This window comes from Tauraco erythrolophus, chromosome 24 (genome assembly GCF_009769465.1).
Source record: "Tauraco erythrolophus isolate bTauEry1 chromosome 24, bTauEry1.pri, whole genome shotgun sequence".
NCBI lineage: Eukaryota > Metazoa > Chordata > Aves > Musophagiformes > Musophagidae > Tauraco > Tauraco erythrolophus.
In genome coordinates this window covers 7,811,319-8,088,511 of record NC_141488.1, presented here as the reverse complement: position 1 = coordinate 8,088,511, position 277,193 = coordinate 7,811,319, and the positions used below count along the sequence as shown (strand labels likewise).

The following is a 277,193-nucleotide window of genomic DNA, read 5'->3' as shown; positions in this document are numbered from 1 at the left end:
GCAAAGCTCTGCCCCGGCACCGCGCTCGGTGGGCAGCGTCCCCGCGGCCTCCCGGTGTGCCCGGGGCCGCCCGTGCCCGCGGTGCGCTGGGGCCGGCGCGGGGCCGCGAGCGGAGCGGGAGCCGCGGCAGAAACCCGAGCGAGCGCAGCGAATCCTGCATCGAAGAGGTCGATGCAGTAGAGCAGCTGGTTCCTCTGAGCGTTTCCCAGCTTGTCCTTGGCCGCTGTTAACTCTGAGGTTAAAAACATGAACGCTCCAGGCCTGGCCCCCTTGTACTTCCCCTCCAGCCTCGGAGGTGGGTGTCAGACGGTGACCGAGTCCCGGCGTGTGCGGTGGCATCAACCTGCTGCCCCTCGCCATGGTACGGACCAGCCTTTGGCCTCAGCGCTGTCAGGAAAACATCGCTCCGGCCCCGGCGCACTCAGCACCAGTCAGAAAGCAGAGGAGACCCATGAGCCGAAATGGGAAGGGGGGGAAACGGGACAGAGGGCAGGGGACGGTGGGTTGTATGAGGGGCAGTGACAATCCCGCAGCCACCGAGGAGCTGCTGAGGATGCACCACTGCTGTCCAAGCCAGGCCTAAGCCGTAGGCAGATTTAGGCAGAAGGAACACGGGAACGTAGAGCCACAAGCTTCAGGCAAATGGGCAAAGGTGCCCAGTGTATTTCCATGTTCCGTATGAGCTGCACTTCCAGCAGCTGGTGCTTGAACGCAGCATACGGTGACACTGAGGTCACCTGATGGATGGCACGGCAGGGCACGGTCAGGGGTGCCAGCAGCATCTCCTGCCGTGGCGGCCGCTCCTGTGCCAGCGGTAACCAGCCCGAGGGTGCCCACAGAGGCTGCACACCAGACGGGCACTGCGCAGGAGGCTGGACTCCCTGACACACGTCTCTTGCACCACTTTGATCCCAATGTGATGCAGGTGGCTGTGATTCAGCTGGTGGAGGCTTATCCGCTGGGGCTTTTGAAGGAGATAAGGGCCCATAGGAATCATCTATCCACCACCAGTGCCCGTCCCCTGACTGTTCGCTAAAGCCACCCTCGCAGACTGTACGTAACTGCAGAATTGAACTAACGTTTCACAATGTGCGAAAATTTTACATCTCTGGCTTCTGATTAATCATTCCTAAACAATTTAATGAAGGTAGTTGCAAATTTGCTTCCCTGAGGCCATGTACCAGAGCCCAACCTAAGAGCAAGGGAACTCTCCCAGTTACAGGAATATATTTGCATTCATCTTCCTTGTGGTTACCCTGAAACAATCATTTTTTCTTGTCTCTGGCCGTGTCTGAAACCGCACTGTGTACTCAACAGTAACACACACACACAGGCTAGATTCAGATCAGAGATAATATCCTTAGTCAGTACTTAAGTAGGTGCTTTCCCAACTCTTCTTTCCCTTGGAATCTACTCCAGTCAACATGAATTCAGCATTGTTTGTGTGCGTTTGCTTCCAGGCTAAAGTCTATTGCATCAAAAAGTATGGCCACAGATGTGCTTTTTATAGGAAATACCCCAAGTAAGAGCCACAAAGCTGGATCTTCGGATTCATGCAAAGCAGCAACGGCAACTGCGTGCTGCCTGTTTTGATTTGGCAAAAAGAGACGCCAGGATAGAGCGAGGGTCTGTGGGCTTCTCCACCCTAAAAGTCAAAAGGGGTCATACGCTGGCCACAGCCCAAAACTCCCAGGGGTTACTTTAGATTTTTTTCTTTTTCGCATTTGCAAATTGCTTTGAAGAGAAAGTGCTTCAGTTGTTTGGCATTGCGAGGGCTGTTGTGGAGGCTGCAGCTTCTGAGGGTGTGAAGATTTCCCAAACAAAGCCTCTGCCAGGGTCACGGACGCATCGAGGCCCTTCACTACACATGCCAGGCAGGAGACTGTTTCCCGTGCCCAAGGAGAGGGGCTGGGAGAGCAGAGCTGTCCCGCAGCGCTGCCTCCTGTGCGTGCTGGTGAGAGAGGCTCCGACGGCTTCTCGGTTCCAAAGCAAGAAATGGGTTTTAACTTAATTGGCGTGATTTGAAAGTGCGTTGACCTGTTCGACTCCGCAGCACAGAGGAGGAGATGTTGTGGTTAAATTCCTTGTGCAAAGAAGCCCGGAGTGTGTTCAGGGACAGTCACACCTCTGCTCCGCTGTCCCCTGGGCCTCGTGCCGTGGGGCTGTGCTGTGCCACCTGCCTTCGCGGTGGCTTCCAGCAACCAGGGGCCATCCTGCTTCCTCCAGGCACACCGAAGGTCTCTGTCCCTCTGTGCTCACTTGGCGTGTCATATCCATCAGGACTGCAGTAAAATCCCTGCCCAGGGAACAGCACCCTGCAGAAAATGACCACAGCAGCCCTCTGCCATCGAGTCTGGGGCCGTGAGTTGTCCTGGAGTGGGGAATGCTGGAGGAGCTGCACAGCAGAGAATCAGGCCGAGGGGAGGGAAGGGAGCCGTATTCAGAGGAGCCCAAATAGCACCGAGTCTACCAGAAACATGTCAATAAGCGTTTCACAGATTTCATAAGGGGTCCTGAGCACCTCCACGGTGTTTTGCAGAAGTGCTTTCCAACTCGCACACCGCTTCCGCATCCAGGTGCCAACAAACACCACTTTGTTTTGGGAAACGCACAGCTGAGATCTTGCGTGGTGCACCAGAGGTCGGGCGCCCACGAGGAACTCACGGCGATCCGAGTTCCTTTCTGCTGGGCTGGTGGGGTTGGTCCCCACCCCCGGGCTGAGGTGCCCAGCTTTTTGGGAGGCTCGGCTGGGGCGCGGCGGGGCTGAGCATCGTCCCTTCTGCCGCGGGACGGGCCATCCGCTGGCACTGCTGGGCTGCCGAGCGGTGCTCGCGCCTCCGTCCCGCTGCCAGATATCTGCGCGCACAGGAAAGAGGTGGAAATCCCCTCTGCAGCGCACGCATGCACAGGGCCTTTCCTGGGCAGGAACGCGTGAGAGCGAGGGGGAGGGCAGCGGGCAGGCAAGGCCAGATGCGAGACCGAGACCGCAGGATGTGCCCAGCCGTGCCAGGCTGGGTGTCCAGGGCAGCCAGCAGCGTGTCTCTGCAAAGCAAAAAAGGAACAAAAGGCCCAGGGGGCAGCGGTGACAGCGGGGCAGCCTGCGAAAGCAGGAGCCCTGTCCTGGGGAGGGGCTCAGTCTCTCCCAGCCCTCCGTCTCCTGCCAGTTCTCTGCTGGCTCAACGTAAGCTTTCCTCCAGTCTGCTTCCTTGCTCATGAGCAAGTCCTGTAAAATCCTGACATCACATTTTTCTAGGGATTTTTCTAGGGATTACCACTCCCATGTCCTGGATTTTTAAAGGAAGAGCTCGCCCTCTGTCAAAGCCTTTCATCTCCCACTCGTACATTTAACACAGTCAAAATAGGTGGTTTTCAAGGATCTTCTTATCTGCTGGCGGGGAAGCAGCTGGCCTCGTGCCAGGTCCTTGGGAAGAGATGCCAACGCAACAAAACTATTGCTGATCAGGAGCCTTGTCAGCAAAGTGGCCGTGGACCTGGCTTGCCTACCTACGGAAGCTCAAGGCAGCTAACTCACTTTTAAAAACGGGCTAATTAAACCTCATTTATAAATGCCTACATGGACCACTTATGTTAATTAAGGACAATTTAAATAGACTTATTTAGTAGCATTTGGGAGTAAATTAAACTGAATTAAGGCTACTCTAATTCTGAATGAGAGTTTTATGCAGAATTTTAATGCTCTTTAATCCACTTTAGATTTAGTTACTTCAATTTAACTTTCTTGAGTCCTGTGTAGACAAGCCCTGAGCAATGAGGGGCAGGTACACCCGTACCTGCTCAGAGCTTCAGCTCACGGCTCCAGCCTCTCTGAGAGGGGACGGGGATGGTTGTCTTGGGATCTGTGTGTTCCTGACAGCTTTGGCATCCTAAATCCCCTGCTCATCTGCAGAGTGACCTAATAGCTCGTCTCACTGCATTTACCAACATGCTCCTGGCTGATGCGAACAATACCTGGTAGATTAACTGGATCCTCCCGTCACCTGTGACGCAGGGATTCAAAAGCCTGGCAGAGCTGCATCTGAATTTTCTTTTATAGTGAGAGCAGTATAATTTACTACACAGTACTCAGCGCATCCAGGAATTAAAGGGAAAAACAAGTGATGATTTATGCCTTTTCTTTGGAAGAGGGTCACCATGCCTCATGAGGAAAGCCGAGCAATAATGCTGGAAGGAAAGCTTAGCAACATCCCTTTACAGCAGTTTGCTTTTATAGCCACAACCACTCACATTTATGGAGATGCTGACTGAGAGACCATCTGCTTCTCTTGCTTGCTTCAATAAAGCTGTCTCTGATGGCAGCATCGTGGCTGGTTGTAGAGTGAGAACCCATCAGCTGACGCACGGCTCCGGTTTGGATGCGTGCCTGGTGGAGGCACCAGTGGGGAGGTCACAGCTCCATCCTGTGCACAGCGCTGGGTAACAGCTCCTGGCCTCCCACCCTGGTGGTGCTACGTGGGATTCAAGAGGAGAAAAGGTAGCTCTTCTCAGAAAAAAGGAAAACGTAGCCAGGGAGAACTGGAGGAGAGGCTAACCAGGGATCTGCAGAACTCATTGACTCTCGTGTGAGTCTGTGTGCCCACAGTACCTGTCGCTGTCTTCCCAGTGCTGCCTTCATCCGCCACTATGGGAGTCCTTCGCAGCTGCCGACAAAGAGACTGATTTTTCTCTGAAATATTCTCTCTTGAACTTATTTCCTTGCTTTTAAGGAGATCCTCCTAAGCACTGTGCAGAGTAACTTACTCCCTGCGCAGCCCGAGTTGTTGGAGGCAGTTGCTCCGGAGGAGAGCGCACGCTCCCGAGGGACCATGCCGGAGTGATTTATTTGGCTGTCACTGCCTGAGTAGACACGGCCTTAGGTACTACTCTGCGTAAGCAGCCTTGATCTCTACCTTTGGTCTCAGGGAATGATGATGGCATTAAGTTGCAGGAGGACGGGCTTATTCCCTCAGTGACAGATGGATCGGGCACACCCTGACTGTTATTTTCTCTTGCGCTTCCGTCACGGGAAAGAGCCATCCTTTCACGGTCTTTTCGACTCTAACGCTGTTACTGCTGAGGGTTGGAGGGACAGGGTCAGCAGAAGCCTTACCAGCACCCAGGCTGTCCCGGGAGCAGCACGTGCTGCTGTGTGAGCGTGCCGGGTCTCGGCTGACCAGGCAGGGACGGTGACAGGTCCCTGCAAGGGGGCTGCGAGATGAATGCTCCCGTCTGTCCCACCCTGGGGCTGTGCAGCTCTGCGTGCGTCTCCTGCAGTCCTCCATGAAAGGTACAACTGCAGCAAGGCACAGACAAACAGCGGCGGGTGTCAGCTCCCGAGGAACCTGCGCCGACCATCCTGGCAGCAGGGAGAGGGCTTGGCTGGGCCTGGCAAAGACGTTCCCCCACGTCCCTGCGCCAAAGCCGTGGAAGGTTGGTCCCTCTGCCCCTGCCCAGGATGCACCAGTGACTCAGGATGATTCCTCCCTGCTGGGATCACTCGTCCCAGCGGATGTGTTTAACAGAAGCACTGGGAGCACTTGCGCTCGGGTAGCACCCTCTGCTTCCCGAACAGCGCTCCCGGCTTACCGGGGAACCTCGGCTTTACCACGGCAGAGCCAAAAGCAGAGAGAAGCAACAGACTCAGCTGAGAAATAATAACGGGGAAACCCGAGCAGTTACGCAAGTGTCTGTGACAGCAGCCGTTTACCGTTTTGCTGAGCCCTTCCCAGTCACGGCCCCTCTGCCGGAAAACACCAGCTGCCCCTTCTCCGCAGATATCCCTGCCTGCTCCGCCCGAGCGCCGCTGAGATGCAGCGTCGGCCGCCGTGGGTTTGCTGCGCTCTGACGTGCCTGGGAGCGGTTACTACTTCAGAGCTGAAAGGACAATATAAATTGAACAAACATTTCATGGTATTAACATCAGATGTTTAAATAGATAGTCACAGAGTGTTTTATCCCACCCTGAGCAAAGGGAAGAGCAGAGGATTTATGCCTATTGCTGAGCAAATACCTCTTGAGCAGTCACGTCCATCCGAGGAGCAGTTTTTGCTCCAAGGAGCCGAAAGCGGAGCACGCCTGACACACGGGAGCCGAGGGCGGCAGTGCCGGGGGCTCTCCTGCTCCTCTTCTCCTGGGATGGCAAGGATCCTACAGAGTGGACCGGAGCAGACCTCGCCTTGGGCCAGGAGATGCAGAGCTCACTGCAGAGGGGGTGGCACAGCTACACTCACAGAGCCCCAGCCCCTGGCAGAGCTGGCCAGGGATGCCCCTCGCTCTGCAGGGAGCAGGGAGATGTGTTTGTGCCTTCCCTGTGTCCTGCACGTCTTGGGGCAGAGGGCAAAGCCCCCCAAACCGCCCAGGGCTGAGATTCCTGCAGGTCCTGAGGGAGAGCCCTCGGGCAGCCCGGTGGCAGCGTGGCCGTCATGTGCCTCTGGCGTGCGGGCGCGCGGCGGCGGCAGGCCCCAGCTCAGCACGGGGGCCGGGAGCCAGCCGCTTTGGCACGGCCGGCTTCGCGGTGCGGCGCTGAGACAAGCACAGCGTGGTGGCACATGGCACATAGCGGTTAGTCATCTGTAGGCATGTCTGCGGGATGAACGGAGACACGGAGCAAAACCAGAAGCGTCAAAGGCTTCCTGAGCAGAGGGAAACCCATCCCCGTGCTGTCTGCTCTGCGGTTTGTTGTTGCGTTTCCAGCCCCGAGAGCAGGAACATCTCCCGGAGTCATGGGATGTGCTCTCGGCCAGCAGCTCTCAGAGCCCGCAGCAGGAGGGAGCAGCGGAGGGGCTGCCAGCCATCCCAGCCTGGGCCCTCCGCTCCCCCAGCCATGGGCACCAGTGCCAGCAGCCTCACCCACTGGTGTGCACACACCGTGTTACAGAGAAGACGACTGTTCATCTGGGAATAACTTCCAGATGTTCCCAGGCTGGAGTGTCTGCTCTGGGCACCAGGAGGTCAGGGAAGGACGTTGCCCATCCTTCCCTTATGAGCCCCACTGAAGTCTCCAAGCCCAAGGGGTTAACCCCTCGACAGCAGCTTTGGGACCTCGTGTGCTCTGTGGGCTCATCGGGAGCCCCCTGGGACACGGGCTCGGACTCTCCAATGCTCCTGTTAAAGCTGCCTGGAATGGAATTCCCAGCTGCGCCAGGCACCGAGCTGAGCACACGTTGCCGGTCAGGAAACTCCCATTTCCTCCTTCTCCTGGCCAGGACAGCGGGGTCAGCGCGGACCCCAGACACGGGGGCTGTGCTGCTGCCTGCGCAATGTGGGACAGCGCCGGCTGCCCCAAAGCCCTCCCACGAGACGGATGTGTGTCACCGGGGCAGAAAGACAAACACAGCGCACAGCTCTCCCCTCGCCGCTCCCATGATGTCAGTGGCAGCGGGAGCTGCTCCGTTCGCCGCTCTGGCGTGACTCAGCCGGTGTCAGCGCAGCAGCCAGCGCAGCCGGCAGCCAGGGGCCCAGGGGTGGTTTCCCACCTGCTCGGGCTAAACATAGAGAAGGTGTTAACCGGCCCACGGAGCAGCAGCAAAGCTGGTTCCCAACACTTGGCAGACGGCCACGAGCACGGACGAGGACTGGGCTGTCTGGTACAGGAGGAAAGCTCTGCGTTTCGCACAGCTCGCAGCAGTTGTGCAATGCACACAACACAGAAGTGCAAGCAGGGCTGGCCTCTTCCTCCCCTCCCCTCCCCTCCCCTCCCCTCCCCTCCCCTCCCCTGCTATTAGAGCAGCCTGTCTCCGCAGGGCAAGATGGGGCTTTCGCTATCTTTGGCTGGGGATTTCCCCAGCGCGAGTCGTGCCGTACTGGTGCAGAGCTGGAGCAGCCTCTGGCTGCACTGGGCTCTGGCTGCTCCTGGGCAGCTGTGGGTTTCTGTAGCATCCGGGGCACGGGGAGCGCCCCAGCACAGCACCCCGCTCAGGATGCTGCCGGGGGGGGCGTGGGCCCCTGCTGCCTCCTGCACTGCCCAGCCCTTATCCCGGGCTGTTCAGTCCTGCTGATGTACCGCACTGGGAGAGCACTGCAGGCCCCAGCCCGTCTTTCCACTTTTACACAACAGCGTACAAAAGGAGTGATGCATTTATTGCAAAACAGCATCTGGAGCAGAAGGCTCAAGAGACACAATATGCAGGAACAGCATGTGGGATCTGAGGTCTGTTTGTCAGACTATTTCAATTAAGTCCTCACAAGCCTTCAACAACGTCCTCCCAACCCACACGCCTGATTCACATCTGGCATCAAGTAAAGAGGGCAAAGAAGTGACTGCACTTTTAATTTTGCTCTTTGAGACAAATTACCCCTTTTCTATTAATTAGATTTGTTTCCTCAGCCTTCCACCTAGAGGAATGATCAACGTTTTACCATTTAGTCTGAATTCTCTGATTGATTGATCCCAGCTTTGAGGAATGAGCATTTGGGATGAAGAGGACAATGTGACACAGAGAGTAGGTTATTGAGAGGCTGGTGCCTGGTTAACGCCATCTTCCAGCCATGCTGATAAACACGTGTTGCATTTCTGGGCTTGTCTGTCCAATCTTATGTGCAGAAATGGAAATATTTCCTTTGGTTTATAATTCTGAACTCTCTGTTCAGTCAACACCAACAACTTGATTGCTTAGAACAGAAGATAAACCTGGTGTGCCTCTCCCAGGCCCCTGTTTGCTGTCCTGCCTACTTGCAGACAGCAAGGATGCAGCACATCATCCTCCTCCTCCTCCTCCTCCTCCTCCTTCTCCTTCTCCTTCTCCTCCTCCTCCTCCTCCTCCTCCCTGATCTGCGCACGGCGTTTCTGGGGGGGGGGGGAAGTTGGCTGTTCACCAGCGATAACTGCCATAAAAAAATGCTTCGCCCCGCGGCCCCGGGCAGGATGCGGGGGGGCCCGGCGGGCTCTAGCGCCGCATTCGCGCTCGCAGACCCCCACCTAGAGGAGCGCGCCCGGCGCTGCAGCCCCGGCGCCGTCCGGGTGCTTCGGCACGGCCGCGGCTGCGCCCGGAGGCTGGACGGGGCGGCGGGGGGGAGGATGCTGCCGGGGAGCGGGGAACCCCCCCGCGGGAGGGGACAGGGATGACGATGCCCCCCAGCCGGCAGCCCGGGTCGGTGGCACCCGCCCCGAAATGTCTGCGGGTGTTTTTGGAGGGAGCCCTGCGGGGCAGATGGTCCCTCCCGGGGCAGCCGGGCCCCCCCCGTCGCCACGAAGCCGTCGCTGGGATGGCACAGCCGGGTGCGAAGGCTGCTGAGCTGCGCTTAGCGCAAAGCTGGAAGTACTAATCCATTTAACACGACTATAAAAAAAAAAATCCGTGCTAATAACCTGTTGCAGCTTAAGGCGTTTAGACAATTCTCTATCTTTCTGTAATTCTTTGTAATAATAATTAAATGACCTTTAAAATAGCAGTGGGTGGAAAAATTTGGGAAGGCTGAATAGCAATTCAGCAACTGCTACAGAATATTGAAAATCAAGAAGAAAAATACTCACTTTGATGTTAAGGGATGAGAAAAAAAAAAAAGTGAGGCAATTATGAGAAAAAAAAAAAAAAGTGAGGCAATTGTGTGAACCTGGAAGTTTGTTCTTCATTTGGGCTGATTTCTAGATGCTGTTGGGCTGAATAAATATGGGAGCCAAAAAAACCCAACAGACCAGTGAAAAATCCCCAGTGCTCAGGAACCTCGACTGGCCTTGGCCCCCAGTTTTCCAGGTCTTTATATCAGAACATCCCGTCCAGAGCACGGGACAGCAAAGCAGGTGATGACAGAGGGTTTGTTTCACGGGCAGCTTGGCCATGACCAGCAGCTGTCAGAGTGGTTGGGCTGGGGCTGCTGAGGGCTTGGGGCCTTCTGAAGGTCATTCCTGAGAAGCTGGTTAAATCATCTGTGGGCACTTCCAGACCAGGTCTGAAAAGCCAGGGCTGGAGAGGAAGGTGCTGGTCCTTCCACGCTCTGCAAATGTCCCCTCTGCCCTTCCTGCTTTGGGCACCGACTTTGCCCTCGCCTGTGCAACACCAAGGCAGCTTCGGGGCTGACCTGAGGCCATGGTGATAGTGCCAAGGTGCTGGCCATCAGTGAGTGCCCCCATACCAGTCGCCCTTCACCAGTACTCCTGCTTGCCAGACACAGCTGGGGCATGCGTGGCCTCCTGGGCGCTGTGCAGTGGATTCTGGACTGAAGCAGCGGGTGGGTGGCACAGGCCAGGCCAGGCAGAGCCCACGCCGTCCTGGGAGAGGAGCTATGGGCGCGCGGCGCAGCCAGCAGCCCACCCTCCTCGCCAGTATCGCCGCTTTGCAGCCTCGCGTTGGATTTGATCCCCTACAATACGTGGGATTTATCTCTCTCACTTTCATGTGCCTTTAAGGAAATACCACTTTTTATCTCATTTCTGATACTTTTCATCATCACAAAGAGTTTTTAATGAAATGAGAAAGCGTCTGTTTCTGCAGGCCGGAGCGGCGTGGGTAATTTCAATATAAAACAAACAAGGCGGCTTTCAAAATTAAAATTTTATGTGTGGCATTTTCTCATTTAACGAAATGCACAAAGACGGGCAAAACCAATTAACAGGAGGTTGAGACTCAGCACTCGGCAAAATTAAACAACGGGACTCTGCAAAAGGAATGATTTGTTCAAAGGGAGCTGGAGAAAGGGATGCAGAGGAGGAGAAGCAGCAAGGCTGCTCTCGAAAATTCACCGCCTCTTAAAAAAATAAATGCCAACAAATCTGCATCCTACCTCACATCCTCAGATGGGCTTCAGGGCCCTGCAGACCAGGTGGAAACACTGGGGAATGGCAAAGATAACGTCTGGGAACGCCAGCTTCAGCGGAGAGCTGGGAAAGTCCTAAGGCAGGAGCTCGGATGCTGCCAGCGGCAGGAGAGGCTGGCTCCCAAAACGTACCTGCCCCAGGCTGGCAGCTCGTGCAGGGCACAGGGCTCCTCCAGGCGGGTGCTGCTTCCTTCCCCAGATTTCCCTCTGCTTCCAAATCCCCTCTCACCAAGAAAAAAAATCAGTTCCAGCAGAAGTTAAGCTGGAGATGAAAAGGAGATAAAGGTAGAGAGGAAGGTGGCAGCTGAGCAGGAGGGCAGCGATGCGGCCAGTCGCCCCATGCACTGCCCGGGCTGCTGCCGGGTCGTGATTAGTGGTGCGGTTGCTAACACCGTGGGGGGCTCCAGATGAACCGCCTTAAGCGAGGGGAAGAGGTGGAATTCAGGCTAATCACTGGTTAGCAACCTGGGGGCTGCGCCTGCAGAGCTGGAGCTTCACAGTCCCTGGGAGCCAGTCGGAGCTGGGCTCTGATTGCTGCAATCACTGCAAAACGGGGATGGGACTTGTTTGCCTGTTTTGCACATAATTTGTGGGGTGAAGTGCTGAATTCTTGAAGGCAGCAAGGTGCCTGGATGCATTTAACCAGCAGTTCAGCCCCGCTGGGCCAGGGCAGGCGCTGAGTCCTGCCCTGCAGCATCGCACAAGTGAGCGAGTCGGGCGTTTCTCTGGAGCACGCCACCCTTTGCTGGAGCAGCCGGGATCACAGGGGGAGAGAGTCCCTCTGCCTGGCGAATAAAACACGGAGCAGTGTCATTTACGGTGCTTCCAGCTCCGGTTTCCACAGAGCAACCGACGGAGGGGGCAAAAGTCACCTGCTAACCAGGGGCAGCAGCAGCCCAGCCCAGAGCCTGCTCCTTGCACAGAGCAGCGCTCGGCTCCATGTCTGGAAAGAAGAGGCAGTTCCTAGGAGGAAGAGCTCAGGAAGGGATGTGCTGAGGAGCTGTCTGGTGAACCCACAGCAGCCTGGCAGAAAGTCATGAGCACTTTACACCCACAAATGTGGGAGACAGAACCCATGTAGCACTATTGCCCCCCATACCTGTTTGTGACTCCCCTTCCACCTGGCACCGCCATACTGTCAGAGCCCCAGGTCTGGGTTTGGAGGGGGGCACCAGCTCCCAGCCAGCCTGCTCGCTGGCCGGCGTGGCAGGGCAGGTCCCTTGCAGAGCTGCAGGCAGCTGGGGAACGGCCCGAGGATGCTGGCAGCCACTGGTCCAGCCTGGCCATGGGAAAAGCAGAGTGGCATGGGGCTCCCAGGTGTGCCAGGGGACAGGCACGGTGCAGGAACCCTCCTGTGCCTGGGAAATGAAACTTTTCACTGAAAGGAGAGAAGAAAGCAAGTCTGTGGAAAGAGAGGAACCAGCTGCCAGACCAGGTAATCCATCTCAGGAGTGTCTGCGTCAAGATGATTCATGTCTTCCAATTTACTCCCAGCTCAAATCTAAAGTAAATCAGCCCAGACCATTCCCCTCCCCATGCGGTGGGACACAACGCCAGGGTGCAGAGGAACATCCCCACCATCCATCTCACTGGTCTCAGAGCTCCTCACTTTAATGCTTGTCCTACGTAATTAGAGCCAAACCATTTGTTTGTTGATAGGTGAAGGAAGGAGAGGAGGTGCCCTGGGAAGGGAGACAGGATGTGAAAGTGCATGATGAGAATGGATTTTTTTAATATGCTGTTCAGCTGCTTTTCTGCAGCAATTCCTTTCACATGAGAATAGCCCAGGAAGAACATTATCAATATTAGTTCCCACCTGTAATAAGGAAGTTGTCCAAAGTCTTAATTACCTTTTAAAACTACTTATCATTTTCCTGCCTCCTTACCATGGCCTTTTGCCAGCCCTGAGCTGTGCCCACATAGGTGCCAGCCCCCAGTGCTGCAGAGGGGTTTGCTCCATGAGAGTGGAGGGGCAGCAGCTCAGTGAGCTCCAGGTGTCCCTCCGGAGAGTGGCTGACGGGGAGCTGGACGGTACCTGCACCCCAGCACAGCCTGAGCTCGCCCCAGGGCTTCTGTTGCTTGTGGGGGACTGACACCCTCCCCAGCCCAAATCACAGGGCTCAGCGCCCGCTGTGCCCCAGGCGTAGGAGCAGGTTCGCACAAGCAGAGGGGTGGGGGCCCTGTCCCAGCGGCTCCCCTTGCTCTCACCCCCTGGGCTGCTCCTCTGCCAAAAGCCCACAGAAAGGAGCCTCCAGGGCCTCCTTCCCATACAGACCCATCCAGGCACTTCAGGAGAGAAGCTGCAAAGCAAAGCAAGAAGGCTACTCTGTGGCTGACTCCTTATATTGGCATCCCGCCCCTCGTTACAGCTAATTACTGACAAAGTGTTGGGGCAATATTCCAATTAGAAGCTATGAGGTGCCCCCATCCCACCTTCAGTCTGATTGGGTTAATTTTTGTTGATAATCAGTTTTAGGGCAATTTCATTTTCAAGTCATTGATTTGAATTTCATGGCATTTGAAAAACACTGGAAAAAAAAAATTTATCTCTTTAAGGAAAAACATTGAAAGAATGTGTGCCTTGGCCTCAGGGGAGCAGAGCCCCGTTCTGTGCCGCAGAGAAGGCCAGCTTCTGGGTGGGAAAACGCAAGAGAGAGTCCAGGAATTTCGAGGCCAGGGAAGGGCAGGACCGCAGGGCACCATCTCACCCTGGCTCTGCTCCTGGCCCTGTCCGCCCCGGCTCTGACAGACGTTTTTAGGGCAGGTCCTAAAAGGATCCATGAAGGAGCTTTTAGTTGCTCTTGGGCAGCCCCTGTTGCTCAGCATCCTGCAGACATGGTTTCTGGAGCTGTGCCTCTGAAGTGTCCTAGAAAGGGTCCCCAGAAGAAATAACTTCCAGAAGGGCTGGCCTTTATGTACTCCAGCCATGTTCAACGTGCTGAATATTTCATGTGGTTGTGTTTGGTAGCTCTTCTAACTCCTCAAAAGTAAGAAGGCAAACTTTAAAATCTATTATCTTGGGCCATTGTGCATCTGTCGCCCCATGGCTGCAGTCCCAGCGCTGGAGGCACCATATGGCTCACGTTGTTATTGGGAAAGCGGCACACACACAACGAGCAGCAGGACGGAAAACAATGGCCTGGAATTAAAATTCACCTTGTTGCTAACTGCAGACTAAACGACTAAGCCGGAGGGACTGGGTGTCTCACTGCAGCGGTCAGAGCGGTGTTTATTCTGTCCCGCAGGAGCCCTGCAGCAGCGCTGGATCGCGTCGGATTTAGAAACGCGGGAGTCGCTTCCAGCCCCAAGCGCAGCACAACGCGCCCTCCTATCGCTAATGAGAGTTGCACAAATACGAGGTGGTAAAACAGGCCCTAAATAGTACTTAAATTTTTCATGATATGGGAAACGAGTGTCCCTGAAGGGAGCTGCTTCTGTTAAGTACCGGCACGGCGGAAACAACCCGTTCGTGCGGCAAACCCGCAGCCCACGGGCTGCCTGGGCAGCCGCTGCCGCCCTGCGCAGAACGCGCCTCCGCCCCTGCAAGCGGGCTGCCAACGGCGGCTGCCCGGGCCCCGGCTCTGCGTTCATGAGCAAACGTGCACGGCAGAATAAAACCGTCCAGCTCTGCCTTTGGGCACAGCCCTTTTCCCAGGAGCCGGGGGTCCCTGTTGAGCAGGGGGTCCCCGTTCAGCCTCTGCAGCAGGGAGTGCGTGCCCCGTCCGAGCAGCGGGCACCCCTCTGCTGCTGGAGCTGCAGCGCGGCGAGGGCTGGTCCCAAACTCCCACTGCTCCCCCAGTACCTCGAGAGACGTGCAAGGGGCCGTGGCACCTATTTTCTGACCCAGCGAACACAAATCACCCGCGTGCACGCAGGTCTCACCCACGCGCCAAGACGGCTCTGCTCGAATTTCTGCTTCCCTTGGTGCCACTCGGGAGGGCAGCAGGAAGGAGGCAGAACTGCTTTTGTGCTGAAATGCCCAGCCCCTGCTCTGCAGCGGGCACAGACGGGCAGTTTTCCATCTCTGCAGCGAGGAGATGGGCAGCAGGCTGCCGGCACAGCTCAGGTAAGAACTGCAGCCCCGACCTCTCTCACCGCAGGGAATTGCATCTCCGCAGCCCAGCCCGGCCGCGGCGCTCCCCTTCCTGCGCGGGGTACGCGCTGCTGAATGCTTGAGCAGACCTGGGCTCGACAACCATGAGCATCAGTTGGAGGATGCTTCCTGCTAATGAGATCTCGGAGGGTTTCTGCCTTCACCTTTCTTCGCTCTCCTCCGTATCCGTAACGGCAGCTGGGCTGGCACTGCCATCAGCACCTCCTGCTACCGCGCAGCTCTCGGGCACTCGCAAGGGGAATTTGCTGCGGAACTTGCTCTGTGAGCTGAAATTTGGCATTAAAGGGTTTTCCTTCCTCTTCGAAGTTGAAGCTAAGAGCAGACTAGAAACAGGGCGGCTTGGGGAGGGAGCGCAGGGACAACCGACTCCCGAGGTGTGCCGTCGCTCCCGCGCTGGGCCAAGCGGATCCCAGGATCCAGTGGATCCCCTCCTGCACCGCCCTGGCCCTGCGCGCTCCGCTCAGACGTCCCAAACTGTGCAAACGGCAGAGACGTTGGCAGCAGCGTGCGGACCCCCCAACCCGCCGGGACTGCGGAAGCAGCATCGGAACGTGCCATAAACGCTCCTTACAAACCACAGACCGGGCATGCAGAGGCTGCCACCCCTCCGCCCTCGGCCCCTCTGCCCACGACGCTGGCAGCGCTGCCCATCCTCGGGGCAGGGACGTTTGCTCGGCTGTGGGTGAGGGAAGGCCTTGTGCAACACAGCGCCCAGCGCCGACCGCAGAGAAACAGAAGTGTTTTCTGCAGGAGCTGTGCTGGCAACGTGACCGGCTCTTTCTGCAGAAAGAAAAGGCTGCAGCCTCCCCCGTGCCCTTTGGGTGGTACCCGGGTCCCTCGCGTGTCCGCCCCAGCTGGGCTCTGCCTGCCCAGGCCATGGCAGCACTCACATTTCAGCTCTGATTTCCTCTGCCCCGTTTTATCCCTCTGAGTGGAGGTTTTTTCCAAGACCCTTTGATCTCGGAATATTGACGTAAATATTGCATGATCCTGCCTCAGCCTCCAGGAAACCCAGATGTTCAATTGATTAGATCTTAACACGGAGTTCAAGAACTCTGAAAAGCACATGAAATAATAAACTGCTTCCAGTGTGAAGTTTCTCTGTTCAGGATCAAATTCAGGGTTAATTCATTATTCTTGACAGCCATTGCAGGAGACAGAGCAGTTAAATAAACTAATTGTGAGGTGGGTTCTGCATGAGCTGAAGCCAACGGGTCACATACAATTAATATCAATCTGACACAGAAAGGCGAAATATGCTCCTCGTGTCTGTGGTCTGCGTGCAGCCTGTGGGAAGGATTGAAACATCTCCCGGGAGGAACTGGGAGGACTGGCGGACCGAGGGAAGCCGCGGTGACGTCTGACTGCAGCCGCAGTCCCGTCCGTCCCTTCCCACCAACACCACGTTCTGCTGAACACCATCGCTTCTGCCGGCCGAGACAGGGGGAGCTTGCTTGGAGTATCCTTGTGCACAAGCCCGGCTTGTGTGTCAAAAGCAGGGAATCCAGCTTCATTTTTATCTCTAGAAGAGACAATTTATCATTTTTGGTGTCAGGAGAATGATGTTCTTCCCCCTCTACACCCGAATGCTCGTTAACGGACAGTAGCAAAAGCTGTCACCTTGATGGGGAGCAGTGGGGTTTGAGTCCCGGTAGCGTTGCCCCTTCTGATGAGAGGGGTCCTAAGACAAAAGGAAGTGAAAAAAATTAGGTGTTAAGAGTTACAGTCGTTTTTTTAAAGCCCAGCCAGGGATGTCTGACTTCAGGCTCATCACAGTCAGACAGGCAGTGAAATTATGTGTCCGCAGCTGGAGCAGGTGCAGTAACTGGATCTGCAGCAGATCACGAGAGTTACGGAATTGGGAACTGAGTTACAAAGAAAACGACATGTTAATGAAAGTCATTTCTGGGAGGAGGACCTCTCCCCTGGCGCAGGCGACCTGGCGTGGGCAGCTGCCCCCTCCCAGCCCCAGCTGCTCCATTTGCCGCCTGCCGCGTGCTGCGGCCGTGCTCACCAGGGCAGCTGATGGCTTCCACATCCCGTCCCGGGCAGCTGCAGCGCTTGGCAGCGCTCGGGGCACTGCTGTTTCAGCAGCCCGCAGCGGCGCGTTGGCTGGGCCGAGCGGTGCCAGCGCAGGGACCCACCTTCCCCGCACTGCGAGAGTGGCACGTGGAGCCGCTGAAGGTGCTGCCCCGGCTGAGCGGCGAGGGCTAATGGGGCCAATACGATGCCCATCTGCCTCCAAGCACGGGCACAGCGTCCGGACGGGGAGACCGAGGTGTGGGGCTGCCCATGGCTGGGTCAGGGCAGCACCAGCGGAGCCAGAGCGGGGCTGGACCCTGGCACAGCGCGCGGCAGCTCCAGCCAGCCAGGATCTCAGCGAGGAAAGCTGAGCAAGGCTGAGCCCAAGTTTTCCTAGAGTTCCTCGTGCTGTTGTTTAGATAAGTTTAAATGAGCTGTGATTAAGCTAATTTCAAGCTAATTAACTCAGAAAGATATCCTCCACTTTTTAAAATTCTAAGTGGTTGTTCATTAGGAGCCAGCGAACGGGTAAAGGCTGCGTCACTGCAGCACGAGGAGCTAAATGCAGAATGAGCAGTAGAGTCATTACTGGAATATGAATATTCCTCATCTAATTAAATGGCATAATTAATGGACTGTTACTGTACTGCTGTGGGGACAGGTGCTCTCATGCAGGCAGGCAGGGGGGAGAAGGGATTTGGCTCCCGACCCCCACTACCCTCCCGGCTCGGCGCAGGGTCGGTGCTGCTGGCTGTGCCAGGGCTCGGCCCCGCTGCGGTGGGTGCGAGCTCTGGGGAGGAGGTGATGCTCAGGGACCAGCCCTGGGAGCCACCTCGCATGGTCCTTGGTACCCCCGCCCCAGGCACAGGCCAGGAGCCTGCCTGGAAGCACCTGCTGCCCACAGGCTGGCTGTGCCCCCTGAAGATGCGGTGAAGGAGCTCCGGCTGTGCCTGGCCGCGGTTCCAGCCCTGCTCCCGTTGCGGCGTGTTGGCGGGGGCACTTCACGAGCAGCAGCAGATGCTTGAGTAGGTGACCTCTGCATTAAAAAACCACAAAGCCGAAACACAGAGCATCACTGGGTGCAGCAACGATCTAAACTGCCTATCATCATAACTCATGAGTTTTCCTTTCCTGCCCGGGTCATTCTGCGTTGAATGGAAACCAGAGAGCTCTTTCCTTTATTCTTACGTCCTTCTCTCCACAGCTCTTGTTCCTTCAAGTGAAAGAACCTGAAAATCCCTGAGAAGGTCATGAAATACAGTTACAATGGAGTGAGAGGCATTAGATTGAAGGATTGATCCTGGCAGCAAAGCCATTTCCCTCCGTTGTGCACATATAAATAACTCTGGGTTGTGTGTTGAGCGATGAGCCAGGCTGCGGGCACGGGGAGGGGGGCAGAGTGTTCTCTGCGGCGTGTCCCAGGGCTGCTGGAGCCGGCTGCATCCTCGAGGTGCTCCTCTCTCGCCTTCGAGAAGGGCTGCGGTGACCATGGTGCTCCCGGGAGAACCGTGGTGCTCCGGCAGGCTCTGCGGCACCCAGCGTGCCCAAGGCAGGTGCCAGCCTGGGGCTCCCTCCAGCTCCTTCAGCAGCCTCCGGCGTCGGACCGAGCACGACGGATCGCCTGCGTGCTGCCCCGGCTGCCAGGGGCAGAGTGACCCCCCTGCAAAGCCTCAGCCCCCAGCAGGGTGGGCCGGGCAGAGGTGTCTCCAGGGCTGCTGACATTCAGGAAAGGGCTTTGGAAAAGAGACCTGACAGTTCCCGTCTGATTCATGCATAAATGAGTAAAGGTAATTGGAGACTCTGCGCTCCCGCAGCGCTCCCGCCACGCGGCAGCGGGGGCAGGTTCTGCACTGGGGACGATCCTCCGCTGGGGAGCACCACGGAGAATCTCTCCGGGATTCAACACTGGGATTCCAAGCGAACAAGCAACACGGAAACAACCCGGCCTTGGGATCCTTGAGCAAATTCTGCCCTGAGTGTTCCCCAACCAGGAGCAGGAGCCCCCATCCCCATCAGCAGCTCCTTCCTCTGATGTTTTCAGGCTGCAACTGACTTTTTTCTCTTGATAGGTGCAAACAGCAGGAGCACTGCCCGGAGCCTGCCCGCCGCTCTCTGCTCCTGCCAGGAGACACGAGCACGTTCCGCTGGAGCGTTAACAGGTTTCCTTCCTCCCTCGCCCCGGCTCACGACACATGGCCGTGCTGGAGCGACACGTGCTTGGGCTGGTAAGCTCAGTTTAAAGGGAATACCACAGCAGAGTGTCTTTCCAAAGATTTTTTCCCCTCTGTATCCTTGCCTCCTTTAAAGGAAAGTAGAAGCAGAGTTGTGGGGGAAGAGCATAAAAACCATCTTGGTTTTGGGACCTGGCCTGGTGCTCCAGCTTCCCCTGCAGAAGCAGACGACGTTGACTGTTGGGTTGGGATGAGTTCACCCGAGCACAAGGAGGGCCTGATGCTGCAGTGACCGACTGCAGCCGTTACCCGGCCCAGGACCCCACTGCCACGCCAGGACCCTGACGCGGCGGGTGCTGCTGGAGATGCGCTACCAACCCTGCCCAAACCCACAGCTCATCTCAAAGGGGACCCACTCAGACGCTTGGAACGACGGAGGTGCCGTGTTTAAATGCCGGATTATTGCCGGCATTTAAGTGAGGGGCTCTTTTGGCAGCCTGTGAAGTGCAAAGGTCTGGTGCTACAGATCTGCGAGAAGCAGCTCGTCGTTTGAATGCAGTTCATAATAATAATGGCAACACATGGCAAGTGACATTTCCGAGGAGCTAAATCTCACCAAGGCGCAGGTAGGCTTCCGAAATGTACCATGCGCAGCCTGCTGCATTGGAAAAAGTGAGAGGGACAGAAAACCCAGCGCTGACAATGCTGGGGGTTAGAAGAGAGTCCCTGGAAAATGACTTAGTAAATGATGCCGATGTTCACATGTAAGTGTCTTAAAAGCGCGCCTTCCCGGCAGCCGGGCGTTTCCTTTAAGTCTCATCATCTTGTAACAAATTAAAGGCAAACAGGCACTCATCAAAAGGGAGTATTCTCAATTGTCACAGCAAATTGACTCTAGATTATTGCTGCAGATGGAGCGTGTCACGCGAAGGAGGGCAGCTGCATTGCCCCGTCCGTGCAGCTGGTTGGGGACGGAGCACGGTGTGGGGAGGGGGTCTGTGCTCCCTCGCCTTCCACCCCCCGGCCCTTCGTCACCGCTCTGTTACTCCAATGTAAATCAATTGCCAGGGAGGAATTATTGCCAACTAGAACGCTTAGGTTTTAATTACACCGGCAGTAAAAATGTCAAAACTGGTTTCTGCTCTTCGATTGTCACTGTTGAAGCCATTAACGGCTGTTCGGGGGGCGCGTTGCGGCCCCCAGCCCCGCTCCTCACCATATAACCTCCCCAGCCCCTTTGCTCCCCAGGTGAGATGCTCTGGTCCCTGGGGTTGTCACTGCCCCGTCCTATTTCAAAGAACTGTTGGGAAACATTGCTTTTTGTGGTTCCTGGTAACTGAGAAAACGTTTGGGCTTCTTCCCCCGGCAGCGAGGGACTGAGCCAGTGCCACCGTCCCGGCGGTGCCTGGGATTGCCCGGCAGAGCTGCTGCCAGTGCCTGGCTCCTGCTCCAGGGACCCCGCACAAGGCTGCCTGCCTCTCTGTCCACATAGCCCGTGGTGGCCACCACCGTCTCCGCTCCTCGTCAGCTTTATGTTTGTTAATGTGGTTGAGCAAATCAATAGTGAGTTGTTTTTTTTCGTTACCATTATAAAACAGCTGAGATATGAGTGGGTAAAAAATGACAGATGAGCGGAAACAAATCCTCCAGAATCATAAAAAGATACTAGAGGGGAAAAAAAAAAGGCTTTTTACTGTGATTGTGCAGAAAATCAATAAAGCACCACTACGAGGGGGTGCTGCAGATAACAAGCAGATTATATCAGTTTTCACGGAACATATTGTTTGGCAAGCAGAACGCTCTCAGAGGCTGTAATGGTGCATCATAAAGTGTAAGTTAGTGTTGTTGGCTAGGAGATTTAAATAAAACCTAAATGCTGACATTTTTGATGGTTATTATTTATTCAATAGCCTGAGATGTCAAACCTTGTTGTCTTCAGTTTTCTAAGTGGGAGAAGCTCCCGGCAGAGGCAGGAGATCCTTACCCGGGTGATGGATCGCCGCTTCATCCTGTGCTTCAGCACAATCCCAGGTGAATATTCTCCCAGAAACGGGCTCGAGGGCAGCCCCAGAGACACTCTCCCTTCTGACACAGAAAATCTCCACAGCAGAAATGCCTACCCGTGCCCTTGGCCTGCCCGCTCATGTGCCCGCTGGTGGCTGCGCCGGCTGGAGCCCCCCAGGAGCACCCCCGGGGCGAGCAGGGTGCCAACAGCGGGTGCTCCATCCCTGCGCCGCAGCTGCCGCCGCTCGCCAGCCCGGGCACCCCACAACTCCATCATGTAGCCAACGTGGGAGGTCAGACAGGCCGAGCGTTAACGGGGTGGGCTAATTACTGCAGGACTCCATGGTTTACCCTGCAAACCGAGCTGATCGATGCCGTGCCAATGACAGAGGAGAAATAAATTCACCCTGAGCAGTGAACCTTCCCTCCCCACCCCTACATCATCTGGGACGTGGGATCAATAGAAGAAATATTATTGGTGCTTAAAGTCAAACGGTTTCAATCCGCCCATCTGAAACTCTATTATTTTTTCTCCACAGGACACGTTTTTAATAGGCCCGTTGCCAATTGCAGGCAGTTGCAGAGCGCTCACTCTTATGCTAATTGCAAAGCTAATTGTTCTTATTGCAAAACCCATTATATAGTATAGTTATATTGCAGTTAACGAGATGTTTGGATTAAATGGCTCACTAAAAGTCAATAAAAAGAAATTTGCTTGACTATTCCTTTAATTTTTCAGATGCAGTGTTAATACACTGTTAATTCTCCCTAAAGGCCTGGATTCATTAAACTGCTTAAAGCAGGACTTATATATATATATATAGTGCAAAGGCATTAAAGCAGAACGCCACAGCAGTAAGCACAAGATATCAGTGGGATGTTTTACAACACAGATGCCAACGGGCGGGCAGCTGCCTGGCAGAGCTGACTCAAATGACGGCATCGAGCACATCGGTTTCCTGGCAGGGTGTCACCCCCCCGTGCTGCAGTCAGAGTGACAACCTGGCAGAAACCCCTTAAATAAGGGGCAGAGGGTGCACCAGCCTCGCAGGGACTCGCTGCTTGGGGCCACAGGGCAGCAGGCAGGGAACAGGGCACAGGGCACAGGGCAGCCACCTCTGCAGCTACAGCCTTCTCCATCCCTGAGGCTGATCTGGCTCTCGGCGTGTGCCGGCATCGTTCGGTACCGCCGAACAGCTTCGTGACCGCCCACCTCACGGGCTGAGAGGCGAGGGCTGCCTTACGGTACCCACCGTTTCACTGGGGTTTACAAGCGTTTTGCCTGCAATCTCTGGAAGCAGATTGCCAGCCTTCAGCGACACAACAAAGCACAGCAGGAGCAATAAGAATATATCTCCTTTCCAAAATTGGAGGGAAGAGCTCGTAGCAGTTTTAGAAAGAATCCCAAGCATCTGAACTCTGAGCAGAAAAGCCTCGTTTCACCTGTAATGAACTATAAAGAATGAATAAATGCCTTTTATACTTACTTGTCTTGCAAAAAAACCCCTCCGTACCTCATTTGTCTCATTGTTGTGTGCGCGCCACGGGATGCTGCCCTCGGGTCTTCACCTGCTACTTGAACACTGAGCTGGAGCTGCTCAGAGAACAATCCGACCTCGTGTCCGGTCTCGGGAGATCCAGGCCAGGTGGGCAGTGGTGGGTGAGAGATTTCTGCACACGGAGCATTTTCAAGGGCAAATGCAAAACAATCTGGTGAACACCGAGAATATTTTAAATAGAAGTGAATGTGTAAAGGAAATCCTTTAGTCTCACTTCCCACTTTGCCTGGCACAGGCTCCTGACGTGCTGCCAAGCAAGACATGACAGAGAATTACACCTTTAAATATGAACTGAGGAGTAAGAAGCTGAAAAGCAGAATAAAGGGGCAGTCACACCCCTACTGCCTGAAACGAGGCTGTTCCTGGCGACGCAACGGCTTAATTAGCTCACCCGAGCACGACAGAAACAGGAGAAATGAAGGATGCTGGTATCACTGGTTGTTTCCAAAAAGATACTATTGCTTTTTTTTTAAAAGCCCAGATGCCAAGCGGCAGCTTTGCCATAGCTGAGTCACTGGGGCTGCCAGTGTCCCCGAGCGCGCGCCGTCACCGGTGGGGCTGCACTGGCACCTGGCCGGCACTGCGGCTCCCGAGGCACCCCCCGGCTCCCACCGCTGTCCTCCCACTTCTTGGGAGGTTTCGGGGCTCCTTTGTTCTCAGACAGACTCACTGCAGTTCTGCAAATGGGCTCTTAAAAAATAACGGCACTAATCGCCAGCGCGGCAGCCCACCGCGCAGCCGGGTTCGACGTGCAGCGCGAAGGCTTCCTTACTTCAAAGTGTGCGGCAGAATAAACAAGATGACAAGGAACCATGAAAGGACAACAGGAAATGAGATTTAACGAGAGTTCAGAGCCATTACCTAGATCAAAGTTAGGCAGGACACAGGCGTGTTCAGAAATCGCCCAGGAGAGTGGAGAGCGAAGAGCGGAGCTTGCCCGTGGCCCGGTGCCCGCCGGCAAGCTGGGTCACCGGGCTCGGAGCAGCCCCAGCCTCGGGGCTGGGGACACGGCGGCGGCAGAGGGGCCGGAGGAGGTGGCCCCGGCAGGGAGGGCCTCCTGCGAGGGTCAGCGATGGGCACGAGGGCTGCGGAGCTGCTTCGAGAACCTGGGGGTGGCTGAGCTGGTGCAGCACAGGCTGCCGGAGCAGGGGCACGTGCCCGCAGGGAGAGCCGCAAACAGCGTGGCACCGCGAGGTGCGGGCTGTGACTGACCCGGTGCCAAGCGAGGCACTGCTGTGGGATGGGCATGGGCATCCTCAAAGCCCCTTGGCTCTCTCGCCCCAGCCTGGTGCGTGCCCTGGCCCCGGGGACCCTCCCAGGACACACGAGTGGCTCGGAGGGATGGGGAAGCTGTGCCACGCGGCCGGGGCGTGAAACGGCCGCGCTGTACGTTCTGGGAGCAAACTGGGCACAATTGCAAATCCAGAGGTACCAGCAGGGCTCTCCAGTGCACATCTGTGAGCACAAAGGGAAGGCAGGGCAGTGCAGGAGCAGGGCAGCTGCTGCAAATACGCTGTAAATCAATTCAAACCCCAGAAGCCAGGCTCTCGGTGCACCTCGCCCTTCAGATTCGTGATGGAAATTGCTGCATTTTGCAAGTCCCTATTGTTTCTCCAAGTCACAGGGCACCATTCCAGAAAGCCAAGCTATGAAAGGCTTCCCACCATGTTTTACATTTCACTCTGGAACTTATTCCAATAACAAGAGAAAGAAAAATAAAAACGCAACTTTAAAATCCCCCCAGGTTATGCTCAGACTCCACTGAAAACCCTTCCCAGAGCCTCGGTTCCTGTTCCAACTGGGAAAAGACAGGGAGCAATAAATCACGACCGAAAGGCAAACGGCAGCAATTAAAGCCCTCTCTGCGAGTCTGCCTGTCTCCAGTCCCAGATGAACCACGGCTGGTCACCCGCTGCCCACCGCCTGCTCTGACATCTCCCACTGCCACAGCCGCCGGCAGCCTGTGGGCACGTCCTCCGGCACTGCCGGGAGCGATGCGGCTCCCAGTGCCCAAACAGCCCTGTGAAACAGCCAGCAGGTCAGAAACAGCTCTGCGAGAGGCAGGACTGTCGGTGTCCGGTGCACCGACGGACCGCTGCCACTCCCCCGAGCACCCTGAAATGCCCCGTTCCCAGGGGACACACATGCTATCAGGGCTGCCACGACCTCGATGGCGCCAGCCGTGGATGCACGAGGCCGTGGGCAGCTCACCAATGCCCCTGTTCCCACAAATCAACTCTTAAAACCATTACTGCTGCTGAGGAGGAGGACGAGGTGAATTCTTCCTCAGTAAGGATGCAACTGTGCTGCTGGAGACGAGCGTGCATGGTGTGGCTGTGCCCCGTGCAGGATCCCAGCCCGCGCCTGGGCAGCACCTGCAAATGGCCCTGTGTGCCCGTGCCCCACTCACCCACCCAGCGCTCACCACGGCACCCACCGACAGGGTCTACTCTGCCGGGATGGTGGGGGAAGCGCCCGGCCGGCTGTGGGTACCGTGGTGCCTCACCCATCCCAGGCAGCACGGGCACCGCACCCAGGGCCAGGGCGAGCCGCCGGAGCAGGAGAAGGGCCGGAGCATCCCTCGTCCTTCCGTGTGCTGCCGGGTCACAGCACCGGGTGCCTCCATGCAGAGACCTTGTTCCAACCGAGAACCGAAGGGAAACACGGAGAAAATGAAGCTCTAAAGTTATTTTCAAATTAAATTACAGTGACTAGAACAGGATTAAGCAAACGCCTCTATTACTTTCAAGAACTGGCTCCGTGCTAATGCTTTACATCGTTATTAGGAAAATGGGCGAGCTTTGGCAACCTTCTCTTTTATGAGCCCCTGACTGCAGGACCGGCGGAGCCGTCTCTATCAATCCTCCTTCCAAAGTGGGTGTTTGGTGGCTTTGAAACACATCCTTGGCAACCTTGGATAACCCAAGTGTCTCCGCTCGCCTCCTCGCCCTGGCACGGCGCTCCAGCCAGCTGCCTGAAGCCAGAATGAAATTACCACGTTCCTGCAAAGCTGAAAACCCCGGGAAGGAACATAATGAATAATTTAATGCCAGTCCCACCTCAAAACCCGCTGCGCAGGAAGCTGTTCTCCCTCTCGCTGGGCAGTGGCAGGGAAGGCACGTTCATGCTGGGCCTAAATATCAAAAATAGTTGGAGACGTGGCTTTGCTTCAGCTGCCCCCGACCCTCCGTAAGCCCCCGCGTGCCCGCCTTCGCTACGGAGCTTGCAGCTACACTTTGCACAGCAGCTAATTAATCAGCTAATGATGGCGCAGTGCTCTGAGCAGCTACGCTCGGATCGGGCACCAGGCGCGGAGCCGGCTGGGGCAGGAGCGGAGGGTCTGGGCTGCTCCCGGGCTGGGGTTCCCCTGCGGTGGGGGGCTCCCCCACGGGCCGGGGGCTCCCTGGGCACTTGGGGACCAGGAGGGACCCGAACAGCTTCCCACAGGCCAGAACCCCTCACGCCAGCGGGACTTGGCCGGGCCGTTTGTGGTTCCCCACGTTCACATCACCCGTCGGCATTGCCTTGCCGAGAAACAAGTTTCTGTTCCCTAGGACTAATCTTCGGTCTCATTAAGAGCGGGGCTTGATTACTAAATTTTTAACCAGGGGAAGCTCCCTAGTCCATTACTGCCTTCCTCTCACGTTTATTAAAGCAATAACTTTGTTTTTAAAAGGGACTTGTTTCCCTTGAGCGCTCTCACACTTTGGTGCCCTGATTAAAAAGTATAAATTAGAGACTGAGCAGGTCTCTTGCTTCAACGGAACGTAAATTGGGTGGCTCGAAATCCCGGGAAAGTCAGCTCATGAAACGCTCCGAGATGGGTCTGCAAACGACCACACGTGAGATGAGAAGAGGATGAAGGTGGAGGTGGAGTGGCACAACGAGGCCCTTATTTACAGCTCTGTACGCTCTGTGGAGGTTCTGATTAAAATTTCATGACCTCTTTCTTTGGCGGAGAAGGCGGCTCTGCGGGATGCTCCGCCGGATGGCACAGCTCCTGCCTCCGCAGCCTTTGAGGAGCAGCTGCTCCCACATCCCCGGGCTTCGTGTCCCCTCCGAGCTCTGCGCCACCTCCTCGCCGTTGAGTTTTGCAGCCCGAACCTGAGGGACAAGGAGCAGCCCGGGGTGCGGGCAGGGGCTAACGGGGTGCCAGCGATGCGACGTCCCGCAGCGGTACGGGGCGGAGGCACGCTGCGGGATAAACCTGGAATGGAGGTTTATTCTAATGTGGTTGCAGCATCCTAGAGGGATTTGTTGCTTTAGCTACATTTGAAATCTTCTTGCTTTAATTTCACCTCATCAGCAAATTGTAATTTCAACAGGCAACGCAGGGCAGGAGTGAGCCAGATCATCCCCGGAGACCCTGGCTGCTCTCATGGCTCCTGCTCCTGCTTTTTTGGTGGGAAAAAAATGGCACATTTAAGACTGGATGCTTTAGAATCATGGAATCATTTAGGTTGGAAAAGACACTAAAGATCACAGAGCTTGATAATGCAGCTGCCCCGCAGCCAGGGTCTTTGGCACATGGACGTGCACCTTTAACCTCCTGCACCTTTAACCTCATCACTCTTCCCGTCTTCCAAGATGAAGAAATTCTTTAGGAAACACCAGCAGCCTGCTCTTCACAGCTCATTAGGGGCTGCAAGTCTTCAGTGCCTCTGCAGACCAGACAGATCCCTATTTTCTTTCATTGTCAGAGATATGGGGAGTTTTGTTCGACCCTGGAAGCTGCTGATGTGGGAGCTCTTTTCATGAAGCGGAGCCTGAACGTCAGAAACTCTTCCGACAGCCTTTTCCTTAATTAAACAGGGCACGTGGCGGTGGCCTCGCACGGAGGCTGACGACGCCAACGTCCCCGTCTGCTCTCGTTCGGAGGGCTGCAGGGCTACTTTCATTTTCCCATTATTTTTGGAAAATAATTATTATTATCCAGTCTCTCCTCTTTGACGACGTTGGATGTGTTCCCATAGCTCTGGACCAAACAGTCACCTTTCGGCCTGAAATACACGGCCCACGTTTGTCCATTACAAACCCCGTGCAGCCCTTCTGATTGCCGTGCCACTGCGTTAATTGAATAGAAGAACTTCAGAACCTGGCACTGCCTCGGGGCTGGGCCGGGGCACTCGGTTCGCTTGTGCCTGCAGTAACACGAATCAAGTACTCAAAAAAATGCAGCTTCCGGGTGATTGAGATAATTCATTATTTTTGTGATGAATTTAAAAAATTCATTTTGTTAAATGTTAAAGATACTCAAATTTTCTGAAGAGAGCATTGCAATTTTTCATTTGAAAAGGAATGATTAGGGATGTTATTTCCTATATTTACTGGAGAAAGGAAACCTTGAATGCAAAGAGCATTGAAAGGTTTCGTTTCACATGAACCCTAAAATATTTTGAAATTATTTCTCCACTCGGCCGCGGCAGTGACACAGCAGCGATCCATTCACCCAGCTTTGTTCTCCCCCTTTGTTCTTCCCCGAGCTCTGCAGCGCGCTTCCCGCACGCACCTGTGTCCCGAGAACGCCGGGCACGCACCGGAGCGCGGTGGTGACGGGGGGACACACGCAGCTCTACACGCACCCCCCAGCCAAAGGGGACCTCTGGGGTCAGCGCTGTGTCCCCAAAGGAGCCCCTGACCCCCCCTCACCGCTGCTGCTTCCCCACTCCTGATGGAAAGGAAAACGTCAGCAGCGATGTGCCGAGACCCCCGGGAGACCCGGGCTGGGGGTGCCTCACCACCAGTAACGGCATCAATGTAAACTGGTGTGCTGGCAGACGTGGGTTCACGCGTGAAGGGCCCCGGACACAGGAACGCGCCGCAGTACTGAACATCTCCAGCGTGCGCCGAGCCGCGCGGAAATCATCCTGCACGATAAAATCGTGTGTGTTCCGAGGGCTGCAGATCCATCACTGGCACATTTCTTTACTTCTGCTTTATTTCTTACATTTTAAAAGCTGTGTCAGAATTTATTGCTCCTGTTCCAACACTGTGAAAGTTTGATGGATATTTTAAGGGCGGTACTGCTCAGACATACCAGCGCAAGCCTACACACGGCTGTCCCTTTTTTTTTTTACATCACATGTAAATACTGATTGACATCATAAGAAATTCATAAATCAGAGTCCTTTCAAACTGACTGCACCGTGCAGGAGCAGCCCTGAGCCGGCGGTGCCAGGCGCTGCACAGCCCGTGCCCAGGGCAGCGACCCGGAACGCCGCGGCCGTGGGTTCCGTCCCGGGAAGGTCCCGCGGTTTAACGGTCTCGTGCCTCTCGGGGAGGGCAGCAGCGCACGGAGCCCATCGCTCCTCTGCTTCAGTGACGGGCCCCCTGGACTCAAAGCCGAGAGGGAGAAGGCACGTTTTGGTGTGTGCTGGGGGGCCACGGGGCTTCCCAGTGCCGGGGGCTCCCGCAAAGGCCTCTCTGGGAAGCAACTGCTTCTGCCAACGCTCTTCCCAGCGCTGCCAGGGAGGAGGAACGCGGACCCCTGTGCGACTGAAGCACCAAACGGCCCAGCTGTCCCGGCGGGGAGGGCTGTGGAGGGCACCGCGGCAGCGGGGCAGTGGGTGGTGGCAGTGCTGGAGCACCCGCCGTGCCTGCAGACCCCCGTCCTGGCTGGGGGCCATCCAGCCTCGCTCTGCCCGGACCCCAAACTGGGACCATGGTAGAGAACGTACGCATCCGGTCTCTGCCTGAGGAAGAGGCAATGGCTCTCTCATGGCCACGGCTGTAAATCGTGCTGTTGGGGAAAAAAAAGAAAAGAACAAAAAAGGAGAGAACAGCAGACACAGCTTAATTGCCCAAATCCCCAGCTCTGGAGCCAGAATGAAAATATCATTTTCTTTGTCCTTGATGAGCTGAGCAGGCTCCGCGGGGCAAAGCCGGGACTCCAGCGCCCAGGGACGTGCTGCAGGGACCGATGGCCGGGACAGCCGTGAGCAACGGGTCACGCTGGTAGCTTTGCATTAGGACGTTTTGATGGATAAGCAAATCAGGGGTTTCCATGAACTCTCTTCTGATCTTGAATTGCTAATTCATGCCCGAGTTCCCCTCTTCTGTTTCTAAAAATTCAGTCAAGTGCTGATGAGATGAAGATTTAATGTCGAGCAAGAAGGAACAACCGGTTGGAATAAAAACATTCATCAGAGCACAAGATTTACGGGGAACATGCAGGAGAAAATGAGTCACATTTGATATTCCAGTTGCTTCCCTCTGCCTGAAGTGGCTGAGTGACCCCCTGGGCACAGCCCCACTGAGCACAGCCCCCAGTGCTGCGGGGGCATTGAACCCCCTCCATCCCATTCTCCTCCACGCCCCGAGCCCAGCCGCCTGCCTCCAAGCTGCCACCTCCCTCCGAGGGCACCCGCACCCTGCAGCAGTGCTGGGCACGTGCCGTGGCCTCCAGAGAGCCGGATCCACAGTTTTCCCACATTCCTTCAGGAAAACCTCCCTTCCTCCCCCTAGGACAGCCCGGCTTCCCTTTGTGCTCTGCTGCCTCTTCTGCTCTGGTTTTTGCATGATTCAGTCTTACACCATCTGCAAGTCCAGAAAAGTGGAAATTAGTGTTTGGCCACAAATAGATAATTCTAGTGGTTTTATACAAATCTGTGATTTTTCTGAGGTTCCCATACACATTTGCATATCGTATTTGCATACATACACATACCTCCATACACATCTGCACACGGGAACCCCCAACCTCTTGGCCTCTCGCAGCCTCAGCCGGGGCCGGGGGGATCACTGCTGCCTCATACATAAACATCACACATCCATAATACATATCTGCCTCCTCCAGCCCAGGGATGTGACCGGACATTTCTCTGTTATCTTTCTGTTTCCATGGTAATAAAAGTGGCTTCTGATAACGGCTATTTCCTAAGGATGGAGGTTTGGTAATTTTGGAAGCATTATAGCACAGACTTCAAATGGCCGGTGCTGCGCAGGGCTTTACATTGCGGGTGGGTGCCAGCAGCCCCTCGGAGCCCAGGGGAGGATGCTGGGCTGAGGTTCCTCTGGTTATCCTTAGCTTATTCCTGGCGAGCCTGTTCCCCAGGGTCAAAGCCCCACAAGTGATCCGCGCGACTCTGCTCGGTCTCGGGCATGTTTTGGGCGCGGTTGGTGCAACGCTGCGGGCAGCCCCTGCGAGCCGCGCAACCAGCCGCCGATGTGCTTCCTGGTGTTAGAAAGAAAGAATGCCTCCTGTTTCCCAAAGCCTGTAAAGCGACTGTGCAAAAGTGACACCCGGTCAACCTCCTGTAGGATGAAATCCGTTTCCGCTGGATCACAAAACAGCCACAGATTCCCGGCTCCGCTCCCGGCTCCCCCAGTGCCGCGCGTCGGCTCCCCCATAAGCTGCCCACCGGGTGCCTACGCAGACACTTGAGCCGTTTCTCGGCTATCGCTGCCGCGGGAGCCCTGTGCCAGCCCGGGGATTCTCGGCGAGGGAGCACGGGACCAGGACCCCTCGCCTCCCCCGGGCTGCGTGGGGGCTGCAGCTCACCCACCCCCTCCCGCAGTGCTGCCAGAGTCTTCGCTGCACAGATGCCCGGTCCCCAGTGAAACCACCCTGGCATGGGGGATATTCCATTTCTTTCATGTTTTCAGTGCCTACTTTGAAGATTTAGAGGCAGTTCAGTCCCTCGAGCAGGCGGGTGCCCTGGCTGCAGCCTCATGGGGGGCACAGGGGCTATTCCCACACTGTGCCCAGCAGCAGCCCAGGGACTTCATCCAGGTGGCGCCTTAACGAGCTGCATGGCAGCGTGTAATTTAATCAACAGATCTGTTGAGAATAATTCTGACCTGCAGAATCAAATTTCCCCTACCCTCAATAAGCCAGTCTTTAATATGAAGTGTGACCCTTTTAATTTAGTGTCATATCAAATAATAACTGTCGTGTCTAAACTGTTGCTAATATTAGTCAAACAACCACAGAGCCACAGATAAGAGCCAGAGGCTCCTCGTCTCTCTTGTTACCACATGCTTGCAATTAATATTTATAAAGCAGGAGGGATTTTTTTTTAAAGGGAATTTTAAGTTGTCCTTCATATTTTCAGACACAGGCTGCAAAATTTATAGGTTCTCCCTCACCTTCACTCCAAGAGAACTGAGCTTTTCATCTGACATATTTATAATTTTAGCCTGAAGGGATTGATACAACGCAAACCATGGCTGGTGATTGCAGTGATGGGCACCAGCAACGATGGGCACCAGCAGTGATGGGCACCAGCAGTGATGGGCACCAGCAGTGATGGGCACCAGCAACGATTGGCACTGGCAGCGCCCACTGTGGTTCTGCTGTGCAACATGTCACCAGCGCCTGACTGTGGGCTTGGTTTCACAGGGGGCACTGGAAACGCCCCTGGGTTTGAGGACGGGAAGATGACTTTTGGAGCACTTGTGTAAAAAAAACCCGAAACTTTCACCCTTTGGTGAAAGTTTTAATAATTTCCCATTGCTCTATGTGGAATCTTTACGATTATTTATTCACAATATTCCTGAATATCTCATTGTGAAACCAAAATTAAAATGTCCCAATAGATTATGGCAGGAAGCTTTGCATAAACCTGATAGGATTTTCCCACAGTAATAAGTCCCCAAGGTAAAATAAATTACAGAAGAAAATGTTTCAAAATCACTGTTCCCAATTAAAACTTCGCTCCGGGTTTACACTCCGCAGTGTGCTTTTTTCCAACACGAGAGGCATAACGCTGACACACGCCCAGCCAACGAAAACGAGCCGGTAAATCCAGCGATTTGTTCGCTCTGCCTGTTCAAAACAGGGGCCCCAGGGACATGGGCGCCCGTCCCTCGCACTAACGTGCGTGTGCGCTCACCGGCACAGGCGCTGTGCGCTGGGCACAGGGCACGAGCACGCAGAGACACGGGCAGTGACATGCCAACACGCGCAGCTGGGCAGGCAGGGATGCACCAACGTGCACAGCTGGGCGCACGCGGGGATGCACCAACGTGCACAGCTGGGCGCACGCGGGGATGCACCAACGTGCGCAGCTGGATGCACCAACGTGCGCCCCAGGAACGCGGCCCCGGTGCCGTCGGAGGACGCGGCTCTGCCTGCAAAATGCCCCTCCCTGAGGGAAGAGCCAGACTGAACAGCGACAACACGGCCGCGCTTCCCGCGGTCCTGCGCCCGGAACGCAGACGGGAAGGACGGAAGCGTGAAGGGTGACGTTTCACCATCTCTTCTGTGTCACCTGGATTCAGGGATGGATAACGCAGTGCCCTCCCGTCTCCGGGCGCTCACAAAGCTCAGCCTTCCCCGGCGTGTTTTCCGCGGAGCGGTCGGACGTGCACGGGGCACACCGCGGTGAGCGGGCTGGGAAGCCCCTTCCAGTCCACCCCCCCAGCCCATGGGCGACGCAGGAGAGGACGTGAGGACGCCTGCACAGCACCTGCCCCAGCGGATGCCGGGCAGCACCGCGCACCCGCCCCGGCCCCGCACCAGCGGAAGGGGAAGGAGGAACGGCCCAACGCTAATCGCTCCGAACGACGGCGGAGCGGGAACCACGCACCGCCTCTGTGTTAGCTGGGATGGCCAAACTCCCTTCTGCCATTTGCCACTTCATTATTCCCTTGCATTTTTTAATTAAAATCAATAAAAGATACACTAGAATAGCAGAAATCATGGAAATGTCAAACATCTCTCACTCGCTTTGGTAAGAACTTTGTTAAGTACCAAATGCAAATGTGCAGCTGGTGCCTTTGACATTTTGGTTCCTTTGCTGGCACAGGCTAATCAATTCCGTTTCTAATTTTAATTTTATCAGCAGCAAATCTGTTAGATTTTCAAGGCTCTGATGTAGGCCAATTAATTTCTAATCAAGTCACCTACGTTCTGGCAGGTTTCGCCTGCGCTCTCGGCGGCACCGTGAAGCCGGCCCCAGGGCTGCGGCCGTGACCTCGCCGGCGGCGGACGGGAGCGATGCCGCGTCCTGCTCCAGGAGGAGATGTTAATTAACCCACTGGTGGTGAGGGGGGCAGAGGAGGCCCCCCCCTCCTCTCACCTCCTGCAAACAGCCCCCAAAACGTGCACCCCCAGCCCCCGCCGTAAACCACGCCGGGACCTCGGTCCCTTCGCAGCTCAGACCTGCCCTTGTGCCTGCGGCCCCTCGTGCCATCTGGGCCATCGCGGCTGTGCCCCTCGCTTCCCACCGCTCCCTGGGCAGGGCCCTTCCTGCCCGTGACCCACAGCAGCAAAAATGAAGCCCCGTTTTTCTGCCGAAAAGGGGTCCCCGAGCTGCTCTGCAGCTCCAAGGACGCGAGCGCACGAGCGTTGCTGCTGAACTGGGAAAGTTTCTGAATGATTAAAAAAATGAGTTTTTAGAATTGCTAGAATGAGGAATAGAATTGGAAAAAATACAGTTCCTCCCAGTCTCAGTGGATTTGCTATTTAGATGCTGGTTTTAAAAAATGTTCGCAGGAGTTTGTGCTTACTGCCATTTTAATTTTTCAAGCTTTTTTTTATTTTTGCCCGCAAGTCTCTTTGACGAAGGGTGTTATTAGTGCGGCAATTAACCAACCCGGCTATCAAACTTGTGAGATGCAGCATTAAATAAATCTCAGAATTGATTGCTTTCCAATTTTGAAAGATATGTATGTGTCTACGTGTGCATATATATATATATATATGCAGAAATATCTGTGCCTCTGTGTGTCTGCCTGATTGTCAAGTGGGAAGGAATCACGGCTAAAGCCTGATTTTGCTTGAAGGTACCTTTAAAAAGAAACACTCTTAAATATCAACACTATCACTTACACAAAGTATTTCCTAGAAAAAATATGACATTTTTAAAGCTGGGATGGCACACGAGAACAGGCAGACGGACAGGGCCAGGGCTACCGCTCAGGGCACGCGTGTGGCTGCAGGGACCCTGCCCCGGGCCGAGGGCACTCTGCCCGCACGCACCCCCGTTCCGACAAGGACCTGTCGTGCTGGGACACGCAGCCTCCCGGCTCCCATCCTCGCTCGTCCCACGAACACGGGAGGGTAAAGCAGGGCAGCCCCCAGCCAGCCGGGCAAAGCCGCGGGAGCACCGTCCCCTGGCAGAGGGGCTGTTCCAAAAACCACTGCTCGCTGCTGGCACGGGGGCTGGTTCTTCTCTGCAAAAGGGCTTTAAGCGGCGACAAGCAAGACTCACCCAAGCTGTTCATGCAATGAATTTTCACTCCAGCCGAGGTGAGGAGAGCGTGCCAAAGCAGGAGAACCACATCACTGCCTGTATCACTAGGCAAGGAAGTTTTGCCCCTTTCATGAGCTGTCCTGTTCAGGGACTTCGCCTTCCTCCCGCTCTGTCTGAGCCACGGACGAGGTGGAAGGGGAGGAAAACCCGTCTCAGTCTCCCCAGTTTGCAAGATAAGTAAGGGGAAGCACTGGAGCCAAGATGTTTAAATCACGCATCCTAACGCGATGTTAGGATAAGCAGTGCAGGAGCCGTGCCCGCAGCAGTGCCCAGAGCCATGCCCACAGCCATGCCTGCAGCCGTGCCTGCAGCTGTGCCTAGAGCCGTGCCCACAGCTGAGCCCACAGCCGTGCCCGCGGGAGGACAACTCCAACAACAGAAGTTTCTCTGCTGACGGCGCCGATCCGGCACAGGCTTGTTCCTCCTCCCCGCGTCTTTCCCTCCAGGACGGCAGCTGTTGCTCGAGCGAGCCCAGTGCTTTTTTCCCTCACCAGTCTGTCCTGGTGGGCCTTCCTACACTTCGTGTTATTCTGCCCGACATCTGTTCACAATGTGTTTCTAAGTCCTCACTCTGCTCCTCCTTGTCTGACTCTGGCCGTCGAGCAGAGATAAACTCGCGCAGCGCTCAGGCACGTGCAGTTTGCTCGGAAAAACCTTCCGCTCCCCCCACCTCGTGCCCGGCGTGGGAGAAGCTGTTTTTCTCGGAAGGCGAATCTCTGCAGCACAGCCCCGCGCGAGGCCGGGGCGGTGGGATGGGGGTGAGAGCAGGTCCCCACGGCAGGTCCCACTGGCCTGGACCCTGGGGCAGCTGCTGGGTGGCTTACGAGGAATGTCTGCATCTCAGTGGGCACCTAAATAACCCTTAACATCAGCGGTTTGAAGGACAAAGTCAGCTCTGAGCTATTGCGGACACACGCAGGTGCAAGTGAGAGCCAAACGTTGCTCAAAGTTTGCAGGATGCTTTGGATCCTCTGGAACAAAAGGGAGATATAAACTAATGGGTGGATGCCAGCTGGTAATGGTAAGCAGATGGCAGGAAGAATGCTGAGAGGACTGCTTTATTTACTTGCTTATTCATTTATAAACCATATTTTGGGAAAAGAAAATGAACCTGACTTTGTACCACCCACCTGCACTCAGAGGGAACAGGCACAGACATGGGCCACGCTACCGGCGCCGCTCCCCGTTCCTCTGCCGTGGGTTCCTGCTCTCTCATGGCTATCTGCTGGTTACGAAGGCTGGTGGATGGGGATCGGGTCCTTCCAGTCTTCTGCACAGTTCTGCAAAGCTGGGCCTCATCCTCATTCCGAATATCATGGAACTGCAGGAGAACAGGCTGCGAGGGGCCACTTGCCTGCCTCAGGCAGGAGCCGCTCTGCTACGCCCTTCCCAGAGACGCTTATTTACCCTATTCTTAGAAATACGAATCCCACATCCTCTCCAGCAACCTGTTCTCATGCTAATTGTCCTTAGAGCTGAAAAATCTCTTTAGTTACAAGCGTTGGCAGTGAGGACTTGCCAGGATCCTCTTCTCTCCCAGCTCTGAGCCCCACTCTCCTTGTGCCACCATGGGAGACCCTTCCATCCCATTCTGCAGTATGAGTCTATACCTCCCCATCGCCCAGCAGTGCCAGGCAGCGTCATCGAGCTTTTTTTCCTCTCTCTTGTTTTTGCTGTTACTAATTAGCATCAGTAACCCGCCTCCCCTCCACGGGGAGCATGAAACAAGTCCTCTTGGGAGAGCACCCACCTCCTCCAGGTGCCATTCTGGGGTGCGGAGGGGGGAAACTGCAGGATGGGTGGTGGGAACCCACCTCCTGCCGCTTCTCCTCCCCGGAGGTGGGCAGGGAAAGCCAGGGCAGCAGAGCCTCTAGGAGAGAGCTCACCCAGAAACTACAGAAAGGGATTTCGGGAGGCAGGAGAGGAGGGACTCAGGTGGGGAGGACACTCAGAGCCTGACGAGCCCTCGGTGCCCACGGTGGGAGCCCAGCCTTGGCCACGCCGTGCCGGGCACTGCTGCGGTGTGGGTGTGAGCCGACCTCTCAGCCCTGAGATACCTGTCTCCCACCCAGCGTTCGCTGTACGTTTTTCCCCTTCTTGATGAAAAGAAGTTCTTTTCTGATTGAACTAATTATGCTGATTGAATTTCCTCCCTCTCTCTGTCTCTGAGTGTGAAAGGTTTCCTTAATTTGATGGGGGTAATTGTTATGCACACACTGTCAGATGTTAATGCAATTCTGTGATTGACAGGTAATCAGCACATCAGTTGTACAAAAAGAGTGAATAAGTCTGTAATTTTATTTCCCCTGATTCCACTGTGTGGGATGGCAGGAAAATCTAAATTAGCAATCAGGGAAGGCAACCCTGCTCCCGAGCAAGCTGCTGCCAGCCCGGGCGGATGGCTGGGCGGGGGCTGCGAGGTCTCGCTCCAGCTCCTGGGGCTGACCTGCCCCACGGCGCTCGCCGTCGGACCTCGGACGGCCGCTTTTCACGGGAGCTCGGCCGGGGTGCAGATCCGCTCCCGCACCCGCGCTCCCGGGGCAGCACCCGCACGCGGCGGGCATGGCTCCGGCAAGGGTGGGAACGCGCGTCCTCCGCAGAGAGGCAGAAACGCCCTCAGAAACCTCAAAGTTTTGGTTCCCCAAAGTCCCCCCAAGAAACAACGTGCAGCCCCAGGGGCTCTGCTAAGGCAGCGGATGAAGCTGCGCCAGGACACAGGGCTCCGCAGGGCGAGAGGTGGTTGAGTCCCCATCCCTGGATGTGTTTAGGAAAAGGGTGGATGAACTACTTAGGGATATGGTTTAATGGGGGATTAGGGACGACGGTTGGACTGGATGATCTCTAAGGTCTTTTCCAACCTAGAAATCTATGAATCTATGGATCTATGAGAGCACCCACTGCCAACGGCTGCCTCCGGAGACAGGAAGACACGGAGGTGGCTGGTGAGATAATTGCTGGCCGGGCGCTCCCCTGGGGGAAGGGAAGGGAAGGGAAAGGAGCAGCTCGGAGATTTTTGCTTTGCACCTTCCGCTCAGGCTGGCGGAGCTGAGTGACAGAGGAGGAACGAGCCCGGCACTCCCCCCGCACCGACGGCGTCTGCCCATTCCATTTTCTGCTCGTCAGCCGCTGACAAGCCCCAGACAGGCAGGAGGTAGGAATGCCAAAACACAAATTTCTCCAGAACGTTTTCTGAGGCTTCTTACAATCTCGCTTTTCTTTCTTTAGCAAGACCCTGATGTAATTTTTCGCTCGTCTCCTCGCCTGGATCCCCGGATATCGCTGTCTGCACGACAGCGCTGACTCGGAACGCGGAGCAGGAACACACGCACCCGTTTGCTGCAGGGGCTGGGGCTCGTGTCTGCGCCCACGCGCCGGGCACAGCCTCGGGTGTGCCAACGGAGCTGCGGAGCAGTGCATGAGCGTACAGAAATGGGATGGTGTCGGTGGCACTGGGGCAACCGCTGAGCCCAGAGACTCACGGCAGCTGGAAGCGAACCGCAGAACAGGGAAACCAGTGACCATTTGCAGAGCCCCAGCACCGAGGCAACTTCTCTCTCTCCTCCCCGTTAGCACGAGGAGCTCCATGGTGGGTCAGACAAAAGCTGTGCCCCAGGGAGCGGGTGCTGCTGGTACCCCCCACCCCGGCTGGCAATCGCAGCCCAGCTGCCCCCGGGCACCTGCCAGCCCCCGGAGCTCCTGGAGGCAAAGGCCCCCCAGCCCCTTCCCGATGGAAGCGGGGAGCCCCGGGCAGGGCTGGGGGACCCGCAGCTCAGGGGCTGGGATCCATGGCGCAGAGAACGCCATGGCAGGAGGAGGTGGGAGGCCCAACGGACCGTGTGAGCAGCATTAACATAACACAGGGTCAAATCCTGTGTGTGAACAGCTGGATTTACCATTAGTAAGACTTATCTGAAATATTTAAAATCCCTTTCGGAAGGATTTTAGTCTTTAGCAAGGCTGGTTCTCCTCCCCAGGGCGCGCAGCAAACAGGCTGTTGAAGGCGAAAGCTCTGTGCTGGTTTTTGCCCCGCACTCCCACAGCGCCGAGCGGGGCGTAAGCCAGCGAAGAGCTCTGCCCGTAACCGGGATGATCCAGGAGCCTCAAGGAGCTTAGTGGTTCTTAGGGAAAGAAACAGGGTGTGAGAGGAGAAGATTAGAGCAGGACCTCACTGTAGTCAATAAATCCCAAGGAAAAGAAGAGAGGGCTCCGCTGGCAGAGCTCCCCTCGTATTGTAGAACACATAAAACACCGTCTCCAGCTAAAAGGATGTTTGACATTGGAGAAAATCAGGCAGATATTTTTTTATCCAGTGTAAGTCACATGCAAAATAAATTGCAAAGGGCAGCAGCAGGAGCAGCTGGTAAAGACAGATTAAAAACCAGATTTAGACAAGCATCTTCAGGCAAAAAAGATACTTAGGATGAGGCTGCTAATTTGGAATCACAGATGGGGACAGGGCCGTGCTGCCTGGGCAGTGTAAACGGGCTGGAGGAGCAGCACCGGGCGCCGCACGCGGGAGGCAGGAGCGGGGGAACGCGCCGGCAGGAAAGGGCCCCAAGAGCGCGAGCGGCTGCGCCCAGGCCCAGCTGGCGGCCGGCGGGCGCTTCCCACCGCCGAGCAGAAACGTGGGAGCGGTGGGAACCGCATCCTGCGAGCGGGAGGGAGGCGAGTGCTCGGGCCGCTGGCTGTGCCTGAGGGCAGTGAGCTGGGGAGGGGGCTGCGGTGCCGGGGAGCCCCCGAGCCCAGCTGGGCGCTCACAGCTCGCCGCGGGGAGCTGCTCTCCCTGGGCTGGCTGCGCCCTAACGAAGAGCCAGTGCTCCTTCCTCTGCAGGGAATGATTTCTAGACAGGAATAACCTTCCCTCCTGGATGCTGAGCCCTTGCAAACTGTTTTCTAGGTCCCAGACAGGAGGTCCCCTCCCAGCCTGGGGGCTGCCATACAAACGGGACCGGTGCGCTCGTGCAGGCTGACCTGCTGCGCGCCGTGCAGCCGTGCTCACAGCACCCAGTGCTGATGTTCACAGCACCAACGCAGCCATGCTGCACGGCAGAGATCGATAAATATTATTCACCCACCTGAGTGCTAAATCATTGCTATTCAGTGCTTGCAAGAAGCAAGAGGTGCGTTACGCACAGAGCAGCTGGCTCGGAGCATCCCCTGCTCCGTCCTTGCGCGCAGGCAGCGTGCCGAGGCCGTGCGGGCAAGGCAGGCACATCCCTGCAAGGAATCAAACTTTGCTTCCCGACTCCTGCTCTGCAGCTGATCACCAAACACATAAAACTGCCAAGAACTGGGACATTCCCAGGAGAGGGTGTGGAGCTGGCACTGGTGGGTGGCCCCCGGCCAGGACACAGCAGCCCTCGAGCAGCCTGTGGCGGCACCATCGGGGTCCCTGCGAAGGCACTTTGACGGGGGCTGCTGACACAACCGTGTGCGATGGGCACACACGAAACGCGAAAACTGGGGAGGGGGTATAGAAAATAGAAAATAAAAGAGGTGACAGATTGTTTATCAGTTATGTGTGACCAAGCGCTGCTGGAAGCCATCTCTCGCTGCCACCTGCCAACAGCTGCCACCTCAGTGCCCGGCCTGGAGAGGGGCTGGGGACGGCCAGGACACTTCTGCATTTCTGCATGACGTGTGGGTCAGGACCGCGTGGGTCAGTGCCTGAGCTGGGGCAGCGCGTGGCACGGGGTCTGGCACAGCTGCAGTGGCATCAGCTCTGCCCCTGGACCTGGTTGCACATGCCCAGGCTGCCACGTGGCCGCTTCTCCCTTAAGTGCTCCTGCGGGCACGACCTGCAGCTGCAACGTGACGTCTGGTCTCGACACGGTGCCCTCGCCGTGACAGTGTTGGGAGCGGTGAGAGCCGCTGGGAGAGCAGGTGGGTGGTGACAGGCTTTTAGTGACACTTTCCTCTGACCCCGCGTGCCCAGCGGGCTGCCACAGCTCCATGTGCCCCCGGTGCCTCTTCCCCAGGACGGAGCCCCCCCGCCAGCAGCCACAGCAGCGGCAGCTTGGCTGGCTGGCAGGGGTACAGCCAGGCAATCGGAGCAGCGGGTTATGATTTCTTCCTGCCCTCACGCCTTTGTGCTTTCTCTCACGTGGCATTTGTGCTGCCTCTCGCCCTGGCACAGACACGCTCATGCTGCTGCCGCCATGGGCACTGCCGCAGGGCAACCATCGGGGTCTGACACCTTCTAACCCCATTCAAGCTCCTGCTCCTTCTCCTCACAGCATCAGCTTTAACTCAAAAACGGAACCCCAGCTGTTTCCAAGTGTGGCTCACGGGATCACCAGCACTGGATGGCACACACAGCCCTCGGGAGCAAGGAAAATCAGAACCAGGAACTATAAATCACTCCTGTTTGTCAGGCTCCCCAAGCACGAAATAGCCTCGCAGCGGCTCCAAGGGCTGCCAGAGCCCGGGCAGCGGGACGTGGTGCCTGTGTGGGCAGCCGACTGGCACCGCCTGTCTCCAGCCAGACCTGGTATTTGGGCAGGATGCCCACCGCCATGCCGAGGTCACCCCTTCCCATGGGGATCGCGGTTCTGCTATCAGCTACGTCACCTTCACCCGTGGGTGAGCCACCAAACGCTTTGGTTCTGATCCCAATCCCATGCCTAATGGGAGAAATGAAATAATTTCCTCTGAAATTATGTGGAGCGGGTGTCCAGAGACCCTGAATTCTCCATCCCCTTTCCCTTATCTTGAAGAACAACTGACATCGAACCCAAAGGGAAAAGCAGAGGCTGCTGCATCTCGGAGCTGGAGGAAGTTGCTAAGGAAAATATTGGGTTGAAAAAGCACCAAGGAAAAAATCTTCCCCGAGCAATGTCAGCACGGGGCTCATGCAAGGGAAGAGGCAGAAATGCTGGAAGGAGCAGAGCGGAGCGGGGAGCTGACAGCAGCCGCGGGAACGTCACCGCCAGAGCGGCCTGAAACCATGGAAGCGTTTGGTCAATAAAAATCACTGCCCTGGGGTGGCTTTTGAATTGACTGGCGAACGCGCGGCTGGCAGCGGCCCCGGGGTGGCTTCCACCTCCACGGGGCAGCGTCACCATGCCGGTCGCGGGACACCCCTCCGCTGGGGCTGTGCCATCACACGGGGCTGGTTCATGCTGGGTAGGAAGATCTTATGGCACAACGTGCTGTGCCCACACCACTGCAGCTCCACGAGCCCAGCGTGAGGCAGCAAAGGCAGGGGAAACCGCTAAGCCCTTTCCCAGTATTTGAACAGCATCACAACACATGGATGAGAGCCTCTGGTGAGAGTTGAGCATCATCCAGCTGGTTTTCTCTGCCCTGCAGCACCCGGTGCCCTTTCCCTGCCTGGCCCGCAGCCCTCTCTGAGCTGGCTGCCTCGGGCTGCTGCTTTCACTGCAGGCAGCTGCTTTTCGCTTTCCATTTCCCCAGCAGGAGCCCGTCTACCTCCCCCATCCCTCTCCTCCCTGGCCGGGAGCGAGGTGCCGGCCGTGGCTGATGCCGGGCAGCAGCTCTGAGTACCCTTCCCTGGCAGCTGCAGCGCCTGGCAGAGCCTGGCAGCTGGAGATGGCAGCGCTGACCCGCGGGCTGAGCCGAAGCCGGGTGATGTCCAGATTGCTCCTGGATTGCTCCCAGACTGCTCCCGGATTGCTCTCTTCCGCGCTGACACGGCTGGGCGCTCGTTTGTGTCTCGGCTTATGCTAATCGACGCGTGCGGCTCCGTGCAGCGCTGGGCACGGGCACCGCTAAGCCCAGAGTGACTCAGGCCAAAACCAGACTCGGGTTTTCATTTCTCAACAACGCTCAAAATTCAGCACTGGGTAAATCAGAGGACAAAATGTCATATTGGTAAAAAAGCAGCAACAGAAGCAGGACTGAAGACCCTCTTGTCTACCCACCCAGCTAACCTGCCCTTTCCCAGGGAGGGCCCCCGGGCAGCGTCCCGGCGCCGAGGAGCAGCCGAGCTCCACGGAAACCAGGAAGGATCTTGTCCTGTGCGGCTCTCACGGGTCCGGGCACCAGCACTGCGGCGGGTTGGTGGCACCGGCACAGCTCCTGGAGGGGAATTCTGGGTCAGAACTCAAAGAAAATGGAGCTGCTGAAAACAAAAATTCCTGGAAGCTGTCCCCTTTCTTCAAAATATTTAGAATTTTTGTCAAAAAAAAGGCTGACAACACCCAAACTGACTCTTTTGGACCAGCTTCTTTCTCTCTGCAGTTTTCAGCCAACATTTTTCAGTGGGTTTTGGCAGAAAATCACTGGGTTTTGACAGTTGTTCTTTTCTCAACGACAAGCTGACATCTTCCACTAGGGTTTTTTTTAGAATACTTCTGAGTTTTGGTTGTTGGAATTTGACTCAAGAAAAAGAAACTGATTTTCACAAACCCTCCAATAATAAAAGTGAAATTATCAGTGGGTCCAGGACAATCCAACACAGTGGGTCATGGAGAGCCACCAGGAGAGCTTGGGCAGGCATCGATGGGGAAGAGGAACGGGACACAGAGCACGACCTTCATCTTCACATTCCTTACGGCTCAGCCAGGACAATCACATTTACTCATCCTATTTCAAACGCTGTGTCACTGTCCCCTTCTGCCTCTGAGGCTGCGGATACGCCGGCTCCTGCCATGGCCTGGAACGAAGCGAGCGGCTGACTCGGGTTCTCAGCCACTGCCCCGGTTCTGGGGTCTGCTCCGGTCCAGACTGAGCATCACCAAGTTCCTCCTCCCGCTGCCCTCCCTCTGTGAATCGAGAAGGAATTGGGCAACTGCATCTGAGAAAACCCAGAGCGCTCACGAGGAAAGCCCTAAACGCACCTTCTCTGGTTCAGGTGGACACGACCAAAGTGTCCGGGTTTGTTCCTGCAGCCCCCGGGACTCCCTGGTCCCCGAGCTCCGGCCCCAGCCCGACCATCAGCCCTGGCCAGCGGGAAGAGGATGAGCTCTGGCTCGGAGGGATTCGACTGTCACGCCTGCAAAATGTCAGTATTAGTGCTGCCCTGACATGATTTTTTACAATTTATTATACACAGATGGACTCTGGGAACGTAGTTGTTTTAATTACAGTGAAACGCCAGGCAAGATTGGTTATGCAAGTCAATAAATCACCCGACTGCGCTGATTAAACAGGAGTAATATTTCGAATAAGTGACTGTCTCAGGAACGAGCACTACTGTATTACATTATCATTCTCCTCTACACGTATCTTGCAAACAAAATTAAATGAAGACGTCAAGTTGCAACAGAGACTAGACACTAATTAAAACGCGAGCAGCTACGTCCTTTTTCCCTGTCTCAGAAGGTGAGACTCAGGAGCAAGAACCACAGTGAACCCCATCACCGAGGGGCTTTCCCAGCGGTTCTCTGGGCTTTGGCGCTCACCTGCAGACGTGGCCGGGCGGCCCGCGGCACTGCTGGGCAGCGGCTGCGAAACGAGGTGACGGGTGGAAGGAGGGTTAGGGGGAACATTTGTACCAGGCAGAGAGGAGATGGATGTCCTTCCTGCACACGGATGTTCTGCCCAGGGCAGGGCTGTGCTCTCCGTGGCTGGAAGAGGAGCCCAATCCAAATGCCAGTTGGCCTTTGGTCAACTGCACGAGCGACACGGCTCCGCAGACGCACAGCTGGGTGAAGTCTGATGGCCCACGTTATAAATGAGGTGAGGGTAGATGATCTAGTGGTCTTCTCTAGTCTTAAACACTCGGCAATTATGAATTATATCAGCTATTCCAGGAGAACGTTATTTATTTGATTTTCACAGATAATTAATTTCTCTGAAAGTAAACTAACAGTACCTTTAGGAAGGATTGGTGTTTTCATTATGTTTATAGCTTCTTCCTCGGCAGTTACTAATACGGGAAGAATCTGATAATGGTCCTTGCAATGAAAGGCAGCCAGCTCTTGGGAGGGATATACCACCAGCCATCAAATGAGAGAAAAGCCTGTATTAAACCGATTTCCAAAAATAACTATAATGGTGCATCTTAGCCAGTTGCCAGAAAAGATACAAGAGAATATTATCAAGGTGAAATACTTTCTGATGAACGTCTTTCATGCTGCGGAGCCTCAGCCAGGTGCCAGAAAGCCTTCTAGCTGACCCGAAGTTAAATCTTGCATCAAACCGCGTGCGTTTGTTCCAGAGCTCATCAGCTTGCTCCTGCTCTTCCAAACTACCTGGAACACACCATGGGGCTGGCCTGATTCCACAGCCTCAAGCTCGAACTGTCCCCATCCGTCCGGCTCTGCCGTGCCAGTGCCCTGCCAGTGCTGGCCGTGCCCGGCGGGGACGGGCCACTGCCGGGCTGAGCTGCCCCTCGCCTCTGCTGGGCATGTCCAGCCGCTGCTGGGCTCCAGAGACGCGTTTTGTCATCAGCTGCACTAAATTAATTTTTTAGCACCAGCCAGCAGATGGGGTGTTAAAAGTCAGTGCAATTCGGGGAGTTTGCAGCAGTCTGGAACGTTTCCTTTATTTATTTTTTATTACTCCAGCTTTTCGAGAGTCCTGGCTGACACGTAGGATAGCCAGGGCTGCTATCGGGGCCGGCTACTGCTGCCTGTTTCCTGGCTGCTTATGTTTTCTGTACCACAAGCCTTTATGTGGCAATCAGAAAGACATGACTTGGACCGACGTGCCTTGGCTCACCTCCGCTGTTGTCTTCACTGGCATCAACATCCGCGTCCACACATCTCCCTGCATCTTCCCCAGCAACCGGCCATCCCCGTCCCCCTCCCACCTCTTCCGCAGGTGCCAGGTCTGTGCCCTGGGACGTGCTCCTCTGCCTCTGCCTTCCTCTGTCCCGAGAGCTGCCACCGCTTTGCAACACATTCTGCATGCTCATGCTGCAGGAACGGGCTTTTATTTTATGTTGGAGGAGTCTCAGCCGAGCTGGAGCGGAACGCTTCTGCTTAGCATTGAGTTGCATTATCAATAAAAAGAGAGTTTTGACTAATAATTTGCCAAAAAATTGCTCTCTGGGATGAAAAACGCCCTATGGACTGCCAGCAGCAGAGGTGAGCTTCTCCTGCAGAGCTGGGAAAGCGATGCAACACTGCAGGTAAAAAAAGCCTCTCCCAGATCCCATTCATTAAAATAAGGTGAATTTTTAAGGTAATTTCTATGTCATTCATGTTGACTACAGACCACGACCCATTTTCCTTGAAGTATTCAGATACATCTCAAGTGTGCTACACGCTGAGATCTTTAACATTCATTTCCACCCATTTCTCTTGCCTTTTCTTTTGCCTTGTGGGGCTCAGAAAGAGCCAGGAAGGTCTGGGTGCCACGGGCCAGGTCGCAGCGCAGCGGGTCAGTGCTGGTGCTGCTGTGGGCACAGGAGGGGCACCGCTGCTGCTCTTGCACAAAATCCACCCCGGATTTAGGTCCTGACAGCACGTACCTACCGGCAGACAGAACATCTGCCGTCGATAAGGGATTCATGGGCCGCTGCCGAACACGGGGCTGGCAGGACGCAGCGGGTGAGGGTTAAACCGGCTCCCGCGAGCACAAGGAAAAGAAACGAGTTTCTGGGAAGCACAGGCAGAACTGGCGGTCGGACCCAGCTTTGCAGAGGCATTTATCCACAAGAGAGGCTCGTTCAAACGCTGCTGGTGCGAGATGCAGCAGCTTTAAAAACCTAAGTGGCACATTAAATAACTCACCGAGCAGCCGGCAGCACGGCGGGACCCCTCGGAAGGACGTTGGGAAGAAGAAGCAGCTCATAAAAGCACTGACAGCCCTTCGCCAGCCGGGCAGCCGTCCGCACCGCAGCTCCAGCCAGGGAAGGAGCACAGGGGCACTTGTCCCCGCACCGCGGGGTGCCGGACGTGGCACTGAACCTGCCGAAGATTGGTCGTGCCCGGGGCCAGCAGCACCAGGCAGAGACCACCCTGGTGCCCCTTGGCACCGCCGGCACCGCGTCTCCGGGGAGGCTGCGTGTGATGCCTTTGCGCTGCCTCCTGTGTAACAGACCTCGGCTTACAGCCCCTCGTTCTCGTCTTAATTGGCTTTTGGGGCTTATTCCTGATTATGTTAATCTCTTCAGGAAACGCTGTTTTCTGGCCCATTTGTGCATTTACCCCCATGCAGCGTTTGGCAAAGCACGATCCGTTATGAGCGTCACCGCAGCCGGGGGAAACGCGGCGCGTCCCCTCGCGGGGAGTTTTCTGGCTGAGAAGGGGAGAGAGAAACGGGCACGGCCGGACCGTGCCGCAGGGATTGCTGCCCGGACCCTCTGTGCCACAGCCCGGAGCCCGGGTGTCAACACGTGATGGCACATTCCCGGTGCTGGGAGGGAGCTCAGACCCGTGCCCCCCTCCCTCCCGCACCGACTCCTCTCCCTCCGTCTCCAGCTTCAGTTCTGCAACGGTTAAAACTCCGATATTGCCTTTCTGCTCAGTGAACCAAGGGATAGGATTGCAGTTAATGGTAATTTGAACATGTTTGGTCAACTAGAAATACATAACTAGATTGAAACATGAAAATGCCCTATGAATTTATACAACTGATGCATTTGAACGCAGTCAGCTGTTAACTTCATTGTAAGAAGGATGGTAGAAATTATTTGCAACAACCCACACGTTTTTTAGGGAACCTTTGCAAATAGGAATAATGTATCCAATGTAGCTGTGTGTCTGCCTCCCACCTACACACAGCATCACTGCTCAGATATCAGCGAGCTGCAGCGTTCAGGATCAGCTCTAAGAGGTTTTCAGCTACAAAAGCTCTCTCTCGTCTGACCTTGCTGCTTTGATTGCCGGAGCTCTCCCGGCAGCTGCGGGCACACAGCCACGATCTGCTTCTCCTCCCTCCCGCCTAAGTCGGGGACCTCCCTCTGAACTTGTACTTTGAGTTGCACAATGACCATCGAGCCCATCCAGCTCGTCCGTTCTGCCATTTAAAGAAGACTTTGCTGGTGCCGTGGCCACATGCTGAACAAAGTATCCCAAACCTCCTCCCCACTCGGAGCTGTCAGCTAACTGGCCGGGATACTGCCGGCTTTTCTAAGAAACTTGACAGAGAAACGTGAGCCATGCCTGCCTATTCCCCAGCTCCCATGAAAGGAGGAGGGAGCAGATCTAGCTGGGATCCCCCCCCAAATTAATTCTTGTGGAGAGCTTGAGGTATTTCATGCCTTGAGGTATTTTCTGCCATGACCTGTTCATGGCACAGTTATCCAGACCTCCCATCCCATCCCACCGGGTCTCTCTCGTTCCCCCACTGGCTCTTTTCCCTTCCGCTTGTTGCATTCCCTGAGAGGGAGATGAAGCTTTTGGATGGTCCATCTGTGCAGCCCTCGCTGGGGGGTCCACGGGGGAAAGAGAGAGGATGGAGTCGGGGTGATACCCATGCCGAGTCGTGGCTCCGCATCCCTCGCTCATGAGCTTCAGCGGATGGAGCCCACTGAACTGCCAAGAAACGCTCCAGCTTTCCTTATTTAGATTTCACCATTTTCTCCTCTCATCTTGTTAAAGGATGTAATTTATGTTGTGTGTGTCCATTTATGAGCCATTATATCCTAAATGAAAGAAGAGACGAAACATATTCTCTATTTAAATCTTCCAAAATAGGCCTGATTAATATGTTCAATTGATTGTTCAGCTGTTCTACTTGCTAATCTGCAAAAACTAATTAGGCAAGTGGGAAACCAAAATACTGGGTCATTTCCATCGTGTGCTAATGAATGTTCTTCAGTTTAGCAAATGTTTTGTTTCTACCATGGAAAAAGAGTAACATTGGAGATAGATCTGGCTGCCATATAGAGAAAGCTGTGCAACCAGTGAGATCCATAATTGATGAGTCTGAGTAGACTGGCCTTCCAAAAAATACGTATTGACTCACTAGGAGCCTGTGTTTCGGGCTGGTCTGCAAACTAACTTTCTGGGTTGAATCCATTCAAGAAAGGTGGCACTTTTCCCAAGCTAATGGCCCTCCCTTCCCTCTCACATCACCACCCCAACTAATCATGACTTTTTGCCCAAAGGATGCCTTTCTGAAAGCGTCCCACAGGGACCTCAGATGTTCTGGAATGACCCTCTTCTTCCCTATCAGAATTATTTCAGAGATTGTTTCCTTCAACTTTCCATTTGCAATTTGCCGCTGAGTAAGTGGATTTGCTCTTGGTGCTTCAGTTTTGGAGCATCTGCACATCACATCCTTAATTGTCCCAGTTGCTAACGAGGGTGGCAAGAGCTGTGTGATCTCAGGCCTTTGCCACCTTAAAATGGGCTCTGGATGACTCCAAGTCAGCATGAGAAGGCAAAGAAAGAGAAAGCTGTGCAGGATGCCAGGAATTTGCAACCCAGCAGCAAAGAGCAGCTAAGTGCTCATCTCCAAGTTTCATTAAGCCGAGGAGAGTTAGTTGAGATGCAAATGTATGCGCTTCGTAAACAACCCTTTTTACTGCAGGTTAAAAGCCAGTTTCTGGAATCACATACAGAGGAGACAATTAAAGCACTCCCAGCCTGCGACTTGCATCAGAGCAGCACGTGGAGCACAGCTCTCCGAGAATAAAGAGCCCTTTCCTGATCAGCTTTATCCTCTCTTGTTTGATCTGGAACTTACACAATGAATATCTAATGCCAGCGCACTCGTACCCAGAACTCCTTAAAACTGAATAGCTGATTCCATTAAAAGGGCATTAGCTCTGTACGCTCATAATTAATCTCCTCAAGAGAACTAATAGTTCAAAAGACTTGCACGGAGCAAGGACGTTTTACATCACACAGCTCATTTTTCCTAATTGATTAATTTAAAGCGATCTCTAGAGCAGATTTTTTTGGCGCAGAACCTTTTCACCCTGCACACAGGGAAAATAAATAGCTACCAGCTAGGAACTAGACGACGTTCCTCGAGTCCTGGCAAAGTGGAGCGAAAGCACAGCGTGCACGGAGTCAAGAACAGCCTTTCAGGAGCCCTCACCCGCGCGGGAGCCGGCGGCACACGGGGACAATTCCGAGCAGCAGCCGCCTCCTTTCATCGTGCGGCTCTGCTCCATCCCCTGGTGTTCTCCTGCGGCGTTTCAAAGCAGAGTCAGCACTTGAAATGCCCCCCTGCCCACCTTTGCCCTCTCAAAGCATGTTCGGAGAGTGATGGCTCTTTGCTTGCAGGCACGACGCAGCCAGACGCTGAGCCCGGGCTGCGGCAAGGAGAAGGAGAAGGTGAAGGTGACGGCTCCAGCCTCTAACTCTCTGCAGCACCTTCCTGCAGTGTCTGCTCCGTTGCACATCCCTTCACAACCTTTTTAACGAGCATCTTGTTCTTTCCCCACTGGCAGCTCTCAGAAGGTGGTGGCACACTTGGCACCTGCCCTAGGAGACCCGTTTCCCCGAGGGCCTGGGTACCGCAGGGGTGCGCGCGCTGCAGGGATTTCTGCGGCGTGGGCAGCGGTTGCTCTCGTTTTCTGCTTGGGTCTCCTATCAGCGAGCTCAGCGCTGCCTCGATCCGAGCGTTTGCCAACGGTGCAATGAGCAAAGCTCATCAGGCGGCAGTGTTCCGGGGTATCCTGCCATGCGGGGATCCTGGCAGAGGGGCACGAGTGACCCCGAGGCAGCACCGCCGTCCCGTGGGAGCACCGTTTGTTTTGCAGGATGCCTCTGCCCACGGATCTCGGCGTTCCCGCGCGCCCGCAGTCAGCGCAGGGCTGACACCACAGACCCCGCCGCGCTGGGCATGGTGGGCCTCGAGCCCACACTGCAGGGCGGCTGCTGGGGCAGGGGGCGGGTGGGAAAGGGAACGGGAGGAAAGGGGCCACGTGCTGACGTCTCTGGCTGCCGCCCCAGTTCCACGGTCCGAGGGCTGGAGCCAGGCGCAGCGGGAGGATGGAAGAAACCCGAAGGGCTGTCTCCTTCGCAGGAGAGGATGACTTCTTTCATGGCTCTGGAAGGCGGCAGGAGCGCAGGCACTAGCGCTACCCGGAGATGCCCGAGGAAACACGATTGGCAGGAGAAGGCAGTGGAGAGGGAATTCCTCCTGACCCTCCTCTGCTCGGGGGCTGAACTCCCGTGAACGGAATGCTGCCTTGCCGCGCTCCCTACAGCTTGCTGGAGAAAACTTTTCTCGTGAACACACAGCTCTGCGCAGCTGATTGTATCAATTGCTTCTCAGAAGATGATTTTGATCCCAATGCTGCTTCAGCGGATCCGTAAATAGAAAGTGTGCTCGGAGGAAAACGGCCCTTCGTTATCGCTGGCAAAATGCTGTCGCTGCTGATGAGAGAAACCACCCAGAGCGCGCAGTGTAGCACACGCGATCCGGAACTGCTCACAGGTACCATCTGCTAAATTGAAAACTGTAATGTTTGTGTCTCGGACCGAACATCACCGTGGCGTTCTGCCACAGCCGCACCCGGGGCGTCGCTCAGCTGGGTGCTGCCATCGACTCCAAGTTATTCAATTAACTTATAATCGGAATTAAGAAATGAGTCTTTCTACTAAAAAGTGAAGCCACAGGAAAGACAAAAGCAACAAAGCCAGACCCCCAAACAAGGCTTTGCTGCTCAGGAGCTCCTGGCGAGGCGTTGCAGCTGGATCGTGGGGGGATGCCCCGCCGGGAGAGGGGGCTGGCGGAGCACCGATGCTGGAGGAGCACCGACGCTGGCGTGTAACACACACACCCTCACACCAGCAGCGCGTTTCCCCTCCGCCCTAACGGGACAAAGCAAGTACGTTAAAACTGAAAAGAACTGGGGGGTTCACTGCTGACCTAGGCAGGACTCAGACACTGCAGAACAGCACCAAAGGCACGGGCGGAAAGCACTGCTCGCCCTCTGCCCCCGCTCCAGGGACAAGCGTGAAGGCTCTGGAGGGTGCCCTCCACACGTGCCCGTGAACCTGCCGCGTGACAAACCCCTACTGCCATGGCTGCTGCCTCTGCCAAGCTTTTACCAGCACATAAATCACTCGCAGAAAAGTTTGAGGCTACTTGAGGCTTTTTGTCTTCGGAGGCATAGCAGCTTACATCATGCTGACTGTTGCCTTTTCTGCAGAGCTACGTTTGCTGGTCTGGGAAACCCTGTTTTAGTTTCAAGCTGAAATTGTTTTCTCTGGGTACCCACTTTGCCCACGGAAACTGCCGTGGCAGCAGAGCGACAGGCTGCGAGCGCGGCTGCGTTTGCTCCGGAGCAGGGCTGCGGGATTGGCAGCCGTTATCGCCATCAGACGTGCTTGTGTGCCAAGTCCTGGAGCGAAACCTCCGTCGTACCCAATACCTCCAGGTATCCCAGAGCTGTAAATCAAATACTGGCTTCTCTGCCGGGGGACCTGCAGTTCAGCACCCCAGCACATGGCCACAGACCCCGTCTCAACAGCGTGGAGCTGTCGCTGCACCTCGTCCTTCAAGAGCTCAGTTGAGACCAGGGGGGCTGCGTCCGTCACGCAAAGCTGAACACCACCACCTCTTCCCCTCTGACAGCCCATTGCAAATTGTCAATTTTACCCCCTGACACCCCAATTTGGAGGGTGGTGGGGCCAGTTGTGGGAGAGGAGCCCTGTGGGGACCCCGGTGCAGCCGTCGTGGCAGAGCCACGATGCTCCACGGCAGCACTGAAAGGTGCCGGAACGCGGTGAGGGAGACCCCGGCCCAGACCTGGCCCAGGGGGTGGCTTGGGCGAACAGTCCCACGGGCACATGTGCCCCACAGCGCACGGGCAGGCTGAGGTACAGGAAACCGCCTTTCTCGTCACTAAAAGGTGCTTCGAATGAAACCGAATCGCTCGTGATGCTCAGAACCAGGTGTCGGGCGGACGCGGTGGGTGCCGGGTTACGCACACACCTTATTTACAGCAGTGCCTGAGAGAACGGGCGGTCTTTAATAGCTGCTGCAAATGCTACATAATGATTTTCCATTATTTAATTCTCCAAGAGGTTTGATGGCTTTCCATAAGTCAAGGTTTATTTGCCTTCCCTTGAACGTCACACATAATTCTTGTGGAAACGTTTATTTGCCTAATGCAACTTTTAGTGTCCAGGTTATTTATTCCCTCTGTTTGTCAGCTCAAAAGAAAGCTACCTTTAGCCTCGAGCCTGATTACTTAAAGTAATACAGTGGCTCAGACTCTTTCATCTTCTCAGTGTGACTGAAATGCATTTACAGCTGAATGGCTTATCAGAAAAAAAATCTAATTTTAAAAAGTATACTACATTTTAATACACTTTGCATTGCACATAAGTAATCTGCAAGCTAAAACCTGATCAGAAATATCTATTTTGTTAACTGTGAGGATGAACCATAAAGGGAACACATCCAGGGAAATGTGGAATGAGGGAACGACAGGTTTTTCACTGCTATTATTTATGCGACAAGTCCCCGCGAGGCCCCGCGCATCGCACCCCACCGCGGACACGGACGGAGCATACGGAGCACACCCAGGTTCATGTCGGAGCTGAAAAGCTGCTCAGCAGCCCAACAATTTCCGCAGCACCCGATGTCATGACTTCGCTTCGCAGCCCCCACCCGCTGCCCCCTCCACTTCCTCAGGTTTTCCATTAAAATTGCAAAGACTTTTCCCAATCCGAGTCTCCTTCCCCCATCCCACAGCTCCCAGGTGAGCGGCTCCGAGACAGCCCACGTTTTGCCTGGTTTTCCCATCAAAGTCCCTCCAGCTCCAGGCAAAGCGCAGGCGCTGGAGGCGGCAGAGCCGGGGCTGGAGCCCGGCGGGGGGGCAGTGGGGCTCCGCAGCCGCCCGTCGCTCCTGTGGGCACACGCAGCCCCGCGCTCCCAGGAGCCCACTCGCTCACCGGCCTCCCAAACACAGAGCTGGTTAAAAAAAAAACAAATCCTGCTAGATGAAATTACTGCACGTCAAAAAGAATACTTTGCCCCCGGACTTTCTGCTCCCACTGACAATGAATCATCTTTCGGCATTAAGCAGCCACAGCTTTGCTATTAACAACCAATACCATGAAAATACGCCCGAAACTTGGCTGAACGCAGTTACGGCCCGTCGAAGGGCAGCACAGCCGAAGGGCTGTCAAAGATCCCTCAGGGAGGACCTTCGATCCCAGGCTCGGCTCCCTGCACCGCACGGAGCGCGAAGCCGCCTGTGGCACCACGGCGAGACGGGGCAGCGGGACCTGCGGGCAGGCGCTCGGTGATGCTCAGTGACGGCGTCCGGTGGGAGCCGGGGCATGGATGGGGTCGCTGCGAGCCAAAGGATCGTCCCGCTGCAGCGGGCAGTGCTGCCCGGCACATGCACCGGCCCCTCCGCACCGGCAGCTTAATTTAGACATCCGGATTAACTTAATTTAGACCTTCGTGCAGAATTAACTCGGTGCAAACAGCAATTAGCATAACCATCCTTCCTGCAATTAATTACGGGAAAAGGGGCTCTGTCCAAGAGGAAATGATAGAGTGAGCATCGGGGCGGCTGAAGGGCTCACCGCTGCGCCACAGCCTTTGTCATCGGCCGCAGAGGGGTGTTTTGGGGATGGGGACAGGTCCTTCTGTCTGCAGGGATGGGGACAGGTCCTTCTGGAGGTGTGATTTGGGCGTGCATTGAAAACACAGCTCCGTGCACAGCGCGAGAATGAATTAGACTTTGCGAGCAAGCTGTCACCTGCTCTGAGAGGTGTGAAAAAATTATGGGCTGCATTGTACTGGAAACTACAAATAGTGCTTACTCCCAGGAATAAACACATACATTTGAGCTACGAAGTTGAAATTAAGCTGTATACAGAATGCAGATTTATTTGGCGGGTTTGCGAGAAATTGGCATATTATATAGTTTCGCCCATAGAAATCAGCCCTCCTGCCTATCATTCAGAAAAATAATCACATCCATTACCCGGCTTCTCCCGCAGCTCCAGGTGTTTGTACGTCTGACCCCATCCACCCCTCCCAGAGATGACTTTAAACGACCAGAGGGCACAGCTGCCCAAGGGGCTCCAGTGCGGCTGGCCCGGGGGTCTCGGCCACTGGCCCGTTTCATTCACCAGACCTTGGGGCCACCGCGTTGAAACGACGCCCCTGGAGCGGTTCTGACAGCCAGGGCTGGTGGGCACATCCCGCTGAGCCCCTCGGCCCCCTCCAGCCCGGGCACGAGGAGCGGTCCTGGGGGGGGGGCACAGCCCCTTCCCCTTCCCTCCTCCCGCCCCGGCCCCACCGCCACAGAGCCGCTGATGCCCCGTTTGCCTCTGTGCTCTAAGGCACGCGGGACGGACCGGGAAATGGGACCCATTTTTAGCCCGCCCCACTGTAGGCAGTGCTTTCCCTCGGACGGGGCTGTCACAACACCTCCTGCTCCCGGCGCCGGGCAGCGCGGCCACGGCCGTACCAGGGACACGCAGCAGCCCACGGAGCTCCCGCTGGGACGGCCTCAGCCGCCGCGATAACCTCCTGTGCGGCAAAGCCACCGGCTCACACCAGTTGCAGGCAGCTCATTTTTGTGTCACGGGTTCTGCTCACTGGGGGAGAGCTGTTTCTGGAGGGAGGGGAAAGGCAGAAGGCGACAGGGGACACCTCTGATGCCCGAAGAGGCTCTCCGCAGAGAGCCACGATCCTTCCTTCCAGCTGCCGGCTCTCCGCCAGCAGGAACAGGTTTTTTCCCTGAACGAAATCCGGAGAACGCTGCTTTCCTCGAGGCTGAGCTCGGCCTCAGGCTGCAGCTCCCCTAGAGCGCGTCGCTCCCGCGCCGTCCCCGCGCCTGCCCGCCACCCGCGGTGCCCCGGCTGCAGCCCCGTCCACCCCGGGCTCTCCCGGAATCCTGATGCTCCACAGCACATCGCGCTGCACCACTGCCTCCCTCTCCGTCCTGCGCAGGGACAACGTGACCTTCGGCAACCAGGAAAGGGCAGGGCTCCGACCCTCGTCCTCTGCAACCTGGAGCTGTCATGGAAGCACAGAATGGTTTGGGTTGGAAGGGACCTCAAAGATCATCTAGTTCCATCCCTCCAGGCTTCGTCCCAGTGGGAACGGGTTGTCCGCAGGCAGCGGAGCGTCAGGATGGCCCTTGGGAGGTGGCACCTGCAGCTTCCGTGGGCACTGGGGGCTGCCCGCACCTACGGATCCGATCCCTGGAAACCCAGTGGAAACTCCTGAGCCCTTTCCAGTCAGCGTGAGGCCCTCCAGCAATTATCCAGTGTGACTCACCAGCACTGACGCCCACTCTCCCACTCTCCTTTCCCAATAACTGTTATCACCAGCAGCAAAACGTTCTTTTGAAGGATCTGCTGCTCCTAACGGACATGTAATTGCTCTTGCAGCTGGAGGAGGAAGGTCACAGCGCTGTGGGTTTCCAGGGTCGGTTCCTTCCAACAACTCCGTACTGTAGGCGGGAGGACACTCAGTTTGCTGCAGAAAACCCCACTCATGTCCCCGCACCAGCCGCGGCCCCAGAGCCACCACGCTGACGGTAACTCGCTTCATGGTCCGTGTCCAGCCCAAAGTCTGGGGTGACGGCGGAGAGGGGCCGCGGCGCTGCGGGGAAGAGCAGCCGGGGCAGCCGAAACGTCTCGAGTGTTTCTCACCAAAGGCACAGCAAAGTTTCTACCCACTTGCAGAAACCTCATTATTTTGATTTAAAATACTTCTTTGCAGCTGGTCGATCACGAAGGAACGCTTACAATTATTTTTTAAATTGGAGTTGCTTTTTTCATGCCAGAAACATGCAAGGAATATGATGTGAATGTCCTGGGTTTGCTATAATAGTGAAATTGCTGAAATCAATCAACCGGTGGCAAACGCGTGTATCCAGGAGCGATCTGAAGGTTGCCAAACAAAAAGCTTTATTATTTTCAAAATAACTTAAAAAAATGCACCACCTTAAGCATTAAAATTGTGTCTATTAACGCACATCTTGTTGACGTGTTTCAACATGGATTATTTGCCTTGTGAAATCCGCGTGAGCCCAGAGCTGCGAGGAGGGACCCCGAGGATGTTCCGTGGGGGGCGAGAGCCAACCTCGCCCCCCCCCCTTAACGACTTCGAAGCACCAAATTGCAAACAAGGGGAAGGAAGCTGAGGATCTGCAGAGGGGCTACTGTGTAATTAATCTTTAAACACTATAAAGCTAAAATTATATCTTTCTTATTGAAAACAGGCATTTAAGAGCTCACAGTCCTGGAAGCATCTCAAGGGTAATGGCAGCCACTCATTAAAGCAGACGAAGGAAGCACGGGCTCTAATTTGTCTTTAGTCAACTGTCTTGGGCTTGAAGGCCATGGGGCTGGTGAGAAATGCTTGTAAAGTAATGAAGAAATTAAGAGGCTTCTAAAATTAAGCAAAATTATTTTACCTCTGTTGCACAACGTTGATCTAAATATAAACAGAAAGAAAAGAAAACTCTGTGCTACCTATCTAAAACATTACAAAGTCTTAAGAATTGATCCTTCCACTTTATTTTTTAAACAATTCTATTATAATGACCAAACTGATGAAAATTTTCTTTCTCTTCCTCAGTTTTTATTATTTTGTTATAAGTATTTTACTTAAATAGAGATCTACATTGTTGTCTAGAACAATTTACCTGTTACCTGAACGGGCCAGTGAGATGGTGCCACTTATGAGTTTCTTTTAAAAATTAAATCTTCCCAAGAACATGCATGATGGAGTCTTTGACAGACTCTAGAGGTAAGAAAAGCCCCTACCCTAAATATGGGGGGATGGCACGCCTGGCTTTCAATAGGGCACCAGCGTTTTGCCCAGCACCCCGTGGGGAATAAAGCTTTTGAAATCTATAGGGTTTAAAATGGCCTGTATGGATTTTCCATTTCCTTTGCATGTAAGGATGGAGATTACATGCTCATTTCTCACAAGCCCAGGAGCTGCACACAAAAGCCTTAACAACGCCTATTGTCAGGGGAGAAAAAACATTCCCCATCCATCTTCGATCAGCTTCATCCAAGCCTTTAGAAATTTTGATTATGCTCCAGTACAATGAGGAGTACATGATGATGGGGATGACGTTAGGGACAGAATCAAGAGGTGAGCGTTTCATTACAATGAAAATACAGGATTTTTTTGCCTGCAAAAAGCAGAGAGCTCCTCCCGCCCTGCAGGCAGTCGCCAGGGTGAAAATATTCAGGTCCAGGTGATTCACAGAAGCAATTTCACCTCCAGAGACAGTTCCCTTTCACAGCAGGTCCTGGGTTCAGCCAGGACGAAGAGGACCTACACAGGAGTGTGTCAGAAATCACAAAATGTTGGGTTTTGGGGCTCTGGGAAACACCCTTTGAGCTGAACATCTCTCAGTTGCTTCTGAAGCATTCCCATTGTTCAGATGACCAATATACAGCAGTTTCCTCCATGTATATCCTCTACACGGAGCCCTCATTCTTTATTTAGGGACACAGTGTACTTCTCTACCCACACCAATGGCATATTGCATTTGCATTAATGCTGAGTTAATTCTTCCCTGTTAGTATCCAGAGGTTTCATGATTGGCTACTTACTTTAAAATAATTATTTTCATTGTTAGTTGTATAAATCTAGCAAAATAATGAAGCACCAAGAGATCAGGTGCTTGGTACTAACAGAACATACCTCGCAGGTACCAATAACACAAACAAGGTATGGGAAACAATAAAATACGTGACAATTTATTTCTATACTTACAGCAACGACCTTCCTGACTCTCTCCTGAGTTGGAGAACGACTGATTTCCTTCAACTGAGTAAACGTGTTGTACTGTGGGACTCCTCTCCCGTGTTTGCTGTCCCTCACTCTCCCATCCCGCTGAGACGCGACGCTGGCGCACCCGAGGCACAGGGAGGATCATCCTGGCACTGCCGCGTACCAGAGACGCGACCATCCTGCCTCCCGAGCACAGCCTGGTGCGCACGGTCACAGCCCACCCGCCTCCGCGTTCCCTCAGCAGAATTCCAGGGTGATTCCTGCCACCTCCTCACGAGAGCACCAGCTCCCCCCAGCATCGCCCTCCGGCCCTGGTGCAGCAGAGAGGACCGCTGCCCGGGGCGGCGCGGGATGCTCCGCTGTGCATCACCCCACCCACCCGCTGCGGTCAATCTCCTGTGGGTACCGGGTGCGACTGCAGAGCGATGCCAGCCCCTGCCAGCACTGGCGGGTCTCGATCCCGCGCTGAGCCCTGTGAGCAACGGGTTGGGTAACACGTGCGAAAGGTTCACCGGGACGCGGGACAAACCGCTTCCAGCTTAGAGACGCCAACGGGGACGACGTCCCTTTGCGTTACGCGCCATATAACCCCCCAGCCAGGGACCGTTGCCCCTCCCAGGAGCTCACAGCCTCCACGGACGAGGCAGACAAAGTGCCAGGAACAAAAACCGTTGCCAAGATGGACACAAGCTGCTGTGGATTTCCCTGTGATGGACAAGCGGATCCATCGGCACACAGAGCCTGAAGGGCAGACAGAAGATGCTGTCAGGGCACAAATCCCATCCTCCTCCTGTCTGGGTCACTGCATGGTTTTGAGTCTTGCCCAAGCTGGAAAACCCGCTGTGCTTTGGTTTTGTGCTGCTACAGTTCCTGCTGGTGACTCGGATCAAGGCCAGGCACCGCTTTAATCCTCAACCCCGGACTCCCAGCTCAGCCTCTCACGGGAGCGAGATGCGATTTGCCCCATTAGCAACTGGGGCTGCACCAGCTCCACATCTGCCCCTGGTGCCACCAACGTGGCCCGTCTGCCCTCCCCCTCCGCCAGCCTCGTCCCCTCCCCAGCCCACCCTCCCCTCTCCCCTGCTCCGGGAGCGGAGCCCCCACCTCAAAGCACCAAGATCCTCCCAGGCCGAGCCAGGACCCATATTGCGGGACCAATCGTCCCTGCTCCGAAGGCCATTCCTGATCGTGTGCATCTGCCCAGGGTTCGCAGCTCAGCAGAGCCGTACCCTCGGGGTGAGAGCAGCAGTTTGTTATTTGACTTTGCTGGGGGCAGGGGGAGGAGGAGTGGGTGAGTGTCATCAGGCGACAGTTTGAGATTGATGAAGTGGATAATGAGAGACGCAATGACATTATTTTTGCACCTCAAAAGGCTGCGTGTGAAGCGATCGCTTCTCCAGCACCTACTCGTGAGCTCGGCGCTGTGCAGCCGTGCGGAGGCACCGGAGCCGGGCAGCTCCGAGGGGAACCGAGAGCAGAGCCCCACGTCTTCCTCTCCTCCCTGCGCAGTGCCTGCTGTTTCTTTTAAAAACGTTCATTATTTGGCAAGTGACCAGATGATATAAAGCTCCTACCAAACCAAACCAGTCTGCAGCTCGACGCGTTCCCAAATACCCCCGGCCCCCTCGGGCTCCCCGCGCTGTGGCACCAGCGCTGGTGCGTTCTGCAGTCAGCGCACGACACGATAGAGTAAAGCAATTGAAACTGGAACTTAATGAAAACCCAGGCGCTCCTCTTAGCATCGTTCATTTACTATTCAGCTCAACCTGTAGGTTGGGAAATTAGCCTCAGAATTCATCTTCTTAGGGAATGTCAGTTCAAATCTCGTGCCCGTTTCTGAGAAACAATTTTATCTCCAACTACGCCAGTTAGAAGAAGCAGGAGAACATTATTCCTTGAAAACGAGATGACAGGTCTTTCCGTGGCTCACGTTAACAGCACTCGCTGTAACCGCTGAAGAGGCTGCAACCACAGGCAGGGCTGCACTGCTGGCACATGGGCAAGGCTGGCAGGGCTGCACCGCCGGCACATGGACAAGGCTGGCAGGGCTGCACCACTGGCACACGGACAAGGCTGCCAGGGCTGCACCGCTGGCACACGGACAAGGCTGCCAGGGCTGCACCGCCGGCACACGGACAAGGCTGGCAGGGCTGCACCGCCGGCACACGGACAAGGCTGCCAGGGCTGCACCGCTGGCACAAGGACAAGGCTGCCAGGGCTGCACCGCCGGCACACGGACAAGGCTGGCAGGGCTGCACCGCTGGCACAAGGACAAGGCTGCCAGGGCTGCACCGCCGGCACACGGACAAGGCTGCCAGGGCTGCACCGCCGGCACACGGACAAGGCTGCCAGGGCTGCACCGCCGGCACACGGACAAGGCCAACGGCACGGTCTGGCCCTGGCTGGCACGGCGCACCCACACCGGGGTGCAGGGAGCTGGCGAGGCTGTGCTGCCGGGCAGGGCACACGTGGAGCCGGGAGCATTCCTGACCTGCTGGGCCTCCCTGGCTCTTTGCTGTTGAAACGTTCTGACCCGTTATAACCCCGGCATCCTTAAATCCCCGTCTCGTTTAACGAGAGCGGCTTCGCCCCAAGGAGCCTGACGGCCCCTTCGCTCCAGACCGGCGGGGTGAGAAGTTGCTGATCCCTAGAGGAAAACGCTTACAATCATTAGTGACTGCTTTGGTGGCAGGCTATTAAAAGCAAATTTCTGCTCAGGGATTAATTAATCACAGGAAATGGTTCCACTGTTCACTTTGTGGGAATCGATGAAATAAGAGAATTCAGTTCTTTTCCGAGTTACATTCTTGAAAAGCATATTTTTGGCACAAAGTGAAAGTTTGATTTAATTACAAAATTGAACTCGCTCGTGCCGGAAGAAGCAGGGCTTCCTTGGAAACGGCAGGAGACCAACCACGGAAAAGAAACAGCCTTGCGGTACCTGAGCCCAGAACGGCGAGTGTCAGACAAAGTGAAAATCTGTGAGTGTTCAATAAACCTGAAGTCTGTCCCTGCTGCTTACTCATCAGTTTAATTTGACTGAACAAAGGAGTAAATAATCTGTTCCTTCATAGAAATCTCTGTAGAGGAAAACTTAATTTGCTGGATAAACTACACCTTACAATTTGTTGCCCTGCACCGTTTCTTTGAAATACAGTATTGGTTTCATTCTCAACTTACGAAGAGATGGGAGCACCGTATGATCAGCATTAATTGTGGTTTTTTGTATTAAAAGTGTGGACTGGGAAAGGGCTGCAGGAGCCCAGGGCAGCTGGATTGGGGGAGCAGAGGGGACGGCGCAGCGAACCCTTCTCTCTCTCGGCAGCCGGCTGTCCCTTCGGAGCGGGGACAGAGGTGGCCGGGGAAACCGAGCCCCGTGGTACCAGGGTGCCAGACGTGGCACATCAGGGGTGCCACAGCCCCTCCATCATTTCCGAGGATGGTGAGTGCACCCCGACACGGAGCCCTTGCAGGAACTGGGGAAGGACACCAGAACTAGCAAATCCCTTGGCCGTGGGGTCTAATCTGTGGGTGACAAGTGGTCCCATCACTTCTGTCCTCTGCGTCTGGTTAAAGAGATTTTCTCTTCTTTAAAGGCATCCAGGCTCCTCCCTTTCGTATGAACCAAGCTGATGATCTGAAAGCTTTTACCCCTCCACAGGCCCCAAAGGCTGCACTCCTTCCAAAAACGCCTCAGAGCTACATAATACCATCATCAGAAAAGGTAGGAAAAAAAGCCACAATTATTTATCGACTCATAGTTTAAGAAAATGTTATTTCCTCTCTCTCTGAGAGAATAAAAGGAGGCCCAGGCTCTAATGCTATTTCTCCCACTCTTCAATCAATAACTTCAACAATAATTCAGCCTTGCTCACCCCAGCCCACCTATCAGGCTCATTTCTCAGAGCTTTTGATGAGTCTGGGAGAATAAAAGGATGCTGAATTACACCAGCCCTTTTACAGCGAAACGATGTCAAAAACGCCGCAACCCCCCGGACCCGTGTGCTCGCTCGGCCAGCACACCCAGTGGCGCTTCCCCTTTACACTGGTGCCGTATCACACCCCCAACACGCGTTTCCTCGTGTCAGAGCAGATGCCTAAGGGGAGGCCATGGCACCTGCACTGGCCGCCCGGGGTGGCTCCTGGTTATCCTCATCATCATCATCACCCCTGATGAGCCTTCACACTGGATCTGTCGCCACGTTACCTCCGCACCGACGGCCACGGTCACACCTCACAGCACCCTGCAATGAAAAGTCCAGGAACACCCCAGCACCGCTGCACAGACCTGTTTGACAGAAAGCCACATCCCCCCCATCCTTATTAATATGATTAACAATTAGGGAAAAAATGCACCTCAGCTTAGGATAAAATAAATATGTGAATAAAAGACAGATCTAATAAACCTGGACAGAATTTATGATTTTCCCAGACATCGCTTTGCGAGAGATAATGTTGCAGAGTAATGCTGATTTGCTGGATGAGAACCATATAATTTATCCTGTCAGCGAACACAAGAAATCTTATTTACGCAGAGGATGACTGATGGTCTCATGAAAACCAGCAGGGAAGCAAATAAAATAATTTTGTCCCTTAAAAAATATCTAATTATCATGTCCTTGTTTATGACAATGCACGAGGGTGAGGACTGTTGTCAATACCTACAACACAGGTTTCTGCTTTACTCTGAAACTTTCTTTTCATTTCAAAGTTTCAGAATTTTTAAAGCTAATAATTATAGCTGTTAGCTCTTTGCTCTGATGTAAGCTCTTCACAAGAACAGCTCAGACACCTGAACTGACTCGGCTTTCCTCAGCCAGATCTCTTGGTAACTCACCCACGGCAAAAGCACAAGCTCAGGTCGGCTCAAACTATCAAAAACCCGTGAAATTGCCTGTGCCTGTGCTGGGAGGGTCGGGGGGGCTTTGGGGCGGGTTCTTTCACGTCCCTGTACAGGTACTGATGTTCATGGATGTGGGTGTTTGGCTGTTCCCATCACAGATCTCAACAGCTCCTGCACGCTGCCCGGTTTTGTGCTCCTGCACGTCCGTCTGTCCCGCTCCCCGCACCACCCACGCACCAAGCAGTGGGTCAGGCACCCACCCTGCTCCGTGCCCTGCAGAAACCATGATCCTGTCAGCAATTAAAGCTCCCTCTGGCAGATGAGGACACGAAGCAGAGGGAGATGAAACAGCTCGGCCCAGGGCACGCGATCCCTCGGCTCCCGGAGCATCGCTGCCATGTCCCGGGGGCCGCCCTTGGTGCCGAACACCCCGTAAGGCAGAGCTGGGCTCTCAGGAGGGGGAGGCAGAAGGACGCTGGAGGATGCTCTCGGAGGAAACGTGTTTCAGAAGGTGAAGAAGTTGCCCCGAGGCAGGAGGGCAGCAGCCCCCGCTGCAGGCAGCCCCCGTCCCGCTTTCCAGACTCTGCTTCAGCCATCGCACATGCAAAACCACAGTTTGCCTCTGCAACGTGTTCTGCAAAGCCTTATTCCTGCACGTGTGGGCAACAGCGGAGCATCCTCTGGCGGGTGAGGGCTGCTGCCAGTGCCTGGCTCCCTGGGCAGGCGGAGGAGCGGGCACAGGACATGGGCGGAGGCGATGGATGCTGCACAGACGGCTCAGAGAAGTACCTGCTGCTGCTGCGTCCCCCGTGCAGAACGCCTCCGTCCCCTCTCCCTTGGTGGTTAAACCAGAGCTAACTAACGTTTTTCCAAGAAAAACTAGTCCCAGCTGAAAGCAACCTCTTCCACAAAAAACCCCACTGCTTCGGATTGAAGTCTGAAAGCTTTGACAGAAATTAGCATTTTCTTTTGCTTTTGGATTTTTGGGAAAAAAAAAAAATCAGTAATTTGATATTGCTCTCGCTAATTTTCCCCCTCTGCTTATTACTGAAAGAATACATTGCAATGAATAAGGTTAGAGGGAGAAAAAGGAGGGTTCCCATCACATTTTCCTTTTTATCTACAAATAGAGAAGTTACTGAGTAGGAGAGAAAGGCAGGAGAGAGCATTTATTCATGTTACTGTAGACTGTGGCAAGAGAGGGAAATCATCATCAACAAAATCCTGACAAATCTTAAAATAAAAATCCAGTTTCCTTTTAAGCTTTCTGAAACGGGAACAATTTTAAAACGACAAACGTTTTTCCATGCACTGACGTTTCTATTTTCCAGGTCGCACTGTGGAGCCACGCAGGCTCCTCGTGCAGATAAATCCATGGAACATCCATCGATCCGACCCCCAGCGGCTCCCGCGGTTCGGGGTAAACCCGGCGGCAGACCCCGACCGCTGCAGCACTTTGCACCGACATTCCACCCGCCCTTCCGCGCATCCGGACGCGACGGCGCGTCTGTCCCGCTGTCCCTCCTCCCCGCTCCATCCCCGCCGTCACTCAGACCCGGTGCAAAGCCCTTCTTGCCCTGTTTCAAGACGTGGCACCGGTAGCGCGGCGCCGGCTGACCCACAGTCAACAGGAGGGTGGTCAGGGCTGCGGGGGGAGCACACGGCACCGGCTGCGCAGGGTGGGACTCTGGGCTGCCAGATGGTCCCCAAGCTGGTCCCAGAACACTTCCATGCAAGAGGGAAGGGAGAAGGAAAGCAAACAGAAATGGAGAAGCCGAAAGGTGATGGGCTGACAAGAAGAGCTAGGGAAAAAAAAAATAAAAAATCACTGTTTGCTGAAGTTCTGGGAAGAGAAATAGAAAATACTCTTACATATTAAAAGTCACTGCAGCTAAGAGCTCGAAAGGTCACAGGTTTTGCATTTTTCTTGCTGCTGGAAGGTCTGCTAATCGCTATTTAAGCAGGGTTCATCGGTGAGGAATGGTTTCAGTGGCAGGGCTCGTTCCTTGCTGGGAAGAGCGGAGCTAGGTTAATAACACCTTATTCTGCAGAAAATTCCACTTCACTGGAGCATGTGTGAAAAGGGCTTTGATTTCAGTGAGGATTGATATCAGTCCTGCAAAGCCGGGCGACCAAACCAGCAACAAACCCAAGCATTTATAACTGAACTACCGAGCTGTGTGCTAAATCGTAAACTTATCACCCAGGCTGATTAGTTTGCAATAATCTGAGGAAAAGGTTTGTGCTTCTCTGCCCAGCAAAGATATATTGTCAGGTCGTAAAGCCTTCCTGGAGCCGGAGCTGCGCGTGGGGACTAATTGGCGTAATTACGTCTGACGAATTGCCAACAGCAAACGCTGCTCAGAGCGGAGCCGCCTCCGCGGTCCGGGGGAGCGTCCTCATCCCGGGGTGACGTGGTGGCTGGTGCCCCGAGACCGCAGCGGGAAGAAGCCCCCTGCTCCAAAACGCTCTCTGGGCTGGGCTGGCCATGGGGGCTGCAACAGGCCACCCGGGCAGCCTCTGGCGCGCTGTGTGCCCACCAGCTAAGGGATTTGCCCCAGTGCACTGACACGCTGGGGCTGGACCCAGGCTGGACAACGTGGGGACAAGCTGTCCCCCAGCCAGGCACGTGCACGGGATGCCACGGGTGCCATCCCAGCCCAGGAGCAGCTCGTCTGCTCCGCAGCCCCGGCACCATCTGGCAGGGGAGACCAGATCCCGGGCTCGCACCAACTCAGCTCTGCCAACCCCTCCGTGGCTGGTGGAGATTTTCTGCCCTAAACAAGGGCAGGGTGATGCATTGGCCCCAGCCACGCTCCCAGTGCGGGAACACACTGGTGTGAGAAGCAGCTCTTGCTCTGCCCACCAGGATCTGGCCTTTCGGATGAGGAGGGACCAGCAACAGGCGCATACGGGGCCGGGAAGCCACGTCCTGATCCGTACAGCCGTCGCCATCCCGGAGGCAGGACACGGCAACTGCCTCCACACCGCTTTGCTGCCAGCACTGCAAGGAGCTGCAGCTGTATTTTTAGACCAAGTGTGTGCAGCTTTTTAGCATCTATTTTCTCTGTTTTCCCTCTCTTACTTCCATAGCACGGCAGAGAACGACACGGAGGTGCTTTGCTGTCCTCACCCGGAGGTCCTGACGCGGGATCAGAAGCGGCAGGTGCAGCGAGGTAAAACGCCAGGAAGGGAAATGGAAAATAATAAACAGGTGGTACAACAGTGCAATAAATAAAGGGGATTAAATCAGAACCAGATCAGGTGACGGTTATGTAGAGCATCTGCTTTGCAGATTACTCATGTAAAAAACGCACCCGTGTCATCACACAGCTCAGCTCGGCTCCGCGATTAGACCATACTCAGGCAAACGACTCTCATAATTCTGCGTTACGTGTTCCCGAGCGAATCCTGCTGGGTTCCAGAAACACTTTTGCACACAGCTGTGAGCGAAGACACAGAAACACCTCTGTCCCCGCAGGCAGGAGTGGGCACGGGATGGGGTCTGGGCACGGCGCAGAGCCCCCTTTGCAGAACCCTGTGCTCGCTGGGCACATCCTGCACCTGGAGCATCCGGCTGGAGCTGCCAGCAGCTTCAGCATCATCCTCGCCTGGCACAGCCACGGAGAAGAGCCACCACCTTCGGCTGGTTGTGATCTCTCCCTGCCCAGTACCGCTCTCAACACCCCTTCCCAGGATAGTCTTGGGTGCCAGGATAGTCCTTGGTTTTTTAGAGTGAAGAATAATTCCTTGCTGCGATCGTGCTACATCCATGAAATAATGGAAATGTCTACTTGGACAGAAACTGATTCCCTAAAAACCACATCTGCTTTATTGCTGTCTTCATCTTCGCTCCTAAAGCCTTCTGCCACCTGCTCTGTTCGACACTCAGGGCATGAGGCTGTTCAGGGAGGCCAGCTTTTCCCTACCTTCTTGCACAGTTTAACGAGGCCAGAGCTTAATCAATGACTTCAAGCTCCATCATGATGCTGAAAATCCCAACGCCATGTGAGCAGTACCATCACCACCATCGCTGTCTGATTCACGGCACAGCGTTCAGGGCTATTCTTCTTGGGAACCTCTGTGGAAAGTGTACTTTGTGAGGGATAAGGGCCATAACTTTGCTTTATTTTTCCCCCCGTGCTGTTTTTGGCTCACACCTCTGTGGTTCTTTGTGTCATTTTTATAGTGACTTATAATAGCCTCCGCGGAGTCGGCCGTGATTTACTTCTGAGAGAGGCTGGCTTTTGTCTGCTTGGAGCTGAAGTGGAAATTTTCCCATTGTTGAGGCTTGTATGGCACTTAGCTAAATAAAATCAGGTAAAAGATGAGAAGAAAGCACAGATAGCCGCTTCATATTAAATAATTATTTCTTCCTCAGAACACTATCCCTACTCAGCATTTACACACTCCTGCAGCAGCTACTGTGTAAGGACTTCACAGCGCTGGTGCACATGATACCTCTCTGCCCAGACACAGGTTGCCCACATTAAAAGAAAGACACACTTCTGGCTGGAGACCCCCTCATGCCTCGACACAATCATTGTTGACCCCCGCAGCTGCCCCAGCCCTCACCGCTCCTGCTCCTCCTCCTCCTCGCTCCTGGCCCCGTCCTGCCAGCACACGCTGCCTGCTGCGGGGTCCCACCCTGCTCGCGGTCCCACGGAGCTGCAGGGTCCCACTCTGCCCAGGGGCACGCGGAGCTCTGCACCGCGGTGGGGAGCATGGCCACTCGTGTCCCCCCATTCTGCATTTATGCTGCCTGAGATGCTCCGGCTGGGCCAGGCGCTGTCCTGGGACCCACCACCCATCTCCTCCAGGAAGGCGTCACCAGAGCCGGGCAGGCAGCTGGAGTCAACGCACCCAGAACAAGGGGAAAGGAATTACAACGACAAGATCCATTCGCAGGCGACCACTGAGCCAGAGTTTCATAAATCAAAGCTCCGTTTCCTCCTCCTGACCCGGCCCCGGGCCCCGGCTTGGCTGTGACCACCCAAGGTGAAGACAAAGGCACTTCTGCCCTCACCTCTGGCTTGGGCTGCCAGTCTCCCCCTCGTTAAAGCCGGAGCAATATGTCAAAGGTGGCAGCTCCCTGCTACTAAGTTCCATCCCTCACAGCACACGTTCCCCAGGGCAGCGCTCCGTGTTCGTTAAGGTTCACTTCCAAAGTCGCTGAAGTCCGTGCCCTCGGTAAGGGCAAACGCTGAGCTTCTGCAAGAGGTGAGCGGAAGGTGGGGGAGATACCACCATCACACCCTCTTTAAAATTGATAAAAATAAGATTAACAGATGCTTCTGGCTGCGAGACTCCATCACTGGAGCATCGTGCCCGCGCTCAGCACATCGCCATGGCAACTCGCTTATGTGGCCTGAATAGATGCGTTGGGAAATTCGGGGTCGGGCTGGACTGGGGTGCTTCAGTCTGGTCAGACCCCATGCCCGTGGCAGCGCCCTGGGGAGCTGCGGTGGGACCGGCTGCTTTCAAACACCTTCATTTTTGCTGAAATTACCCAATTAAATCAGAACTGCAGGCTCTGAAGCAGGGTGGTGCCTCGGGGAGGAAGACTGGCTTTGCAGGGGAGAAGGGGCAGGGGCGAGCGGCATCGTGACCGACCTGAGATGGAGACCCCAACTCAGGGCTGGACCAACGGGGCAGGACAGTCTGAAGGAGACACGCAGTCCCCTGAGCTCTGCTGCAGCACCCGTCCAGTGTGCTGAGCCGGCTGCAGCTCCAAAGGCTGCCGGGAGAGCGGGTGGGAGTCCCGGTGCTCCCACCCACCCCTTTCATCTGCCAACGCGTCCCACCAGAACCAGGCTGACTGCTGGCCTCCAGGGCAGCACGGATCCATTTGTGTGGAAGTATTCTGTTTGATGCTCCACATTCCCTGTTTAACATTCCATCTCTCTCCTCCTGCCGCTCCCCGTGGCCGGAGCGGCTCCCGGCCCCCGCCTTTACCTCCGCTCCCTTCTCACCAGCCACTTCACTCGCCCTTCGGCCACGAGCAGCCCTCGCTTTTGAGCTGCCTTTGACTCACACCAGAAAGCCACCGCAGCATCGCACGCACACGGCGCAGTCTCCGCTGCCGACCCCGCTCTCCCCGGCTTTGTCCGCAGCAGCGATTTCTCTCGACCCCATCTTTGAGAGCGCTGCAACCGTCTGCTTATGGCAGGGGCACAACGACGACTCTTTGGAGGGATGCTTGGGATCCAGCTACTGAAGCAGGAACAGTGGAAACCAGATGAGCCGTTTCATTCTCATGAAATTTCAAGCATAAGACAAAAAAAAGAACGGAGCAAAGCCTTGGGAATGCATCCAAAATTGCCCTCCCAGTTCAAACCGAGATTATTTAACTTAGTCCCAGCCTCGTCCAGGGCTGTTTTTCTTTGTTTAACATTCACTTTCATCTAAACTGCCCTTGCCCCTTTTGGAGGTTTGGGCTTCCTTCTGCTGATAAATGACATTCAGTAAAGCACGTGCAAACGAGCCGAGATCCTCCCTTTCACCCGGGACAAGCCTGGTTATCACAACAACCACCGAGCCAGGCTGCAGCCCTGCGAGCTGAGTTAATTCTCTTACACAGAAGAACATTGATTTGCTGTCGCTACACATTTGTTAACCGAAAGGCATTTCCAGCTGAGAAGGGAAGGATGGAAAAACCCTGCTGAAGTTTAAAGTTCTTGCGAATGAGACAAACTTTGTTTTACAACCAAGAGCACGTTTTCTGGCGGAGACAAGGCCAGAGACGAAATCTGCTGCTGTTGGTGCATTTCCCCCCCTATAAAGGCACGTTTTCCGGTGAACATGAGCGTATCCGAAACGGCGTTCTCACAGCAGATGTTGTTATTTTCTCTTCTCTCTTTGCAAAAACCATCACTGGCAGCTGCCTGTCCATCCAGGTCCGGGCCTGCGGCCACTTCGATGGCACTGGCTGGTCCATGGGGAATGACTCCTCGGATGCACCCTCCCCTTTCCAGCGCTGCACGTTGCTCAGTGACGGAGAGCAGCCCGAACCGCTGGGCAAAGCTGCTTCTTTCAAGCTCAGGAGACTCCCCGTGCCCCAATGTCCACCTCCCGCAGCACAGCCAGGACATCGGACGAACACGAGCATCCCTCGGTGGGCCGGGCACAGGGACACGGGGGCAGAGCCCCCCCGCAGGGACACGGGCCGTGCAGCCCCAGGAGGAGAGAGCAGCGTTTCCTCCCACGTTGCCCTGTGCTCCGCAGGGAGGTCAGCTTTGCTTTTAAGTTACGTTTATAAAATCCTCTGCTTAAATTGCAGCAGGTTTTGTGATATTTAATATCCAAAGCTAGGAAAGGTCATGTCTGTCTGAAAATAAAATGAGGTTTAATCTGGAGATTGTGCGTGGCAGTTTTTTTATGAAAATTTGGTTTAGAAATAGGTCTTAAATCCATAAGGTCACCAAGAGGAACGTTTTCCTTTCTCAGAGACTTAGCGTGCCCACATCTCAGAGGAACAGAGGATATTTCAGAGAAGAGGAAAACAAAATCCTGTGTCTTCCCTTCTGTTCACTTCTGCACCTGCACCCAGACTGGCTTTCTTCAATATCCATCTGTCATGCTCCTCTTCTTCTATTTATTTGAATATTTGTGTTTAAGGTGTATCAAATAAGATACCTTTGCCATATTTCTCCAACATTTTAACACTATTTTTCCGTACGCCTGTGTTAAGTTCACGACCACTGCTGTTCCAGTGACCCTGACGCACAGCCTCGCAGCTGTTGCAGCTGAGCCCGAGAACTTCATCTTTGTTAACAAAAATATCATTTTTTGTCCCACGCTGCGGAGAACACAGCACTGAGCTGGTCGCGAGAGAGACTTTATCCCCCAGGAAACCTCAGAAATGTTTCAAAAATCTCAAATGTTCCTTCCTTTTCCGGACCAGAACAGAAGCCAAGGGGCCGGAAGGTGAGACAGCCGCGGGTCAGCCCGCCCTGGCGCGGGACGGCAGAAATAGCGCGTTCGAAGCGAGCGCACGCAGCCCCCGCTCCGTGATGCTCCGCAGAGCCCAGCCCGCGGGCACTGCCTCCCTGCCACCCCCTGCAGCCACCCAAACCCGCTGGGAACCGCGCTGAAACAGCCTCCTCTTTGCAGCGGCGACACTGTTTACTCCTCTGACATACGGGGAACACACCACGACACAATCTTAACAGTCTCCTAACAGATTTTTTTCTAACCCTCCAAATACTTCATTCTTTCCCCTTAACAGCACCTTGAAATCCTCCTGCCCGACACCCCTCTCCGACAGGAGCCGTGCCCAGCAATCACATATTCTGGACGTAGCTATGGCACGAGCACACGTTCACAGCTGCACAAGCTGAATTCCCCTGCAAGCTCTTCCTGCCTCGCAGGCTCCCCGAGAGCTCCGTGTATTTAATGATTCATGTACTCAGCATTAGAGCCAGGGAATCACACCTAACACAAGGCTGAATTACACGGCAGCGCGATAGCTCCCTACTTGTGCATGCAGCACTCGCGTAATCGCACAGTGCCAGATCAGATGCCAGCCCTTGTTACGCTGCTGATGAGCTGTGTCGTGCTTAAACATCGTCGCTCAGTTATCCCCGCGTTACTCCGGGCAGACTTACAAGCTTGTTTACCTGACCTGTTGTATCTCACAGCGGCACGCTGCGCTAAAACACGACCCAAGGGAAGGCAGGAGGAGGGTGTGCAGCTCTCCCACCATCAGACCCGTTCCAGCACCCTGGCCAGCCAGACGGACACCCCGAGCCCCCGACGGAGCATCGGTGCGCGGGGCTGTGGGGCTGCGCTCGGCATTGGCAGCCGCCTCCTGCCCCAGCCTGGGGGTCCCCGAGCTGCCCTGCTCCGGGGCTGGGGGGCTGCTGCCTTGTCCCCAGGGCATTGGCTCCCCAGGCCGTACCGAGCCACCGGTTGTCCCAACATTTTTGTGCCGTGCAGGCTCTGACCGGTGCAAAAGCGCTTGGGGAAAAACCCGCGCTCTGCCCGAGTTTGCTCATCAGCACCGATTTTGGAGAGGCAGAGCCTGCTCTGCCTTCGCACGGCAGCACCCAGCCCCGCGCTCAGCTGCGAGAGGTGGATCTATACATACCTCTGTTCAAACACACCAGCATCCTACAAAACCCTTCACTGGTATTTCTGTCGTTCTGTTTGATCTTGTTAAGAATCAAAGGAAGCAATTACATCCTTAATCTTGTTCTATGAAACTGTAGATACAGATAAAACCACCGCAGGTAACATATACTATAGCAGGAACACAAAGCTAAAGAGTAAAAACGACATGTGATCCTTGATGCCTGACTTAAGACACCTAGAAAGGAGCTTCAGAACTCCCTAAAACTTCAGATCCCTCTAAGACAGCTTGAGCGCGAGTTGCGAACTCACAGGCTTTTTTCTGGCGCTTGCGTTCCAAGAACAGAAAATATCAGCAAGACCAAAAGGTAAGGTTTCCTTCTCATTCTAGATATGTTTACTGATATGACTGCAGATCTGTGAGATTTCAACAGCCCAAAGGGGAAGTAAAACAGAAGAAAAGAAAAAGCTAAGAAAGGAATTCCAGCTTTTTAAGTATGGGGAAGAGATGAAACTCAAGGAGCTATGTGCATAGTGTATCTTCTACTGAAAAAAGATTTTTTTCACTTTGGGTGAAATCCAGCACAGTAGAAGCGTTAGCTATGACTTAAAATTCTCATTTTAGCACCATAAAATCTATTCCAGTCCCCCAGCAGAACTCGTATGGCATATATACCTTGTGTTGGCTTTTTGTGCTGGCGTGAAGTCGCTCACGGTAGAGCCCCGGGGTGGGAAACTGGGCGAGCAGCACAGATGATATTTACTTTTCACTAAGCACCCGAATCCTTGCAAAAATATCTGCTCTAAACCAAGAGCTACTGCAAAATAGAAATTCATTGTTCCAGGTGATTCCAGATACCTGGTGACCCTGGAACAGGAACAGCCTGTACCAAGGAGGAGACATCACCAGCAGCGATGGGAAGCTCAGCCCGGGAGACGCTTCCCTGGGGGGACACTGCCTGGGTGCAGGCGAGGGGTACGGCCCCAGGTGAGGGGTAGGGCCCCTTCAGAGGTGAGGAGCAGCCTGGCATGGTCTGGCAGTGCCTCAGCAAAACCCAGCCCTTCGTGTAGCCTCAGCTGCCACGTCCCCTGTCCATGCTGGATCTACAGAGGTGGCCGAAAGCAACGGTTTGTCTGTTTACAGCGCAGAGGAGGCAGGGATCGGTGTCTCCCTTAAAAACCAAACCAAATGCAAATAGTTTTAAACTCATTCTGTAATGAAAGCCATCGTGCATAACTCAGTGATAGTGGAGACTACGCAGAGACGTTACAAACCCAACGCGCTCAGCCCTTAAATCTCAGAAATAACCAAGCGGTGCCTCCCATCCAGGGGCCGACAGCCCGGAATCGCTGCCGCGGGGAGCCACGGCCAACCAGCACACGCAGACCCAGGCCAGGGAAAATCCTGGAAGCCTGTGGGACTTCAGCATCTCCATCCTCAGCTCGGTGCCCCTGGGACTGCGGGGACTCGGATCTGGCAGCGTCACATCCCGCTCAGCAACCGCATCTCCCCCTCCTGGAGCACCCGCTTCCCCCTCTGGCCCCACACCCCATGGGTGCCCTCTCCTCCTGCCGCTCCCTGGTCCCGTCGGGTGGAGGATGGATGGCAGGAGGATCCTGTGTCACACGGCTAAGCCAAGCAGGCCAGGAAAGCATTAAACCAGGCATTTGGAGAAGAAATGTGACACCTGGATATTACACGATGTAATGGAATCAGCCAAGTGGTAAATGTAGCTGTTAAATAGGTTTTGTGATCCCCATTAGCTCGTCTGACGCTGATGAGTTCTGACGGGGAAAGGGCTGCTCAGCAGCTTTTCCCAGTGAGGCTGCTCCCGCACCCGCTCCCCGGGATGGCCGAGGAGCCGAGCGGGACCCACCTGCACCCGGCTCCGGCGTCCCGCACCCGCTGCACAGGCGGAGGCTGCACCCGGCCGCGGGACCCCCCCCCAGCACCGGCACCCTCCTGCCCCGCGTCCCCCAGGCGGGTTGGGGTGACCGGGGGGTCCGGCTCCAGCACCCCACGCTCAGCAGGAGGGGCCCGAGGTGGAAGCGGTGGTGCTCTGGGGGCAGCAGGCACTGAAAAAAACAGCAAATGTGATTTGAGGGAAACTTCTGGAATGGTGCAATTGCAGGTAAACGAACGCGTGTGCCAACACACACAAACAGCAGCCCCTGTGCACCCGCTCGGGAGGCTCGAGCCTCGTGTCACAGACACTTGGTCTGACACCAGGAGTATGTTTTATCTGAACTCCTAAACACTATTTCTTAGTGTTTCCAAAACAGGAACCAGTGGGAAGGCAAACAGGAGGGTGGGCAGCCACAGCAGGTACCCGCTGGCTTAGACCTGCCTTGTCCCAGCACGGGAGGCTCCTCTTTGTCCCCATCCCTGCAGGGACACCCGGCACGTCCGCAGTCCCCAGGGATGACAGCACCATGGGGACAGCTGCAGGATCGGGTCCCCAGGGAGGGTCCTGCCAGGCCACACCGCTGCTGCCCGGTGGGGTGAAGGGCAGGAACGGGGCACCTCTCCTGCCCTGAGCCACGGAAAGGCTCAGGGGCTGGGCTGCGGCTGGGGAGAGCTCACCCGGGGACCGGAGTGCCGCGTGCCCCAGAGCTGTCCCTGGCCACGGTGGGTCCAGACCACAGGGTCTGCCCAGAGCTACAGCACGTGGCAGCAGCTGGCGAGCAAACAAAGTGAGTGCTGGGGCTGGTGAGGGTCACCTGTGGCGTCTCACCCCTCACTGCGGCTCCTGGCCTCCTGCCCAGCAACCCCTGGCAAAGGCTGGGGAGGTGCAGGGACCCGTGGGCTCACCCGCCTCTGTTCTGCTCCGAGTGACTCACTGCCGCGCTCCCACCAACCTTGGGAACATGGACTGGAGACAGAAACCTGTCTGCTGGGTACCCCGGGCCCATCTGTTCTCCTTAAAAAAAAAACAACACCAAACTTAAAGAATTATACATTCTGGAAAGATCATCTGTATAACTACTTTCTCCTTAACAATCTGGGTTTCTGTGGTTTTTTAACTCCTCTGTGCTTTCGGTATTTCACGCTGATCCAGTGCGCTCTCCCCTCCTCCTCCTCCGTTGGGATCAGTCAGTCCCAAAACGGAAAGCTCTGAGATTTCGGAAGAGAACAGGACACGGAGCTCTCCTGTTTATTCCACCATTGGCAGCACGTACCGGCGCTGTCACGGGTTTATCCAGTGCTGTTACTCCGTGTTTCTTTCACCCAGACGAGGTTTGTGAAAAGGTTTTATCTTCATTCACAGTTTCTAATAAGAACAGAGCTGAGATTTCTTCATTGCTTCGCGTTTTACCAGGAGCTTTCCAGTACTTAACAGATTTTTCAGAGCTACGCAGCAGCTGCCTTTTATTCTTTCCACTCGCAGTTAGCGCTCTCATGTTTTCCCAGGATAAAGCTTATTAAAAATGCATAGAGAATAGAGGCTTATGCAGAAAAAAATGCTAAGAAAAAATTCTAGTTAATTGGAATTTGGAAAGAGTTGTACTGTCACAGGTTTAAAATCCAATCCAGATTTCCAAATCCAAGCTGGTTAGATTTGCTTTGGCAAAAAACCTGTTTTTAAGAAAAGTGTTTAATGAAAGTGTTAAAGGAAACATCAAGTTTGAGTTTCTTAAAATTCTGCAGTAAAGATGTTCGAAATGAAAAAGCCATTTTGACTCAACATGTCTAACTTCAAGCCTAAACAACCTCAAGGTAAATCTTTACTTTCCATTTTCCACGTTCAGTGCACGGGCAGGTTTGTCGCTCCCCGTGCCGTGGCCGTGGGGACAGGGCACCAAACCCTCCCGGCTCCCGTCACAAACGGCTCTGCTTTGAGGAATCGTTTCTGTCCGGAAGCAGCAGCCTGGGGAAACTTTCCTCCTGGTGTTTTGTGTTCCCAGACAGCCCTGGCGAGGGGTCAGTGCCCGTGCCAGGCTCACCCGCCGGCTACCCGTTGGCACACACGGTGCTGGCAGTGCCTGCGCTAGCCTGGCACCGGCAGCCCGACCCTGCACACCCCACCCGCCTTTGCCAGCATCAATGGTCGGGTTCAGTGTGCCACCCCCCCATCATCGGATTTCCTTCCCTGGAAAATGAGAATACCCAAGTGACAGTAACATCAAACTTCATCGTTATTTCCTTTTCTCAATAAACGGCCCATCGTTTCTCAGCACGATTAAGTAAAAGGCAATATTTTAATTGTACTCTAAGATCTTCCATAAGCAATCATAAGAATTCACAGGCTTATTTCCTTTTAAAATGAGAACATTTATTCCAAGTAGGTAAAAGCACCCTCTTTGCCTAGCACGATGCCAAGAATATTGCTTTTCTACTAGAAAAACTCCTGCTATTTATGCAAACACTGATGTATTACTGATACACTGGGAATTTTCATTGTCTGTTTATGCATTTACAAACCTAAAATCTTTCCCATTCAACCTAACAAGAAGTATTGCCATACGAGTGCATACTAGATTCTTAACCAGTTACTAAAACAACAGCTCAGAGAACTAATTAGAGCCTTCATTAGGCAGCAAACATCAGTCCATAGCTCAAACCAAGACGGAGCCCACAGCCCTCAGCACCAGATGTGGACACACCACGCGCTCACCAGCCAGCAACACCAAGTTCCCTTTGAAACGTCTGGCTGGAGCGAAGCAGTTTTGCAAGTGTGTATGGCTGAGAGTCTTGAAAAGTATAGAAAAAAATATCAAACAGCCCATCAGATTTAGTTTTATTCTCTCTACAAAATACCTCTAGCAAAGCTCTGCAAATGAAAAAAAAAGATTTTCCAGATGTGCTGCACTTTTTAACCCTTGCTTACATAAAGACCATAAAATCACACACGGTACTTTCCAAATTCACTCCTTTGCGCTGACGCCGCTCGTCACGCAACCGGAGCTCCTCTGTGCAGGTGCCAGCCCTGGCGCTGGCACTGCCGATGCCTCTGGGGCTGTTCACGGCAGCATCAGCGTGGCTGTGCCTCGGCACTGCAGTTTCTATAGGGACCCACTTCCCTTCTCTTCTAAACGTAGCTTATTTTCCTTGTCTCCTGCGTCAGAGCTTCGGGCGCAGCTAAGTGTTCCCTCTAATTTGTCCCATTTATGCACAATAATCCCTATTCCCACTGCACTTAGCAAGACCCTTTGAGAATTAGGAGGCATAAACCGTAGCGTACTTGGCATAGTAAGTTTTTACACAGGAATATTTGGGTCTGCTTTTAATCTTCTGAAGTGCCAGTTAGAGTTGCGAAAACGCAGCCTAAATGTGCCAACACAGCAAATCCTAAGTGTTGCTTATAGAAGTCATAAATGCAACGTTGATGCAGGGAATATTGTTTTTAGCTAAATTGCTCTGTTCCTTCTAGCTGCTTCTAGAAACTCCAACCCAAGTTTGACAGCGATTACTCCAGCAGCTTGCATTACTCCACTGCACAAAGGAAATCAGAAGGACTTTTCCAGGCAGGGTGGCAGCCAGGGAACAACGGCATCCGGGGAACACCACCAAAATCCTTTTTTACAGGCTCTAACGAAATTGCCTTAAGGGTCCCGCGCAATGGATGCAGTACCAGTGCAGACGGATCCAAGCTGGAGCCGCCTTTGCTTTGCATTTCAGGCACCGTTTCCCGACGAGGGCTCTGGCCAGAGCGTTGCTGCTGCAGTTCCCGGCTGGTGCTCGGCATCACGCTGCTGTGATCCTCCCTCCACTCGCTCTGCCTCGGTTTGTTTATTTTTTTTTTTTTCCCTGAGCCTACACAGGCTCTGTTAACTGTCCCTTAAAAACAAAAAGCTGCCAGGACAGTGACGCTGGGGATGCAGATACATTTGTGGTGGTTGTGGGCTGTGTCCCGAGGGGGTCAGAAACGATGGCGCACTTTTGGCGACGCGCGTTGCTCCGCGTGACGCTGCCCGGCTCGGCGCCAGGTCCCCGAAATCCCACGAGCATCCCCCCGGCTTGCTGCCGGCGCGACGAGCCCCCACGAGCACCGACAGCCAGTGCACACAGAGAAACACCAGAGCCGAGACTGAATTATTAACCAGGGAGCCCTTTTATCCTCCTTACTTTCTTCCAGTCAAATAATAAATAAAATAAATAAATAAATAAAATAATATCACAGGGATGCTGCGGGCAGGACGGCCGTCCTGAGAGGGCTGTGGGGGCGTACCCCGAAGGGCAGTCGTGAAAGCTGCCGCAGACCCGGGTCTCATCGTGATATTCGACACGTGGAAGCACCGCGGAGCCTCACGACGCACCGTGAGCACTGGCTGCTCCTGCCCGCCGCGCCAGCACCGCCACGGCCCTGGCAGGGACACAGCACAGCGGGGGGCAACGGGACCCGCAGCCAGAGCCCCGCGCACCCCTCCGCTCCTGGTACAGAACGAGGCAATTTTGGGTTCAAACAGGTCTGCCTTCGAATGAACCCCGCGGCTCCAGCCCGACTGCCAAATCCCAGTCTGTCTTCGAGGAAGAAAAACCACCAACCGGTTCTCTACTCTTACAAAATCCTCCCCTCCCCACATGTTTATATTAACCACAAATTGGCTGATTTCCTGTAATATGACAGCAATCACATTAATATGGCACATCTGGCTGAGGCTTTATGCTCTTAAAATCTGGAATCGAAAAGTTCTGGTTCCCACAGCAACCACAGGTAGCAATTATCCTGGTTCTGCAAATTTCTAGAACAGAAGGAGTATTTGCTTTCTGCAGCCCTTTTCTAAATGCACAGCAAAGGACGTGTCTCTGTGCATCAAAATGAATTTATTTTTCTTTTTCTGTGTTTGTATTTCCGTTTGCACCTTAGAAATCTTTTCTATATCAACATTTTTGGACAGTTTTTTGTACCTGCTACAGAATATAGAGCCTCCTAAAATACATCACGCTTAATTTATTTCCATTTAGCTCTAGTCTTTGCAACAAATACAATTCATTGCACTTGCTGCATCACGTTTTCTCTCTGTGTATCACATATAATGAATATGACTACAATAAAATTCATAGTTTGTGACACTCCTTATTAATACCAGCTTCTCACGGAACAGGAAGATTACTGCAGCCATTATGAATTTATACAGATTTTGCTTTTCCTATTAGAAGATGTACACTGATGCACACTGCTTTCCAAAGAGGAAAAACCCTTTTGTGCCCGCTGATGGAACAAGGAGAGAAACACAAACCCCTGTACGCGCCTTCCCGCGCGCTGGGGCGAGCGGCCATCGGTATTTTCAGCAGATCGACACGCTCCAGGTGCCATGTGCTCAGCAACGCCAGAGAGGAGGGGAAGCTCAGTGTTTCTGTGAGAATTTTTAGGAACTTGCATGGCTCCCTGAACTCCCCCAGTACGTTACTGTGATTAACAGACCAGAGGCTTGCTAGGGGGTTAGTGTCTTATTTTTTTTTTAATTAGCCAAGCTCTCTCAATTAGCAGTCCTTTATCTCCAGGACCTGATGTCCTGAATGCAGATCAGTCCCAGGAAGGGCTGAACCGAAACCACGCTGCTCCCTGGCCTAGTTTGGGAGATGCTCTTTCACTCGGTGAAGTTCAGTAACGCTGCAATCGCCTGGAAAACACTCGCTGCCGCTTCCAGCTTCGGATGCAGTTACACGCTCGCTCCGCCGCTGCAAATTGCCTTTGGTTCCCTCCCTACCCTGCCTGCACTGCTGCCTAAATGACCAAGGCTGAAGCCTGCTTTCTAATCCACTTCTGCTTTACGTTTGCTACCGGGAGCGTGAGTTTGCCGGGGCTCTGCTACCAGCCCCGTCAAACCTGTCCGTGTCCGTGTTTTGCCGTCCCCGTGCTGCCTTCCGAGCCCGGCCCGACAGCTCCGTGCAGCTCTTCCTCCACAGGAGAAGGAATAATTACTGTCTCCAGCTCAGCAGCCTGCCTGTGTTTAATGTGTGTTAGTGCTGCAAACGTTCCTGATGGCTTTAGTACATTCATTATACTCTCGGCCCTCTTAGAGCCAAGATGCAGCACTTGATTTAAATTTTTGCTGTCAGATCTGATTAAAAATTAAGTTGAACGCAGTTGTAGGATAACTAAATTAACATTCTCTTTGAGTAATACCATATAATTTAATGCAACAATTAATACAGTTGAGTCATGCAACTGCTAACATGTATCTAGCAGAGCCTGGGGTTGGAAGCAGGCAGGGACACGCCGCTGATTTCCTGCTCTGAAGGAGCTCGGGCGAAGGTAAGGCCACAAGGAAGGGAACCCGTTATCGTTTCAGCACTCTGAATTAGGGGAAAATAAATAGGATACTGGAGTTCTACAGAGTCGTGTTTCAAGGAGACAGTTCTCATTGGGAACTCCCTCCCTGCAAGGTGGGTGGAAATTTCCATCTTTACTTTTATTTCAGGATTTTTGGAGAACATTCCCAGAGTCAGCCAAACACCAGATATGTCTGGGGAGTCCTCAGAGCCCAATGTCAACTGACACAACCATGCTTGTCCTTCTCCTTGAGTTGCATGTGCTCTCCCCAACAGACCACCCCATTGCAGAAGACTTACGTCATCCTGAGGGGACGAGCAGAAAGTAATTTCCCCCCCTCATCCCGAGCGGACACACAGAAACCGCAGACGATGGAAACTCCACGCAGAATTGCAGCGAGGCTCATCCTGCCCCAGTCCAGCTGTGCTCAGACACCACATGAGCCGTTTCCAGCTTGGCTCTGAGCACATCGGGATGATCGAAACCCACCGGGAGCCCGTGTGTGCGCACACGCCAGGCGGGTACCTACAGGGCGATCCGAGCCAGCACGTCCCTCGGTGCTTTGGAAAGCAGCGCCGGACTTTGCTGTGGGTTTTTAACCGGGTGCCTACAGCAGAGCATCTGCCACCAAAAACAGCGTTTGGGAAACAAACCCCCTGCAGAAGGAAGGGGAAGGGTCGGGAGTTGGAGCTGGGCTGCCCGGGCACCCCGACAGCTTCTCGGTAACGGAACGGACAGCGCGGGCAAACCAGCCTGACGGAGGGACAACGCTTCGGAGAGCTGCGGGATGTGCCCAGCGCTGTTGTGTGTCAGCTGCCCCAGTACTGGTCTGCGTTACTGCTGGTCAGTCCCAAGCAACTGCTGGTTACTGAACAACACACGGCAGGACCTTAGGGAGTCGCTGCAGCCTCCAAGTACCTGCCAACCTCTCCAACAGCCCCTGGAAGGACGACTGGAGCACCTAAACACGCAATAAGGGTTTGCTTTACTCACTCTGCTCTGGCACTTTTAATAACGGGGTTTACTTGTAACAGGGAAGGGCCTAAGGATACGGGATTCACAGAAACACTTGTCACCATTAGCCAAAGTGGCTCACGGCGAGCCCTGCACGAGACATCGGCAAGACGCTGCTGTCCCCAGCGCAGCCTGCCAGGGCTCGCCGCCAGCGCCAGCTGCCCAGGGTGCCGGGTGCCCACGGCACTGGCATGGGGCTAATGGCAGCAGTGGTTCACAAACTGCTCACAGGCAGGGCTGGACCCAGGGGCAGCCTTGTGGTTTTGGGGTTTGTTTTTTTAAAGAAACGAATTATTCCAACACCAGTGACAAGTTTTCAGCCGTGACTACAACCTCGGCAGCCCTGTCCCACCTGCCTCCAGCGCATTCTCTAACGTACCAGAGCCTCGCACTGGAGCGGGGCAGGATTTGGCCAGGGTGCTGCTTGGGGAGCAGTGGGCTCTCTCCGTGGGGTTTCAATCCTGCCCTTCATCACCCATGTACCAACTGCGCCCATCCTCAGCGCAGTCCTGCAGCAGCACCTGCCAGATCTCCCACCCCGTGACCCTCCCCGGGGGCGCTGCCAGAATAAGGCGAACACGCTACGTGCGCAGCCGGAGGCAGCGATAATTTAATAACTCATTTCCCAAGAGGTGCCTGAACCTTCTCAGGCTCCGTATTTAAGAAACAGCCGAGGGGACCTGTGATGCAATGGCACAGAGGGGAGGAACGACCCGTCTCCTGCCCGACGCAGCCCAGCTGCAGATGCTGCTCTTCACCCACCATGCCCAGACCCACGCCCGGTGGATCCCTGCACACCCGTCCTGTGCTCGCCCCGGCAGCGCCCGGGGCCCCTCCGGGCAAACGGACACCGATCCCACACGTTTTACAGGTTGGGACCTGACACATAGCACGGTAAAATAAATCGCCCAAGGCTGCACGGGGTCTGTGATGGAGCCAGATGAGAAGCTCAATGCCCATAGTCCCAATCTCATAACCATAAAATCATCACAGCTTTGCAGCAAGGAGATAGTCAAAAACATCCAGAGAGAAAAGGGTCCCCTCTCCCAGAGGGTGAGCAATTCTGGACAGTTTCTATTTCTTTACAGCTTTCACTCTGAATGGAGACAGCTCATACATCAGGCTTTCAATACGAGGGCCATTTAGGATTGAAAGATAGAGATAGGTTTATATACAAAATGGGAGCATTTCACAAAAACTCTGTCGCTCGCTCTCTCCCCAAGAATTATTGTCCCTTATTATAGTGCAACAATGGAAGGATTCGCTTCCTCGCTAAGGTGAGCGCCATCAGTTCTCCTGTCATTTTGCAAAATGGAAGAGGAAAATAACATTGACCTGAAATCTGAGCCACGAGGCTGAGGATGCCAGGAAACGCTGGAACCCTTTTGTGTGCTGATCCTCGTCCCTCCTCGGGTGGAAAAGCACTGGGGAGAGCAGCAAACACCGAGCACGGTGGAGGGGCCACTACGAGCTGAACTCAGCGGTGCAGCCCCCATGCTGGCAGGACGGGATGATTCATCTGGGACAGGGATTCTGTTACAAATGGCAGCAATTTTTTGCAATTAGAAGCATTCTGCAAGTGTCATTCGAACTGCCCATCATTTCTGTAGGTATTTTCGGCTCCTGCGAGCACTGAGGTTCATTGTATAACCCACTCATCCCCTCGACGCTGTGCATCTATTTATATCCACATCCACACTGGCAGGGAGAGGTCTGGTTCTACAGCCAGCCAAGAACTGAGGGGTTTTTGGTCAGCAGGCTGCCCCTCCTGCCTTCTACTGACTTTCACAGGCTTGCTAGAAAGCAGCTTAATGTTAGAAATCCAGAGACGTGGCCTGGGCAAGGCACCCTTGCTGGGATCCAGCTGGATAAGACAGAGATTCAGAAAGGGATTCGGGAACGCTGCAGGTTCCCCTCCTGCAGCGCAGCCCCAAGGGCAGCCAGGCAGGAGCTGTTGGTCCCAGCAGCCCATCTCCTCCCTCCCACCAGCTGGAGAGGGGATGGAAGGGTTTCCCGAGGGCGAGAGGTGCTGGGAAACTTCAGGTTGTGCTCCGCTGCCCGCTCCATTTCTGCCAGCCCTCGAGGGAGGGAGCCGGTTCCTGGCCCTGCTGTGCTGCCTCAGTGGGTCCGAAACGTGCCCTGGGGCACATCTGCTGAGGCCAATACGAGAATTACACCGGACACAGCTGGAGACTTCTGCTACAAGTACCACTGGGTATCACCAGTTTTCTCTACAGCCGCGGAGCCAGACGAGGATTGCTCCGACGGGACCGAGGGTTCTGCACGGCACTTCTCGCTCCCTGTGCTTCCCAGCCCTCTGCAAAACCACCGCAGGCAGCGACTGGGAGCAGCTGTTCGGTATTCAAGCACCCGTCTCGCCCATTAGTGAACTCGATTACGGTACAGGCACCTTATTACGGGTGCCAGCAGTGTCTTTGTTCCTCTGCTGAAGGGCACCCAGAGATCCCACAACACCAGAGACGAAGCAGAAAGGAACCTGATTTGAAATCGTGACCCAAAGCCTCATCGCAGGTTTTGGCACTGTCGCAGGACCACTCAACAGGAGAACGTGCACAGAGATGGCAGAAACGGCAAATTTCTTTCTGAACGCAGCCATACTGGGCCCTATAGATCTATTTTACATGTAATTGGAGGCATCTATAGTAACAAACACACCTGGAGCTTGCTGGCAAACCACTGCTGTGGACCTGCTCTGCAACACGCCTGTTCGCAGTGCGGTGCCAGGAGTGCCATCACAAGACCAAACACAGGCTCTCCAGCTGTGCCCAGCTGCTGGGAGGTGGGAGGGAGTGGGAGGGAGTCCTCAGAGCAGAGGAGGAGAAGCAGAGACTCAATATCCTGCCGTGTTACCCACTCGGGTGTGCAGCCAGCCAGCGAAGCTGCACGACTTTCTAAGTGCCTTATTAGATTTTACTAATTCTTTTCTAGAAAGTGCTGCCACAAGAAGTGTTGGGCAATTATCTGCAGACGTAGCTGCCACCAGGAATAAACGTCTGCAAAGAGACCGATCGAAAGAGCCCTCCTCCCCTTGAAAACGCTCAGGCATGAGAATTTACAGCAAACGAAAGGAAACCAGTGAGAGGGCTGCAGCAATCAGCAAACTGGTGTCGCCTGGAGTAGAGGAGGGTGTTACGTGAAGCTCCCTCCACCAACAGCCCCCCCAGCTCCAGCCATTGCACCACTGTGCACTGGAGCAGAGCACAGGTGAGAATCACAGTGCTTCACCCCTGAACCTCCAGAAGCGAACACATTCCAGCCCTTCCCGCTCTACAGTTGGGGTTTCAAGGGGGGTTTCTGCAAGACAAGGCTGAGGTGGGACAGGACCTGCTGGGCAGTCACCGGCTAAAGAAAACACGTCGCCCCGGCTGCTCCCGACCTGTCAGCTCCAATCCTGACTCAGCTTTTCCCTACTCCAGAGGCTGCGAGGTTTTCAGATGAGAGGTGGCAGATTCCGTACCCAGAAGCACGGAAGATAATTTGGCCGGACTGGCCCCGGGACACCCCTCTGTGGACGCCCCTCCTTACAGCCCGCAGCTCCCCGCCTTTCCCCGCTGGAGATCGCCTCCGCCGGCTCACGCACGCTGCAAGAGGCAGGGACTGTTGGGGGCCGTGGGCTGGAGAACGTTCCTGCAGGGGCTGCAGCCCTGGCCCAGCCCACCCCCCGGCTGTGCCCAAGCAGGAGCCTTTGCCTCTCCCAGGGGAGAGTTTGTTGTGCGACTCCGAGACGTGGAACAGCTCCGTCTCGCCGTCACCGGCGTCATTCATTTATTGCTTAGCAGAGGTGCCCACATTCTTCATCCCTAAAATTAATGCCTGGCTCTTTGAATCTTGCTCAAGGTGTCTTACCCTGTCTCCCTTTGCTCCCTGCAGTGCCTCTGCTCCAGAATATACCAGCCAAACATTTTTGCCTTAGGTCTTTAGTACGAGGAGTTTTGCCATAGCTTATTATCGCTAAAATTAAATGTCACCTTGGGTTTTCCTCGCTCACTTTAGCACACTCCGCTGCTGTCTTCCACATCTATAAAAGGAAATTTTATGGCTCTTTGCTCTCCGCTTCTTAAAAATTGCATGCAAAGAGAAAAATATCTCCTTTTCTTTATTTTTTTTTTGAAATATGCAGAAATAGTTTGTACAGTTGCATCGTCATTGCACAGTGACCTTCTGGGAAACTGCATGACTGATTGATGCAAACTAGGTTTTACAGTGGCAAGAAAAATATTGGGGGGAATGAAGATTCTTCATCGACTTCTCAGACCTCTGGGATTTTGCTCCACTACTTCATAAATGAAGCACCCATAAACCTAAAAATCACTTTGTCCTGCCCTGCCTTTACTGCCTTAACCCTAAAATTAAAGACACGTTTGCCTATGGTTGGTGGGGCAGAGGGATCCCAGAGGTACCTGCTTCTGTCTGTAAGGATACAGGGATGTTGCTAAACAAGCATTTCAGAACAGGGAAATTTAATCCCAAATTCTTTAACTGTTTTCCAGTGAAACTTGTCTCACCCCACAAGGCTGTTGAATTAACTTGCTTGACGTTCCTCTTTTCTTTTACTCAGGTACTGGTGGGGCAAGAAAAACCATGAAATAAGAGCCCTGTGCTTGCTTAAATCCAAGGGACACTCCAGGAAGAAAAGCAAACAAAAAACCTCCCCAAAACATCAAAGGAACGCAGATTATCAATAACCTAATGCAAAAGCTGCCCAACGCCGCCGGGTGCCTCCTCGTGGGAGGACACCAAAGCCGACGGCTGCCCGGGATCCAGCTGCTCCCGCGCTGCCCTTCCCGCGGGCAGCGCTCGGGTCTGCGCCAGCTCGGGGGCTGCAGCCCGCAGTTACTGACAGCTCCCCAAAACCCACAGCCAGATTTTCACCAACTCGTGTCAGGGAGGATCCCTGCGCAGCCTTTCCCTTCGCCCGGGACCAATCCTGCCTTTAAACTCCTCTCAAGTGGATCCTTTCATCCTGAGAGAACACAGCTCCTCTCCCTCAGAATAACTGGGATAACAACTTTTGAAGTTGTTTTGCCAGCATCCAGATCGAGCCGGGTTCATTTTTAATGACATCCTTCTGCTTCTGTTACACAGCTACAAAGATTGTTTTGATACTTCAAGAATATTTGAGTCGCTAGTCAAAATAAAGTACTGGAAATTGAATAAAAACTACCCTTGAATACAGAAATCACTTATTAACATGAAAATGTTCTGGAGGAAACGATCTGCACTGACTTCCCAATTAGCCACAGTACCGAGTCTGCTGTCAGAGCCCACTGCACAAGACATGGGGCTATTAATTAACCGCTGCAGTTTTCTTCAGCTTTCGTCAGCCCCTAAATTGATTTTTCTGGAAGTGACAGGGTCTGTACAGCACGGGGGGGCAGCGGGGCCGCCAGGCAGCACTTCCTCGCCCCATCGCCGTGGCCTCGTGCTCAGCACCACAGAGCAGCACCGGGAACCGCCGGCCCGTGGGTCGCCCTTCGGCTCAGGGCTGCTGTGCCACGCTCCGTCCTCGTCTCGCCGCTAAGCATGGAGTCTCATCGAGTTATCTGCATATGAAGTCGAGGGAGCTGGCTTCAGGTTGACAAATTTTCCCAAAATTTCATAAAGTTGCTCTGAGTGTGATGCAGTGAAGCTCAGTGCTCTGGTCCTGCAGGTCCGGGGCTGTTACCAGCCCGGTGCGTAAGTGCAGAGGCACCCGAGAGGTGGGGGATGCCACGTTCTCACGCGTCTCTGCGCTGCTAAACCAGCCTGCCTCATGCTTTCTTTTTTATTATTATTATTATTGCTGAAATGCATATGAATTAGTTCTCTGGGGGCTTTGCACAATTTTTTTATTTTGCTAAGCTGCACTTTCTTTTCCAGAAACCTTATTTTGATGTAAATCTTGTAAACAGGGGACTAGTTCGTTCAAATGCTGAACACAAAAGCGCTTCCAAAGCAGCAGATCAAAAGTCTGCAGTTGGCTTAATGAAAGATAGACTGACAATTAGGTTAGGAAAGTCTGCGTGGATTGTGGGGGGAAAAGACAGATTTAAGGGTTTAAGGAGTGATGCAAAATAGCAAGAAAAGGTATGGGAAATGAACCCATCTTCATTTTTATTACTACAAATGGCTTCAATGTAAAATTGCCATTGTTAAAGCTCGTATAAAATGGCTGCACAAACGCTAAGTGCTGAGGCAAATAGGAAATTTAGGCCTTTAGAAAAATTGTTCAATATTTAAAGTGGTTTCTTTGCAATCAGGTGTACCCGTTTTGATTTCTTTTCAAGTCGTGCGCCATTCCCGAAATGACTACGAGCGGATAATTACAGCACTTTTCACAAACGAGGCACGGACGACACAAGCGAAGCAGCCAAGCTGTCGATACCGCGGCAATAACGCACAGACATTGTCCTGACACCGAGAGCATCGATCCGCCCTCGCTGCCACCAACGACATAAAGGAGGAGTGGGAGGACGTGGCTGCACTGGTGCCACGGCACGCTCTGGGAGAGCCTGGGTTCCATGCGCAGCCACGGTGCAAGAGAACACGCTTGGCCGAGCTTTGATCGTCCCTGAAAGTTGTTTTGGCTTAGTTTTGAACTCTGAAGGGATCAGCTGTTTCTTTTTAGGGGAAACCCAAACGGGCAGCCACCCCTCGCACTGCGGCGCCGGACGCTGGCGCTGCGCTCGCAGGCAAAAGGCAGCCGCTCTCGGCTGAGCGCCGCGGCATCACGCCGAGCCTGGCACTCGGCGGAGAGTGCCACAGGTACAGGCTCGTTAGATGGGCTCGTTAATATTTCTACCATATGAATGGGATCAAAAAACCCCACGTTGCATAACACCCGAGTGCAAGTAAAGCCCAGCTAATCGTCACTCCAGACCATCCTGCAGAAACTTGGCAACGAGTTATCGCTGCCCCAGACGTTCTGCCCGGAAACGGGCAGTTACAGTTGATGCTACAGCCCGGAGGGGGTTACTGGTGTGGGAACAGACCCACCAGCACCGTGAGCGCTTTCCAGGAGCTCCTGAAGTAAGAAAGATTATCATGATATTAGAAATAAAAATAAATTAAGTATGGGAGGATAGAAAAAGCTATGCCAAGATCACATCAGTTTTATAGAGGTGGCTGAGTAGTAACAATTTGCACACAATTAGAAGCCTGATGAAAGAACTGGACTTTTGAAGACGCCTGGCATACTGCAAATAAGGTTTGGTAATGCTTGTGTGGAAGGCTCAATTGCATTAAACATGAGTAAATAAAAAGTTTCAGATAAAACCAAGCGAGAGCTGTGAAGCTGGACGGCCCCTGGTCAGCAGCTCTGCTTCTGAGCCTGGGAAGGGGCTGGCACGGGCAGGGCCGTGGCCGGGCTCACCCTTTGCCACGCACACGGTTCTGCCAAGGCACCCGCACCGCTGCTCCCTCGCCAGCCCCGGCAGCTGGGCCACCCCAAGGGGCCGTACCCTCCGTGATCCCGCAGATCCAACCATGAGCAGTGCAATGCGGGGAAAAACAAACCAACCAACCCAAAAGTTTTATCTGAAAGTGGGGTCTGGAGCCAAGGGGAGCGTTCTATGCGTGAAACTCAGAGCCTGTCTCCGGGCCTAGAGAAGCAAAATAGTTAATGCTGGAAAGGAAAAACGATCCTGCTTTCGCTTTTATCTCATCTTAGCTGGACACAGCAGATTATGCAGAATACCAAGGAAAGCAGCATAAGCAAGATCCTTTGGTACTTGAAATTACCCGCGTTATCTTCAAAATAAATCATGCCTACTGCCCCTTTGAAGTTCTGTCACTGTTTTTAATCGTGGAGCTGGGGCTCGGCTTTTTCGGTGAATCCATCAGTGATTTATGCTGACAGATTGCTGCGCGAACGCTGAACGCGTATCTCCGTATCTGCCGCGATGCCGACGCCACGATAACCGCGGGGACACCCGCACAGCCACCACGGGCCCCTGCGACGGCGAGCGGAGCGCTGCTGCTCCCCGTGCCCAGCGGCGCCGCGACCGCATCCCGCACCGCGCCGGCTCGAGTTCACGCGCGTTCTTCCCAGAGCCAAAACCACCACGTAAGCACTTGGAAAAACCTAAGAGATTTTTCTTTTCTTCCCGACAGGTCTGCAGGACCGTGCCTGCCTGTCCAGGGGGCACACGTAGGGCAGCCAGCCCCGTGCCAGCCCTGGGACCCGGCGTTCCTCACCGAGCCACGTCTGCTCTGCCCGAACCTCCGGCGGCTCCGGAGCAGCTGCAGCCACGCTGCCCGTCTCGTGTAACACCGGCACTGCTTTTCCTTTATTGACACATAAAAAAGCTCCCTATAAAATGTATTAAAAGTTATGGTACTGAAAGGAGGCCATTTCAGCAAAAACCTCTGCGTAAAATGAAATGGAAAACGGAAGCCACCAGCCAGCCGTGCTGGCACAGCAACCGCACCGGCCCCGCTTCGTGCCAGAGGGCTCGTCTGCCGGAGCTGGCTCACCAGCAGCGTCACTTCCTGCGATCCCAGGGGGCAAAACGCATCCCCCCCTCGCAATCATGAGATCCAATTTAAATCCGTACGTTTTGTCTCCTCCAAAAGAAAGGCTGTTGGAGGCCGAGGTTGCCCGTTCCCAGCCCAGGGAGCGTCCAGACACCTGCCCAGGCAGGTAACGCTGACCCGCCGTGCGCTATGTCCCAGCCGGGGGATAACAACCTCTCCAAGGAGCAATTCCTTCCGATGAAACAGAGACAGTTTCATCCAGTCACCCACAGATGCTGTGACCATTGCTTTGGGCTCAATCCCGCCCGTGCACCCACCTCTCTCGAGCGCAGCCCCTTGCTCCCAAGGAACGCGGCTTTCTCTGACCCACACTGTCTCCTGCCCTAAAAGCTGCCAGGAGCAGAGCACAAAGAGCCACACTCAGTGTCCGTATCGAGGACTGTGACCAGCAAAGGCACCCTGCTCCCAGCTTTAATGCAGAGCTATTCATCTTCTCCCCCGTTCCACTGGCCTTACTTTCCCAGTCACCTCCATTTACTGGGAGGCGGCAACAACTCCACCACCTTTGCTGGTGTTGGGAGGTCTGCATCATCCCTTTACACCTCCATCACTATCTCATCTAAAGCAAATCTATCCAAACCCAACACCTATGTATGCATATAGAGGTATTTAACTGCAACATCTGTGACAGGCAATGCCAATGAAATGACATTCATGAAAAAAATCAACAAAAATGTCATTTATGTTATTTTTAAATTACAAACAAGCAGGCTGCAGGCCCAAGTCACGTGCATCAGCACTTACACTAGTCGAGCACAGAAGAGCATGCTTGACCTTAAAGCCTGTAAACGAGCAGCTCTTTACGTTTGGCGTTGGCACACAGGGACCAAAAGTGGATTTGGTTTTGTCTGAATGTGTCTTTACAGGTGAACCCAGCCCTGCAGTGGCTGCTGTGCGTCCCCCCTCCCCAAAGGGCTCAGAGCAGACCCCAGCCCTCTGCCAACACAGCCAAGGGCAGCTGCACCACGAGCAGCTCGGTTCTCCTCTGCTGGCTCCTTAGCTCAGAAGTTAAATCAAAAAAAAAAAAAATCACAAGAATCTCTCTCTGCTTTTCCTTCCCTGGCTCATGGTAAGACTCACACCTTGACTTTTTGTCTTTTTAAAATATCTATAAAAGCAACACCCCCAGGTGTTTTTCTGCTTTCACTGTCACTTCAATGTCACTGGCAGCAAACAAGGATTTTCCTCCTCTCATAATGGCCCTGGCACGAGGCCGTGGCATGTTCAAGGATCATCTCGTCAGGAGCATAACACACTAATCTGTTTAGCTCAAATTATTTAGCCATATGATATATGTAAATCCGACCAATTTGCAGCAGTTTCAGGACTTGACATATTTATAACTAATTTTGATCCTGTGATTATTTTGTAGTTCTGAATTTTTATTGTTAACAAACTCCTACAAATCAGTGCTTGAAGAGAGCCTGCTCCTCTGGAGAGCTGAGCTGAAGCACATCTGCTATTTTGAGAAAACAGAAACACATAGACATTATTCTAGATTTGCTTTATTACCTGGAATTTGATACCCACAGCCAGAACCCCTGAGGACTGGCTGTAGACATGGCACCTGGTAATGGCTATCCTGGCCCCAGTGTAAAATCTTAGGTAACCAGCATGATGGCAGAAACAATTAGCTCCCCGTAACTGGGGCCACCTCACTCTGCAGGTGATGCCAGGAAAGAAAAAAAAAATAAAATAAATCTGGTTTCATATCATATTTCTATTGGCAGCCATTAAGTAGTTTATAAGGAAAAACATAACCACTTCCAAAGTTGGGGTGGGCAGCTCGCACTGCCACAACCTCTCCAGCTTCAGCACACATCACCCAGATTTAGGGAGTCAGCAGAGCCCCCCCATGAGCCAGAACGGGCTTCGGCAAGTCCCTGCAAAGCCGCCGTGTCTTTCCTGCCCCTCACCGTCCCCCGCTCAGCCATGGCTCACGGAACCCCGTGGAGCCGATGGCACAAATGACCGCTCAGACCAGTTTGGGAAAACCACTGCCCGTGCCCGCAGAGTTCTCCTCTATTTCCTCAAATGAATAATCTCAGTGCAGATGAGGGGGGAAATGGCTCCCACAGCCCAGGGAAGCAGCATCCCTGGGACAGGCGCATCACGGGGTGCCCCGAGCAGCCCCAGCGCGGAGCTGGCAGCAAACCTGGCCCTGCCCATCCAGCCCCACCCAGCCTGGCCCCGCCCATCCAGCCCCACCCAGCCTGGCCCCACCCCACCCTGCCCAGTCCGGCCCCATCCCATCCAGCCTAGTCCCACCCAGCCCCGCCCAGCCTGGCCCCGCCCAGCACGACCCCACCCATCCTGGACCAGCCCCACCCTGCCCAGTCCCATCCTGCCCAGCCTGGCCCCATCTCATCCAGCCTAGTCCCACCCTGCCCCACCCAGCCTGGCCCCACCCCATCAAGCCCCACCCAGCCTGGGTGCAGCCCCACCCAGCCCTGCCACACCCAGTCTGGCCCCGCCCAGCCCGGCCATGCCTTCAGCCGAAGGCCAGGGCGCCAGAACTGGTGCCAACCTGAACACTTGGCAAAGGAACAGAAAGGAACTAGGAGGCTGGTGGCAGCACGTCCTGCGTCCCCGCCAGAACTCAGCAGCCTCTGGCCTGTAAAATTCCGACTGGACTCTGGATTTATATTTTCTTCCCCTTCTCCAGAGAATCTGTGCAATATCCAGTTTCGATGGAGCTTCTACCCTTTGGCATAAACTTTTCCCAAGTTTCAGTTCCGCACCCACATCTCCCAGCCTCTCCTATAGGAACGGAGGAGTGGAAGGGAAAGAAAAACATGAATAAATCCTAAATCCAAATCAAATCTCCAATTCTACTGGAATTTGCTCAAAAGGAGAGAATCAATTGCGCCCCGTTCCCGGCTCTTTCAGCCAGCCTCCTATTGTTTCTACCGAACCAAAATCGATGAGAAACGCGTCTCGGGGTTCATTTTTCAGAGCTCAATCCCAGCCCCGCAATTTGCGTGACAATTACGGATGATCTGCCACGTCCCTGCTGCCCAGCGTGCCAACGCCTGCAATCATCCGTTATTGCTCGCAGGTACATCTTTAAATATTGGTTTGCTTTCCACTTTTCTACAGCGATCATTCAGAAATAAACGGAATTTGCTGATCAATTCCATTGACCGGAACGCAGCAGTTATTAATGCCTTCAGTTTGTTGCTGGCTGCTAAACTTTTCTGATCCATCAGTTATGAGCCCCCATTGATTGGAAACACACGTCCTCACAGCATTTTCTCAAGGAAAAAAAACAAAGAGCTTTTTACAGTCCCTTTTCCCCAGGAGGCACGGCTTGGTTTTTAAAACCAGCATGAGATGATAATGTAATTTCACCACAATAACTTCCTTTGTGGGTAAAAGTGACAAAGCTATTTCTGAAGCGCTTCATTAAAGATGACTTCATTTTATTTCCAAGTCGTGCGCTCTTCTCTTTCGTCTTCTGCTCGATCCTTAGACATTTGGATCCAGAGCTACACCAGCATGGGGCACTTCTCGGAGGTTTCCAGACAGGTAAGAGGTTTGCTCGCCACCAGCATCCCAGCAGATGTGATGAGGTGTCCCACGGGAAAGCGCCCCGGCTTGATCAGACGCCACTTCGGGCCACGTGCCGGCAGCCCCTGGGCTGCACCCCCAGACCGCCCTCGATGCTGCGAATTGGGGGCTCATTTTCAAATCTAGGCGCAGCTTTGTTAAAAAAAAAAATTGGATTGGTTTTCCTCCCCAATACCAACATCCTCCATCGCCCAATCCATCTTAGACAATCCTTCCAGATAAGTAGGAAAGCTGGAATACATTAATTTTAGAACAACACGTAATCAAATGACACGTGTTGCCACTGAAAACCCTCAGTGAGCACAGTCCTGGTTCTGTCCCCGGTCAGACAGATGAGTTGGTATCAGATGAGGAGGGCGAGAGAGGAAATTTCCTCCTTGTTCAGAGCAGAGCATGAATTAGATGCCTGTCACTGCTAAAGATGCTTTTCCTGTGAATTTGCCCCAGTTACACAACGCCAATTTATGTATTTATTTTTCTTACAGGAAAATTACATTCAAGTGGAAGCGTAGGTATTGAGAAAGACACTGTTAATCAGTGCAGAGCCACCAGACAGACTCACCCAGTCTCTGCTCTGACGTACGTCATAGCAACTGCCAGTGTCCCTTCAAACCTGGTAAAAATCCAATAAACCAAAGGGAAAAAAACATGGAAATGTATCTAATTTGAGTTGGCCGAGTTCAATGCTGCAAATCACTTAAACATGCTCTTAACTTGAAGGTAATGAATCAACTTATTGAAGTCAAAACATACTTGAAGGTCAAATCTGAAGCGCTCAGCATCTTGCAAGATCGAATCCCACCAGAGGTCACGTCAGTCACAGCAACCAACGACGGTAACGGGAATCAAACTATTGCAAAGTTTACTGGGGGCCAATTCAAAAATAACAATTTTTAATTCTCCAAAACTCTGCCATCTTCAGAGCAATTGACAAATGCTGAGCATGATCATTATGTCTCATTTGGTGAAGATGAAAAAAAAAAATCACTTTATAAATCTCTGGCAATTAGATGCCCTAAATATTTCTAACTGTGCCAGGAAAACCTTCTGCTTAGAGTGAGTCTAACATCAGCTGCTTTTCCTTTCGATTGAAGGCATTCCTAAAAATATCCTATCGATCCCGTGAGAGGAGGATCATTCATTTCCCCCCAAAGGCTGCGCTGAGGTGACCTGGCTGACATAAGCAGAGCGTATGGCATTTGATCAGCACCCAGGGGAAGGTAAACCCACATCCAGATCTTGGCACCCAGGCACCACGTCCACCCTTGCAGCACCACGCCGAAAGCCGGAGTGACGGTTCCCTTCTATTCCCGCTGACACGCAACACGGCACGAGGAGGGACGTGCCACTCACGAGCGTTTCCTCGGGGCATAAAAAAAAGAGACAAGGATTTGGAGGACAGGAGGTGGTGGTAGTTGGGAGTGCTGCTAGACGAGGGGAACACTGGTCAAACTCCACTTAAGTGGTTTGTCATTTCAAATAACTGGCAAAGAGCACAGAGGCTCCTGGCACACACGCCGTAACGCTGCTAGAAATAAAATCAACGAGAAACAGAGTATAAGCAAGGAGAAGATCACTTCGAGTCACAGGAAGCACGAAAGATACCTCGCAGAGGTGGGACATGGCAAATCGTGACTCCAGAGGGGAGCAGGGATGCTGCACAAGGTGCCCTGCCAGTTGGCTGGGCACAGACCCAGACCTTGGCAACCCTCTGCTGTTCGGCTGGGCACCAGCCTTGGCACGCACTGAGCAGCCCGTCCGTCCATTGTCCGTGGGTCTGCGCCCTGCCCTGCCTGGCACCTTCTGAACGGCAGAGAAGATGAACCATTTAGGAACACAAGTCAGCTCTTTTTGGGAGAGGGGAAAGGAGAGCATCAGTATTTTTCCTTATTAATGGCTTGTGATCCGGAGCATGCGATGTGTGCGTTCGATGGTGGACCGGAGAAGGAAGAATGAGAGAGAGAAATTCCCTGCAGCCATTTCTGCTTACTCTCCCTCTTGCTTTTGGAGCATCCTTGGGGATTGCCCTTTTCACGGAGGAGTACGGTTTGGAGGAGAAAGAGGGTGACACGTTCTCAAGGAGGTTATTTACAAGTGTTCTTTTCTGGAGATCAATGTGTTGAGCCTGGTGAAGAATGATTTCAATTTTGCCTTTAAAACTTGGATCAAACAATGCTGACAAAGCAAACTTCCCCCCATCCAGACATTAAACTTGTTCTGCTGTTTTTAATAGAGGCCCCAGCGCGTTGCTGCCAGCGGGCTCGTGGCCCCGTGTGCTTGGTCTTTCAGCAGGTTCTGGGAGCATGCAAGGTGCTTCTGATGCATCAGTACGATGTCAGACCTGGGAGTGCCCCGCAGGACGGGCAGAAAAAGCATTCTGAAAACTGGGTGCAGAGATAAGATAAAATCATGGTAGTCGAACAAAACAGATTTAATTCTGGATTACTACAGGCTCTTTTTGTGACCTTGAACAACTCGCTGTGATTGAGGGCATGATGGCAGTGCGAGGACACAAGTGCCCTGCGCCGTGGTTGAGTTTATAAGAGGTCTATATTCAAACATCCAAAGCAATTTGTAGCAAGAGGTACCCTTGGCATCCAGCATCTCCTGGGAAACGACTGTCTAGCTGAGGCTGACCACCCGTGACTTCACCTAGAGCTGTTTGCTCCCTGAGCCAGCAATTAACCCCTCTGCCTCCCCACCCCTAAGACTCGGTGGTTGTTAAAGTGCACACCCAATAAAAGCAATAGGTTGCTGCTGAAGGGAATGACATCTCTTATCTAGTGGTAGCTGCACCTCGCCCTGTAAGGTCCGTTTTCCCACCAGCATAATGCAGAGCAATGCAACAAACCAGTACAAAAATCCCACGGATTCGATGTCCCAGTAATTGCAGAATCCACTTCTGCTGCGTATTTGCAAGGACTCCCTGACTATATTATCTATAGTTCACTGCCCAGGAAGGACCAGATCAAACCTCCAGCCTGTTCTATTAAGCACCCTCCAGCTGCATTGCCTGGCACGCAAAAACAAGCCAAGTTCGCCAAACCCTTTTCTTTCAGAGAAGCAAATGTGCTGCCACGGTGACCCCGTGACAACACATCCTAAGCCTCTGCTAGGAGCACACGATGGTATTCTTGTTTCGCTAGGAGAGCGATACGTACTGCGATGCGAGTCAAGGACCAAGCAAGCAGCTCTACAGACCCTTGACTGAAGGCAGACGAGAACCTTCAGCCACAGCAGCAGCACAGCACCGCAGCAGCTTTCTCTCCAAGAAATACTTCCCAAAGGCTTTGGTGACATAGTGTTACCTTTGGCTAACTAGTGAATTGCAGTAAATAGGATGAGGAGATTTTCGCTTTTTCCAGAAGAGCACAATTGCTGAAATACTTACTTTACTGGTTGCAGTGAAAGGTGAGTCTTTCCCAAGAAACTCTGGGAATGTTTGCTTCCAAAGCTCGTCCCCGTGGCAGACACAGCTGGCCTGTCACTGCACTCTGATTTTGCCTAGAGAGGGGAACGTCCCTTCACCCCTGTTCTGCAAGCCCACCACCAAAAGGCAGCCTATGCCTCAGAAGAGTCCTCAGTCCAAGCTAACGAGCTGAAGGTAGGAAGGAAAATTCAGTGTCCATCGTCCGACTCGCTCACGCGTGGCTGTAAGCCGCCCGAGCGCGGGGCCGTGACAGTGCCACAGCACTGCTGCTCCTTACTGCGACACAAACAACGAGCGACCACGTGCACGCAAAGCTCCAAGCGTCCCCTCTAATCCTAGATGCCTGCAGCATTTCTCCCCTTCCCCCAGGAGGTCTCAGCCCAAACTCAGTACCCGTTCCATGGGTGCTCCTCTGGCTGCCCCCTCCCACCTGGCAGGGCGAGGGGGAGCGGGCGCAGCCAGCGGAGGTCCCGGGGTCACCTCTCCTCGCTGCGGCCAAGGCTCCCACGCGCTCCCGATGCCTTTTCATCGCCTGTTCAGAGCGGGTGGGTGTGCTGCTCGCTTTGCTTCCCCTCCGTTTAGCCTCCGAACGGCGAAGCGTTATTGAACTCGTCCTCAGCCACTTCGGAGCGGCAGGCGAGGCTGCCACGCTCCGCCAGCAGCTGATTTATTAGTCAGTTCTGCAAGACTTTAATCTACTTGGAGGGTTTTTTTTTCCTTTTTTTTTTCTAATTCATAAATGGGTATCTTTATATTTAATCTCTAGTCAAACTACTCCTTACTTGATCTTTAAGCTGTTAAGACGAGGGTATGTAATTGCCTCTCTCCTGGGCCACGTCCTCTCGCAGCGAAGCATCCGCGCCCGGCGGCGCTGGAGGGCAGAGCCAGGCACTTCGCTCTCGCCCAGTTTCAGGTGGTATCTCACTGAAATATGGGGAAGCATTATAGGATAATTAGGGTTGCTTTCTGGGAAAGACATATATCCACTTCCAATCAAAACATAAAGGCACCCAAGTTCCCTAAGGCACGACGTGCAGACACGCACTAACTGGTCGGTTTTGGGGGATTTTGGCCTCCCCATATAAAAAGTGGTCACAGTGCAGCACCCCATGAGCCTCCCCGTGCCCGGGGGCAAAGCAGCGTCACCACGGCCGGAGGCTGACACACACTGAAGTGCCTCAGGATTGAAAAAAAGTAGGATTTCAACCAAATAAAAATTGTACAGAACGTATAATTTTGGCAAGACCTTGTGCTCCCTTCCCCCAGTGAACGCTTATAAAACAAAAATACAGTTATGTAAGGTTATTCACTTTTTGCTTGTATATTTAAAAAGCCAACACAAAATACTTCTCTATACACAAACACTTAAAACAGCTAACGTTTACTGGACACAGTTCTGGTGTTTTCGTTTACATTTGAAAAAAGCAAAAGCTTCCCACAGAAAATTACGGAAATAAACTACAAAGGGAGGCTCGTTATTTTTCCCAGGGTTTTTTCACATCAGGTTTCAACACGCGAGTCACGTTCCCACCACGAAGCGCGCCGATACAATCTAGGGAAGACTTTGCGTGCGCCATCTAAACCCGAGCCGCGCCAGCTCTGTTCCACTTGTACCCAGACCTGCTTAAAAACCCTATTCTGCCTCATCACCAAAGAGAAAAGATCCATAGAAATAGCAGCGATGAAACTGAAACAGGGTATTTCAGATTCAAAATTAGAGCCACAAGAAGAAAAGAACTAAATTCTGTTCGAGGCACCTCCTCTGCCGCTGCTGGACATCAGAGTGGGGAGCCAGGCGTTCCCAGCGGGAAGTCAACCACCAGTTCCCAGGTGGGTTCGTAACTCCCTTCCCCATGGGCATGTCAGAGCCCATCGGCCAAACTGGGGGTAAACGCCAAACCAGCAAAGCGGTCGCCCACGAGACACTGCAGAGGCTCTGCTCCGAACGGGACACATCCGAAAGTCACCGTTAAATAAAGGGGATGAATTTTATATTCTTTCCAGGTGCAAGAAAGACTTGCAGATAAAACATTAACGAATTCAGAGCCACGTGCCCTGTGTCTGGTTTGTTCTGGAGGACTAAGGGCAGAGCAGCCCCCTCCAGCTGAAGACCACCCGGGGCTTTCGCTGCTTTTGTTCCCAGCCATATCCTTCCTGTCCATCCAGCTCTTACAGTACAAACACAACGGAGTTATCTGGAAACCCTGGGTGAGTTTTGAGCCCCGCACCCGCTGCATGGCCAAAGGAGGTCTCTGAAAACGGTTTACAAAAAAAGGCCAACTCAGCGTGGCCTGAGGCACATCAGCTCCCAACTGCTCCTCTACGGCCAGGGCAGCAGCTGCTGAAGCTGCTCAGTGGCGCTGCTGGAAGGAGCGGTGGTGTGTGCCGGCAGCACCAGCTGGGCACTGGTACCACCTTCCCTGGCAGAGTGTCCATGACCACTATCACCAGGGCAACTTGGAAGAACTGGGAAAACCAGAGAGCATCTTACAAGTTACATTTCAGAAACCAATTTGTTTTCTCTCTTTGAAATTCATTTTCTCTGTTTTCTTAACACCTTTAAAATACCAAATAAACACCAGAGTTAAAAAAAGATAATAAAAAGCAGCGTTTCTCTCTTCCTGTGAATAGGACCGCAGCGTACGCAGGAAGCCTCCCACACTCCCCTTTCAATCCATAAATACTACGTGCTGCACAACCCCCTTCCAACAGGATAACACACGAAGCTGTTCATCGCTGGCTAAGCTGAAAAGCACCAAAATTAACCTCGTGCCCAGGCACTGACAGCCATGAATAACGAGTATTTAACTGGTGCAATGGTCTGGTTTAGCACCGGTTTTAAGAGGAGCCTCGCGTCAGCTTAGAACAAAGCCGCTGGAAACCGGCGCTCGAGGCCGGGGCAGACGGGACTCCCTGTGCCCGGTGACCCAGGGAGGCAGCGGGTGCTGCCAACAGCAGCCGACAGAGAGGTTTTCCCTCTCCGATCACCTGTATCCAGGCAGTCACGCTTGGAGAGAGGCAGCGTGGTTGTCACCGGAACACATCGGTCACACACAGCTTTGGAAAACCGGGCAGGAATATTTTGGAGCGGTTCCTCAGCCGCTGCCCACCCCCAGCCTCTGCCAAGACCCTCGCTCGGCCGCGGGATGTGCGGGCGCTGCGCTCGCCACTGCAAGAGGTGGGACACGGTCAGGACCATGTATGGGCTCGTGAATTACTAATCCCTTATCCAGGCAGGATAGCCGGGAAAGCGCGTCCTGCAAGTGTTACAGAGCCTGGGCTTTTCAGCCGGAATTGTATGGAAACTTCTGGAGGGGGGCCCAAGTAACGACACAGAGTTCAGATGTGCAGGTGCCAGATAAACACAATGACCATCCCAACCCCTGGGCTCCTCAGGGCAGGATGTGGCACCTCTTCCTTCTGCCACCTCCTCTCCGCACCCATACGCTCCCTCCCAAAGGTGGGATCACACAGGAGCTCAGGGCTCGGACATTTCCCCCCATACACGTAGTTTTTTCCACCACATTTAACACATCTCAGTCTTTCACAGCATCTTGCCCACGGCCAATGCCCACTGCTATGGGAAAGCTGCTTTCTCCTGGACATCCCATGTGCTTCCCGCTGCAGGAACCTCCTTATCCCCCAGTACATCAGGACTCCCACGGAGAAGCTGTGCCCAGTCCTGCCTTGTTTTGTTCTGAATGGGAATGGGCAGACCCAGTCTCAGCCTCCCCACCCAGCATTTAAACTTTCTCTGAATGTGCTGGAACAACCAAGAAATTCACTGTGAATTGGAAACAGGCCCGAGTTCGCAGGGGGAGCGGGGAGAACGACTGGCTGCAGCTGGCCAAATTAATTCCCAGTGTAATTCCACTGAAGTCCGATTTTAACAGGCATTCAAATAACATGCTCTTTTCTTGCCCTTTGCATGTGTAGAGAAAAAAAAGGTATTAACAGCTCATTCCAAATCTTTGCATGGGTAATTAGACATGTGGGTAGTAAAGTGTCCTGTGCACTCCCAGGCTGGCAGGTGACCAACCTTCTGCTCAGCCAGTTGGTGTGGTGGTACAGGAGAGAAAAGGAGATACCCTTCCTGGTTTCATACAACGGACCACGCTTTGAAGCTGACAGGTCAAAGTAAATCACGTGAGGATTTAATCAGAAAGCCAAGGAGCATACCAATTTTTTGTAAACTGGTTCCATGTAAAGATAATTGCAAGCAGAGTCTAATTCTGCAGTCTCTAATTTTCTTGTCTGACTAAGCAGGCATAATTTACACCCATCAGTTGCAAATGGCTTCTCCCACCAATCCTAAAGATAGAGGGCTTTTTTTTTTTTAAATTAAAAAGAGAAAAGATTATTTCCTACCTCTGCAGAAAAAGGATGAAAAATACATTGAAAGGCTGTCTGACACGAATGCGTATCTCCGCTCAGCCTAGTTCAAAAGATCATATTGCAGCACAGAAAAGGGAGCGCCTGACGGAGCCGCCTGCCCAAAACAGCTTCTCCTGTCAGGGGACGAACACACGGTGCGATAACGATAATAATTTTAACTGGTCTCGCTTCTTCCCGTGTTTCCTGTTGCCCTTTTCAGCCCATAAGATGCTGCGGCCGTACAAAGCCGCCTGCTGCTGCATCAGGCAGAGGAGCACTGGGGGCACCGGGGGCACGCGGCCCCGCTCCGCCACTCGGTCCTGCTCGCCGCCACCACCTCGCACCCAAAAAGGGTGGGAAAGGGGGTGATGAAGGCACTGGTGACACAAATACCACCCAGTCAGAGGAAGAGCCAGTTCCCATCCCCTGCCAGCCAGGGGACATTGGGGACAAAGCCCCTGCCGCTGCTGCCAGCGCCCAGCTGAGAACAGGGACCTGCTGGGTCCCACCGGGCGCACGGCTCCCGTGCCCACGCCAGCCGCTCGCGGCGAGGGGGGTTCGCACAAAGGCAGGTGATGCCAACTGCTTCCCAGACGGGAGCAAAGACGCCTTTTGATCTGTTTAGACACTCGGGCCCCACACACGGCTCTGATCAGAGCGTCGTAGCGTCGGTCCCTGCAAACGTCCCTGTGCAAGCGCAGCAGAGCAGCAGTCGGTACCAGCTCCCTCCTCGTTTTCACAGTTTCTGCGGAGTGTTTCTGCTCTCCGGTTTGACAGGAGCTCGCATTCTCCCAGTGCGTTTGCCTGACTTCCACGATAATATATTCAGCAGAACTGGATACATTTCAAACCAGCTATTACACCACACTATGTTCCAACACAAATATATGCAGTGTAGTGCAGCAACAATTCTTCTAGGAGCATTACTCTGTAACAGATTGCAGAAAAAAAAACATGTTTCCCAATGGTTCCGATGCCCACCCCACCCACCTCGCCACCCGGGGCCTTACGGCACAGACCGCAACACCAAACACGCTTCCCTGGCAAAATTTCTTGGAGAGAATAAGCCTGACAAAAATTTAAGACATGGGAAATCTCCAGACATTCAAATCAGCTGTCCAGCAACATGTTGTCCAACACACAGGTGGTTCCTGGTGTTGTCCTCAGTCCCTCGCCCCGCGGTGGGATGGCAGAACCACCCGGTGCCCGCATGGCCACCCCCGGCCCCGCCAAGAGCGGAGCATCGTGCACCGCAGCCAGAGGAGCCCCTGCTCAGGCTGTGGGTGAAGCATGGGGAGACACAACGCTTTTCCCATTACGGATGACGCACTGAGTAGGAAGTGGAAATTCTTCCTCTTCCCCTCCCCAGCGAGCAAAACATCCCACAAAATGACAAGAAGTTTGTGCGGCAAATGCAGTTTCTTGCTGTTTGCTTTAGCGAGAGCTCCTGGGGCACGGGCAGCACTGGCACCTCATCCCAGTTGCCAGCCTTTCGCCGTAACCAGGCTCTAACAGACCCTCTTCGGGGCAAAGCACCCTCCCCGTGGGTGCTGCCGTGCCAGCCCGCCGCAGCCCTTGGCGCTCGTCACCACAATTACAGCTCCCCAGCTGATTATTTCAGAAGGAATGCTTCCTGCATCTAAACTTGCCATTTAAAAAAAAAAGGAAAATCTACTGTGGCATATGCTGAGCTGCAGGAGGAGTCGGAATTAAAACCGGAGCGTTAAAAGAAGAGACGGGAGAAGAAGCGAGCGCACGATGAGGCAGGAGAGGGAAGGCAGGAGGGGTTCTTCATAAGGGGTGAACCTCTGAACCGCAGGCTCACATTTAATTTAGCAGCCCATCCATCAAGCTGCTGGGTGTCAAAGTGAAGGGCTGCCCGGGACCGTTTCAGTAGAGGGCACTCAAGTCCCAGAAATCTGCCTGTGCCAGCCCCGCAATATTTACTCTCTGCTCTTTTAGGAGCCGACTTTAGCACATGAATCTCAGTAATGTGAGCACTGGGCCTCATAACTCACATTGATTGTGGTTATATTACACCTGACACGTATAAATCTAAACAAAATGCATGTGGATGTAGCTAATTCAAGTGAACCAGTTTAGATACCATTAAAAAAAATAAGGAGAAGCCTCTTTTTCTTCATTAGTATGGAAAAATGCCATAGCTACAGATATGCTTATGTCTCTTTCTGCAAGGTTCCTACTTCTGCTGCTGCTCTGAAGCATGAATCTCATTTGAAAAGGTCCTTTGTCAATCAGCATTTTCCCCTAGATATTAATAACAATATTTTTCTTCTACTTTTTGCAAGTAGCTCCTTTTGATAACTCAAAAATAAGAAATCTTACATTCATAGTCTTTAGACCATCCACAAATATACAGCTTTATTTGTAGGCAAGACAACTGAGATTTTTATGCATATTAAAAACATGGAAAACATACACAAGGATCTGAGTCCTACCTGTGCAATAAACGGACCTCTAAATACCACATGTATTCACTGTAAAAAAGGCAGCATGAAAATCTCACGTGTCCAAAGATCTTCATAACAAACCAGGAATAACCAAATGACTTCTTCTAAATAGAACACTATGTTCATAAGTTATAAATACAGCAGCGAATTTGCACTAATTGATACACTACAAAATGATGAATTACTGCATTGAAGCTATTTTCACAGCGGCCGTGAACCGGGCAAACACGCTGTATTTTTAGCATCACTGTAACAAATTGTAGAAGAACACCAAAGCCCTTCTGCTGCCTCTGCTTGTCCTTCAGCAAGGCAAGAGCCACAGAGTCCTGATTCAGGTCCTAACTCGTTCCGATATAAACCCACCCCCTCCCAGGGAAAGGCTGGCTAGTGGGGCCAGGCACACACTGGCCACACGGCTCAGCTCGGCATCGCGTCGCATCCCATCCCATCCCGCCGCCCAGAGCAGGGCTGGGCACCACTTACCCCCACAGCAGCACCACGATGGAGCTCTGGCCCTACAAGGTGCTCTCTTAGACTTCCAGATATGTTCTCTCTTGTTCAGCCATTTTGTCTTTGCCATAATCACATGTTAATGACCAGCTCCACCACAGCTGAGGGGGAGCATGGCCTAAATGGATGAAGGTCACTGCCGGCAGGTGTGGGCCCTCGGCAGCTCACCCACAGGTGATGTAGGAAGTCAAATAGTCTTTGGGGGGTGGGGAAATCAAAGGCAACTATGGTGCAACATCTAGTAGTAGTTTCAAAATCATCCCTCTTTAATCACAACACAGAGCAGCCCTGGGATCCGCTTGCGGGGCAGTGGGACGCTGCCAGGTGAGGGGAGCAGTGCTGGGCCACGCGCGAGGGAGGGGGCTGGGGGACAGCATGGGGACTCAGGGGCACAAAGGAAGGAAAGCACAGCTATGATCTGCTGCATGCACTCAGATTGCTTTGGGAAGGAAATGCCAGGCAAGCCCCCAGCAAGGAGACCTGCAGCTACAGAGCCCACTTCTCCCAGTGCCAGGCGCGCCCAGCTTTGGTTTGCTGCCCAGCTTCTGATAAGTGATTGCTCCTGTCCTGCCTTTCTGAGCAGCACAGCCTTCCTCCTCTGACCTACATACACGGCGAGGACTGTTCATGACCTCCATACACCCATCAGATACTAATCAAATAAGATAATAAGAAATAAACTATTTGTGCTGGTACTGCAGTAGGATGCAGGGGCTGAAGCAAAGGTTAGAGCCCTGTAAGTGCCCGGTGCCAGCAAAGAGGCAACAGCAGCATCTTGACGCTAATGAACTAACACAATGTCTCATCCCAGCTACATTTTAAACAGCCCACAAAATCTGAACCTCTTGTCCCAAGTTACAGAGAATCAAACCCTCTTCTCTACCTGCTGGAGTCTGCAAAGAACAGCCACAGAAGAAAGAGCCCTCTCTACCTTCTCCCTCCCAGTAGGTTTGTGGGGCTTTTTCATCTCCAGGTGCAAAGATTCACCAGGTTGTGACATTTAATTTTATAACCAGTTCACAGAAACAGCTGTCCTTCATTTAAGCACTAAGTAAAGAAAATTTCTTCCATGCCCTTTTGCTAAATCTTAGCTTTTTAGTGTCATGAGGGATAAAAATATCCTTAACATGAGAGACCCTTTTCTACATCTGTCTTTGACACTGGTAAGAAGATCTCCTGCTGGAAGCCAGGGCCTCAGCCTGCCCACAATAAACAGGAACAACGGACCTCCTGTGAGATCCAGCTCCTGTGCGGTGCTCTGGAGATGCCTTCACCTCTCTGCTTTCACTCTTAGGTAGGGGCAAGAAAACGTCTCCTCCAGCAAGACGCAATGCTGAGAGCCCAGGTCGTGCTCAGGGGCACCCGCCCATCACCCCAAACAAAGCACCAGTTAAACCACAGCACCGGCTGCCCAGAGAGGCTTTAGGAAGAGTTACAGCAGCATCTCCAGGGGGGCTGGTCCTGCCACGGGCGTGGAGATCCCTCAGAGACTCTTCGAGCTCTTTCTCACGATTCCGTGATGACGGTGGCTCTCAGATGCCCTGGCCAATCCCCCACCGCTCCTGCTGCACAGAAACAGCCAGAGATCAGACACCACCGCGATGGGCGTGCAGGGGATCCCCGCTGCGGGTCTGCCTCACTGCAGCAGTCACTGCGCTCCGCTCGCTGCCTGCTGTCAGGTGCAACACCCACGAACTTTTCCTGGAGTTTTAGAGCGATAACGATTTGCATATGTCCCCTCCTCCAGTTCATACATGCAGGCTCACGGGGCTGGGCCGGGCCGGGCCAGGACAGTGATCAGCTCTTCCCACAGCGCTGAGCACGCCGGCGTGCCGCTGGGGAAAGCGACGGACAAGGAGAATTAAAAGGATGAACAGATACGGAGCCATAGTATGTTTGTAAGAAAATTAAAGATTTGCTCTTCAGATGTTCCAGGCAATGCAGTTAGCAGACAGCTGGCAAATGGGAGCGATTGGAAATGATGGAATAGATCGAATTATTTAAATGAGAAAAAATAAATTCGCCCTAGCCTAGCCCAGCAAGTTGACAAAGCAGCCTACTTGTCTGTGCCCGCGCAGCCCTTTGTCTCTGTCACCGAGGTCATTAAACTCCCGGCTGCGGAGCCCGGGCTGGGCGCCCGCCCGCGGGTCCCGCCGCTCCAGCGGCCCCGGCCCCCCGGTACCCGCCCGCCGCCCCGGGAACGGCCGGGCCCCGGCCCGAGCGATGCTGCCCCGCCTCGTCCGGCACCCGGCGGAGAGGCTGTCGGGGACACAGGGGACATAGGGGACAGCGGGGTCTCCGGGGACAGCGGGGCCCCTGGCATCTGCGGGACAGGGGGCTGTCGAGGGCAGAGGGACGCCGGTACCCCCCGGGGCTGCCGGAACCGCCGGTACCCCCGCGCCGCTGCCACCCCCAGCCCCGCGGTCCCCGCCGAGGGTCCGCGGCCGCTTCCTGCGCCGCGCCCGCCGACGGCACTGCCAGCCCGGGACCCGCCGAGCCGGCCCTGCCCTCGCCCCGGGGGAGCGGGCGGGTGCCAACGTGTCGGTGTGTGTCGGGGGGGGGTGTGAGTGTGTGTGTGTGTGTGTGTGTGTGTGTGTGTGTGAGTGTGGGCACGCTCCACTCCGGGGCTTTGCGCGAGCCGCGCGCATCAGTGGTAGGAGGGGACAGACCGCTCCTGCGGGCGCACCGGCAGCCCCGGCTCCGCAGGTGCCGCCCGACCGGCACCGGCACCGCACGGCCCGGCACGGCTCGGCACGGAGCGGAGGGGCACGGAGCGGCTCGGCTCGGCTCGGAGCGGTTGCCGCGGGACGGGCCGGCGCGGCCGCACTAAGATGTGCCATGAGCGGTCCGGCCTCGGCGCCGACCGGCCGCTCCGCCTGAGCCCCGGGCAGCAGCCGCCCGCTCCCCCGCTGCCCCTGGGGCCGTAGGGCCGCGCCGGCCCGCGCCCTCCCCAACGATGCCCCATCTCTGGCCGGCGCTCCGCGGCGTGCTCTGGGAATACTGGGCAGCGCTCCTGGTCGGCGGCTTCTGGGGCCAGTGCTCGCACGGGATGCCGCATGTCATCCGGATAGGTAAGGCCGCCTCGCCCGCGGGGACGGGCCGGCAGCGCGGCACCAAGTTCGCGGCGCGGTGCCGGGGCGGGGGATGCGCTGCCCGGTGCCGGGAAGGGGGCTGCGAGCGGGCGCGGAGCGGCGCGGGGCGCGGAGCGGTGCGGAGCCTTGTCCCGGCACGGAGCGGTGCGGGGCCGCTGCCGAGGGGGCAGCGCGCCCGGTGCGGGCAGCCGCCCTGGGCACGGTGCAGTGGGGGTGCCGGGCACCGGGCAAAGAGAGGGGGGTGCTGAGCCCCCGGAGAGGAGAGATGCTGTGCCTGCTGCATGGAGGGCTGCGGTGCCCGGTGCGAGGAGGGCTGCCGTGCCCCTGGAGAGAGGGATGCTGTGCCCCTGGAGAAGGGGATGCTGTGCCCGTGGAAAGGGGGATGCTGTGCCCGTGGAAAGGGGGATGCTGAGCCCCTGGAGAAGGGGATGCTGTGCCCCTGGAAAGGGGATGCTGTGCCCCTGGGAAGGGGATGCTGTGGTCCTGGAGAGGGGGATGCTGTGCCCCTGGAAAGGGGGATGCTGAGTGTCCTACGAGGAGGGCTGCCATGCCCCTGGAGAAGAGGATGCTGAGCCCCCGGAGAGGGGGGCTGCAGTGCCCGGTGCAAGGCGGGGTGCTGTGCCAGTGCAAGGCGGGGTGCTGTGCCGCTGCGAGGAGAGGTGTTGAGCCTGCTGCAGTGGGGGTGCTGTGCAGAGGTGCTTTGACCCAGGGCCAGAGGTGCCCAGCACAAGGGACAGGCAGCTCGGGGGGGCCTGCGGCACCGAGCCCAGTTGCCCGGAGGGTACCAGCAGGCTGGTTACGCCACAGCCGCTGCTGAGGGCCAGGCATGTTTCATTAAATTGCTGAGGTTCTGGGGAAAATTAATTTTTAATAATGTTACATAAAGTAATTGCACAGATAACAGCTTGGGAAGGAGTCTATGATCTTTCTTTTTCTAATTAAACGAGATACTTGTTTTAAGCATGTCATGTAAAGAACGGCACTGCTTTTCCGTTACATCCCATGTACTTTGCCATCAGTACACATTCCCAGGGATCTGCTGTCTGCCTCAGTAAAAATTATAAGGAGAGGTTTACCTGTCTTTTCAGGGACCAAATTCTAACCCAGAGAAACTAGTGAAGACTGAATAGATTTGTGAATATTTTAGAGTGGAAAAAATGGGTCTTATTTATCCCAGTGCAACTGCACATCAGCAATGCAAAAGCCAGTAAGAGAAAACTGCCAGTCCTGAGGGACAGCCGCTCTCTGAAGTAAAACACCGTCACCCCCAAGCGTGGTTTTGAGTGACTGCACGGCCGAGATTGTCTCAGGGACAAGGGCTTGATTCCTGCAGGGTGAACATCTGCTCTCCCCTGGACTTCTGTGAACAAGGCACTCCAGGCAGACGTGGTCCTGTGCATGTTGTGGTGCCAGAAACGGTGGTGGAAAAGGTGAACAGAGCTGCCTCCAGGGCCCGGGCCCTGGCGCCGGCTGAACTTTCCCTAGAGCCAAGCTGCTGGGTGCGCTCAGCCATGGCCCGCAACAGCTGGGAATGGTTTGCGCGACAGAAACCCACTCCCAGGAAAGCTCCTGTCTCTGCTGACAGGGCACGCCAGGCTTTGCCAGTCCCACCGGGCAAGCAGGGAGGAGGCAACCCGCTGTGCCGTGGCACAGTCCCCCCCCCATCTACCACCAGCCTGTTCTCACTGAGGGTACCGCACGGCAGCCACGGCATTTCGCTTCCGCACGGCTCCCAGGGCGCAGATCCCCATCAGGACCGTAAGCCGCGTGCCCAGGAGGCTCCTGTCGCAGCCGGGGTGCTGGGCTCGCAGCTCGTCCTGCTTTCAGCTTGGCAGCAGCGGGCCTGATCCTTGGTGGGAAGACCTGGCGTGCTGCCAGGCTGACGCTCCGAAGGAGGTGTGTGAGGGGCTGCAGCTGCCAAACAGATGCTCGTGGAGGAAGGGGCTGAAGTCATTAGGGTGGGGGGTGCCGAGACCTCTGGGCATACCAGCGTGGCTCGTGGGAGACGTTCAAGTGCAGGAGCATCCCTGTGGCTCTGTGGAGGTGTTTAGCCTCAAGTCAGGTGCCTCAGTTGTCCTGAAAATGGATTTTCTAGACAGGGCTCAAAGCAACTGCACAAAGGGATGGCGGAGCTTTCGACTCAGAGACTGCTGCCAGCCCTTCCCCGGAACCACCGGGCTCTGCCGTGGCTCTGCTCCCCGGCACCGGGAGCTCCCAGCTCAGCTCGGAGCTGCCCCAGGAGCAGGGCCGGGGGGGTACGATCGTGCTGGGCTGGCCACACGTACGTGGAGTGGGCAGGTGGGAAGGAGGGGGGCAGGCAGGCAGGGGGGCAGGCAGGGCTGCCCGCCACCGGCACCCCGCTGGGCACTGCCTCTGCCACCACGGTGCCATCACCGTGCCTTGCGCAGGAACGGCCTCACTTTAATTGCGGAGAAATGCCCAAACATTCAGCACCTCGTTTAGCCTTTTTCTTGATCAGTAAAACAAGAGACTTAGAGATCAGAAAAAGGCTTTCAAGGGGCTGCAGGGAGATCTCTGTTTACCTTCGCTCTCAGCTCAAACCGGCGTAGTTTTGACCTCTTTTTCAGCCCACTGGAAAATTGCAGCTTTTTCCCCCTGCATGAATTTGTGCAAAGCTGCTCTGGCTTTCAAGTTATTCTTTTAATTATTAGGTTATGCCAAGAAGCGTAGAACACTTAAATAAGTATTGTTTTAGAACTGAAAATCAAACCAGAGAGAAGCCAGGTAACTTTTCAAAGCTCTCTTGCTTTCCTGTGAAGCTGACTATTAAAATAAATACAGGGAGAGATATCTAAGAACGGGAAGGAAAAGCCAAAAGCGCTCTTTCTCTCATGAGTAAAATATAAATATTTAATCTACACATCTAAACATAATCTATACGTACACACATACAAAGAAAATCTGTGCCTCGTTGCTGGATTTTTTTTATCAATAGGAGTTTGTATCTGAAGCTTATTCAGCAGCTGTTCAATTATTATGCAATCTGTTAAATATTTGAGAATGTACCAGAAAACACCCTCTCGATCTGCTGCACGCTCAAGGTGCTCGATTCAGCTCCGAGTTATTCCGGTATAACGGCAGGTAACCGTAACGGTGCGAGTGGAGTTACTCCGTGTTTACACCACTGTGACTGAGAGTAGTCTGTGATGCTGCCAGCCCTGACTGCGGATGAGATCAGTGAGATGATACCTGTTATCGAGTGCTGCACCGAGCAGCGCAGTATTTGCAATATCATGCCCCTCATATAGCACAAGCAGGGAGCGCAAGATGATCAAGGTACCGTAGGTGGCCTATTTATCCAACCTTCTCTTGGATTAAAAAGCCGTAGTAGCACCCCTTCGAAGGGACAGACGGGAGCTCGATGCCATTTTGTGGAGCCCTAACGCAGCGCGGCGGGATGGCTGGAGACGGTGCCGCACGTGGGGCCTGAAGGACCCGCGTTTCATAGCAGACCGGTTTCGACTGCTGTGCGCCGCTGAAGCACCATCAGAAATTACTCAGAGTGATTATTTTGATGGATGATGTGTTAGCGAGATATACGTGCAGATGAGATGGATGCCAACGGCTTGAGATTAATAAGTAATTGTAAAAAATAGACCACGGGAGCCGTCAATCCAATTTTAGCACTCGCATGTGTTGATTAGTGGGTTTGTTTGTATTCAAGCGCTGCTGCGAGGGGGTGACACCAAAACCGCGCAGCCCCGCTGCCATCGTTGCCCTTGCCCACCCCTGCTCCTGCAGGCAGAGCAGCAGACGTGGCAGGAGGTGACGGGGAGGGTCCCCGGCCCACCCAGCACCTGCGTCCCCCCCAGCCCCGGCCGCACACTCACCTCACCCTTCGTCTGCAGGAGACCTGCGCTGTGCCTGGGAGGGATTTCATTTTGTTCTCTACATTTTAAAAGGAATCACTTTCACCTCTGCGTTCCTGCTTTTGTTGTTTTTTTTTCACTAAGGTTATATTCCCGCTGGTGTTTGTGGCAATAATTATACTTCAATCATGTCTGAAAGTCCCACTCTTGTATCGCCGAAGTCGCTGTGAACAGGACCGGGCTCCAGATAAGCTTTTGAACAAACAGTCCTGCATGGAGGAATTTATCGGATTTGATTTCTTGTAGTCTCTTTCTAGGCTGTGTTCGTGCAGAGAAGGGGTCAGGGCATCGACTGTTTGTATGATTTGCAAGTAACACAGAAAAGACAATCAAATCGGATTGGAGTCTGAGTGGAAAAAAAAATCATTGATTATTTTATATAAATACATAGAAAACAAATTCTGCGGATAATTATCCTCCTCTGTGTGATTGGCTTTTCCGAGGCTTATTATGCCTGTCTGGAATTTTATTTTGAAATCACCTTCCCACACTCTGCAAACAAAGTTTAATTTTTAAAAATAAAGGCAAAGGCAGGCTCGTCGAGGCTGCACAAGGCAGTGCCCACGGCGCTGGGTGGCCGTGGGGCATGTGGGTGCCAGGTTGGTGACCCTGGGGAGGGCAGCTCCAGCGTTTTTCTGTGCAGCCCGAGCTGGATGACGGGTTTGGCCGTGTCCTTCGGGAGGGCTGCCAGGCGCCCAGCCCGGCTCTCGGCGCTCCAGCCTGGATGGCTCCGGGCTGGGAGATGCGGTGTCAGAGCCGAGCCAGCACGAACCCCCCCGGCTCCGGGGGCCACGGAGCGCCCAGCAGTGCGGAGAGTCTCCGTGCGGCCGGTGAGGCGACGCAACGTGGCGGGGCAGGAGCAGGCAGAAACCGAACCCGGACCGACCCGCTTCCCCTGCCCGGCGCGGAGCGCGGCACAGCAGCAGCTTCTCAGCCCCTGAGAGCCGCCGCGGGCTCAGGAGATGTGACCGGGGGACTCGTCCCTGCGGCACGGGAGTGGGCTGAGCTGCCGGGACGAACCTGCGGCAGCTCCGGCGGCGACTCGCACAGGGTGCGGGAGAGCAGAATCCGGCCCCGCACTCCTGGGGCCCCGCGCGCTGATGGGCTGCTTCGGGCTTCTGCTTTCTGCATGTTCACTGTTGCAAGTAAAGTGCTATTTTATTTTTTGCTTGTTTGTTTTTTCCTGGTTTTAAATCACTCTGTTGCCTTTGTGGCTTTCTCCTGCGTTTCCATGCGTATTTCTGTGGCCACGCACCCACTGCTCAAGCATTTAATGGTTGATAAAGTTATTTCAGGTCATGAGATGCTTTGTGTGTCAGATAACATATTCTAGTAATTTCAGGAGGATATAAGGGTGGCAGTGTAAATTGTTTGGTGGTAAATTAATTCTGAATACATTTGAATAACAATGTTACCTCTTTATCGCAGAATAGTCTAATTATTTGATCTTGGCATCCTCTTGAGAACTTCATACAGGAAATTAAGATCAAACCACAAACCAGAAAAAAATAGACCCTCATTCATTCATCACGGGGGCAGGAATAGCGCCAAAATAAACAGACCTACTTAGTGCTGGGCTGCTTCCTCGGAGCGGGCACGTCCCCCCGAGCACGCGCACCGGCGACATCCCCCACGGGCTGGAAGTCAGCACATTTGTGCAGAACCCGAGTGGGGAAGGAGCCTGGCGTGGGCTTTGTGGCACGGGTGGACGAGGTCGCTCTGCCCCTGTGTGCACACACGCGCGTGCGCGCTGCGGGCTCACGCTGCATTGCCCCTTCCGGGTTTACTGCCAGCAGGTGCAAATCCACTGCCACTGCATCAAGCTTAATTTCGTCATCTCTGGATGTTTTTATTGATGAAACTAAACGGAGGTTGATATTATGACGAGATTCCTGCGAAGCCTTCACGACGCAGCCGTGCACAGAACAACACTAAAAGTCATTCAATCTACAGCAAAGTTGGATCTCTCCTGTCCTGGTAAATGAAGTGCTCCTTTGGTACGGATCAGCACTTCCACTAAATTAGCAATCCTACATGAAATCCAGCTTTTCCTCCTCTGTCTGCTGTCAGTGCGATGCCGCAGTCGGCCGGGGCCAGCACGCAGCAGAGGGCACTGTGCCCCACCGGCTCCCATCCTGCCCGGGTGCTTCTGGCCACCTTCCTCCTCCCAGCTCCTGAACGCTGCTTTCCCGTACTAGCTATCATCACTAATTTCCAAGCATTTACATGGAGCAGCTCTGCCAGAACAGCTACGATGCCGGAGTCTCTCAAGGAGACACACTATCAAACAAAACCCGACAGCGCGCAGTCTGTTTGCAGCACGCATTGAGCCTCGTAATCCAACGTACCGCCCTTCTCCACCAGCGATGCTGCGCCATCTCCTCTCCCTCATTTTGGCTAGAGGTTTGATGTGATGCCGTCTAGACTTCCTTTTTGTCTTTGCACACTTAGCAGGCGGCTGGTGGAAGTCTCTGGGCGAGGCTGATAACGAGTTGAAAGCACCAGAACTCAACGGGCGAGGGGGGAGCGAGGCGAACGGTGGAGAGGAGCTGAGGGCTGCAGGCGGGGATAAAAACGGCGCTGGCGCTGCGGCCGGAGGGAGCAGACGTGGACCGGGGAGCGCTGCTTCTCCTGCTCACAGCCACGAGAACGGATGTCGCTGGGGCTGCAGCTGCTGCCGTTTGCAGCGCCTGCCCGGGGGATTCTGCCGCTGCGCCCGCGGGTCCCATGGGCTTCGGGGCACCGTGGAGATTCCAGCTTGTTCTTCCAGGCTGGGATTGTCTTGGTTGGGGCTGACATAAGGGGGATTCAGATGTGATGGGGCTTCATGCATTACTACCATTGTTCATTAACAGTAAAACCAGAGACAACGTGCTGGTATTTATTACTCCCAATAAAGCCTAAACCAGCTGCAGGTCCTTACCACAAGCCAGAGCTCCTGCAGCAGGTGGAGGGCCCAGTTTGCTGCTTTGTCTTTGCTCCAGCACCAGCTTTTCTTTGTGGCTGCCTCTGTCACCCCTTTTGCTCTGCCCCCCAGCCGCCCCCCCACTGTGCTGCCCCGTGGGAACCTTCATCCAACACCACAGCTCCGGATTTGGCACCATGAGACGCTGCCGTGGCGGGTGTTACCTGAGCGTTCAGCAGCATCAATCCTTGTGCTGTAGAACCCCAGCAAGACACTGTGCATAAATCCATAAATACGGATGCGACTGCTCCGTAATTTCTGGGAGGAAGGATAATCCGGAAAATGCCGTTTGGTTGCACACACCGCGGCGGAGAGCTGCGGGGTACCCGTGCATCAGAGGCAAACCCCAACGCTGCTCCGAACTAACCCCAGCATACACCAGTTGCCCAGCCCCTGCAGCGGTGTAAATCAGGAGAGGAACGCAAACCCTGGCCACCTTGCTGTATCTGTGTGATTTAACATTTTAGCCCAGGGACCTGGCCAGGCTTTGGCTTTTGTTGCTGTGCCCCAGCCATCAACCAGCCCCACTCCACGTGGGGTCAGACCTGGGATAAAAATCGGAATTGTGAAGCAGTGAGGGAGAAACCGGCACATTCAGTACTACCCCCGCGGGCCGGGGACACTTGGGAAAGCATCGTGACCTGGAAAACAGCAGGAAGGACAGGGCTCCAAAAGGCTCCCAGGAGCCGGGCAGCCCAAGTGGGGCACAGGCGCTCGCTGTGCAGCCTCCGGTAACGAGGACCGGCACGGGAAGAGAGTGGTCTCTTGGTGATCACAGAGTTTAAAGTCATGAGATGATGCTGATGCTGTGGGAGTGGTGGAATAAATCTGCCACGATGCTCAGTAGTGCAAAAGGACGAGAGGAGGAAATAGGAAATACAAGATTTCTGGCCTCTTGATTAGAGGTTCCTTAGAGGGGGAGACCGCGCAGCCTGGCATCGGCGGAGAGAGACTGCGCAGTAACTACTCCCTTGAGAAGCCGCTTTAGTGGGGCACAAGGTGCTGCACGACGGTGATAAACTGCAAAGATCTGGGCACGGGAGATTTTGGGAACAGGGCTCTGGTTTTCAGCTGTAATTTGCTCCCACCTGTGCCCTTTGCAGCTGCAGGTAAAGGCTCTCCCAGGCAGCCCAAAAGATGCTGTAACACATTTTGTCAGCTGCCTGGGCAAGAGCGTGGCTCTGCTACAAGATGGCTCACTCGGGTATCACACAGCCGGAGCAAACGGAGCTGTCCTGCCAAGCTGCTCTGCCAGCCTCCCCATAGCCGCCCCACAGCCACCCCGCCAGCTGCCCCGCAGCCGCCCCACCAGCTCCCCACCAGCCTCCCCACGCCCACAGTCCCAGCAGTGGGACACAGCTCCTCCACCATGCACGGGACCAGCACTGCTGGTGAAGGTCTGGAGAGGCACTGGTTGGTGCCCGGCTCAGCCCTGCCAGGAACTGATGCACCAAAGATTCACCCACCCAGAGAAAAAGCCTCCAGCATTTTTTTTCTCTGAAGTACAGCCTGGCCTTTTGCTCAAGTCACGCTAAGTCTAAAGAGTACACCAAAACAAAGAGTATTTGCACCTCGGATTAGGAATTTAGTCTGTGTAGTTACCGAGTCAGAAACACATCCCAGTTCACGAAAGTTTTTAAGCAGACAAATAAACCAGCTAATATCAAAGGAACAAAGCAAAGACTTAAAATCACGTAACTGTTCAGATGAATTCTTGAATTTGGGCCTTGCACGTTGCTCATCATGCTGGAAACTGGGCACCCAGGGATCCCCACCGAGGGGTATCCAGATTCCCAGCTACCACAGCACTAAGCACACTACAAAGGCTTTTGGGACTGATTGATTTAAATTAGCCTTCCATCCTTGACATCTGCAAACAGCAGCTTCAGGAGCATTCATTAGCGCCACTGCAGCAGTTCGGCTTGTAACGGTGGTTCACGTCCAATAAGGAATGGGAAGAGGCCATTGACTGCTCTCACACAGGCCACTGGATGCTCATTAGCTGGTAATGACATGTGATTGCTACAGCATGTCCTTTGTTCAGCCCGGGGCCTCGGAGGTGAGCACACCAGCTCTCTGAACTCAGCAGCACCCAGGTGAACAGGCACACGAGCCCTTCTGAAAACAACGGGGCTGGTACTGCAAAATCCAAATTGGATTAAGGATGTGAGGTGTACGGCGAGAGAACCAGCGCGAGCTGTGGGCGGCTTTCCCCCACTTTAATGGATAGATGGCTGTCAGCTCTCACTGATCTCCCAGGATGGAACAGTAAATAAAATCTGGTGTAACCCACAAATTTAGCTGAGTTACGGCTGTCTTTTGGGACTGAAGTGTTAGACTTGCTGGTTAGTCTGCAGTGAATTCAAAGCACTCCGAGGGAAGTCACAGCCATGATTTCGAATTCCACCCCCTGCGAGACACGGCGCCTGCCTGGCTACGGGGCGGAGGGGCTCTTCCCGCTGCGGCAGAGGTTGCCCGTTAAACAGCGCTGATCTTCGTACCACCGGAGCGAACGGCCCCAGCACACGCTTGGCAGAGGATCTGAGAACAGGTTTTCCCAGCAAGGACAGAGGCAGGGTTTGCTCTGGGAGCTGCACGCACCACACCTGCACCGCCAGCGCGGTCCCGGGGTGCCCAGCGCTGCGCGGGCGCTCCTGGCGAGCGCGGAACCGCGGCTGCCCGACGGCAGCGGCTCCGCTGGGAAGTCGGGCTTTACGCCGCCGGTGAAGAGTAATGCGTGCGTCTGTCTGACCGCGGTGCCTGGGAGTCGGAAGGAAAGATGGCTGTTTTCCTTGTCCTATAAATAAAGGTTTTCTTTAAAGCGAACAGGTGCTGCTCGGTCTGAGCCGCTCTGATTCATGCCTCGCTGGCGGGGAATTATTAATCTCTCACACTCTGCACAAAGGTGGCTGCTGTATATTTTCTAGTAAAAATTAGAGCAGATCAAGACCGTTTCCTAACCGTTTCTATAACCATTTGCGTTTTCATACGCACGGAAAGAGTTCTGACAGTGTAGCAGGGCTCTGTTGCTCGGGGGACATCGGACCGTGGCACGGGCAGCGAGACAGTCTGGATCCTCCGTGCTGGAGAAGGGAAGACAAACTATCCTGGCAGGGCACAGCACCAGCTGCGCTCTCATTCCTTCTACTCTACAGCGCGGGCAGCGGAGTTTCCTGGGCAAGAAGGGGGTTTCCAGAGAACTCCAGTGCTGCCCTTCGGGGGCCGTGTCACACCCGTGGGACACTTGGCAAACAGCATCTCGTGCTATTTCCATCCCTGCCAACGCGTGGCTTGGAGCATTCGCCCTGTTTTCTGCCTTGAGAGTCACAGGAACATTATGGCACCAGGATGGGACCTGGAGATCTTTAGAAATAACTCAGCTCGGCAATATCATAGTCCTAACTTGCAGAAATATTTGTATTCTTTTCTACGGATTCCTGTTACAGGAACTTTATCACAGACCGTTTCAAACACTTTTCCCCAGAGAAAGCATCCAGCCATCCGTGTTTCCTTCCTAAAGCACGCCTGTTAGCTGAGCATTTCCTGCTACCTGTTAATGCTGCTATAAGGCATTTCAATGACATGCTTTGCTGAGTGTTTTAAAAGCCTCTCATTTCACCTAAGTCCTACTCCTTTCCTTTGGAAGCAGAAGCTCGCTCCTGGGAAGGAACCATGAGACAAACCTGCCAAAGCCAGACCCAGAAAACTGTTGGCCAGATCTCCAGAGGGACACAGGGGTGGATGGTTTTCTGAGTCCGAGACATTCCATTTTTCATTTCCGTTTTCCTTTGTTCTCCCTTTTTTGCTTGGTTCCTGTGACGTTCGTGCTCCCCTGGCTCTGCTGTCACTCCGCACCCCGCAGCTCGGGCACCGCTGGAGGCGGGTGGTGCACGGGCAGGATCCCCCCTCCGCCCGCGGCTGGCGCGGGTGCTGCCCGTTCCGGAGCCCAGCGCACGGAGGCTGTAGTCACACTCACTCAGCACCCTGGCTGTGAATCAGTATCTGCTGCAGCATTTTGGGCACCTTCTTCCCCTCTGGAGATCTTTTGTGGCTCCCCCAGCCCGGCTGCCGCCGCGCTGTACGGCAGCACCGCAGCTCAGGGCGCGAGCCCCGGCCCGCGGGCTCTGCGGGTTCCTGTGCCCGGGCACCCTGCCCACAGGCAGCAGGAGCGCCTGGAGTGGCCCCACAGCCACGCAACAGAGGTTGACTTCCTAGAGAGCTTTGGGAAGGAAAACTGGTCGTTTAGTGCTGCAGAACTCCGAGATGTTGTTCCTTCACTGGATGTGCAGCAGAAGGTACACCATGATTAACCTTAAAAGTATAATCTTTCTCTTTGCCTGTACCAGACAGATTTATAATATTTTCTCTTTCTTTTTTAACACTGGATTCTTAGTGCAGATGGTGATTTATGGAATAATCAATTTCCTTATCTATGTAATACATTAAAGCGATCCATCAATGCCAGATAATCAATCCAGCTTGTGATTTTAAGTGTGTAAGAGTGTATGTCTGTGGACTTGTATATATATTTTCATCCTGTATTGTTGTCAGGCCAAATAACGTCTCCCTCTCTGTATTCCTTTTCCAGTGACTTTTGTTTATGGTGTGTAAAAGAAAATCACGACATTATATTACACCTTGTAAGTTTTACGGTACTTGAGAGGTTTATGCGGTATGAATGTAAAGGGCAATGCAATAATGCAAAGGGCAGTGAGACATTTTTAAGCACAGAAGGATACACACGGAGCTGCAGAGATAAATCTGGGTGGATAATCATCCCACAGTGTCTCTCCTATTTATGAGAGAAAAAGACATTCACTGCAAATCATGCTTCAGGTCATTTTTGCCCTGGTCTCTGGTTCTGCTTTGCATTATAGGCTGCTTAAATTGTTCTTAATCTAATTTGGGATCTCTGCCCTGGTTTGCTGCCCGTGCTCTGCTGTGTCCCGTGCCCAGCCGAGGTGAGCTCACCCCCGGTGAAGGACAATGTCATTCCCCATCGCTTACGTGGTACGTTGGTCTTGTGCAGTTGAAGGGCTTGGGTAGATGGAGGATCGTCTGGCTGTCCTCTGTTTAGGAAAGGGCTGATCTCGAGAATCAACCGTGGCAGGAAGCCAGGAGAATCGGAATTGCCAAGCCTGAAGGTTAGAGATGGTTTAGGTGAGGAAGAAGAGTCTGGGTCCAAAGTCTCCTCACAGTTTGGGTGTTTGCTGCCGGAGTCTGCTCAGGCTGAGCTGGGCAGGAAACTGCCTCGGAGAACAGGTCCGGGAATTTCAGCCAACGGACTGTCCATATGAAGAGAGAAACTTCACAGCATCTTGCTGGTGTTAGATTTCTAAACAATCAAGCAATGAATCCTTCGCAAATGTGAATATTCAGAATTCAGCATTTGTAATTAGCAGTAGAATCGGAGACAAACTGTCATTACTTTCGGAGGTCAGCATAAGTTTTATATGCAGGTCACTGCTCCATGTGCTTCATTCAAAATCCAATTTGGTTTGTGGGCTTACGATGGCAGAAGCACTGATTATTTTGCTATCTCCACATGGTCAGTACTTTCTGTTGCAGGAAAAGATTTTTGCTTTAATTACTTTCAGTTTTAACTGTCTGGCACAGAGACAGGATTTTCCTGATTTGAACCATCACATCAGAAGTTGGAAACTTAACTGGAGACTGAAATCTCGAGAGGTGGCAAAGCCCCGTGGAGCTCCCGCGGTGCCGGCACCTTGTTCCCCACCCACGGCGCCGGCCGCTCTCCCGCAGCCCAAACCACGGTTGCAAACCTGGGCAGGTGTGCACCTGGGAGCAGAGGAGAAGCTGCAGGAGGATCCTCCAAATCCTTGTCCCTCTCCTCTGGCCCCAGTTCTGCAGAGCCTGCAACCCCATCGGAGCTCGCTGCAAGGTCCTGCACCTTCTGCACCTCTGGATGCCACCACAATTCTTTTTTTTTTTCTTTTTCTTCAGTAATGCTATGACCATTTTAAGCTGAAACAGGGACCTGTAAAAAGGAGGTTCTTGGTTTAAATTTCTGGTCTATAAAATCTTAAAGATCTGTTCTTCCTTTATAGAGAAAGAAAACCATTTTCTTCCTCATTTTATGCACTTTTCCTCTTACAAATTTTTATTTCTGCAAGATCAGTTTTTGTCGTCTTTACTTGTAAGAAATTCAAAATGAGTCCTTGGACATTTAGCTTCAGGGTGATATCTAGCCTCGCCTCATAATATTTGAATGGAAATAGGATCTTTAGTTTCTTTTCCTATTTATCTACATCATGGGGAAAGGGTTATCCCAAAAGTGTGGTGCATAAGCTTAGATGAAGCTGGCAACCTTTTTCAAGGTGTAGAGCTTGTCTTTGCACAGATTATCAACTTCACTTAACATTAAAGTTATAAATAGAAGTGTTGAATATGAACAATCCTCTGCTCTTCTAGCAGCCACCTTCAATCCCAGTGGTGTGTTTCCATAGACAAGACCAACTTTGTACACGTGCCCACCTATTTATAAACCCATCAGGAAAAAGACAGTTATATCGATATTTACTTAGTTTTCTTATACATTAATCTGGTGGTGGTGAGTTGAGGAAAAACATGAAATATTTTCTTGTTTGCAGCATAACTTTATACATTCAGTGCAGTGATTTCATCATTTCCTCCAAGCAGAGGGAGAGCAACGGCGTGCTAAAATCTGAACCCAGCCTGACTGGCATATCCTCATCTTTACATTATGAATTCACATTTAGTTCTAGTACTTTTTGGAGGCAATTCTAACCTAAATAACTTCCACTCTCTTTCCTTCTCTCTCCACTCCAGGGATCCCCCCATACACGTTGAGTGAAGCCACAACCCAACCACACACACGAGTCACAGGAAAACCCCACGATCCTTGTCCAGGATTTCACCTCGGCAGGCGCGACCTGCCACTTGCTCTTGCCTGAGTCCCAGCCTCAGTCCCCTTCACTGCAGCTCCCCCTCTATCTTCATTTTGGATGCTCAACTCCACCCCCAAAAGTGGAGTGAAGAAATTAATACAGTTTACATCTTGAACAAGCTGTACTTTCTCCTATTTTAAGAAAAAACGGCATTCACAGGCTTCCTCAGCAGCTGGTTGGGATTTTTGCCTATTGCCAGTGCTTGGAAACAAAACGCTCAGTGTGTTCCCTTGTTTCCTAAAGATGCTCCGAGGTGCCCCCAGCCCGGTGACAGCACCCCTCTCCCGAGCTGGCCGTGCCGCCGGCCCCACGACGCGCCCAACCTCACTCCCAGGAGCCCACCTGGGAGATTTTCCCCCAACCTGGTGCCCGTCTCTGTTCAGCACTGGCCCACGAGTCTGATCTATATCTTTTGACTGCGTTATTAAGGTCATTCTACGTGGTTACATGACTCTTTGTGCACTGTGAGTGTTTGTGGGGAAACCTATTTCCACATGAATTATGAAAGTTTATGCCAAGAGGACTGTAATTCGTAAATTGTTATGACAGCAGCATTTTGAAAGAAAACACAGAGAAACCAGGGTAATAAAATTTGCCATTAAGGGAGTGGACTTGTGAGTCCTGGAAAGAATTCTTGTCCAAGAATTATTTATGATCATTACACATCGAAATGTGTTTTTGCATTTTTATTGCTGGCAAATTACTTGAAAACCCACTAGGGAGCTAATGATTTTTCCTTTGCGGCCACACTACTTCATTTTGGGTTTTTTTATACATCCAGTTTTGCAACCTGTTAAGCCATCACTTTTGATTCATAATAACAATAATTATTTCTAAATAGCCTGGATGTTAAAGGGTTAACCACCCCTTGATTTCAGCTGACAAAACCTACATGACAGTGATGGATTTCAGAGGGAATGGCTGGTGGCACCTGGGCAGGTTCTTCCTCTGGATTGCTGTGATGGTGCTAACTACCCCTAATGCGGAGCACGCGTTATTTATGTTCTTGAGTAGCTTCTCATGAATTCCAAGTTACTCCCCGGGATACGCTGAGCATCCATGGTAAGAACACCATGGCTGTAGAGAGCAGTAGGAAGCTCAAGATCAACCTTAACACAAAGGTTAAGTGAGTGCTAAATTATTCCCTGCCATGGTAATGGGGGGGTTACACCCGTTGTTTCTGATGTGCCATCTTAGAAGGAGCCTCCTGGTGCAGCACGGGTGAGAGCTGCCGGCCAGGGAGCAAAGCCTGGTGCCAGGCCATCTCCTGTTGGCCCTCCTGGAGCCCTTTGCCCCGATCTGGTATTCCCTGGACACAAGCAGCAAACGGATGGAAACGTTCGTTAGATGTTGGGGCTCGTGGGACATTTGTATGTTCGTTACCAACGTCAGTGACAAGTGGAGCACAGGACTAATTGTGGGTTTGATCACAACATCGCGGTTCGTTAGAGCCGCGTTTCCTTTACAGACTTTCAAAGCCTTATTTTTAGAAAAGCATTTTTTGATCTTCCGTTGGCTCCTGCTCCGTGCTGTCACAGACACCCCGCGTGGCTTCCAACAAACGACTTTGCTCTTCGGTGCCTTAATGCTGCGCTTGGAAAACGGGGCTGAGCGCTCCCCGCTCCCGGGCGGAGGGGTTTAAAGACTCCAAGAGAGTCTTTGAGCACCCAGGCGGGTCTTTGAGGCAGGCAAATAGGTACGAGCAGGCACAGCCCTGTTAAACCAGTAAAATACTGAGATTACGACCCGGGACTCTCTGACTGGAGTCATTCTGAAAAAAACGAGTATCCTAAATATGCTTAACTGCTTATTTAACGTAGATTTAAAAAGTTATTTATTGAAATTTAACAACTGTTTACTCAATATGGGACTGTAAAGCCTTAAAAACATACTCTTAATAATCCCTTGGTATTCGACTAATGTACAATAGTGTGTGCTATTACATCCCAATTAAATCCCTATTTGAGACACTTAATTAAAAAGGAGGCTATAATAAGCTCCCGATCATTTGGCTCCCCAGCCAGATCCATACGATCAAGGATTCTGCATGTCAGTCGGTGCCAAACGCATCCCGGCGCAGACGCGGCTGCGGCGCAGGGCTGAGCTTCAGCGGGGTCTGCGCAGCGGGGAGGGGGCCGGGACGGGGTGCTGCTGCCTGGTGGGATGGGGTGCTGCTGCCCAGTGGGATGGGGTGCTGCTGCCCGGCAGGACAGGGTGCTGCTGCCTGGTGGGACGGTGACCGTGCAGTGTTCTCATGCCTTGGGAGCAGCCTCTTGCCTGTACAGACGGCTTCAATCCTGGGGTTTGGCAGAGCCAAGGTGCTGCAGGAGAGAGGTTGGGCCACGGATACTTTACGCTGACGGATGCCAGAGCTCCCCAGGGACGGGAACGCTCGCTGGGTCCACTCAGGTCAAGGATGCTCTTCAGCAGCAGCCGCCCGCAACAGCAGCTGGGGCTCCGTCACAGCCGTGGCGAAGAGCGTCAGGCCGTTCCCCCGCAGGAGACAGCGCCGGCTTTGCGGCTCCTTTTGGCCGTAAGTCCTGGTGAGAAGGAGCAACCTCGGCAGGTGCACCCAAGGCCAAAATATTGCGTGATATTTATGGGAACCTCAGGCATCCTGCGCTGCTGCCTCGCCCGCTGCGTCTGAACCCCCTCTGCCCCAGGCTCTTCTGCACTTGGGGATCGTGAAACAGGCAAACAGGGACATGCCCGTGTCGTTATCCCGTCCTGTGCCAGGCTTTCCCGGGCAGCCTGCGTTAGGAAGAGCCCTCAGGACACCTGTCTGCAGAGAGCTGCTTCTCATCCAGCCAAGTGACTTCTCTTGGCCTCTCTTTTAAAAAATCCAGGCCCCCTTTAACTCAAGCAGTTTGCAATAGGAAGTGACAACGGCTTTCTGCGAGCTCCACAGCATGATGTGATGGTAATTTGCATAAGTGATTTTTTTTTACTTTTAATTATCAGCCTGAGACTCAAAACTGAGGAACACGGGGACCCCATGAGGGATGCCTGACAGTTTCCAGGATGACATTTGTTTGTTTATTCAAGGGCTTAAAATATAGCTCTTAATTGTGTGGCTGATACTATATGGTGCAGCGCAAAAAAAAAAGCAGGATAAGAGACTGGCACCCGGAGCCTCAGGTTGGCAGAGCTGCCCTGCGGAGTGTCACTGCCCTGGGGAGCGTCACTGCCCTCTCCCCCCGAATCCCAACGCTGGCAGAGACCGGGGGCCGCAGGTTTATACACTGCGTGCGGCATCGGGGTCCCTGCCCTGTCCTGCACCGCCGCGTCCGCAAAGATATACTGGAGTAAGAGGGGAGATGGGGACAGATGGGTTCCCAGGGCCGCTCCGCCGGCAGCACCGCGGCACCACCGCTCTCCGGGTCACCGAGAGCCCCTCACCGTGTCCCGGGCCCGGCGTGGCCGCGCAGGGCTGGTGAGCCACTGAGCAAACCAAAGGGATTTACAACGCGGCGCCGTTTCTCCCAGAGAGAATTGACGCCCTTGTTTCCTTTTGTAGGCAGATGGAATAAGCACGGGGAGATGTGCGATGGATTTCGCAGAGGGTTTCGAGGCAAGCCGCGGTTTACGAGCAGCCCATTAACACGGTGCACACTGTGTCTCATAAAAAATCCTATTTTCCCCATTTCAGCTCTACAGTTGTATTTCGTTTGCAGTCTCAATCTAGTAAGAGGATCAGCAGAGGCTTTAGCAGGGACTGGCCCCATCCTGGGAGCGGTGACGGAGGCAGCTGCATCCCAGCAGTGCGGGAGTGAGGGTGGCGGATGCAGGAGGGATCCCAGTAACTGCCCTTCCCGCCACTGGGCTGGAGACGGCTGTTCTCTGGGGACCCCGGCGAGGACAGAAAAGATGCTGCAAAGTGGAAGGAAAATATGAACATCACTCCCTTCTTTTTTGTTGTTCCAGCTCCTTTAAAATAACATTTAGATTTCACGTATTGCTAATTACGTACGCTGGCGTGTGCGGTATTTAATGCCAATCGGTGATGGATGGGCTATGATCCTATATAAGAGAGAGCACGTTTGTTTTCTAAGGCTAACTGCACACAATCTGTTATTGTATCCTGCTGAATACTTTGAGGGTTGGTGCCTTTCAGCGTTGAGCACAAAGCCAGGCCTCCCCGACAATAACCTTCATTAATCAGCCTTCCCTGGGCTGCGAGCAGCGGAGACCGCGACGACGTCTTTGCACGTCAAAGCTTGCTAGGATCACACTTTGAAAAACCTCCCACCGATCTTCTGTTCTTTCATTTCTCTTGATTTGGTTTAAATGGGAAAATATCCTCCCAGTACAGCTATCATCATTTTAGTGGTGTCTCCACACGTTTCTTTTAAACTAATAGACAGCTTAAAGGGGGGGAGGGAGAAGCAGCTGCAACTTGCTGGGAGCGGAGCAAACTTCACTTGAAGAGGATTCAGCATCTTTTGTTTTTCCCAAGAGCTGTTGAGTGTTCGGAGCTTTAAAAAATACGGCCACTTATTCAGACTCCTGAAACATAGATGTAGGGGAGAGGTGTTTTGAAGGCTTTCACAAGAGCGAAGGTCACACATGGCTCTGCAGCACTTTCACAAACTCCTGCAGGAGCTGAAATTTTGGTGCTTCAGCTCAAGATTTCCTAGCTGCTGAGGAAATCATCCTCATTCCTTGGGCAACCCGAGCGGGGCCGTGTAGCAGTGCACGGGCTTTGGGAACGCAGCACACCACCAAACCAGGGCTGGACACCCCATCTGGCAGTTTTTCTGGGGGCAGGAGATGCTCACGGTGTCTCACAGTGGCCCCTGAGGAGAAGGAATTGCCACAGTGATTTAAAGCACTTTGGGAAAAAAACAAAACAAACACGAAAAGCCAACCAAACTCAGACTGCAGCTGAGCACTTGGGTCCTGAGCAGTGTAACCTTGGCCTCCTTCTCCTGGAAGTGAGTCCCAGCTCCTGTCTGTCCTTGAGGGGCAGTTTCTCAATGGAGACGGGACTCTTCCGAGCTGCTAGCCAAAATAAAACTAATTGTTAGATTGTGTCTGAGCAACTCCGAAAGTTGCTAGTAACCGCTCTCTCAGGCCGTTACAATCAACGTAATTTTAGCTCTAATTGCTAAATAATGCTGTAGAAAGAGCAGTTGTCTTCCTGCTCCGAGCCTGCACAGTTGCTCTCCCAGGTTTCAAGATGCAGTGAAAGTTTTGGGGTTGGTTTTTTTTGCACTGTACGTTTCAAATGCTTCATTGTCAAAGTGGTTAAAAGCCCTTATTTATAAAATGTGTGCGTCTCTTTCAGCTTAACTGAAAAGGCATTAAAATAACTGCAGCTGTGGAAAGAATAATTACAGCGAGATTTTGTCAAGGACTCTCTTGTCTGATGTTGCCATCTGTGACATGGTGAATGCAAAGATCATTTTAAACATAGGCAGTTAATGTAGAGAATAATTTGAGAGCTTTAGATATTTATGGTAAATTATTTAACTTTATTGTTTGGTTTTATGGCCTCATTATTCCATGTAGTAAGGATCTCTGCATTTTGTGTTGTTCTGCACTTTGATTTTCACTTTGTGACGGAAAAGTACACTGCAGTAAAAGTAGCACTTCACACTTTTCAGAAATGTTTCAAGGAGACATCATATTAATCAGATTATTTTCATGCTCTTCAATATCATCCTTGATGCCTTTTAAAAAATCTTTAGAGAAAGATCTTCTTGTTGACCAGGTGTTAATAGTCAGTCCTTCAAGCATGGGCAGTGACGGGGGCTTGTAAACACCACATTTTCGCATTAATTCTCTCCTGTCTCTCAGAATATTGTTTTTGAGACTCCCACTAAGAGGACATTGCCGCGTTATTTCCTTCAACAACCCCCTAACTGCCAAATTAAGGACAGACTGCCGCACTGGGAATGAGTAATTGGCTGCCAGAGACACAGAAAAAGGGCACTGCTGTGCGCCCACCGCCACCGTCCCGTCCTGCCCGCCGCCACGGGGCAGCGATGCCGTGTGAGCATTTCCCTCCTGGCAGCTCCCGGTTGCAACTCCTTCTCTCGCTCTGAATGAGGTTTGAGGAACTTTCTCCGCGGAGGTTGTCTCCAGGAGGAGACTGGGATGGGGACGAGGGTTACCCCGCGTACGGCTCTTGTGCCCGTGCAGCCGGCTGCGCCTGTTCCTCGCTGTAGCTCCTTACTATAAAACACCCCAACAGCTTTTAACGGGCAATGTGGGGGATGGTCCTGCTTAGAGACGATGAGGTTTGCTCCTTCTGGGGAACTTAACGTGGCTCCATCTGAAAAGTGTCTAACAGCACATCCCTTGGTGGTGCTGCACAGCACGTCCTTAACCTCACCGTAAGGCACAGCAAGTGCCTCCACCCGTCCTTCCCTGCTCCTGCAGCGCTTCCACGATCCCAAGGATACCCAAGACAGCCCAGCAGAAGTATTTTGTCAGATGTGAACTTTTCAGCAGAATTGAGATCATCTTTCTGACAGCTGAAGGCCGCAGCTCCGTTGCGTGGCTGCAGTCCTTGGCAGCCGCCTCTGGAGTATGCAAAACGTAAATAGGAAGGGACGAGACACTGCCCGGTTGTTCTTGCAGAGGAGCCCTCTTCCCACCCAGCCTACCCTCGGCACCCTGTGGCTGTGTGTGCCCTCTGCAGCTGCTCAACATCTGGATCTCCTTCCGGCTCGCTAACAGACTCTGTGCTGACGAGGAGACCATGCCACAGCCCATCCCCCTAGAAAGGCACCACCTTCTCCACCGACTGCCAGCCTCGGCCAGGTGCCAGGGCAGGGGCACGGCCACTCCAGCTCAGAGCACTGCCCTGCAGATAAACGTTTGTCTCTGGGAGATGAGAGGTGGGTGGATCTGGAAACCATCTGAGAGAGCCCAAACGCTGCTGGAGGTGGGCAGGGGAAGGTCAGGAGCACGCGGTGCTCCGACGTGTTGCAGCAACCCTGCCAGCAACTGGGGCTCAGTGCAGCTCATGGGGCTGAGGTGGCAAACCCAGGAGCTGTGGGCTTACTACAAGGTGAACGAAATTGGGAGCAAACACGCAGGCTAAGGGCTGGTAGGGAAGAAACCAGGTAAGGTTAAGTTCTCTCTCTGTCGTACAGCCCCAGGGCGATTCCCTGTTTGCCCTCGGCCATCCCAGTGACTCAAGGAACCCGCAGGAGGTTCTGCCGCAGCCTCGCTCCAGGCTGGAAAGGCGGCTTTGCCACATTTGGCTCAATCTTTCACATTTCAGTACCTAAAATTAGGCAGCTAGCTCCGTCCCAGGGTCATTTAAGCATGTAGCTCAAGAGAGGCCGACATGGAAATGTTTGAGAGCACCTGAGAAAATATTTCCAGAACAGCATTTGCAAAGCCCTGGAGCCAGGCACTGCCAGGGGCGCCTTTGTTTAAAGGAAAAGTGAGTTTGTGTACGCAGGTGGTTTATAATATTTACTGGATTTTGGTAATTTGTCTGTCACTGGTAACTTGCCTTGCAAAACAAAGCAGATCTCAGCCACCCACTGCTCCCCTTGCAGCAGGGACGAGCAAGAACCCTCTCAGGGGCAGATGGGTTAGTTAGCTGCTCCTGTCTTAGGATTTTATTTCTTCCTCAGTCATCTCCACCGCCTGTGCAGGGTGGGAGGAGGCAGCCACTTTGTGAGCATGGCACCCCAGAGCAGGGTGCTGCTCTCCCCTCTGCTCCGCCGGTGGCCGCGGGGCCGGGTCCCTCCTCTGCCGGAGACCCCGCAGCCCCCGGGCAGTTCTGACAGCCCAGGGGAGCGGAGGCATCCCAACTGCTTCGCTCTTCTGGAAACAACTGAAGCAAATGGATTCAAGACGATTGTGTGCAGCTCCTAAAATAAGGGGAGTACTTGTGGACAAACGGTTGTCTCCACTAGCAATTTTTCTTTATTTCTTTCTTTTTCCCAAGCAGTGATGGTTTGTAAGCAGTAGCATGTAAAGGAGAGAGAACCCCGTGTACAGCTCAGTCTCGGATGGAGAAACAACCTGGTCCTGCAGTGCTGGAGTTTCTCCAGCCTGCAGCGCTGGTGGGGGGGATGGCAAACCCTGGGAGCTCTGAGAGCTGCAGACGGTGGGAGCAGAAGCAGCATCTTTAGGATTCCTGGTCTCTCAAAGACTGACTGTTTCAGTGATGGGAGTGTAAAGGCCATAGAAATACCTCTCTGCAGTGAACTGTACTCATCACATCTGTATTTCCCTTGCTTGGCATCTTTCAGTGCACGCAAGGCCAAAGACTCCGCGCTTTGTTGGCAGTTGCTTTGATAGATGGACACAGAAGCCAGGAGGCAGCAATAATTCCTCAGTTTGAAAGGCTATCTTCTGCAGCCTCATAGTTTGTGTATATAAAGAAAAAAAACTACGTAGTGTTTGCTTTGAGCATGCAGAGGTGGAGCGAGAGGACCTGATGATTAATTCAGGCGTTAGGTAGAGCGCCCGGTGAAACGGGCCAGGCTGCCTCTGCCCGATCCCTGGGTGTAAATGACAGGTCGGGAATTTCTCTGCTTCCTCGTTTTGGGTTCCGAATCGGGGTTTGTTTACAGCCGCCGTCTCAGCCCGTGAAGTGAAGAAACCGTTGGCTCGTTTTGACACGATGCTGCTTAAAGATCTGTCTTATAGGAAAAGCCTTTCTCTAAAGATGACAGAAGTCTGGCCCCACAGGTCTGTGCCAGCAGCGCGGGCTCCCTCTGCCCATACGTTCCTTTCCCTGTACACAAAGGCCCAGCTGGCCAAGCCCTGGGGCGGGCACACACGTGTGCCTGGGTGTGCACGTGCACGCACACTTGTTTGCGGAGCCCGAGCGTGCGCGTGGCTCCGAGCGCTGCGCTTGCAGCAACAAGTAACAAAAACGCCAGACTTAGCGCTGGTTTTGGTGTTGACCCAGACAGCAATTTTTCAGCTCAGTACAACTACAGTGTAAAGGTGTGTAAATAGATACTGGTGCACACAACAGCCCCTACATATCTGACAGCTGCAAAGCTCATTCACAACGTCCTTGGAGCTGAAGACCAGATATTATGGAAAAGCTTTTGCTCTTCTATTCACAGCGGTGCACTGTGGCTGCACTGGGTCTGCCGACAAAGACACCGAAGATACTTTAGAATTTTAGATACTTTCAGCTCCTTTGAGCGTGACTTTGTAGCTGAAAACAACTGGACATGAGGTAGTACGGTGGGATCAGACAGCTCTCAAATAAGCATCAAAATGCCACCTGGCCAAAGTGTCAGCCCTACAGTGCATCCATCTCAGACCAGACAATGGGAACAGGAGATGCAGGAGAACATCTGTGCCACCGCTGGGCTCACGGCACGCACGTGGCGTCACAGTACGAAGGCACATGACGGGCACTGCTGTACACAGCTCGGACACGGGTCTGCCCGAAGGCTGTGCCCGCTCTCGCCCACTGCCCGAGCCCACTGCACAGCCACCCCCCGACATTCCAACGCTACCGCCAAGTCACAGAACCCACACCAGCAGAAACCCAGGCTCGCTGCCCCAGTTACTGGCGAAAACAGGCAGGAAAAGACCCTGTGCTTGCTTAGAAGCTAAAAGTCCTCATGCTTTTTGGTTTCTTTCCTTGAGCTATCATACTTGTTAACTCAAATTAACATTCATAATGCAAAATCTATTGGAACATGCCTTCCAGACTCACAGACATTTCTGTTATGGTCAGGATTAATCACAAGGGATAATTAGAGTATTAAATGAAATAATTATAACATTATGACTCTAATAACCAAACTCATGGATATTAGCTTCTGAGAAAAGACAAATATGGGAACCAGAGAAGTTTTGATGGATGCCTCTAGCTGCATTTATTTTTCTCTGCATTTTCAATTAAAAACCCCCAAACATCTGTCACACTGAGACAACCCACCTTAATTTAAAAGGCGAGGTAGCTAACGAGCCACGGGCTGACAGAGGAACGGGCTGCTGCAGGAACATGCCACTGCTGCTCACGGCTGCTGTAAGCCACGCGTCTGCGAATCGGCCAGCGATGAGGACCACGCTACACCGAGATTGCCCCTGGGCCAAAAAGCTGCACTCACCCATCCTGCTGGGTGGGTTTTGAGGTGCGAGGAGGAAGGGGAGGAGGCAGAGAGGATGCTCTGACAGGCCTGGCTGTAATGGTGGAGGTGGTACATAGGGAGAGGGTTTGCTTGTGTGGCAAACACCGCGCTCCTGCTCTGCTCTCCCATCCACCACCTCCCTGGCAGCCAAGAAACGCTCGGCAGGTCCCGCGCGAGGCCAGCTCGGGCTCAGCCAGCTCGGCTCCGCGGGACGGCAGCGCTGGCAGCATCTCCTGGCCCCGGGCGTTACCTCCTCTGAGAAAATGGAGATTTCCACTGCCTCCGAGGGTGTGATTATCTCATCTGACAGGGCCCTGTGTGCAGCCAGGCTTGGCTCGTCCCTCCGGACAGCCGGTGTTCTCCAGGGACGGCACAAAAGGCTGGGGCTCCACAGCCCCATCGTCAGCGGCTCCTCGGAGCCGAGACGTTTTCTGCACCGCTAATGCACGCACAGCCTCTCGCTGGTGTTCTGTGTCGTGCTACAGAGGAATAAATGAATTCATTAAAGTATTATGCAATTGCAAATGTTTAAAAATACCAAGGATGTACATTTATGTAAGCCTACGAAACAGCGTACAGCGACGCACCGCGCGTTGCCGGTACGTGGATCTGCACATGTTCTCAGGGAAGGGAACGCAAAGTGCTGCTGGGAAAGCAACTCGGGCACTGGTCGCTGTTCTGCACACACCTCTCAGCACAGGCACTGTGTTAAAAATGAAATGAAATGAAATGTAAAACACACAGACTAAGCAATTTCATCTTTTCAACAAGAGATATTAATTCTAGATATTAAATTGGGATTTTTATCATATCATTCCTCAGTGATTTAGAGTACAGCCAAATTTATATTAATATTGACTATTTCCTCTATCAGGCAACAAAAGAGAGAGTTTCTTTTGGTACCTGGAAGCAGTTCCTATGATCTGTGGAAGGAATCATATCAGTGTGAACTATTAATATGCCATACTCCATATGTAACCTACTGTCTCCATTTGCAGCCTACATATGCTGCAGAAGTTTTAGCATCGCTCAGTTCCAAACAAGAGGTATGACTTACGGAGCAGTTACACATCGTAGCGCGCATATAGACGCACTGGCTCCTACAGCCATACAGTACTCTTTCTGTGCTGCGTGCCATAATGTTCATGCACAAGTCAGCTCGATGCAAACCCATGCAACAGCTGTCTGCTTTGTATTGATGGGCCGTTGTTGAGTCCATTGCATGGAGAATACATTACACCCCTTTAATTCCTGAATTTCTTCATAGTATTAAATGATCAGAATTTTTTTGCACAGTTCTGACAAAGCAGTCAAAATCCAGTTGCAAACGCTGTTTATTGATAGCTCCATAATACAAGCGAGGTAGGTTGCCAGACAGCTGCATTTCCTGGCATTTAAAAAGAATTCACTGTAATGTATTGTAATACATTAGCATAATAATTGGTAAGCATTCGCAGATGAATAGTTTACTGACTGATAGATTTTGTACAGAAACTGTGAAGGTTACATGGAGGGTGAAAACATTTCACTGTGTCAATGAACATACTTGGTTTTTCTGGAAGTGCTATTTAAATCCTGCGGTGCTGGGACATTAGCATGACAAAGACAGAACGGGTGAGTTTGTGCTGAAATGGGGAACGCTGCCCTACGGGGCCTCATCAGGTGACCCACAAAAGATGGGCTTGGGGGCTTCCCATACCTGGCTGCTGAAACGTGCAGAGCCTCATCTCAGGCTGCAGCTCCCTCCTGTCCCCGCACGCTTCCTCCTCCCTCGCCGGCATGGGCCAGCTCGCCGCTCGCCCGCTTTGCCTTACTGGGTGCCTCCTTGGAGCCCTTTGGTCCGTACCAGGAGCAAAAGCAGCCCACGGTCCCGGCCCTGTCCCTGCAGGCTCTCCTGGCGCGAGCCACTCCAGCTCTCCTCTCCATCCCCTTCTCCTCTAGTCACTTCCAGTTTACACCCTTCAGGGTGCAGACACGGTTTCCCACTGTGCATTTCCATCACAGATGACCCCATGGGGAGCCTCCAGCCCCTCCTGTAAATCAGTGAGGAACCTGAGCCACAGGGGCTCAGCTGGAAGTCCCCACGGTCAGCAAGCTTGTCGGGCTAACGGAGCTTTCCTCCCACCCCAGCAGCTCCCCACCGGCCAGTGGCTTTCCATGGCCCATGGCCCTGGAGCCACCAGCACTTTGCCCTCCCAACATGAGATGTGGAGCCCGGCGAGGGTGCAGGAGTGAGCAGAGAGGGTGAAGGTGGACAGCACCCAAGAGGGTTTGGGCTCAGGGGGAAGATGAGTGATGCAAAGAAGCAGCTTTTAAATATAGATGAGGTGTGACGGGTGTCTGTGCTGCTTCTGTTGGGGCACGGGTACAAAGAGCTGCTAATGGACAAAATGTCATCTCAGATTGGGATGTCTCGGCAAGGCTTCAATTTACTCCCAGGTTTTCTCTGGGTCTTCTGAGTTCTTGGGCATGAACAGACGTCACCTGGGTTCCCTCAAGAAATGCGTGACATCTCTGAATAATTTACACCCTTTGGCTTCTGCCTCAGTCTTCCCCTTGTTTTACAGCAGACTGTCAGAACGACAACTTTGCAATTAACTTGGAGAGAACCGAAACGCTAATTGAAAGGGACAGAGCTGAATCTTTTGGATGGAAAGTTTTTGGAAAGCATTTTACGTCAGATTTTTGCTTGCCATTATATATGTTAATTCCATTGTCGTTTGGAATAAATTGGGGAAAACAGATGTGAGGAGAAATGAAATATTCCAGCACGTGAGAAGACAAAGCTTTCATCTCCGCTGTCACCAAATGGAAGGAGATCAGACACACTCAGCCTGTGCCTGCTAAGGGATCCCAAATTGTTTTACCACAGTCGCCATTTATCTCCACATCAGGAATATGTTTTTTCAAAAAAAATCAAAGGAGCTTTTTGCCCAGGTGACAAACTAAAAATACTTCCTTTCAGCACAACCATTTGACCTGCAGTTTCTACCAAACACACAGATTTTAAGTGTTTCAAGATTTTATCTGAAAGCCTCATGAACAGCAAACTCTGGAGTATAGTTCAATGCATTTCTTCCAGGAATGATGGAAGGATGAATCAAACCTCATTTACAGAGATCTTTTAATCTTCCTGACATTTGTGGCTCTCGCTTTTCCTTCTCAGAAAGCTCCTATGGCATAAAGAGTGTAGGTGCAAACAGGATTTGTACTTAACTTCAAAATTTGTCATCAACAAGATGCCTTTCTGTAGATTTTTAAAATCACTCTATAACATGAAACACATGGGATATGAATTATGGATTAAGAAAATCATCTTAGAGGTAAGAATATTTAATTGCAGGAAGAGGTTCCCTATTTAAGAACAGGAATATTTAGGACTGTAGGAAAAGAAATGGGCTGATGAGGAGACCACAGACAGACAGACACCCTTGAGCATCTTCATCTCCAACCAGACCTTTCCCACTCGCCGTGTCTGAGCCCCAACCCCTTCCCTCGAGAAAGGCAGAGTAAACAATTAAACAGCTCTTGCTCTTGTTACTTGAACTGCGAAAGCTTGTTCCCGACAAGCGTATACAAATATGACCTCTTTGACTCTCGCAGTCTAATTGGTAATAAGGAAATCGAAACGCAATTTATAGTAACAGATTTCTTCCTACTTTACAGTTGCAATGTGTTTCATTAACACTTCTGCAGCAATTTGCACTATTAGGGACACATTTGCTTCCAGTAAGAAGAGAGAAAACGTAACGACACGGAGGATAAGGATGGGGTCACCACGCCGCGGTGCAGCGCTCCTGCAGCACACAGGGACGAGCTGCCGTGCTGCCAGGCTTTGCCAGGAACGTCCTTCCTGGCACCGTCGGTTTGGGTTTGTCACAAGGAGTCACTGGAAAGGAACCCAAAGGAGTGGCTCGATGCACCAGAGCGGGGGCGATGCGAGCGCTGACGGCGGGTCCCACAGGCAAACGTCTCAGCACAGGTTCAGTTTTTCAAATGGGCAACGTTTGTGGAAGTGCATCAGTAATTACATTGGAAATATCAATTTCCTTGTTTTTAGTTCTGCAAACCATTTACTGTATCTGTAGTGTAACACTGTCACATTTCCGTCTTTTGCCACTTACTTACAATTTCTCTGCATTTTTTAACGTGAGGGATGAAGAGAGATCTCATTCCCCAAACACTCTCTCGAGGAGGATTGTCCCGTGTCCCATCGCTCACCCCACGGCTCACAAGACCCGACTCTGTCGCCCTGGAAGCCTCAGGCTCCTTGTGCCAAACGAAGATTTCGGAGGAGTTTGGAGCTGTTCAGCCAACAGCAGCGGGAACTGCCCCAGGACCTCGATGGCACCTTCCTGCCGTGCTGCTCCTGCCGTCCCGCTGGTGCACAAGGCCACACAGCACCAATCAACGTGCTGAATGCTACACACTGGCTTTTAAGAGCATCGTCCTCATCAAGAAAGGGCGTTTTATCATGAGATGTTCTGAGATCTAACCCCTGCCCTTATTCCTGAGTACGCCTTCCAGAGAAGGCACGGAATTAGCTCATGAGGATGCAAAATGATCATGGCCACTGGAGCTCTTCCAGTTCGGGCTTGATGAGGCTCTGGGGGGAGCGGGGCTTTCTCAAGGGACGGGCTGTCTCGGTGCAGCTCTGGGTCCCACAGTTCGCTTGAGAATAGCTATAAAAAATTGTCTTTATTAGCTGAGGGCTGGGTTTGGAGAAGAGCTTGATTGCTGATGAGGGGGGACACAAGCAAACGGCTGCCAAAGCCGAGGCAGAGCTGCGAGGAGCCGGGCTGGGAGCGAGCGGAGCTGCTCCCTCCGGAGGTTTGCTGTTTGCTGACGGGGAGGATGATGCCTGTGGCTCGGGATGCGTTAAGGCTACTACAACTTCAAAGGGAAAAACACACCCCAACACCAAACACTCATTAAATTTTACTTCTGCTTCTTTAAAGGAAATCTATTATTTATTTCTGTTCAGATATATTAAATTTATTAGCATGAACGCGAAATCTAGCAGCAGATGGGGACATTCCTGGGGAAAACTTCAGTGCTGAATATTTCATTATGTACAAATGTAACTTTCAGCCCTTTGCTTCAGACAGAACGTGGTTTGCAGACAATGTGGGAGGCTGCAATTTTTTTTTAAAGAATATTTGTTTAACAAATAAATTGTACTTTTTTAAAAAAGCAAGTTTTTAAGTAGTCCTGAGGAGTATGTTAAAATTCATGTTAACATCTTAGTGTTGTACTCCAGATGAAAACAGATTGCTCCTGCAAATGAGAACGATGCTAATCCCTTGATAACGTAGACAAAATCCTGCATACAGCTGCGAGAGGGTTTGTCCATGACAGCAGTACTTTCTCCTCCCATGAAATCCCAGGGATTTCAGGAGAGTTGGGAACTCTGCTAATTTTAAACACGAAACTCATAATATTTTGTATCCAGATTAAGGCCCTGGGTGGGGTGTTCTCTACTCAAGGGCCAATCTCCTCATTCCTTAACAGAAAACACAATTTTAGTCATTTTTGTTAGAGGAAGGTGGACCTCGCGTGGTCAAATCTCAGTAAGATGCAAGAGCAGTCCCCAACCTTACAGAGTTTAAAATCCAGTTTTCACTCCCTTGCTTCAGAGTTACTGGGAAAGGGTACAAAAAGGTGAGCGCTTCCTGCGTGGCCCCGGGATGGCTTTTTGTGTGTGAGTCTGCAGCGACGAGGAAATTCCCGGTGATAATTGTGATTTCACAAAAAGGAAAGGGAGGCGACGGCAGCGATGCTCGTCCTGCCGCCGCGTCGAGGCCAGCGGGGCATGGGAGCTGCGCCGGGCTGCAGTCGGACCACAGATTACTGCACTTAATTAGTTTCTATCCCAAGGGAAGAAAATTGAAAAGTCTCATTCTTGCTTTTGTTGCTTTGGGTGAATCGCTCCCTTGCGCAAATTGTCAACTGTCAGATGGTAACCAGAGAACGACAATGCGCCGCTCCGGCAGCGGCTCTGCAGAGCTGTACGGGCACAAACGCTGGCGCCACCTTCTCCTGCTGGGACACGGGTGCCCTTTGTCCCTGCGGGGCACGAGTGCTCTGGATGGCACAGCCAGACCAGGCTGGAAACCTGCGGCAGACTCGCCCGCCCCGCAGCGCGCCGACACACCGACCCGGGCCCCAGACATCCCTGGAAAATTAGTCCGAGTTCAACCAGTTCTTTAGTGTATTTTTTCACCAAAACGCGTGGTTTTCTCTCTCCAAATGTAACAGGCTCCTCTCCCTTGTATTATTCTACAATGCCCCAATTTGAGTGTTTAAAAGCTCAATCCCACCTTAGCGCTGCACACGCACTCTGCCAAAAACACCGGAGGTGTTTAAGTGCGAAGGGTACGAACGCCCCGCGGGCCCTCCGGGAGGGGCTGCGCCTGCCGGAGGAGACGGGAGTCGGGGGCTTCCCGGGGCAGCGGCACCAACGGCGTTACCCGGTGCCCGGCTGCAGACGGGCTCCCTGGGCGGCACCGTCCCGCTGCCCACCGCGCGGTGAGACCAGCCAGGCTGCCCAGTCCGTGCCACCACCGCGCTCCTGCCGCCGCGCCGGGGGATGAATTAGTGCCCTCGGCATCGAGAACATCCTAGAAAGGAACGGCGCGGTGATGCGCCGTAAAGTTGTATCCTGATAGTAGATGCTTTGCGCAGCGCGCGCTAGGCTGCCCCCATATATTTTGGGTAATAAATGCCCCTTTGGTAGGAGGAGACGGTATTTCATTGCAAAAGTAAAAAATAATAACGGGGGAAAGTGCTATCTCAGCTTGCTGCATAAACAGCTAAAATAAGCAATATGCAGGCATATCATTTGGAACACAGATTAATAATTTCTGTTCTGAGTAGTGGTAGCTAGCCTGATTTATTGTGGTGACGGTGTTATGGTCCCAGACTTTATTGTCCTTTAAATTATACTGCAGTCTATACAGGAGGCAGACAGGCATCTAAATCAAGTATTATTGCCTGTAAATTTGGAAACAAATAGTAGTTTTCCCCCCTTTAAATCACTGAGTTTGTGTGTTTTATAAGGTGAACGTTACGACTTTTTATGTGACCGAAGTTTTTGTTTCCCTGCTGCGCGTTTTGCAGCCGGCGGAGCATCCCTTGCCCCGGGGGCTTTGCAGCCGCTGCAGCTCTGCAGCCATCTCCGTTTTCCCGTGTGGTGCGAGGGGCGAAGGAGTTCTGCTCCTTCGGGATTTCTGCATAAAGGAGACACTTTTTATTGGACTCCAGGCCATGGAGCTCCTGTGAGCAGCCAGCACCCGATGGGGCAGGGGGAGGTGGGCACCATCTCCCTCCCGCCCTCCTGCAACAGGAGAGCGATGGACATCGCCAGGGTCTAAACGAGGGCGTAGAAACCTTCTAAACTGGGCTTTATTCCTCACCTCTTCCGAGGGAAGGGACAGCTGCTGATCCTTCAGCCGCTTTCTGTAAGGGGCCGGTGACTTTTCCGCCGGCAGCGATGTCCGGCGTTCGGCCGGTACCTGAAAGCCGATGGGAGGAGCCGTGGCTGCCCGCCAGCTCTGCTCGCCCGGCCGCTCAGCTGCAACTCACCCACAGGCACCAGTGCCCTGTTTGCGTTTTTGTCATCCTGTACCTGAACGCCTGGATCACACTCTTTGGTTTCGTCTTGCCCTTCGCACTGCTCGGCGTGTTTGTCGTCTCCCCGTCTGGTTGCTGCTTTGCTGGCCCCCGCGTGCCACTCGCTGCCGCTGCCGCCCGTGCCGGGAGCACGGAGCAGAGGGACGGACGGCTCCGAGAGCCACTGAGACGAAGGAGCGGAGACCACCTGCGGCAGAGCCGTGCTCGGCGCGTCTCGCCGAGCAGAGATGCTCCCAGCTCGCGGCGCGGTGCTGCTGCCAGCGTGGGGACAGGGACGCCCAGGAGGCTCCGCCATCCGAAGGGCCCTACGGCAACGGGGCTTTGCAAACAGAGGGCAAGAGGTGGGCTTGGCTGTGAGATGTAAACAGCTGAGAAAGATGAAGGAAGGGGAAGGAAAGGGAGGGCGGGAGCTCCATGGTGCGATGGAGGAGAGTGGTTGGAGTGTGGTTACAGAGAGGACAGCGCATGGCACGTTACAAAGTCAGACCTGCAAAACGGGCACAGGAACCCACCCCTTCTGTCAGAGTTCCCGAAGCGCCGTGTTTCAGCTGCCAGTTCAGCACAGAGGGAACCAGGCAGACCCACTGCTGACCACCCCAGCACTGGGGAAGGTGTCACTTTGCTCCTCTGCTCCGTCCTGTGTGGCACGAGCCTTGGACAGCGGGTCCCCGGGAACCGGTGGGGCAGCAATGGCGGCAGACCCCAGCCAGCGGTCGGAGCCACGGCCAGAAGGATTCACAGCGTTTTCGTATGGTGGCTGATGGTTGTGATGGTGCTTTGCAGACCCTGTGATGTATTGGTCCCTCAGACCAGACGAAAAATGAGGTGGGCAAAACGTTTCTGTATTTGTAGCATAGAACAAATGACTTTTCTGCTAACGGAGCAGCTGTAGCCATTGGGAAATCCTGGTAGTCTTAAAGAGCTGCAAAAAGAAACCTTCCCCTGAGCTCCTGTGAGACGCCAGACTTGGCTGCAAGCTGCTGGGAGCAGGGATGCTGGTGGGGCAGCGGGAGCAGGGTGCTGGTAGCAGCCACAGACCCCACAGTTGTTCTGACCCCGCGGCTGCCCTGCGCAGCCGTGGGTGCCCGTGTCGCCAAAGCCACTGCCAGGTACCAGCCCTCCTGGTACAGGAGACAAAGCTGAGCAAGAAACGGGGCGGCACAAGAGTTTGTTTGCTTCCCGTCTGCGCGGGCCATATTGCAGACTGGATATCTGCTCCCCCGTCTATCAGTACTGGGTCTGCCAAACAGCTCCTGGCAGGGCCGGCAGACACAGCCCTGCCAAACAGCTCCTTGGCACACGGGAGTAATCGCGTTGTGGCGGCAGTGAAGACGTCCCTGTGCGGGGAAGGGGAGGGAGAGGGGGCGGACGGGACTCCTGCACCAGATGCCCTGGGTTGGATCCTTCGCTCGCTGCCCCTGGTGCAAAGCCACCCAGGGTCAGGGGCTGCAGGAGGGAAAATCAATCTCTGTGCTTTCTAGTAATGCCATCCCCTATTCAACCGAGTGTAAACCAAAGCATTACCTGTAGATAAACACAAGAGAAGACTTATACTATCACGTGTGTTTCAGTTGAGCAAAAGCCTGAGTTACACGCAGCATGAAATGGCCTTTACCTGCAACAAGTGGGCTAAAATCCCAAGCAGTAACCCTTTCCTGATCTCTTAACTGCACTGCCCTCCTAGAGGAGAAACAACTATGTTACCTTAATACCTAAAGTTCCTGAGATGGCTGCTGGTATTCACTACTCCTCCCATGCTTTCAGGCAATTCAGCTTCCAGCAGGTTTCTCCGCACCACGCCTGTGCTGCGCGTTGGCGGAGAGAAGCCCCGGAGAGCTGAGCAGCGCGGAGGCAGCACAGGCAGTTGACCCGTTGTCCTGCTGTGTGCTGAAGTAGAGATCTGTACTCGAGAGATGCAAAAAAAGGTGTAAGATGCCTCTTTCCGAGGGGTGAGTGTCCTGGGCTGCCCTCGCGCAGGTGAGAACGACGGGAAGAGGCCCCGAGCCTTGGAGAACTGACCGTGCTTCTCCTCCCCTCTGCTGCTGCTTTGTTCAGGCACTCAGAGCAATGACACAGACACTATCGAGGCTGAACTTAAGATGACTGAGCTGAGTTTTGAGCCCCTGCTTTTTGAGTGGGTTCATAAATTAAGCATCACATGATTCTTTTTTTCTTCTTTTTCTTTTGTGATCTATAAAAAGCAGAGTGAGCAGTGCCCCAGCAGGGCAGCAACACCAGAACGTCACCATTGTGAGAGCAATTTCCCTCTGGCTCCTATTTTTAAACACCCTCCTGGAGTCCCTCCTGCCCACGTTCTGGTGAAAGCTCTCCAAAGCTTAACAGGTTTGACATTTTCATTTCTGTTTCCCTTGAAATCCCTAACATCATCTGAGTGAGCATTACAGCTTGTTTGTGTCCTGTTGCCTGTGAACGTGTATCACGAGCCGGGCAGGGAGGCTGTGACAGAGACATCCTGATGAAGTGAACGGCTGCAGATCAGCTGCTGCAGAGCCCCCCACCTTCGGGCTGTGCTCTCCTCAGGGCCCTTTCTGCAGATGATTTGCTTTCTGGCTAATGGCTTCTGGCACGTCGCGCAAGAGGCAGGTTCTCATTCCATGAGGCTGCTGCCGGATTCCCGCGCTCCATTTTGCCAAACACAACTTTGCACTTTCCTTCCATCAGCTGCTGCTGCGAGCGCATTACAGACTGTGCCACTGAGCGTTACCCCCCGCGTCCCGCGCATCGGTACGAGCAGCTGGGGAGCGCAACGCAGCCTCCTTCACGGCAGCATCGCCCTCGCCTGCGCAGCAGCGCTGCCGTGGCAGTGCATGGGGCTCATTCCAACCAGCTCCACTGCTGGGAGCTCTCTGACTAAAGAGCTGTTGCTGGGAGCCCTGTCCTGTTGTTAATACTCCATATATCTACATGTTCAGACATTAGCAACGTGCTCCTCACAACTCTTCTCAGTTCTTGTCTCACAACTCTGAAACATCATCTTCCACAAACCCAACAGCTGCCTCCAAAGGGACTCCCAGGAGTGGGGGAAGATACAGCACCCACATAGCTTGGCTGCCTTCAGAGCTGCACCTCTTGCTCCAGCCCTTATCTCCTCTGTAAAGCCTGTTCTGCGTGCCCCTCCGCCCCTGGTTTCAACAAATCCATCACAGACAAAGCAAGGGCCACAAAGTCCCCCGCAATCTGGGAGCTCTTCCAAGTCCCATCAGGTTTTCAAAGGCTAATGCACTGGACATCATATGAACCTTGTGTCCCTTCCATAGAGTAGCAACTAATCCTGCCAACATTATTATGGCAATTACCATAATTTCAGTGCTGTGGGTTTGTTCCCTGAAGTGACAGCGTGGCAGAGGAGTGACAGACCATAGTATGTTGCCAGGGACATGTTGGTGCACCCTTCACAGGATGTATGTTCTGTGTGCTAACATGTTTGAGGGACTCATTCCCCTTTGATCTCCGTTTTTTTAAGCTTCTCATCTCGTGAGCAGAGATTCCAGCCTGGGTAGTAGCCAGCCCTTGCCTGGACGACGCGCTGCGCTCTCAGCGCGGGGGCTCTACGCGTGAGCAGCTCCAGCAGAGATGGCACCTATATGGCTGCACTCGCTTTCTCCTCCCTTTGCTTGGGGGGCCCAAAGCATCGCAGGGTTCAAAGAACCCCTGGCAATACGGCAGCACGCTATCATCTCTGGGAGCGTGATTATAGCTAGTACTGAAAATTGCACAAAATACCTCCCCAGTGATGAAGATTGCAGAGAGACTGGGAAAATTACCTTTTTCATTATGTCTTAAAAATACCGCAATCTCAGCCTGTGCCTGGGATTCGAGGAACTGGTGCATTGTTCAGAGCAGCACTGCTGGAGCGGGCAGAGAGCAGTGCAAATGGAGCCTTCTCTTCGCCGGGTATATCAGGACCCCCGTGACTGCTGGTTTTAAATCCCAATACTTTGAATTTACCACAGTTGTTGAAAAGCTTGCTGCAGCTCCCAGTAAACAGCAGGAAATGCTCTAGGCATCCTGGAGGAGGTTTAAAAGAGGAGAAATTGGACCCCAACAGATGCTTTTGCAGCATCTCAGAGGGTGTATCGCAGCCCTCCACCAACCCGGGACCGGGTCCGGAGAGGATATGGGAAACAGGACCCCACCGGAGCCAGCGCGGGGAGCGTCTCGCTGCAGGCTGTGCCGGCGGCTCCTCGCCGAGCGCGTGTGCTCTCCCGGGACACAGAGCGGTGGGAATCACGCAGCAGTTCAACCAGCAGTTCAGATGAAAGCACCAGTAATTCCCATTAGCACAAACGGGCTTACGCTCGGTGGCAGGAGGACGCATGCTGCGGCGGGAGCGCGGCGTTGCCAGCCGGTGCTCTGCGCGCCATCGCTACCGTAAGCACCAGCGGCTCTGCCGGCCGTGCCCGTCGCAGAGCCCGCGCCGTGAGGACGGGGCAAACACCCTCCGCAGAACTTCATCCTGGGCAAACCCAGAGCTTGGAGACGGGCTGGGCAGAAACCCGCGAGGGCGGACACGGGCTGCTTGGCTCAATTCCTACTGGGCAAAGGAAAGACCAGTTCCAAAGTGTCTGGATAAGGTGCTTCCAAGTCCCAGAAGCAGCTATTTCTTTGTGTCAACCAGAGAGCATCTTTCTACTCCTCCGAGCTCTCAGCTCTGGAGTAAAGGAGGAGCACGCCGGGAAAAGACCTTGCCCGGAAGGAGCTGAAAACCTCCTTCACTGCGGCGCGGCACTCGGGCTTCTGCCAACGTAAAATATAGCTGTGTCACAGCTGACGCTCCGAGGTGCCCGAGATGCAACACACCGAGTCGCTTAATCTTTCTAAGTAGCTTTCTGGGTCTGGGCACCTGCTTACACAGCGCTGGCACCACCGTCCCGGCGGGCAGCTCCCGAGCAGCCTTCACCGACCCTCGCGCCAGTGGGAGGAGGACACTGCGACCAGGCAGCTTCAGGGAATTTACCAGAATACGGAGATACATTTTCTTTGGCAAATCAGAGAAGAAGATAGCTTTGGCTAGGAGCCCGTCTCAGTTTATTGCTGAACTGAAGCCAGCAATAAAATTAAAAGCCAGAAACAAACCACGAAAAGCATAAAGGAAAAATATTAAATTGGTAACAATAAAAATAAATTAGAAGTTATGCAAAGTAGAAAATTTGTAAGAAAATCTGAAGACATCCTGGTAAAGTATCTATGGTTAGCAAGGTAGAGGAGAATAGATTAAATCCTACAGAACGCTGGTAGATCAATAGGACATTATTAGAGGATATGATGTAATTGTTGTTAACAGTGCAAAAGTAATCACAGAAAGGATTAATGCATATTTCCTGATCTTTACATGAAAAGAAAAGCAATATCTAGTATCGCTGAGGGATGCTGAAGTGTATTTCTTTCCACTGGTGACCGACGGGGAGCCCAGACTGTGGTTGTAAGGAGAGACTAAAAACCCCGGAAAGCCTCCCCAAGGCTCCCGGTGCCGGCCGGGAGCAGTGCTGGGGAATCACGGGCTGGAAGAGCTGGGAAGCCCCAGCAGTCACGGAGACAGCAGCGTGGAGGAGAGAAAAGCAGGATGAACCCGTTAATGTAAGCTTGGCAGAGCCGACAGGAAAGTCAATTAATGAAGCATTTAGCAGCAGTACTAACGTAATGCCTCTCGACACATTTCCATGGAAAACAGTTGTCAAATAAATCTGACTTCACTCTGTGATGAGGTTTGGGATGCGGGTGATACAGCCGTCTCTCTCACTCAGCGTTGGATTTACGTGCACAGGGCAGAGCTGCGTGGGGCCGAGCAGACGACTGGCAAAACTTAACACAAACGGCGTTTGGGAGGACGGTGAAAAGGCACAGAATGGTCAGGCGCATCTTGGGGGCCCCATGGCGCAGGTGATGGGTGTTCGGTGGAGTCTGGCATTTCTTGCCTTCCTGTCAAATTTTAAGGGGCAGAGAAATGGCCTAAAGAGTAACTCTGAAGCCTCCCTAGAGAAGACATCACCTTAGAGGGTTACATGCTATGAGTAAAGAGTTCACATAAATTTAAGAGCAAGGGATGAAGGTCTCTGTTTTTTACAGAGGATATCTGAAAATGTCAACACCACCGTGCTTTGGGACACCAGAACCAGAAATCTGATTCTAGAAGAAGAGAGACTCAAGGGCTATTTCTTCTTCACTTTATTTGGTTTAATCATCCTTCCTCCCCTTCCCAGCCCTCCCGTCACTGGGGAGGAACACATCCTACTCATTCCTCAACCAAGAACCCTACACAATGTGCTGTCTTTAGCTAACTCTGAATAAAACAGAAGCCAGCACATTTTTAAAGCAGTTAGTGCTTCAGCTATAAAAAGAAGTTTATATGAAGTGCAGTCGTGTGGCACAGCTGCTCAGGTTACTACCGTCGCTCCATACATACTTCCTCTGCCTGGATCAATTTTTGTGTCGTTTTTATCATCCAGTGAATCTTATTTCTTGAAGTAGTGTAATAGTAGAGTGCTAAATAATTTCATTAGAGGAAGTGACAACAGATGCATCTTGTTTTTGAAAACATAATTTCCAATTGTATCAGCCAGCAGAATTCACTCTGGACAGTCTGTGCTATAGGGACACTTAATACTAAAGCTTCCTGCATCCCGCTCGCATGATGCATTCCAACGTCTCCGGGCATGACCTGGTGTAACCAGGTGCCCTGCTGGGTGTCTGAAGCACGCTTTACAGCCATGAACATAAATGCAATCATAAAGATGTGCTAATGCAGAAAAAAGAATGACAAGCACACACAACCGAGCTGAGCAGGAAGGGCCAGGCTGACCCGGGGCGTACACGATCCGCGGCGCCGCGGCCGCCGGCCCTTCCCTCAGCACCAGCACAACCCGCCGTAACACGGGCTTAGAGGTTTGCAAGATGAAACACAGGAGGAAGATTGACAAGTTATTGATTGAAGGCTGGATTTGGGCTGCGCGCATGTGATGCATGAACAAAGCATGACATTAAAAATTAATAATAACAGCAAATTCTCAGCTACCAAGGGACGTTATCCTCTTTTGCCACCTGCTTACCAGGTGCCTGATGGCAGAACTGCTTCTGTGCTGGTTCTGTATCCAAACGAGCGTTACGCTCGCGGCTGGGCAGCGCTGAGCGGCGCTGGGTGCTGCTCACCACGCTCCCCGTTTGACTTCTGCTTATTGGGACCGGTCTTAGTCCTTATGGGGCAAAGTGGTTTCTCCTTTTATCAGAATTAACTAAATATTGTCCCCTTGGCAAAACGCACAGTGAAAAAGCACGTATCAGACTAATATGCATAAAAAGCTTTTTTTAGCCAGTTTCTGAAGACGCTGCGTTTGAAGTCTGCGTCTCCATCAGTCCCGTGGCAGTCAAATACCTGTGATTATGTACTCTCATTAGATTTTGGTGTTAATTGAAAATGCTGTTGAAAGCCTCAGAGTGTTGCTGTGCCGTAGCCTAAGCGACCTCAGCGAGGTCTGAAAAAAGGAGTTTTTTCCTTTGAAGAACTCAAGGGAAGAGATGTCTGTCACCAAGATGCTTAGAAAATTTGTGCTATTATTACTTTAGAAGCAGAACAAACCTCGACTGGGCACCATCAGCAGAGAGTGTCCAGCCTAGGTCAGTACTTCTTGCGTAGGCTCTTGCCATTCGGAGAGGCTCTTCTGCATCTCGCGGCACCGTGCGCCACAGCAAAAACATCTGCCATTACTACAGAGCACCACAACGTTCAGGCAGTAATTATTATCGTCTTTCCATCAAAGCCCACTGGAAATGCAGGTGCTCAGAAAGGGTTTGGTTATTTGCAGCCTCGCTGGCTGCCTGCACCAGGTGAGGAAGAGGCAGACGGGGTGGCACTGCTGCCTGCCCACAGCCTCCAGGTATTTGGGAGAGGCCCCGCGCAGCCCCCCCCAGTTCAGGACAAGCTCTGACTGGAGCAAAAGCACTTCAGAATGGAAATGTCCTCCCACATCTCTCCGGGCTGGAGAGCTGAACAAGCCCAGCTGGCTGAGAGTCAGAGATTCCAGGCTGGGCTTTTCCCTTTCAAGCACCTGCAATTCCTTCTTATTTAGCAGGAGACACACAGAAAGTACTTGACTAAGTCAGACACGGGGTTTCATGCAGAAATCAAGTAAAGCTGTCATATAATTTTGCTCTGATGGGAGGCAAATATAGAGTAATTTGGGCTGAGCTTTCCTTTAAATTTCTTTAGAAATGAAACCTGAAATGACAAGGAGCACAAGGAAAATTGCTCCTATATATCCCTGGGAGCTGAAATTGCTGAGTATTGCAGAGCTTCACCAAATCCCCTTATTCAGGACACACTCTGGCATTGCTGGGAGATGGGACAGGGCTGAGATTTGAAAATGTCACAAACAGCACGATGAACAGGCAGGGGTTCTTTTCTATCCAACATGTGCATAACAGCTATGGTAGGTGTAATATTTCAAATATTCCCTATGTAAAATTGATTTTTTCAATGAATCTGTTTGCCACATATATGCTGTGTCTGCAAACAGACAAGGGATAGAATGTTTGACGCAAGCTAATTTTGTCATCACGTGAGCTCATATACTCACAGAAGACCTGTATTTGAGCAAATTAAGTCTACATAGGTGCCAAAAGTACCTACTTGGTCATCCAACAGAGAGGAGAACATGCACTGAGCAACTTCCTGAGAGTTCAGCCTTCTATACTGATCAGCGATTAACGACCATTAGTTCATCATATTTTCATATTGTCTAGAAGAAAACCATCAGACTCCAAGCCAGGGGGCAGCTCCAGCACGTTTCTTATTCCTTGAGATGAACCACTGAGCATCAGCGAGGGAAGGCTGTCATATACACATATACGCTTTCTTTAGATCATGGGTGGGAAACAAAGCTCTACTGGCCTTGGGTCACTGCTAAACACACTGTCCTGTGGGAGAGGTCGTGCTAACAGACAACATGCAAAACGCATCTTTCGGGCATTCTAAGGGTGCACTTCAGAAATCAAGATACAAGAGTGCCTGCAAACCTAACGTACCATGTACTGGGTACGTGTCGGTGGATTTAGCGAACAGGCTCAATAAACAATGGAGCATCTGTTTGCAAAAAGCAGACAAAGCCAATCATCAGGCCTATGCTTATTTTTATATCATAATTCACTGCTGGAGTGTGAGTGTCTGTGGTTTGACTCCTGATAAGCAGCAGACAGACAGAAACGTGGTCACCAGCTGGTGCTGCTGGCACCGCTGCCCGCATTGCAGCAGGGCTGGAGCCTGGGTAGGACAGGAGCTGCTGAGGAGCACAAAGGACAGCAATGCCCTTCCAGAGGAGCGAAGGGGACAGGCAGCTGTGCACCTCCCCGGTGCACAAAGGTGATCACAAAGGTGATCCCCTGGTTGCTGTGGCAGTCCAAGGGTGGCGGGGTACCGTCACAGTGCGACAGGGCCGACTGTGCTTTGCTCCAAGCCGCATGACCTGTGCCAAGGGGCACGGCCCCTCCGTGCCCAGAGCCGGTGTTGGGAAGGACATGAGAGACCCAGGAGCCAGAGGAACAAAGTACCAGGAGAGAAAAGAAAAATGACCCAAATATAAGTGACAAATGGTGTTCAAATAGGAAACAGTGTCTTGCTGAACTCTGCACATAAAATGAGTGGAGAGAGCAGAAAATGTCTAAGGCAATTTGAAGAAGTTTATTGAACCCCCACAGGGAGCTCCAGATGGTTTGCGTGGCCGGCGCGGCTTTTGTTGCTCATGCAAAAGCTGCCGAGTTTTCAGGAGCATTTGTGGTAATAACAGTGTTTGATTTTCTCTCTCTCCCCCTCCACGGATGTTCCCTTTCCCCGCTGAAGCACTACCAAGGCCCCTCTCTGCTCCCTGTTGCCAACACAAGCGTTGGCCAAGAGGGAAGTGTGCTCCCCGTGCAGCTCATCAGGGCTTCTCCCCCTTTTCCATGCTCTTTGGGAGTTAGAGACTCATCCTCAGATCCACACTTTGGTTTCTATGATGCTTAAGATGTCTTTGTGCCCTCTATAATTAGACAATCTGCTGTAATTGAGCTGTGGGCTGTTTCAGTAGGTTTGTAGCCACGTTAACGCTACGGCACAGCGTTTCCCCCGGGGCAGCAGAGCCACAGGGCTGCTCCCAAATCCTCTTGCAGCTTCCTCCTCTGATGATACTACAGGTACAAGCCTCCATCCTGTCCCCATCTCCAGCTGCATCTCCCAGCAGTTTAGAAGTGTCAGGTTTAATTCATGTCTGTGACGTTCCCAGATATCCCGTCACACCCAGCACAGCCATCCCCTGCAGACCCCGAGACGAGGCACAGCCCAGGGGAGACCATCGCTTCCCCGGGCTCCATTTCTCATGGGTCTCAACCTCAGCTGGAGCACCAGAGCCAGACATTTAACCAGTGTAAAGCAACTGAATCATCCAAGGCCAGAGGAACTGGTAGCTCTGGAGCATCTCGGGGAAAGAGGCTTTCATCAACTGCACATGCAGCCTACTGTTTTCTTGCAGTTTCCAATAGTCTTTTTCCCCCCCCGATATGCCGTGTTCCCACTGTATTCTACCTAAAGTAAGAAGAAAAGTATTTGAGGTTTTCTTTTTTTAGTTGTGCATTTTTAATTGGACTATAAATTCCACTTTGTTGTGCTCTGGAATGTTGTTTTTCTTTTCCAATAGAACTGTCTCTTCTTTGATGAGGGCAGAGATTTATTACCCAATTTCCAGCTTTATGTTTCCCTTTTGGTCTGTTGTTTTAGCTGCTTTCTACTTATACAGACAACCTTTTTCCCATCTTTTTGTAGTTGAATTTCCTCAAGTCCTTATTTCTGCACTACTCATTAATGCCCATTTCTTTTACCCAGTCTCCTCAGGATTCCTCTTGGATCCATCCACAGACCTACATTTCCACTTTATGTCTTCCTGAGGATGTCTTTGAGCCTTCCATAATTAGACAATATATTGTCATTGAGCTGTGTGATGTTACAAAGATTTTATGGCCGTGTTTATGCTCTGGGCCCCCTGCACAATGCGGGCACAGAAGTACTGAAAGGACATCTTACGTGTTTATTTTTATACACCCATGGAGACCATAACACCACGACCTTCAATCCAGCTCGTGGTTATTAATCAGTAGATAAAGCCACAGCCACTCGCCAGAGGATCTGTTAGAAGTCCCCGCTCTTCAGTGGTGTTTGAAATAACTTTGTGTAACGGAAGGAAAGCGGAGCCACAGTTAATTTAGGCACAAACACCTTGTAACCTGGTAATTGAACCAACTCCCTCGTGCTCTGCCCTAAAATGCCTCCTCGTTCATCGGTGCGGCGGTGACACGAGCAGGACGAAGCTGTGCGGGGCTGGAGGGGTGTCCTGGCACGGCGGGCTGCAGGGCAGGTGCCCAGCAGATGTTCCTGGAGACCTTGGGCGTTCGCTCCGTGCACCTGCTGAGCTGAACCGCCCGAGTGCTGCCAGTGGAGCTTTGCCTTGGCCCTCAAGAGCTGGGGTGAAACACAACCTAAGGCAGCCTCTCCCCAGAGGACAAAGCCCAGGAGAGGCTGTGTTGGCCACGTTGCAGCTGAAATACACACCAGGGCTGGCTCCTGGTTGGTGGGGGAACTTCAAGAGGGCAATTCAGGGCCAGGAGATCCCGACTCCCCTGACTGTAAACACTTGCATCCTTTCTCCATGGCTGGGGAAGACAGGCTCCAACTGAGATACCCAGGGTCAACTGGACCTCAGCAGAGTTCCCAGTGATATTTCCCCACAGACCTCTCTAGAGAAAGCTCTCATCCTCCTGGGAGGACCGGCCCTGGAGAGCAGGGCTGAGCCGCTCAGAGGAGCGCACAGACCGACAAGAACAACCCGGGACAGACTGACCAACTGTGGGTGGATCCAGAGACAGAACCAGCACCTCTGAGACCAGATGGAAGAGATCCACAGGCACCAGAGCAAAGCACCAGTCCTGCCAGAAGCTTCAGAGCCTTCAACCGCTGTTCTCCTTCCTGACACCTGACTTCCCAGAGATATTCAAGTGCTTTTCAGGCACAAGAAATGTGGACAAACTGCCCATGAAGTACCCGGGGACACTGCCAAAGGGATTATACCCATCACAGCAGTGTTCAGCTTTGAAAGAAGTTGGGTTTTAAATACCAGCCTCTCTGCATTGGCCACGGGACTCTCAGTGTGCTGACCTTTCTGCACACACTTGACATGTTTGTTTAAGGAAAGCCTTTTTTGCTTCTAACCTGAACAACCATCATCCTTCGATATTATTTCAGTCTATTTATACAAAGTGTATCTCAGCACAGACTTCAAAGGTCACAGGAAAACTCTAGGAGTTAATTGGCCTCATCATTCCTAATACTGCCTTCGACATCGGGAAGATTCCTTGTTATTACACCAGGAAAAGGCTTCATTATTAGTACCTGATACTACTTTAAAAAATGAAAATTTGCAGAAGGAGATTCAGGACCTGCAGCTCTACAGCACAGCTAAGACGCCTTTTCCCCTGCTCCCCTCCTGCAGAAAAGGCAGCATTATTTCCACTAGTGGTGGGTGAGCATCCAGAGGATGAGAGAAGTTAAAGGCATTTGTGTTTATCCCTTTAGCTCCATGGGCAACCCTCACATGTTCTCCGTGACCTTTAAGTTATGTTCCTCCTGCAGAAACAGACCTTGATGTATCTTTGTGTCAGCACTTAACACGCAAGAATTATTTGAAAAACTCTTAAGGAAAAAAGCAAGTTTCCTATATTCATGCAATATACTCTATACATTTCAGCTCCACTAGCAAGATACGTTTGAAAGAGATCAAAAATACACGCTTGCATGAGTTCTGGAAGGGGAAGCTAAAAATAGCATTATTAACAGTAAAATTTGCAAAAAAGGAAAGAGCAACATCTAAGCACACACATGGCTGCACAGATCTCTGTAGCACCTTCTTAACCATCACCATATCTGCCCACTGCTCCGCAGCACAGCCAGGTCACCAGCTGGTGGGACCCGTCCTCACCGTCCCCAGCAGAGCAGCTGCCCGGGGACACACATGAAACCGGAGCTACCACATCCTCGGCAGCTCCCGAACCGCTGCGCCGGCTGCGCTGCAAGGTGATCCTCAAAATGAGAGTGCTGGGGAGCCAGCCCTTCAGTAAGGGATAAAGGAAATAAAGAGCGGGTTATCTCTGCTGCCCAATCCAATATGTTCACCCTTCCATCGGATTCTATTGATCAGCTTCAATCGCCGAAGAGATTAACCCAGCTGCTCCTGGGATTTGTGTCTGGATTACTCTACAGGAGGAAGTAAATAGTTGTACACTTCCTTAGGTGAGGGAAAATAGAAAGACCCAACTTACATTTCAAACCCATTCACTTGTTTTAGCAGCACATTAATGAAGTTCAGACAAGCTCTTGTGAGCAAAGAAAGCCCAGCTGGAATAAACAGTTCAGCAGGCTAATCCAGTTAGGGTTTCTATATTCATCTCAGAGGGTATTGCAATATCATTACTGCATTAAGGCTCAGCCACACAAAGCAGAAGGAGCAGAGGTTGAACCAGTGGGATTTTTGGTTTCATCAAGCCTGACATTTCTGAGACAACACATCATTTTCATCTCCATTTGAAAGCATTAATAAAAATTTGTTAGTTCAACATGAATGCTTCAGGAAGAACCTCCCAAATCTAGAAAACTGAACACAGAGCTTGAATGCATCCAAATTAACTCCTGTTTATTGGGGAAGCAAGCACTTTATTACTACAACATGGAAAAGGATTATGGCAATTAAAGCCTCCGACGCGAGCACAGTAGGGTACCGCCAGGGATACGGCACGGGTTTGCCAGAGGAGCATTTGCAAACGGCTGTTTGTGCTGAAGCCTGGGCGAGGAGTGGGGGCAGCAGCTCTCCCGGGGGCTTGGTGCCAGCGGACCACTCCTCCGGCCCCGTGGGACTGCCAGGGACAGGGACCTGCTCCACCAGCTCAGGCTGGGCGACGTGGAGAGGGACAAACAGCACCAAACGCCGCCCTCGCTCTGGCTTTCTGCCTCCTCCAAGGACAGGTCGCTCCTGCTCAGAGCAGACAAGAAAATCTGATTTCTACTGCTCTGTGTGTTTTCCCCAGATTTCGGCACTTCAGTTTGGATTACATTCCTGAAGTCCTGATGTGTTTCCCAACACTTTCAGTTACAAAACCAGTCCCTTCCCAGCTCATCGTGCTGCCGTCCAGTTACGTGCCCACGGGCACAAAGCCTCTGTCGTTACCGGACCCTGTCGGAACGTGCGCACCGCTGCGGGGATGGCACTGGCACCGAAAGCACTGCTTGAAGGAGAAGAGCTGCCCAGCGGCTCGGTGCCGAGCCCTGCAGAGCTGGGCAGAGCGCTGCCATGCCAGTTTGGGCCATAGTTTCCCCTTGCATGATTTGCTCAATGCTTTTAGTAATTTTTCCTCAGGAAATACACCTGAAGTGGGGGTGTTTAACATCAAGCACAGCTTCTCCCTCCACATTTGCCTGTCCCCGAGGGTCAGAAACACCCACGGATCACCAGGCCGCCGGCAAAAGCTCTTGTCTAAAAATAAAGGCGTTTGCGAGCGGCGGCGGCGCCTCCTCGGCCACCCCGCACCGCCGGGGAAGCCCCTCGCACCGTCCCCTCCTGCGTTTCACGAGCACAAAGGGATCCCCCTGCCCTGCAAATGTGCTAACGTGGCTCCAATCTTATTCCCAGTTCCCACTGTTTCACCTGAGAAAAGCAATTACAGCTCAGAACGCGTCCACACCACCGCGCGGTGCCCAGCGTCCCGGGGAAGCTTTTGTCTGTGCCCCACCTGCGCTGCGGGTCCGTCACCTCCAGCCCAAGGAGAGCAAAGCCCTCCCAGAGAGCCCACCGCCGGCACACAGGACTCGACCTGGCCGATGGGGACAGGGATGCTACCTGGAGCTTTCAGTCGCTGCTGCAGCTCACACGGAACGCGAGGAAGGGAGCTGTAAATCTACTAATATCGATAAGTGGAGCAAATTTCCACCCTGGGAACGTTTGTCCTTTCTTCAGCCGAGTGGAGCTTTCAGTGTTCTGAAGCTGCTCACGCTAACTGAAAAGCTGCACAAAACCCAGGGTTCCTGCAGAGTAAACTAAGATTTTTCCTCCCAGTGATTTTCCAAGTGCTTTCCTGGGTGGCAAAGCATCACGAGTCATTACAGCACGGCTCCAGACACTTTCTTCCATTTGCTCTACAACATACCAGGAGAGCATTTAACAGCAGAGCTTCCTTTCCTTGAAAATGGAAAAGTGAGCATTTCTTTCACTGTGAAGTGACAAAACTTTTTCAAATAAGTACCCCTCCCCAAACAGCCCTCCTGGTGCCAGTTCTCCCCAAAAAGGGCTGAGAAGCTGCAGGGACAGAATTGAGAGTGAGGTGTTGGGAGAGGGGAGCCAGCCAGCCGCCTGGCACCGAAGAGAAGCTGCGGATGGAGGACCTTCTGCAGCCTCTGTAATTATCATGGAATGGTTTGGGTTGGAAGGGACCTTCAAGATCATCTAGTTCCAACCCCCCTGCCATGGCCAGGGACACCTGTCACTACACCAGGTTGCCCAAAGCCTCATCCAGCCTGGCCTTGAACACTTCCAGGGATGAGGCAGCCACAACTTCTCTGGGCAACCTGTGCCAGTGCCTCACCACCCTCAGAGGGAAGAATTTCTTCCTTAGATCTCATCTAAATCTCCCCTCTTTCAGTTTAAATCCATTGCCCCTTGTCCTGTCACTACACACCCTTGCAAAAAGCCCCTCTCCAGCTTTCTTGTAGCCCCTTTAGGTACTGGAAGGTCTCCCCGGAGGCTTCTTTTCTCCAGGCTGAATCCCAACTCCTCAGCCTGTCTTCACAGAAGAGTAATCACCAGGGAGTCTTCAGCAGGCTCCATGTGAGCAGGAGCTGGGGGATGCTGGGCACTGGCAGGAGCTGCCCCTCCTGCCGGCGAGTGCAGAGCATCCCATGGGACGGGACACTTGTCGTAAGTGGCTCAAACACGACGAGGTGGGGAGAAGAGGAAAGATCTGAGCTGGATCTCTGCAGGAGGACAGGATGCTGAGGAAGAGGAGGCAATTCTTATTGCTCACAACTATTCTCCTCCTCCGTGGCTGAGCTGTCATTGTGGCCAGCCTGGCTCTTCCATTTAGAGAGAGGCAAGTGGGAAAAGCTGGTTTATTTAATAGTTGTGACACACCTGGTGCATCTGAAACGATTTCTCCAGAAGCCCAGGACATGCCTGGTCTACGGGGAAGAAGCAGGACTCTGCTGCCCTGGAGGTTTCTTGTCCCATCGCCCTCCCGATGCGGCTGTGCCGAAGCGAGTGTCTAAATTAAAGCTCTGGTCCTGATGGTGTCACAAGTACTGCAGCTCACCCACTGCCATTTGGGGTTGTCTGTCAACTGAAAACAGATTTTCCTGGCTGTAGCGGTTCCCGGTAGCCTGATTTATCCTGCAAGGTCTCTGGCAGGACATTCCTGAGGACGCAAGCCAGGAGAAAGCAGAAGTGATGGTACGGCAGTGGGAGTTTATCTGTGCCATCAGGAAGATTTCCATCCTAAGAGGCTGTGCCTTCAGCCTGTTGGTTTTGCAGCAAGTGGACTTTCTGAAGTCCAGCCTGAAGTTTCCATCTGATCTGTGCTATCTCCACTCACCCTCCTGGGACCTGTGCGAACAGGAGCTGATGCCTCTGAACACCTACAGACAGTTGTCCATCCGGCCGCAGTCCTCCTCCAGCTGAGCTCGGTCCTGTGCTCGCAGCACCGGGAGGGCCTGTGGGGTGAAGCTCAAAGCAGCCACCACGTGCTGCTAAACGGAGCCGTTTTGCTCCCTGCAATGAGAGCACGTGTCTGACAGCACGCTGGGGCACTGAGATGGCTCTCGTGCAGCAGGGCACAGGTGGGTTCTAAAAATCACGTCTTTCCCCCCCACCTTCTAGCCAGGGTCTGGTTTCTCTTCACGCTACAAAGCTGCCGCATCCGCTTCACACTACAGAGGCGAGTGAAACACTAAGCAGGGGGGTTATTCCAACCCCTTGTCTGCTGAGATGTGACTGGGGTCAGGCCTTGAAGTATTTCCATAAACAGTGTTTAAGAAGTAAAATAATTCACACTGTATTGCTTGCAAGTAGTTGCCCAAGAGGGACCTGAGCAAAGCCTGGAGATGGACAGTGCTCCCCACTCAGAAGGCAAGGTCATCTCCAGGGCTGGGAACACCCCAGCACCTGCCCCTCTCCTGCTCCAAAGATGAAGGCTCTGCTGGGACCCCCGAGCAGGGCAAGGGCTGCACCCCGCTTCATTTGCACAGGGGGAAGAAAGGGAAGAGCACATCAGCGAGAAGCAGCCTCGTACCTCACTTTATGGTTTAATTCCAGGTCTCTTCTTCATTCTTTCTGCGTTTCAGCAGCAAAGTCCACAGCATGACCAGAAATAACGCTATTGATTTCCAATGCCAAGCCATGTATTTTCATTATTATAGGCCCAAGATGTAACAAGTTGATTTTAATTAAGGGCATCCCACGACACACACGGACTGTGCAGCCGAGTACGACACCAGCTCGAGCAGGGAGTGTGCAGTAACGTAACTCAGGATTTGCACAGGGTGTGTGGCACAGACCTGACACTTCGATTCATCAGATTCACATGCTGCTACCCAGCAGAGTCCCACTTACTGCTGGGCTAGAAGATGCTAGAAACATCCTTTCCAAATAGCCTTTAGATATATTACACGTATCAAGAAGAAAGCAATGCGCAAACCAGATGCTCGGCACTACAGTAGGGGATATATCCACTGCAAATCTGCTTTCCAATGGGCTGTTCCACTTACTGATCTTGTTTTCTCTTGCTTAGCTCTTTGAAACTGAAGTTATTACTTGAGCTCTGTGCCAGTCATCTCTAAATTGGAGGCAAAGTCAGGGGCACTGTCCCCGATTCGGATCACGCCCCAGGCACGGCGGCAGTAACCGCCACGAGGCTCTCGTCCCACACGCAGGAGGAAGAGGAGGAGGATTGTTTTGCCCAACTTGGTGGGGTTTCCCCACAGACAATCTGCTTACTGCAGACCCACTGTGGAGAGGAGGAACACCAGCTCATGTTCACTGGTTTATAAATAGGGTGGGAAATAGGAAACCTTCACTCCTCAGCTCTCCTGTCAGAAACATCTGCTTTGAATATGCTTTTTAATTAAAGTCAAATTCAGCTCAGCTGCATTTTAAGCTCCTTTTGCATCTCCCACTCCTAAGCATCCCTTCCTCCCGAGCTTGCTTAACTTACATCAAGCAATTTTTTCCACTGCATTCATGCTACTCTCCGTTTATCCTACACCATACAACCAATACACAGGAGATACTGAGTCACCCAAAATAAACAAAAATGGCAGAAAAAGTCCAGAAGAAAGCAAGAACATAAGCGGTTATTTAACATCCCATGGGAAGCCAACTCCAACAGCAGCAAGGCTCCGCTCCGAGCAGTAAAGGAAGCTCCCAGACTTGAGCTACCTTCCCAGTCTTTACCAAGTGCCTGGCCAAAACCTGATCCCTACAAAGACCTTTTGCCATGCCATGCTCCAGAGCTGGAAGAAGGTACCAATTCCTGTATCACCCACCAGAGAGGCTCCAGATAACAAAAAGGAATTCTTACCTAAACAAAGTTCAACAAATATACCTTGGATCTACAAGTCTGGTCGATGCTCCAATCACTCCTCCAGCTCCTCAGCCCCTCCCACCAGCTGCCCCAGGGAAGCAGAACTACCCACGCCAAGGCCAGGGCAATTAGAGGGACGATAACCCAGCTGCAGTGCGTAGCCTGCAGCCAGCTGCTGCTCTTCACTACCTACTTAAGAGTTTATAAAAGTTCGTTTACTTCCATCAGTAGTTATTATCCCATTAACCCTTCCAGGGACCTGCCCCCACCTTCCCTGCTCCCTGTCGTAGTCTGCTCGTTCGTGCTAACGAGGCATGTGTTATTGCTCATGTTTATGATCGGGTGATGTATCTCATTAATTAGCTCTGCATGAATCAATAGGAGCCACTGAACACATAATGCTTGGTAATTCATAATGCTGTAGTTGAGGAAACAGTGTCCTTAGCATTAAATAAACAGTGATCACTATGATAAATCTTGGAATTATCACGAAACATCAAAGCTTCGGGGTTTGGTGGGAACAGTTGCGTGGTTAGGTCACTGCTGAGCAGAGAAGGGTGCAGTTACATCCATTGTCGCTGATGACAAAGGTGTGAAGCTCTATACAATGACTAACATGCATTTTTAATTGGATTTGAATCTATTAATAAAGTTTTCCTATTCCACCCCCTCTATAATTGGAACGGTCTTCAAATTTCCACTTTTCTGAGATACCAAACTAATAATTTACCCACTTCAATTTGTGATTCACTCAGTCTGTTTAGTCATAATAATGAATATTCAGCTTCATTAGCACGTATTTGGTTCAATTCATACTGAAACGCGTTCAGCCCTGCCGATGTGACGGCTGGAGCTCTGCAGAGCAGCGGCTCCCAGCTCCATGGAGGGACGTGTCGTACTGGCACTCGCTGCTCATCGCCTCTCCAGGAGCAGGAGGGCAGCAGGGAAGGCATGAAAACGGCCTCGCGAGGTGCCCAGCGGTGGGTGCTGCCCTCCCCAGAGCTCGGGGCAGAGCAGCCCCGTGTCCTGGCACGGCGCTTGGGTCTGGTTCCCTCCTGCGGCACCATCCAAACCCCTCTGCCCACGGGAGCAGAGCTCAGCGGGGATGGGATGGAGCCCCTGCACCAGTGTGACCGCCCAGCTCTGCATGCACCATGTGCCAAGTCTGGGCCCTGGGCAGAGGGGCAGAAGCAACACAAGGAGGTCCCGGGCGACGTGGGAGCGTGGCTGGGGTGCGGGCACGGTGCCCACCGCCGTGACGGGGACGCCGCACGACAGCCACGCTGCCCAAGCCCCGGAGCGCGCGGCGTGTGCAGCCGAGGGCACCGATCACAGCTGCCTTTCATGGGCAGTGTTGTCTTTTATGAGATGGAAAAGATTTTTAATAGCTGATTTTGATCATTTAGGGGAATTTAAAATTCCTTTGCAGTTGTGCTGCTGGGCCGCTCCGGCGCATCCCTTTGCATCCCCTGCGCCGCGCGTAGCTGTTTGTAAATTGAGAGCACAGATGACAGGAAAATAATGAAAGTGTTTTTCAGAGCAGACCCTTTTGTCATTCCCTTTTCTTCTTTCATTCCCCAGAATAAAATGCTGCTTTTAAGTCAGCAAATCTTTCAACTGTAATTACCCTGGACATTCAGAATTGACAATTAAGAAATGGAAAAAAAAAAAAAAAAGGGAAAATAACCATTCATAAAAAATTACGAACATCACACCTTTACAAAATGCCTACCCTAGGCAGATCTTTCCCATCGTGAGAGAAGTTAGTCAAGGTGGATTTTGAAGGAATATTTAAAAAATCCTGAGGTTTTTTTAGCTTCCAAAACACCGACTGTGCAGCCGCAGTGGTGCCCCATCCCCGGGACACCCCGGGCTGGGGGGTCCCTGCCGCCAGGCTGAGTTCCTCCCCCCTCGTTCCTCCCTCCCCGCTCGGTCAGGACGGAGTGACCACCCAGGAATCAACAGGAAAACTCCATCTCAACAAAAATGGGCTTGGAAGTTCCCTTCCGGCACACGGCCCGGAGCAGCGCCAGGGGCACTGGTCCCAGTGCTCCCCCAAAGCCCCGTCCGGGAGCACCCCCCACTCCCCAGCACCTCCTGTCCCAGCATGCACAGGCACCACATCTGGCAAAGTCTGGTTCTTCTCCCTGTTTAAGGATGTTAAGATAGGAAGACACAAAGGCCAAAATAGGTGTCTCCATCTCCCAACGGCATCTTCGGCCGCCCCCGAGCACCCGCGGCACAGGGCAGCTCCGTCGCTGGCGCCCTGCGCCCCCTCCGCACCCACCCCTCCGAAACCTGGGGAGTCTGCTGCACACCTTCCCCCTTTTCCTGCCTAAAGGTTTTTTTCTGTAGAGAGTAGATGGGATTAAGCAGAAACATTTTTTCCAGAGAATGCTGGGGGTTTTTTTGCCTCTTTCTTCCTTCTTTTAAAAAGAGGGTAAAGAACCAGAAGACGCTAACAGCAAGGACCCTGACAAAGGTTTGGGATTGCAGCTCCTGAACGGAATCCATTTCATCAATCAAATTCAGCATCTATCAAGAGCAAATTCTCAGCATGTGGCACAAAAATCTTGTAAAACCGAACTGTTAAATATTTAGGGCAGATGACAAACAATATGTCATAATATTTGCAGAACTGCATTTGCTATTCAAAGCATCATCTTACTTAAAGCCCTGATTTTTGGAAGCATCAACACAAGAATAAGAAACAAATCAGTTGACTGCCGGTATTTGGTTACATTGTAAATGAAGTGCAGGATTTAATTTAGATTTCTTAAGTCTAATATTATATGCTACATGCCAGGTGGGTATTAACATTTATTAGCTGGGGCTTAGCAATGAATATTTAAGAAGAATTTAATTAACATGCAATAATTGTGATTTTAATTGGGTTGAATTTTTATGTGAGGCTCCATTTCATTGCAGGACACCTCTTATTTCATATTTATACCAAGTGTATTTCTGTTTCCAGGTAAAACAGGTGCTAATGGGGAAGGAGAAGGGGCAGAGGACACAAGGAGCCGGGGCCGGCGAGCTGTGCCGCGCTCCGGGCTGAGCAGTTGCTGGGCAGTGCGTGAGCCCGGCTGGCATTCCCGCCCTCCTGCCACGCTCGGCCCTACGTACAATTTTCCTTTTTGTGAATGAATTCTCATATTCATTCTTCCACAGGCCGTGCCAGCCTGGGCAGGGTCCGCTGGCCGGTCACCAGCCCCGGAGGCTGCACGGCCCCAAGGCAGCACCTGCTCAGAGCCCACCCAGGTTCCAGCGGTCCTGGGCACATCCTGGGCACGTCCTGGGCACATCCTGGGCACGTCCTGGGCACGTCCGACGCGCGCCAGGGCCGGGGCTCCCTTAGTGCAGAGCCCAGAGATTTGCAAATTCCACCTTAACTGAGAAGGCGGTTTTTTTTTTCCCAAAAAAAAAGCGTTCTCAGTTTTCAACACCCTGTATTCAGTTTACAGTGACTTTTCACAAATTAACCAGTCCGACCCAGTTTGTGGTGGGGTAGGTGAGAAAAGTGTTTCCCTGCTCTTTTTGCGGAGGCTGTGCCGTGGCACCCGTAACTCCGTGCCGGGAGCGCGGCAGTGCCGGGGGACTCCGAAGCCGCGGAGCGCGTGCAGGGAGACACGGCGCCAGCGCCGAGCTCCTGGCACCTAACGCAGACAAAGCTGTGGTGCTGGAGGAGCCCGCGGGTTTTGTCACGAGCCCGCTCAATGCCAGGCGCCAGCCCGGCTTTGTGTCTGCGGTGCCCTCGCTTCTCTGCTCCGCGTTTCGCTCGAGCCGTGTGCCAGGTGGGCATCGCATCCGACACCAGGTTACACCGCCGGCCGATGAAACACAACAGTGAAACCTGCTTACAGCTGTTTCCCTAAACCTGCATTATCAGATCTTTCATAATTTTAAGCTTCCAAACACTTTTTTCTCCCATATATCACAGTTTAAAACGTGCTCATAGCCCAAAGCAGCATCATAAAAACGACATCTGAGCACGCCTGATTTATTGGGTGGCCGGGGATTCCCAGGACACATTTCCACAGCCTCAGTGAGGTGCCGGGACGGAGCTGCTCCTCGCTCCGAGCTGGCGGAAGCCCAGGCGGGCTCAGCTCCTGCTGCCCACTGCTCCGGCGTGGCAGCTCCGGCATCGCCCTGGACCTGCGCTGGTGGGCACGGTCCCACCCCACCGCTCCTCCCAGCAGTGGTGTCACAAAGCACAAACAAATACCGCGGTTTAACTCCCTGCTTGTGGCAACCCACGCACGAAAAATCCGAATTACTAATTAATCGACGCGAGCCCAAGTGTTCAGTGAGGTGTCTGCCAGCGCGGACGATTCGGCCGAGGGTTGCCCAACGCTTGCAAGATCTGCCTTCTGCAGAGCACCAAACCTGCCCGAGCACGGCTGCGGAGCCAGCAGGAGCCCGTCCCGGCGCCGCTGCCAGAGACACGTGCCAGGAGTCCCCAGGCTCCGGCCACCTCTGCCCTTGGGGCTTCTTGGGCTGCAACTCACTGGCCACTCATGGAGAGTGTGTTACACTGTGAGCTCTGTACTGGGTAAACAAGAAGTTTCTTGGCTTTTCCATTGTCCTTATCTTGATGGGAATCTATTCCTGGGAGATTATGCTGCTTTTTTTTTTTTAATTAATTGAGCCTGCTTAAAAAATAAAAATGCCCATTTCATTTTAATCATGTATTATGCAAATTAAAAATGTAAATATCATTAAGGAATCTGTTGCTAACTTAATTTATTTCTGCTGGAGCACTGCTGAAGGCCTTTGATCTCAGATTAGCGCTTTGATCCGCTCCCTTGGTCGAGGTTACGCACTGCTGCTGCGGTAAACGCTCCTTCTCCCATGTGAAACATGCAACACCAGAACAGCTTGTTCACAGACGCGGCAGAGGAAACGCTGCCAATTAGGCCAAGTGAGTAGGAGTCGCAAACGAGGAGAAGTTTGGTTCTGGAAGCTGCAGCCCGAGCTGGCGTGCCCGGTGTGCCCCAGCCCCGGGCTGCGCGGTGCCCGCACCCCGGCACGCTGACGAGGCTGCAACGCGTGTGCTAACGAACCCAACCTGTGCGGCCCACGGACCCGATGGGGAGCTCTATCCGAGGTGCCATCCCTGTCCTCACCATCCCTGTGTAGTTTTCAGTAAAAAACCAAGCCACCATATTCCATTAATTTCTCATTTGGTGCGAGTAAAGTGCTGATCCACACATTTTAGCTACAGTGTTTTTAATCAGTTAATTTAACCAGAAACATTAATAATGTATTTCTTTGCTGCTTGACTGCTCATCTGTTAAGCAGCGTATAGATAGCAGAACGTCACACCCTGTGACATGAAGGTTCCAGTACAGCACAAAGCAAATGGGATTTTGCAGATGCAATATCGAAACAAGAAAAGAGGGAGACGCCGTCTCCTGGGAATGGATCAACCTGCTGCGACGGGCTCTCTGTCCTGGCAGGCGAGAAAATCCCTCCTGATGGCACATGCACATTTTGCATATCTGATTTTCTGCTTGAATTCATTTTCTTGGCATTACTCAGCAAGTACTTGGCCTTTCATTATGCCGCAAACTGTGGTGGAATCCGAGGTCCTGGGAGCGTCACGGAGTTTCCCACTTCTGCCTGTCAGCCGCTGCGGGGTCCCTGTGGGTCCCCCAAGAACGGAGCGGGGGGAGCCGGGCTGCGGGCAGGCACCCGGGAGCAGGACCGACCCCTCTGGCATCCGGCCCCGTGCTGAAGCGGCCCCGCGGTGGCTGTGGCAGTGCCGGCGGAGGCTGCCGGTGCCTCAGGGCTGTCATCGGGGCCAGAAATCCCAATTTTCATGTTTGCTTTTGAACATGTTGGGGGCCATGGAGCTCCCAGCCACCCCGGGGACCAGCGGTTCCCCTGTGCCTGTCCCTGCTCTGAGCTCCCGGGGGGTTCAAAGCAGAGTGAGAGCTGCCTTGCTGCCTTCCTGGCACATCTTGCCTCTTCTCAGGGCCGTTAGGGAGCAAATCCAGCAATATAAGCTGGGGCATTCATGGATCCCCCAGCCAGGCTTTTCCCCCAGGCAGGTACACCCGGGGGGCTGCGCTGACCCCCGCTCGGCTCCGTCTCGCTGTAGGGCACCCGGGGAGCTCCCGGCTGGGCAGGGACACCACGGGCTCCGTCAGCGCGGGGAGGCAGAGCAAAGCCTGGGGCGCTCAGAAAACACAGCTGGAAATACTCAGGTCCTGACAGCCAGAGAAAGCGCCACGGGAGGAACGTCTGGCTGCTCGGAGATGGGCCGACGCCTGTTTAATTCCTGCAAAAGAGACGGGTAATGAATACAGGCAGCGCGTGAGCGCGAGCAGCCCAGACACACCGACTCTGAGGTTAATCCTCTTCCTGCCTTCAGAGTCAGATCCTCCTCCTGGGTGTTTTTAGCAATTAGCATCCGGAGAGAGAGCAGCCTCCTTGGGCAGGGGACAGCTTGGGCCGTGAGCAGCAGCGGCAGCAGCAGCAGATCCCTGCACAGGGTCTCTCTTGCGTGATGCCTGTTTATGAAGCCTGAAATTGCTTTGGATACGTGGCTGTGCTGCATCACATTAAGCAGTGCCACATTGAAGTGACAGGGCTGATGCATGATCAGCAGCAGTTTAAGGGGACAGGAACTCAGATCCCGCCGCTCCGTTCTTCTGTCAAAATCAGAAACCATTGACGGACCTAAGAAATTATTTTCAGCTCCATCCCAGAAGGTTTGTTTCAATAAGTTTGCAAGTTCTGTTCACTGCCTTTGCACTGAGCCCATCCACAGCCCTGCGGCAGGGAGCACGTCCCGGCTGCAGCGGTTCGACGCGCACGGTCCGACGGGAGCGCGTGGCAGATCGGGGCAGAGGGCTCTGCTCCGCGTGGCCGGGGCACGAGGGCTTCCCGGGTGGGAAAAGGGCTCTGGACAGAACGGGTGCCCAAGGGTGGGAGCCCCCAGCACTCCTCGGCGCTGCCTTCCTCACCCCCAGTGTAGAGGACGATGTTGTTTCTGCTGGTAGAGCCCCAGCTGGCACCGGCACCGCACACAGGGCTGCGCTCAGCGCCCGCCTGAACGAGGGACCAGCTCCAGCTTCAGCTGCATTTACTTATGGAGCATTTTATAGTAGCAGCTCCTTGGGGGAAAGTGGACGGAGGGATTTCTTGTGAACAAATGTTCCATTGCTTTTCTTTTTTTTTTTTTTTTGTGATATTTATTGCTTTCTGGGTTTTGCTGCTTTCACTGCAGCACTATTGCATTTGAGACTGAACAGCCCCACGCTGACGGGCAGTCTCTGCGAGTTTTACCTCCATTCCCAGCGCACAACCTCGTGCTCCTGAGAACTTTCTTTTACTGCCCACCAGCGTTACCTCACTTCACTCTGCTGGTACAAACACTGACCCTGGAGGGACCTGGACCACGACACTGAAATTCTCTCCACTGGACTGCTCAGACAAGCAGAAGTTCTCACAGCCTTCCCGGGGAGGCACGTCCCACGAGGAAGGGCTCCTCTCCCGTCCTCCTGCCTCGGGGACCGCCAAGCGGCATCGGGAGGAGCCGGCGCTGAACGATGCAGATGGGTCCTGATCGGCCCCATCTGCCCCAAAACAGAGCCCACCAGAAGAGGACAAATCGCCGTGTCACAGCCAGCCCTGCTCTTCAGCAAGAAAGATGCTTTGTGACCTCAGAGAAAAAAAATACAGCAAGCAGAGATCTTGGGGCACGAGAGGTCTGCGAGATGGAGGCAGGAGCTCTCGCGTCCCCCGAGGAGCTCGGGCTGGCTCCATCCGCAGAAGGAGCTACTGCAAAACAAGTATTTCTTCAGGATGTCACATGGAAAGAGACTGTCAGAAAGCTGTCTAAATGTGTTAACAACACTGTCAGCGGGGGAGAGAAAAGTGTTATCAGACGTAGTTCTTCAAAGCTAAGTAACTCAGTGATTTTATAAGGAGGAAAAGATAAGAGATCACACCACACACTGAGGGCTGCTGGAATTTTCTTTCCCAGAATGAAGCTGTTTGTTTTGTTAACAAGGGGAAGAGGGAGAAAGTGAAAACCTAAAATACTTTGACTTTCTTGACTTAGCTTTCCACAAAGCTAAAAATAACTCCCATTGCATTCAGCCTGCGCAGCCGTGGCTCAGGAGAAGCTGGAGCACTGCAGAAGGATTCCCACCCCATCGACCAGGCTTCTTCTGCTCCCTCCTGGGGCTGCTCCAAAGGTCTTCCAGCATCATCACCTGGAGATGGGAGCGGTGCAGCGCGGCTTTGCTCGACGCACACAGACTTGGGCCAGTTCTGATTGGCATCGGTGGGATTTTGGGTGTTTCATGGGATCCGGATTTTACTCTGAACAGAGAGACTAATTTTCTGCTACTCAGTTACAGTGAAATCCTCTGTGCTTTGTGGCCAAACCTCCCTTCACACGCAGCACCAGCCTCCTTCCCACAGCCCTGCACCACTATTGCTGTTCCGGTCTCGATCTAAAGGAGAGTCTCAGGTGTTTGCTTTGGATTCTCATTTTGAATTTTTAAACCTCCCCACCTCAGCAGCAACATCAGTGGTCATCAAATAAAATAACATAAAATAATAAGACATGAAGTTGATTCTAATTAGTGTGTTTTCCCATACACTGATTGACATTCTCTGGAGAGCAATTAGCCTGCTTTAAAGGTAAAAGACAACTGAATAATTATTTAACCTGCCTGGTGATTGATAGTTAAAATCCAAGAAGTCCAACATAATAATGGATGACTCCATCAAAAAATCTGTAAAAGTAAGCAGTGATGGTCGACAGCGTTTGGTCCTGTCCTGCCTGAGAAGCTGCCGCCAGTTTGTGCTGAGGGATCCTACAAGGCTGACCCCCAGACCTGGATCCCATCGCACTAAAGGCCGTACAAACATGCATAAAAAGAAGATTTTCAGGGAAAAACATATCTGCAAACAAACTCACCCAGAAGCTGTTAAACCTCAGTGTGTGCTGAACAAGACGTGGTGTTGCGGTAGGAGCCTGGGGGGCTCCACTGACGGGTCAAGGAAACAGCACGGTCCCTTCCCGGGTGAATCAGGCAGCGAACACCCTCCCGAGCCGCGGGGGCCGTCACGAAGCGTGACAGACCCCAGCACGGGCGTCTTTCGTCTGTCTGCAAAGCTACGGGAGGTGAAGGAAGCAGGAGGGGGAGGCTGGGCCCTGGGCGGACGGAGGTGATCCCGGGAACAGGTCGTTACGGCGGGTCAAGCGAGCAGCACCCAGTGATCTCCCAGACATCTGAAACGACTTCAAAAATAGGGCGGAGGCAGAAATGGTTTGGAGAGAGACAGTAGCACGAAAGGACCTTTAATTTTACTAGCTCAGGTGAAACTTGTTTATAGGTAGTACATAAAAGTGGAAACTGTTTTGTTGTTGACTATTTATAGCCCATTGACTTTCTGTATTTTCACAAGAGCAAAGCCAGGGTGAGGTTACTGCCGTAGGACCCACGCGCCATCCTCTCTGGGGAGCACGGGGAGAGCTGCCCAGGCGTTTGAACGCCCTGCAGCAGATCGCCCAGCTTTGCATCGCTTCATCTTTCCTGTTTCAGTTTGTGGGGGACCCACGGGGTCCCCCCCAGCCCGGCGATCAGCCCGCCGATGCCACATCCCTCCTTCTCTCAATAGCATAAACTGATCTTCTCCATTTTGCTCAAATGGAAAAGCTGCAACAATTATTTTCATAATTAGCTGGCTTTTCAAATTAATGCCAGTTATGCTATGTAATCATGATGAAGATTATGCATTAATCAGCTGTTTCAAGCTGGTTATTAGGCTCTTTAAATAATGATCAGAATGAACGTCTCCGAAAGAGACGCGCACACGCCAAGCGGGACGGTGCCCGCTCGCCGGCAGCGGGACGTGCTGCCGAGGGCCGGGCTGTGCGCGGTGCCCGCTCCAGCGCGGATCTGCCGCCGGGCACTCGCCGTCCCGCGGCTCCCAGCACAGGTTTCCGAGCGTGCGGGGGCTGCTCCCCGACACCTTCGCGACCACCGGCGGCCTCGCGTGGTCCCAGTGCGCCCAGCACCCAGCAGCGTAACCAGAAATCCGTGACCCGTGCCTGGCTGCTCTCTCGGTGCTGGCACTAAACTCAAGGTAACGGGTGGCTGCACAGAAAATCCTTTTCTGTCAAAAAGCCTATTATATCCAGCTGGATGTCTGGAACATAAATTTGTTTGGGATCAAACACCAGTAATCCACATGCCCAGTCCTTCTGTATTCTGTCGTGGTGAGACATGCTCCACAGCAACCCTGCAAGCTCCAGGCTCGGAGGAAGCCCCATGTCAGGTAGTTGATAATCGTTGCAACGTGCACCCAGTTATCACTGCAGGATGATGCCAGAAAACAAAAAATCCTTTGCTAAAATGTTGTGGCCAGTAAAGCTTTGAAAAGAAAGACAGGGATGACTCTCATGCTCACTTCAGTTTTGTTTATTGTTTCTGCTGTAATATCGTGTATGAACTTTCTCGGCCCTGAGAGATTGAGACTGAGCTGCCAGCATGTGCAAACTGACACGGGTGAATGATTTTCCTCGCACCAGTCAGTAACCAAATGTTTTGGCATTATCCAGTGAGAACGAGGCACTTGGACATTTCTGCTGGTTGCTGCCTACACTGCTATCAGAGACACGCAGCGAACAGCTCACAGGGTTTTGGACATTTCTGAATGCAATTAATTACCGCACTCGCTTTACGACTGAGGACACGGATGCACAAAGTCTGAGGGGCAGAGGAGGGGATGACCTGCCACCACCACGGGGAGCAGAAAAGTCAGAGGCCGTCTGCAGCCACCGTTGCCCCCGCGCTGCGACAGGCTGCGGGCATCGCTCCCGCGGCTTCGGTCGGGTCCTGGCGAGGGGGTGCAGCGCGTGGCTGTCACCGGGGTGTCAGCTCGGCTCTGGCCAAAGCGGCACTCGCCGCTTACATCAAATTGCCAGAAAAGCCACAGACAACGTGTTCTGGCTCCTGGAGGAGGATTAATGCAGTTGCCTGAAAACTAGGAGGGCAGAGTAGACATCTGTTGTCTGTAACAAACCATTTTAGGTTACCTTAAATTGAAGAGGAAGATTTTCCTTCTGCTAATGAACCCAGAGACCATCTGTTACCAATTGTACTTGCTCATCTCGCTCATCCATTAATTATTTTGGTTTACTTTTTAATAAGATAGAGCAAGGTTTACGTGTCTTTCCGCGGTTCTGTAAGGGGCACAGGACGGTGCCTACACCTCCGAGACAAGGACATGAAATTACATAATTTACACCCGCACTGAGTCACTTCAATTAGAGTGGCTGTCAGTGGGGAACTGAGGACAAGACTCACAGAACACAGCCAAGAAACCCAGCGATACTGTGACACGAGCTTGTTGCCCTTGGGGAGGTGCAGTGGCATTAACAACTTTTGAACACGGGAAAGCATGCATCCAAGATGTGCATTAGCGAGCAGATAAGCTGTAGGGTAGGCAAATTCAGAAGTCTCTGCTGGTCTGAATTAAGAACTCAGATAACTAAACATGAGGAACAATAGAAGATGAGAAGGGCACTAAAAATGGCACCAAAAATAGCAAGCAGCAGTGCTGCGCTGCCTGCCTCCTGCATGAGGCTTGGCGATGGGTGGGCGAGGCGGGCAGGGGTCCAGCGTGGCACGGAGGGAAGGGCAGTGCCAGCTTTGCACCGCAGTGACTCCACCGAGCGCAGACCTGGAGCATCCCTGCAGCTGAGCAATGAGCCTGCCCGCACTTCCCAAGGTCTGGTCCTAAAGTTTTATGGGAAGCCACTTATCTGTCTCATAAAAATATTCCAAGACTTTAAATCTGTCCCGTACTGCCCTGCAAAGCTGCTCTTCTGAACACGGACCAGCATGTAACAAAACCCCAAATGCTTTAAGGTCTTTATTTCAGCCCAGGAGGTGTCCTGGAGCAAGCCTTGCTCAGCCTGCCAACGCCACAGCTCTGTGCCAGAGCTTTCTCCTTCTTGGCACCTAAAATTATGAACCAAAGTCTCTGTGGCTCAGCGCTGGTTTGGCCTTGTCTTGCAGGAGGAATCTTCGAGTACGCGGATGGCCCCAACACGCAGGTGATGAGCGCCGAGGAGCAAGCCTTCCGATTTTCTGCCAATATTATCAATAGAAACAGAACTTTGCTGCCTAACACAACGCTCACCTATGACATTCAGAGGATACACTTCCACGACAGCTTCGAAGCAACTAAGAAAGGTAAGAGCACAGCACACGTCTTAGCAGCTTTGTGGCCATTTATTCGGCAAAAAAAGCACGGTTTGGCTTGAGACCCAGCAGCTCGTTTTATCCTGCTCCAGTCAGTGATCGAGATGAGAGGTCCTCCAGGAGCTGACCTTCCAGAGGCATTTTAATATAAGGGGAACAACTATTCTGTTTTCCCTCGGCAAACCTCACAAAACTCCTTTCAGTGTTTGCTTCTAATCCTGAGCGAAGGTCTGCAGGCCATGCCTTGGTTTATTCTACTGCATCCCTGGCAGTTTTAACATCCCCGGCGTAGAAATCCGGTTCTGTTCCTAACAGACAGCTATTTCCTGTGATCAGATAACAGCAGCATGTTTGAATTACTGCAGGGGAGGGAAGGAATGGGACTACCCAGCAAAGGCTGTGGGCTGATGACCTGAGGGCTTCTTGAGTTTCCTTCTGGTTTGGGAGGAACGAGACCTGCTGCCGGGACAGGGGCAGGATGTGCAGGAGCCGCAGCAGGGACGGCGCGGTGCCCTCTGTGTGTCCGGGGTCCCGTGGGCACCACCTCCGTCGGCGTTCGTGCCCCTCTCGTGCAGGAGCAGCAGCCTTCCCAACACCTGTTAATGAAATGTGGCCGCCACGAAGCTTCTGCTGATAGTCCTCAGTTTGGAAGGACCTGCAGAGGCAGCTGAGACATAATCTGTTCCTGTTCCTCTGAACTTAAACTTGCCCCTCCCCTAAAAACACAGCCCCAAATGCAATTGTTCTCTTTTAATTTCTCAGTGAAAACTTGAACAAAGCTATGAAAAGCATTATTTTTCAGGAAAATAAAATCTGTTAAAATTGATGGAAAATCGCATTTGTCAGGGTGATTCTGACCATCTCTGGGTATTCATTTCACAACTCTGGAGGCTCAGCCATTTCTAACACACCGTAGCCGTTATTCCCCGCTCTGGAAATGTCCCTGTGCCTCTAAACACTGGTCCAGACCCTCCTCTGCCAGAACTCCTCCTCCCTCTCTCTGCCTCTCTTCCCTGTTGTAATGATCTAATGTCTGCGCTGCTGTTAGTGTCCAGAAGCTCATCCGTACGTCCACTGCTCCGTGGTCCAGGTCAAGAAGAAGTTTGTGCCCCACGGCTGCCCCGACGCTCACCCCTCCCACAGAGGTGCCCCAAACCTCACTGACAGCATCCTTCCCTTCCCTTCCCCTTCCCCTTCCCTTCCCCTTCCCTTCCCTTCCCTTCCCTTCCCTTCCCTTCCCTTCCCTTCCCTTCCCTTCCCTTCCCTTCCCTTCCCTTCCCTTCCCCTTTCCCTTCCCTTCCCCTTCCCTTCCCTTCCCCTTTCCCTTCCCTTCCCCTTCCTTTCCTCTTCCCTTCCTCTTCCAGCCTGTGACCAGCTCGCTCTGGGGGTCGTAGCAATATTCGGACCTTCCCAGGGCTCCTGCACCAACGCCGTCCAGTCTATTTGCAATGCCCTGGAAGTGCCCCACATACAGCTTCGATGGAAGCATCACCCTTTGGATAACAAGGACACTTTCTATGTCAACCTGTATCCCGACTACGCGTCCCTGAGCCACGCCATCCTGGACCTCGTGCAGTATTTGAAGTGGAGGTCAGCCACTGTGGTTTACGACGACAGTACAGGTAGGTAAAGGAGGGGCTTTAAAGGAGGAATCCGGGAGATGTTTTGTTGTGAGTCCCATTTAGGAATTTTTACGTGATCCCATTTAGGATCACAGTGACACCCCGTGCAGTGTCGGTGCACGGGGACACGCCGGTTCCCAAGCACTCAGGCGGTGTAGGAGCCCTGGGATCCCTCCTGGAGCACTTATCCCACAAAGTGCTCAGAGACGGGCGAACCCTCTGCACCCCCACAGCGACAAAGGGCCGAGGGGGGGATCGATTATCCGCTGGTGGGATCCGGCCCGGCTCTGTTTGGCACCGTGGGCATCGACCCAAGCACAGAGCCCGGTCTGCGGCTGCCATTGAGGGTGCAGTTTCCCAGCTAAGAGCAAAAGCAGTTCTGGAAAGTTTTTTGTTTTCTGGCTAATTCTATCAAACATAGCTGACAAAGTTCTTCACACAAGGAAAGCTGTTGACGGTTGAACAAAGCAAAGCACTGCACAGCACTATAGATAAAACCCCCCAAAACAAAAGACACATTGGATAGCCTGTCCAACCTCATTCCACTAAACCAAATGGTTTCTTTAGGGGAGGGCTGATGAGAACGCAGTTTGACATTCCTGTTTTGCAAATGTGGGTCACAGTATGTTCCCTTCGTGGCACATTCTAATGTATTTCTTCCACTACGCAGAGGGACATGCTTCTCTTTTCCTCCTTGCAATAGGCATCTGCTGTGATTCTTCCTGCAACATTAGATACCAATAATTGCTGCTCAGCTGCATCCAGCATGGCTTTGTACCTTCTGCATAAAAAAGAAAGGAATTCGAAGGGTAGCGAGATGGTTACAAGTTGTGATTCAGTGACCATTATGAACTATGCTATCCATAAATCTAAGTGCATATTCATTTTTTTCTTTTGCTGTCGTGCATGGTAAAAACTGCAGATTTTAATTTGTTGTATAGCTGATTATCACATTTTGTCCTTCCTCAAGGGCATACTTGCTTAAGAAAATACGTCATGATCCCAGAGATGTCAAAGGTTAGGACCAATCTGTTACTCTCCTCCTACCGAGTGCAGGGACCCAGCTCTGCCGTAGCTGGATGCAGGAGCAGCGGGGAACACCAGGAAAAGCCCTCCTGCCTTAGAACAATGGCTCTGGAAATATCTGGGGTGTTAATGATTGACACCTGACACCTTGGCTTTGATCCGCACTTCGATGGCATTTGAGGGAGGGAGAAAAGTCCTGCTTGCATTCCATAAAATAATATAGGAGGAAATAACTTGCTGTGATACCCGGCGTGCAGAGCAAAGGCCGACTGTCCCGTAACACTGTGGGTTTGTCTTTGTGCAATGCCTGAAGGCCTCATACGGCTGCAAGAGCTCATCATGGCCCCGTCAAGGTACAACATCCGCCTGAAGATCCGCCAGCTCCCGCTGGACACCGACGACGCGCGGCCGCTGCTGAAGGAGATGAAGCGGGGCAGGGAATTCCGCATCATCTTCGACTGCAGCCACCTGATGGCAGCTCAGATCCTCAAGCAGGTGAGGGGGGCGGCCACAGAGGGACCCACGCGGGTACAGGGTGGTGATGGGGGACCCACGGGTACAGGGTAGCCACGGAGGGACCCACGGGTACAGGGCGGCGATGGGGGGACCCACGGGTACAGGGTGGGTGCGCTGCAGGGAGAGTCCTGCAGACTGCGGTGCAGACCTGCAGCCTCCCCTCTGCCCACAATCCACAGCCACCCTAACAGCTGCAACACGCACATTTTTCAAGGACAGTATTGGATTTCTACAGAAAATGTAGTTTTCACTGGAAAAAATGGAAGTATTGAAAAGCAACTGTTGGTAGGACTGAACAAACGTTACGGAAGGAGAAAGTGCCAAGCGCGTGTCGCACGGAGCAGCATCCGCTTCTCCCGCTCCCCAGGGCATCAGGCGGGACCGTGCCCAGGGCTGCTGGCACTGTCCATTTCACCCCGTATAAGCTTTTCGTGCTCAGCCATTTTAAGTGCCTCCTTCCTGTCTGTGCTGCTGCATGCCCTGGGTGTGTGCCAAGGTGCCCACCCAGGGCAGGGCATGACTCCCACCCCCGTGGGTGAGCCGGATTCCCAGCTGTGTGCAGTCCCACTGGGCCATCTGGGCAGGGACTCCATCCTCTGCCCCGTCACGAGCTCCATGTGTAATTCTTGGACTTTAAGCCAGATGTCAGTGATTTTCCATTCATCTGGTCTCTCTCCTTTCTCCCCGAGTTCCTCCATCGGCATTTTCTGCAGACCAGAAGGTTTGCTGCTCGCCCCGGCTCCTCTGGTGGCCAAGTGCCCTCAGGTCTCAGGGTCCACAGGAGGCAGAGCAAAACGCTCTCACAAAGGATGCCAAAAACCCGCTGGTGGAAGTGGGCTCGTATCAGCCCAGCAAGACACTGCCATGCAGATTGAGCACATCCCCTGAAGGCTGAGGAAGCAGGCACGTGGGAAGGGGGCTCGGGTGCAGCCTGCCTGATGCAAAACGAAGGAAAGTGCTCAGAGAAATCAGAAAGCCTGGGAGGGATTATTAAAGAAAGCAATATACGGGACTCATTGTCTCCTGCCTGTTATTTTAACATGCTGGCTGTGTTTGGTGCTGTTCACTTATTACGCAGTTTATTATAGTTTATTGTGCCATCTGCTCCGCTCATCACTGAGTGCAGAGTGAGGAAGATGGAGGAGAGGGGGAACTGGGGGAGAGAAGTCTTTCTGAGTCCTTCTGGCTGGTTTTGTGTGTGTGGTGGGTTTTTTCAGGACCCACAGCCATGGATTTCAGCTTAGCAATATTATAAAGGGTATTTTTACTCCGGAGAAAACTGTTAAATACGTTCAGAGTTTGAGGAGGTGCACAAACCTATACCACATCCCAACCGACCACCCGCACGCTCCGGTGTCCAACACCGGCGATGCTCCGAGCAGCGCACACCACGACACTCTGTCCTCCCACTGTGGGCACTCGTGTTTGCTGAAGAATTAGGAAACCTCATCTTTTCCCAACTTTTCTACCTGTACCGAGAAACACACACCAAGAGGTGCCAGCTTCAATTGGGAAACAGCTTTTTGCTTTTCCATAGGACGGGTTAGACAAACAGGCTTCCCACACCCCCCGCTGCCCTCCTCCTGCTCCACTTTGGACGCTCACCAAAAAGCACGAGCTGGGGAAAGCCAAAACCTCCTCCTGGAAGAGGGGAGTCTGTGCTGTTAGAAGAACAACACACAGAAAAAAAAAAAAGAACTGCAAAAAAAGTCAGGGAAGAACGGCCCAGAGGTCTGTTTGTCCCACAAACAGTGACTGGTATCACCCCGGAGCCTCTCGCCCACCACCGAAGCACAAAAAGGTTCTCTCAAGACTCGCGCTCGAATTTCCCCCACTTGGTACCGATTTCAACCCGCGCATCTTCGGTAACACAGACCGGTCTGAGCGGCTGCAGCCCACGTGCACGAAGGAAGCCCCGACCGAGCACACAGCGTCAGCCAGCCCCGATCCTGTCCCAGGTTGCTGAAGGCACGGCGCTGCCACGGCACGCGCGTAGCACGGCACGGACATCTGGGCAGCACTTCTACACTGGGTTAGCAACCCACGGGTAACAACACAAGAGCGGACACAAAGCTCTATAGATGACGTTGCCACATACTGCTCCAGTCTGGGTTCCTTGGAGTGACTGAGACATCAAACCATTCATTATTTTACCCTCTTGGACAAACAAATCATTGTTGAAACCTATCACAGAGCTCGTGAGGCCTTCCCATCCTACCCCAGCTTCTCTAGTCTTGCTCATTTTTGGTCACTTGTTAATGCTTCACAGCTGTTCTCTGGCTTCCCAGCTTCTCTGTTCTCCTTGGCAGCTGTCTCCAAACAGTTGCTGCACTCTGCAGCGCACAGATGTGCCCGTCTTAACTTTAATGGAGCTCCCGTTCTCATCCCGGTGATTGCCTGGAGCTTATCCACCAGGTTTATCACTTATTCATTCCCCCACAAACCCAGATGTGTCCTGCACACAGGCTGCAAGCAGTGGGAAGCAGGGGCTTGTTTCTTACTGCAGATCTGGACTTCTCATCCACCACTGATCCCGCTGCAGAATCTGAACTGGAATCTCATTACTTCATTCGATCTATTGGTTTCACATCATCCAATTGATGATTCACATGCTGAGGTATCGTTCCCTGCTCCAGCCCTTTGCACCCAGGGGTGCAGGTCAGGAGGGAGCTGGAACGCAGCGCCACCGGCCGGGAGGGACAGGGGGACGGGACGTTGCCACACACAGGCAGCTGCCCGGCTTTCTAACAGGTATTTCCAGGCCAGGAGACAAGGGTAACGTCACACCTTAGTTACAATATCAAGCCTTGTAATCTAGATCCTTTCCTTTTCCATTGTTTTTTGACATCTCACTTCTTTTCAAACTGTCACTTCCTTCCTCAGAGCTAAATTCTGCCCCAGTAATTGTAGCAAAAACCAAGGGAAGCAAACATTTCCTGGGGAAAATTGACGTTGCTTTCCCATTTGTGGAGATGTTAGAGTGCTCTTGCACATGTTTTCTCCAGAAAACACGCTCACAGAGTCAGCGTCGCAGTCAAAAGCACGGGTAGCTCTTCCTTTGAGCCAGCCACCAACTGCAAGGTGACCCTTCTCAGAGACAGAAACACGCTCCCCTCGTGTCGTGTAGGGCCTGGACAAGGTCACCAGCCAAGGTCCCTTCAGCCCACGTCAGCCCCTGACGAACCCCACAGAACAGCACGTTCTCACCACTGCTCAGTTATGCAGATCCCAGCAATCTGCAGGAACCATCCTGCGTGTCGGGGCTGGCACTGCCAGGGCTTGGGCTGGCCAAGAGCCCTCGGCTCTGGACCACGAGCTCCAAGGGCTGCGGGATGGGAGATGTCCCCGCTCCACATCCCTGTGCCTGTTTTTACTGACCCGTTTCTAGGGAAGGAAGGACACACAGGCGAGGGCTATGTGTACTCGTTACAAGAATGACACTGATGGGGAGGGGATGCAGAGCACCAGAAATACACCTGTAAAACATAAAAAGCCTTTTACTCGCCTTCTTAGGCAGTACCAGTACTGGTTACAGGACTTGTAGCCGTAAGAATAGGCTGGTTTAGGGGCATCCTGCACAGGTTTGTGTACGGCTGCCCACTGTTGGGTATCTGAGAAGGAAAGGCAATCCCCTTCCTCCCAGCGGAGCCGACAGAAGCCGGTGTCCCTGGGAGGTTTTGCCCGGTGCGCGAGCACAGCGGTCCGTGTCCCGGCTTTCTGTGGCACAGCGACACCCAGAAATGCCGCCGGCCGCCGCGGGAGCTGGGCACTGAGGCTTTGCCGCTGTCTCAGAAAGGTGCGAGGACCACAGTTCAGCTCAGCCCTTAAGCACGTGCTTAACTGCATCACGGGGCTGATCCGGAACCCAGCGCCGTGTCTCCGGCTCTGCCTCCCGCCGCACTGAGCCGACGGGCTCTGCAGGGGTTCGTGCTGCGTGACTGTTGGTATGTTCTTGTACCCGCTCCTACTAACCTCCCTTCCCTGCTCTCCTCAAGGCCATGGCAATGGGAATGATGACAGAATACTACCACTTCATCTTCACCACTCTGGTAAGTATCTCATCTGCGCGAGCCCCTTTTTCGCTCACTGCTGAGCCAGACGGGGGGCAAGGGGGTGGCTCGGGTGGTGGGGGAGTCGGGTGGGTGTCCTGGCATGGCTGTGCCTGGCACAGCTGCAGGACACTGTGGCAGCGGGGTGGGAAAAGCAAGGGAAAGGGGGGTCTGGGACCCTAACAGGAGGTGAGAGCAGGGCCGGGCTTAGCTCAGGTTAGAAGCAGACCACAATGACTTGGTTGTCACATCTCTGCAGCCGCAGCGCTGGCCGGGTGCTTGTCCTGAGAGACGTCAGGACGAGCTTTGTGCAGATGTAGGTTCTGGTTTTATTTCCCCTCCCAGTCATTCTGATTTCAGTGCAGCTACCCACGCACGGAACGAGGAGCATATGTGTGAGTTTGCGAAGTTGTGATCCCACAGACGGGATGCGATGGGACCGAGGTGCAGTTAGAACAGGCTGTGTTCCTGCGTGTTCATCCGGCTCTCCGTGGAAAGCCAGGAGCAGCCCCGCTGCGGTCAGCAGCTCAGCACCGAGGGGTTATTTTGCATGAGGAGAACTCAGCACGAAATTAACTCCGCTCTCATTAAACATGGGCCAGTTCTTCCCTGACTCCAGGAGGCATTTTGGTTTGGGTTTTTTGGCATGCCACTTTTGTTTCCATTTAGGATGATATTGTCTAGCATACTGTTGAATTTTGTGTGATTTTGAAAGTCCAATTTATCTTTTTGCCTTTAGGAAAGAAACAGACTAAACTAACCCTTAAAAACTGCGAAATTTATTTTTCAAATGCAAAAGACATTTTAATTACCCCTGCTGCCATTATCTATTCCAGGCAGCTTTGAGCATTTCCCAGATAACCTCCTATTAATCAGCCCCAGCTGAGCCCAGAGTGCATTTCATGTGTAGGTACAGCCTGGAGGTGGGAGAAGAAGAATTATAATAAATTAATAGATAAGCAATCACAATTAATGCCACTTTCCTGAAATAACAGTTATATCACGGGAAAGATATTTTAATCTGTTGTTCCTTAAGGCAATGTTTTCCTAGCTTGCAATGCATGTGCTTCAGCTTCCCCAGTACTAGACCCATGGGGTGCTAATGAATTAGTCTATTATGTTATACTGAATGTTTCTAAAAGGTCCCCAGTCAATACCAAGTACAGTGCATCAACACTTGGCATGAAACGCTCAACGCTGTGCTCGGCAGCAAGACTACAGCTCACTGACTGCAGCATGAGGAGCCCCATCAGCCTTTTCTAGCTGAGGAGGAGGAGGAGGAACTCTGCTGAGCCTGTGTCTAACACACGCACAGCCTCTACATCCTGCAAAGCCCCAAGCAGCGACAACCCCCTTAAACCCAACGCTCCCGGGAATCCCTCAGCGCCCTGGAAAAAGGAGCCCTTGCAAACACGGCAGTTTCCCCGCTGCCTGCTGTCACTGCTGCTGCTTATGGCAGTTATGGGGAGGCAGGAGCAGGAGCCTCTTCCCACACTGGGAGTCGACATAAACAAACATTATGCACCAGACCTGCCTCCTCCCCATCAGGCACCAAACCAAACCAGTCCAGTTTTCCACTGGCGCTGGTAATTGGGTACTCCTGTTAAACTGAATGTACCTGAGGCTCGTGGCACGACACGATTGCACTCGTGACCGAGTACATCAGGGTTATTACTCAAACTGTGCTGAACACACACACCTCCCATTAAGACCACGGCCGCTGCTCCCAGCAACAGCTGCCCAAGCAGCTCCATGCCCAGACAGGGATCCTGGGCGGTCTGTGGCAGGCACACCATCCACACGCTCTTCTGCTCACCAGCAGACAGAGGATGCCCTTCCCAGACACTGCTTTTGCAGCTTCCTCCTGCGGGTGCCAGATGTGGTGAGGACCAGACCCCGGCACTGCCGCCTGCGACTGATCAACCAGAGCTGGGGAGAACTCTACCTGGGGAGGTGGGAGAGCCAGTGTGAGAAAGGGGGTGAGCCACACATGGACACTGAGAATAAAACCTCCTCAAAGGTAGTAGGATGGAGGGGAGAATTAATCTGCAGTACGGAAAATAATGAGTGAAAAGGAATGTAGATGAGGTGGAAAATAGAACCAGATGTTTCAATTTGTGGCTGTGCAGAAGCAGAAAATCCAGAAGAAACTGATATGGCAATTCTCCCTCACACCTCTCTGTGTTCTGACACTCAGCTGGTATTCTTCATTATCCTGATTCCAGGAAATGATAAACAGGGTTGCAGCTGAGATTTAAACTGGAACCAAGAAGGGACCAGATGGGAGGTCAGCTTCTATAGGAACTTGGTGAAATGAAGGATCAGTGGAGAGCAGAGGGACAGGGAGGGCACCCAAAATACCAGCAAGGTCTGAAAGGTGGTCAGGGCTGGTGGTCCCACAGCTGTGCCATGGAGACCACGAGGGCTGGAGCAACCTGGATCAGATTTGTCACATACGGTCACATTCTGAGGGGAAAATGATCTGCTTTTGCAACCAAAAATGACTGCCCCACAACAATTTCCAGAACACAAGCTGAAGTGTCTGACAAAAAGTTATGAATCCTGAAAAAATGAATCCATTCTAGTGGGTCAGGCACAGGATCGCTGCACGCCCTCACACCGGATGATATAAGCATCTATCCGAGGTTAAACAACTGTATTTGCCCTTAGTTACCGTAAGTCATTTAAAAGCCAACATTATGGCCTGGTTTTCCCAATGCCCTTTAACAAAATATGAAGGTTTGTACTTGCAATTTTTCAGGGGGAAAAAAACCCAACAAACGACAAAGACCCTGAACTCTGTTGTGGGTGTGATTAATGACTCGGTCCCTGGCTGCACCTGCAGATTAACACGTGGCATCCATCAGCAGGACGCCTTGGGGGTGCAGAGTCAGAGGGCAGCACTTAAGGAAAAGATCAAACCCCCAAAGCTTATTAAAGCAGAACAGCTGTAAGAATTCCTTGCCCTCCCACTGAGAATGAAGTCTCGGTTGCTGGCGAGTGCTGGTTTTATTCTGCTTTGCTTAGGGCGGTGTGTTTTAGGACCAGTGCTTTTCCAGCAGCCCCGTGGGCAGAACAGAGCCCACTGCTGACGGGCGCCGTGTCTGGGTGAACCCACAGCGTGGCTGGGTCCTGCCAGTACAGCCACTGGTACAGAAGAGCAACCTCCACATAATCTCATACTGTATTTAAACTCCTTTTTCTAATCCCTTGTGCGTGCAATGAACGTGGTTCCCACATTCACCCCCACCCTCTCACAGAGGACACTGGTGTTGCCTTTCCACCTCCCTGCGTTTTTGCTGTAATTAAACACCTGCAGAAATTGTTCAGGACAAACTGATCAAACATCCCGTCCCACAAATGATTCCCACTAACGCCGCCCCCTCCACCACATTGGCTCCCGATCCCGGCGGGCCGGCTGCCGCGGGTTTGTGCCGAGCAGGTCGGCTGCGGTGTGCTCCCCACCGGCTCAGACGAGTTCCTGAGTGCTGAAGTTCATCCCTGACCTGAAGTTCACATTCAGACGTGCGGCGGAGCCAAGAGATGCATTACAGAAGTTCACTCCGAGTGCCCCTCTCGCCGCCTGCCAAGCGATGCCCGTGGGCTGGCTGCCAGCAGAGCTGAGGACTGCCTGGCTGTGGTTTTTTAAATCATATAAAGGGCACTCTCACTCCTTTGCAGACTGTGTAGGCTGGTCGTAATGTCAAGAAACGCGTCTTAGTTCCCCTTTGATAGCCGTCATAGCAAACCGGCATTCTGCACTCCGAGTTACTCTGTCCTCTGCAGCACCCTGAGGGCTTCAGCACTCGCAGAAATCCTCCAGGTAAAGGCCCCAGGGAGCTCTGGATACAGGAACTCTGCCTTCCTTCTTCCCTGCCTTGGTCGCAAGCCTCTTTTTTCACAGTTACAGACAGCAATTCTGGTTTTTCCCCCACAATTCACTTGCCTCTTCTCTGCAGAGAGCCAGTTCTTTGGCAGGAGTTTCCCTCTGCGGAGTGTGGGTGAACCTGCCCGCACGACACCCGAATTCCACGAACACCTGCGGGTCTCGGCAGGCAGTGACTGATGGCAACAGGCAGCACAATCCCCCAAATTCATAAGGGCATCGTCCTACCTTCCGTGGGCTCTGCCGTCCCACTTCAAACACAGACATGAACCGATGCAGAAAAGACAAACAAAACAAAGCTAAACAAAATGTTTAAACTGGTTTCTCTCTTTTAAGGATCTTTATGCATTAGACCTAGAACCATACCGCTACTCTGGAGTGAACCTGACCGGCTTCCGGATCCTCAACGTGGAGAACCCGCACGTGTCCTCCATCATCGAGAAGTGGTCCATGGAGCGGCTGCAGTCAGCGCCGAAGGCGGAGCTGGGGCTGCTCGACGGCGTCATGATGGTACGGGAAGTTCAAACAAAGCACGGGTGAGGTTTGGGAAGCAGACCAGAGCGGTAGGAAAGGCAGAAACATTCGTCAAGGGCTACACGTTATGGTTACTGGTGTTGTACTAGTAGCGACTCATCCCAGGTATCTTTCCCAAGGTAGCCACTTGCATCCTTCAATAACCGTCCTGGAACGCAGCGAGTTCGGCTGGCGAATCCCTGCAGCCCACTGCAGCGTTAACGCCCCCATGCTGCAATCCGGCCGCAGACAGATTTGCCAATTTTGAGAGACTGTGCCCCTTCCGTCCCCTCCCCTTCCCTGCCCTCCCTTCCTGACAGCCGCCCCCAGGACTGGCAAAATTCAAAGTTCCAGAAAGGGCTGAGCACAGCCGGGAAGCGCCCTGGCAATTTCCTGCTGGGAACAAGAAGAGAGGGCGCTGCCATCCGCGGGCACCACCATCCGCGGGCACCACACTCCTTGTGCCCGTGCAGCAGCGTTTCTCCGCGCTCGCCTGACGTGCAGCCGCGGCGGCCGCTCGCTGAGCGGGGAAGGGACGGGCTGTGTGCGCCCCAAACCCCGGAGCACCCAGGAACGGGCATCCTCTCTCTCCAGGTGCCCCCCACCAGCCCTGTTCCAGCCCTGCAGGTCCCTTGCCCAGTCCCGGGAGCAGCTGGAGAGCAGAAACACTCCTGTCCCACCGGACAAGCGGGTAGCCCGGGCCTGTCCCACGGGTGCTCACATGGCCCCAGCTGTCATCGTCCGCCCTGGCAGAGCCAAGGGCAGCAACCGCCCTGCTCCGGGGCTGGAAGCGCAGCGCGCGGCTAGACCAGGCCAGGCAGTTCGCTGACATTGATGTAGGGAGAAGGAGCCAAAGCCATGCCCAGAGATGGGTTTGCTGCAGCTTTGATGACTCCTTTTAGGGTCTGATGGCAGCTCTGCTCCGCTGAGTTACTGCTCGGAAGGTACAGCACCTGCTCGCCCATCTGTCTTCCCTGCGAGCCTGTCTCCGACCCCCGTAATTGCTGACTTCCCTCCTTCCCTCTCCCTTCAGGTCTGCCAGAACCCTCCCCAAGTGGCAAAGCCTCCCTGACTTTCACCTTGAAACAGCTCCTCGTATCCCTCCTGTTCTTCTTTTTTTCCCTAGCGAAGAGCCCCACCGTTCTCCTTCAGCCTTCTACTTTTCTGCAGCGCTGCCCACAACTGCAGCATCCCGTTGCCTGCAACGGTGCCGGGTTCCCCCTGTGCCGCCGGCTCCTCTCCTCTTCCCTGTTTGCTTATAGAATCACAGAATGGTTTGGGTTGGAAGGGACCTCACAGACCATCCAGTTCCAACCCCCCTGCCATGGGCAGGGACACCCTCCACTACACCAGGTTGCTCAAAGCCCCATCCAACCTGGCCTTGAACACTTCCAGGGATGGGGCAGGGATGCTTCTTCAGAGGGGATCCTGACTTTTATTTGCCTGGTGTCTAGCCCAGCCGGGCCCTGCTCTCGGCTGGGCATTACAGTATGTAATTCACCATGAAATTCCTTGGACGTATTCTTGTACCCCCTCTCCCCCAGCCCCAAATTTACAAAACCTGCTGCTGTGAACAGAAGCTCACAGGCTGCAGGTTGGGCGCCTGCTCTTCATGCTCGGGTGCTGCGGGGAGGGAAGGTCACGGGGACGGCTGCCAGCGCTGGAGGATTTTCTCCATGGCCACGACCTGTTAGATATTTGCCCAATTATTTGCTGTACTGTTTTGCTTTATTGTGTTTTATTATGCTGCTGCTACACTCACATCTGTTTTGTAGCTCTGTGAAGCCAGCAAATAATGTATTTTCACTAGAAGGACTTAACCGTATCGGAGTGAAAAATAAATCCAATTCTCTTGATCAGTGTTTGGAGGTGAGATGGGGCATCTCAAATTGAATCTAAAACCATCACATTACATGGAAGAAAAAAAAAGTTCTCCCTAGTTCAAATCACTGAAACGTGGGAAGATGTTACAAATCTGTGAGGTCCTGATTTTGGTGACAGCTTGGGCCATTTTGGAAAGTTCCAAGCCCACGGACAAGCCATTTAACTTCTTTGTGTCTAATTTCCCTATGTATAAAATACAGGGAAATATATATATATAGGTTTTTTTCACACGCAGACAAAACAGACTAAACAAGAAAATTCTGTTACTATCTTCTACATTTAAAAACCGCTGCATTCTTTGTTTGACAATACCGTAGTAAAGGCACTAGCAATGACCAGAATAGATGCACCCAGTCAAATGACATTTTCACAATCTCTGATTTTAAGACAGAACTATGACCTTTTAGTCTAAAGAGCCATGTAAAAGCACTGGGGAGGCTTTGGCACGTGCAGAGCTCGGTGTCTGGAGGACGTGTTTTGCATGAGGGCAGCCCAGAGGTTCACACAAGTCTTGTGTTACAGCTCAAGCGTTCACAGCAATCTCCCGAGATCCCAGTGAATCCCCGGGGAATCCAGCCCTGCCCTGGGCGCTGCTGGCAGGGTTGGACACCCGGCAGGTGGGATGGTTGGCACCGGACCAGGACAGGGAAACCCTTGGGTGTGCCAGGTGCCGGGCAGGGGGTAACTCGGAGGGGATTCTTACAGCTCCTCCTGCGACACGTTACGGATCCCCCCTGCTTTGCTGTCCCAGCGCTTCCTTGCTCTGGAACCACTCCCAACACAAATGCTGTTCCCCTCTCTTTAGACAGACGCTGCCCTGTTGTACGACGCGGTGCACGTGGTCTCTGTCTGCTACCAGCGCGCCCCTCAGATGACCGTCAACTCCCTGCAGTGCCATCGGCACAAAGCCTGGAGGTTTGGTGGCCGCTTCATGAATTTCATAAAAGAGGTAAAAGCAAGATTTGCAACCGTAATCGCTTCCCACTAATGCGAAATTTCCCCAGCAGCAGCGGCAGCGCAGCTGCGCGGCGCACGGGCACGGCGGCACGTGGCAGAGAGGCTTGGCAGGCACCGGGTTGTAAAAAATCCCCCCACCTGGGCAGGTACAACTGGGTGGAAGCACAGATATACACCAGGCTGCAGAGTGCACCCAGAAAGGAAAAATCCTGCCTTTGCCTTCAAAATAACATCCGTGCCGCCATGCCAAATGCTCCAAAACAGGCTGAAATCTCCCGTGCTGCCACTGAGCCTTGCCCCAGCCTCTCCTTGCGTCACGAGCAGCTGGACCGCTCTCAATGAGGCCGTTTCTTAGCCGAGCAACAGCCATTTGCCTTTTACAGGAACATTTGCTCGAGGCCCACAAAGGGCGTTCGGTGCAGCTAAATCCCAGCGGCAAAGCTGGCAGCGTGGCACGGCTGCCTGCGGCAGCGCGGTGGGTTTAGCAGGAGGGAGCCAGGGGAGCGAGGAGGCAGCTCCGTTCCCTCTCTGCTTTCAGTCATTAGGATTTCTCTCTGTTCAGCCCACGTAATTGTTTGCTTGCATCTGGCTTAAGCACGCGGGCGCGCTCAGACCGCAGGCGTTAATGCGCCGCGTGCTCACCAAGCTCGGGGAAGGTGCCACGAGAGCAGCCGCCCTCCAAAAGAGCCCCCGCGCACGCACCCCCACGCTCACCCCCCAGCTCTGCCTCTGCCTGCAAACAGGAGCCCTCACATGAGAATAAAGTGAAGGCAGAACTGCAGGGAGATACTGCAAACCCTACCAGATACGTCTTCGTGATAAAACCCCCTTATTTACCCTCAGGCGTTTTTAAACTTCTGCGCCTGTGGCTCTCCGCACGGGAAGTTGCACAACTGGCTGCAGTACGGGATGTGACTGGTGTGACTGGGCCGCAGTTAAAAGGCTGGGTACAAAATCCCCTGAAGTTGCTAAACAGAAAAGAGAAGTAGTGTGTTGTTAATCGTGATTGTGATCTGTGCTGCAGCATCGCCTGCAGAGCCCGGCAGACCCTGGGACAGGCACAGGGGTGCAGCGAGCGCGTGCCCAGCCCAGGCGCTGCCCAAGCTGCACGGAGCGCACAGAGGTAGGGGAGGAGAGAGGAAGAACGACTCCCATTGCAGAGAGAGAATGAACTTTTCTTGTAAGAGGCACTGAAAATGGTATCTCTCCTCTCTCGGCCTCTCTCTCTCCTTTTTTGTGTTTTGTTCCCTTCTGCAGAAAGCCACTCCAGCTGGCTGCCAAAGGAGAGTGTAAATAATTTGTTTGGTTGGCTCCTTTTGCAAATTACCCTGAGCCTCACACTCCAGTGCCTGCCTGTTGTTTCCCTTTCTGGCACGGTGTCAGCTCGTTGCAGGGATAAGCTTCCTCCCTGTTGCAATCAGAACACGCAGTAATTGCTCTCCCTAAACTCCCGTAAAGACGAGGCGGTGCACAGAGGGGCCCCTCACCGCAGACACCCGCTCCCTCCGCCCTGGGCTGCCCACACGTCCCAGCTCCTCTCTGGCCACAGCCTGCCTGGAGGCCGGGACAGCACTTGGAGTTTGCCCGCAGAGACGGAGCCGACATCAGTGGGATCAGAGTCCATTGGGGGCCACGGCGGTGCTGTGCACCCCAGCCCAGCCCTGGGCACCGCGTGGCCCTCGATGCTCTCACTGCAGTGCCATGGGAGGTGCAGGGCTTGGAACACAGCTGTGTTTGCCCCAGGGGCGTGCGTTAAACACTCCGTGTTTTCCCAGGCTCCCGGGGGGCTCCGCAGGCTGCGCATCCCACGGGCAAACCACCTGCGCGCCAACACGAGCAAAGCGAGCCCAGCCTTCCCCAAAGCTGGAGGGTGGCGAGGCTGGGAGGAGGCTGTCATTACTCCTCGGGAATTAATGAGGAAGAGCCAGAGGAGCGTATTTACTGGGAAATATGCCAGTCATTCCCCCCTGAGAACGCATTATGCCACCTTCATCACACTGGGATATTTCAAGCTCCCCTGCCCATAAAGGAAACACATTCATCAGGGAGGAGCGTGCACGGTCTGAACTGCTCCAGGGAAGGAGCCCGAGCCCCAGCCCTCCACCGCGGAGACGCGACAGCAAAGCAGCAAACCGTGGCAGCAGCCGGGCACTCTGCGGGAGCATCCGCCGCGGGACGGATGTGTACGGCACATCCCAGCACTGTCCCTGGGCAGAGCAGGCACCGTGCACCGCGCTGTCCCTTAGCACCTGCTCTGCCAACACAGACAGCTCTGAAACTCGGCGCTCTCCCACCTCCTAAATCAGGGAGATTAATCCTGGCGGTGCGGCAAAGTGTACGGTGGAAAAGAAAGAGTGTCATAGCATAGTTTTGGTTGAAACTAATCTGGACATCTTTACCCCGAGCTGCTGCTCAGCTCAGGGCCAGCTCCCAGGTCAGACCAGGTTGTGCAGGACCTCATCCAGCCAAGTGTTGCAAATCTCCAGGAACGGAGCTTCCCCAGCCCCTCTGGGCACCTGCCCTGTGCTCACACTGCCAAAAACTGAACCAGGGGTACTGACACAGCACGTGCCCACCAGATTCCCACACCTGTTTCAAAACAACAGAGCCTGGTAGCACAGACAAGCTGTTGGCCTCTTTTGCTCCACTTTCCATCTGAAAGGAGAGAGGGAAGCGTTCAGGACATTTTACCTTCCAGACACCTTGGAACCATCAGCAGGTTCATGCAAAAAAAAGGATTATTTATGAACTTGACCGGAGTTGTCCCAAACCCAGGCTCCCTGCAGCCCGGCATTTATCCGTCCTACAAGGATAAATGCAGCACACAAGGATGCCATGATAAATGCAAGCAGTTTTCTACTGAGTCATCACGTCCTGCAACAGCTGGCGAACACAAAAGGTGTGAGCAAAAATTGCAGCGAGCACTGCAAGAGAGTTAAGAAAATCTCCAGCTCCGTCTGCGGTCTGAACAGCAACGGAGACAATTATTAATTAATCATGCTCTTTGGGGACAACAAACCAGTATAAGGACTAATTAAAAGAACATACAGTGGAGGGCAAAAGTTTATTTATGATACCAAGTAACAGCCCTGCTACTTTTTCTCCCTTCCACAGGCCCAATGGGAAGGATTAACGGGACGCATTGTCTTTAATAAAACGAGTGGTTTGCGGACAGATTTTGATTTGGATATCATCAGCCTCAAAGAAGATGGTCTCGAAAAGGTAGGCAGGGTTTGTCTTATCTGCATATGGCTTGGTCCACTCAGGCAACAGAGAAAAAGCAATGAAAATTGCCTAATGCCTGGCAATGGCAGCAGCTTATCACAGCCCAGATTTTGCAGAAGGATGCAGTGTGTATTTTTGTTTATTTCTTCTCTGTGTTATCTAAGGGACAATAAGAAAAAAAGCCAAGTGTGGTTTTGCCTGGCTGGCTGGAGGGGTCTCGTTCGGTGGCCGTGGCTGCCCGGTGACCCGGAGACAACATCGCACGACGGCAGCAGCCTCAGACCCTCCTCATTAGTGCAGATCTCTGGGCACAGGAACACGATGCTGATGTGCAAATCTGATTCGCAGGTGTTCATGAGATTTCATTTCCTTTTCTTCAATTTCTTTTTTTTCTAAGAAAAGGCAATATGCAAAGCATTAAAGCTTCTAGAACACGGGTTTCAAGGTGAGATCAGTTTGTTTCAGGCAAAAGCGTGGCCTAAGTGAAGAAAGCACTGCGCCGACAGCGATGCCAGCAGCGAGCGGTGCCCGGGGCTGTGCTCCCATCAGCCTCCAAATAACGGCCCGGGAGGCCACCGCGGGCTCCCGGCGCCCGACCCCTTTGGTGGGTGATTCCGAGTCCCCGTTCCGCTGAAGGTGTCCCGCAGATTTCCCGGAGAAGGTTGGCTGCTGGGCAGCAAATCCCCCTGCAGAGCCGAGGCTGCTCTCGGACACGCACGAGGTGCCTTCTGGCAGCCGGCGCTGAGCCCCGTAACCTTTGGGCACGGAGACAGGTCCTGCTGCCGCGGGAAATGCCAGCCCGGAGCAGGGAGGGCGTTTTCAATTAACCGTGCAGCAAGCGGCCAACGTGCACAGATGACTTTTCCAGTTAAGGCAGGGGAATTAATCAAACAGGGCAGGTAGGCAGTGCCCGCGGGCGGGAGGCAGCAGTTTGATCACCCCCCCGCTCCGTTTGGAGGGGATGGATCCTGCGCGGCAAAGCTCCCTGGGACCAATTTGACTTCTTCATCCCCCTTTTTTACAGTTTGTTTTTCCTTCGCTTTGAAATAAGTTGTTGCCACGCTTTCACACCACAGCAGTAGTTCTTTGCTGCATGTAAAAAATCTCAAGGTCACCACAGCACTCTCCTAGTGGGTATTTTTTGGTGTCAAATACAGAATAAAGAAAACATCTCAAATAAACCCAACGACCTTCAGTCCCGCTGCCATGAGCCGAGCCCGGGCAGGAGGCTGGAGGGGAGCAGGGGAAGATGCCACCTTCTCACTAGAACTGAGCAGGAGATGATCTCTGTAGCTGGGCTGTTTTATTTTTTTAACAAAGGATTTTGTTTATAGAGTCTAAACCAAAAAAAACCAACATGTTTTTTCATAGTACAGCAGCACCGACGGGCTGCCGGAGAGCTGTGCTGGTAGAATGGTAGAAAAATGTGCGAGTATTTGGATACCATGTGAATCGAAATGTTTAAGCCCAACCGCAGCATCTATCTGTCAAACTAAGACTCCCCAGGCGCGCTGGGAGCCGCGGCACCGGCGGTATTTATTGCTGCTGTGTGTCACGGACAGCCCACAGGAAGCACCAAACCTCGATGCACTCACTGCGCAGACATTCCGCTTTTGTCTCCAACAATTCAGAGATTTCACAGTTGCCACTATTATTTTTCTGAAAGCTTCTCATCAGCTCTAGAGAGGTTTTAAAGTATCGATGTCAAATCTCTGTTGAAGCTGGGTTTCTGTCAATAGTTAATCTGAAATAACAAAACGCCAAACTACAAACAAATCCCACACGGATTGTGCATTATGTATAATAGCTTATGTTTGTTGAGCTTTAGGATTGAACTCCTGATCCTTATACCTCCTGGATGTTCCAGGGATTACAAGAGTATTAACTAAACCTAATTACATGTAGTTTGACTATCTGACTTGCACAGTTCTCTTAATGCACTTTTTCCTTTTTCTTTCCTTTTTTAATATTTTAAACTGATTAATTCACTCTTAAGTGCCACGTATTCAATTTTCTTAAAGGAATCTTAGCAAGGCAGAGTTAACTGAGTCTGCAAAGCTGCTGGCAGGGGCCTCTTGGACTTGCTTCTCTTTTCTCATGCACAATAATAATCTTTTGACATTGCAGCTGTTGCAAGATCGAAGAGAGATACAGGGGATTGCTTAGGTTTTACCTGAAATATTTAGAGCCTTTCACAAAGTTCATGGAAACTCTTCTAGAATTTATGACTTTCTTTTGCCAGGCAGCATTGCTCATTACAAAGTCTCTTTTTGGGGATGCAGTAAAACCAAGTTCCCTCCTTGGACTGCTGAAGAGGTTGAAGAATCTTAAAAACAGCGATAAATAAAATATCGGCAGTTCCTGGCTCCCCAGCGGGTTTGAGCTGTCTGCCTTTGGTTTCTCTTCGAGTCCCACCTCCCAGTTTGACCCTACAGATGGATCGTTCTGTTCCCATTTCCATGTGGGGTTTTATTTTTTCTCGCTGTCAGGGTGGCTGTATGGCCGCCCGGCTCTGTCTGCCGGCAGCAATCCCATTTTCCTGCAGCTTTCCTGACACTTTATCTCACCGTCACAGCCCTTTAGCCAGTCCTGCCTTCAAAGTCCGTTCTAAAGCCTCCCCTGCACCGCGGAGATCAGGTTAACAGGCTTAGAGTTGCCCAGATGACTTCTTTTAAAGAGAGACATGTTTTGCTCTTTCTGGGTCAATAGACTTCTTCAAAGTCTAACAATTTACAAAAATTGACAGTTTGAGAGAAACAGAGCACCTCAAATTGATGAGGAACGTAGCTGCGTGTGCCTGTGCCTGTGCCCGTGCCCGAGCACGTCTGCTGCCCTCCCCACCTCCAGGTTTGCTACCAGGGCCAAGACCTCCCATCGCAGCGGACTTCCCTGAAGGGGTGACCAGGGCCCTTCCAAGGGGACCCGCGAGAAACATCCACCCAGTTTGCCACAGCGCAGAGGTCAGGAACGGTCCCTACCAGGGATTTGCAGAGCTGATCAAGCCATTTTGAATCTTCCCCACCAAAGCAAATTGGTGGAGAAATAAAAAAGAAAGAAAACAATCTCCTATTTGTGGATTCTTTGTTTTGTTCTGCTTTATCCTTGCCCAGAGTTGGCTCTTCAGCACGGTTTGATTGTTTGCTCTACGCAGTACCATTGCAAATTGTTCATTCAGCCCCCAAATTCCAATCATCATAATTTTCTTTCATGCACCTGCATCAGAGGGCAGCGCAGGATTCCCTGTTACACATGTGCAGCTGGTGTCACCTGCAACCAAAGGGTTAATGGAAATTCTCTATTTAGGGGATAGATACAAGACAATAATTTCAGCTTTGTCTCTGTTCACTGTAGATGAGAGAAGCAAGCTCCATTTTCCAGGCCAGTACGATGCTGAGAGCAAGCGAGGAACGTAAGGCGGGTGTTCATGGCTTCGCTTGCTTTGTTTCAGGTTGGAGCGTGGAGCCCATCCGACGGTTTGAACATCACAGAAATTTCCAAAGGACGAGGGCCTAACGTCACCGACTCGCTGAGCAACAGATCCCTGATTGTCACCACTGTCCTGGTAGGAGACTGCCACCTGTCTCTTTCCTCCGCCACAAACCTCAGGGATAGCTGATATCCCTGAAAATTCACAGCATCCCCATGCAGATCTGCCAGTCCCTCCGGAAAGCCGAGCAAGGGCATGGAGAGTCCCTGCGTGCAGGCTGGGCTCAGCGGGGCACCACGATGCTCGAGCACCTGCACCGCGGTGACTGCGGCATCCTCCGGTGCCGCCGCTCCCGAGCAGGCTGCCGGCCAACACGTGGCACACGGTGAGGCTGGCATGGGCCAGCTGGAACCTCGCATGTTCCCTGTGCCTAGGAGGCTACTGCTGGTCCCAGCTGAGCCCCTCTGCTTCAGCTGCCCGCCCAGGTGCCCTGTCCCCCCTTGCTCCCTGCGTGCGGGAGGTTTGCACGTGCTGAGCTCCAGGAAAGCTCCACGTCACCCATTTACCACCAGCGCCTGGGCAGCCAGTGGCGGCACTGGCAGATGCCTGGCAATGCCAGCCTCAGACAGGAGCGTTCTTCTTACAGAAGAAAGTACTAAGACCAACCAGAGACCCTGGCTTAGCTGTGACAATCGCGTTTCTTTCTCCCTCTTAAGTACATATTTGATAAACCAGCTACGAGTAATGCCGTTATCCAGCAAACCACGGCTGCTTAACAGGTCTCCTCCGCTCCCAACTGTCACGCTGCATTTTGCTCTCGCATTCGCTATTGGGTTTGACGGCGGGCATCAGATCAGAATGAATTTTTATTTACTATCTAATGAATTATGACTGGTGGCATTGGTTTCTATATGGCTGTATTATACAGCGCAGGCTCATGGCATGTCACCAGGATGCAACGAAAAATCTCAGCCCTTGGACAGCCTCCCCGCAACTGGGCCTGAATTATGGCTTTGCCTATGGAAATTTTCTGCCCCTTCTGTGTTCCATATTTTCCAGGGGCAGAAAGGCACGGACGGTACAGAGCTGTCAGCGGGGGGACGCAGTGCGATCCCTCGTGATGTCCTTGCCTTCCCAAAAGGACGTGAGCTGACAGGGTGGGGGTCTGTAGCACAGAAGGAATGGGACCACGAAAGGGCCCAGAGGAGAACAGAGAAAGGAGACCCTTGGTCCCGGGCAGAAAGACTGGAACCAAAAGTCTCGTATCACTCAGGACGAGGTTAGCAGAACGGAGGCCGGCAGAATGTGAACCAAAACAAACGCTGCTGCAGCTTTCCTTGCAAATTAGCCACCCCTTCTAAGGAACTTCCCATTCCTCACGTAACATCACTTCCAACAAAACGTTTGCATTAGAGTCCCTCTCTGCAGGTGTAACGTACAGGCTTAGCTCATCGATTACGCTCAGTAACACGCTGCTTTTGTGTCTCAACGCTCAGGGGAGAGTGGAAAAGTTCATTCCCTTCCCATCCAGAAGTTTTGTACCATGGCAACCCCATGAGACCATGATGGGTGGTACATATGGGGCAGCCCACACTGCCCCTGTGCCATGTGCGGTGGCAGAACCGGCGGCAGCAACAGCTCCCCACTGACTGCGGTTACTGAAACGAGTCGTCACATCAGGAGTCACTGCAGAAGCAGCAGAGAAATGACAGAGCAAAAGGCACTTTAACAATTCAATATAGTCAGATTGTGAGACTGCTTCTGCTGAGACCTGTGCAGCAGCCTGCGTGCACTCGGGCACGATACGCACACAGTTCACTTTTTTTTTCTTTTTCATTTGAGCATTCTTGGTGTGTTCAGGAAGCAGAAGTTTAGGCGGTGTTCATCTACGAGGCCAAATGGAGAGACCTGCCGTGATAGGTTTAGTTCATTTTAGCACAGCAACCTAAAGTGCTGCCACTACCTGTACACGGACGACACAAATTTTTAGGGCAACACAAATAACACATCACGTCAAGTCACTCCCAGGTGGAGGCTCAGGACCAGCTCTAAGGGAATCATTGAACCCACGCTGCAGCTGGATAAAACTCACTAGAAGTCGTGTAATGACTCCTTTTCCCCGTTCCCTTTAATCAGAACTGTGCACAGCACTTTCGGGATGATTCCTGGGGTGGGACAGCTGGTAGCACTGGGGCGACAGTTTGAGAGACGGCAGCAGAGCTGCTCCGCTGCGGGGTGAAGCCGGAGGACAGCAGCTCAGGACTGGAATATCCGTGAGAGCTGTACAGACAGGACTGAGGGAGAACAGAAAAGATGCATCTTGTCAGGGGTAAGACGTGTAGCCAGAGTCGTAGGAACGTCTGGGTCTAGGGTGCGATAATCACTGCACCTCAAAGGCCACGGCATAATGCAAAATGATGGAGCCAAGAGGAGACCTGTCAGCTATCTGCCTTGGACGTGCTTTTTTTGGGGAGCGTTTTCAGCTTGTACTCCGTGAGCATGTACAAACTGCAGAATGCACAAGGGTGATATCAGCTCCTATTAATTGTGCCATTCCTTGGGCCTGCATGCATGCCACGGGGCGTCTACCTCGAAACCACAGCTATCCTGCAACTCCCTTGCCTACAGGAGGAGGGAATGTGCTTAGATGTGAGTTTTGCAATAATTGCATTTTTATGTACTGGATTCTAAAAAAGAAAATACAACCCTAAATTCTATTTGCATTTGCAACACCTCTTCGTACTTTTGCACCGGTGTAAATGATTGCAGAAAAGCCATTGGAGGAGCCTTTAAAAGGAAAAGCATGAAAGGTTATTTTTTCCCCTTTTGCTCATATTGCAGTGACTTGTTGGAAGAGAAATATTACCCCAGCAGCCAGCTCCACTCTCCCCAAGCAATATGGAACTGTGAAGTTATGAAATTGAGGGCACCTTCACTGAGAAATCGATTAGCAAACCGAGAGAGCTTGTGAATTGGATGTCTGGCCATTTTCAGTAATAAATTGTGAAATAGTCCGTGAATAAGTGGTTCACAGAGTTCAGAATTACCCCCTAGGAAATGTTTGAGACCTGGAGATACATTACTGAAGCGAGCGGCGGCCTAATGTTCAGCGCTTCGGCTGTTAAATATGTATGTAATCCCTACAGCGCTTCCCAAAATTAATAGTGCTTTATGGCTGCTCGGGAGCCCCTGTATTTATATCGAGATCCATGGATTCAGCTGATTCACAAACAAAGCGCCAATTCCGGAGAAGAAAGCCGAGGAGGCGGCCAGGGAGAGCAGGATTTAACGGAGCTGCGCGTGCCGAGCTGAACCCCGTAGGTGTTTAAGCTCCGGGCTGGCACAGCCCTGCTCGGGGTGCCCAACCCCACGTCGCACCCCCGGGGCAGCGCGCCTGCGCTCCGCCAAACCGGGCAGCTCGGGAAGACTCAAATTCTTGGTAAAATCAGGACTCCAGACCTTCCCTCCCGTGACTCCGAGCCCCCATTCCGTGGGATACTGTGGGGGCTCCAGCACGGCAGCTGGCTCGCCAGGGCAAAACGGGAGCCCGGCCACCCTGCCGGCACAGCTGCCAGCCCTGCACACACCTTCAACCCGAGCCATGGATTACCTGCTGTTGGTATCTCATCCTCCCCTTCCCTTCCAGCCTCTGCCTGCTGCCCACCATCCTTTGCCATTTCCATCTGTCCTCCCCACATTTTCTCCCTCGGGCTCCCCAGCATCCCTCGTCCTCGGTGACTGCCCAAGCCTAAGCCTCACCGAAGGGCTGCGCAGTTCGCTGTGCCAGCCTGGCACAGGAGGCACGGACCCACGGGGCAGTGCCTGCTGCAAAGCTCTTTATTAGTTATTTTCACTCGTGCTGGTGCTCGGCACTGCTGGGACTGAAGAACCCCCCCCACGGCAGGTGTACCCAGAGCAGACGGCAGGAGCAGGGCCCTGTACCCCACAGCTGGTGCCAAGGAAAGGAGCTGAGCAGGGGCACAGTCTGGGGTGGCCACCAGCCATGCAGGGCTCCCTCGCCCCATACTGGACCCACCAGCCTCTTGCTGCAGCTGCAGAGAAGGGCAGGGACCGTGGTGCGGGTGGGCTGCGTTTCTGCTGTGCGGGACTCGGGCTGGAATTTGTCCTCCTCCCTTTCATTGTTTCTCAACACTCTTCGTTTTCAGAGCATGAAATAGTTGTTTTTCTCCCTGAAATCCTACCAAATGGAAAACAGTTGGCTGCTCAGAAGAGACAAAATTAAATTTTGTGGGGTAAACAAGGTTGCTAATTAGCTGATGTGCTGTGCAAAGTTAATTTATTCCCAACATGTCACGGTGCCAACCCTGCTTGAAGAGCCTGTGCCTCGTGGCTCAGGTCGACCCGCGGGGCGGCTCTGGCTCCGGTGGGAGCCAGGACCACAGCTGACCCTTGACGGGACCTTTTCCCTCCCCATGTGCAGGAGGAGCCCTTTGTCATGTTCCGTAAGTCCGACACGGCCCTGTTCGGGAACGACCGCTTTGAGGGTTACTGCATCGACCTCCTGAAGGAGCTGGCCATCATCCTGGGCTTCACCTACGAGATCCGGCTGGTGGAAGATGGGAAATACGGGGCGCAGGACGAGAAGGGGCAGTGGAACGGCATGATCAAGGAGCTCATCGACCACGTGAGTGAGGCCCACCTGCGGCGCGGGCACGGCGGGTGCCAGGGGTGGCTGTGCCCGAGGCTCTGCCTGGGGTGGGATGGGCACCTGCTGCTTGCCAGCTCGGGGTGCCCGCAGCAAGCTCCTCACCCTGCCCAGGCTCTGCCTCTGATCACAGCTTGTCAGAAGAGTATCTGTTTGTCTGACACTTCCAAATATTCCTTTGGAGTTTCTAAAAACACATTCTCACAGTACAGAAACGGGCTACGTGGCTTCAGGCGCAGCCCTCCGTGCTGCCCCGCAGCGGGACGCCGGGCACGCTGAGGGGAGGGACGGGGGTCTCCGACAGCAGGCACAGCATGTGCCTGCCCTCGCCCCGCCACGCTGCTGCTCTGTGCCCACCAAACACGGGCCAGGGCACAACGCCACGGGGGCTCAGGGACCCCAGACATGTCCCTGGCACCGCTCAGCTGAATCCAGGAGCCGCATCCAGACTGCAAGAGCAGATGCGCAGGGGACACTTTAATTTATTTTTTTTTTAAATAAATGCAGCTTATTTTCTAAAATCTCCTGAGACATGAGCTCCCCCAGCAATGAGCAGCTGTGCTCTTCCTTCCGTGGCCACCTCTGAAAGCCCATTAGACACCAGTGAACCCACCGTGGCAGCTTTGACTCTCGCAGCCACCAAACAGTCACCTGGTCTGAAGCCGCGACTGGCGGCCAGAGGTTGCTCCGTTCCCTAATTAGGTATTTTGCCTCCAGCACATCCTGTGATCCCAGAAGCCCAGTTAGGGAGGTGAGAAAAGCTGCTGTTTTTATGAATCTCTGATTCCCAGAAAAGGCCTCTGGAAGAAAAGATCAGGACAAAATTAATCTATGATCTCCGCAGCACAGGCGGCAGCACAAGCAGCCCTGGAGCTGCAACACAGCCTCTCCTCCTGAACACCCTGCTCAAGCGGGGCAGCCCTCCGACCGCCTCGCCAGCTCCTGGCTGCGGTCTGAAAACATCGCCCAAGCAGAAGAGAGACAAAAATAATCCCACGTACGTAGCAGCTGTGATGCTCTTACAGCTCATGTGAGAAGAATGTATTTGCTGCGTGAGTCACTTCAACAACCGAGCTTCGCCGTGAGCAGATAACAGAGCATCGTCTGGCGGTGGGAGCGCAGCGCTGGGGCTCAGGGACCGCGCTGGGGCTTCCGGATTTGGCTCGTCTGCCCGAAATGACATTGGACAAGTTGCTTCTGTGCAATACTTCCTCCATCTGCAAAACGCAGATGATGACGATTACGTCCCTTACAGGGACAAAGTGATGCTTAATCAGTTTGCGAAGAGCGCTGCGGTCCGTACGCGCTCACCCCGGAGAGGTGGGAAGCGCTGCGGGGGCGTGCGAGGACGTGCAAGGGCGTGCGAGGATGGCGCTGGGGAGAGGACACTGCGTCTCAGGGGAAGGCACCATGGGCTGTGCACACCTGCCTTTGTGTTTCTGCTTCCAGAAAACTCCACGCAGCTCCAAATACAGACTCCATAGTCTCTTACACAACAGCCCTGCTCAGTCAGACAAGTGGCACTCAGCGTCCCAGCGGAAGAGGCTGGTGCTTTGCTGCTCCGAGTGATGTGTGCGACACAGACAGGAACAGACGTGGCTGCGGCCCTCGCAGTGCGCTCCGGGACACGGCCTCCCACGGCCCCGCACCGCGGCGGGGAGCACAGCCTGTGGCTCTCACCGCAGAGCGCCTGTAGAGTGGGGCTCTGAAGAAGAAAATCGCTCCAAAGCAGGAAATAAGACACAGGGAATAGACGCCAGACCGTCATTTAGTCCGAACCGTGCCACTTCCAATGTCCTGCAAGACCTTAGAGGGCTCTCGGGAGGCTTTCAGCCATTCCCGAAGCTGTGGTCAGCTAAAAGAGACAGGCCAAGAAGAAGGTATGGAGAACACCTCATTAAGCAACACAAAATTGATGGTCAACCTGCACTGAAGTATTTCCTGGCTAACTATTTAAAAAGCAAGTTAACATACAGCATCAGGAAAGGACCAAATCCCCTCTCCTTTCTAGTTTTACTGTAGCATCAAGTTTGAACTCTGCTTTCCAACAGGTGTGGTCAGGCACACGCCTTGGAGTGATTTATAACTATTGGCCAAACCCCATATGAAGCCATTATTTTCTTTATCTGCATGTCATTGCTTTTTATAGCAGTGTTTATGTAAAGCATTAAAAAGTGAAACTGCAACCAGCTGGGGCCCTTCCTCAGCAGCAAAGCATCTTCAGATCGTGTGGAGAGAGGCACAACTGATTGGCACTTTGCAATGGGCAAGTTCAAACTCACTTCACACCTCGTAGGAAAAGCGTTGGAGGCAGCATTCAAAGTTGTAGTGATGAAAACAGGGCTGCCCACACTGCCAGTTCGATATCTGGGCTGGCTTTCCTCTGTATTCAGTGTCCCAACTCATAAAGAGTTGGGATCCTTCAGGTGGGAGCACAAAGCAGGTAGGATTTTTGCGAGGTCCAAACACCCAGGCCAGGATTAACTCCTTGCACAAAGCCTGAGCACTGCTGAAGACCCACTTCCCCCATGTGCATCTGAGACCGACCTCCCGGGACCACCGTGATGCACCAGCTCCGATGCTGGGCTGAGTGTCCCGCACACAGGAGAGGGTGCTCCTGGGGTGGAAGAAGAGGCTGAAATGGTGATTGTTACCACTTGGAAGGTCTGAGAGCCGTGGGAGTGGCAGATTCTGCGTACCAGGAATAGCCCCATCCGAGGCTGAAATTCCGTGAAAAGGAGATGGGCAAAGCAAGGGGCAGCCCATCCCTCAGGGCGGGATGAAATACAGCCAGTGAGGAGCTGGGCGCGGGCAGCAGGCAGGGAGCCCAGGAGGGTACAGAATGATGGTGCCCACCACGAGCTGGGCACGGGTGGCAGGCAGGGAGCCCAGGAGGGTACGGAATGATGGTGCCCACCACGCAAAGGTGTGAATCGCAGCGCAGTGCCGCAGGACGGGCTGTTTACGCAGAGCTCCCGTGGCTTGTTTTGGAGTCTCGCACTGTCCTCCTTCCCCTCTCCTCTCTGATCCAGACATGCCTGGCCACGGGCACTAACGCCCCAGGCTACCATCCTTTGTAAAAGCGCTTTGTTTCTAGTCTGGCCGTGAGCATAAACAGGAAAAGCAACAGCAGTCAGCGCAGCTCACAGCATGACCCTGTCTTCCAGCAGCTGATCTGGAGAAGACAGCCTCGTGCGGTCAGATGCAGAGTCCTGCCCCGCTGCCTTTCATCTGCTGCTCGTCCGTCATCACAAAAAAATCCCTGTTTGAGGGAGTTCAGGCCATTCCCTGGAGAATCAGACTCTTTCCTCCCCGCAGCTGTTGCTCATTCCCACTCTCGCTGGCCGCTCCTGCAGCGGAGCCTCAATCAGAACGGGCCACGAAAGCTGAACTCGCTCACGACACTGGTATTTGGGGAGGTCTGGGGCACCCAGGAGACACAGAGAAGCTCCTGTGCCCTCCATAATAAACAGCGAAGCTGGCACCTGTCATATCTCCTCCCTTCATCAGTAGTGAACCGTTATTGATGTTTATTCATAGAAATTATTGATACAACCAAAACTACACTGTGCATTGTGGCCCATCCATTCTGATTTATAAATTCCAGTTGTCTGGCAAAATAACACCTGCAAATCTTCCCTATTGTTTGTGGGCAGAATCCCATAAAAGCAGCAGAATGAGCCGTTCTGGACATTTTGCACAAACTTGTTCACAAATAAAACTTGTCTTCTGCTGAGACAGTGCATATCAAATTTCCATTCAATCTGAAACTTCATGTGGGAATAAAAAAGGTATGAAAAATAATAGGGTTTCTAATGGAAATCCCTGCCAATGGTAACTATAGAGAAGATGTAATATCTATCCTTAGGGACGATTTATGACAGTTGATTTAACACTTTCACAATAAATGGGCATTTATTGACAGTAAATTCTGGCAGAAATACATATTGCACCACATTGCCACATTCCCATTAATGTTCCTGCACTGGTGGGTGTTTACTTCAAGTGTTGTGAACTGGGGATTCATTTGAAAGCCACCGGGCCCAGAATAAGGAAAAAATTTGTTGGGTGAAGCATCCTCCATCTCTTGTTTAGGCACTACAGGAACACAGCATTAGGGAGGAGATGGAAATAAGCCAAAACAGCTGGCTGCACTTTCTCTTTTTGTGCCCAGTGTCATTAGCTGGGTATATTTATATTTATCACATTCAGTGATCCAGGTGATGGGACCATTCTGAGGTGTACGTTGGGAGCCGGAGTTCTCTGCTTGCTTTGCAGATCCCTCTGGACCTGCTTCTCCCTCCCGTGGCTTGCTCACCCGCCAGTAATTCACAGATAGGGCTTGTCTCTGAAAATACAGCCACTCTCCCTGGGATCCTACAGCCTTTGACACCCCTTAGGTACAATTAACGGCAGTTCCCTCTCCGAGGAACTTCCCTAAAGAAAAGATTACAAGGTCCCCATGTCTCCCGTTCGGCTGACAGCGAGGCGTTCCCTGCTGACACCTCTTCTCAATTCACCACTGACGTTAAACAAATTCATTGTCAAAAATTATGGCTAAATTAGGGCTGAAATCGTAAGAGCAGCCATTGAGAGCTGGAGTCAGACAGTTAATGCAGACCCCGCACACGGTGCATGCGGCGGCAGGCCGAGGCATCTCGGATGTGCCGGGCTCCTCCAGCATCACTCCTTTCGCTGGGCATTTTCCTGCCCCTGGGCAGCAAGGGGAGGGGGCTGCGGGCACGGGGCTCTGGGCAGCTCCCACGAGCCACGGGCTGCAGACATGGCTGTGCCTGGCCGTGCCATCCCCAGGGATCCGGGTGCTGGCGCCCAGGGACACCCAGGGATGCCTGGGGATGCCCAAGGACACCCAGGGATGCCTGGGGGCTGGCCCTGCTGCAGGGAGAGATGCAGAAGGATGGCGGAGCAAGGCTGGCATGCAGCAGCCCCGAGCAGACAGGGGTGCTGGAGCATGGTGCAGTGGCCGAGCCAGCAGAGCAGGGACGGGGCAGGTGGGACCCGAGGCACGGCGGTGGGAGCGGAGGGGCAGAAAAACGCTGCAGCCCCAGCGCCGGCGGCAGGAGAGGCCGAGGGATGGAAGTGTCGGTGCTGTCAGACAGACACCGGAATAACAATCACATAAGTAAAATATGCGCCATTTACCTGTCTCTCAGGCAACACACACATAATTAGTTTATGTAAATACCTAACTCAGATTGGCAAAATAAGCACCGAAGCAGCTTATTTTCTTGAATAAATATTTATCTTGGTGCTTATGCTGTTTGTGGGCTCTGCTGTGACTGACCGTCACAGGCAGCTCTCCTCCGGCGGCGGTCGGATGCTGCAGGATTCCCACGCTGACCGTGGCTGTGCCAGAGCTGTTCTGACCCACGGGCCACATTCCCGTGGTAACCGAGAACTTGAAGATAAGACTGAGCATTTTCTGACAAAAGCCAAATATCTCTGCGGAGAATGCAATCCTCCATCCCCTGAACGCCCAGTGAACTGGCGTCAGGTCTGCCCGAGTGCAAATGCTGCAACGCTGGGTGAATACGGAGACCCCAGCCCTTCACGGGGTGTTAGAGAAGCGGCTGCACTTGGTGTGCAGCTGCCTCGGCAAAATTCACCCTTTTGGCCTCAATTCAGCAGAACACTTAGGAACACACATAAGACTTGGAAGGTGTGCAAGCTCCAGTAAAACAGAAGCGTGTGCTTAAGTGGTTTTGCTGGATAAGGGCTTTTAAGCCACTGGCACTTGCTATAATTCCTCATTTTTAATAAAACCCATCTTACTGTGCAACAGCATAAAAGTTGGGGCTGAGGAAGGAAGCAGTCAGCTCCTGATAATTGACTTCCCAGTTTGTAATGTCAGAGCACGACAAATGAAAGCTTCACCCTTGGTGGGTTTTGATTTAGATCCTCTCAGTCAGCAAACCCTTAATTAGAGGCCACCTTCAGAAAAATCTGCATTGATAAAAAGGATATGGAAGCGCAGCCCCGCGCACTTTAATAGCTCAGGCCAGCACACCAGTCCGGGCTCCCAACACACGCTCCCTCGTGCTGGTGCCTGACATTTACTGCCAAGGACACGGGGCTGCGATCAAATCACAGGAGCTGCTGAAACGACACAGTAAAATTTTATTTCCGCACTAAAAGCATTTTGATCCTTGGGCATCCATGCAGATTTCTCTCTCTTCATTTTCTGTGGTAAACCCTCAACTCCTAGCTGTTATTCAGCTTGCTGCATCATTTTGACAAATTTGGCTCAGGATCTTTCAGTCAGGCAGTTGCTCGCGAGCACTGACCACAGAACTGCTCTCGGTTGTTTCATCCATCAGAAAAATCCATAGCCAAATCCTTCAGCATCTCCTTCGGTTTTCCCTGCTGAGTCAGGGCACCCACGCAGACACGACGGAGGAGCTGAAATGCTGCATTTCTTTTGCTGTTTCTGGCAAATTTGTGACTTCGGAGACTGTTAAGCCAAAATTCTCAAAGGTGCTGCAACGTGGGGAGAGCAGCCGAGCTCCAAACCCGCCGGGCGTCCGCCAGGACCGTGCCAAGGGTGCAGGTTCTGCTCCCAAGGTGCAGAACTTCCCCATCTCACGCGGGGCAGCCAGCACTGCCCGTCCACTTCTAAAAACCAGTGCCCTTCGGTTCGCACCAGTGTCACCGCAGCCCCAGCCGGACAAAGGGCTCGTAGGGAAAATAGTGTTTCCTTTTTCTCTAGGCTTTGACAAACGCCAGTGATTGAAACGGACACTTTCTGCACCAAGCTGATTTTAAAATATATTTCCATTTGGAAAGAGAGAAGGAAAGGGAACCAAGCGGGGCTCAAAACCCACATCATTTTTACCCTTCTTAGAGAATTCCTGAAATCTTGTCTTCAGGGCCCCTAAAGCTACGTTCTTGGGAGAGGAAACCCTTTCATAGACACACACATATATATGTATGTAATAGAAAAAAGCTCATGTAGAAACTCTTCTTATAGAAAATGGCCCAGATTCCTGTATTTAAAAATATTCCACTGACTTTTGTCACAGATTTGCAAGGTCAAATGAGATCATTAGTCTGCCCTTCCTCCACAACACAGGCCAGAAAACTTCACCAAACTCTACCGAGAACACAGTAGCTTCTGTTGAAATAAAGCATGTTCTAGCAAGACAGCTAATATTGATTTAAAGTTTGCAAGTAATGACAAATCCACTATATCTCTAGGTAATTATCACTCATGGTTAATTTAGAATTTTAATTTTCAGAACCAGATGTTAAATAAATCTTGCATGGGTATGCTAAGCACCTGGCAGGGGGGGAGGTACCACTCAACTTCAGAAACATAATTTATGTGTCTGCATTTCCTCTGAAGTCAATGATACCAAAAGAGTGATGTGCGAACCCCGAGCAGAGCAGGTGACATTGAGGTAGCCTTGGATGTATCTACTCAAAGTTTTTTAAGAACATGAATGAACGTTCAGCAAGAGGAACGAACGCAGCTCTTAACCACACGAAGAGGTTGTATGTGGTTGCTCACTGAATCTACCAAAGAAGTTATTAAATAACAGAAATAATGGAAAGAAACATAACTCATATGAGAAGTCAGGATGAAGAACATGCTCGGCTGAAATTCCCTGTGCAGCAGTGGCCGTTCCAGCATCACGGGCTGTGAAATCCACCACTAATCAGCAGGAGCATTGCCCCGGCGGCGCCTGCGCCCACACGCACGGCCGACGACGGAAGGGAACCCCGGGATGGTTTTGCCCACTCCCACCAGCCGGGCAGGTCGCGAGCGTTCCCGAACAGCAGCTCTCCCACCCTCCGCCGCGGCTTCCTCCGTGAGCCTTCGAGTGGTATCATGAAGTCGACTGAAAGAAATTGAACCTTTTACCTCCTGCTGCTACAATATCACTGCAGCTTCATTCTGCAGTGGTCTCCCTCTGCGACTCCCTCCTCTTGCAGCGGCGTCGAAGGGAAGGGCAGAAAAAACAAATCTCTCTGCCAACAGGGGGATTTGCACACAGCAAACTCTGTCGTGAAGAGTTCTGCAGCACGAGGCAAGCACAGCGAGGATCGCAGGTGTCCTACACCACCGGAAAATACCGCTTTTCCGACCACCGTAGGAGAACGCCGCAGCGTGAGCTCGTTGCACCTGGCCAAGAGCTGCGCGGACTGGAAGCCCTCTCTGTTGCCCGCGCTGCATTTCACGCGCTAACATCAGCCAAAAACCTGCACGGTGGAAGTCCTAGAGCGTAATTAGCAAGCAGCAGACCACGTTTGGCTCTCCAGCTCGCCAATTTAAATCAGGAACGACTCTTTTAAAGATGGTGAACTGATCCACATCACCACCTCCAGAACCTCGCCCAGCGTGTTTTGGACATCCTGCACCTGCGCTGGGGTTTTGTTTAGGTGATGAAAAGTATTTATAACAACTGGGCCACGTTGTATCAGCTCCAGGTTCCGCCTGCGCTGTCTCAGGCGTCCTTGTGCCGGACGCACACAGACCCGTCCCGGTCCCTTCCCTGGGGGAGGCTCACGGAAAGCTGCCCGAGCACCGTGTGTGCGTGACGCGGCGCAGCTCTCGCAACGGCTTTGTTGCCTGTTCGGCAGCACGGCAGGTCCGAAGGGAGCAGCTCCCCGGGGCCAGCCCGTGTCTGGCACAGACAGCCCCGGCCCGGCTCTGGCACGGGCACAGGGCAGACCCCCCATGTGCAAGCGGAGAGGGGAACCCCAGAGTGGCGCTTCAGGGTTTTTTTGGCCCAATTCTGCAGTGGGACTGCTGTGGGTGTTTGAGGGGGTGGAAACGTCCCGGTTTCTAACACCTTCTTTCCTCCTCCCTCCGTGTCTCTGTGCCACACACAGAAAGCTGATCTGGCCGTTGCTCCTCTCACCATCACCCACGTGCGGGAGAAAGCCATAGACTTCTCCAAGCCCTTCATGACGCTGGGGGTCAGCATCCTCTACCGGAAGCCCAACGGGACCAACCCCAGCGTGTTCTCCTTCCTCAACCCCCTGTCTCCTGACATTTGGATGTACATCCTCCTCGCCTACCTGGGGGTCAGCTGCGTGCTGTTTGTCATTGCCAGGTAAGGGGACGCCGGTGCCACCCCACCCCACTGCCGTCCCTGCCATCGGCTGCCATGCCACCAGACGCCCTCCCCGCGCTCAGTAGTTTTGCTGCCTGGTGTGTCACAGGGATCCGACCGCCCAGCGGGAGCTGCAGCATTAAATCCGTGTCATTAATGGAATGACTGGGGGGCTGTTACCCCAGGGCAGGCTGGTCTCTTGGCGTGGGGTCGCTCGCGACTGCCAGATGCCCCATGCCCTTTGGGACCTGTATCTCGGAGTGGTTGCAGAGATGACGCTAACCCCGTGGTGACAACCGCAGAGGAGCTATCCACAGGGGAAATTCGTTCTCCTCCTGACGAGCTGCAGCCTGTTCTATCCTTTGTACCGCGGCACCGTACCAACTGTGCCCGTGTGTGTTTGCTTTATTAACACAAACCTGTGAGCCTCTTTCGCCGTATCAGGGCAGGCAGTTCCACAGATTTAGTAGACTTCCAGTACAAAACAATTTTAAAATGAGCTTTCTTTTATGATTTTAGAAATTCTGTTGCCTTTCCAGTTCATTAGCACCTCCCTGGTATAACGAAGGATAATTTTCCTGCTCTGTATCGTTCCTCACCAGTCACGCTCTTGTTAGGTCACTTCTCAGCCACCTTCTCCAGGGAGAAGCGCAGCCTCTCCGCTGTGTCCTGGACACAACGCTCCCATGTCCCAAACCATTTTCAGCTCCTCTCTCCAAACCCTCCACCAGCAAAGCTCCTACAAACCCTTTCCTATATCAAAAGAATGGAGAACTCGTTGCTGCAGATCAGACAATGTGTCTGTTTACAAAATTAATATGCATCTAATTAGCATGTTTAAAACCTCTATATTTAAAACCAGTGGAATTTGCATATATTTGCATGTGTTATTAATTTCACGGAGTTTTTGACGAGATGCACAGTCCAGGGCTGCTCTCAACATGTGATTCCACCTTTTCAAACCAAACCACAGCACTTGCCTCCCTCCTGCCGGGCGGCCGCCCGCCCCGGCCCCACGCAGCCCTCCCTGGATGTTCAAATATTCCGCGTGAACACCCCACCCACGGAAGTTCCCTAAGCACAATCTGCAGTTAGATGCTCATTTCTCATCTCTTCCAGTCCAAGTTATGCAGCGGTGCCTTCAGAAACCTCCCTGCTGAGCCCACAGCTGGGACTGGGGCTCTGCGCAGACCCCCTTCCTCCAAGGGCTGCTGCGCTGTGTTTTCCCCCAAGAATCCTTCAGAAACCAGCTTCCACCTAGTGCACTGACATCAACCCCATAGTCAAAGTAAAGATTAAATACGAAACTGCAGCAACCAGAATCCATTAACCCTCGTGTTACAACACATCTGCAATTTTCAGCGTCCCTCAGGTCCTCAGAGGCATTTCGAGATGATTTTTGGAGTTTACTACGTAATATCCTAATTACACATAACGGCAGTTGTCAAAGTAAACTCGGCTTAGCAGACAGCATTAGTGCTCCAAACCATCTGGGATGGGGAAGCAGCTGCGTCGTCTGAGCCCCCCTCTGCGGAGGTGCAGAGCCGAGAGAGTGTACTTCACTTGGAGGACACAGGCAGATGTGTCCAGATGTTAACTGCAGTCATTCTCCCCGGCCTTTGCGAGGCACCTCTGTCCACTGGAGACCCACCGGGTTTCCAGGTGCTCTCCTGAGGTCCCACAGGTGCCATCTGAGCACGGATGGCTCCGCACACAGCCTATGCACAGCACCCATGGGGAGCACGGGGCTCCTGCAGCACTGCGGGGCACCCAGCAGCACTGCAGGGCACCCGGCAGCACTGCAGGGCACACGGCAGCCCCGCAGGGCACACGGCAGCCCTGCAGGGCACAGGGCAGCACCGCAGGGCACACGGCAGCACTGCAGGGCACACGGCAGCCCTGCAGGGCACATGGCAGCTCACAAACCCAACCAGCAGTTCGTTCCAGCGCACCGGTGCTGTAAACAGCAGCACGTGTGATCCTACGGGAGGCCGGGCGCCGCGCTGCCGTTAACTCACCGCCGCTGCCCTGCAGACCCCCGGCCGGGGCGGGCAGCACCGCGGGGGCACGCGAAAGGCAGGACGGTCCAGCCAAACCCTGCTGCCAGCCTCGTCCCGCCCCAGCCGAAGGCCCTGGGAAGGCTGCTGGGAGCGGGATGAGGTCCGCAGCGGTTTTGCTTTGTGTCAGAGAGGAACCAGAGGCTCTCAGCAGGAAAAGCCACTAATCTGGGAAAATGAACCCGAGGTAATTACAAAAAGGAAAAATATTGCGATGACTGATAGAACTCCTCCACTTTATGTCTCTGTTAGCCATGCAGAACGTAGGTAGATGGGCTTTGCTGCCATAACATCTCCGGCTCCAATACCATAAAGTATTTGACTGCTTGTGCCGCTTGGAATGACAATTCAAATACAATTTTCCATTTATGAGTTTATTTTTCCCAACTCATATAATGGCCAAATCCAGCCCAAATTGTCCAGATCCCACTTTCAAAGCATACTAAATGTGCAAATTGTGTCTGCACATGAAATTCATTCCAGCAAACACTGCGGAAAGGCTGAAGGAAGCGCTCGGACAGTTGACCTCGGCTGCCACTCCGGACACACAGGACGATCCGGATGCTCTGTTCAGAGGGCAGCGGGGCTGCCCGGCCCCGGGCTGCCGGCAGCGGTGTGCACACAGCGCCTGCCCCGAGCCAAGGTGGGTGCCTGGGCACCCCCGACCAGGGTACCAGCCCAGTAACACCCCACCCGTCCTGCCCAGCACTGGAGAGCACTCGCAGCAGTTTTTGTTCTGAAATGAGCCCCATAATCTCCCTATATCATAGCAGTTGTGATGTAATACAACAGTTTTTCCCTACCAGGCTATTTTTTGGCTGAAATTGAACTGATAAAATATTGCAATTGTTCCTTTTTCACATGTTTTCCTCTTGACTTTTCTTCTATCTTCCTACTCTGTCAAAGAACACTGAGTATTCAGTGTAATTAAAGTTGTGCAGGAATGATCTTTTAACACATAGAGATGGAAAGCAAGAGATTTCATGGGGAAAATATTTTCTGCATTCAGAAGTAATGGAAACAATGTTTGCTTTTGACCCCAGCGAGGCCTCTAAAATCCAATTCTCAGGAGAAAACCACAGTCAGAATAGCAAAGTCTTAATTCAGAGACATGAGTCTCCTGAACTAGGCACCAGAGTCCTCTGCCAAGGCTATAATCATAGGTCAATGCCACTTAAAACCAACTTAGGGACTACTTAGAGGCAGGAAAAGGATGTATGGTATCCATCTCCTCTCTTAATCAGTCTTTCTTAGTTATTGATGGAGTCTCTGCTCCTAACCGCCCCAGCCCCCAAAGAGCCATAACCACCAGCAATTTAGGAGACTTCGTGGGGTAATTTGTCTGGTGATTGTGGTGGGAGGTTGCAGGCAGCCATGTGGCTGCTGCTTTGAATTGCCACCCATCCTTGCACTCACACGGCCCCCAAATTACAGTTCATTACACCTTTGGGTGCACAACGGGGCGGGTGGGTTTAATATGCATCTTAATTGCGATGAGCACTGGGTCATCCATAAGAAATTTCTCTAGGGATGCAATTTAGACTCAAAAGTATTTTGTGTTAGATCTTTAGACCTTCTTTGAAATGTTCCCGTTTCCCTGCCAAAAAGAGGCAAGAAAATAATAATAGTTTGATGAAATATTTCTCAGCCCCTGTTCTGCACCTGAGAAAGAGGGAAGCAGCCCACGGTGAATCCTGAGCAGCCCCATTTATTATGGCTCCAGCTGCATGGGGTCAACGAGCTCCACTCGCTTCTTCCTTCATTACCTCCGCTCCCGCTAACGGTCCTGCTCGCTTGCCCAGCGCTGAAGACTGTCGCTGCTTTGCAGTTTCTGAATATTCCTCTGTAATACGAGCTGCACCAGCAGGTTTTCACTCAGAGACCCTGAAGTTCTACAGCGTGTCATCTTGTCAGGCTCATTTGATCTCACTGATTCCCTTCCTGTTTCATATTCTTCCATTGGCAGTCCAAGAAAGTTTTCATCTAATTCTTGAACTCTGGCTTCATTCCACAGAAGGGGCTTAGGTGCTGTCCCTTCTACACCTCTGGCATAAATTTACGGCAAGTTTAAAGGAACAGGCAGCATGTAAAGCCAGGCCTGAATTCAGCCCGATTCTTGTTTTCCTTTCTGATTTTCTCTTATTTGCAAAAGCAGAGGGCGGTGGGCAGCAGGAACGGCGCTGCTGCTACCCGGACGAGGAGCAGCATCATCAGGGTGCCACCTGCGCGAGGGCTCCGGGTCTGCAAAGCAGAGCGGAGGGTCCCTGCTGCGGAGAGGCGAGATGAAAGGGGGGGAAGGAGAGGTCGTTACCCTGTATCTTGCACATGGAAAACAGCAGCAAGAAGTGGGATAGATTTACCCAGGATGAGCTTTTCTAAACCCACAAGTCCTATGCGTTGCACCTAGTCCGTCCCCAGCGACGGGATCTTGCTCACGGACACGCTCCTCCGCTTCGCCCTGCGCGGTCCGTGTGCCCGGGGACCGCGGCTCCGTCTTTGCGGAACGTCCCCGCGTGCCGGGCTCCGGGGGGGTCTGACGGCGCAGCTGTGCGGAGCAGAGGCCGGGGCAGCCGCTGGCTTCGGGGAGCGATCTGTGCCGAAGGGACGTGGGAGAGAGCTGCGGCTCTTCTCTCCAAATCCATCCAACTGCCTGACTGAGGGCGCCCCTGCCATTAAGCAACAAGACATCTCCTGGGGTAGCAGCGTCTGGCGGAGAACTACAGAGAGAAATCTCTCCTAACACAAACTGTGGGCTGGGCTTTGAGAGAGGGCTGGTGTGAAGCTACAGGGGTTTCAGAAGGAAGCGGAGATGATAATTAATGCCTGGTTCAAAAGCAATTATACCAATTATGTTTTTAATTTAATCTCTGCAAAATTTGGGATTCTTAGAAAATGTAAATAAACAGCTCTAAAACTATCAGCATCTCTCCTGTTGAGCATCCTCCCCAGATCCTGGCTGAAAGAGCTACGTTCACATCAGCACTTGCCAACCAGTCCTAGGCAGGGTTTGTAGAGAGATAATCATAGAAAATTCCCTCAGTTTTGCCCAAGAACTACAGAGCTGTCCCTGGAAACGTGCCCCACCAGGGAATTAGTGTTCTCCCACCACCTGCAATGGGGCTGAGCATCGTGGGAGTCCACAGTGAATCCTTTCCGATTCCCACTGCTGTGCTGGTGCCCTGACTGGGCAGGATTCCTGCTTACCAGGACAGTGGAAAGTTCTGCTTCTCACTCAGCAAAATCCCATCTCGATTCCCATGTGCACTAGTGGGAGAGTCCTCCAAAACACCACGGTCTGTCCCAGCTACTGCTGCAGAATCACTGCAGCATCACTCCTCAGTCGATCCACAAATGCCATTTTTCCCCACATTTTGGAACTGCACCACATCCCACCCCATCCCATCGCCGTGCGCTCCAGTTGCTGCTGTGTGACGTAGTATTGCAGAGATGATCCGAAGGGACCGAGGGCTTTGGGGAAGCACCCTGAGGTCCCCCAGAAGGACCTGGCTCCCCAGGCGTCCTTGCTGTCTGCAGTGCAGGACACGGGGCTTACAGCCATGCTGGTCACTTCGGAAAATCTTGGCTGAATTTGCCTTTTTCTCTAATAAGCCACAAAACCGAAGGGGTCAGCAGGGCCCGCACAGCAGCACAAGATGTATTAAGGCTCTTTTTTCCTGTTCCTTTAGGGTCTTGTCACGCCGCATCCCGACTAACGAGCTCTCGCTTTCCATGTGCCGCCGCAGGTTCAGCCCATACGAGTGGTACGACGCTCACCCCTGCAACCCGGGATCAGACATCGTGGAGAACAACTTCACCCTGCTGAACAGCTTCTGGTTCGGGATGGGAGCGCTGATGCAGCAAGGTACAGCGGCACCTCCGCACCGCCCGCCCGCCGGCTCTCCAGCACAGCCCTTTCGCCGCAGCTTTCCAAATTTAGAATTTATTTTGTTTGCAACAGGAAAAAGATAAACCATCTCAACAGGCACAGAAGTGCTGGTCAGCACCGGCTCCCTGCTGAAAGGCGGTGAGGTGTGGGAGAGGGGAGGCAGCTCTCCTCCGACACCCCCTGGGACTCACTGGTCCAGATGGGGATGTGCATATGGCACCGCGGCTCCCTGGGCACCACAGGCACGGCTGGCGGCCTCGGGCTGGGGCCAAGGCCAGCAATGGGCTAACGAGACAATAACCTCGTCAGGGAACTGGCTGCGAGGGGCAGTTCAGGAGCTCTTGGCGACTGCCTTCGTTATTATTCGCTCACTTTGAACTCATCTCCACGCCGGCACCCACGGAGCGGTGCCCGCACGGCAGGGACGGAGAAACAGAGGGGGATGTGTGCCAGGGCTGAGCCCTGTCTGGGGCACCCCAGGCAAAGCTCCAGGGTTTTTATGTCAAGAAAGTCATTCGAATTCTTCTGTGTCAGAGCAGACTGGAATTTCCAGTCTTTTTTTTTTTCTTTTTTTTTTCGGCACCTGCCTCTATTTGCACTTCCCACCTTCCGCAGGTCGAAGCCCCCGTCCCAAGAGCTCAGCCCGCAGCTCCGGGGACAGACTCATCGCTCGCCCCACGAGGCAGAGTCCCGCAAGCCGCCGCGGCGGCCGGCACGCACGTGCCACTGCACAACCACGATCACCACTAACGAAGCGTGCAGGCGCCAGCAGGAGTCACAGGGAGCGGCTCCCGCGCCCGCCCTCTGGAAGCGCACAGCTCCATGACGGAGCGGCGGCGTGTCCGCACGTGCGCTGCTGCGGGTGCGCAGAGAGGAGCACCCCCCCTCCGTGCCCGAGGAGGAGCACTGCCTTCACCCCCCTCAGCTGTTTAATTCACCAAACTCAGCAGCACCCCATAGATTCCGTAAATTCCTATTTCTGCTCATTCAAGCCATTTGTTTAATTTCAGGACCTCTGTCCTGGCTCGCTCTGCCTTAAATCAACTTTTACGGAAGACAAGGCGTCTTGCCCTCTGCTTCTGTCTCCATTTGCATCCTCATCTGGTCATTCTGCACATTGTGAAACGGCCCGAAAGTCCCTCCAGCACAGGGACTGCTCCTCGGGGCAGCCACCACGTGCAAGACTGAACGTTTGCAGTGCTACTGGTGTAAGATAACACAACGATAGGGATCTTAGAAACGGGATGCAGATGGGATTACGTTCATATGTGGATGGAACAGAGCAAATGGAATATATGCAGATGGAATGAATAGAGTAAATCTGTTAGGAAGACAGCAGAGGGGGAGCTTGTGAGCAGCTCTGAATAAGGAATGAAATTCAGCTGTGATCTAATTGCAGAAAATCCAGGAATAGAAATAAGTGGAAAATGTCAAACATCTGTCACACTTTAATTTACCGTGTATCGGTAGTTATACCCAGAGAGCAGAAGAATCACAGCACCGGCGTGGTGGCATGCACAGCGCCCCTGCTGCCACCGCTGCAGTCTGTAATAGAGATTCTGCCCAGATCTCGGCTGCCCTGATGGACAGTGACAGTTCCCAGCAAGAGGGTTTAGCAGGATGAATCATCCTCTTATCAGATGCTGATAAATGAAAAGAGCTGTATTCTTTTTAACTCTATTCTGCATCTAAGAAGAAAAATATTTCAAAGCCAGACTGATGTCACACTGTCCAACGCATCAAAGGGCAAGAGATGGAATGGGAAAGACGCAGGATCTTGAGAGGATGCGAAGCAGCCCTCGATACCCAAAGCTCCTTCCTCGGCTTCCCGGTGCCTCCTTGCTGCACTCGGACAGCAGAAAAGCTACGCTCCATGCCACGCTTTGATGCCACGCTGCTTCAAATCGCTTTGCAAAGCCCAATCTTTGTTGCAAATTCCAGGCTGGATATATCCTCTGAACACAGTTGTTTCAAACCCAAAGCTCTTTCCTGGCTTTAAAAAGTGTCTCGGGCAATTACAAAAATAGCACAACCCATTTAGTCTTTCATGTCTGCTTGATAAAAGTCATTCCAGACCTGTTACACCTTTTATGCTGTAGCATCTCCTGCTTCCCTACTTCTAACCAGTACTCAAAGCACTGGACCCTGATAGATCCTTTCTCTCCCCATTTGATTTTTTTTTTTTTAAACCTTGTGTATTTGAACACACTCCCTAGAGTGAGTCCTTTGAAAAGTAATCCATATAAAAGCAAAGCACTTTTTAAATGGCAGAACAAAACACTCATAAAAGTTCATAAAAGGCTTGCTATTTAAATCTCCTAAAAGCAGCCCAGTTAATTACTTCAGTTCGAATGTTTCCTGTAAATTGTGCACTGTACCCAAGGTCAGCAATAAAGGGAGAGGGGTTTTCTGCAAATGCTACAAAAACCCCACCGATTTCCTTGCATGCAAGATGTCTGGGTAATTCGCCTCAAAACCAGTTGGCTTTAATTGCGTAGCTGTTACAGTTAAGACTGTGAAATCTAATCATTTTCTTATATACATATGTATGGATATAACCTACATACGTATATATAAAACTGGTTCTTTCTCTCTGTTTCCTCTTCCCTCCTTCTCCTTCCCCCTCTCCCACCCCAGGCTCTGAGCTGATGCCCAAAGCACTGTCTACACGGATCATTGGTGGCATATGGTGGTTCTTCACCCTAATTATCATCTCGTCCTATACGGCCAACCTTGCCGCCTTCCTGACGGTGGAGAGGATGGAATCCCCCATCGACTCGGCAGATGACTTGGCAAAGCAGACAAAAATCGAGTACGGAGCAGTGAAGGATGGAGCCACTATGACCTTCTTCAAGGTGAGACCAGGCAGAGGCTTTCTACCTTCCAGGCAAAGATGCAGCGCTCTCGGGCCAATGGGCGCGAGAACACAGAACCAAAGACAAAAAGCCTCCTACGCCACCACTGCTTCTCCTTACAAGCAGGTTGTTTCAGTCGCACGTGCTTGTCAAGACTTTGACAGTTTAGCTTACCCAGATTCATATAATGGCTAAATCCCCTTCTCCCCATTGCTAATTGAAGTCACAATTACAAAATTATATTGCTTTTACAGCTTTAGAGACTGTAGCCAGTATCAGCTCAGACACCCTAAAATGAGGCACGTCTTAGGCACAACAGGACAGGTGTATCTTATATTAAAGCCCTACAGGAAAATCTTATGTTCCCCTAAAGTATCTTCCCCTACTTCCACATCTCACCCATTGCAGCTCCTGCCTTGTCCCTGCCAGAACAGCTGCAGAGCCCTCGAGGCTGACCCAACCAGCCTTCAGGGACAGAGAAGAGAACAAATGAAACCTAAAACAGGACAGATGTTGCAAAGTGCCCCCCTGACCATTATTTTTTAAGAGCTGAAATATCTTTCTTGTCCTTCAGGTATTCATATTAATGTAGTCAAGTTTTATTAACCTCTGAAACCCAGAGCAAGGTAACACCACCCATGTATCAGAATCAAATTAATTTCTTCTCATTAAAGCATAATGAATTTCAGAAGTTAGGCAGCACTGCAGAGGAGGGTGCCAGGAGGGTTCACGTTTCACTGTTGCCTCAAAAATGGAACAAGACCGAGAGACTTTAAAAGACCTTTAAACCCACAGCTGGCCTGTAAGAACCCACTCCAAAAAAAGAGAGAATAAAGGAATAGAAATGAGGGGTGATTAATCGACGGAATGATCGCCCGGGCTTGGAGAGGAATTAGATTCATGGATGAACCCGAAAAGCCATCTTTCAGGGAAAGGGTTGGCTTTTCCCTCAAAAGCAGTGCCGGGCACCAGCACCAGTGGTCAGGCTGAGCCCTGGCTGCAGCACCAGCACCGCAGTGCCCAGCCAATGCCGATGCCAACGCTCTCCCTGGTTGCTTCGCCAGCGAGGAAGAGGAGCCCTGGCAGATCAGAGCCTTCGGCTGCAGGAGCGGGGCTGCCTCCCCCCGTGCCTCTGCCGCAATGTTCCTTCCCGCCCCGGTCACCCTAATTCAGACGGAAATATATGGGCCAAAGTGTGACAAACACAGTTCATGCTTTAAAAAGCAGGTCGTGCCTGCACTGCTGCAATAATCTGAAGAGGCGCAGCGCAGAGGCAGCCAGGCTGGGCCGCCAGCGGTTTAATTGCCAAGACTCGTTAAAGGAAGCCAACGTGCTGAATTTTAATAACAAGAAACAGCGGCATTCTTCTGCAACTTCTGCGGGCTCTGGCCTGGTTAAGGAGCCACTACACTTTCCGAATCTCCACGCTGACTTCGACAGGCAGCAACACAGATGGGTTTGGTTTGATCTTCAGTTAATTCCGGGAAATGCAGGCGTCGCCCAGAAGAGCAGCTGCTGCTGTTGCCTTGCTTTGTGCAGCGGGGCTGGTGCAGCTTTGCCTTTGCCGTGGTCAGATGCATCGTGCTGCCTCCCCAAAGCAGTTTAAACCCAGAACAGCCACCAGGGAACGGCGGACTGTTACCCTTGTGTTGTAACTGCTCTTTCCAAGAAGAGCTTTAGATGGGAATAAAAGGAAACCATCTTTTTTAAAAATCATCAAGCACACAGTATATTTACTGTTTCGTTTTGTTATCCATCAGAATCATTCTTCAGGCTTCTGACAGGCACTCGGCAGGGCTTATTGATGCCGTGGATTTTCCTTTGTCTTCTTTATTATTATTGTTGTTTGGAGATGAATTCTCAGGGACGTCCCTTCTGACAAGCGTTTCAATTACTGGAGCAATGCGAGTGCTCGTGTGGGATCTATGTTCACGTTTCCTTTGTGTACAGAGAAACATGGAAAAGCCAGAACTTCTGCCACTCCTCGGTGAGGTCTTGTCAAACAACCGGGCAAACCCGTGACGGTTTCAGCTCGGAAAAGCACCATGCCAGGAGCAGAGCCTCGGGAGCAATGGGCAATGGGAGGAAGAGGAAGGCAAACGCCTTGTCCGCTGTTCCCCGGGACGGTTCCCAAAGCACTAACCAGCTTTCTGCCCGGGGCCGGGCTGAGCCAGGGCTGCCACGGAGCTCACCGGGGTCTCTGCACAAGTTCCCTGCTGAACCGAGCCCAAACACGTCCTTGGGGCAGACCCACAGCCACCCACTCGCTCCCACAAGATTTTTCGCCTGTGCAGCTGAGCTACGGCAAATGGGAAGCAGAAGAGAGAGTTTTACCAACGGTATTGGCAGATTCTGACTTCATGAAAAGAACTTTTGAGAAGCTATTTATTCCCTGGCAATGCCAATCGAGTTACAGGAATAAACACAGATCAATTAATTTAGGAGCAGCATCTAGTGCTCGTTATAAATCATGCCAGAAATCCCTCACATCTCACAAAGGATGCTGTCTCTGAACAAATGCCAGGTTTAACGTGCAGTTTGGAGCGAGTGTGAGAGTGTGTGTATGTGAGTACATATATATTCACTTGTACAGAAATATTAAATCCTCAGGAGTAAGTATCTTCAGTTGGTGAAAATCAATTTATTTTTTCATACAGGCTGGAATTGAAAACCTTAAGCCTGAAAGTTACTTTCTTGCCAATTTCACTGATAAAAAGCATATATGTCTTGGCAAGATGCCTTGTAGTGGCTCCTCTAAACTATTGCATTAATTTATTTGGGTGACTGCTCTTGAAGCATTGGTTATTAGAGGCAGCTTCTGAGCTGTGACTCCAAAGAATGAATTCAGAGACGTTCTTAGTGTCGCTGCAATCGCCGCATTCAGAGGGGCTGGTACTCGGCTTTTCATACACGCATCTCATTTAGTGCTAACGCCGGGTTTTATTGAGATGCACAAGCCAGCGGACCAGATTCTGGTGTTGTTTATCCCGGCCAAAACGAGGAGAAGCTCCGCTCACGTGAATTGGTGAGAGAGGTGTAAGCAGGAGAGAGCCACGATCCCCCCGGTGCGAGCCGCGGCCGCAGTGATCAGCAGCGTCAAACCGCCGCCCGTGTTTATTAGCAATGATCTCCATCATCTCAAACGTTCAGAGTTCATGGCTCTGGAATTTCTCCGCCAGGACGAAGGCAGTGTCAGGCCATTTATCTCAATGCTTCAGAGCAACCGAGCGGTTCCTCTTCATCTGCCTTTGGCAGCAAAGCGAAGTTGTCCCCAGGGGGACGTGGGGACCCCGCAGAGCATGTAGGGGCACAGGAGGGTCTCTCTCTATCTGCCACCAACTCAGATTCCTTTTACGCAGCCCATAAAAGAAAATGGTTATTCCATAGAGAAGAAATTTGCACCTAGCCACAGCACAGCAAATACGAGTTCAAACCAGTAACTAATCCCAGTAAGGATTCTTTTAAGGTAAATTACTTAAGCTGTAAGATCAGAGGTCCAGAAAAACAAAATGCCAGCAAAAACAAGTCCAGCAGAATACACACAACTTATGTGCATTCTTTAGTGACTACTGAATTACTACTAACAAATTATTGTGCCTAACGAAGATCATTTTGCTTATTTGAATGGTGTGTTCTCAGGTAACGTCATCCAAATTCCCATAAATAAGCAACCACCTTTGCAGTATATGGCTGAAATATTCCGAGAGGAGGAGAGCGGGGAAGGAACAACTTCTCCCCTAATAGGAAAAAATATATGGTGGTTGAAGGAGGTGTGAGCTGGAGCACCGGACGCGTCTCACCGCGGAACTGCTGCAGGTTTTGACTGATGACCGCTCTCAGGACGACTGACAATCCCTTCGAAACTGGACGGCCAACCAACAGCCAGGTCTATCAAACTGCAGCGCTGCGCTGAGAACTACCGCGGGTGAATTTTCACCTGGAAAGGGAGCGTTCTTATCTCATGTTAGCTGAGTTGAACTAATAGGAAATAAATTCCCAGTGGGAAGGTGGTAGGTTTTAGACTACGGGGAGAGCCTGAGAATGCCTCGACCAGGCGTGCATCGAGCCGCCCTGCTGGCACCCAGGGCTTGCCCTGCCCTCGCCGGCGGAGCTGCCACAGCCTTATCCCTGGGGAGGATGAGGCTGGTGCAACCAGCGGTGTTTTGCTGCAGGGAGACAGCCCTTCCCTGCGGCGGGCCCAGCCTGTGCTGCGGGTCTCTGTCGGGGTTTCGCTGGGCACGAGCAGGCAGCGACAGGCGGGTCCCACCGCGAGCTGCGGGCAGCGAGGGTGCCCCTGCCCGGACACCGCGAGGGCTCGAGGCAGCGCAGCCAGAGCCCAGAACACTGGGATCCTCCTGGCATTTCAAAACACAATTAAGTCCTTTCAGCTGGTCAGAAGCAGTGATTTAAGGAGAGAAGAGAAAAGTGCTTTTTCTCTTCCAGGGAGCCCTGTCTCATGTAATTTAAGTTGTCTGAAGAGCTACAATGCCTCATGCAAGTCCTATTAGCTTCACTAAATGCAGCCTATTGATTTTTTGCCAGTTTATTTTGCTCTATGCTTTAAACTGGGAGAACACTGATGTTGTTTAAGAGCTCTGCATCAACACCCAAGGAGCATTAAATGCAGGAAGAGAAGGAGAGAAAGGGAGAGCCAGCGAACCCAGGGGCCTCTGATGTGAACTCTATAAATGTTAAACAAGCCGTTATCAGCCAGCCGAGTATGCTATTCATTTCAATTACCCATTGTAATGCACAGATATTTAATAATCCTTTTGGAGGCTACATTTCTTGCTGCTCTTTGAGGTTTGATAGATGCCACAAATCTACCTCACAGGCACTGGCCCAGGTTTTCAAGTGAGGGAGATTATCCTGCCTCTCGAATGGAGCTTGCGCCGGCACATCCGCTACTGGACGTTTGTCAAGTGGATTATAACAGGCGGGAGCTTTAACTGGGAAGAAATGAGTCGGTGGTTCTCGCGGTCGGGAGAACGAGCCCACGAGGTTGAAGACAGAGGAACAGCCCTTGGCACTGCGCTGCACCAGCCAGCTGTGGGGTGCTCAGCTTTTGTTTAACTTTTGTTAAACATACTGGAAAAAAGGAGGTGGACAGGTGAAGTTTTTGAAATACGAAGCATTATAAGGCACTTTTTTTCTTAGCAAATTTACCCTTATTTATATAGTGTTTTTATCAGAAGAACCTATGCTGGCACATTTGGGGTGAATTTGAAAACTGAGGGGGAGATGTGACAGCAGCAGCTGGGATGGGCTGGGGCTCCATCTCCTGCTTTCTTATGGAAGGACAGAGGCCTGAAACAGAGGAACAAGAGCTAAAGCAGAAAGCACAGCTTCTGCCACCACGGCTCCTCGTGCAGCCGCAGGTGAGCAGCCACCCTCGTTCTAGGCAAAGCACAAGGATTTACCAGCCCCTCCAACTTATCAGCCAGCTTCAGGCTCTTGCTAAGTAGCGTTGTGGAGGAGGAGGTTTTGGCTGACTAAGCTGCCTCTTATAAAACAAAAAGGCAGAAAGAGCTGTAGGAAAAACAAGAAATTAGGCAGAAAAGAAGAATGCACAAAGAGGAGCAGGCAGCAGCATGGACAAAAGCCTCAACAGCCAAGTGGTTTTCCAGAGCTTGACTGAATGGACAGAGCTGGGCTGAGAGCTGCAGCCGCCCACAGGAACCCAGTGCCCAGCGAAGGAGGCACTTCAAGAGAAAGCTGGTGTGCCTTTCCTGGGGAAACCTCCTACACTAAAGCAGTTACATCTTTTGTGCCAGCCTACATACAGACAACTCAGAAGGTGGTCACAGATAAATGGTACATTTCACATGTTACAGAAGGACAAACAATAACCGTATTTCTTCTCACCCAACACGTTTTCTAGAAGAAGGAAAAGACATTCACACGAATAGTAAGCTAGAAAACATACTCCTCCTTTTTTAACAGAATGCCTGCTGATAGTGAAAGAATACTCATGTTTATTTTTAGCCATAAGACAATCTTCTTGAATGTTTCTATGCCTCTGTTTATGTGGATACGTTAAATTTGTTTGGCAGTTGCACGTATCTCAGAGAAGACATGTTTTCTTGTGATGCTTGAGGAAAGACAAAAATATAATAGAGTGTGTGCAAAAGAGAAAAACATGCCCTCTGAAATGTTCTCTGTCTTCTCTCGCTGTGCAGAAACATTACAGGACAAACAAAATTCTGGTTAGGAAACTAATGCAGTTAAGCAGATGTGCTGATAGCCTGTCACACCAGCAAGTTCTGCAGGACATCAAGGCAGGTCTCGCTGTACCTTACTGGAGTGAGCAAATGGTTCCGTTCCACCTACAAGATACGGTCTCTGGAGCAGTGACTCTCTCTGCTGTTGGCACAACACGAAGTGTGCTGGAACCTTTGCCTCTTGTTATGGCAACGTGAAGCCAAACAACACGGGGCAGTGAAAGCAGATATTTAAGACAAGGTCTAAATGGTAATAGTTCCATTGCGTTACCTGTTCTCAAACTGGTATTGTCATTATTTACTGTAAAGACACTGCGTTTCAGCAAATAGAAGATTAATTCTTATTCTGGGGGTGGGGGGGATCATTTTTCCAGAAATCCAAAATTTCCACGTTTGAAAAAATGTGGGCTTTCATGAGCAGCAAACCCACAGCACTGGTTAAAAACAACGAGGAAGGAATTCAGCGAACCCTCACGGCCGATTACGCCCTCCTGATGGAGTCAACCACCATCGAGTACATCACCCAGAGGAACTGCAACCTGACTCAAATCGGGGGACTCATCGATTCCAAAGGCTACGGGATTGGGACTCCCATGGGTAAGTGGCAGCGGTGGGGCTTCTGTAGGTAGCCCAGGAGCGGGGCCAGTTACCACAAATACAACAGATGTGATTAAGATAATCTGCTCCCAACAGCACATTCCCAAATACCAAAGCTTACGCTGTCTGCCTGTTGAAGAGGGGTCTGAACAGCCCTGCTGAACGCAGGCACGTTCCCTGCTTTGGGTGAGTTTTGTCCTACTTTCCCTCTGTGTGTAACGGCTTCGCCCCTCCCCAGGGTCACCGTACAGGGACAAGATCACCATCGCCATCCTCCAGCTCCAGGAGGAGGACAAGCTCCACGTGATGAAGGAGAAGTGGTGGCGGGGGAATGGCTGCCCTGAGGATGAGAACAAGGAGGCCAGCGCCCTGGGCATCCAGAACATTGGTGGGATTTTCATCGTTCTGGCAGCAGGCTTGGTGCTCTCCGTCTTCGTGGCCATGGTGGAGTTCATCTACAAGCTGCGCAAAACGGCGGAGCGCGAGCAGGTACTGATTTCCTCGGTCTAGCCCAGCCGGTGAGGATTTTGCACGCTGACCCCAGAGACAGGCAGAGAGATGGGCAGAGGCTGCCTGGAGGTCCGTGTGCCCGCGACATGCCGTTCCCTAAGGCTCACTGCTTCCGTCCCGCTCCGACAGCCTCAGGTCGGGGGGCAAATCACGTCTGCTCTGATCAGGGGCTGCTGCTGCTGCAGCAACTAGACTAGTAAATGTTTGTAGAATCGTTTTGAGTGAGCCAACACGTAAGTCATGACAACATAGACAGAGGTCCCTGGGAGGGACCTTCTGAGCTGTTGTGTCCACTCGCCACTATCACATGCAATCACGTTGCATATTCCAGACGTAATGTGTACACGCATGAAGTCTCCATCTCTTCTCCCCGTTCCTGTTCAAAAAGCCTCAAAGAACTGGTCAGGGTCCACCAGGAAGCTTCATGCTATTTCATCAACTTTTCACAACACTTACATAAACGGCCCATCCCACCCGCCGTGGCTGTTAGTGCTCATGAAACAAGAGGATCGCTTTTATGTTTTTCCCTCTTCCTTGCGTGTCGTGGTGCAGTAAGTGGAAAGCGTGCTTGCGTGCATGACCAGAAATCAAAGCAAGCTGCTCGTGTGATGGACTAGATAGATGAAGGAAAACTGCCCACTAGCAAGCCCAGCAGGATCCGATAGCCCTGTTTCCCAGCACATAACCTACCAGACCCCCAGCAGGGATCACACAAAGTACCAGCACTCCAACCGCCGCCTGCAGCTCTGCCTTTCTGCAGGACTTAGTGTGTCAAAGGCACAATTCTGCCCAAAGGAGAGAGGGGGTCAACCAGACGCCCGTGCATCACTGAAGCACAGCTGATGCCTTAAATGCAGCCTAAACCTGGTGCTTGCCCTCTGCAGAGCCCAGTCGCAGCATCCTCCCGCCCACGGAGAGGTTAGCAGAACGATTTGCCGGGAGTAACGGTGCTTTTTGTCCCTGCTCTCCCCAGCGCTCCTTCTGCAGCGCCATGGCCGATGAGATCCGCCTGTCGCTCACCTGCCAGCGACGGGTCAAACACAAGCCCCAGCCACCCGTCATGGTGAAGACGGACGCCGTGATCAACATGCACACGTTCAACGACCGACGGCTGCCAGGGAAGGACAACATGACCTGCAACACTGGATTGACACCTGTGTTTCCCTAGGGAACGGGAACGGGGGGGCGGGAGGGAAGGAATTGCAGCAGACAAGGCTGGATGCACACTTAGCTAGGGAAGAAAGGATTAAAAAACAAGAAAAAAAAAAACAGAAAAAAAAAAAAGCCTGGTTTGGTTCATTTCAAGAACAAGGCCTTCACAACACAGCTGCATCGATCACTGGCACAGAAGAACTTCAAAGCACGGACTGTAACATGGGTCTTGGGGCTTTTCTGTTTTGTTTTTGTTATTTTTTGTTCCTTTTTTTTTAATGCTTAGATCCTACAGGCCTCATGGAGTCCAAACACACACCCATCCAGGAGTCTGATGTTTACATACTGAAAACACGCGAAGGCGAAAGAGAATTGAGCCAAACCGACGCTCGGCGGGTGAGGAGGAGCCCCGAGCGAGGCCCCTCCAGCATGGCAATAACAAGAAACAGTCGGGTGCAGCGTGAGCAGCCGCCTGTGCCAGCCCCGGTGCCACACTGACACACGCAGCACAGTCGGGGTACGCTGTCCGGGAAAGGGCAAGGTGCCTGTGGAGCACCGCCATGGTCACGGCTGTGCCTTCTCTCGGAGCAGCTCCCGGTGCCCCTTCGCCTGACGGCTGTGCCAGCCGTGGCCATCCGCAGTGGGAGCCCCCGCGGGGATGCGGTGGGAGAAGGCATCCCACGCATCCATCGGCAGATCCAACGGTGGACAGCCAAGGGGCGAGTAAGCCCAAACGGAGCCGAACTCCTGCCCAGGGCCGGGACAGCGCTGCATGCGTGGGAGCCACTGCCATCTCCGTGACACCACCCCTCGCCCCGTGCCAGGCTCCAGCCTGTGCCCAGGGTGACACCGTCATCTCCAGCTCCTTCACTCCACAAAGCTCCTGCAAAGAGGCGCAGAGGGCGGCCGAGTGCTCAGGCCTCGGCAGCGGCAGGAGCAGAGCTGCTTCCAAGAGCCGAACGGTATCAATTTCCGCGAAATTCGGCGGTGCTGAACTGCAGCTCCGCTGCGTCGCGCTCAGCCCAGGAGAGCACCGTGTGTCTGGTTCAGCACGAAATGCCCTCCGTGGCACCAGAGACCTGAAGGACGAGGGCTGGGGCTGGGCTGGGACACGCAGCACGGTGTGAGCCCGACACCCCTCCGGCTCCGCCGCTGAGCTGCACCCCCGGGATTTAAGCAAACACACTAAAACGTTTTATAGAAACCTTCCATGAACTGTGCTCCTATGTTCAGGTTGCTAACCCCAGAAGGCTGGTCCTGCAGATGAATTTAGTCAGAATTACCAAAGACCCGTCTGCTGACCTAAAGTAACGCTCCAGTAACATCGCGCAGCTCCATCCCTCCGCGGGAACCGCACGCGGGGCCAGCGGGACACCGCGGATTAACTTGCAAAACGGAACAAGCAGAAATGGCTCTGCCCATGGTAACCCAGAACATCGCACGGAGAGCATTGCAAAGGTGCCCAAAAGCTCGGATTTGAACGCTGGTGCTGAAGAAAAGAGCCACCTCCCACCAGGGGGACAGCCACCTGCCGCAGACCGCGCTGCTGCTGGAAACCCCTCCAGCACCCACCCCCTAAATCCTGGTTTGGGGGCGCACAGGGCAGCGCGGCGATGGAGCAGCCCAACGATGCCCGAGCTCCGTGTCCCGACACTTCGCCCTCTGCGCCGTGAGCGCGGGGAGGTGCCGCGGCACCGCAGGGACCGGCGGCTGAGCTGACCCAGTTCGCCCAACCCCGGCTGCAAGGCCCCGCTGGGAAGTTTGTCCTCGCCCAAAGGAACAAACCTGTTTGTAGCTGATTTCAGGTTTTTCTTCCCCACCTGTTTCTTTCTGAGGCTCTGTTAGGAACGTTGTCTTTGGAGCTGACCGGAATTAGCACATTAGCTCAAGGGGAGATAGCTGTTCCCCCATCACAGAACATAATTTGTCCTTATTTTGTTTTTCCCTAATGTAAAAAAGCAACACAGTGACCCGAAACAAAAAAGGTAATTTCTCATATCTGGACTCAAGTAAAATTATGCGAAGAATTTACGTTAAATTTTCACCTTTTCATAAAAATCATGAAAAATGAGGGGTGAAAGCTGCCAGCTCAGTGGGCATCACACTCGTAATAGTTTGCTGAGCAAACACCTACAGCAGAGGACAGATTGGAAGCATACATCTCTTTCCCAAAGCTAATGACATTCTGTCTGTATTTCTTTGCAAATCCTTAGGCTTGTCAGAGTAGTAGATTTCCTGTTTCCCTTGCAGATTTCTAAACTCTTAGAAAGGGATTTTTACAATTAGGGGTGAAATAAAAAGCCTGAAACTGGCTGTAAATGTTCAGAGAGAGTAGAATGCCACAGAAAATAGCATTCATTTTGCTTCTTGGCAGAATTTTTAAAAATAAATAAATACTACTCATACCATAAACCCCATTTATTCATCTTTAACACCAGTTTGATTTGATTTTTCTCACAAATGCCCCAGAGTGGCAGGTGAGAATGCGGAATGACTGGTGCTACCTGCCAGCAAGACCAACCCCTGCAGACGACCCTTGCCCATCCCTCTCTGCACCGACCACACATCAGCCACGAAACGGCAGCGAAATTCATGCACCTGCGTTATGGTTTTACGCTTAAATCCCCATCATTAAAACGCTTGACATGTTTAACGAGGAAACGTTCTGCACCGCTCAGAGCACGGCAGGAGCTGGGGGGCTGCGGGGACCCCCGGCCGCGGGGACGGCTGCCTGTCCCGCTCCCCGGGCACCTGCGGGCACCTCCTGCTGCCAACCAGAGGCAGCTCCGCGCAGAACGAGTGTGGATTCAGCCCATCGCTCCGCAGAGACCGCGGCGTCTCCGGTTATTCCCCGGCACCCCGCGCACTCCTCGCCTTCGTCCCGGGGAGCGGGAGCCCCCAACCCGCGCAGTGCTTCATTGCGGAGAGGAGCAAGGAGCCCGGTGCTCCGCAGCGGTGGCTGGGAGACGTCAGACGGGGCGGACAAAGCCTCAAAGCCATCTGCAAGCTACTGCAGGACCCACTGGTGGCTATCGGTGACTCACGTCTTAGAAATCACCCGACTCCCAGCTTTGCTTAAATCAGCTCCTTTCTTCACTTCGTGGGCAGAGGGACTGAAAAAGTGAGGAGGAAATAGAGAAAAAGCAGGTTTGGGCTATTAAACTGTATCTAAACTGTTGTCACCTCAGTTCACTGTCCCTTTATCACCTGCTTTTTCATCCCAGCTCTCCGTGGGACAGAGCAGGGGCACAGGGGGCAGGTGGCTTTGTTTGGGGCTGCTTTTCCGTTTGGGGTGAACCAACGGCACGTGGCGATGTTGAGACAAGAGATTCACAAAGAGGTGGAATATGCAAAGAGGAACCAGTTCCAGCTCTGGACAACCACTGCTCCCCCTCGGTGGGTGCTTCTGCCAAGCGAGATCCAGCCGGGCACAGGCATGGGGGGTCTCCGGGACAGTCAAGGCAAAGGGACTCGGCAGATCCTGGCGGCCATTGCCCAGCGCCCACGAACCTGAGCCACACGCAGCCGACCCGTGCGGAGGCCCTGAGCCCCAGCACCCACGGGGTGCAACGGCACGGCCCTGCGCGGGCATCACCCAGGGTGCTGGGGGCTGCCAGGCAGGAGCATCCCCGGGCATCTGCGCCCCGAGGCCTCTGCTCTCTGTACCTGACACTTTGACATGTTTCTCAAAAAAAAGACAAAAAAAAAACAAAAAGAAAAAAAAAAAAAAAAACAGAAAAGAGTGGAAAAAAAGGAAAAAACAGTCTCCGTGACATTCAGGGGATTTTCCTTTGTGGACACGCAGAATTTCTATGAATATAGTTTTTTGTAAACATTTTGTAACAATTTGGTTTCATAGTAACTGTGTTACTTGCTGATCATTCTAGGCTGATGTAAATAAAATTTCCAAAAAAAAAAAAGAAAAAATTCTGATTATTTTCCTTTTAAGACACTGTGATATATCAAAGTGCACAGTTTGCTGTATGAAGTAATATGGTTTTAAATTTTAAATAAAAAAGAATTTCTAGAAAATAATGAAGTTTATGCCTGTTTATACCAAACAACTCCCTTCTTCCTTCTTGAAATTTTATACCTGAAAACAAGCTGTTTAATGACATCCCCTGTCTCTCCTGATAATCAGCCATAAAAAGCCAGTGATAAAAAAAACCAATTCACAACTAAACCCGAATTTCTTAGGAGAAGGGCTGCTCGTGCTCCTCGCCAGAGGGGATCCGTGCACGTTTAGGAGTGGTGGGGATGGGCTTGACCACCACCCCCGCAGAGGAAGGACAGATCCCCGTTCGCTTCCCCCGTCGGAGGGGGGTAATGCGGACGATGAGGCTCAGGCAGCAGAATCTCCCCGTCCTCGTGCACCTTCGGAAACTTCGGCATCAGACAGATAATTAAGTCCAGACACCGCACGCAAGGCCATCTGCAGAAACGCTCTCCCAGTGCGGTTCGCCCGGAGGCTGCCGGAGCTTTTCATTTCGGAAAGGTGCCCAAGCGCCCCAACAAGACCATGAGTCCCCCGCGGGCTTCCAGGTTCATAAAAGCTGTTTACCCACTTTCCCTTTCGATGTAAGTCAAAAATCTTATTAGCCTGATAAAAGCTGAAAGCGCCCTAAAGGCCAATGTTTATTAGTCTGAAATCTTTATGACTCTGCTTTGTTATATTGAGGCAGGGAGAAACCGCCGGCGGTTTCCAGGACGGCGACGACGGGAGCGATCGGAGCGGTGCCGTTCGAGGCTGCAATAAAACAAAGTCTCGAAGCAGAGGTGCAGCCCCCGGGACGGCCCCGCTGCGGGCTCCTGCAGCTCCAGAGCCCTCCTCTCCTTCACGGCAGCGGGGCTGCCCTGGAAACGCGTTTGGGGCACAAGGGTGGCCTTTTAGGCACTGTGGTTCTGCAATTACTAAATAATCCCCAGAAGTTGCCATGTCCTGTGCACTGAGATTTAAAAGACAATTCCTTCCCATTTTAATTATTTTTTAAGGGTCAGGCTCATAAATCTTTCTCATCTCTATTCACCTGAGCCCCCTGGAAAACTGCAGCTTCGACGCTCCTGCCAAGGAGGGGCTTTGAGAGCAGAGCCGAGTCTAACTTTTACATCCTGAGCCCTGATCAACATGCAGAGAACATGTCAAAAAGAAGAAAAAGGAAAAAAAAACAACCGATGCCTTTGCAAAGCTTCCTCTCCACTGCTAAGCACGTGAGACCTGCTCCTGGGAACGCAATCCCTTCCCAGGTGCCGAGGGCTGCAGCGAGGGAACGGCTGCTCCCGTCCGCCGAGGAACGCGCGGGGCCGGACGGGCTGACCCTGCGGGGCAAACCTCTGGCTGCGCTGGAAACAGGGGGAATTGTCAACATAAATCGTTATCGCCGGTAACGCGAGGCAGCAATTAACCTTGTCAGTCAACAGATCACCCTTTACTGCCAGTGAACCCACCACCTCAAAGCTGCCAATCACGCTACAAATGAATAATTAATCAGACGACAGATTTCACTCATAAAAAAGGAGATCGGTTCCCTTTGAGCACCAATTAGTCCCTCTGGGCAAAAGAGGGAGAAAATCAGGAAACAGCGAGAGGCATCTCTGCCCAATCTCCCACCTCCCTGCTCCATCCCGGCACCTTCAGACATTGGAGATTTTCAGCTCAGCGGAGAGAACAATTCTTAACCTGTATTTCTTCCAGCAAAATCCCATTTTAAAGCAGTAATTGTGTGTCTGTCAGGTGTTTTCCTGACCCTTCAGCAGAAGACACTGGAAAACTGAAAGGCATGTCCTCCCCAGAGGGGCGAGGATGGGAAGAGAGCAGGAGCCCGGCTCTGCCGGCAGCAGGGTGGGCTGAGGGTCGCGTCTCCCCCCGGCCGCAGAGCAGGACAGCACGGGGGTGCCCCGGGGATGTAACGGCACTGCTGGGCCTGGGGACAGGGACAGGCTCCGTGCCCGCTCTTCCCACCCCAGCAGAAGCTGCTCTGCTGCCAGATGTTTATAGCATCGGCACCTATGGATGTATGGCTTTGGCTTTCCTCTGCGTTTCCAGACATTAAAAACATCAAAAAAATAAAAATAGCAAACCCCCGCCCCAACCTAAGAACAACTTTCCCAACGCTGTACCCAGGAGCTGGGGAAGGCACACAACGATGGTCTTTGCAGCACTAGAGAGCACCACAGACGGGTCAGGACCGGAGCAGCATCAGGCCCCGCTGCCCGCCGCAGCGAGCAGCAGCAGCTCAGCTGGAGGCGTCAGCACACAGGGACAGCTTCGGAGCTGAGTGCTGAGCAATTTGCTGGGGCAGACAAGGTGCTGACACCTTTTATTTTAAGTAGTATCGATGGTACTATTTAGTACCCTCTGAACACCGACTGAAAGCATCATCTTAGTAAACAAGAACTCTTTTGGCAGCGCTGGAGTAACATATGGGCTCTGTATATAATGTGCCTGGAAATGGCTTTTGTAGATCAGCAAAGTGACTGTGACACAGCTAATACTTCCCAACCCCAAAGACACTGGGCATCGGCTGAAAGGAGCACCAGGTCTGGAGTGGCTTCTTTCCGTGGGCGTTGAAGGGAAGCAGGCAGAACCAGAACCTCATCTGCAGCAGAAGGGAAAGGGGATCATGACAGGAAGAAAGGGGGCACATGGCAGAGCACAGGGTTGGATGAATCACTGCAAAAAAGACCAAAAGTGCACTGCAGAAAGATTTCAGGCACAGACCATCCCATCCTTTCAGGGCTTTTTACCCGTCAGCACTAGTTTGCTTATTTTCATCCTCCCCTGCTGCCCAGAATTTCTTTCCATTTTCCACATGCATGCTATTTACTCACATCATGGCTTTTTTGCCATTAACGTGTTTATCTTTCTCCCTGTGCTTTGTTGGATGCACCATCCACTGCTCCTTCATAGCAAAGCGTCTGCTACACTTTGACGGTGAGTTTTGCTCAGGGAGGTTTCAGCTGCTGCTTACACTGTTGTTATTGTGGCCATCCTTAACCAGGGAGATCTGCACCGTTTTTGGAGTCGTTGGCAACCCCCTCAGCCCTGGGGAGCAGAGGGGCTGTGGGTGCCAAGGGGCACCAGCCCACAGGGGTATCCCCACAGTTCACCCTCTGGCAGAGCCGGGGAGCAGAATCGGGGCTCTCGCCCCTCCCGGACTGCAGCAGCAGCAAACCCACCAGGGAGCCCGCAGCTCCCAGCTGCCTCCCAACACTCCAGTGGGACAGCACAAGAAACCGCAGTCCCCAGCGCTGCATCTGCAGCACAGACCTGCCGGGCTGCTGACCCTCCTGCTCTTGCTCAGAGCTGGAACAAACGCCGTGTCCCCCGCAGGGATCCCAGGGCAGTGCCTGGGATCTCACTGCCCAGGCTGTTCCATCCCTGGGGGGGATCTGCCTGCGAGGACTCGTCTGTCCTCTCAGGACCTGAAACAGGCATTCCCTGGGCCAGAAAAGCATTTGAGCAAAGGAGAAAAGTTTTGGTGTAGAGACTGCAAGTTGTGGAAAGGGAATGGGTTTTATTCCCAGTATTTCAGCAATATTGCTCTCCCTTTTTGTGGCCTAGCTAAAACTGCTCTGAGAGACATAATTAAAGTGTTTAAGAAGCATCTGTCATTATTAAAACAAAGTTGCTTTGCAATTTTACTATTTTGCTGCAGTTTCATTATCTTATGTAAATGAGCTCCCTGTTCCCTTCTGCAGCATGGGCTGCAGAGGGATAGAAGCCCCAGTGAGAAAATTTATTACCAGCCTCTCACTCTTGAGATTATCAATTGCAAATGAAGGAGCATAAATACATCTTCTTTAGCTGCTTATGCCACATTAACGAACATGCTCCAAGCTAATGGCTTTGCCACTCTTGTCTGCTCAGACAGGAACAGAGCACGGCGGGGAAGGACTCCTTCAGCTCACAAAAGCATTAAAGAGGCTTGAGTAGCTGGGAGTTAAGCAGCAGGTTGTTACTACAATGCTAATCCCAATCTATCCTGCAGATGATGATGTAGCTACAATAGGTAACACAATTGGAAGAGTTTGTCTTCTGGCATGAATTCTTGTTCTCTTGATGCACTGCAACATAATCACACTCCAAAGCCCTGCTCGCATTTCTACCTTTGTAGCTTGTTCATGCACATTTCTAAATTTCCGAGTTGCCTTGCTGCCCTGGTGTTACCACGGCACAAAACGCAGTCTCTAACTCCAGACCTCCCTGAAGGCTCTGAGCCTACCAGGATCAGCTGTCCCTGGCTGCTCCTGGATGGGGAGAGACTCCCAAGCACGCGGAGCGAGCCCTGGGGAGCAGCCCCATGGCCCTGCTCCCCTCCTGGCTGGGAATTCGGCATGAACATGAGTGGGGCCACCCGTGCGCACAGAGCTGGCGGGGCTGAACGGCCCCAGCCTGGCCACGTTGGACACCTGAGCACGAGGGACCATCACCCAAACAGCTTCTGGGCTGAACACCCCTGGGGAAACTGGAAAAATCAAATGTAGCCTGCATTTTTTCCTCTACACAGAACTATGCAAAAGCACAAATGATCTACAACAGAGATCCTTACCCATCAGTGCGGCAGGATTTGGCTCAGGCACAACACGCCTTGGCTATCACCGACGCTCACCCTTAAAACTACGGGCACCGCTTGTCATGTCTGCCAGCCCCGAGCGCTTCGCCGGCCGCCGCAGCCGGTGCAGGGGCCCTTGTTTCTGTCACCGACCATCCGGCACCGTCTCACTCCAGTAATCGCCAGAGAACGTTAGAGGAGGGACAACGAGCTGAGCAGACCGGCCACAGCCGTTCCGCTGAATGCCACCATCGACGCACGGCTTGACCGGCTGCCGAGGCGCGGGCTTGCCACGGGCTCTGACGAGGGTGCCAGGGCACCCACCAGCGCTGCGGGTCCCCTCTGCCAGACATCCCTGCCAAAGGCAGAGGTACGTTTTCTTCAGAGCGGCTCCATCCGACAAACGGTGGCTCAAACTGTGCGATCCAGACGTGGCAGCCAGCGAACACCCGTCACAAGTGGGTAATTGATGCCATGGAGGGCCAGTGCGTTCCGATCAATACAGCGCTCCGTGCATCGGTATTCACCGCAGCCCTCGGCTCTTCCAGAGGGTTAGAAAATGTTATTATCCAGACAAACCCCTAATTCCAACAAATTCGATTACCCAGGCAAATGAAAATAACACAAACAAAACCATCTGAGATACTGACGTGGGATCACTTGTCGGTTTGTTTATTTCTAACAGGATTCACAGTGCCCACCACGGCACCTCGGGTTTAGAAGCAGTTTGGAAAGAGCGGCCCTCTGGCACCCGCTTCCGCCAACACAAACTCACAATCATCTCAAAGTCTGTGCTCCAGACAGCTCCTTGGAGGATCTGACCCCTCCGGACTCATCGGGGGAGGCTCTTCCCTCCCTCCCATCTCCTTCAGCCTCCTCCGCAAAACATGGACCTGTGCGGTCAGGTCTGAGCCTCCAACTTGGACCTAAAGAACTGTTGAAATGACCCTGAATGTTAAATACAACATTTGGAAAACTTCTGAATTTGTTCTTACTCCCTGCAGGCTTTGTTTCCACTGGATGCTGATCACTAGGAAGGTCTGGTAAACAAATACACAATCCTGAATGTTTTCTAGCGCAGCAAAATTTAGGTGGATGCTGCAGAACAGTTCCAGAAAGCAAAGTTGGAATTTTTATTCCCCTCAGAATCGAGGTCTGATGAGACAGTCTGGACTAGCTCACCGATGGACACATGCCAGGTGACTTGTGTATGCAAGCACAAGAACTGAAATTTCAATTTTCGCACCCAAGAAAGCTGTCATGGCACTCCTGTGAAATGAGCTCCCAAGCGAGGATGATTGATGAAGTAAACAACAAAGTCGGGTGGAAAGGGCAACGTTATTGTTTTTCAGGGGAGGGTGGGAATCATTTTCATTACAAAGCCTCCAATGAAAATTTAAAAACAATCTAAAATTGTTTAGATTTTCTCAAAACGTTCTGGTGAGAGACACGTCCCTTTCCCTGCCAGGGCTGCAGGGCCCCACGGACCGACAGCTCAGCCTCTCTGTGCAGTTGGTCCTCCACCCCAAAAAGGCAAAAATTTTGCAGGAAGCTGTTCAGAAGCATTTCTGCAGTCGAGCCGAGGTGCTGGCATGCTCCCCATGCAGCCGCAGCCCCTCGCCCGCCCGCTGCCATGGGGCTCTCCCTGCTCTCCCCGCCTGACTGTGCCAGCCCCCGTGGGTGCTCCCGTCCTCCAAGCAAGATCGTTCAAAATGCTTTGTGTCTGTTATACCCTGGAACATGCAAAAAAGTCGTGCCCAGGCTGGTGGCAGGCCTAAGGCAGCACTCTAATTAGGCCATCAATAACCCAGAGCAGCTGCTCAGAAAGAATTCAGCTGTTCAAAGATGGAAAAGTCCATTAAGTTTATTGCATGAAATGTTGGACATGGTTTAGACAGAGGATCACTGCCAAATTATATAAACTACCAAAAACCTGCCAAATGAAGGAAGTGGAGGCAGGACAGGGCATTTTAAACTGTCGTTGCCCCTGGAGGGAAAGGAAGATCCATTTATCTAGTGTTGCTATCAAGAAGCAACAAGTACAACGACATTTGCGGAGCCAGCGCTGCTACTGCACGGCTGCTTTAGAAGAACAGAGCTTCCAGGGGAGGAGGGCTGGACTAAAACCCTTCTTAAAAAGGTTTTTTTCCTTGCAAGCAGACAGCAAGTCAAGGTTATAAAACACTAAAGAAAATAACATATATACCCTCCATTTACTAACAGCAAGAAAACCTCAGAGCTCAGCTTTGTTCCAGGAGCTCCAAAATTGTGACTGTACCACCGATGCCGACGTCCGGACTCAGAAGAGACTTTTACTCATCCCCATTCCTGGCACCAGCAGTTCCTTCCCAACCACAGCACAGATGTGCACAAGCAGGCACAAAACTCTGGTTAGCTCTGTTTTATTCAAACTTTTCCGAGTGTAAAAGGGATTCTGCTTGGAATTAGCTCCAAAGACGAGCAGAGACCCTTCTAATGTGCCACGGCTGCAGGCTGCACGGGCACCGACAGTTCTCAGCACAGAAAAAGTCAGGGTATTCTCAGGGACCTCAGAAGCCCAGGAACCCCTCCAGTGCAACGCGGTGCAGCAGCCACCCCCTGCCAGCCCTCCTCGCACGCTGTGTGGTGGAGCAGCTTCCCACTCACCCAAAAATCCACTCGGGAAGATGCACAAGTGCGTACGTGTGCGCGAACAAGGAAACATTGCCCAGGCGGGCAGAGACACCAGCGACCAGCCTCAGCGACTGAGACTCTGAAAACGTTCACAGAATAATCTAGAAATTAAAATGGAATTAATTTGCTGTATGACATGAAAATACATGGAGTAAGACAGGACTAGAAAAAAAACCCATATAGTTCTCCAGTGTCACATGGATATAAGCTAATTACTAAGTACTTCAGTAACTGGGAGGTTTGAGACGTGGCGATGTAACGAGCCACACAAAAGGCTTAAATATTCTCAAGTTGTTGAGGAGGCGAAGAAAGTTATACTTCATCTGCTCATAAACATGATAAACCATACCCAGGATTAATTAGCAGCAATTAGCAATTAGTGAGTTTCTCTGTTAATGCTTCAAGAAAGGAACCCATGCATTCAGAGGATCTCAGACCACAGCTGTGCTGGAGTGGCACACAGCCCAAACTGCTATCCCAAGAATAATTTCTATGATCTGCATCAAAGCCTCAATCCTTCAGGAGACCAATGAACAGGAGACGTTTTGAAAGACCCTTCAGTAAATAAAGAACAAGTGGAAAACCTCGTGGGCGAGTTGATGCTCAAGCTGGAAGGTGGAGCCTGGCAGCGGCTGCGGGGAGCACACGGCTGCCCAGCACAGCCCTGCCCTGCCGCGGGCACCCGGCACGGCTGCACCAGGTCTGCTCACACGTTCAGGCTCCCCGACCTCGCCGAGGCACAAATGCCAACTCCTACGGATGGACGGCCCTGGGAAATCCCGCGTTACAGAGAGCAGCGCGCAGGGAATCGCAAGAGCATGTCAGGGGCAAAGCAGCAGTCGGGGAAGGGAGGAGGAGGAGAAGGAGGAGGGGGTGTAATATTGCAGCTTCTGGGGCACATCATCCGGCTGCTTCCCTGCGAACAGCCAGCTCCGCAGGGAGCGACTGGATGGCATGAAAGAGCAAAGAGGTGCAGCGGGGACGTGACGGCGCCGCATCGCCGATCAAAGGCAGCCCGTGGGGAGGTATTAGAGCACAATACCCGGCTGGCCCCAGCGGCTGCTGGAGGGTGGCATAAAGGGAGGAACAAAGGAAGGAACTTGAAACGCCTCAAAGAAGTCCTATTTTTAGGGAAAGCTGAGCCTTTGGACCCGCCTGCCTGGCGACGCCGGTGGCTGGGCACTCAAAGCACTTGGCGTTTCTGAAGACGCGTGGCCGGCAACTCAAGGAAGCCCTTTCTGTGCCCGGGGAACCGGCCACGTGCCGCGAGCCTCGGCCACGTCACCGCCGCAGGGACGAGCCGGGCACTTTCAGTAACTACTTTTTGTAACTAGCAAGATTAATCCGTGGGGTAAAAGATTCCCATCAAAACTAATAAACAAAAATCAAGCCTACATCTTATCAAAAAATCCCTTTCTTTCCACTCTGGGGGCCATAAATTCCCAGAAAGCTAAGAAAATAGAGAGTAATTTTTAAATGCTGGTCTGGCAATAAAATACTGATCTCTCGTAAATGGAATTCGGAACATACAACAAGCGGCCATACATTATCCTGCCTGAAAGCTCCCTCGGGGGAAATAAGGTTATCAAAACTTTGGAGAACTTAATGCAAAGGCTGATCCTTCTCCAGTGCAAATGAACAGCATGGGGAGGTATTGATACAGCATTTCCTCTGCTGCAAAGAGGTCGGCTGGAATTTGAACTTGCTGAAATAGCCCTATCGCCTCTGATTTTTCATTCAGGCTGCAGGTGCTCCCCGGCGTTCAGCATTTATTTATGGAAAGGTTATTTTCATGCTGCCCTTCACGTTACGGTACAAGCTACTGCAGAGGTCACAGATAAGGTTCACATAAACAGTAAACTTAAATTAGAAAAATCATTAATAATACTAGGCAGGGCTGGGGGGAAAATAATCCGAAATCTGTAGAAATTCTACAGACTGAAATTCCCTCTCAAGCTGCTTCAGTATCCGGTGGGAGTCAGTTCCCATCTCTGGCTGTCCCGTGAGCGGAGCAGCAGCTCTTGGTGAGGCTCTGGTGTGCTCAGGAGCACCGGAGCAGCGTGGCGCGGGCGAACTGGCACCAGCTCCCGGAGGAGCCCAGCTGGGGGGACACTGCCCATGGCACGGCCCGGGGCCAATGGAGGTGTCCTCACAACTCGTCCTGCTGGATGCCTGCAGAGCCTACCATGGTTTTTTGGTAGATGCCATGTACTCGCATCCACCAGAGGATGACGCGGGGTTGCACGGGCAGGCTGTTTTCAGGAGCCATGTCCTGTGCAGGCACCACTAGCAAGTTTCAGAATTATGTTTCTTCTGGCAGTTTTTATCAGGTTTCCCCACTGCAGACTGACCTTCATCTCATCCAAGGAGGACTGGAGTCTCCAGTGGGCACTGACATAAGCCCTGTCATGTACCATCACTTCTGCATCCATCTACACTCTGTTCCTGCAACTGCCTACCCCAGATTTCAGCGTGCCGTGTCTCCGGTGGCTGCCAGGGCCACATTGGAGCTCTCTTTATCCAGCTGTATTTTTAATTAGGGTTTGTTTTGCTTCTACCTGTTCAGATGTCTGCTCTAAATACCACATCTCTCTCTGGGGTGCCACAAGAGACTGATATACAGCATACAGTGCTGGAGTATTTGTTTTCTTCAGCTGAGACACAATTTCACCACGTTTAGCGAGAGGAGACCTTGAGAAACATAATTGAATTAGAAGAAACCAACTTGTATTTCCAAGAAGGAGGTTTCGCCCAGCTAACTCGCTGGATGCGTGCCAGGGCTCCGCAGCTCGGCGAGGGGAGCGGAGCGGGCTCTTGTATTTGTACACTGAACTGCTCAGCACCTCTCTGCGGTGCATCGCCTTGTCTAGAGGGAAAGATCCCATAATCAGAGGTGCTTATTCAGTGATAATTGTCATGTAAGTCACCCATTTTATTTAAGACACTCAAATGATTTTTCTTTTTGAACTACAAAATACGGAGTAGGAAAGTTGAGCATACCAGAAACGCTAGAAAGATGAGAAAGAATGAAAAATATTAATCAAAGTAAATTATTAAATCCTCGTGTTCCGTAGCAAAAGCAGCCCCAAGAATTGTCTGTCTTAGTGCAGGTATGACATTTCCAGACTGAGACATTTCCTAGCTTCAAAGACAGATTTCAGCATCCAGCCTGTCTGGATCTAACCTGAGAAAGTTCAGACATTCCCATAAGCAAAGCTGCCCCGCAAGCAAAGGGCTCAGTAACGAGGAGCACGGCGAAGCCCCTCCGAAGGCGGGGACCTTGAAACGCTCCTGAGCAGACGCCGTTCCAGATGTGGCCATTCTTTTCCTTTTCACCAAAACAAAGCACGGCTACAGGGCAAGGCCCCTCTTCAGGTCCCAAAGCAGCAAATACACCCGGGTTAGAAGGAAACGGGGCATTTTTATGGCAAGAAATAGAGGGAGAGGAACAGGCAGGGAGTTTAAGGATGAAGTGATGAAGACTGAGGTGGGGTTGGGATTAATTTAGAAAGAACAGCATCCCTGAGAATGGAATGGCTGTTTTGAGCACAGTAATTTTTTATGGCCGTATCCTCACAGGTAGTCAGGGCTCTGCCATGTAAAGCCACAGTTACAGAAACACCCCGTCCTGCAGAAGGTGTTTGAGAGGAAGACTCGTGCCTGCCCGGCGCGGGAGATGGGACAGCGGGACGGCTCCCTAGCAGCCTGGTTTTCCCCCGAGACGCTTTATACTCCGCAGCACCGAACGCACACTTGGCAGTTTTAAGACCAAAGCGAAATCCCACAGCGCACACCTCTGTCATACACCTCGGGGTGCCGTTTCATCACACACCACACAGTCAAATGGAAATCTGCCTCTGTGGGACACGGACCAGGATGTGCACAGGCGTCCGTCGGGACTCGGCGCAACGCGCTCCAGCCCTGTGTGCCTCTGCCGCTCCGCCTCGCCTGGCACCGCGTCCGTGGGACCGTGCCCACGGGAGCCCGGCTCCCCGTCCTCCACCCCCTGCAATGGCTTATTTTTCAGATCAACCTGTCAATGTTTTGCAACCCAACCAAAAGCTGGAAAAATATTTCTATTGCTTCCCTTCCCCAGTACGTTGTGAAAGATATTTTATAGATGTAGTAAATATCTGCTTTAAATTATTATGAAGTGTAGTAAAGTGCCATAAAGCCGTCAGTCACCTGTGGAAAATAAGCTAAATTAAAGCTGGTTACAATTTACAGTCCAAGCTCTCATGCAGCTGTTTAAGGCTTGTTGCATCCCAAAATCAACCATGGAGGAAAGCCACATCTCGGACACGGGAGAAGCGATGCTGGTGGCAGCAATACGAGCAGCACGGATTTCTTGAGCAACAGGAACAGCACTGGTGAGTCCCCACAACACTGGCAGCACAAAAGGCAGTGAAGCAAGTGCTGGTTTTATTCCATTTTTGTCTCTGTGAGCTGGGCAGAGGACGAGGTGACTGAACTCCCATCACTGTGGAGCATCCCCAAGCTTGGTGTCACCATCTGCTGCAGGAGGGTCACCAGCACCTTCCCCTTCCTTCTCCTAACGCCTCCGACTAGGGGCAGCGCAGCCCCTGCCCCAGGACTCTCGCTGCCGAGGAGCCCCGGCCCCTCCGGTTCCCACGGACGCCGCTCCGCAGGCTGCACGCTCCGTTCCGCCCAGGAATTTCTGCCTGGTCTCACCTGTGGCAATGTAACGCCTGACCATTTTGCATAGCTCCTTTGCTGCCACAAAATACCATTTGTCAGCCTTACTGTGGTAAAAACCCCTCCCCATCAAAATTGCTTCCCAGCTGTCCTCAGCTGCAGGAGGTTTTTAAGGACCTCAGTGGATCCATTTCTAAACGTTTCTTTCATTTCATTTCATTTTAGCCAAGCAATATAGACTGATTTTTGTACGAGCCTCATGAAGAAAACACTAGTCAAAATCCATGTGTCCAAAGAAATTTTTAGCAAAATAACATTTGTCAGTTTATTTACTCTTTCTTATTGTTCACGATTAATGAGGCTTCATATTCTCCGTAAAATGTGGAATGATTTCTTTTGCGGTCCCATGAGACACATTAGACTTCGGGAATATCAATCCAATTCAAGCCTTCCTGAGACTTTAAATTGATCGCACTGATTACAGCTTTATTTACTCACTGAGGTCTACTTAGTCCGTCCTTTGTTGCTGTAAAAAGCTTGTTACTCTCTTTAATTGAACTGCTTTTGTAAACGGCATGCATTCTCACTAATTATTTTCCTTGATGAGAGTGGAGTTCCTAATTACTAATGCTCTCCTGAAATCTGTCATCTGACAGGGAACATTAAAGTGGCGTCTGGGCCAACTCTGGGGTAGGAGGGACACGGATCAGACACCGGGGACGGGAAGGACGATGCTGCGGGGAAGTGGGGGCTTTTCTGCCCCCCGGACCTTTCCCAACCCCCTGTGCTGGTGGCACAGCGCTCCCCTGGCCCGGTGCCACACGGAAGCAGGAATGCCAAACTCAGCCTTTCTAGAATACACAATGATGGGGGGAAATCATGATTGTGAATTTTATGATATTTATAGTCTTCAAATGAAAGATTAATTTGATAAAGCATTTCATGTATATCAAAATTATTCAAACACTTGTGCTGCTTTGTTGAAGACATTTGCTTCTTCAATTTATTTTTAGAGTTGAAACACAGACTTTTTACATTAACATTTTTATTTCAATCGGCTAGTTTCGAGTTAATTTCCCTCAATCTAATTCTAATGCAGCATTAAATTTCAGAAACATTTGTATCAACTAAAAGAAACTAAATGTGCCATTTGACCAAAACGTCTGCATTGTAATTTTTCATTTTGGCTAGAAATAAGCTCTCGCAGTGGAACATTCCAAGAGGATATGTGTAGTTTTTAAGTTCAGTCCGTAAAGTAGAAACATTTATTTGCAAGAAAGTAATTATTGCAAACACAGAATAAAAACACATCAGTTTCCTATTGGCCATCCCACAACCTAAGGAGAAGGCAGCAGACAGACGGGAGGACACCAGAAAGGAACCCGGCCACGGCATGCTGGGGTGACACCGGCAGCCCCTGCAGGCACCACGGGCACCACATCTGGGGCAGGTTTGGACAGAGAATCCCAGGATCACAGAACACCAGCTTGGAAGGGACCTCGAGGGTCATCTAGCCCAACCTTTCTTGGCAAAGGCACAGTCTAAACAACCGTCCAGCTGCATCTTAGAAGTGCAACAACGAAGTGATTTCATAGCTGTTCACACGGAGCTCTCGTGACTCACGAGGCGCAGTACCGGGAAAAGCTCCGTGTTTGTTTGCAAATCAAACAAGTAACCGACTAAATCCAGAGTCTTGAGCCAAATGGAAGAAGGGGCTGAGCTAACCCTGAAGCTAACCTGAGCTGCAGGTGGAGCAGTTTAAAGTTTGGAACCTAGTATCAGGGTGAGAAGCGAGTGGGCTGTGGTGTCAGCGGAGCTCCAGAGGTTTCTGGACATCAGGATGGATCTGCTCAGGAAGGGAAGAGCACTGCCATCTACAGAGCCACCTGTGACTGTTCCTACGAGCTTCTCGCCCAGGTACCCACTCAGCCCAGCCTTGCTTCATCCATGAGAACAGGCCAATTCAAGGTTTACAGTGACTGATGCAGACACTGTCAGGAGCTGTAAATACCTTCTACATGCTTGTCCGTGTTTGTGTGTTTATTCTTCTTCCTGGCAGTTACATGGGTTTCAGGTCAGTAAAAGCGTTGTAATGCTCAGCGAATGGGATAAACCAGCTTCTCTGTCTAGTCGAATGCATAAAACACCAATATCTCATCTTTAGCTGAATATGTTACACAGGTCTCTTGCAGAATGGATCTACTAACCAGATTAGATGCCATTTGAAATCTCTGGAGAGCACTTATAAATCCATTATGTGATTTGCATAACAACAGGCAGTTTAAGTGGCACACAGAAGGAACAGATGATGATCCACAAAACAAATCCACATGTCTGAAAACTCCCTCCTCGGTTGGTGTTCATTCTGTACAGCATCAACCCACATCTCCGCAAGCAAACAGCAAGTCCTCCAACTTGATCTTAGTGATGCAACAATAGTCTTAAACAACATCCCCCAGTAATTAACCAGCAAGGATGGAAACCCCACACACCTCCTTCTCCACAGCCCAGGCTTACACCACGATCACGTGCAGTGTTTGGTGATGGACAACGAAGTGGGATCCTGTCTGCATGAACCACTCGCCTGTGCTTTATGGAGAGGGCACGAGTGCAGAACAACCCGGCCTGACGGGTGACTGTCAAAGAGCTGATGCCTTTGAAAGCTTAAAGGATGGTCTGGTACACGTAGGGTGTAACAGACTGGTGACACAGACCCAGGAGGAACTTACTCAGCTCTGCGCAAGAGATGCAGAGAGGCATCAGGCAGAAGGGTTCAGTCACCTGCATTCTGTTTTGCATCTTCTCTCAGGGCTAAATGTTTTTAGCACTAAAATGTTTTGTTTTTACCTACATGGGAAGGTTCATTTTCTTAGTTCAAAGGAGGTTGTGATCCTCTGACAGTCACTTGAACAAACAGCACGTAGTTTCTAGAAGCAAGTCCTGAGCTGCAGCAAGCAAATGCCAAGACGCAGAAGCATCCCAGGCCAGCAGCAGGAAGGAGCTCAGAGTAGCAGGGTGAGCAGCAGAGCTGGGCACAGGCACAGCTGGAAAACATGTGGGGAAACCAGGCTCAGGCAGGAGACAGCAGTGAGGTGCCCCAGATAAACTGTATGGGTACGCCAGGCGAAAAACAAGCAGAATTTGAACAGCGTTGGGGAAGGAGTCTGAGATTATATCTGACTGTCGCTCAGTTCACAAACACTAGAACTACTCCTCTCATCCAAAGGTATACCCTTTTTTCCAAAGAAAATCAATCCTACTGGAAAAGACACTTTTCACTGTGACAGATGACCATTTGCATCCCATTACAGATCTCTCCCTTTCCACATGTGCCTGGAAAATTATATATTCAGCTCTGGGACACAGCTGGATGCCATCCCCAGCCCCACCTCTTCCAAGACTAATGAGACACTAAGAAGAGCGAGGCTTTGATAGCTCAGCACATTACAACAAAGAATCTCAGGTCACACCTACAGCCAGGGACATTCCAACAAGACAACCTCAGCTGTAACACGGGGCTCGCTAAGTGGAGAGCTTGCTATTTTGGGTAGACACGGAGGAGTCTCTGGTGTATTTCGGGCTTTAAGAGGACTGTCATGATGGGCAGTTCTAATGAAACCTCAGCTGCAGAGCTATTTACACAGATGTTGTACCAGCACATACTGCAGCAGGCTCCACATCAAGACCTTCTGATGGATTCAGGCCCAATTATCCGCCAAATGTTCTTCAGCCTTCCTCTGATCCACACTAACAGACCCACTTACAGCTACAAATACAAATTGCTCAGCTTTAAATTGGAAAAAATACTCCTCTGCACATTCATGTGGGGGGCAGGGTAGGACTGGAATAGCAGAGGGACAAAGAGGAGTGGCAGGACTCAGCTGGATTGGCAGAGCATAGAGGAATGAAATGTGAGAATTACTGCAAAAGCCCCACTTGAAGCGACTGTCAAATCATGTTTCCCAAGGCAAGCTCTGCAGCAGCTCTGGAACGCCCTTCTTCCGACAAGCACCCACGCAGCACGGCAAGCGAACAAAGCAGAGAGAAAACAGATGGAGAAATTAGCAACGAAAGGAAAGTTTTCCATCTCTACTGTATGATTCCTCCCAGGCGAATAAGCAGGTACACGGACACGGCTCTCTGTGCGAAATGACCCAAACCGAAGCTCACGCTCGCTCGCGCTCTCTGTGGTTACTCTAACACTGCCCGAGGCTGGCACAGCACACGAGCGTTGTTGCAATGACCTGGGATGCGTTCACAACCTTCTGGGTGAAGTTTCCTCCTGGCAGCTGGCATCTAATTGTTCACAGGTATTTTCACTCATTTTCAGGGGCTGGCGAGGATCATGCCACATTTGCCTGCACTTCAGACTCCAGACCCTTTCCTGAATCTTTCTTTCCTTTGTCTGAATTTTGTTTGGGATCATCTTCTTTGCTTGGCTATTTTGTTCAGCTCTGATCTTGCACAAATCTCTACACTGTTGTCTCTTCCACCTCTCTATTTCTCGCCCTTCACCTGGGCATGGGCTCTGCCATTCCCTCTCTGGTGCTGCACTTTTCATACAACTCTGCTCCTGCACAATCTTCTGAAGTTTCAAGTTTCCCCGTTTGCTTCCTCATTCACACCCAGTGGAACACTTCCATGACAGCATGTCACACAACAAAATCCAAGACACTTCCCAACCCCTTGAAAACCGCCGTCAGCTCAACAGTAGAGACTCGGCTTGGGACACGTGCCATCGAAAGGCAGGCAGATGTTTCTCCCAGTACAAAGCAAACGTTTTCCCATGTCTGAGCTACTGCTCCCCTCTGGGACTCACACACCGCGGGTCAGCGCTTGCCTGTGCCCATGGATTTCAACCTCTGACACATTGAAGGGGCATCTGCTTTCAGCCAGCCTGAGCGGTGTCCCCCACCTACACCCAAAGGCAACCACGAGCTCCCACAAAATCAGATTTTGTGCACGTTGTTCCTCCAGGGCCTGGCCCAAAGGGTCAGCCAGTAACAACCCCGGGGGAGCAGGAGCAGGGAAGAAAGGGGCTGCTGAAAACAAAGTGCTTGTTCTGACAGCACTTTAGACAACTGCCTCTTTTGCCAAATAATCCAACACTGTTTTTCCTGAAGTGCTTTTAAAACTGAAATAACACTGAGTTAAAAAGCTCGCAAACGGCATTTGGGATGTAAGAGAATGAAAATTAGCAGCTCATACGAATTTTCTGTGAGCAGTTCACAGAGTCAGATTTGACAGAACTTCTAATGCGAAAGGTAAGTGTGTTCACAAGCATTTCATCTGTCACATCAGGTCACAGCAGAGCAATGGAAACACAGCAGGGTTTGAAAGGAGCTAACTTCTGTTTGGGGGTCAGGACAGGTGCACTAAACAGCCAGAGCTGAGTGAATAATGAATCATTTATTCAAGAACTGTCAGCTTGCTTTCTTCATTGAATTCTCCTGGCTTCCTCCAGTTTACTCTTTAGCCAAATAATGTGTGATGAAATATCAGCTGTAATTCATTTGAGAGCCGTTCCCTGACAGTACAAACAGCTGCAGTTGGGCCCGGAGGCCACCAGATCCATCACGTCTCTGGCTGAATGAACACAACCTCCCAGCCCTTGGTTTCAAGCCCCAGAGATGCACTCTGTTCCGGGTGGAAAAGAGGGTCTGGTCTGTTGGATCCCCATCACACCCCTCTGGAGCCCCAGTCACGGGGGGCAGAGGGGCCCTCTGAGCCACCCTCCTCACAAAGCGAATTCACCACCGCTCTCCCACTGCTCTTAAACACAAAGGGTGGGACAGGGTGCCAAGCGCTCAGTGGAAACCATCTTCCCGCACATCTGGTGAAGGAAACCAGCTGTGGGCACCCAGACTGAGCACTGGTGCTCCCAGCCCAGGTACACACCCACAGGGCACCCAGGGCCCGGACAGCTGAGAGCATCAGGACCACAGGCATACCAGTCATTTCCAGTGGTACCAGCCACTGTCCAGCACTCAGCTTGGAGAGAGCCCGTGGGAGCCGAACCGCTGCAACTGACCTGCCATTAACAGCAAAAGCTTCATCTCACCACTGCTGATGCTCTTAGGTGGTCACTGATCTGATCACTTTATTATCTCCGGTTGCCCCAGGAGTGCAATGCTGTATTCAAACCCATGTATTTATAGCTGGCTAATCACAGCTTAATTACAGAAGCTCAGCAGGCTCTTGTAGGAACACCAAGTCCGAGGCCGTTCCACCAGGAAACTTTTTATGAGATAAGCAGAAGCACCAAATTACTCAAGATGTGTGAGAAAAACCTATTTAGTGTTAATTGGGACAATTACCTTTTCTCCTAATTTGCATGTGTCATGAATATTAAAACCATAATAAAAAGAAAACACTTTCACTGGCTACCTGCTGCCCAAAGACAGAGTCTGCAGGGAGGACGGGGTGCCGGAGGGGAGCAGGGCAGCAGCAACACACGCCTCCGGTGCGGCCGCCGGCAGCAGCTCAGTGCATCGCTGCACGTCCCAGACACGGGAATGTCATGAGAACAAAACCAAACCAGCAGCACCAGCCCTCTGCAGATGCTGACAGGAACCAGAGGACCTCTGTTCTGTGCCTCTGCAGAGCCCGTTAGAGCCGCACGAGCTGCGGCAGCTCGTACGGAGGCCGCAGGTGAAGCTGACTTGAACGCACGGAGCAGCCCTGCCCGGTGAATCGGCCACGGCACGTGTCCCTGCACCCAGCTCGCTCTCACCAGCACAGCCCCAGTAAGCCCATCCAGGTGTGCATCCCAGTCACCGGGGTGAGCTGGAGCCCTCACCAGTCACCTGCAAGCAATGAGAGCCACCTCTGCCAGGAAAGCCCTTCCCCACAGAAACCGCGCGGTGCTCCGGTGCCGATGCCAGAGCTGTGCCCACATGAGGCAGAGACGCAGTTGTGTTAAGCCAAACACTGAGCTGTCCCGGCCCAGAGCTCGGTGCTGCCCGAGCAGCTGCAGCAGCACTTCAGGGAAAACCCCGCTCAGCTTTCGTGAGCCCTTCGGCCGCCGGAGTTTGCTCCTGAGACGGGACCGACTAATGCCCGAGCCCGGGTGACCTTCCCGGAGCTCTGCACAGCAGGATTCCCTGATTCCTTGTGACTTTCAAGCAAGTCATCCCAGAACGCTGTATTTTTTCCTCAACCGTAGTGATGGTTGTTGCTGGTGGAAACGCAGCCGGGTTACCACAGTAACCCCAGCCTGGGACTCGGCTTTCCAGGAATGCAAGGGAAACACCTTCCAAAGTACCAAAATATATTCTAGAAAGAAGTTCTGCTGGAGATAATTACATTCAATGACACAGAAATAAACCATTAAAAACGATAGGTATTTTAAAACCTTTCAAAAGCCTCATTTACAAGCCCCAATGATGGCTCTGAAAACATGCTTTAAAAAAAGGAGAAGGTGGGAAGAAACATGAGATGAAATTCCTTCCCAGGGCCGTGCCACCCCCGGGAAAGCAAAAGCCATGAGAGGCAGCTGCGGGGAGCCAGTGCCCTGCACGGCAGGAGCAGCAGTGCCAGCGGTGCCCTCTGCTCCTGCGGGGTGTGGGGAGATGAGCACTGCAACAGGGCACCAGGGCACGGTGGGCACCAGGGGACGGGCTCAGCTCCCCCAGCAGCACAGGAGTGCTGTTACCCGCATAGCAGAGCCCGGAGCACCCCCCACGACCAGCCCATCCTCCTCCCTGTTTTCTCAGGTGAGTGATGGCAAACCCCTGAACTACGAGATCTCAAACTTCTGCCAGCTGATGCGTCCCGGGGCAGGGTAAGAGGATGGGCTCACTGGGCACAGGCTGCAAACGAGCACGTTCAGCTGACCTCTCCTGCTTTCATAATTTACCTCTACTAAAGAATCATAACAGAGCTATTTACAGCAGCCATTAAATAAGGCAATATTTCAGCATCGATTTCGTGTCTTTCCCGCTAGTGCACACAGCTTTTGATAACTCAAACCTTATGGATTTTTCTATAAACAAAAAATTAATACCTGCAGCAGAAGAGAGTGTACAACTGGTTACAGCGGTGACAACCCAGGGCCTCGCGGGTGCTGGCTGGAGTGGAGGAAGAGGGAGAGAACTAAAGCACTTGTGGCCTGTCTGGAGATTCACCAGGAGCCAGAAAAGGATGTTTGAAGAACAGCAAATGATATGACATGACCTGTGCTGACCTTTCCATTGCCCACAAAACACTCTTCATTTACTTTATTTATTTCTATTAAATTCCAACGCTCCTCAGGCAATGGGGGCTCAGTCTGCACGGGCCCAGGCACACCGAGGGACCCTGCTCAGCGCAGGAGGAGCCAGAGGATGATGAGGGAAGCAGAGATCCTCCTTCAGTGGGAAGGGGGAACCCTCCTCCTCCCTCCAGCCCTAGCCTGCTGTCGCTGCTGTTAGCCACGACATGCCAACACCTATTTAAATTGCGTGCAAGTGTTGCACGAGCCTTGCTCTGACTTCCTACGCAAAGCATCTTGGAGGTCCTCACAAATATGCAACCAGAGCATGAGAAAAGGGTTTCTTTTCTAATTTTCTTCGTTTCTAAAATGAAGAATTCAGGTATGCACAAAGGGAGGAAGGGGAGACTACTGTGGTTTGTCAGGGTGGGCTTTTTTTTCCCTCTAATCAAATGAGAAAGAGGGAACTTTGATCAGGATTACATTTTTGCTAAGGAAGCAAGAGCTTGTTAGAGAATCGCAAGAGAAAAAACGATCAGTTCCGAGCCAGCATGTAGACAAACTTTAGAGATTAAAGTCTGAAGCATGTATCAGAGAGAGCACAGGAAAACTCCCAGGGTCAGCACTGCAGCTTGGAAATGAAGCACTCTTCTCACATCTGATTTTGTTTGGGATTTGGCCAAGTCCTTTTGTCTCTTTTTGTCTGCAAACACTAAACAGACTAGGAGCATAAAATAGAACAAAACTACCATCTTCAAGAAACCTGCAGTCTGCAGGAGTTGCTGGAGGACAAAGAGCAACCACGGACAACAGCCAGGCACCTGGAGAAGAGGATGCAGTGCTGGAGCTGGGGCAGCTCCAGGATGGGGGGAGGACAGGGATGAGGAAGCCCTGAATCATGGCCTGGGCTTTGGGAGGATTCGAGCACCCTTGGGCTTCACAGCTTTCATCTGCTGCGAAAACGTGATGAACACGGCGGTAAACTGGGACTCAAAGGCTGTGTGTACGCAGTCGAGCGGAGCAGACCCCAGGGCAGCCTGGGGACCACCTCACGGACGTGCCAGAACACTGGCAGCCACCGCTGGCACCGACAGGCATTAACTGGCCACTCTGTTCCCTGACACTGGCTCTCCCGGGCTCTGCTTTGCAGCATCTTCCCACGGCCACAGACCAAAATGGTGATGGCATCTAAAGGCATCCTCCAGCCCTCTGCATCAATCCACAATCCCACATCTTTTTGCTGCATTATACTGAGAGCACACATGAGGAAATGCACTCTTTGTGCCTAGCTGGAGTCTGACCACTTTAATCACCCGAGCTTGCGAGCAGTGCCATTGACTTCACAGGTGGCAGAAACCAGCCCCCGGCCCACGGGCACTGGTGCAGGAAATTAAGACTAATTCAGGGACTGCACGCAGGGAGCGGGAAGAAAATTATACAGCCTGGTCTCATCTCCTGTGTCCATGGAATATTAAAAAAAAAATGCGCTAAATCTTTAAAATCCCCAGCCAGCAATGTCAGAAAAACGCTCAGCTCGGCGGCAGGGATTGCCGGGAGAGGCGGTGCCTTCCTTAACAGCCAGCACGGCCCCTTCCCCTGCGCTTCCCAGGACGTTCCTTCACGAGACCCTTCACGTATAACTCCCAGTAAATCAGAGGCTCTGCCACCGCGGCACACGCTGCCCACAGAGTGTTTGTTCCTTGGCACTATTAGCTGGCAGGCGGCAGAGGCCGGGCCATGGCATGAGCCCTCCAAGATGAGCCGCCCTCCCCGATGCTCAGAGACCGGTCGGTGCCTCCCTCGGGCAGCAGCCCCGGCTCCTGCCACTGATGTCAAGTGCCCGCGAACATCCGCAATCAGCGCTGCCTGGCACGGCGTCCCGCACGGAACTCAAACCTCCGTTAGCGACGGGCAGCAGTTGGCAGCCGCTTCGCCCCGCAAAGGTGGGGGTGCCGCTGGGCTGTCCCGCTGCCATGCTGCCCCGAGTCCAGCTCACTTTGCCCCACGATGCCGAGCTCAGCTCCCAGTGCAAACCACAGCTCTGGCCATCGCTGATGGGTCGGTGCCACTGGCCAGGGGGGCACTCGGCTGCAGGACCTCCCACCACGCGGGTACCCCACCTCCAAACCGCAGGGCTGCTGAGAGAGCAGAGACTGCGCGTACGTGCACTACATCTTCCTTATTAATGCTTCTGTTAGGTTGTTTGCAAACCGGTTTTGGTTTTTGGCTGGCTGCTTTGGCTCACAAATCCCTTTTCTTGATAGGAACGATTGCTGGAAGAACAGTGAGATCAGACGAATTAACCAATAGTAAGCTGTAAGGCAGCCATGCTGTGTGTTTTTATAAAGACAAAGGGGTCAGGGAAGCTATTGCACTAATCGCAGTATTTTTCTGTGTCATGACATTCGTATACTGAATTTATTGCAAAATAAAAATTACCTTTTTTTTTTTTAAGTAAAAGAAACCAGCTCATAGAATCAGTCACTGATCGAACAAATCTTTAAATTGATTCAGACTTCACGTTCCTTAACAAGGCCAAGCAGGGGCAACACAGGCTTTTACAGCTCCCCCAATTTTGGTGTCATTTTTTCTGATTCTTTGTCATTTTGTATTAGTCTGATTCCATTAGACAGAGTTACAGGAGAAGTAATGGGCAGATAAAGGGATCCAACCAAAATCTAATGGAGAAAACAGGATTTCCTTCCATTAGCCAAGCAGTATGACAGACAGTAATGGATTTCACACCCGACTGATGTGAAGCTTGTATTAGACTGAGGATAATTTAGTGATAACAATTTATCAACATATTGATGGAAGATAATGGGTAGCCATCAGATGCAGCCCAGGCGCATCCCTCGTTAGCTATGCCCGTGCCGTGCCAGCCTTCATCCCCGTTTGCACTATCTGCCGCAGGCAAAAGTCACGATGCTGTATTAGCATAACACCTTCTACTGTTCTGTAAGCAGAAGCCAGCTGTAATCCACATCCCAGGGCACTGAAGGACCCATCACCTCATCTGCTACACCTTTCTGTTTTAGGAAGCAACTCAGAACCAAGATTTCATACGAGCTTTCTCCCTGGAAACCTCTTCAGAATAGCAAAAAGTCGCCCCTGACTTAAGCTGCACTCTTGATACAAATAATACACGTTCCATTTTACACGTGAAAACTAATCTAGGTAGCTGCTCCAACAGCAGCCAGCCCAGTGCAGGACTCGGATTAGCAGCTCATGTCTTTGTAAAAGGATTAGCGGGACTCCACTGAGCCCCGGGTTAATTTGGAAATCAATTTGCATCTATAAAGACACACAATGCAAAGGGCATGATGCTCTCCCAGGCCCATCCATCCTGCATCTTCCCGACTCCCTCGATTAGACATGTGCTGCGAACACTGCAAAACATCGGGGATTACGCTCCGTCAGTGCTTTGTTCCAACAATACGGATTTCTCAAAATTACAGATTTCAATCTTCACAGTGCTGTGGGCTTCAGGAAAACAAAGAATCCATCCCAGAAAGCATCAGCTAGAAAAAGTCTCCTATGATCTCCTCCAGACCTGCCATATAATCCTGACACCTAACGTATAAAGTGAAGATACACTTGATAATTGCTGATTCTTTTTTTTATTCCTCTGTATTTCTTTTGGAAGGCTGTTACAGGCTCTGTCTCCTCTGACAGGCTGATTTTTCTTTCTCATTTTTCATCAAAAATTATTCTTGGCCTGTTTACTCCCATTTGTTCTGCATTAATATTATCTGGGAGTATGAATAGCTTTATTTCCATTTTATTTCAATTTCTCCACTGACAGTGATCATATCAGCTCTAAGTTTTGTATTTTGCTTGACCAAGGAAGCTGAGAATTTTCAGACACTACATGGGACCATATATACACATGTAACTGAGCGACAAAGACTAAGAGTTGGAGGAGAAATATTTGCATTACGTTTCAGAGAAGATACAAATTTTCATGGGAAACCATCTATATTATGTTTTCCATCCAAACAAATATGAATTAAGAAAAGATCACGTCTCTCCAGATGTGCTGGCAGTAACACTGGAGCCACGATGCTGCTGTACCCACTGCTCAGACTCAGCACGCTCCGTGGGCAGCGGGTTGCACCTGGCCCCTTGGCAGCCAGAGATGCAGGTTATGAACAGTGACTGCCACTAAAAGAGCAGCGACTTACAAGTGAAAACAGAGTGCCACCACCAGTTACACCACTCCAAGTGCCGCAGGCAGCACGTGCCGCCGGCTCTCCATGGCGGTGGCCGAGCCAAGCGGGCACGGGAGCACCTCGGTGCACATAAGGCGGCCGTGCGCAGGGCAGGCGTGATCGATGCACTCGGACCCGAGCCCTGGCAGGTCGAGCGCCCCGGAGTGACCGATGGCTGCCTCCATCCGCGAGGACAGCTCCAGGAGTCACCTGGCTGACACACCGAAATGTGGGCACAGACACTGGTGTGCGTGGGGCTGGTTGGCCTTTGAATATGCGCATTAGAGGAGGATGCACTTTAAGTGCCAGATGCTCCAGACAAGTGAAGAACACATTCCTCAAGCGTCAGCTCTGCGGGGCAAGTCCCCTCTGATGTTGCCTGGCCACAGCTTGTTTGCTGTGGTGCTGCTCTCCAAAGCCAGCTGCACCATTCCAGCGTGGGAAGAGCGCAGAGTCTGGCCATGCTCGTGGGCTACGAGGACACCCCACAGCCCAGGAGCACGGCTGAGCCCAGCCTAGCAGAGCTGGTGCTGCAGAGCAGACACAGCACATGAGGTTCATCAGTTCTCCTGACGCTGCCACAGGACTGACAGCTCCAACGCAGCCATTGTAGCAGATAAAACATTTCATGACGCTACGGGCCCAGTTCTCAAAACTTGTCACCGTCTAACGCAGACATTCATTTTTAATGGGTGCTTACACTCTAGCTAGTCAGCTGCTGAAAACAATCAGGATATGAGACACAAGCATTGTTATTTGCATCTGCAATTCTTTCCGAGACAGCAGTCTGCAGAAAAGGAGCCTCTTTTTGCTCAGATGTGAGACAACAGGAGTTTAACTCTTATCAATTTATTTCTGAAGAGAGCACAGCTCCAGCACAACTACAAGGATTTTTTTTCCCTAATCAACTCCCTCTGCTTAGAAATATTCTTATAAAGCATCGCGCCCGGTCGCAGCAGAGAGCCTCTGCTGTGTCACGTACCGCAGCACAGCACCCCCGGGCAGAGCACCCCGAGAGCTCGCCAATGCTGGGATGCAGGGATGCTGAGCTCGGCTGGCAGAGTCACACTGCTCCTCCCTGAGCCCATCCCCAGCACAAACCTGTGCTCAGTTCGTGTTCAAAAATCCCCTCCTGACACACGCAAGTACAGGATCCGTTCTCCCACCCCCTCGTTTCCCCATACCAGTGATGTATGAGACCACTGGGTAGAGCACCCGTGAGCCGGAAGGTGTCAAACTCTGTATGCCAGCGCAGCGTTTGCCACCACTGTCTTTCCCCCACCCAGAGGCCAGTTAACTGCAAACCAATAGAAAGAGACACACACGCAAGCTAGTTAAAAAAAAAAAACCACAATTATTTCTACAATACGCCACTTCTTTCACCCACCACTTGTTTTTCGAGGATGGGGGGACTGGTCCATCCCCTGCTTTTAGGTTTTCTACAAACTCCCCCAAAGTTGCGCTCTCCATCCACACAAGGGCACAGAGCTGCCATGCTGGCCAGCTCGCCAGCACAAGGTTTTCCTGAGGGACCAAACCCATCACTGCAGCCACGGGGCTTGTGACCAGCCACTGCCCTCCCTCACCCACTAACGAGAAATTCACCATCTGAAGCTTTCCGTGGAGACACGTTGACTGCTTTGACCACGTGCAGTAACAACCGCCCAAATCTCAGCCTCACAACAGCCCTTTGTGGCACACGCTCACGTGTGACAACGCTGCCCCTCCCGCCCTGCCCATATGCATACCCAGCAAAGTGTATAAATAAATAGCCAGTGTCACACAATTTATCTTCATTTGTCAGGAGTGACAGGATAACTCGCTTGTGACTCCCCTACTCCATCCTCTTCTCACTCATGAAGATTGATGCTCTTAAGAGAAATTCCCCATCAGGTATTTTTAGAGCCATCTCGGTGCAGGCGTTTCTTGTTTGCGGGGGTCTGGCAGTCAGTGGGGAGCCAGGGCAGCAGCACCCACAGATTCTCAGCCTGGGGCTGCAGGGCCCCCCACCCTCCCTGCACCTTCCAGGTGGTGTTTGGTTTATTTTCCCTCTCCATTACCAGCTATCACCACAGCTCTGCTACAGCAATTTGTCCTACACGTCAGCGTCTGCTCTCCATCACGCTGCCAAGCCTCGCTCAGCCCAGCGCCTCCGATCACTGAGCTGGGACGAAGCTGCCGGGTGTGATGAGGGCAGGGGCGGACAAACAGGTCCCTCCAGTGCCACCCTGGCGCCTGCCAGAGCAGGCAACGGCTCTGCCCACCCACACTCCCACTGCTCGACATGGCTTTTAGGCGGCCACGTGGTGGGCAGGAAGGGGACCGTGGTGGGACCAGGGGCGACGGCAGAGCTGGAGCATGGGGCTCATGTCAGGCAGCTGCTGGAACATCTGCCCCGGGCTGCAGCAGCACTTGGTCTCTGATGCAGCTTTGGCCCCAAAGGAGGAAGATTTTATTCATACCTGTGGGCTGGGCGCTGGGATGGGGGTTCGGTCAGCTCCTCCCTCATCCCCCCCACCCACACTCCTGCCTACAAGGGTGGTCATTTCGCAAAGCATCTCCCCTTCCAGTCACCCCCAACACAACCGCTCTGCTTAGCTCCACTTAGCACGAACCACTCTGTGCAGGGCAGCGATGCCCATCTCCGCGCAGCAATGCCCATCTCCGCGCAGCAATGCCCATCTCCGCGCAGCGAAGGGACGGGGCGGGCGGGCAGCCCCCATTGCGGGGACTCGACTTGACACACGCTGCTCTGCTGCACCAAGGCTACAAGAACAGAAGTTCCCAAAGCGTTTCGAGCTCCCCCTGCTCTGCTGGCCCAGGGGTCTCACCGCTCGGCTGGTTGGTCCAGTGGGTTTGGAAATGACTCACAAAAGCTTCTTATTTCAAACACAGCTGGTGGTAAGAAAACACGTTTCCGAACTCCCTTACGGGCTGCTGTATCCCAGGAGCTTTCCGGGCCGGCAGTTATGATTGCCACGGAAACACATAATGGAATGAGCAAACAGTTTAATCCAACACACACCTGTGTGACAACAACATTAGCAGTTGCCATGCGGCACACCGGGCACAGCACCCGCCCCGGTGATACAGGTGCTCCCTGGGTTTCTAAATGAGATTGTGTCCCCTGTAATTATCCACGGTGCTCGGTGGGCCGATACGGAACAGATTTCTACATTGCTGCCTGGCAAGAAATATTTGAAAGTCCCCAGACAACAGAATTATCTTAAGGATGGCATGAAGGATAATGACAAGATTACAATTCACATAGTGAAAATAATAATGAATGAAGGTGATGGTATTTCTCAGTCTTATTTCCAGCCTGAATGAATTGAATTTGTGCCAATGTCTTTTCTTGCTGCTGGCTTGTTAGATAGGATTCTGCTGGAGATGGATAGTGCTGCCTGCACCTTTGAAACGTCACAAGACAATTTTTATATTACTAATTTGGCTACAGTATCCTTGAAATTACAAATAAACCAAAAGTTCAAGTGTCAATGTTGTAAATATCACCAGAAAACTTACTCAAAATTTATTCATTTTTTTAAAAAACAGAACTTTCCTTTTTCTCCCATCAAAATTTGCTGCAGGCTTCAAAACATGGTATCATCTTCTATTGTCTTTTAAGGAAATGGGTATTTTTAATGCCCCATGAATGCAGCTCGGTGCATCCATCTGACTCTTGCCAAGTCAGCTCATTAGCTGCTTCCACTAGTTAATCTGGCATTTTACCTACTCTGTTTCATTTTTTACCCCCAATGCTCAAAATTTTAAATTTAGATTTTCTTTCTTCCTCGGTTTAGGCTAAAAGCATGCTCGCTCTTTTTCTGATTTGGTAGATTTGGAAGAGAGGTGTGGGCACAAAGTCACAACAACCCACTCCAAGGAGAATCAAAAGTGAGAGGAAAGGTTTGGGAAAAATCACGTCGAGAGCTATCACACTTATAATAAGATTACTGCAGCTGACCCAGCTAATAAATGTTCTGACTGCAAATGTTCCATGTTAATTTGTCTGTGAGAATTGATGTATATTAGCACAGCCTAAAGAACACGCTGTGAACATTTAGAGCTGGAGCCCTCACACTGTGAGGCTGACAAACCCAGGCCTGGTCTTGTCCTTATTCTTGCCAACATATGCTAATAGCAAAATATTTTAAAGTTATTTTTATTTTAAGATCACTATGGACCAATTCAGAATTAATCCTAAACTCATGTAACAAAACACAGAAAAAAGGGGCTTGCCCTTAACTATTTGTGTATCTTTACTGCAAAAATAGAGGATACCTATTTCAATCCAGAAAAATAGTTCAGTCCAGGATATGGGACCATGTGCACAGTGGAAGTTTAGCATGAACACTATGAGCAACTGGAGCCAGAAAGAGGTATCAGATCCCTCCGCAGTGCCAGGGACAGCCAGTCACAAATTACTGGGTCATTTTTCTCACCTCCTGGACCAGGGTTTGATCCAGCAGGTACCACAGCCGGAGCCGAGCACGCGTGCCCGCGGTGTCGCAGGACAGGCACGGCTCCCCGCCGTCTCCCAAGCCCTTCGTGCAGCCTCCCTTCAAACAGTATGTGACGCTTCTTGGTGCGATTCTTTTGCAAATTATATAATTCTCTGAACAACCATGTAATAACATTATTCTTTATTGCTAATAGCCAGCCACAAAATGGAAAAGACCTTGAGATGCAGTAGGTGGGAGGCAATGATAGCTCCCGTCTAAAGAAAATAAGGCATTTACCTTATAAATATAAAATGATCAAATAAAGCAATTAGTGCAGAATTGCACATATATAGAGTGATTCACCTCTAATTGGGTTGTTCTGAAAGCAAATTAACTTTGAAATGAGGAATGCTAAAAAGATTTCAAAAAATATGGAATCCTAATTACTGCAGAGGAAGAAGCTTGGCAAAGTTTAGCCAAACACCAGCGCAAATGTGCATGGAAACCATGACACAAGAGTCCCAGACCTCAGTTGCTGTATTTTTTTAAAACAGGCACTTTCTGAAGGAATAAAAATATAGAAGTTTTTTTCTCTACATAAAAACTCACTTCCAGCTAACACGTCTAAAGCAATTTCTGGTACGCAGGAAAGAAGTCACAAGCTGGACACCCCTCCTGTACCACGATCTGTGCCCCGCGACACGCGCCGGACATCGCCCAGCCCGGCAGTGGCACCGCCGCAGCCCCTGCCCGCTCCTGCGGCTCAACCCGAGCAGACCCTTGGCGGCTCCGGCAACGGGCACGGAGGCGGCGATGCCACGGCTGAGTCCCCCCAGCGCGGTGCAGCATGGGCACCCACGCTGCTCTCCGAAGGGTGCCACGCTGCCAAGGCAGCTTCCAAATGCCCACCGGTCACCTCCGGAGCAGCCCGAGCCTCACGTTTGTTCGCACCCTTTGGCACCAGTGCCACACATCAGATTCGATCAGATTCCCACCTACAGCCATTTTGCTCCTTGAGTGTTCTGATTGCAGCTTCTACAACTACTTGCAGCTGAAATTACATTGCCTCCAGCCTTTTATTGATAGGCTGGCAAGGTAATTAAAAAGAGGCTTTTAAAAAAAATCTTGTATAAACATTGAGAGAATAAATCCATATGATTACTCTTCCAAGTCTAAGAAGGACAGAGGAGAACATCCTCACAGTTACAATGCTGTTCTAAAAAAATCTATTAAAGCGGATAGTGCCACATATCTTGCGTATTATGAATGTATTAATATGTAATAGTTTTTTATAAATATTAATAAGAGCCCACATCTAAAGAAGGAGCCTGAAACTTACATTCTTAATTAATCCAAAATTCACATCAGCTCTAAAAATACATACAACATTTCATTATTTCAGACCAATGCCTAGAAGCATATAGTTGCCAGAACATCTATGAGAAGTGAATGCCAACACAGCTGTGCCCCCTTCACAGCCCCTGTCTTAACCTTCCCCATGGTCCACAGGAGCAGCATCTCTGACAGCAGAGAGCCGGGCAGCTGTGGCTCCGCAGAGGAACGAGTCTCCAATTAAAACAGGGCACTGCCCAGTGGGTGCCACACTGCAGGGGAAGAGATAGTGCCTCGACCTCCCTGCAAACCACCAAGTGAAAACACTACGGTGGTACCAGGCAGTGCAGGAGTGATGGAAAAATGCCACCACGAGATCGCTGCGCAAAGGAAGCCGTCGTTTCCGAAAGCCTGGCGCTGCCACGCGCTAGGGAGGCACACGGAGCACCTGCCCATGGACTGGCTAACACAGGACAGATGGCTTTGATTGGAAAGGTGTGAATGAGAAGCTGCTTGCATGCAAAATTGTTTGAAGTTTTTCACAAAACTTACTCTGCTTTTGTTTAAAGCATTCTCCTGATTCCTGTTCCATTCCTTCCCTGCTGAAGGATTTCTTCAGATACCCCTCTCTTGCCAACCACTAACACAGCTTGGTGAGGGTTCAAACCTCTCTTTTCAAACGGTTTCCAGATATAAATCACTTTGCTGCTAGTTGAATTCCTTTCACTGTCTAGAATTTGTGCTCATCTCTCAAGGATGCTTTTAAAAATCTCATGAGAACAAGCTGGTCTGGATAATGCAGAAGACTTAAGTACAATGGGAAGAATTTCACCTTTCATCACCGGCTGCAATTTGGAATTCAACAGCTCGGAAGAGCTATTCCGATTAAATCGGTGCATAGCTTCACGTGGACAGTTTATATTCTGTTTAAGAGGGGATGATGTAGGCTTAACTCAGCTCAGTTTCTCGCCCGTGCCTTCAGACGGAGGGGCTGTGTCAGCCCCTCTGCTAACTGGCAGATATAACAAGTAAAAAATAATACTATAGAAAAAATTTGCTCTGTGAAAAAAAGTACAAGCATGAAAATTGGATGGTGTTTTTCCACTAACACAAAATTGCTCAGCAGAAAGTAAACAATGGGGGTAGATATCATATATTTGGGGTTTATCATCATTATTAGGCACTTCCTTCCACGACCGAACCCTTCGCTGCCAAGAGCTCAGGGACCACCAGCGGTGCAGGCTGCGGCCAGACGGATCCGCAGCGAATTCCCTCTCGTTAACAGAAACCCAGCGTCGACATCTGAGAAGGAAGAGTAAGTGCTTCGTGTCATTATTCCAAATATGACAAAGACACTACTATTACACAGTGCTTTATTGCTAAATGTTTAAGATATGCCTTATAGATCTTTCTCCATTAATCAGTAAGATAAAACACTAATCATAACCACAAAGATCTTAACTGGGGTTCAAGTGAACACAGACCTGTTCTTGTAGAAAAAGCAACGCTTTAAAATATTGACTGTTCATGTATAACAAATACGTTAGGAAAGCATTGATCTGAATTATGTCACCTTAGTTACACCTGGCACATCCTTTAAGCCACATAAAGGCTATACCAGTTAAATTGACAGGGCAGCCACTTCTGCTGGCAATACTGCAATGGGTTTATATATGACGCTTTTCACACGCACATGTACTTTTATATTACATCTAAGAATAGATGGGACACAAAGAACTTGAATCTATCAACTTCCCATAACTATGTGTAGCAGAGAAATGAGCCTCGTGGCATTCCTTCAGCCAGTGGAAACACAGCCATGCCGCAGGGCAGCGGGACGTGCTCGGTCACACTCGTGTGACACTGGGACAGGCAGGAGCTGCCAACAGACCAGTCCATTCTCCCAGAAATTTTAGTCCAGCATCCAAAGAATGATACAGACAAATTCTAACAGAAAACAATGCATCTCTTCCCAGGGCCAAACATTTGCCTGCATCCTGAGTGATTTAAATTGGAAGACTGTGTCACTGCACCACCTGGAACAGCCACCAATGTTCAAGTAGCTACTCGTTCATGCCAGCCCTGAGCTGGGCACGTACAAACAACAGCAACACAAAGAATTCACATAGAATCAAGAGTTATTAAAGCATTGTATAAGTAAATATACTAAAAATTGCAAACAGTAGAAGGAATTAATATAAATAAATTATTTTTATCTTATTTGACCAGCTGAATTTATACATAGGTTTTATTTCAACAAACTCAGGATTTGGTGTTTAAAAAATAAATTCTCCCTCTCGGTGTGAGTCACTGTCTTGTTAACTGGTGACCTACTTAGCTGGTCGGCTTCGCCATTGTTTCACTTTCTGTTCTCAACTGATCAGACTTTTGCTGCCAGCACAATCTTCAAGACCTTCCTCCTGGGTTCACATTTAACTCATCTCTTGCATTTTTCGTGGGCTATTCCAAGAGACACTTTTCCACACTGTTATCCCATACAGAAACCGATGCCTTTCAAATGCCAATTGAAACATTCTCCTTTCTGCTGCGCCGACCCTATTATGCCTATTACAGTCCCTTGTTAGATGTGCGTTCAAAGCCATTTATAAGGCATGAATACATAAAGATCAGTTCGTTGAACCATATGCTCTGAATATATAGACATTTAAAGGTTTTATTTTCTATCAAAACCTGTCAAATAATTAAACACGCACATCACAAGGTGAAACAAGCTTCCTGGCACTAATTTAATTCATTTCAGTAGATACTGGCACTTCCTAAGCACTGAAAGTGCATTTGTCTTCATACCAGATCTGCCCACATCAAACGGGTAGCGAGGAGAGCTGGGGGAACTTGGGAAATATCCTCTTAACAAGCTTTCCTCAAAGCCAGTCGGAATAATCCCATATGGGAACGTTCCTCCCTCGATTGAGCCTTGATTCAGGGCACGGGGAGGTACAGTAAAATACTAATTTTAAAAAAGCTTAAGTTTCTTTTAATTCCTGTTTGTTTTCTTTAGAAAGAGACACCCATCCCCAAAGTTGAACGGTTAGGTTGTTCTGGAAGCAAACAGACAAAACCCAGGAACGACCAAATCTCCACTATAGGCAACTTCCAGCTTTTGCTGGTTCGGAAGCGGGTTCGGAGCAGAACAGGAGGACCTGTGCCACCCCGCAAAGATGGAGTCCTGACTCAACACAGCCCGCAGTGCCAGTCTTGGCACACCTTCAGCATTGCCAGGGTGAGCTGCTGCTCGTTAAGATGTGCCTTCATAACGCACAGATCTGCGAGCCAGCGAACCCACCGGGTCTGCGAGAAGGCGCCTGGGGACAGCACGGAGCAGCAGAGGCTCGTCAGGGAAATCCCTGTGACAAACAGGGTGTTTGTCTGGTGACAAACAAGAATTGCAACATTTCACTGAAGTGTCCTCTAAAAAACATTCCTGGTGATCTTTACATGCAACAATTAGTACAAAGGCATCAGCATTTCATCTGATGCAGGTCTGTTACACTTGCTAAATGCCACTTTCTTGAATTTTTTCTAATGACCTTTTTATGTCTTTCTACTTTTCTCTCCTTGGTATTTCAACAAGATGCCCAGAGTCTCTTGGGAGAAAAGAGAATTGAATACTTATTCTGTGGCACTTCAGAGAAGTGGTCTCCAAAAAAACCTAACCTCTACCACCTTTGGAGACATAACTAAATGTCACCAAGGAATTTCTCATCTCTCGAGGCAAATTAAAGAGAGATTGGTCTCAGTTGCACGTTTGACAGCTGCCACTCAAACTTCCAAGATATCTTTTTCCCCCACCTTCGTCTGGCAATTCCTACTCTGCCGAGTTCCCAGCAGGCTGATGCCACCTGCTGCCGTGGCACCAGCACATTTAGAGGAAAAAAGTCCCAAGTCCTGAATTAATGCCACAGTCGCACTGAGACCAGGCACCGCCTTAGCAAGATGGTGTGGGAGGGCACATTGTGTCTGCTTCTGCCTCATCATCACCATCACAGGTACTGCAGGGCTGTCCTCTGCATAAAATTCTGTTTCTATTACTATGCAGTAAGTTTTGTTTCTCTTTAAATGTTCGTTTCCAAATAAATCATTTTCAAATGCCACCGTAAAAACTATCCTTTTTAAGTTATAATTGCTATTTACCATTTCTTAACTTTGCAGGTGTTAAGACTATTGTTTAACTCTTATCGAGGTTTTTTCCCTTCTTTTTTGCATGTAATGACTACAAGGCAAAACAAGGGAGATAATCCCCCCACTGAATGCATGCTGTTTACCCTCTACTGTGACTTTCTTACTAAAAGAGGTTACTCAGGGCTGATTAAAACCTTGAAATTCAGTAGATTCACTACTAACCAGACACCAGAGCTAACAGCAGCTGCTTTCCGTATTTGGGGGAATGAGCAATAGCATAAAGCTTGAGAGAGACAGAATTGACTCTTTGAAGAAAACAACTGCAGATGCGTGTGCTGGGGTTGGCATCCAGCATGGTGCACGACCCAAAGCACGCTGCCCCGAACGCGCCGTGTGGCACAACCAGGGCATGGGAAATTCCACACCGATTGCTCGATTTGCAGAAGCCAACTCATATGTTGCTAATTCCCTCTTTAGGCAAAAATACAACACAGTTGTAGACAGCACTGCTCGGTTCAGCCAGTGCCCAGCCGGCTCGCCTCTCCGCTGCCCGAAGCAGGCTACTCCTACTTTACTTTTGCATCAGAAGACAGCATTTCCCTGAGCACCGAGAACATCAGCTCCTTCAGCAGCTCTTCCAGAAAACACCTAAGGAAGAAGCGGCATTAGGGTGTCTCCCAGCATCGCCTCCTGCCCACATCTCTTCTGGAAGGGACAGCTGCACAGGAGAAGCTGTACTTAACACCTTACTGGGACTAATTGATAGGGCCTTGCTCTCCTGCCTGCTTTCATCAAGGAATTATCACTATCCTGAATAAAATTAATGAATATGCCATGCTCTGTCCTACCTCTGCAATGTATCTTCATCATTTTTGCATTCATTTTCAAAAACTGATTTAAGGAAAAATTACCAAACACAGCTCAAACCACATTCCTCACATATTTGCTGTATGTCCTTACAGATCTGTTGAAATAATATTAGCAGAGGTTTTTACCAGCTGATTGGTAACACCTCTGAAAAGCTAATACACATTGAAGAGAAGCTGCTGAGTGACACGACGCAGGCTGCAAGAGCGTTTCCTCTGTGCTCTGTGGTTGCCCTTGAAAACAGTTTTTGTTAGGGACATTCTGTGCATTAGTGTACAAACCAAATTCATATACTTGCAAATGATGCAAAGGCTTCTAGTGGCGATTACTCCATCCCAGGAGTGACCTTGGTAATCTCACACCCGGTCGTTGCCCCTCGCAGAGCACACGGCTCAGCCTACAAGTGCCAGGGTGACACAGCTGAAGCTTGCACTAATGTAGCAGATCAATCACTTGACTGAAAGATACACAGAAAACACGTTTTATACCTGTCATATTCAAGGGTAAACTTCCAGCACTTGAGAAGGCTGCTCAGATAACTCTGAAAAGCAGACAGTTGTGCTGGCCTCGGTGTCTAATCAAAAGAAAAATATGTTGTCTGTTTAACAATACCAACAATTTCGAGCCTCCTCAAAGCAGTTAACCCACGGGCAGAGATCAAAGGCATCTGAAGTTTGGCTAAGAACTAACTTATATGATTGAAAACCCACGATGTAAATTTTAGTCATTGAAAAGTCAAGCGGAGCCATCAAACAAAAAATAGTGTCTATATCCTGACATATCAGGGAATAGACATTGTACTCTTCAGGTGATAAACAACTGGAGAGCACAAGCTTCAGATCATGAAAAACCTTCATGCTTTACACTGCAGTCTGGTTACATCAATTGGAAAGTTCAGACAAACTTTATTTTAGGGTATTAAGAGTTGAAGGTCATGCTGCATATCACCAGAATGAAAAATTCTTATTTCTTGTAGAAAGTCCTAGAATAATACCTTTTGACTGATGCTGTAATCATCTACACAGGATTAAAAGACACAACATATGGTGTGAAATGGCTGATGAGATCTTTTGAGCACCCATCTCTGCTGGCAAGGATTAAGAACCAGTGAAAATCACTCCATCAACATCTTTCTTTCAAACAAAAAATATTTAAAATTAATGGAATCCCATTTGTAAGGATATTTTCATTTTTCTTCCAAATTCAGCACTCCAGGCTTTCCCACAATTTTCCTGCCATATCCTTGGTCTTGTCACTGTCCTGCTCTGCCTCATTATGCAAAAAGGGTGGCAGCATTCTGCTGCTCTGAGAGCATCTCCTGGACTACCCTGAACTCCTGCCAGCGCGGGGGAAAGATGCCACGGAACGGAGGGAGGAGGGAGATGTGTCCGAGATAACTGCACAGATGCTCCTTTGGCCCAGGGTCTCCTGTGCCGCAGCGATGTTGTGCACTCACTCAGGCACCACAGCAGTCGTGCACCATCATCCATGTTTTTAACTACCAGACCAGATCCCTCCTCTGCACTTGCAGCCCAGACAGCCCTTTAGTACAGCCCTCCTGCACATCCCATCTTCTCTAAACGATGCTGCTGAGATCAGCAGCACAGAAACCAAACATCCTCCTGACCACAGGCCCCTTTCTCATGTCTGATCCCACCGAGACCTTACTCTAACACGTAGGAAAGGCACAACACCAACGTCCCAGCCTCGTGTATTGGCAGTGTCAGCAGGACCTGCAAGCTGGTCAGGCTGCACAGGGAGCAGCAGCCCCTCACCCCTGTACCTGGGGCACACTCAAGGGCCTCCTGTGCTTTTTTTCCTTCAAGGGAAATAGGGCAACACGACTCTGCTTTATGGAGGTGTTTTCATTCCCTCTCCCAGTAATAGTTTAACTCACAAGCCTGTTTCAGCCACATCTGATGCAAAATAGAGATCAAACTTTTGTTGCAACTGACTTCATGAGAAGAGGTGCATGTGCAGAGGAGAGAAAAAACAGCGGTACTATGGAAAGCAAGCCCTCAGCTTGTGCTCCAGGCTTCCATCAACACCAGAGAACCTTTAGGAGTGAAGGACAGAATAAGGAGGGATGCTTTGAAAGCTCCAGGCTGCAAGTCAGAGCTCATGCCTCATTAGACAGCAGAGAATCCAAACACAAGATGTACCTCTATAAACAAGAATCAATACACAGATCTTGTTAATTCAGCTGCCCATGGAACAACATGGTTTCATTACAGCCATCAATTAGGACTTTCTTCTGTTACACAGCAACCCACTGAGGGTTAAAGGGGAGCTTTCAAAACACAATTATGCCAAAGCTGAAGTCAAGGCTCAAGGAACATTGTCAATAAAATGAAGGTTTGAGTCTGTTTTGAAAAACGGTGTTGACATCTGACACGTGACCAACAGCTCTTGCTCCTCTGCTCATTAAGGCTCTTCCAGACCACTCTGCAGTATAAAGAAGCATTAAAGGGAGATGAAACGCTGAGAGAATCAGGCCCCTTCTTGGTTTACTGCATGCTACAAAAAAAGAATTAGCAGCTGTTAAATTACACTGTGATTTGTCAGCACCTCTTCGCTTTATTAAGAAGGACCAGTTGATACTTCAGTGGCTCACACCACGTATTGGAGGTGTGAAACCAACGTTGCAGTTCTGGCATCAGTGTAAAGAGCACTAAACATAATTATATCAAAACCTCCTCACTCTCCAGGGAAAGATCAGAGCTTTTAGGGGTTTCACACAGATCAGCATATATTAAACCATTAAGGGCAGCATGTGAAGTGCCAGGTTAGATCTTCCATTTCTGACCAGTGGGAAAATCTTCAAACTGGGCAGGTACAGTCAGTGATGATTGCTGTGTAATGAGAAGGACAGACTGAAGGATCAAAATCCTGAAGGATCAAGACCTTCCCATGCAGAAACCAGTTAAAACACCTGCATGAATTGATCAGATTTCACACATGCATGTGCCGTAACACAGAAAATAACTTACAGAGCAAACAGCCAAATAAAAACCTTAAACCAATTTCCAGTATCTGTATTTTTGTCTTTGTTATAGTGACCTCCAGAGGTACTGGGTAACAACTGAAGTTCCCAAGTAGGAAATGACAGAGTTCACTCCCACAAGATTGTAACTGCAGCTCAGTGATGTACAACTTACTGGGTTTTACGAGAAGCATACAACAGAAATTCCATCGGAACAAGTTTATTGGAATAGAACCCACATCCCCAACCATGCAGCCTGCCTGAAAAAAAAGGAAGCTCATTAAATACACTATTTGTTTGAATGGTGCTTCCTCCCATGCCTGCCACAAGCTCTAACAGCCCCAAAACACAGCGTCCCAATGATCTCAGACTGCTGGACAGCAGATAAAAAGGGCGAAATAATAGACAATGCTCTAGTCTCCCTCTTAATAAATAACCAGGATGTTCACTGAAGGAATAAAATAAGGAACGTAATTAAGATTTAAGTTGCACCAGAAACAAATTCATAGTGACACAAGGCAGAGCCTTCCCCAGGGAGCTGGGTGCTCCCAGCAGAGCTGCGTGCCGCTCCGAGCGCCAGGCTGGTTCCTCTCCGCAGCACCGCACAGGAAAGGAGCAGAGTCCCTCCCTTCTCTCGCCTTTTGCTTTTCTGCTTTAGACTGTGACAGGCTTCTGCCAAGTGCGGACGCTCCGCACGGGATGTCTCAGGTGCCCCTTCAATGCAAAGGGACCGCTGGCAGCTCCGGGATGCCCAAGCCTCACGCGGAGCAGTGCCGCTCGGAGCCGCACACTGCACGGCAGCACTGTGATGGGGCCAAGGTCCTGCCAGCTGTATGGGGCAGGGAAACCCCGAGAGGGGAGAGAAAACCATCTCCCTGCTAAATCACGTCGGCTCTAATCGACACCCGAAGGCTGCTGTACTTGAGGAGAGGCAGAGCATTGCTCATCCTCTGCACGCGCACCTCCTGTGAACGCCAGTGCTGCCGTTTGCCCGGGAGCCCTCTGACCTCCGCTCGTTGCCAGCAGCCGGGTCACTGCCACATGAGCCCTTTTCTCTTCAGATGAACCTGTGCTGTGCCATCACACGTCTCTCCAGCCTGCGCCCTCGCCAGCGTCACTGCCATGTACCGAGCAGGCTGCTGGCAGCTTCACGATTACCATACAGCGTTTGACTGGGGCAAACACATTTCTACAAGACAACAGCAAAAACAAAGCTCCTGCCTCCGTACCAGCCTCTCAGCTGACATCCAGGATTTCCTGCCAGCTCTGCACAAAGAGGTGCAGTGTTTCAGGACGAACTCACTAGATGCTGTGAGAGAGCAGGTGAACCACAAGGATTTTCCCGGAAAGCCACGTGAATGCGGAGCTGAAGGAGCCAGCCCTGACCGTGCCACGGGCACCGAAGTGGTGCCTGGGCCACCTGTGCCAGCCCCGTGCCACTGCGTCCCGGCTCGCGACGGGAGCGACACTCAGCTAATGCAGGGACGAGATAACGAGCATGAGGGATTTTCACTCCAGCTCCTCTGACAACCGCTGCAGACAATTCCCATTCGGACTGAACGGCATTAACAAGGAATTACAGCCGCTGTAAGCAAGAGGATATGGAAGGCTGGATTTGGTTGCGTTTACTAACCTGGGTTTTATTTCTTAATACAATTTCCCATCTAGGATGGTGTTTATAAAGGACATTATGCAACAACTCATTAAATTCTTCATAACTGCAGTACTTTATCCCAGTTTAAATTGCAGACATAGCCTATTTTTATGCAAACAAATACTTTCTGAACAACTTTGAGCTCCCATGTACACTAATTAAATCTGTCACATGCACAGTGGAACCTTAAATTATATTTGTTCAATCCTTCAGCTTTAAATGGTGCTTTGAACTGAGTACATGATGAATGAAATTGCATTCCTTGGCCTGCTTTGGGAAAAGGAAGGGGAAATTCCTCCAAAGCATCTTAAATTCAATCCTCTGTCATTTTCTGTTGAATCGATGAGTCAGCCTGCTGGACAAGCATCACACCAGGCTCAGTGTTTACAAAGGATATTCTGCTTCACATGGGTATTACAGAGCATATTTGGAACTGACCGAGGCTGGAAAGGGCAGAAATAGTGCAGGAGGAAACACTGTCTTCTGCACAAGGCAGGAGAGGATTCATGGAAGTATTTCTGCAGCAATCTCATCATTTCTAGTTCAGAGATGGCACCTCTCAAATCCTTGCAGACCTGATTCGCAGTCTTCAGCTGACTGAAAATCCACATCATGGCATATTTTGCCTCAGAGACTACAAACACCCAGAGATGCAAACGGGGTCAGAGAAGTCTGATGTAACCCATATGCTCACCCTGTCAGGGTCGTGGCATCTGCCCTGCAGTCGCCAGCGCCTGGGTCCTCTCCCAGGAGAGATCCTCATGTCACCCGTCTGGCTGAGCGAGGGGACTCGGAGAACAGGGATCTCCTTGGCTGCAGAGTCAATGAGCTGCAGAGGGCTTCACCAGGGAAACTCTGCGAGACATCTGTGCTTGCTCCGAAGGTTTCGGCCACAGGAATAACCCATCCCACAGCCAGAGATCGTGCATCCTTTCCTCTATGTGCAAAAGCTCTCGCTCACTTTGAACACTTTATTAGTGTATGGGGAATAGCAGAGCATTAGAGTTAAAGTGGTGACTGACTGGGAAAACACATTGCACATTTCTTAGCTTTAAATAGTAAGAGTCAATGGGAATGGTCTTTAAGCTCTATTACAGTAATGTGCACTGTGTTTGTCATGGACACAGTGTATTTCTGATTACCCTGTGTTTCTGGGAGATCAGCATGCATTATTCATAGAGGGAGATTGAGTTAGAACAAAAATATCCCTTCAGTTTGTATCAGAGCTTCAAAAGACTTTTCCCTCCCAGTGCTTGCGCTGCTTTTCAAACACCTAGCACGCTCAGATGTGTGTTCTCTGCAAAGCACTTAGCACATATTTCGCTCAAAATAAATAATAAATACAAGTACTCGTGTTGGATAGGACCTCCCTCCTCCCTAGCTCATCTTTACCCTTCTCCACCATATCGTATCTCTGCACGGAGGGGAACAGCAGCGCCACGCTGAAACCTTCCCCCCATCTCCTCCCCAGTTTGAGTGTAAGGAAGGGGCCCACCCTGGAGACAGGGGGCATAAGGGGTATGAAACAGCAACTGGGGAGACATAAAATGTTTAGTTTTCTTCCCAAGCCCTCCAAGATTCATATACAGAGGGTACAACAGGCAGAAACAGGTCTTAACTTCTAATTTTGTGGGTATTTCCTTCCCCAGAATCCCACTGCATCCCCAGAAACCGCAGCAGCTGCAGAATCTGGGCCAGAGCTGCAGTCGGGTGGAAACTGCTCTGCTCTCCGTACAGCGGTGGGATCTCGAGGGACCCCACAGCTCCTCCTTCTTCTCCAGGGAGGGGAAAAAAAATACCTACTTTCTTGCTGGAAAGCTGACCCATCTCTGCACGGACTGGTTTCCTTCCGTGCATTACCAGAGGAGCTGAAGGACCTGCTCGTCTGCAGAGCCCCCCGCAGAGCAGCGATGCTCAGCGCCCCCCGCACGCACTCGCTCTCCCCAAGAAACCCCCTCCCCTCGGCGACAGCGCGGCCCCGGCAGCCGCCGCGCCAGGAAGCGATCCCTATGAACTGATGATGCTCGAACACAGCTTTCCCCCTCTAGGCTTTATAACTCTGCCATCCCATATCCAAATAATCCTCTCAGCTCATAACATATTTTTAGACATCCCATTAATATTTAACGAGACAGCCCACAGCAAGTTAGATAGCAGAGCAATTAATTTTTAAATGCTGACATTTATTACAGCATGTAACTGCTACCTAACTTGCTGTGGGCTATCTGGATAAATGTCAGTTAAATATCTAATAATTCCTTACAATTTAATATGAACATAAAAAAAGAAAAAAAGCCCTGTAATTAACCATTATTTGTAAAATTTAATCGAGATTTTAATTTTGGCATTTAGGTTTCTCTCACACATCCCTGCTTCAGCCTCTGAGGCTAAGTCATTTTTGGTAATTAATTTATACATTGATTAATTTAGTTTCATCTAATGTTTAAAATCATGCTTGTAAGGCCCAAGACACAGCAGAAAAATCCCTGATTAATGCTGCAACAGCCTGGCATTACCCCTGGTAGCCTGAGATACCAACCCGTCGTAACCAAAGTGGATGGAGAGGCTCAAACCCACGGGGGACCGTGGGGCTGGGCAGCACGTGGGGCAGATCCGTGCCCAGGGGTGCACGAAGTGCACAGCAGCTACGGACGCCGCTGCTGCCCTCCGAGGCACCAGCCTTCCCAGGGTTTGCCTACCGCCTGCTGACCCCGGGTCCCACCGCTCGCCTACAGCCCGCAACGGGATTATGATCCAAAACAGCACCAGACAATTCCCATCCCAGTTCCCGAGTAACCAGCTGACCTGCCCCAGCACAACCCGCTCCTGTCGCTTATTGACTAACTATTTTTTTTTTTTTTTTTGGCAAGGGGCGAAGAGTGTTGGGCATCCTGGCTGATTAACATTCAACAAATTAATTTTAAAAAGAATATTCTCATCAAAACAAGCTGAAAAATAAAAGAATGTATTAACATTAGCAAGGTGGAGGTTTAAAAGCTTGTGGTGGATAGTTTATCCATCTGATTTTGCTGTTTTTCAAACCCAGTATTAAATAAGCCTAAACTGATATTTTTTTTTTTTTTTTTTGCATCTCCAAACTGCATTTTGCATTGTGAATGAGCCTAAGGCTGTGGTCAGAACGCATTAATGGGTTGTTTCTTTCCGAGGTAATGTGCTCATTATGCAACATTCAGATTTAAAAAAATACATTAGTGGAACAGAATGACCTAGCAATTTCAAAAGAGATAATTCCATGTTTGGGTTTTTTTTTCCCCCCTCATCACAAGCCTCGAACTGTACCTATGGCTGTACCCGCACACATGCAGCTTCACGGCAGCCCACGCTGGGATTACGGGTTTCATGCAGGCACCCCTTAAACTCCCTTCTCATACACCCTCAGCTTTGAGTAATTTTCCTTTCTGGCTGAAGTTTCCCACGCTTCGGTCCTGTTCCAGAGGTGGGTATCCTGGGGAAATCTGAACAAGCTGGTTTCTTGATGCAGCCTCAGAACTTCGGAAGTTTACAATCCGAGATTTTTGGCGCGAAAACTCTCAGGTTGAGCTTCTATGCTCCCTCCATCAGGGAGAAAGATGAGTGATGACAGCTTTTTTCCATAATCAACATATTCAGTGCAATATTGCTGACAAAAATAAAGCATTTTATGGCAGTGTACATTTTCTGCAAGGTGAAACATCTAACAGAGACACTTCAATGCTGAATTGGTCACAGTGCTCATTTTAGAGACTGGAGAACAACTCAGCCCAGAGGGGAGTTCATCTGACTTATTTTAGTTACCTGTTGTAGCACATAACGGGCTAAACACCATCCTCTGGACGTGCCATTTCCTCGGCTTGTCCATAAAAAGTTTGGAGGAACTAACCCTGTGCATCCCTATTAGAAAAGGATTTAAGATCTATTCAATTGAAAGTTTGACACTGAGCACGAGATAGCAGCAAAAACATAAAACATACAGCTCGGAGACGACTGTGAACTGGCCCAGTTTCAGGCAGGCTCGTTCCAGACAAGGAAGGCACAGAGGTGAGCACAATTATTGCACGCCCATTGTAGTGGTGCCACAGGAACCCTAATCAAAGGGTTTCGTTGCGTGGCGATGAACAAAGGAAGGAAAGCAAGAAGCAGCAATCCTTGTTCCGTTCACATCTCGCGTGATGCAGCCGTGTTTCAGAAACCCTTGCCTCATCAGCCAGCCAAAGGAGCAGCCTTTGAAGCTTTCCTTAATTCCAGCGAGGTTTATTAGCCCTGGATTACCCAGTTGGAAACACACCAGCAACTTAAACAGTTCCTTCCATCAAAACAAAACAAAAGTCACCACAGAATCTATTCATCTTCCCTACAACAAAACCGATGCATGCACACAGCACTGGGTAAGATGGAGTTTGCTGTGATTATCCCCCCGCTCCCGCAGCAGCCCCCACACATGTGCCCTTTGGAAAGCAGTCGTTAGCTCGGGCAGCAGGAAAGCTTCCCACTCAGCTGCCTACAGAGACGCGAACAGATCATCCTGAAACACGGAGGGTGTTTTCCCCCAGTATAAAAAGTCCAGAAAGATTCCGGAACATGGAATGATTCCGTCATTTGCAGCTGTGTATATTCATCAATACGTATAAAATAGAAAAACTGAGGGAGAGGGGTAACGTCCTGGCCTTGAATCATGCTGGCACGTATCCAAGGCTGCGATGGTGGGAGTTGTGGTCCTCCTGACATAGGACTGCTGCCAACGGATAGTCCAAGTCAGTGCTAAATCCCCACGACACACAGGAGCCGTTTTCCTCTTCGTGGTCCTGAGTACCAGGGTCGAGCTGTCTGAAGAGCCTACGTCTGCGATTGCACCACAGTCCCACGGTGCAACCATGACAGTCTCAAGTACTCTGGGTTTGGACAACACTCAAAACTGGGATGGGGGCTTCTGGCCTTCTTCCAGCTGTTCCCCTCTCCTACCTGCCATAAGGGGAAGACTCTTCCTTGTCTCGATACACGACCAGAGAAGACCATTTCTGCACAGCAATTAGTTAAAAAGCAGCATCGACAGCAGAATCAGTCGCTTTCTCCACCACGCTGCTCATGCAAACCCTGATCTTGCGTTGCGCGTTGTTGCTAACACGGCCCACACTAAAGAGCTATTGAGGCTTCGTGGAAAATACACTGCTTTGGAAACAATTCTGCTTGTACATCATACATTTTCCTGTCATTTTTATTCCCTGGGTATTTTATTACTGAGGGATATTTGCATGAAAATAGAATCTTTGTTTCATAAGAATTCATCTGCTTCTGTAGCATGGTCCTGGAGGAATTTACGGTGAATGAACACTCTGTATTCCTCATGTTCTCACATACACAAAAAAATTGCCAATTATTTAAATTATTGTATCTTCTGGAGGCTTAATTTCCCTCCATGAATCTCCTGTTCAATCAATGCCACAGTAATCTTGAGACCTGAATAGGAAGGAAGTTACCAAGCAGCACTTGTATGAACCTGACAGTAGATTTTTCTAAAGGGCTCTGGGCTGCGAAAGCACTGCATTTACATTCTGCAAGGCAATCACACGGGACTGGGGCTGATGGAAAACATCAGGAGCTTTAAGATGGGACATAAAGAAGGGAAATTTGGGGTTAGAATCCATTGGCTGTCTGTCAAAACCAGTGGCAACATCCTTCCCCCCAGGAGAGGTCTGTGCCCCAGAAGGCAATGGGTGTAAATGAACACATCCATGTTTTTCATAAAAATAGATTACTTTGGGGAGACTGCCTGTAACAGCACACTTTTCACATGTTTCAGTTCTTTAGAACTTTAATCAAAATCTGCTTTAAGATGCTTTCTAAAACCTTCACAGAAATATTGTGTTTTCCAAAGGCTGCAGGAAATACACCTGTAATTAAAAAAAATCAATAGTAGCTTTGGAAACTAACCCAATGAAACTTCCAATTAAAAATTTGTTTTAAAAACCAAACAGAACTTCATAAAGAGGAAACCAAACCTCACAGAGAAGAAACTCAAAGGTTTAAACTAGTACATTGGGGTTTTGCAGCCAGAACACCATTCCCTGTAACACCTGGATTCATCTCACAGAGGTGCTGGGCACTCGGGTCTCCTCTCCAAACTCCACATCTGAGCTGAATCAAAAGCCACTTCAAAGCTGGACGGCGGACACAAGCCCTTCTGGAATGTGAGACCTGTGCTAAGGTACCTTAAAATGCATCACCAACAGGCGAGCTGGCTCCACTGCCCACATCCACAGAATTCCCACAGGTCAGAGGCTGTTACACCAGCTCCCAGTGAGCTGCTCTGCCCTTGTCCTGGTTTGGGTGGGCTCCCCACAACAAAAAGAAAATTCTTAATCTCCAAATGCGGAGACGTTAATTCTTAGCTCAGGAATCAGCGTAAATATGATGGAAATCTCAGTCTATGATGCTTCTGAACAGGCATTTTGTTCCCTCCTCTTTATTTAATTGAAACAAATGTATCCATTTAAATCTACATATCTTCCAAATTTCTAATGTCTCCTGTAATTCATGCCAATCTTTTAACACTTGAGAAACAATCAGGTTCTTTACTTGCCTAATTCTGTTTTGCTTGCTCCCAGGCAATTTAGCTCCTGAACCATCAAGCTTGTGCACATGTTCATTAGCCTCATCCATTTAGCTGCTTGGGCAGCTGTGCTATTTAATGGAGCTGAAAAAACTGCATGAATTGCCCCTTCCAATGCGAGCTGGAGAGAAGGAACCTGCAGCATTTCCCACTGCAGGAGCAGCTCACCTCAGGGCGTTTCTCCCACAACGCTGCAGGAGAGGATTTTTGCACCATCACACCAAGAGACTGGGGATGAGCCAAAATGAAGGGCTGCAGCCACGGCCTGGGCTGCTCCGGCGGAGCACGCAGGGCTCATCCACGTTCTGCACGCCCATCTCCCGCACCGCTGGCACCCGCGGGCCAGCGAGGCTCACGCTACTCAGCGCCGCACGCCTGCTTCCCTCTGATTTCCCACCGGCCCTCTTCCCTGCTCGCAGGGCTGTGATAAACTGGCAGCACGCTTAACCTTTTCCAAAGGGCATTCCCTCATCATGCACCATTTCCACCATTTCACGTAGCACATCCCAGAGGGTTGAGAGACAAGGCTGTGTGAGCAATAACCTTTGAAAGCTTCCGAGTCTGCTGGGCCCACAAATTACTAAATTAATGGTTGGCCTTACTCTTGGAAAAGGCAAATACACTGAGTAAACAAGGAACCTGAGCAGTCAACTTGAAGGGAGTGAGCTCTTTCCTACATCCCTTCTGCCACTGGACTGTTTAATTTGAGCAAACGATTCACTGAACTCTGGAGAGCACCAGCTGCCTCGGGATTCCTGAGATGGATCTGAGACACCAGGAAAACATGTTTCCTGCCTTAATCTGGATGAATCATCCTGTCTGTGTCTGAGGTCTCTAATTTGGTGACAAAGACACCACAGCAGCTGCAGCTGCTGCCTATCTGCTCCTGGGAGAGCCTCCCATTTACCCCAGAGGGGACCAGTAACAACCAGTAGCTGCTGGTACTGAGTGAAAGCAATACTGAAACTCCAGTCTGAGAAACCAACACATGTGCCATCACACTCCACACAGGCAGGTCCTCACCTGCTGCCTTTGGGAAGCTCCAAAGCTGTCAGGTGGAAAGAGGTGACAGACTGGAGTGTCCATAACTTACACAGCAGAGCATAACCGGGGAAAAACCTCCTCTCACCTCGATCACCCAGAGATGAAAACCCCCTTACGAGACATCAGGGAATGCCAGTGGACAGTGACAGCCAGGCACCCACCCTGCTGGGACACCCACATGCCATGGAGCCTGGGCTGCAGGTGCCTCAGGATGTTCAGACAGGCACCGCTGCTACCAGCCCAGACTTGGCAGCACGTAAAAAGTCTCCACAATGCCACAGGGTAAGAGAATAAGTACAGTTCCAGGTATCTCCCCTTGATTTCAAGTTGTTCTATTGTTCTTTTCTGCAATTCTGAAGGCTGCACATATCACCTTGTTTAAAGAAATCTGTCCCTTTCCATTGCTTGCAATGCTAATTTATCACTACACGTCTCTAAAGGAAAAGCAGCACCATGGGAATGTATAAATACATCAACATCCGAAAAAACGTACACGGTAATTCACCAATAGATACAAAAAGTTGCTCGGAGCCTACCAGTTCTGACAGTGATTTCCCCACGGCCACCCAATTATAATACAGCGAACGAGAACTACTGAAATCCTAAACGTGAGTGTCTGTGTGATGCAGAAACGGGCCTCAAGCTGTCATTTAAAAGCCACACATGCAACGAATTCCAAAGGTGAGAACAGAACGCTCCAGTGCTGACAGAGCTACATGAGAGGGACTGTCACACTAACCTGGCACTGGAGTGACTGGTACAAGCAGCTCCTTTAGGGTGTTCAGCACTACTACAGGGAACTGATCCACATAAAATATTCACTGGCAGTGTCAGAGTCTTCCTAGTCAAACAGTAGGCAGTTGAAAGTGAATATAAACAGAAAAATAGGAAAAGTATCTTTAAAGAATACATTTTTAGGAAGTATTTTGGGACACGTGGGTCTTTCTGTGGCCTCCCTCCAGGTATGTGCAAGCACAGATAGTTGCGAGGAGCTGACATGAGTCACTTGGCCATCTCAGAGTCCAACAGTGATGGACCAGCTTTAACAGTGGGGATCTTTTCCACAGACTCACTTTACCCAAACCCTGTCCCCTGGACTGAGACCCCCCCGAGACAGCCGACCCAGAGGACAGCAGCAGCAGCTCCGCAGCAGCACACTGAGCACAGGATGCTGATGCCATTCTCACACCCAGGAACAGAAAACAGTTGGTTTTCACACAAAAGTTGTTCCTGCCTGAATTCAACCCCAGTCCTTCCCTGCAACTGATTAATTGTGCTAATCACCTCACCTGGTGCTAATCAGACCAATGAAATGTTCCTCATTGTTAAACCGAGTGATTAATTACCAGGATTGCCATGAAGTCTGCCACCAGCATCATAAATTCACAGAACACATTTAGAAGCATTTGCCAATGGCAGAGCCTGAAGAGTAAAACATTGCCTCATTATTTATCTTTCCCCATCACACGGCAAGAGCAGCGAGCACTGGAGAGGTAGCTAAGGCCTTTGTTGATTTAAATTATTGTGAAACCAGCAGTCTAATACAAGGATTTATTTGTACAGATTTTGCTCAATGAGAACATGCCAGGAGCTAAGATGTAGCTTGTCCTGAGGCCACCGTGTCCAGCAGTGCCTCCTGGGGCAGCACAGCATAATTGGCCACTATGGCACAGTCAGCCTCCAGTATTTCCACTCCAGGCAGGCAAATATACAAAAGATTTGAAATACAAGTAAGGACCAAAGCATAACTCAGATACACATTCCCCAAGAGGGAAAACTGCTGTTAAAGCTGAGGTTTCAGCACCCATTTGGTTCCCCAGTCTGGGACCAAGCAAAAGAACTGCTGAGGAAATTTTTCTAAGTATCTACCTTACAAAAATATTTCTTCAAATTAGAATTTCATTATTTTCTTCTACTTGAAGTGGCAGATTTGTCTTTGCTCATCCTTGGGTTTGGTGGTGTTTTTTTTTTTTTTACATATACAAACACAAAAGGGCAAAATCCTTCTTTATTACGAAAATATACCACAAAGGGAAGGATGAGGTGTCTGCTGGCAGCTGTCAGAGCATCTGGCCATTTTTAATTGATTGGTATTCATCTCATTCAATGAGATGGTAAAGGCAAGGACATACGTCTCCAGCTGTTTTCTCTGAACTTTTGCATAAAACCGTCAAAACAATTTTGTTTACATCTAGGACAGGCAACGTAAGATCTTCCAGCCATGCTCTCATCTTGACTTATTTCTTACCTCAAATCCAAAGCATCCCAAACACCAGAGATGATGTCCTTCACAATCACTTAGAACTGAGGACAGACTGACAGATATTTGAAACACCTGGTTTTGATGGAGCCCAAAAGCCTGTCATCACTACACCAGCCATTAGGGAAAGTAGTGAAGCTGAGCCACAACTGTGACTTTCTCAGAAGTACCAATCACTATATGGTATTTCCATAAGGCCACTAAAACTCGTGCCAGTAAGGGCTGATCCTGCAGGAGTAGGCTCACACTTCCCTAAGAAAAGCTCAATTCTGTTCCAGTACATTCCCTGGGGGCATGGTGTCCAGAAAACACATCATTTCTGAATCTGAGTATGCTGCTAAATGAACAGGGATCTGCACGTACAGCTGCCCACTCACTGCTGAGATGGTTCACTTCTACTTGCACGCTTGAAGCAGCACTATTCTTCCATCACCTGCCTCCCAGCGCTGTGTGCTAAAACACCCCAGCAGGCTCCGCAAGCCATGGCAGGGGAATGACTGGTCCCACAGGCTGGGAGGAAGCAGCCAAGGTTGTTTCACTGCCTGTGGCAGGAAATCATGGAAAGCACTGCAATCTGAACAGTGGCAGCCCTGCACATCTGCCAAGCACCCAACTGCATACTAGCAACGGGTTTATTAGAAGTCGCACAGGAGAGCTGAAGTCCAGAGACTGAGTGAAAGCCTACAAAAACTTCCTGGGACACTGCAGAAAGCTATCTTCAGGACTGGTCTGGAAACAGGAGAAAGCATCTGGTTTTGATACTTGCTGTAGCCATTTGAGAGCCCTCACTTGCCCCAGGAATGAGATTCCTTCCAGGGGAGAGCTGCTCCAGCCACCAGGAGCATTTCCCTGCATCATCACCACCACCACCCCACCCCTGGCCAGTTCAGCAACAGTCCAGGATCCAGCTTTGCATCTTGGCAACAAGGCCCAGGAATGCAGCAGGCTGGAATTCACTGTAAAGCATCAGGAAGGAGCTGCCCTGCAGTCAGCCTGCTTGAAGATTTCAAGTATCTACAGATTAAATGGATGTGACTAAAAATAGACACAAAATATTGCCTTGATTCTGCTTTTAGATGGGAAATTTGCTTGCGCACCATTGCCAGGAGACTATGTTAATTAAGTGGTTATTCAGGCTGGAGCTTGCTCAAGCTCTGAGCAGTGGTTTCCGAGGGAGCCTGCCTGCTGTTAGCAAAGCACGAACGGGATGCCAACGTGCCTTGCACGCAGCCCCAGGGCATGCAGTGAACCCCCCAGGCCCTTCCCAGGCTCAGGAACTGCAACTCTTCAAGTAGGAGAGGGAGAAGGAACAGACGACACCAATGAACTCGGTCTCACACCTGCATCACAAGACAATTTGAAAATTCCAACAGGATTACAGGACTACTGCTCAGGGTAGATCAGAGATCCATTCAAACATTTGTCTCCATGCTTCAGCCATACAATGCAGGTTCAGGGCATGTGAGCCTGTTTTCCAGAACATTCATTTTTGCCTCATCTCAGAAAGCCAAGGAACAGAAATCCCACGGGGCAGACACAGCAGCAGGGACACCCCCAAATGTACATCCCTTCCCACCAGCTCCTGCTGA

The 277,193-nt window shown here is 52.1% G+C and overlaps 1 protein-coding gene across 1 annotated transcript; it reads left to right on the top strand.

Moving 5' to 3' along the window:
* The first annotated feature begins 107,354 nt into the window (after positions 1–107,354).
* GRIK3 (glutamate ionotropic receptor kainate type subunit 3) lies at positions 107,355–222,005 on the top strand. Its single transcript, XM_086626059.1, has 16 exons — positions 107,355–107,469; positions 169,678–169,854; positions 171,228–171,485; positions 172,825–173,006; positions 177,023–177,076; positions 181,299–181,472; positions 184,165–184,308; positions 187,431–187,538; positions 190,990–191,103; positions 195,410–195,613; positions 204,488–204,711; positions 210,512–210,630; positions 213,292–213,509; positions 220,105–220,327; positions 220,566–220,816; positions 221,811–222,005. The coding sequence occupies exons 1-16, from the start codon at positions 107,355–107,357 to the stop codon at positions 222,003–222,005; spliced, it is 2,760 nt and encodes a 919-aa protein (XP_086482185.1).
* The last annotated feature ends 55,188 nt before the right edge of the window (positions 222,006–277,193 follow it).

What these genes read in the sequence shown, in the direction of transcription:
- GRIK3 (XM_086626059.1), top strand. Translation starts at nt 107,355, where the DNA reads ATGCCCCATCTCTGGCCGGCGCTCCGCGGCGTGCTCTGGGAATACTGG. An exon ending in CTTCGAAGCAACTAAGAAAG is followed by an intron (nt 169,855 to 171,227) that starts GTAAGAGCACAG and finishes TTCCTCTTCCAG; the next exon opens with CCTGTGACCAGCTCGCTCTG. An exon ending in TGATTGTCACCACTGTCCTG is followed by an intron (nt 191,104 to 195,409) that starts GTAGGAGACTGC and finishes CCCCATGTGCAG; the next exon opens with GAGGAGCCCTTTGTCATGTT.